General features: G+C 47.3%; 6 protein-coding genes, 1 long non-coding RNA gene and 2 pseudogenes across 10 annotated transcripts; 4 read left to right on the top strand and 5 right to left on the bottom strand.

Moving 5' to 3' along the window:
- Positions 1-27,060: 27,060 nt before the first annotated feature.
- On the bottom strand, positions 27,061-36,231 carry LOC119952171 (zinc finger protein 235-like). The gene is made up of 2 exons (XM_038775766.1): positions 34,345-36,231; positions 27,061-27,298 (listed from the first exon to the last, which is right to left on the bottom strand). The coding sequence occupies exon 1, from the start codon at positions 35,884-35,886 to the stop codon at positions 34,708-34,710; it is 1,179 nt and encodes a 392-aa protein (XP_038631694.1). The 5' UTR covers positions 35,887-36,231; the 3' UTR covers positions 27,061-27,298; positions 34,345-34,707.
- A 24,204-nt stretch (positions 36,232-60,435) lies between these two features.
- On the bottom strand, positions 60,436-76,471 carry LOC119952195 (zinc finger protein 436-like). 2 transcript variants are annotated; one of them, XM_038775815.1, is made up of 2 exons: positions 76,428-76,471; positions 60,436-62,985 (listed from the first exon to the last, which is right to left on the bottom strand). In XM_038775815.1, the coding sequence occupies exon 2, from the start codon at positions 62,698-62,700 to the stop codon at positions 61,831-61,833; it is 870 nt and encodes a 289-aa protein (XP_038631743.1). In that variant the 5' UTR covers positions 62,701-62,985; positions 76,428-76,471; the 3' UTR covers positions 60,436-61,830. The 2 variants fall into 2 exon arrangements, with proteins under 2 accessions (XP_038631743.1, XP_038631742.1); XM_038775814.1 differs by lacking the exon at positions 76,428-76,471 and adding an exon at positions 63,949-64,057.
- A 473-nt stretch (positions 76,472-76,944) lies between these two features.
- Positions 76,945-87,752, top strand: LOC119952255. Of its 2 annotated transcripts, none has more exons than XR_005457794.1 (3): positions 76,945-77,583; positions 79,199-79,333; positions 87,120-87,752. It is a non-coding gene; the product is annotated as an uncharacterized LOC119952255 (long non-coding RNA). The 2 variants fall into 2 exon arrangements; XR_005457795.1 differs by lacking the exon at positions 87,120-87,752 and adding an exon at positions 81,965-82,264.
- Positions 87,753-93,763: 6,011 nt separating this feature from the next.
- LOC119952241 lies at positions 93,764-183,037 on the bottom strand (annotated as a pseudogene).
- LOC119952204 (gastrula zinc finger protein XlCGF8.2DB-like) lies at positions 170,748-194,014 on the top strand. 2 transcript variants are annotated; one of them, XM_038775837.1, is made up of 3 exons: positions 170,748-170,879; positions 173,317-174,373; positions 191,230-194,014. In XM_038775837.1, exons 2-3 carry the CDS (start codon positions 173,639-173,641, stop codon positions 191,953-191,955), a joined length of 1,461 nt encoding a protein of 486 aa, XP_038631765.1. In that variant the 5' UTR covers positions 170,748-170,879; positions 173,317-173,638; the 3' UTR covers positions 191,956-194,014. The 2 variants fall into 2 exon arrangements, with proteins under 2 accessions (XP_038631765.1, XP_038631764.1); XM_038775836.1 differs by lacking the exons at positions 170,748-170,879; positions 173,317-174,373 and adding an exon at positions 183,046-183,183 and having other exon boundaries at positions 190,843-194,014.
- Positions 194,015-210,164: 16,150 nt separating this feature from the next.
- LOC119951540 (zinc finger protein 239-like) lies at positions 210,165-210,980 on the top strand (the record flags this gene model as incomplete). The annotated part of the gene is made up of 1 exon (XM_038774735.1): positions 210,165-210,980. A coding segment is annotated over one exon (816 nt), but the record flags the coding sequence as incomplete, so codon positions are not given.
- A 7,750-nt stretch (positions 210,981-218,730) lies between these two features.
- Positions 218,731-220,043, bottom strand: LOC119951539 (oocyte zinc finger protein XlCOF6-like). The gene is made up of 2 exons (XM_038774734.1): positions 220,031-220,043; positions 218,731-219,922 (listed from the first exon to the last, which is right to left on the bottom strand). Exons 1-2 carry the CDS (start codon positions 220,041-220,043, stop codon positions 219,039-219,041), a joined length of 897 nt encoding a protein of 298 aa, XP_038630662.1. The 3' UTR covers positions 218,731-219,038.
- Positions 220,044-259,485: 39,442 nt separating this feature from the next.
- On the top strand, positions 259,486-278,381 carry LOC119952157 (annotated as a pseudogene).
- On the bottom strand, positions 264,067-268,117 carry LOC119952367 (zinc finger protein 239-like; the record flags this gene model as incomplete). Its single annotated transcript, XM_038776073.1, has 2 exons — positions 264,067-264,092; positions 267,595-268,117. Coding segments are annotated over 2 exons (549 nt in total), but the record flags the coding sequence as incomplete, so codon positions are not given.
- Positions 278,382-288,358: the final 9,977 nt, after the last annotated feature.

Here is a 288,358-nt window from a genome sequence, read left to right as displayed (position 1 = left end):
TTCTCTCATTATCTCAGACAGGAATACAATAGAATTGTTTCATACTATCCCGTTATCTGATTCTATACAATCCCTTATTCATACAGTTTCAAATGTTGAGGCTAATCAGAGTTTGAAGGTCTCTCTTGCCAGTACATTTATCCTCATTGCACATTCTTTACAGACACAGCAATTAAGCTTTTACATTTTTGCAGCAAATAAAACTAAGTCTCTTACTATAACTACTGATTCATTATCGATTATTTAATTGTCACTCAATTAGGGCTCATTATTTATTCAGCCATCTGTTTCTGACTGGTAGCTAATTAATACTGTAATCTTTAATTAATACATTTGGTTAATACAATATCCACTGGTTGAAAAAGTTTGTTTTATGGAAGTCAATCACTTTCTTTCTTACTAACTTTGATTGGATTGAACAATGAGTCTTAGACTTGAGCCAGACTTTGGCAGGATATGATACCCTGCAGCTTTACAAACTTCTGGAACAATTTGTTAAACAATTTTGCCTTATTCATCAGTTTCTAGAAACAGTTTGGTTTATACAGAATGAATTTTTAAAATAAAGGTCCAGTCACATTTCAGAGTTTAACATGGCTTCCTTAACCTTGTTACTTATAACAGTGAAGTTGGACGAGTGATTGATTTTTAGAACGAAATATTATTAATGAGGCAGACCCAGAATTTCCAACATTACAACAGTGACTACACTTCAAAAGTACTTCAAAGGCTGTAAAAAGCTTGAGGAGATTGTGTGGTCATGAAAGGTGTTATAGAAATAGATATAGAATCCCTTGAGTGCAGAAGGAGGCCATTCAGCCCATCAAGTCGGCACCGATTCTTCCAAAGAGCACTCTACCCATATCCACTCACCCGTAACGGAAGAGAAAATGCTGGAAAATCTCAGCAGGTCTGGCAGCATCTGTAGTAAGAGAAAAGAGCCAACGTTTCGAGTTCAATGACTCTTTGTCAAAGTCAACAGTCAGAGAATGTGGGGAATATTTATACCATGGAAGTGAGAATGAAACATGAGTTATAGCCACAGAAACTCAGGGAAACGGGGTAATATTCCCCACATTCTACTATGCAATTGTGCCGCTCAAATAAATGTAATTTATTTTTAGAACTAGTCCCTAAACTTGGATGTATCACACTCGGTCCACTCACAAAGATCACTCATGAAGACTGAGACTTGATTTTATGTAACAACCATGTCTTTCACTTCATTTCAAATACCCTGTGAAATTCCAAACACAGAATCTCATGAAACTATTTGGTTTAAAACAGAATAACTTGTTGTGATTTGGGATTCACTGCCTGACAAAGGTGCAGGAAGTAAATTCTACTGTAACTTTCAAAAGGGAACTGGACAGGTTCTGCAGGAAAATAAACTTGCAGGGTGATGGGACCAATTAGATTGTTCATTCAAAGAGCTAGCATGGGAATGGTGGGCTTAATGGCCTCCTTCTTTGCCCATTGATTCTCATTTACATTTGAAGAAAATCTTAGACTTGAACCAGAGTTTGGCAGTATTTGGGAAATTCCTGAAACCCACTTCCTACCGGGGGGTAGAAGCGGAGATGATGGAATGTTTCCAAAAAGGAAATTGGATGGGCTTTTGAGGGAAATAAACCGATACGGATACGGGAATAGAACAGGGCAATTATTTGATCAATAGAAATCGACAAGTTGTGAATCTTTGGAATTCTCTATCCCAGAGGGCTGTGGGAGCTCAGTCATTGTGTGTGTTTAAAGCAGAGACTGACAGATTTCTAAATCCCAATAACACAAAGGGATATGGGGATAGTGTGGGGGAAAAGGCATTGAAGTGGATGATCAGCCATGATCGTATTGAATGGTGGAGCAGGCTCGATGGGCTGAATGGCCAATTCCTGCTCCTATGTTCCAATGATACAAAGATAGGTAGGAAAGAAAATTGTGAAGAGGACATAATGAAGTTACAAAGGGATATAGATAGGTTACGTGAGTGGGAAAAGATCTGTAAAATCTAGTATTATGTGGCAAAATGTGACATTGTCCATTTTGGCACAAAGAATAAAAAAGTTTATTATCGAAATGGTGAGAGATTGCAGAGCTCTGAAATTCAGAGGGATCTGGGTGTCCAAGAGCATGAATCACAAAAGGCGAGTATACAGGTACAGCAAGTAATTAGGAAAGCTAATAGAATGTTATTGTTTATTGTGAGGGGAATTGAATACAAAAGTAGGGAGGTTATGCTTCAGTTATACAGGACATTGGTGAGACCACATCTGGAGCACTGTGTACAGTATTGCTCTCATTTAAGGAATGATGTCAATGTGTTGGAAGCAGTTCAGAGAAGGTTTACTGGACTCATACCTGGAATTGGAGGCTGGTCTTATGAGGAATGATTGGACAGGCTGGGATTGTGTCCGATGGAGTTTAGGTGACTTGATTGAACCGTATAAGATCCTGAGGGGCCTTGACAGGGTGGATGTGGAAAGGATGTTTCCACTTGTGGGAGAATCTAGAAATTGGAGTCACTTTAAAAGTAATAACTTTCCCATTTCAGGCAGAGGAGAACTTTTTCACTCTGAGGGTCACGAGTCTTTGGAACTCTCTTCCTCAAAGGGCAATGGAAGCAGAGTCTGTGAGTATTTTTAAGGCAGAGCTGGATAAATTCTTGCCAAGAAGGTGAAAGGTTATCGGGGGTCAGTGGAAATGTGGTTTTGAGGTTATAATCAGATCAGCTGTGAACTTATTGAATGGTGGAGCAGGCTCGAGGGGCCGAGTGGCCTACTTCGTGACTCCTACTCCTGTTCCTAATTCATATGTTATCACATCCTTTATAATAGATTGTAGCATTTTCCCTCCTACTGATGTCAGGCTAATGGGTCTGTAGTTCCCCGTTTTCTCTCACCCTCCTTAAATAGTGGGGTTACATTTACCACCTTCCAATCTGCAGGAACCATTCCAGAATCTATAGAATTTTGAAAGATGATCATAATGTATCCACTATCTCTACAGCCGCCTCTTTCAACACTCTGGGATGTAGAGCATCAGCTTTTGGGGATTTATTAACTTTCAACCACATTAATTTCTCCAGTGCTACTTTTTCACTGATACTAATCTCTTTCAGATCCTCGTGCTCACTGGTCCCTTGGTTCTCTCGTGTTTTGGGGACAATTTCTGAATCTTCCTCCGTGAAGACAGGCACACATTGTTTAGTTTCTCTGCCATTTCCTTATTCCCCATTATAAACTCTCCTGTCTCTGCCTGGAATGGACCCACATTGGTCTTTGCTAATCTTTCTCTTTTCACATTCCTTTAGAAGCTTTTCCAGTCGGTTTTTATGTTTCTCGCTAGTTTGCTCTCATATTCTCTTTTCTCTTGATCAGTTTATTGGTCCTCCTTTGTTGAATTCTAAACAAGTTCCCAATCCTCCGGCTTGCTACTATTTGGGCCACTTTATGAGCCTCCTCCTTTGATCAAATGAATTTTTAATATTTCTTGTTCACCACGTTTGCATCACTTTTCCTGTCTCAGAATCCCTGAGAGAGAAAGAGAAGAGAGAACGAAATGCAGCCCTGGATGTAATTGAAGCAGAAACAATAACAGCAGAATCCATCACTGTAATCAATTGTGAACTTGTTGGTGTCTCAGCAGGGAAGAGGAAACACAGTATCTCTTCCCACACTGAGAGCAGGTAAACGGCCTCTCCCCAGTGTGAACTCGCTGGTGTGTCTGCAGGGTGGATAAGTAAGTGAATCCCTTACCACACTGAGAGCAGGTGAATGGCTTCTTCCCCAATGTGAACTCGCTGGTGTTTCTTCAGGCTGGATAACTCAGTGAATTCCTTCTCACACTGAGAGCAGGTGAACAGCCTCTCCCCTGTGTGAACTCGCTGGTGTTTCTTCAGGTTGGATAACTCCGTGAATCTCATCTCACACTGAGAGCAGGTAAACGGCCTCTCCCTGGTGTGAATTCGCTGGTGTTTCTTCAGATTGGATAACCGAGTGAATCCCTTCTCACACTGAGAGCAGGTAAACGGCCTCTCCCTGGTGTGAATTCGCTGGTGTTTCTTCAGATTGGATAACTGAGTGAATCCCTTCTCACACTGAGAGCAGGTATATGGCCTCTCCCCAGTGTGAACTCGCTGGTGTGTCTGCAGGTGGTATAAGGAAGGGAATCCCTTACCACACTGAGAGCAGGTGAATGGCCTCTCCCCAGTGTGAACTCGCTGGTGCATCTTCAGGTTGGATAACTCAGTGAATCCCTTCTCACACTGAGAGCAGGTGAATGGCCTCTCCCCAGTGTGAACTCGCTGGTGTCTCTTCAGGTTGCATAACTCAGTGAATCCCTTCTCACACTGAGAGCAGGTGAATGGCCTCTCCCCAGTGTGAATGCGTCGATGAGCTTCCAGCTCTGATGGAGATCTGCATCCCTTCCCACAGTCCCCACATTTCCATCGTTTCTCCATGTTTTGGGTTTCCTCGTGTCTCTCCAGGTTGGACAATCAGTTGAAGCCTCGTCCACACACAGAACACGTGTACGGTCTCTCCCCGCTGTGAACGGTATGATGTTTTTTCAGGCTGTGTAACTGGTTAAAGTTCTTTCCACAGTCAGTGCTCTGGAACACTCTCACTCGGGTGTGTGTGTCTCGGTGCTTTTCCAGTCACACTGATGGTTAAAATCTTTTGAAGCCAACAGGTTGGGCAAACATTACTCCTTCTAGATAATGGCCGATGAATCGAGTGACTGGCAGAACGAGACGTGACGGTTGAGATTTCTGTCTGTAAATCCCACCCTTTTAACATCCTGTAAAAGGAGTTTACAAAAGACATGACAGTCAGTACAGGATAGAAATTCAGAACAGATTATTTTAAATTCTCTGGAACATTCTTTCCTCTCTCGTTCCCCAAAAGCTGTAAATCTCCATCCCACACACTCTCCCTCCATTGTCACTCTGCTGTATCTAATATTCACCCTCCCAATTCTGCTGAAGGTGCTGATTCAGGCTGATTGACAGATCCCTGCTCACTGCTTCCTGTCCTGGACACAGAGATCATAACAAATAGGAGCTGTAGTCGGCCATTCAGCCCATCGAGCCTGCTCAACCATTTAATGGGATCATTGGCCGAGCTACCTCAGCACCATTTTCCCACACTATCCCCCATCTCCCTCACTATCTTCAATATCTAGAAACATGTCAATCTCTGTCTTGAAAATACTTGATGACTGAGGCTCCACAATCCTCAGGGGTAGAGAATTCCAAAGCTTCACCACATTGTCTTTAAATTCATTGAAGATCCCGGCCCCGTGTCACTGTCCGTGTGGAGTCTGCACATTCTCCCCATGTCTGCATGGGTCTCACCGCCACAACGTAAAACAATGTGCAGGGTCGATGAATTGACCATGCTAAATTGCCTCTTAATTGGAAAGAAGAATTGAGTCTTCTAAATTTTTTTTAAAAATAAATTAATTCAAGGATGCCCACTGTCCCCACTGCTGTTCGCACTAGCAATCGAACCGCTAGCAATCGCGCTCAGGGCAGAAAAAAATTGGAGGGGGATCCGAAGGGGAGGTTGAGAACACAGAGTCTCACTCTATGCGGATGATCTGCTCCTCTATATCTCGGACCCACAAAGCAGCATGGACGGAATCATCGCGCTCCTGAAAGAGTTTGGAGCCTTCTCGGGCTACAAACTCAACATGAGCAAAAGTGAGATCTTCCCAATACACCCGCGGGGGGGGGGGGAGGGGGGGGGGGGGGGCAGCACTAAAGGCGCTGCCGTTCAAACAAGCCCGACACAAAATCCGCTACCTGGGGATCCAAATAGCCCATGACTGGAAAGGGATCCACAAATGGAACCTCACCAGCCTGACGGAGGAAGTTAAAAAGGACCTGCAAAGATGGAACACACTCCCGCTCTCCCTCACGGGGAGAGTCCAGACAATCAAAATGAACGTACTGCCCAGGTTCCTCTTCCTGTTTAGATCCATTCCGATCTACATACCCAAGGCCTTTTTCAAACCACTGGACAAACTTATCATGGCGTTCGTATGGGGGGGGGGTAAAAATGCTAGGATCCCAAAGAAGGTCCTACAAAAAACAAAATCCAGTGGGGGGCTAGCCCTCCCGAATCTACAATTCTACCACTGGGCGGCAACAGCCGAGCGAGTAAGGGGATGGATCCAGGAGCCAGAAGCCGAGTGGGTGCATGCGGAGGAGGCCTCCTGCACGGGGACCTCCCTCCGGGTCCTCGCCACGGCAGCACTCCCATCCCCACCCAAAAAACACTCCAGCAGCCCAGTGGTGACAGCCACCCTCCAATCCTGGAACCAACTGCGGCAGCAATTTGGCCTGACCAAAATGTCGGACAAGGCTCCCATCTGCAACAACCATAGGTTCACACCAGCACTGACTGACGCCACCTTCAAAAGGTGGAGGCAGGACGGGGGGACACTGACAGTCAGGGACCTATACACGGACGACAGGATCGCAACACTGGACGAACTGACAGAGAAATTTCAGCTAGCTGGGGGGAACAAGCTACGGTACCTGCAGCTCAAAAACTTCCTACGAAAGGAGACAAGGACATACCCACAACCGCCACGACAGACACTACTGGAAGACCTACTGGACGCAAGTATCCTAGAGAAAGGGAACTGTAGCGACATGTATGACTGACTGGTAGAAAGGGACGACACCGTACTGGTCGCAACAAGAAGGAAATGGGAGGACGACCTGGGGATGGAGATAGGGTGGGGACTCTGGAGCGAAGCACTGCATAGGGTCAACTCCACCTCCACGTGCGCAAGGCTCAGCCTGACGCAACTAAAAGTGGTACATAGAGCCCACTTAACGAGAAACCGTATGAGTAGGTTCTTCCCGGGGGTGGAGGACAGATGTGAACGGTGCCAAAGAGGCCCGGCCAACCACGCCCACATGTTCTGGTCTTGCCCCAGACTTGTGGAGTTCTGGACAGCCTTCTTCGAGGCTATGTCCAAAGTGGTGGGGGTGAGGGTGGAGCCATGCCCGATAGTGGCGGTCTTCGGGGTTTCAGACCAGCCAGATCTATTCCTGGGGAGGAGGGCGGACGCCCTTGCCTTTGCCTCCCTGATCGCCCGCCGTAGAATCCTGTTTGGCTGGCGGTCAGCAGCATCGCCCCGAGCTGCAGACTGGCTGTCCGACCTCTCGGAATCTCTCCAAATGGAGAAAATCAAATTCGCCATCCGAGGGTCAGATGACGGCTTCCATAGAACGTGGGAGCGATTCATGCAATTGTTCCGGGACCTGTTTGTGGCCAACATACAAGAGGAAGAATAGTCGGGTGGCCAAGAATCGGGGAAAATGGTCGGGAATCGGGGGAAGGTAGCCGGGGGGGGGGGGGGTTACGGGTTCGTTATGGGGGTTTGATGGCAAGCCAAGGCCCAAAACCAAACTATAAATAAATGCCTATAAACATGTGCCTCGGCCATATTGGGGAATGTAAAATATGTATGCCGGCTAAAGGGGGCGGCCACAATTGTTGTTATGAAGATGCATACCTGTAAATATACATGTTAAATTTTTGTGTTTTCTTTTTTTCTCTCTAATAATTTGTAATTTGTCATGTATAAAATATGAAAGCTCAATAAAAAACATTTATAAAAAAATATAAAAAATTAATTTATGGGATTTGGGCGTTGCTCGTTAGGCCAGTATTTGTTGCCCATCCCGTGTTCACCTTCAGAAAGTGGTGATAAGTGCCCTCCTTGCACACCCACTGTGCTGTTAGCGAGGGAGTTCCAGGATGTTGCCCCGGCGACAGTGAAGGAACGGCAATATATTTCCAAGTCAGTCTGGTGAGTGACTTGGAAGGGAACCTCCAGGTGATGGGGTTCCCAGGTATCTGCTGCTCTTGTCCTTCCAGATGGCAGTGGTCGCTTTGCTGAGCACCTTCGGTCTGTGCGCATTCAGGACCCTGACCTTCCCGTTGCTTGCCATTTTGTTTATTTATTTGGAGTACAGAATTAATTTTTTCCAATTAAGGGACAATTTTACCGTGCCGATCTTCCTACACTGCACATCTTTGGGTTGTAGGGGCCAACGCCAAGCAGACATGGGAAAAATGTGCATACTCCACATGGACAGTGACCCAGAGCCGGGATCGAACCTGGGACCTCGGCGCCGTGAGGCAGCAGTGATTAACCACTGTGCCACCGTCCTGTCCCTGCTTGCCATTTTAACACAAGACCTTGCTCCCATGCCTGCCCTTGGCTTGTTGCAATGTCCCAGTGACGCTCAACGCAAATGGGAGGAACAGCATATCATCTTCCGGTTAGGCACGCTACAGCCTTCCAGTCTCAATATCGGATTCAACAACTTCAGATGATTAGCTCTACCCCACCTCAACCTCTTTGTTTTCTTTCCATTTCATTTTAACTGTCTATTACCTGTTATTTCTTTCTTGTCTTTCTTCATATATATGTATATTTGCCCCTCACTCTTTCCCATCTTATCCCCCCTTTCTTTACCCTTTGCTTCCCGCATTCCTCCTTTTTCTCATTGTACCTCTCTCCCATCCATGCCGCCCTCCCCCCACATCTTCATCTGTCACACCTTACCCTCTGATTTTAGTTTCACTGCTGTTTGGTCTTTCTCACCTTTTATTCTCTCTGGGGACTGCCATTATAATCTTTATTTTTTAAATAATCTTTATTGTCACAGGTAGAATTACATTAACACTGCAATTAAGTTACTTTGAAAAGCCCCTCGTCGCCACATTCCGGCACGTGTTCGGGTACACAGAGGGAGAATTCAGAATGTCCAAATTACCTAATAGCACATCTTTCAGGACTTTTGGGAAGGAACCGGAGAACCCGGAGAAAATCCACACAGACACGGGGAACACGTGCAGACTCCACACAGTGACCCAAGCCGGGAATTGAACCCGGGACCCTGCGCTGTGAAACCACAATGCTAACCATTGTGCTACCCTGTGTTGCCCTTCTTTCTCCTTTGTTTCTGTAGTTATGACTGATCTTTCTTTCCCTTGCCCTATGGTATAAATGTCTCCCACTTTCTATCATTTTTAGCTTTGACAAAGGGTCATCTGGACTCAAAAACAATAGCTCTTTTCTCTCCTCACAGGTACTGCCAGACCAGCTGAGATTTTCCAGCATTTTCTCTTCTGGAAATATATAATGTAGCTACAGTACGATATTACACAACTAGAAATAATAATCAATGTGCTTTATTACAGAGCCAATAATATATCTAATCTGTCCAATATAACAACACTACACTTATTTCAATCCTCCATTAATTTACTGTCCCCTTACATGTCAGCCATCTCCTGGGGAAACCAGCCCTTTAATTGTGAACGCTAGAAAAGAGTCATGATGTGGAGATGCCGGCGTTGCACTGTGGTGAGCACAGTAAGAAGTCTTACAACACCAGGTTAAAGTCCAACAGGTTTGTTTCAAACACGAGCTTTTGGAGCACTACTCCTTCCTCAGATTAATTCACCTGAGGAAGGAGCAGTGCTCCGAAAGCTCGTGTTTGAAACAAACCTGTTGGGCTAGAAAAGAGACGATCAGGGGCAGCAAGGTAGCACAGTTGTTAGCCCAGTTGCTTCACAGCTCCAGGGTCCCAGTTTCGATTCCCGGCTTGGTTCACTGCCTGTGCGGAGTCAGCATGTTCTCCCCATGTCTGCATGGGTTTCCTCCGGGTGCTCCGGTTTCCTCCTACAGTGCAAAGATGTGCACGTTAGGTGGATTGGCCATGATAAATTGCCCTTTGTGTGCAAAAAGTTTAGGTGAGATTACTGGGTTACGGCGATGAGGTGGGCTTAAGTAGAGTGCTCTTTCCAAGGGCCGGTGCAGATCAATGGGCCAATTGGCCTCCTTCTGCACTGTAAATTCTATGAATCCTTTTAGCCAAATAAATGTGTCACGGTGAGGGAGCAAAGGATGTCAATGTCCTTTAGAGAGAGAGAGAGACCTGGGCCAAGCTTTCCAGAGTCTGCACCCTCCCTGGATTCGCTTCCTTTCCCTTCAGTTGCTGCAAGTGACCAATTGAAGGTCAGAATGAGAAAAGAAATGGAAAGGAGGAGAAAAGAAAGTGTTTTACTCACAGATGTTGGAGACAGCAGAATTTTTCAGTCTGTGTGAAGCTGAAACGTCATTAACGCAAAGCCAGCGCGCTGATTGGCTGGAGGACCAGAGTATTCCGGTCGTCCCACTCTTCCTGTTGGTTGCTGGCCGAATGAAAAAAATGGGCAACGGATGTCACGTGGTCATGGATGCCCTTTTGACCCCAACAGAAATATCCACCACTGCGCATGGTGTCCTCTCATTTGGACATGCGCAGTCCTGGATAGCCCCGCGCCCAGTGGATAGAGCGATTTCCCAGGCGAGGGGGAGTATGGGAGATTCAGCCGCCATTAACCATCTCCAAACCAGTCACCAAACCCCTGGGACTGGGATGAAAGTGGGAGTGGGGGGCAGTGACCCCATTCCAGACACAAAGTACATGTGTCACTGGGTTTGATTCTGACATCCCCGTAGAAAACAGTTTGTTAACTTGAGACACCTGGGTGACATATTGGGGAGATCAACAGCTGAGTGTGAAGCTGAACCCGAGAGTCAGCACCTTCAGGGGAGGAGAATTGGGGGAAAAGCAGAAGGATAGTGAGATGAATTAGTGTTACACTCAATAGGGAAGGAGTGTGTGGAGGCAGAGACAGAAAGAAGCAGTATTTTCTGTCACATGATCATGAGCTTGGATAATTTTATCAAATCATTTGTGAAACCTGGATTTACAATGTCCCTGTGAAACACCTTGGGATGTTTAATTACATTAAATGTGCTGTATAAATGCAAATTAATCTGTTACTGAAGGCTGTCACTTGGGCTCCTCCACTACCCAGAACACTAAGTCCCTGATCATGGACAGTCTGATTAACCAGTTTATTCACACAGATCCGACCAGCCCACCCAATCTCAGTGAATCTGCTGCTCTCAGGCTCCCTTGTAACTCCATCACTGCCCTCACTGTGCTGACCTCAAGTGTGAATGAAGCATTTTTGTCTGCAGATTTTTAGTGTGAGAGGTTAAACCAATCAGGAGATGGTGAATAGGCCGGGTCACTGCTCTCATCAAAATACAAGGCCGAGGGGCTAATGGAGGGCTGTAAATTATGAAAGGTTTTGATACACATGAAGAATGTTTTCACTTGTAATGGCAAGACAAAAACTAGAAGCTATGAATGTGAGATAATCTAATCAGGAATTCAGGAGAAGCTTCTTCCCCAGAGAGTGGTGGGAATGTGGAACTCGCTACCAGTGATTGGTGGAGGTGAATAACATCGATATATTTATGGGGAGGCTGGATGAACACATGAGGGTAAAATGAACAGATGGATACACTGATCGAGTCAGATGGGAAAGCATGAGAGGAGGCTCAAGTGAAGTATAAACACTGGCATGGATTGGTTGGGCTGTTTCTGTGCTGTATATTCAATGTAATTTAGCCTGGTATTGCCTTTAACTCTCACACAGTCGATTCCGGGTTAAAGAGAAACAGTTTCACTCCCAGAAAAACATTTCAGCTCATTGTTTCCAGCTATTGTCCAATCAGTGCCTCTTGTCAGCCATGTGTCCGTGTGAGGAGTCAAGACATTCAATTCAACTACAAAGATCTCATGTGATTTGTACCAATATGTCTTTGAAGAGCAGCTCTTTCCTTTCAAATGGACTGGATTATTTAAATTTATCAGGTTTTAATCAATTCTTTAAAGTGCTTAATTATCAGACAATCTTATTCAAATCGGAGAGTTTGTTTTATACAGGACAAAGTAGGCACATGATCAGCACCCCATTCACCATCTCCACCATTGATACCCAGTGGCAGCAGTGTGTCGCATCTACAAGCGACACAGTAACACAGTGGTTAGCACCTTTGCTTCACATCGCCAGGGACCAAGGTTTGATTCCCGGCTTGGGTCACTGTCTGTGAGGAGTCTGCACATTCTCTCTGTGTCTGCGTGGGTTTCCTCCGGGTGCTCCAGTTTCCTCTCGCAAGTCCTGAAAGTTGTGCTGTTAGGTGAATTGGACACTCTGAATTCTCCCTTAGTGTACCTGAACAGGCACCGGTGTGTGGCAACAAGGGAATTTTCACAGCATCCTTTAACGGCAGCATCCATTTTCCAACGTTAGAGGTCGCTGTGGCTGTTGGATAGATTCACTGTGGAGCTCCAGTGAACGGGTCTGCCCAGGGTCCCCTTCCCTAGTCTCACCTCGCCAGCTTCCGTCCTTCATCAACCCAACCCTGTGCAAAGAGCAGCAAAGACGGGAGCATGGAGTCGAGGTGTAGATCAGCCAGGAGCTGAATGAGTGGCAGAGGAGATCCCTTTACTAAACTTCCCGTAAATGTGTTTTAATGGGGATTGGGACCAGTTCTAATGTTTGTCTGTCTGTCTATCTCAAATATTTTAACGTGTTAACATACAGCTTCAGCATCTCAGATACACATCAACCCTATTGGATGTCCCCATTTTATTGACCTGATCCAGGTTCGACTTGTTTATTAACTAAACACCTTATTATCTTCCAGGTCTTAATAATAAACAGCGGTTGTGCCAGATTAAACTGGATTTCCTTTAGTTCCTCCCACCTTTCCCAGATATCAAAAGGAAATTGGATGGGGACTTGAGGGCAATAAACTCACAGGGGTAAGGGGATTGAAGGCGCGAATGGGACTTGAATGGATGATTTACACAGGGGTTAGCTTGGACCCGATGAGTAGAATGGATTCCTCCACTGCCCTAATGCTTCTCTGTCTATTGTTACCATCTCTGTACAGATTGATAACTTATTAAATGAAAGGAATTTCCAATGGAAAGAAAACCAATGGACAAAATTTCACATTTTCAAACTTTCACTCAACAAACCAACTAAAATCGACACAAACCTGAATTAACAGGGACTGGATATTTCACAGGACAAGATAAATTTCACTTTAATAGTCAGTACAACAAAGATACATCCCACATTGTTCTGAGCCCTCACATTACTTCTGTGGAAATGTTGCACCATGGACAATCTCAGTCTTCCCAATCTCCCTCAGCAATGTCGGATCCCTCACTTCCCACCCAATGGACTTGGCCTTCGAGTGACTTCCACCAACAGCCGAATTCTAGCCAAGGTCCGTGAATATTGTGAACACCAACAAAGTGCACGTCTGTAAATGCTCTCTCTTTCGGGTTGTGACGCTCTTATGTCCCCAGAGACTCAATTTTTGGATCTCTTTAAACTGTATGGTTGAATTTCGCATAACTGAAATAGAAGCAAGTGGTGTTTTCCGATCCACAACCCCCTGCTCTCCTAGCCTTCAGCTAGCTGTCCTTTCTAACTGTGTAACACACGATGTAACACAGTCCCTGCTGTATTCTCAGTGCACTGCTTCAACACCCAGATCTGTTGGAAGCTCCACACTCTGTTTTGAACTGCAGGTTTCCTTATTAACTGTGTCTGTCCTTTACCCCCAGCAACCGAACCTGCTTCAGTGGGACGGAAAGTGTAACTGAATATACGATTATCTGTCTATTCAGCCTTGGCTTCTTCAGCTTTACGTTCCCAGAGCAACCTCAGGTCACATGGTCATTTCTTGGAACTGATGACCTCAGAACCAAAAAATCAATTCCTCTCCTTCAGAAGAATCTCCAGTTTCACTTTGGGTCTTAAAGGGTTCATTGCACAAAAAAAGTATTTTCCCAAAATAATAATAAAACAGTACTAATAATTATTATTAATCTTACTATTAAATTATTAAAGGTATTTTCCCAAAGTACCTGGGTCATCACATGCCCTCCCATCCCCAAGGAATAAAGCTTCTGAAGTAAGCATGTTTTCAGAATCCTTTCATGCTACAACACATGTGAACATTATAAACACTGTAACAATGTTTTTATTACACACTGTTCAGATAATGGTTTCTCTTTGTCCCATTTTACAATGAAACATATCACCTTGGCAATACTATAAGCTTAACCCTGAACAAAACTAACCCAATGTGACAATGAGGTTTGAAAGTTCAGCTTGCTCGAGAGTCCCAGTGCTCTTGTCAACAAGAGTCCATTTTACTATTGGTAGATTCACTTTCTTTGAACCTTCCCAAGATATCTCCTTGCCCACCTCACACAGTCTTCCCAGTTTTCCTTGGTGAAGAGGTTGTGCTTCCTCAGATTCACCTGAGGAAGGAGCAGTGATCCGAAAGCTCGTGTTTGAAACAAACCTGTTGGACTTTAACCTGGTGTTGTAAGACTTCTTACTGTGCTCACCTCAGTCCAACGTCGGCATCTCCACATCTTAGGCAGGAATACAATTGAACTGTTTCATACAGTTACTGTAATTCCTTATTCATACAGTTTCAAATGTTGAGGCTAATCAGAGCTTGAAGGTCTCTCTTGCCAGTACATTTATCCTCATTGCACATTCTTTATACATACAATTAAGCTTTTACATTTTTACAACAAATAAAACTCAGGCTTTTACTATAATTACTGATTCATTACTGTTTCGTTAATTGTAAGTTAATTAACGATCACCAGGTATTTCATCATCTGTTACAGACTTATAGCTAATTAATATCATATTTAATTAATACATTTGATTAATGCAAGATACACTGGTTCTCTACTGAGTAGTACTACACTCTGTATGCTTCAGCCGGTGACTGTGTCTATGTATTTACATTGTGTATTTATCGAATGTCCTGTTTTATCATGTATGGAGCAATCTGTCTGGACTGCACGCAGTACAATACTTTTCGCTGTACCTCAATACACGTGATAATAAATCAAATCCAATCAAAGAGACAGTTTCTTACTAGTCTTCAGATTGAACAATGAGCCTTCTTAAAAATGATTCATTCATGAGAGGTGGGCATCACTGGCTGGGCCAGCGTTTACTGCTCATTCCAATTGCCCTTGAACTGCGTGTCTTGTGAGGCTAATTCAGACGGCACTTACATGTCAACCACAACATTGCTGTGGATCTGGAGTCACGTGTAGGCCAGGCCACATAAGGAGAGCAGATTTCCTAAAGAACATGAGTGAACCAGACGGCTTTTTACAACAATCGCCAATGTCAACATTAGACTTAATTTGAGGCTTTTATTCAATTTCAATATCTGTCCTAGCCAGATTCGATTTCAGAGGGCATGAGAGAGGAACTGGCGAAAATCGACTGGAAGCAGACCCTAGTGGGGAAGACAGCAGAGCAAAAATGGCAGGAGTTTGTATGCATAATTGAGGACACTGTACAGAGGTTCATCCCCAAGATACCGTGGGGCCTCACGGTAGCATGGTGGTTAGCATCAATGCTTCACAGCTCCAGGGTCCCAGGTTCGATTCCCGGCTGGGTCACTGTCTGTGTGGAGTCTGCACGTCCTCCCTGTGTGTGCGTGGGTTTCCTCCGGGTGCTCCGGTTTCCTCCCACAGTCCAAAGATGTGCGGGTTAGGTGGATTGGCCATGCTAAATTGCCCGTAGTGTAAGGTTAATGGGGTATACGGGTTACGTGGGTTTGAGTAGGGTGATCATTGCTCGGCACAACATCGAGGGCCGAAGGGCCTGTTCTGTGCTGTACTGTTCTATGTTCTTTGGGGCAGCAGGGTAGCATGGTGGTTAGCATAAATGCTTCACAGCTCCAGGGTCCCAGGTTCGATTCCCGGCTGGGTCACTGTCTGTGTGGAGTCTGCACGTCCTCCCTGTGTGTGCGTGGGTTTCCTCCGGGTGCTCCGGTTTCCTCCCACAGTCCAAAGATGTGCGGGTTAGGTGGATTGGCCATGCTAAATTGCCCGTAGTGTCCTAATAAAAAAAAAGTTAGGTCAAGGAGGAGGGGGGAGGGGGGGGGGGGTGTTGTGTTACGGTATAGGGTGAATATGTGGGTTTGAGTAGGGTGATCATGGCTCGGCACAACATTGAGGGCCGAAGGGCCTGTTCTGTGCTGTACTGTTCTATGTTCTATGTTCTAAAAGAAAGATTATCCGGGGAGGGATTAGACAGCCATGGCTGACAAAGGAGGTCAGGAAATGTATCAAAGAAAAAGAGAGATCCTATAAAATGGCCAAACGCACTGGGAAATCAGAAGATTGGGAAGGCTACAAAAACAAACAGAGGTTAACAAAGAGACAAATAAGGAAGGAGAGGATCAAATATGAAGGCAGGCTAGCCAGTAATATAAGAAATGATAGTAAAAGTTTCTTTCAATACATAAGAAACAAACGACAGGCCAAAGTAGACATTGGGCCAATTCAAACTGATTCTGGAAGGCTAGTGATGGGAGACGAGGAAATGGCTGGAGAACTTAATAAGTACTTTGCGTCTGTCTTCACAGTGGAAGACATGAGTAATATCCCAAAAATTATAGAGGGTCAGGGGGCTGAGTTGAGTATGGTTGCCATTACAAAAGAGATGGTGCTAAAAAAGCTAAAAAGGTCTTAAAATTGACAAATCTCCTGGCCCCGATGGGCTACACCCTAGAGTTCTGAGGGAGGTGGCTGAAGAAATAGCGGAAGCGTTGGTTGAGATCTTTCAAAAATCACTGGAGTCAGGGAAAGTCCCGGACGATTGGAAGATCGCTGTTGTAACCCCCTTGTTCACGAAAGGATCAAGACAAAAAATGGAAAATTATAGGCCAATTAGCCTAACCTCGGTTGTTGGTAAAATTCTAGAATCGATCGTTAAGGATGAGATTTCTAAATTCTTGGAAGAGCAGGGTCGGATTAGAACAAGTCAACATGGATTTAGTAAGGGGAGGTCGTGCCTGACGAACCTGTTAGAATTCTTTGAGGTGGTGACAAGTAGGTTAGACCAGGGAAACCCAGTGGATGTGGTCTATCTGGATTTCCAAAAGGCCTTTGATAAGGTGCCACACAGGAGGCTGCTGAGTAAGGTGAGGGCCCATGGTGTTCGAGGTGAGCTATTGGCATGGGTTGAGGATTGGCTGTCTGACAGAAGGCAGAGAGTTGGGATAAAAGGTTCTTTTTCGGAATGCCAGCCGGTGACCAGCGGTGTCCCACAGGGTTCAGTATTGGGGTCGCAGCTGTTCACCATATATATTAATGATCTGGATGAAGGGACTGGGGGCATTCTAGCGAAGTTTGCCGATGATACGCAGTTAGGTGGTCAGGCAGGTAGTGCTGAGGAAGTGGGGAGGCTGCAGAAGGATCTAGACAGTTTGGGAGAGTGGTGCAGGAAATGGCTGATGCAATTCAACGTGAGAAAATGTGAGGTCTTGCACTTTGGAAAAAAGAATCCAAGCATAGACTACTTTCTAAACGGTGAGAAAATTCATAATGCCAAAGTACAAAGGGATCTGGGAGTGCTAGTCGAGGATTCCCTAAAGGTAAACATGCAGGTTGAATCTGTGATTAAGAAAGCGAATGCAATGTTGTCATTTATCTCAAGAGGGTTGGAATATAAAAGCAGCGATGTGCTACTGAGCCTTTATAAGGCTCTGGTTAAGACCATAAGACCATAAGACATAGGAGTGGAAGTAAGGCCATTCGGCCCATCGAGTCCACTCCGCCATTCAATCATGGCTGATGGGCATTTCAACTCCACCTCCCAGCATTCTCCCCATAGCCCTTAATTCCTCGCGACATCAAGAATTTATCTATCTCTGCCTTGAAGCCATTTAGCGTCCCGGCCTCCACTGCACTCTGCGGCAATGAATTCCACAGGCCCACCACTCTCTGGCTGAAGAAATGTCTCCGCATTTCTGTTTTGAATTTACCCCCTCTAATTCTAAGGCTGTGCCCACGGGTCCTCGACTCCTCGCCTAACGGAAACAGTTTCTTTGCGTCCATCCTTTCTAAGCCATTTGGAGTACTGTGTCCAGTTTTGGGCCCCACATCTCAGGAAGGACATACTGGCACTGGAGCGTGTCCAGCGAAGATTCACACGGATGATCCCTGGAATGGCGGTTCTAACATATGATGAACAGCTGAGGATCCTGGGATTGTATTCATTGGAGTTTAGAAGGTTAAGGGGAGATCTAATAGAAACTTACAAGATAATACATGGCTTAGAAAGGGTGGACGCAAAGAAACTGTTTCCGTTAGGCGAGGACCCGTGGGCACAGCCTTAGAATTAGAGGGGGTAAATTCAGAACAGAAATGCGGAGACATTTCTTCAGCCAGAGAGTGGTGGGCCTGTGGAATTCATTGCAGCGGAGTGCAGTGGAGGCCGGGACGCTAAATGGCTTCAAGGCAGAGATAGATAAATTCTTGATGTCGCGAGGAATTAAGGGCTACGGGGAGAATGCTGGTAGGTGGAGTTGAAATGCCCATCAGCCATGATTGAATGGCGGAGTGGACTCGATGGGCCGAATGGCCTTACTTCCACTCCTATGTCTTATGGTCTTATGGTTTACACAGCCGTTTTCTTACTGGACCTCGACATATCCCTTACCTGTATTTTCCCTGGCCTTCACCGCCTTCGCTGCCCCTAAGACCGGGCGTCAATCCCAGACAATGCCATTCCCAAACGGGAGCCCTCCAACGCGCGGCTGCCTCCCGCCCGCCGTCACCGGAAGTCAGCCATCACCGCTTCTTCAATGGCCTTGGTGAGATTTTTTCACAGTTGTTCCTTCTGCTGCTAGAATTCAGCTTTCTTAAAGGCCCTCAAGTTAGCTTGAGGCCTTTTAGCTCGCCCTTCCCCCGCCTGCATGCTGGAAGAGGCCTTTGTCTCTGCTGCAGCTTCAGCCAAATCTTTCACTGTTTCTGCGGGTCTGGTAACCAAGAAACATACCATTCCTGGGAGAAAGTACTCCCCCAACATTCACCTACGCCTTGTCATCAAAATTCCACCCCGTATTGCTTAAAAAAGAGCTATTTTCTGTAACCTTGGGCAGGAGCTGCCTTGTGTGTGACCACTTACTACACGGTGCACACCAGAAGCCCAATAATACATTTACTTTATTACAGAACGGTAAATAATATATCTCACCTGTACCATGTAACAACACTGGACATATCTCTATCGATTATTAATTTAATTGCCCTGAAATGTCAGCCATCCCCTGGGGAACTCACCCCTTTAATTGTGAACATTAGGAAAGAGGCAATCCTTTTTTGAAATAAATTTAGAGTAACCAATTTTTTTTTCAATTAGGGGGCAATTTAGCGTGACCAATCCACCTACGCTGCACATCTTTGGGGTGAGACCCACGCAGACACGGGGAGAATGTGCAAACTCCACACAGACAGTGACCCAGGGCTGGGATTCGAACCCGGGTCCTCAGCGCCATAGGCAGCAGTGCTAACAACTGTGCCACGCACCTCCCCAGAGAAACTAGAATTGTCTGTTCAGAATTTCTATCCTGGATTGACAGTGATGACTTTTTTCAATTACGAAAAAAATTAAATTTAGACTACCCAATTCCCCCCCCCCCCCCCCCCCCCCCCCCCCCCCCGATTAAGGAGTAATTTTAACATAGCCACCTACCCGCACATCTTATTGGATTGTGGGGGCCAGACCCACGCAGACACGGGGAGAACATGCAAACTCCATATGGCAGTGGCCCGGTATCAACCCAGGTCCTCGGTTAACCACTGTGCCACCGTACCTGCCCCTATAGTGTTGACTATTGTGAGAACTCCTTTTACTGGATATTACATGGGGAGGATTTACAGATAGAAACTCAAATCAAACTTCACATCAAGATTTAACAGAATCACTCCATTCATAAGGACCTGAATATCATTGGCCTGTGAATGTGGAAGAAGAAATGTTTATCTGGTCTGTCTGCAGGAAAATATTTTCAAGATCAGTGTGACTGAAAAAAACCCCGATACACACACACACGACTCGAGTGAGAGTGTTCCAGTGAACTGACTGTGGAAAGAGGTTTCACCAGTTACAGTCTGAAAAAACATCACACCATTCACAGCGGGGAGAGACCGTACATGTGCTCTCTATGGGGACAAGACTTCAACTGATCGTCAAACGTGGAAAGCAACAAGGGCACCAGCAGCATGCTGAAACTATAGAAATATGGGGACTGTGGGAAGGGATTCAGATCCCCATGTGAGCTGGAGACTGATCACCATAATCATACCGGCGACAGACCATTCACCTGTTCTGAGTGTGGAAAGGGATTCACTCAGTTATCCCAGTGAGGATTTATCCTCGAGGTGGGCAATATCATGTGTTCTTTTTCTTTTTGTTCTGAGAGGGGTTGCCCTGCCAGAAGTAAGCTGGTGAATGAGTGATATAGGAGCTGCAGTTGTTGAACCAGTTTTGGCTTGTTTTGTTGTTGGTGATGACTATGTATATCTGGGTGGGGCGTTGACAGGAAATAGGGGTGGGACAGAGGGGTTAGCTTGCTAGCGATGACTATGTGCATCTGGGTGGGCTTTGGCAGGAACTGGGGGTGGGACAGAGGGGTTAGCTTGCTGGTGATGATTATCTGTATCTGGGTGGGGCGTTGGCAGGAAATGGGGGTGGGACAGAGGGGTTAGCTTGCTGGTAATGACTATAGAACTGCTTTTGTTTTACTCTCAGGGTGTGTGTGGCAGCCATCTTGTGTGGACCCTTGTCCTGTACTTTTTGAATATTTACTCGATCGTCCCTCACAGTGGAAATGGCTGATTCCATGATGGGGAAGTGGGGGTGGGAGACCCTGGATTTGGCTGGTCATCTAGAATGTAAGGGGATTGGGTGGAACAGTGAAGGGGTCGAGTGTTTTCGCTCACTGAAAGAATCTAAATGCTGGTGTGGTGCTCTTGCAGGAGACTCACTTGCAAGTTAGAGATCAGACCAGGGTGGCATGGTGGCGCAGTGGCTAGCACTGCTGCCTCACGGCACCGAGGTCCCAGGTTCGACCCTGGCCCTGCGTCATTGGCTGCTTGGAATGTGCTCATTCTCCCCATGTCTGCATGGGCTTCGCCCCACAACCCAAAGCTGTGCAGGTTAGTGGATTGGCCACTGAAATTGCCTCTTAATTGGAAAAGAAATAATTGGGTACTCTAAACATATAGAAAAAAAGATGGAGATCAGACCAGACTGCGGAGGGGTGAGCCAAGTGTTTCACTCGGGCTTTGACGAAGGGCTCGAGCTGCTGCAATTCTAATCAATAAACAGATTCCTCTTTCGGTCACTGGGATCGTTGCGGACACTAATGGGAGATACACGGTGGTCAGTGAGGCATTGGCAGGTACATTGGTGGTGCTGGTGAATGTCTATGCCCCTAACTGGGATGATGGGCGGCACGGTAGCCCAGTGGTTAGCACTGTTGCTCCACAGCACCAAGGACCCAGGTTCAATTCCCAGCTTGGATCACAGTCTGTGCGGAGTTTACACGTTCTCTCCGTGTCAGCGTGGGTTTCTTCCGGGTGTTCCGGTTTCCTCCCGCAGTTCCAAAAGACGTGCTGTTAGATAATTTGAACATTCTGAATTCACCCTCAGTGTACCTGAACAGGCGCTGGAATAGGTGACCTGGGGATTTTCAGTTAACTTCATTGCAGTGTTAATAATAAAGAATGTGGCAATTATGTGGCATTTGTGAAAAAATTGTTGGGATCCATCCCAGACCATCCGACATCGACCCAGGCACCAGAAACGACAATGGCAAACCCAGCAAAAGATTTTTAATAACTGTTCTCATCAGCAGATTGTAAAAGGATTACGGGACACAGATTTAAGGTTGTGAACAAGATCTACAGGGGAGATAGGAGGTAGTCATTTTATATAGATCTGAAACTCAATGCTTACACACAAAGGTTGATAATCTCCAGGTCCTGATACCTCGAACGGTGGTTCGATTGTGAGTTTCCTGTCTGCGAATCCCTTTCTGATCCCCCGTGAAAGAAGTTTACAAAGGCATCACTGTCAGTCCAGAAATGTAATTCAGGAAAGATAAAATATTTCTCCTGGTTTGAATTTGCTGTGTGTGTAAATCCTCCCCTCGTAATCCCCTGTAAAAGGAGTTTCCAAAATTAATCACAGATTATAGAATTTATCATAGAATGTACAGTGCAGAAGGAGGCCATTCGACCCATTGAGTCTGCACCGGCTCTTGGAAAGAGCACCCTACCCAAGGTCCACAACGCCACCCTATCCCCATAACCCAGTAACCCCACCCAACACTAAGGGCAATTTTGGACACTAAGGGCAATTTATCATGGCCAATCCACCTAACCTGCACATCTTTGGACTGAGGGAGGAAACCAGAGCACCCAGAGGAAACCCACGCACACACGGGGAGGATGTGCAGACTCAGACAGTGACCCAAGCCGGAATCGAACCTGGGACCCTGGAGCTGTGAAGCAATTGTGCTATCCACTGTCCTACCGTGCTACTCGTAATCACTGTCAGTCCAGAAAAGAATTCCACTACATTCTCTCCTTCTGCTCCCGGGTCCACGATGACCACTCATGCTCCCCTCTGCACACTGACCCTCGTTGTCATCAGCAGTACCCTGATTTGAGGATGATGTTGACTCAGGGTTGCAAGTTTCTGCCCTGGGTCTTCATGTGACTGAACAGAGCCGCAGAGCTTTCGACACATAAGAACATAAGAACATAAGAACTAGGAGCAGGAGTAGGCCATCTGGCCCCTCGAGCCTGCTCCGCCATTCAATTAGATCATGGCTGATCTTTTGTGGACTCAGCTCCACTTTCCGGCCCGAACACCATAACCCTTAATCCCTTTATTCTTCAAAAAACTATCTATCTTTACCTTAAAAACATGTAATGAAGGAGCCTCAACTGCTTCACTGGGCAAGGAATTCCATAGATTCACAACCCTTTGGGTGAAGAAGTTCCTCCTAAACTCAGTCCTAAATCTACTTCCCCTTATTTTGAGACTATGCCCCCTAGTTCTGCTGTCACCCGCCAGTGGAAACAACCTGCCCGCATCTATCCTATCTATTCCCTTCATAATTTTAAATGTTTCTATAAGATCCCCCCTCATCCTTCTAAATTCCAACGAGTACAGTCCTAGTCTACTCAACCTCTCCTCATAATCCAACCCCTTCAGCTCTGGGATTAACCTAGTGAATCTCCTCTGCACACCCTCCAGCGCCAGTACGTCCTTTCTCAAGTAAGGAGACCAAAACTGAACACAATACTCCAGGTGTGGTCGCACTAACACCTTATACAATTGCAACATAACCTCCCTAGTCTTAAACTCCATCCCTCTAGCAATGAAGGACAAAATTCCATGGGGCAAGATGTCCAATGAGGCAGTGAAATCCGGAGAGTAGGATTTGTTTCCTTTTCTTTCCATCTCTGCCACCGCTTTGCATCATCAATAAGACATTGGGACTCAAAGACTAATCCAGTTTGATGGACAAGTTGTCTCCATTCTGAACAATGGGGAACAAGCTCCTCCCACTCATTGAAACATCGCCCCAGAGAGGCAAACGCGCATGCGCCCTGATGAACATCCAATAAAGATGGCGGCTGTTAACCCGGGCCGAACATGAGGAGTTGCAGTTCTGCTAGGTACAGACTGGGTCCCGGATTTTTTCTCGCGATTTGCGGCTCACAACAGCTTTACACAACGTTTCCGCCCATCCCCACGATCTCTCGCTCCCTCATTTTGTTAAACGCCTCTTACCAATTTCCGATCTGAAAAAACGGCCTTCTCCTTCGCTATTATCCACACTGCGCATGCTTCAATCACAGCAGGCCCCGCCCCTCATTCACTCCGATTAGTTGGAGGACCAGCCGCCCTCACTTGGTCCTCCAGCCCCGCCTCCTCTTCCTATTGGTCGGGACCTGCCGTCAATCACCCGGACATTGTGACGGTTCCAGATGGTGAGAGCGGCCATTGGCTCAGGCTAACTCGCTGATTGTTCCTGTCTCTGGCCCTCCCCAGTCCCAACACCTGCTGCCCTCTGACCTCCCACCCCTGTGCCTGAGGTGGGAGTGGGATCATATGGAACTGCAGACTCTGCCCTTCATTGGATTCAATGATGTTTTCACTTCTTCACTGCAGCCTGACTTATTATTGCAACAGACACTGTGTTTGCCACTCTCAAAGTGAGTGAATCTTTTGCTGTTTATCCTCTGGGCCCCAACTCCACTATTATTGTCCGAGACCCTGAGGTGGTGTTGGTGGCGGCTGTTAGGGTGGGGCAGTTCCGACGAATATGCCCCAGCCCTCTGTGGGCATGGCACCACATGCCATCCGCAGACCAAAACACTTTATAGTCCTCCCCTTGGCGGGAGACCACGAAACCTCCCTCCGTGACCTCCTCCCGGGTCAGGCAGACAAAAACCTGACGTTGGAAGGGGTATACATGGCGGAGGGAGAGGTCCCGCAGGCCACGTGTCAGCGGTGCCACCCGTGACCTGACCTCCCCCAGTAGGTTGAGATGGGGGAGGAGGAGCTCGGTGGGGAGGTAGGGCGGCACATTTGAAAGAACCACACGTTCGGCAGTGGCCTCCAGCGGGTCCACCACCATGTGTGTCCTGCCCACCGTCAGCCCCATTTCCAGGGCATGGTAGACATGGTACCGCCTGCTCGGCCCGCAGGAAAAACACAACCTTGGCGTACATCCTGGAGGCAGCTACGATGGGCGAGGGGCCGAAGATCCCGGCCATTGCACGTGTGCACACCTTGATGGTCATGGTGGGGATGGGCATAACATTTGACCCTAAGTTGCCATGGTAGTAGGCAGAAAGGCGATATTCAATAAATTCACTTTGGTTCAGACAAGACTTTAACCAATTAAGACAAAGGCAGAATTTTCGGGATAGTAAATTTTAAAATATGTTTATTAAATGAAAAAGGTTTATTGAACAACTTTGAGACATTGACTTTTACAACTTCATGCGGGTGATCAGTCTGCGGAAGTGTAACCCTCTCTGGCTCCTTCTTTGACAGTAATTTCCTTGGAACGCGGCCTCGGGAATCTTCAGTACTTGGCCAGCAAGGAAGACCTTCACAACCTCTACTTTTATCCCCAAAGTGACCATTACTTCACGTCAGAGTTGCGCCTTTTGTAACATGACCATTGGTCAATTTGTTCACTGGATTAATTGAATTTGATCCCCAATTACATACACCACCTTCTCTCATTATCTCAGACAGGAATACAATAGAACGGTTTCATACTATCCCTTTATCTGATTCTATACTATCCCTTATTCATACAGTTTCAAATGTTGAGGCTAATCAGAGGTTGAAGGTCTCTCTTGCCAGTACATTTATCCTCATTGCACATTCTTTACATACCCAATTAAGCTTTTACATTTTTACAGCAAATGAAAATCAGGCACGATCTAATGGCCACGATGCACAAGACGCAAATCCAAGTGCGGCAGTTACATCGCAGGAGATTCTGAAATCGGGCACTGCACCAAGCGCCAATCGGTTTCCAATCTAACCGGTCTATCCTCATTGGCGAGATCTGGATACAATTAAGGCCAATCTCCGTCCTATTAACGGGAAGGACCCCCTATCTAAAAGCCTCCCTTGATTGAAGCGACTCCCCAGTCGGTCACATGGACACCGATTAGTAATGGCCCACACACACATGGGCCAGGCGTCATGGTACCTGAGGGGTTCCCCCCCTCCCCGGCCCAGCCCCGAGAACGTGTGCACCTTGGCACTGCCAGACTGGCACCTTGGCACCGCAAATCTGGGTATTTCACACTCCGCCCATTCATTAAGACCACTCATAAAGGCTGAGTCTTGATTTTGTGCAACAACCATGTCTTTCTCTCCATTTCAGATCCCCTGTGAAAATCCAAACACAGTATATTGTGAAATTGTTAGATTTAAAACAGAACAAGCTGTTGGGATTCACTGCCTGACAAAGGTGCAGGAAGTCAATTCAACAGCAACTTTCAAAAGGGAACTGGACAGATTCTGTGGGAAAAGAAACTTGCCGGCCGATGGAACTAGTCAGATAGTTCACTCAAAGAGCTAGCATGGGAACGATGGGCAGGATGGCCTCTTTCTGAGACTCGTTTGCATTTGAAGAAAGTGTGAAAAACCTGGAAGCCACTTCCTACGAGGGGGCTAGAAGCAGAAATGATGGAATGTTTCCAAAAGGAAATTGGATGGGCTTTTGAGGAAAATAAACTGACAGGGATATGGGGATAGATCAGGGCAATGGTTTGATCTACAGAGATTCACAAGTTGTGCATCTTTGGAATTCTCTACAGCAGAGGCTGTGGAAGTTCAGTCATTGCGTGTGTTTAAAGCAGAGACTGACAGATTTCTAAATCCCAATAACACAAAGGGATATGGGGATAGTGTGGGGGAAAAGGCATTGAAGAGGATGATCATCCACAATTGTATTGAATGGTGGAGCAGACTCGATTGGATGAATAAACAACTCCTGCTCCTATGTTCCAATGATCAAAGATAGTCAGGGAGGCAAATTGTGAAGAGAACATAAGGAGGTTAAAACGTTTACATGTTAAATGAGTGGAATAAGATCTGCTAAATGGAGAATAATGTGGGAAAATGTGTAACTGTCCACGTTGGCCAGAAGAATACAAAAGCTTATTATCTAAATGGTGAGAGGGGCAACACGGTGGCGCAGTGGGTTAGCCCTGCTGCCTTACGGCACCGAGGTCCTAGGTTCGATCCCGGCTCTGGGTCACTGTCCATGTGGAGTTTGCACATTCTCCCAGTGTCTGCGTGAGTATTGCCCCCACAACCCAAAGATGTGCAGGCTAGGTGGATTGGCCACGCTATGTTGCCCCTTGATTGGTAAAAATTAATTGGGTACTCTAAATTTATAAAAATAAATAAATAAATCTAAATGGTGAAAGATTGCAAAGCTCTGAGACTCAGAGGGATCTGGGTGTCCAAGAGTATGAATCTCAAAAGGCGAGTATACAGGTACAGCAAGTAATTAGGAAAGCTAATAGAATGTTATTGTTTATTGTGAGGGGAATTGAATACAAAAGTAGGGTGGTTATGCTTCAGTTATACAGGACATTGGTGAGACCACATCTGGAGCACTGTGTACAGTATTGCTCTCATTTAAGGAATGATGTCAATGTGTTGGTAGCAGTTCAGAGAGGGTTTACTGGACTCATACCTGGAATTGGAGGCTGGTCTTCTGAGGAATGATTGGACAGGCTGGGCTTGTGTCCGATGGAGTTTAGGTGACTTGATTGAACCGTATAAGATCCTGAGGGGCCTTGACAGGTGGATGTGGAAAGGATGTTTCCTCTTGTGGGAGAATCGAGAAATTGGAGTCTCTTTAAAAGTAATAACTTGCCCATTTAAGGCAGAGGAGAACTTTTTCTCTCAGAGGGTCGTGAGTCTTTGGAACTCTCTTCCTCAAAGGGCAGTAGAAGCTGAGTGAAGATTTTGAAGGCAGTGTCAGCACAGGATAGAAATTCACAACAGACAATTCTCGTTTGTATTGAACATTCTTCCCCCTCTCATTCCCCAAAAGCTGTACATCTCCGTCCCACTCACTCTCCCTCCATTCTCACTCTGCTCTACCTAATATACACCCCCTAATTCACCCTGGTCAACAAATTCAAGTTCGCTGAGTCCCGTCCTGAGAACAGGGACCTGAAAATCTTAATGCAGCTGCGAGCCATGTATATGTCGATATTACTGGACTACAAATGTGTGTATGGTACAGAATTGTATTGCTTGATTAGAGATGGTTGTGGTGACGTAAAGAACTTTACGAAGGAGCGAGTGGTGCTTCATTGAGCAAGGACCAATTACATCCAAATTAGACAGGAACTGGGCAATGTGGATGATTGGGAGCAGCTATTTGAGGGTAATCCACATCTGGCATGTGGAAGGCTTTGACAGGCCAGTTGATTGAAGTGCAGGAAAGGCATATCACCACAAAACTAAAGGATAGAAATGGCAGGATTTGGGAACCATGGACGGCAAGGGAAATTGTGACTTAGTCAAAAGGGAAAAAGAAGCATATGATAGGTCTAGTCATCTAAAAACTGACGAAGCACTTGAGGAATACAGTGAAAGCAGGAAGGAACTTAAACGTAGAATTAGGAGAGCTAAAAGGGGCCATGGAATGTCTTTAGCAAACCTGGTTAAGGAGAATCCCATTACTTTTTATGCACATATTAGGAGCAAGATGTTAGCAAGAGAAAGAGTAGGCCCACTCAAGGACAATGGAGGAAAGTTATGCAAAAGTTACGCAGGAAGTGGGTGAAATCCTTAAGGAATATTTTGTATTGGTATTCACCAGGGAGAAGGACATGGTGGATGTTGAGGTCAGGGATCGGTGTGTGACAGCTCTTGAGAACGTCAATATGTCAAAGGAGAAATTGTTGAGTATCCTAAATTGCATTAAGGTAGACAAGTCCCCAGGGCCGGATGGGATCTATTCCAGGTTACTGCGGAAGGGGAGATTTGTTAGTACTCTTTGGGGGGGTTTAAACTAATTCAGCAGGGGCATGGGAACCTGGATTGTAGTTTTGGGGTGCGAGAGATTGAGAGTAGAGAGGTCAGGAGCACAGATTTGACTTCGCAGGAAGGCGGCAGTGTTCAGGTAGGTGGTTTGAAGTGTGTCTATTTCAATGCCAGGAGTATACGAAATAAGGTAGGGGAACTGGCAGCATGGGTTGGTACCTGGGACTTCGATGTTGTGGCCATTTCAGAGACATGGATAGAGCAGGGACAGGAATGGTTGTTGCAGGTTCCGGGGTTTAGGTGCTTTAGTAAAGTCAGAGAAGGGGGCAAAAGAGGGGGAGGTGTGGCGCTGCTAGTCAAGGACAGTATTACGGTGGCAGAAAGGGTGCAAGATGGGGACTCTTCTTCCGAGGTAGTATGGGCTGAGGTTAGAAACAGGAAAGGAGAGGTCACCCTGCTGGGAGTTTTCTATAGGCCACCTAATAGTTCTAGAGATGTAGAGGAAAGGATGGCGAAGATGATTCTGGAAAAGAGCGAAAGTAACAGGGTAGTTGTTATGGGAGACTTTAACTTTCCTAATATTGACTGGAAAAGATATAGTTCGAGTACATTGGATGGGTCGTTCTTTGTACAATGTGTGCAGGAGGGTTTTCTGACACAATATGTTGACAGGCCAACAAGAGGTGAGGCCACTTTGGATTTGGTTTTGGGTAATGAACCAGGCCAGGTGTTAGATCTGGAGGTAAGTGAACACTTTGGAGACAGTGACCACAATTCGGTGACCTTTACATTAGTGATGGAAAGGGATAAGTATACCCCGCAGGGCAAGAGTTATAGCTGGGGGAAGGGCAATTATGATGCCATTAGACATGACTTAGGATGTGTAGGTTGGAGAAGTAGGCTGCAAGGGTTGGGCACACTGGATATGTGGAGCTTGTTCAAGGAACAGCTATTGCGTGTTCTTGATCAGTACGTACCAGTCAGACAGGGAGGAAAGGGTAGAGCGAGGGAACCGTGGTTTACCAAAGAAGTGGAATCTCTTGTTAAGAGGAAAAAGGAGGCCTATGTGAAGATGAGGCGTGAAGTTTCAGTTGGGGCGCTTGATAGTTACAGGGAAGCGAGGAAGGATCTAAAGAGAGAGCTAAGACGAGCAAGGAGGGGACATGAGAAGTCTTTGGCAGGTAGGATCAAGGAAAACCCAAAAGCTTTCTATAGGTATGTCAGAAATAAAAGAATGACTAGGGTAAGAGTAGGGCCAGTCAAGGACAGTGGTGGGAAGTTGTATGTGGAGGCTGAGGAGATAAGCGAGATACTAAATGAATACTTTTTGTCAGTATTCACTCAGGAAAAAGATAATATTGTGGAGGAGAATGCTGAGACCCAGGCTATTAGAATAGATGGCATTGAGGTGAGTAGGGAAGAAGTGTTGGCAATTCTGGACAAGGTGAAAATAGATAAGTCCCCGGGGCCTGATGGGATTTATCCTAGGATTCTCTGGGAAGCCAGGGAAGAGATTGCTGAGCCTTTGGCTTTGATTTTTAGGTCATCATTGGCTACAGGAATAGTGCCAGAGGACTGGAGGATAGCAAATGTGGTCCCTTTGTTCAAGAAGGGGAGTAGAGATAACCCCGGTAACTATAGGCCGGTGAGCCTAACATCTGTGGTGGGTAAAGTCTTGGAGAGGATTATAAAAGATACGATTTATAATCATCTAGATAGGAATAATATGATTAGGGATAGTCAGCATGGTTTTGTGAAGGGTAGGTCATGCCTCACAAACCTTATCGAGTTCTTTGAGAAGGTGACTGAACAGGTGGACGAGGGTAAAGCAGTTGATGTGGTGTATATGGATTTCAGTAAAGCGTTTGATAAGGTTCCCCACGGTCGGCTATTGCAGAAAATACGGAGGCTGGGGATTGAGGGTGATTTAGAGATGTGGATCAGAAATTGGCTAGTTGAAAGAAGACAGAGAGTGGTGGTTGATGGGAAATGTTCAGAATGGAGTTCAGTTACGAGTGGCGTACCACAAGGATCTGTTCTGGGGCCGTTGCTGTTTGTCATTTTTATAAATGACCTAGAGGAGGGAGCAGAAGGATGGGTAAGTAAATTTGCAGACGACACTAAAGTCGGTGGAGTTGTAGACAGTGCGGAAGGATGTTGCAGGTTACAGAGGGACATAGATAAGCTGCAGAGCTTGTCTGAGAGGTGGCAAATGGAGTTTAATGTGGAGAAGTGTGAGGTGATTCACTTTGGAAAGAATAACAGGAATGCGGAATATTTGGCTAATGGTAAAATTCTTGGTAGTGTGGATGAGCAGAGGGATCTCGGTGTCCATGTACATAGATCCCTGAAAGTTGCCACCCAGGTTGATAGGGTTGTGAAGAAGGCCTATGGTGTGATGGCCTTTATTGGTAGAGGGATTGAGTTCCGGAGCCATGAGGTCATGTTGCAGTTGCACAAAACTCTAGTACGGCCGCATTTGGAGTATTGCGTACAGTTCTGGTCGCCCCATTATAGGAAGGACGTAGAAGCTTTGGAACGGGTGCAGAGGAGATTTACCAGGATGTTGCCTGGTATGGAGGGAAAATCTTATGAGGAAAGGCTGATGGACTTGAGGTTGTTTTCGTTAGAGAGAAGAAGGTTAAGAGGTGACCTAATAGAGGCATACAAAATGATCAGAGGGTTAGATAGGGTGGACAGCGAGAGCCTTCTCCCGCGGATGGAGGTGGCTATCACGAGGGGACATAGCCTTAAATTGAAGGGTAATAGATATAGGACAGAGGTCAGAGGTGGGTTTTTTACGCAAAGAGTGGTGAGGCCGTGGAATGCCCTACCTGCAACAGTAGTGAACTCGCCAACATTGAGGGCATTTAAAAGTTTATTGGATAAGCATATGGATGATAAGGGCATAGTGTAGGTTAGATGGCCTTTAGTTTTTTTTTCCATGTCGGTGCAACATTGAGGGCCGAAGGGCCTGTACTGCGCTGTATCGTTCTATGTTCTATGTAAGGCAAGGGGAGAAAAGCTTGGGGCCTTAACAGATATCTTAACTTCCTCTTTGACCACAGGGGAGGTTCCAGATGACTGGAGAATAGCCAATGCCTTCTTTAGAATAGCCTTCTTTAATAAAATTATAGACTGGTGAGCCTGCCATCAGTGGTGGGGAAGCTTTTGGAAAAGATACTGAGGGATAGAATATATGCACATTTGGAAGAAAATTGACTAGTTAGTGACAGGCAGCATGTTTTGTACGGGGGAAAGTCATGTCTTAAAAAACAACTTAATTGAGTTTTTTGAAGAGGTGACAAAGTAATTTGATGCGGGGATGGTTGTTAATCCAGTTTATATGGACTTTAGTAGGCATTTGACAAGGTCCCACATGGCAGACTGGTACAAAACTAAAATCACATGGGATTCGGGGCGGGCTGGCTAGATGGATACAGAACTGGCTTGGTTATAGTAACAGAGCATCGCGATGGAAGGGTGTTTTTCAGAATGGAGATCTGTAGCTAGTGGTATTCCGCATGGATCAGTGCTGGGATCTCTGTTGTTTGTAGCATATATAAATGGTCTGGAGAAAATGTGGGAAGTCTGATCAGTAAGTTTGAGGAATCGAAGATTGGCAGAGTTGCTGATAGTGCCGAGGGATGCAACAGGATGTAGATAGATTGGAGACTTGGGCACAGCAATGGTAGATGGAGTTTAATCCGGACAAATGCAAGGTGATGCTTTTTGGAGGATCAAATCTAGGTATGAATTATACTGTAAATGGCAGAACCCTTAGAGATCTGGGCGTGCAGGTTCACAGTTCCCTTGTGTAGCAACACCGGCGGCCGAGGTGATTAAGAAGGCATGTGGCATGCTTGCCTTCATCAGCCACGGCACTGAATACAGGAGCTGGGAAATCATGTTGCAGCTATATATAACCTTGATTAGGTCACATTTGGAGTATTGCGTGCAGTTCTGGTCACTACATTGTCAGAAGGATGTGGAAGCTTCGGAGAGAGTGCAAAGAAGGTTCACCAGGATGTTGCCTGGTCTCGAGGGTGTTTGTTATGAGGAGAGTTGAATAAATTAGGATTGCTTTCATTGGAAAGACAGAGGCTGAGGGGAGAGCTGATAGAGGTCGACAAAATTATGAGAGGCATTGACAGGTTGGATAGTCAGAGGCTTTTTCCAATGGTGAAGTGTCAATTCCAAGGGGGCTCAGATTCAAGGTAAGAGGGGGAAAGTTTAAGGGAGATGTGAGCAGTAAGTTTCTCACACAGAGACTGGTGGGTGCCTGGAACGCGCTGCCAGAGGATGTGGTGGAAGCAGCACATTAGCAACATTTAAGAGGCATCTGGATGGGTCCATGAATAGGGAGGAAGTAGAGGGATACGGACCGAGTAAGGGCAGAAGGTTTGTTTTAAAGTTAGGGCATCATGATCTGTGCTGAGGGTTGGAGGGCCGAAGGGCCTGTTCTTGTGCTGTACTTTTTTGTGTTCTTTGTTTTGACTACATCTCTGGTAGTGATATTTAATTCCTCCCCCATATTTATTAGCATTAATCGAATAATCAACACGGATGCAAAATATCTATTTAACTCCTTTGCCATCTCCTTATTCCCATAACTACCTCCCAGATTTATTTTCTAAGGGGCCTGTGTGAAGTTGAGGTTACAATTAGATCAGCCAGGGACTTATTGAATGGTGGAGCAGGCTCGAGGGGCCGAGTGGCCTACTCCATTCCAGAATCTAGAGAATTTTAAAAAAAAATTTGGAGTACCCAATTCATTTTCTCCAATTAAGGGGCAATTTAATGTGGCCAATTGACCTACCCTGCACATCTTTGGGTTGTGGGGGTGAAACCCACACAGACACGGGGAGAATGTGCAAACTCCACACGGACAGTGACCCAGAGCCGGGATCGAAACTGGGACCCCGGCGCCGTGAGGCAGCAGTGCTAACCCACTGTGCAACCGTGCTGCCCTGAATCTACAGAATTTTGACAGATATTCTTTTCTCAGTTGAGATTAATTTGCCTTCAAATTTCTGGGTAAAATATGCCTAAAAGTGCCTATTTGGTTCTGCTTTGGAGGAGAGCCACCTGATGTGTGTCCGCTCAGCACATCACCATCACTGGAAGTCCAGAATATTGAAAGGTGATCACCGATGTATCCACTATCTCTCCAGCCGCCTCTTTCAACACTCTGGGATGTAGAGCATCAGCTTTTGGGGATTTATTGACTTCCAATCCTGTTAATTTCTCCAGCACTGCTTTTTCACTCAGACTAATTCCTTTCAGTTCCTCGTGATCACGAACTCCTCGGTTCTCCAGTGTTTTTGTTACAATTTCTGTATCTTCCTCCGTGAAGACAGACACACATTGTTTAGTTTCTCTGCCATTTCCTCATTCCCCATTATAAACTCTCATGTCTCTGTCTGGAATGGACCCACATTGGCCTTTGCTATTCTATTCCTTTCTCTTTATCAGTTTCTTGCTCCTTCTTTGCTGAATTTGAAAACAGGTTCCCAATCCTCAGGCTCACTTCTATTTTAGCAGGGCAGCACGGTGGCGCAGTATTAAGCACTGCTGCCTCGCGGCGCCGAGGTCCCAGGTTCCATCCCGACTCTGGGTGACTGTCTGTGTGGAGTTTGCACATTCTCCCCGTCTCTGCGTGGGTTTCACCCCCACAATCCAAAGATGTGCAGGGTAAGAGGATTGACCACGCTAAATTGCCCCTCAATTGGAATAAGATGAATTGGGCACTCTAAATTTATAATTAAAAAAAGGTTACTACTATTGTGGCCACCTGATGAGCCTCTTTCTTTGATCTAATGGAATCTTTAACTTTTCTTGGAAGCTACCATTTCATCACTTTTCCCATAGGATTTTTGTTTCTTAATATAATCTATATTTTATGTAAATATGTGACAAAAATTAAATGCTAGTGCTTGCCTGTCTAACATCATAACTTTTATTGGCAGTAAGGAATCTGCCACATACAACTTGCCCCTCATACCTCAACAGTTTCCTTCTGTGAGAAACATCCATATCAATTAAGGAAAGAAACCATATCACCACCATAGCCCATCTTCATGGCAATGTGGCACGCATCAGGGTACTTCCAAACAGAAATGCAAACTAAATATCTTTTCACTTCCAAACACTCTCTCACTCTGTGAACCTCGTGAAATTTGAAACCAAATATTTTTAACAAGGCTCAAAGAGCATCAGCCCACTGAAGGCAAAGTCGTGGGAATGGCCAGTCCAGCAGGAAAAAACCGTCCGACCCTCCCTATCGACCACCTGACAAAGTGAATGAAATGCAATGCTGCATTGAATTGAAAGCAGAAACAATCACAGCAGAATCCAACCCCTGTAATCACTTGTGAACTTGTTGGTGTCTCAGCAGGGTGGATGAATCACAAAATCCTTTCCCACACTTGGAGCAGGTGAACGGCCTCTCCCCAGTGTGAATTCGCTGGTGTGTCTGCAGGCTGGACAATTGAGTGAATCCCTTCCCACACTGAGGGCAGGTGAAAGGCCTCTCCCCAGAGTGAACTCGCTGATGTGTCTGCAGGTTGGATGAATCACTGAATCCTTTCCCACACTGCGAGCAGGTAAATGGCTTCTCCCCAGTATGAACTCGCTGATGTGTCTGCAGGGTGGCAAAATGACTGAATCCCTTCCCACACTGAGAGCAGATGAACGGCCTTTCCCCAGTGTGAACTCGCTGGTGTGTCTGCAGGTGGTCTAACTGAGTGAATCTCTTTTCACACTGAGAGCAGGTGAACGGCCTCTCCCCAGTGTGAACTCGCTGGTGTGTCCGCAAGTGGGAGGAATTACTGAATCCCTTCTCACACTGAGAGCAGATGAACGGCCTTTCCCCAGTGTGAACTCGCTGGTGTGTCCGCAGGTTGGATAATTGAGTGAATCCTATCCCACACTGAGGGCAGGTGAAAGGCCTCTCCCCAGTGTGAATTCGCTGGTGTGTCTGCAGGCTGGACAATTGAGTGAATCCCTTCCCACACTGAGGGCAGGTGAACGGCCTCTCCCCAATGTGAACTCGCTGATGTCTCTGCAGGTTGGATGAATCACTGAATCCTTTCCCACACTGCGAGCAGGTAAATGGCTTCTCCCCAGTGTGAACTCGCTGATGTGTCTGCAGGGTGGCAAAACGACTGAATCCCTTCCCACACTGAGAGCAGATGAACGGCCTTTCCCCAGTGTGAACTCGCTGGTGTGTCCTCAGGTGGGATAACTGAATGAATCCCTTATCACACTGAGAGCAGGTGAATGGTCTCTCCCCAGTGTGAACTCGCTGGTGTGTCCACAAATCAGCTAACTGAGTGAATCCCTTCCCACACTGAGAGCAGGTGAATGGCGTCTGCCCAGTGTGAACTCGCTGGTGTCTCCGCAGGTGGGATAATTGAGTGAATGTAATTTCACACTGCGAGCAGCTGAACGGCCTCTCCCCAGTGTGACTGCGCCGATGAATCTCCAGCACAGACGGGCATCTGAATCCCTTTCCACAGTCCCCACATTTCCAGGGTTTCTCCATGGTGCCAGTGTCCTTGTGTCTTTACGACCAGTTAAAGCCTCGTCCACACACAGGACACATGTACGGTCTCTCCCGGCTGTGAATAGTCCGATGTTTTTTCAGGCTGTGCAACTGGTTAAAGCTCTTTCCACAGTCAGTGCACTAGAACACTCTCACACAGGTGTCCATATGTCTTTGTGCTTTTCCAGTCACACTGATGTTTAAATTTTTTTGAAGCTGACAGATCGGGCAAACATTGCTCGTTCTTAATTCAAAGTCTGACCATATTAAGTTGCCAAATATTTCACTGACTGTCGGATTGAGACGTGACATTTGAGATTTCTGTCTCTACTTCGTCATCATCTAATATCCTGAAAAAAGAATTTACAAAATACATCACTGTCAGTACAGGGTAGAAATTCAGATAATTCTAGTTTCTCTGGAACATTCTTTTCTCTCTTATTTGTGAAAAGCAGGAAATCTCCATCCCACACACTCTCTCTCCATTCTCACTCTGCTGTATCTAATATTCACCCTCCCAATTCTGCTGACGGTGCTGATTCAGGCTGATTGACAGATCATAGAATCATAGGCATTACAGTGCAGAAGGAGGCCATTTGGCCCATCGATTCTGCACCAGTCCTTGGAAAGAGCACCCTACTCAAGCTCTCACCTCCACCCGATCCCCATAACCCCACCTAACATTTTTGAACACCAAGGGCAATTTAGTATGGCCAATCCAGCTAACCTGCACATCTTCGGACTGTGGGGGGAAACCGAAGCACTCGGAGGAAACCCATGCACACTCGGGGAGAATGTGCAGACTCCGCACAGACAGTGACCCAAACCTTAAACGACCCTGGAGCTGTGAAACAACAGTGCTAACCACTGTGCTACCGTGTTCACTGCTTTCTGTCCCGGACTCAGAGATCATAACAAATAGATGGAGTCAGCCATTCGGCCCATCGAGCCTGCTTATCCATTCAATAAGATCATTGATCGATCTACCTCAGTACCATTTTCCCACAATTTACCCCATATCCCTTCACATTTTGAATATCTAGAAATCTATCAATCTCTGTCTTCAAAATACTTGATCACCCGGGTTTCTCAGTTTTCTGGGGTATAGATTTCCAAAGCTCCACCACATCCTAGAGTGAAGAAATCCCTCCTCCTTTCAGCTTTCTCTCCATTTTCCTATTGATTCCCCATAACCCTCAACTCCCTCTCAATCTGAAATCTGACTCAACGGTGAATATATTCAGTGACTCCCAGACTCCACTGGTCCCTGTGGAAGAGAAACCCAGAGACTAACAACCCTCTGAGAGAAGAACAAAGAACAAAGAAAAATTACAGCACAGGAACAGTCCCTTCGGCCCTCCAAGCATGCGCCAATCCAGATCCTCAATCTAAAACTGTCGCCTATTTTCTAAAGAACAAAGAAGAGATGACTGGAAATATATAACGTAGCCACAGTACAATATTACACAACTTCAAATAATAATAAATGTACATTATTACTGAACCATCAATAATATATCTAATCTGTACCATGTAACAACACTGAGCTTTTCTCTGATATTAATTTGCTGTCCCCTCAAATGTCAGCTTCTCCGGGGAAGATTTTTCCTTCACTTCCGCTGTGACATCACAATGGGGCACTGCCTGAATTAGCCAATAGGAATTATTATATTCGGCGCTGTCGTCACCCCGTGACCATCCTGCGAACACCCCATTGACATCCATAGTGTTCGCTCAGAATCAGAGGCGTCTCTGGCATGCCCTTCGTCCGCAATGCAGGTACCTGGTTTAGAGCCTGATTAGGCCCACTGGGAACAATTAAAGAGGTTGATGAAGCTGCAGTTTTAGCAGCTGAATCAGCACGGGCATTTCCTAATTGAACAGGAGTGTCACCCTTCGTGTGCGCAACGCATTTAATAACTGCCAATTGACGGGGAAGCTGAATAGCATCGAGGAGATTTTTAACCCAAAGTGCATTTTGAATGGGAGTTCCCACAGAGGTGAGAAAACCTCGCTGTTGCCAGAGGCGACCGAAATCATGTGTCACGCCAAAGGCATACCTAGAATCAGTGTAAACATTAGTACTTTTGTCTGTGGCCAAAATACATGCTTGAGTAAGGGCGAATAGCTCAGCTTTTTGTGCAGAGACAGGGGTCTGGAAGGCTGCTGCTTCCTGCACGTCAGTGTCGGTTACCACGGCATATCCCGACTGTGGGACGCCAAATGGGGAAATGGAGGAACTGCCATCAACATAAAAAATTAGATCTGGATTATCAATAGGCCTGTCTGTTAAATCCGGGCGAGGTGTGGAAAGGAAGTGATTCCGAAGCAAACAATCGTGTGGTGGGTCTTCAAGGTTATCGGGGGGCTGTTCGAGGAACACAGGAGGATTTAAGGTTGAACAATAATGAAAAGAGAGGTAGGAGTTTTGCAATAGTGAAACCTCATAGCGGCTCAATCGCGCTTGAGTCAGATGCTGGGTTTGCTGAGACGTTAGGAGAGCCACGATAGTGTGAAGTATGCACTTGTACTGGTTGGTGAAGGGTTAGATTAGAGGCTGCCTGGACTAACAAATGGACAGCAGTAAGAATTTGGGTGAAAAGGTCTGTCATACGTAGGTCGTCCTAGTGCTGGGGCGATAGTCAGGGCATTTTTCAGAGTAATAAAAGATAGCTTTGCTGAATCAGGTAGTTCAAACTTAAGAGGAGCATTTTGAGAGGAGTACGGAGTTAATTCTTTAGTATGCACAGTAACATTCGGAATCCATTGTCTGCAAAAGTTCACTAATCCTAAAAAGGCTCGCACCTGCTTGGGCGATGTAGGAAATGGGGTCTGCAGTATAGGAGTAATGCGTTCTTGAGTAAGGGAGCGATCAGTAGCACTGATTAGGACATCCAAAAATTTGACTTGTCGTTGGCCTTTATGAACTTTAGCGGGCGGGATCACATATCCCCATGAATGGAGACGGATGAGCAGCTAAAAGGTGTCACCTTGTTAGCGATGAAATCAGGGCGGGCAAGGAGTAAGTCATCAACATATTGAATGATGGTGGAGCCACCAGGAGGTGCTAATGTCGCTAACTGGGAGTGACCAAACGCCATTCGGATGGTCTTCCTATCTTAGGAACTGGAAGAATCGGGGTATTACAGGGCGATTGGCATGGTATCAAAATTCCCTGTTGAAGGAACGATTGAATCATGACCGAGACTCCTTCAGCCTCGGGCCGCAAAGGGTACTGTGAAATAGAGGGTAAGGGCATATCAGGTTTGATTCTAATAACAACAGGAGGGACATTAGTGAGACCAACTTCGTGTTTGGAGGCTGCCCATAAATCTGCGGGTAGTTCAGGAGTCGTAGATTGGGCTGAATGATGATGGTGCAGTGTGCAATGTGGACAAATGGGTGTTTAAAATATTCTAAAGTGCCTGCGGGTAGGGTTTGACTATCATTAAGGAAAGGATCAGCTTGTCCTCGTAGTGCAGCTGCCAGAAATCCCAAGGACTTGGCATTGTAGCCTTCATTGACAGAAAGGGTCACGTGGGGTGACACAAGTCTCAACTGACGCCATAGGCCGTGGGGTAAATCGACAAGAAAGGCAGACCCTTTTTTTGTCTTGGTAAATGCTCTCCAAATCGGGCGAGCATACTGTATGATCGTAGCAAAGAGTGACATGTGGATTTGGAATATCTAAGGGGGGTGAAAAGTGCGAGGGAGCAAAATCAATCGACCACCACTGTGGAATAGTGAATAGGGGAAAGTTTCGAAACTGGGCCTGCAGGATAGGTGATATGGTAATGCCGTTATCAAGGCTTGGATCACTATATTCTCTCATCTGGACTCTATTGGGTGTTTTAAACAGTGGTACTCAGGGTTAACGTTAGCTGCCAGCATAGAACAGAGAGCAATCAGGCGCAGGCTCAGAAGTTATTAAATCTTGCAGCTGGTGACCTCGTATTTGAGACAGTTCTATAAACATTCCATTATCAATGCACTGTATTACCGCTCCGAATTTGCAGTGTCTGTCTGCCTAATAAGGTCACGTGTCGTTAGTTGTTGTACATCTTTACTGGGAGAAGGTTATGAGTGGGACATATTTCAGTCAATTTTCAATATTTGCTATTTAACCAGTTTTTTGGAAAGAGACGTTACTGGATGTTTATTATTTCTTTTTATTTCAAATGAACTGAACCACCCGCTGAGTCTATCTGGACAGCCTGAAACGATCTGAAGTTATTTTAGACAAGAATCCATTGTTAAGTTCCTAACTGTAATCTTGTATTGACTTTGCTCCCCTTTTTTCATTTTGGGAGATTTTTCATCCTCAGATATTCCTGAACAAAAACTAATGGAGTGTTTTAGCCCCTTTCTGATCAAGGTGGATAGCCTAACTTGGTTCTTTTCCCATATGAAAAATGAAATGAAAAATGCGCATTCCGTTTTCAAGACCTGTCAATTCTCTACTCAATTTTAATTCTTTATCCTGCCAGCTGGCTAACAAGGAAGCATCCTTCAATTTTGGACAATATTCCCTCCATAGAGCAACTAACTTTTTAGCAGTTGACCCCCTATTATTTTCCCAAATCACTTGTTGAGTTTCTATCACTGTTGATAGGTCTTTAGTTCCCCCCAGTATTGTTCACACAGCGTTTGCAGTGCGCTGCCATTTTCAAAAGTTGTATCTAAAGTTTTACCCATTGCACCCTTTGTCTGATGCCAGATGGTCCTTCCGATTACAATTTTAACAATTGATTAAGGAAATTACGTGTGTGATGTTTTATGTCAGGGTCCGCACGATTTTTGCCCTGTTTATGTGTTGTTAAGCAGAGTTATCCGCATCTGCAGGAGATTATAATTTAAATCACGGTATAATCGCGCTCCGTACAAACCAATTAACAGCTCGAAGGTGACACCGTAAAGATTCTGTGTCACTCACCTTACAAAGTTAACGGGAACCTTTTATCGCGAAGGTTTCAGGTAATAACAAGGACCATGTTGGCATCGATATCTCTTTACCTCTTTCAAATAATCACAGCTTGAAACATTTTTAAAGTCAAAGTCTGAAAAATGAAATATGAATTCTCTCCCTTATCTATCTCTCTTATCTATCTATCTCCCTCTCTACATAACTCTGTCTGTCTTTGGAACTCTTGTTGCTCTTTCTCTTTATCTGCGTACCTCTCCATCTCTGCCTCTCCCTGACTCGCTCGCTTTCGCTCTCTCTAACAGTTCCTGTCTCTTGTCGCTGGCTCTCTCTCTCTCCTTCAATCTCTTCCTCTGTCTCTCTTTCTCTCTCTTGGATTCAGCCCTTGTCCTTGGGGACAAATTTTGAACAAAAATTTTCCATTCTCTTTCGAAAACTTTATCTGTGTTATTCCATTTAAGTCAATTTGCACTGATTAATCTTAGAGGCATTAGCTATTCTTTGAGAAGTATTTTTTCTTTGTCAATTCAAAAAAGACCAACTGTCTGCTGAAATGGTTAATGTTTCCTGCAGAATCTAAGGGGCGGAGAACTTGGCGTGATGCCATTACGTCTTTTCACGCAATCTAAAAACTTTTTCATATTTCAATTCCTCTTATTTGTAAAGTTACTTTCTTTTAAACTGATATAGTGTGAACTGAACAACTTTGGGAACATTTGCAAGAGGAATTATGAATGTTTTGCCATTAGTTTAAAAACAATTCAAATATGCATATTGTTGTCCTTCAGAAGAACCACTTGTTATCATAATAAGGCCAGTACAACATTCCAAGCAGTAGTTAGTTAACATCATCTGATCTACTAAATTTCATTCAAAAGCAATGTTAAAATCCAGTCATTATTCCCAGCATGTTTCTAAATTGGAAACTCATTAACTTCACTTCTATAATTCCCTTATTGTGGATCTTTTAATCAACATCTTTTAGTCAATTATCATGTTTTCCGTAGAGAAGGGTTGTTCGATATTTACGGCTTGCGTCTGTGACTGAGTGCGTGTCGCTAAGGGGGGGATACGTTAGCAGGAGTCTCATTGGTAATGGGATCAGAAGTGGGAGTCAGGACTTGGGAAAGTGGAATTGTAAGATCGGGGAGCGCAAAATGAGGGTGGGGTCCAGGGTTCAAATCCTCCTCGTCTTCCGTATCGCTTGAATAGGGGAAAATCGGCATGCCAGAGCAACTGGGAGGATCCTCCTTTCCTATAATCTTATGAGCTAGCCCTATTTGTCTGGTGAGAGGAGGTTTTTTATTGCCGAATTGCTTTTTCAGTGTTTTGACTGTTTTCTATCCCAAAGCTCACATTACAATTTTAAAGTCTCCCAATGTTTCAATTTACCGTTCACACACTCATTAATATCTCTTTTGTGGGCTTTATCTCTCCAACTCATTAATAGTGATTGTTCGTTGCGTTAAGTGGACTGTTTTTTTCCACTGTAAAATTAAACAATTTGAAACCGGCATTTTTTTTTCCAGATTGCTTTTTTTTTCTGCATCAATGCTATTGTCAAAGTTCCAAGATCCCTGTGTAACCTAGTGGCCAGATATCGTTACCTAATTTATTGTTTAAAGCAGCGCTGCAGCCAATCTTCGAATATTACGTTCTTGAGAGGGGGTTTCCAAACACATGAAAAATAGAGGGGAATTGCCGCTAGGTTTATCTAAAGTTTGTCCCATAATGTCAGTAAAATGTACCCCAGGCAAAAAAAACACTCAAACAAAATTTCTGGTACCAAATCAAATTGGAGGGTCCTTGACCCCAAAAATATTACTGACAGGGTCCCTGACCAGAAAAAATTATTGACAGGGTCCCTGACCCCAAAAAATTACTGAGAGGGTCCCTGACCCAAATTTATTGACAGCCTGTATAAATCTGATGCGGATGAAAAACGAGATCAACAAGGTCCCTGACCTGCGGCTAATTACACAAAAAAATGTACTCACAGTCAAATTTAGATTCGAGAACCGTCACCTGTTTAGTTACTTCCGTCAGGGATGAGGGGTCGCAGCACAGATCCGAGAGAGAGAGAGACCAAGGTCAATCTTACCTTGTGCCGGCGTCTGTCTCTTTACTCCGGTCGTGGCCTTGATCACTTTTTCTCAGTCCCTCATGGAAGCTCACTTCAGGATATTGGATTTTTTCTCGCAGCGCCAAATGTCTTATTCAATATTTTCCCCGCTTCTTGACTGTGATAGAGAAATTCAAACAGCATTCATTAGGTAAGCAAAACTGAACTTTATTTACGAATTAGAACTGACTGCTAGCAGTAAATGGCTAATGTGGAAGGCAGTCAATTACAAACTGCTGAGTCCGTCTCAAGTCTGCGATAGTACAGAAGAATAAGGCGATTTTTATACATTATAGGATCAAGATAACATGAATACAACTTGGTCAGGAATTTAATCGAAAGTAAAACATAAGTAATAATCGTTACAATGGCGTCACCTTGCTGACCTTTAGGGGAATGGAGTTTCATATCATTATCTTGTCTTTGTTTTAAGAACGGGACAAATTTGTTTACGAACAGGAAGAGACAGCTTTTCAGCTTGGTATTTATTGACACTGCTTCAAGGTTCATGACGAACAAGCCTTATCTTAGAATTTCAGAGTCACCCAGTTCTCAGGTCATGTTGACCTCAGCTGTATCTGTGTATTTTGTATCTGTGTCTTAGGTTAAATTCAATTGTACCAAGAAGACTTAACTAGTTTTCCCATCATGCCATTATTTGCTTCACACGATACCGCACCCAGCCAACCTAATTGGTCGATTCAACTTTGCAGCAGCTCAGTCTCAGCTTTGGAAACATCTTCATTTTTCTGTGAGGCCCCGGCCCCATTGACTGTGACAGGGTTCATACTGTCTCCATGAGATTGTTGATGTAAAGTCACGTCAGACCCACACTGCCCGATTTCCAATCCAATTTATTTAAAGGTCCCAGAAGCCTGGCTCCAACCTTAAATGTTGTTCTGATCCTGTCAGTAACATTGTTTTGGAACTCACTAGCACCACCACATAGACAGTCATCAACATTCATCATAAAGATGGCCGAGAGTTTCCTGCCATGGTACCAATAAAGCACGGCAGCTTCTGCCTTCAGGTGGAGACAACCTGACTTGAACAAAACTGATCTGAGAAGTACCATACACTCTGAAACATTGTTCAAAACATCGACAAACTTATTGAACTTCCAAAGTCTTCCATCTACATCTGGCATCTTAGGATGTTGCAGAAACACTGCCCTCTGGAGGTGATCCCCAGCGCAAATGCAGCTTTTATGTTTCTTGAGTGAACGTTCTGAGAAAATGTCCCAAAAAGCTCCAAAGAAATTTCAAAATTACCTTTCCTGCTGTGGGCAAGTCCATTCTGACCTCTTTCTCTCCAGCGACTTCAAATCTCTGCGCCACTTACCTCACCTTGATCTTATATGTTCCATCTGGTTGGACCTTTTCTGTGCAGATCCATCAATGTGATGATGCTGGCTGACCCCTATCTGGGACCTCTGAACACACTCTGTCCAACTGCCTAACTCTTTCTGTTTAGCCTCCCATACAGCTTTATCCCCTCATTTGTCAGCAGCTACAAAACCCTCTCAGTCACGGGGACCTCAGCATCGCCCTCAAACATATCCTTGGTGTAAAACCGACAATTCCCTGCCTGAAATGTTCCAGTTATTGAAATTACATTGAATGGACGTCAAAGAAACAGACCAGAAACAGATCCCTGAGGTTCTGAGGAGGCCCCAGTGGTCAGTCAGACTGAACTAAACATGGGTGGTATAAAACAAACAATACTCACCCCGGTATCTGCTGTCCACGGGGACTTTCCTTTAATCAGAGCCGTCAGTGGATCCTGTTCCTGACACCAGGTTGTTGTGGGACAAATGCCACCCGGAGTCCAGAGTTGGTTAGAGTTTGGGAGTCTTTATTACAAACATGCAGGAAATGCTTCAGCGAACCGAAGCATCTCAAGGAGTAGTTACAATAACACACATTTATACACAGTACAGATACAGCTGCTTTGTCTGCAAGTTAGTGGGAAAGTACAGGACGGAAAGGAAACAACTCGAAAACAGCTCAGAATTATTGGCTATAGTGACTTCATCTCTCACAAAACACATCTGAGAAACAATAGCCAGACCAGTAATCCAGAGACCCAGGGTAATGCAATACGGATCCAGGTTCAGCAAATGGTGAAATTTAAATTAATTGTGCTCATCGTAACCAAAATCGATAAACAGTTGTAGGTCAGGTGAACTCCATGATATAATTTGGAGTTTTCCAAACTCTGGCCCATAACACAAGCTTTGATGCAGCCAGATAAGATGTTTTCTATGGTGCATCTGTAAAAATTGGTAAAAGTCAGTGATAATAATCTTTATAATTGTCACAAGTAGGCTTACAGTAACACTGCAATGAAGTTACTGTGAAAATTCAGTGGTCGCCACACTCTGGCGCCTGTTCAGGGTTCACTGAGGGATAATTCAGAACGTCTAATTCACCTAACAAGCATGTCTTTTGGGATTTGTGGGAGGAAACCGGAGCACCCGGAGGAAACCCACGCAAACACGGAGAGAACAGGCGTACTCTGCACAGACAGTGACCCAAGCGGGAATCGAACCTGGTAGGAGTCCAAATTTTGGAGCTTTGATATGACTTGGCTGGGATTATGGTGTTGAAGATGGAGCTGTAGTCAATGAATAGGAGTCTGACGTAGGTGTCCTTGTTGTCGAGATGATCCACGGGCGAGTATAGGGCCAGGGAGATGGCATCTGCTGTGGACCGGTTGTGGTGGTCTGCGAATTGCAGTGGATCAAGGAATGCTGGGAGTATGGAGTTGATGTGTCCAGCATCTCGAAGCAATTCATAATGTCGATTCAAGGCCACTGGATAGTAGTCATTGAGGCACGTTGCCTGGTTCTTCTTTGGCACCGGTATGATGGTGGTCTTCTTGAAGCCGGTGGGAAGCTTGGAATGGAGTAGGGAGAGGTTGAGGATGTCCTCAAACACACCTGCCAGTTGGTCAGCGCAGGATCTGGGTGCACGAACTGGGATCTCGTCAGGACCCATCGCTTTCCGAGGGTTCACTTTCAAGAAGGCCAATCTGACTTTGGAGGCTGTGACGGTGGGTATGGCTGTGTCCAAGGCTGCTGGGGCAGTTGACAACAGTTTGTTGGTTTCCTGCTCGAAACAAGCATTGAATGCATTGAGTTTGTCGGGAAGGGGTGCGCTGTTGCTGAAGATTCTACTCGGCTTTACTTTGTAGCCCGTTATGTTGTTTAAGCCCTGCCACAACTGACAAGAGTCCCTGTCATTAGTCTGTGACTCTAGCTTAGTTTGGTATTGTCTCTTGGAGTATCTGATGGCTTTGCAGAGGTCATATATAGATTTCTTGTACAGGTCAGGGTTGCCTGCCTTGAACACCTCAGACATGGCCTTCGGTCATGAGTGAATCTCCCAATTAAGCGATGGTTTCTGGTTGGGTAACATACATACTACCTTCTTTTGCACGCAATCTTCTACACACTAACTGATGAAGTCTGTGATGGTGCTGGCAAACTCGTTAGGTTGGCTGCCGAGTTCTTGAATATGGACCAGTCCACTGACTCCAAGCAGTCGCGTAGGAGCTCTTCTGTTACCTCAGACCAGCATTGCACGACCTTCTTAACCGGATTCTCTGCTTAAGTTTCTGCTTGTGTGCCAGGAGAAGGAGCACCATCTTGTGGTCCGATTTTCCGAAGTGCGGTCAGGGGATGGGTTGAGAGGCACCCTTGATGTTTGTGTAGCAGTGGTCAAGGATGTTGGGGCCCCAGTTGGGACAGGAGATGTGTTGGTGGAATTTTGGCAGTACACTCGAGGTTGGCCTGGTTAAAGTCCCCGGCCACGATGAACAAGGCCTCCGGGTATTCTGCTTCATTGTTATTTATAGCGGTTACAATTCATCAAGCGCCTTCTTCACTTCCGCCTGGGGTGGATGTAGACTGCTGTGATGATGGCAGAAGTGAACTCCGTGGAAGGTAGTATGGACGGTACATCACAGTCGGGTATTCTGTGTCCGGGGAGCAGTAGCTCGCCAGGGTCGCCACGACCGAGCACCAGCAGAAGTTGATGAGACAAACCCCTCCACCCACTCCAGGTTCAGTCCTGGATGTGATTAACAACAGGAATAACAGCAGAATCCAACCCAACAGGAGTTGTGAACCCTTTGGTGTCTCAGCATGTTGGACGACTAAGTGAATCCCTTCCCGCAGTGAGAGCAGGTGAATGGCTTCTTTCCAGTGTGGACTCGCTAGTGTGTCAATAGGGCAGAGGAATCACTAAATCTCTTCCCACAGCGAGAGCAGGTGAATCAACTCTTCCCAGTCTGAACTCGCTGGTGTCTCCGCAACGTGGATGATGTTTGAAACCTCTTGGTACAATGAGAGCAGGTGAACGGTCTCTCCTCAGTGTGAATGCGCTGGTGGATCATCAGTACCCAAGAGCTTTTAAACCCACTCCCACAGTCGGAGCATTTAAAGGGTTTCTCGTTCGTGTGAGTGACATTGTGGCTCAGCAAGTGATGACCGAGTGAATCTTTTCCCAGTCGGAGAGGTGAACGGGCTCTCCCCGGTGTGACCTCGTTCGTGTTTCATCAGGTTGGATGAGGTTCTAAAGCTCTTTGTGCAGTAAGAGCAGCTGAACGGTCTCTCCTCAGAGTGAACGCGCTGGTGGGACAGCAGTAGCTGAGAGCTTTTGAAACCCCTCCTGCAGTCAGAGCATTTAAAGGGCCTGCTCTTGGTGTGGGTGACATTATGGCTCAGCAGGTTGGATAATTGAGCAAATCCCTTATCACACACAGAGCAGATGAATGGCCTCTCCCCAGTGTGAACACGCTGGTGTGTCTGCAGGTTGGATAACTGAGTGAATCCCTTATCACACACAGTGCAGGTGAATGGCCTCTCTCCAGTGTGAACTCGCTGGTGGCTCTGCAGGTTGAGTAAATGAGTGAATCCCTTATCACACACAGTGCAGGTGAATGGCCTCTCCCCAGTGTGAACTCTCTGGTGTCTCTGCAGGTGGGATAACCGAGTGAATTCCTTCCCACAGTCCGAGCAGATGAATGGCCTCTCCCCAGTGTGAACACGCTGGTGTGTCTGCAGGTTGGATAACTGAGTGAATCCCTTATCACACACAGTGCAGGTGAATGGCCTCTCTCCAGTGTGAACTCGCTGGTGGCTCTGCAGGTTGAGTAAATGAGTGAATCCCTTATCACACACAGTGCAGGTGAATGGCCTCTCCCCAGTGTGAACTCTCTGGTGTCTCTGCAGGTGGGATAACCGAGTGAATTCCTTCCCACAGTCCGAGCAGATGAATGGCCTCTCCCCAGTGTGAACTCGTTCGTGTCTCCGCAGGTTTCCAATGTCAGTGAATCCCTTTTCACACTGAAGGCAGGTGAAAGGCTTCTCTCCAGTGTGACTGCGTTGATGCCTTGCCAGCTCGTGCGGGGCTGTGAATCCCTTCCCACACACAGAGCAGATGAACAGTCTCTCTCCATTGTGACTGCGTATATGCCTTTCCAGCCCGTACGGGCCTTTGAATCCCTTCCCACAATCCTCACATTTCCATGGTTTCTCCATGGTCTGGGTGATCTTGCGTCTCACCGCGTTGGACGATCAGCTGAAGCCTCGTCCACACACAGAACACCTATACAGTCTCTCCCTGCTGTGAATGGTGCAGTATTTTTTCAAACTGTGTAACTGGTAAAAGCTCTTTCCACAGCCAGTGCTCTGTAACAATCTCACGTGGGTGTGTGTGTGTGTCTCAGTCCTTTTCCAGACACACTGATGTTTAAAATCTCTTGAAGCAGACAGAATAGACAAACATTTCTCCTTCTAGATTCAAAGGCCGATGATATTCGGTTCCCAAGAATTGAGTGACTCAGTCAGTTCTTGACGTGATATTTAGTTTGTGATATCGGCCTGAAACACTTCTTGTTCTAACTTCCTGCAAAAAGATTTTACAAAAGTGATCACTGTCAGTGCAGGATAAGAAATTCAGAACAGACAATTCTAGTTTCTAGCAAACACTCGTTGCTCTCTCTCTTTCCCTCAAATGCTCTAAATCTCCGTCCCACTCACTCTCCTTCCAGTCTCACTCTGCTGTATCTAACAGTCACCCTCCCAATTCTCCTAATAATAATCTTTATTATTGTTACAAGTAGGCTTACATTAACACTGCAATGAAGTTACTGTGAAAAGCCCTTGGTCGCCATACTCCGGCCCCTGGTCGGGTACACAGAAAGAGAGATCAGAATGTCTAAATCACCTAACAAACACGTCTTTTGGGACTTGTGGAGGAAGCCAGAGGACCCGGAGGAAAGCCATCAGTCCTGCCCTGGAGCTGAGATGATTGACCTCCAGCCACCACAACCATTGTCCTTTGTGCCAGGTATGACTCCAACCAACGGAAAGTTTCCCCCCAGATTCCCATTGACTCCAGTTCAGCTAGGGCTGATGAATGATGCCATACTCGGTCAAATGCTGCCTTGAAGTCAAGGACAGTCACTCTCACCTCATCTCTGATATTCTGCTCTTTTGTCCATGTTTGAACCAAGGCTGTAACGAGGTCAGGAGCTGAGTGACCCTGGTGGAACCCAAACTGAGTGTCCATGAGCAGGTTATTGCTACGTAAGTGCCACTTGATAGCGCTGTTAGTGACTCCTTTAATCACTTTGCTGATGATGAACAGTATTCTGACAGGGAAGTAATTGGCTGGTTTGGATTTGTCCTGTATACTGACCCCTTAAATGTCAGCTAACTCCTGGAGAAACCAGCCTTTTAATTGTGAACATTAGGAAAGAGACCATCCTTTTAGCCAGACAAATAAATGTCAAGCTGAGGGAGCAAAGGACGTCAATGTCTTTAAGAGAGAGAGAGACCTGGGCCAAGCTTTCTAGAGTCTGCACCCTCCCTGGATTCACTTCCTTTCCCTTCAGTTGCTGCAAGTCACCAATTGAAGGTCAGAATGAGAAAATAAATCAAAAGGGCGAGGAAAGAAAGTGTTTCACTCACAGATGTTGAAGACAGGAGGAAGGTTTCAGTCTGTGTGCAGCTCAAACTCACTCAGGGTTGGTGGAACAACAGCTTTGCTCGGCACAAACCTCCATGTCCAGCTTCCGCATTGAGACAAAAGGGGACCTCTGATTGGTGGAGGAGCAGAGTCCTTCCGGTCATCCTGTCTTCCTATTGGTCAACACCTGAACAGTTAGGTCAGCGGAAGTGAGCTCTCCTGCACATGCGCAGCTCCTGCTCCCTCATGCGCATTCTCGGGCCGGGGGGTGTTGGGGCGACCACCGAGCGGCTTCACGCTGTGTCCGGAAATGTCAGCCAGTTGCCTGGAAACCGTCTTAACGATGTGCTGGGGGAGGGCGAACAAAGGGTGGGGGCAGGTCTCCCGTGTCCGCACGGCGGGCGGGTGCGCTCAATTGCAGTGACGTCATAGCGAAGCCGATGTATTCTTATTGGCTGATTTTGGACGAGCTCCTTTGTGATGTCACAATGTGGAGGTTGGACAATGAATTTCAGACTAAAACTTCCTCCTCTGAGCAACATCTGGGAGCAAATCAATGTCTCCGCCTTTCTTATAGGAGCAGAGTTAGGCCATTTGGTCCATCGAGTCTGCTCCACCAGGATGATGTGGAGATGCCGGTGTTGGACTGGGGTGAGCCAGTTAACACCAGGTTAATCCTGGCTACCACCATAGAACATAGAACATTACAGCGCAGTCCGGGCCCTTCGACCCTCGATGTTGCGCCGACCTGTGAAACCATCTGAAGCCTATCTGACCTACACTATAGAACATAATGAGATCATGGCTCATCTCATCCTGGGCTTAACTCTACCTTCCTACCAATTCTTCATAACCCTTCAACACATTGCCAATTAAAAATCTGTCGCACCCGGAGGAATCATAGAATTTACAGTGGAGGCCATTCAGCCCATCGAGTCTGCACCAGCCCCTGGAAAGAACACTCCACCTCAGTAACCCAACCTAACCTTTTTGGACACTAAGGGCAATTTATCATGGCCAATCCACCTTTTATCATCGCCAGTCCATCTAACCTGCACAGCTTTGGACTGTGGGAGGAAACCGGAGCACCCATACGAAACCTACGCAGAAACGGGGAGAACGTGCAGTTTCCACACAGACAGTGACCCAAGCCAGAATTGAACTTGGGACCCTGGAGATGTGAAGCAACTGTGCTAATCACTGTGCTACCATGCTGCCCATCTTATCCTCAGACTATTACCTCTCGTTCTAGAATGCCTGAAAGACGTGCTGATGAATTGAACATTCTGAATTCTCCTTCTGTGTGCCCGACAGGTGCCGGAGAGTGGCGACAAAGGGAGTTTCACAGTAACTTCATTGCAGCGTTTTTAAAGTTAGATTACCCAATTCATTTTTCCGAATTAAGGGGAAATTTATCGTGTTCAATTCACCTACCCTGCACAGCTTTTGGGTTGTGAGGGCGACACCAACGCAAACACGGGGAGAATGTGCAAACTCCACACGGACAGTGACCCAGAGCCGGAATCGAACCTGGGACCTCGGTGCCGTGAGGTCGCAGTGCTAACTCACTGCGCCACCCTGCTGCCCCAATTATTATTATTAAGAGGGAGTAGCCGCTCCAAATCTACTTTATCTTTCCATTTCTTTTCTCATTCTGAGGGGACTTTGGTGAGCGAAAGGAAGTGAATGCAGTCTGTATGTTGCACACATTTTGAGCTCAGTATTATACACATATTTCTGTCTGGCAGTCTGCATGGAGATTTTCAAGCCTCTGTCCAGGACGGGAAGCAGTGAGCATGGATATGTCAGTCAGCCTGAATGAGCACCTTTAGAGATTAGGGAGGATGAATATTACATACAGTAGAGTGAGAATGGAGGGAGAGTGTGTTGGATGGAAATTTACAGCTTTTGGAGAATGGGAAAGGAAAGAATGTTTTATATAAACTAGAATTGTCTGTTCTCAACTTGCATTTTACAGGATATTGGACGAAGATTTGCAGGAAAAAAACAAACATCACTTCAGGATTTGGAAGAGTCACTTGGTTTATCGGGACCTGAATATCATCAGGAGAACCATCACTGCAAAAGACACCTTTGGGGTTAAGGGTTGCCAGTCAGTCAAAGGAATAGAATGGAAGTAAACACAAGAACAAAGCATCACATTGGACTGGTTCCAGGAGAATTGAGTGATAATTTCAGCGATGTAACCATGTAGTGCGATTATTGATTGTGTTAAAGTAAAAGTAAGAAGTCTTACAACACCAGGTTAAAGTCCAACAGGTTTGTTTTGAATCACTAGCTTTCGGAGCACAGCTCCTTCCTCAGGTGAATGAAGAGGTGGGTTCCAGAAACATATACATAGACAAAGTCAATGATGCAAGACAATACTTTTGAATGCGAGTCTTTGCAGGTAAGTCTTTTATAGGTAATTAAATCTTTTCAGTTCGAGGCTGAGCAACTGGAGAGAGGGATAATCACAGGTCTCTCTATTGCTCATGTCAATGATAGCACAGCAACAGAGCTGAGGGCTGGAGAAACCGTCACTCCCTGTAGGAGCTGGAATCAGAAGAAAGAAGAACCATAGTTTCTGGTTGAGCTTTGTGTGAGCTGTCCGACCATGATGACCATATATAAATAGCTCACCAGGTAATATGTTGTGATAAGGTTTTAGAAACAGACCCTGGGTAGACGAGTTCACTGAAACTGTGGGCTTGTCAGCTGCACAGTGAAACCAGGCATCCAACAGCCACAGAGACCTCTAATATTGGACACTGGGTTTAACCCTGTTCTGTATTAAACAGACCTATCTGATATAGGTTATTGTGATATAGTTAATCTGACCCTTAATTCATTCAATTCCAAAAGTGAATAACATTGATTCAGGTACAGTGACTGTCTTGTCAATCTGTCAACGAAGTGGTGTCAGTTCCGTGCAGATCCGTGTCTGAACTCAATTCCATTACTTATTTTTGTTACTTACTAGACTGTCTGTCTCTCTCTCTCTCTCCAGTCTCTCTCAGTCTCTGGTGTACCTCTTTCTGGTGCTCTTTTCTCTCTCAGCTGCCTCTCACTCTCTCTCTTCAGTGCTCAGGAAGGCAGGTTGGATAGTTTCCTTTGGTAGCCGAGGGCCGAGAATATAAGAGCAGGGAGATTGTACTGGAACTGGATCAAACACCAGTTAGACCACAGCCGGAGCACCATGGACAGTTCTGGTCACCACATTACAGGAAGGATGTGATCACACGAGAGAGGGTGCAGAGGGGATTTATGACGATGTTACCCAGGATGGAGAATTTTAACTATGAGGAAAGATTGGAGAGGCTGGGGTTGTTCTCATTGGAACAGAGAAGGCTGAGGGGAGATTGAATTGAGTTGTGTGTAATTCTGAGGGGCTCAGATAGAGTGAATATTTCCCTCAGCAGAGTCCAGCCCCTGCAGTCAAACATGAAGTGGCTGGTGTGTCAGGAAGTGGGATGAGTGAGTGACTCTCTATCCGCACAGAGATTCGATTCCCGGGCTGGGTCACTGTGCGTGGGTTTCCTCCAGGTGCTCCAGTTTCCTCCCACAGTCCAAAGAACATAGGAACTAGGAGCAGGAGTAGGCCATCTGGCCCCTCGAGCCTGCTCCGCCATTCAATGAGATCATGGCTGATCTTTTGTGGACTCAGCTCCACTTTCCGGCCCGAACACCATAATCCCTAATCCTTTTTTTCTTCAAAAAACTATCTATCTTTACCTTAAAAACATTTAATGAAGGAGCCTCAACTGCTTCGCTGGGCAAGGAATTCCATAGATTCACAACCCTTTGGGTGAAGAAGTTCCTCCTAAACTCAGTCCTAAATCTAACTTCCCCTTATTGTGAGGCTATGCCCTCTAGTTCTGCTTTCACCCGCCAGTGGAAACAACCTGCCTGCATCTGTCCTATCTATTCCTTTCATAATTTTTAATGTTTCGATAAGATCCCCCCTCATCCTTCTAAATTCCAACGAGTACAGTCCCAGTCTACTCAACCTCTCCTTGTAATCCAGCCCCTTCAGATCTGGGATTAACCTAGTGAATCTCCTCTGCACACCCTCCAGTGCCAGTACGTCCTTTCTCAAGTAAGTAGACCAAAACTGAACACAATACTCCAGGTGTGGCCTCACTAACACCTTATACAATTGCAGCATAACCTCCCTAGTCTTAAACTCCATCCTTCTAGCAATGAAGGACAAAATTCAATTTTCCTTCTTAATCACCTGTTGCACCTGGAAACCAACTTTCTGTGACTCATGCACGAGCACACCCAGGTCTCTCTGCACAGCAGCATGCTTTAATATTTTATTGTTTAAATAATAATCCTGTTTTCTGTTATTCCTACCAAAATGGATAACCTCAATTTGTCAACATTGTTTCCATTTGCCAGACCCTAGCCCATTCACTTAACCTATCCAAATCCCTCTGCAGACTTCCAGTATCCTCTGCACTTTTCGCTTTACCACTCATCTTAGTGTCATCTGCAAACTTGGACACATTGCCCTTGGTCCCCCAACTCCAAATCATCTATGTAGATTGTGAACAATTGTGGGCCCAACACGGATCCCTGAGGGACACCAGTACCTCCTTTCATCAGGGCCAGGAGACTTGTCTACCTTTAGCCCCATTAGCTTGCCCATCATTACTTCCTTAGTGATAACAATCCTCTCAAGGTCATCACCTGTCATAACCTAATTTCTATCAGTCACTGGCATGTTATTTGTGCCTTCCACTGTGAAGACCGACTGCAAAGATGTGCAGGTTTGGTGGATTGGCTATTCTAAATTTCCCTTAGTGTCCAAAAAGGTTAAGTGGGGTTGCGGGGATAGGGTGGAGGTGTGGACTTAAGTGGAGTGCTCTTTCCAAGGGCCGGTGCAGACTAGATGGGAAGAATGGCCTCCTTCAATAAATAATTTTTATTGAAAAATTTTGAATTTATACAACAACAACGAACCATAATAAAATACCAAAAATAACAATAATATTAGCAATCATAAACATTCGCCCCACCTCCATGAACAACACAGCATTTTAACAACAACGCAAATTAACACAATATTAAATTACATAACAGAGACTACAATAAGAAACACCCCCCTTACACCCCCCCCCCCCCCCCCCCCCCCCTCCCCGGGTTGCTGCTACTATTGACCAAGATACCTATCTTTGAGCCAGGAAGTCCAGAAATGGCTGCCATAGTTTATAGAACCTTTGTATTGATCCTTTAAGGGCAAATTTGACCCTTTCCAATTTTATAAATCCCGCCATGTCACTGATCCAGGTCTCCACACTTGGGGGCCTCGCATCCTTCCACTGTAGCAAGATCCTTCGTCGGGCTACTAGGGACGCAAAGGCCAGGACATCGGTCACTTTTGCCTCCTGCACTCCCGGCTCTACCGCAACTCCAAAAATCACGAGTCCCCACCCTGGTTTGACCCTGGATCCAACCACCCTCGACACCGTCCCCGCCACCCCCTTCCTGAATTCTTCCAGTGCTGGGCATGCCCAGAACATATGGGCGTGGTTCGCTGGACTCCCCGAACATCTGGTGCACCTGTCCTCACCCCCAAAGACCCTACTCATCCTAGTCCCGGACATGTGGGCCCGATGCAGCACCTTAAATTGGATGAGACTAAGCCTCGCACATGTGGAGAAAGAGTTGACTCTCTCCAAGGCATCCGCCCACGTTCCGTCCTCTATCTGCTCCCGAGTTCCTCCTCCCATTTAGCCTTCAGTTCCTCCACTGACAACTACTCCACCTCCTGCATAACCTTATAGATGTCAGACACCTTCCCCTCTCCGACCCACACCCCCGAAAGCACTCTGTCCATCGTCCCCCGCGAGGGCAGCAAAGAGAATCCCTCTACCTGTCGCCTGGCAAATGCCTTTACCTGCAAGTATCTGAACATGTTCCCTTGGGGGAGCCCAAATTTATCTTCCAGTTCCCCCAGGCCCGCAAACCTCCCGCCAATAAACAGGCCCCTCAATTTACTGATGCCCACCTTTTGCCACCCCCTAAATCCCTAAACTTGATTGGGACCCAATCCAACACCTTCAACACTCACTCCCTCCACCACAATCACACAGTGGCAGCAGTGTGTGTACCACCGACAAGATTCATTGCAGGAATTCACCATGGCTGTATCACCAGCAACTTCCAAACCCACAGCCTCTGCCACCTAGAGAAGTACAAGAGCTACAGACACACGGGAACACCATCATCCGCAAATTCCCGTCTGAGCCACACATCATCCTGACTTGGAAGCAAATCGCCGTTTTTCACTGTTGCGCGGTGAAAATCCTCGAGCATTATTAAGGAAGTAATATCAGGACATTTGGAAAGTCAAAACACAATCCATCAGAGTCAGCATGGTTTTATTTTATTTTTTTTTATAAATGTTTTTATTCTCTATTTTCACATTTTCCTTCAAAATCTACACCCCACCCACAGACAGTAAATGGCAACAAATACAAAATCAATCCCCTTAACAATAACAACGATCCCATCCTCCCACCACCTCAAACAATGGCTCACCTGTCAATATATGCATCCAATAAAACAGTGGAAACAAAAAAGAAAAAAGGAGTCCGGGACCGCCCATGGCCTTACTCGCGGGCATTGGGGAGTGGGCTCAGTTTTAATGACCCGGACATGGGGTACGGGTCAAATTTAAAGGCGACGCAAAACTCGAGAGCATTGTGAACTATGATGAGGATATTGTTCATTTTCAAAAGGACAGAGGCAGGTTAGTGGAATGAGCGGGCACTTGGAAGTGAAATATATTGCAGAGGAATGTAGTGGATCTGCAGTCACTTGCCCTGTGGTCTCAGCTCCGCTTCGAACAGTCTGTACGCCTCCGGGCGCAGTGTTGCGAGGCTTTTTCTCAGTACAGTACTCCTTCAAAATTTGTGATGTCCAAATCCGACCACAGAATTCCTGCCTTCACACTTCCACACTGCGGGGAGGGGGGGGGGGGTGGGGGAGGGGGGGGGGGGTGTGGGGGAGGGGGGGCGGGGGCGGGGAGGGGGGGGCGGGGTGGGGGGGGAGGGAGAGGGAGGGGGGAGGGAGAGGGAGGGGGGGGAGGGGGAGGGAGGGAGGGGCGGGGGGCAGCGCGGGGTGGGGGCGCGGGCGGGGGGGGGGGGGGGCAACTATTTACAATCTATATTAATGACTTGGATTCAGGGATAGATGGTTCTATAGCCAAATTTGCAAATTACACTAAAATAGGTGGGACAGTAAGTTACAATGAGGAAATAAGAACCTTACAAATGGATATAGATAGGTCAGGTAAGTGGGTGAAAATGTGGCAGATGGCGTTTAATGTGGATAAGTGTGAGGTCATCCATTCTGGTCGGAAAAATGGAAACACAACTTATTATCTAAATGGAGAGACTTTGGGGTGCTCCTGTGCAGAGGGATCTGGGTATCCTTGTGCATCAGTCACAGAAACCTAGTATGTAGGTACAACAGGTAGTATAGAAAGCCAATGGAATGTTGACATTTATAGCTAAAGGCACCGAGCATAAAGGTCAGGAAGTGTTGTAACTAAACAAGGCATTGGTGAGACCGCACCCTGAGGACAGTGGACAGTTTTAGTCCCCTTATTTGAATAAAGATGTGGTGGCATTGGAGACAGCTCAGAGAATGTTCCTAGGAACATAGAAATTAGGAGTAAGCAATTCAGCCCCTCGAGCCTGCTCCGCCATTCAATCATATCATGGCCGATCTCTTCCTGGTCTCAAATCATGTTCCCTACCTGTTCCCCATAACCCTTTAACCTGTTTTTAAAATCTGAAATATATCAATCTGCTTCTTGAAACCATTTATTGATTCAGTTCCCACTGCACTATGGGGCAGCGGGTTCCACAAATTCACCATCCTCTGCGAGAAGTAGTTCCTCCTCATCTCAGTTCCAAATCTACCGACTCTCAACCTATATCTGTAACCTCTCGTTCTAGATTGCCCCACAAGGGGGAACATTTGGTCTATGTTTACTTTATCAATCCCTTTTAGTATTTTATACACCTGGATCAGATCCCCTCTCATCCTTCTAACCTCCAGTGAGTATAAGCCCGAACTGTTTAATCTCTCCTCATACGTCACCCCTTTCATCCGCGGAATCAATCTGGTGAACCACCTCTGAACTGCCTCCAATGCCACCACATCCATTCACTAGATTGACGCCAGAGATGAAGAGTTTGTCTTATGAAGTGAGATTGAGCAGTTTAGGCCGATACTCTCTAGAGTTTAGAAGAATGAGGGGAGACCAAATTGTGGTATACAAGATACTAAAGGGTTTGGATAAAGTAGACGTGGAGCTGATGCTTCCTCTGGTGGGACATTCTAGAACGCGAGGTCACAGTCTCAGGATAAGGAGCAGCAAATTTCAAACAGAGATGAGGAGAAACTACTTCTCCCAAAGGGTCGTGAATCTGTTTAATTCGCTATTCCAGACTGTGGAGAATGCTGAGACAGTGAGTAAATTTAAGGAGGAGTTAGACAGATTTTTAATCAGTAATGTGTTGAAGGGTTGTGGAGAACGGGCAGGATGGTGGAGTTGAGGCCATGAAGAGATCAGTCATGATCGTGTTGAACGGTAGAACATGCTCGAGAGGCTACATTGCCTACTCCTGCTCCGAGTTCTTATGTTCTTAGAAAGAATTATTCTGTCTAATTCCACCATCCAGCTCTTGGTCTGTAGCCCTGTTGGTAACAGCACCTCATGCACAAATCTGGTGTTCGCGATTAATAAAGGGATCAGGGAAAAGGCAGGAGAATAGGGATGAGGAACAGATTAGCCAGGATCGAATGGCGGAGCAGACTCAATGAGCTGAATAGCCTAATTCTCCTCATATCTCTTATTGTCTAACTCCCTGTCTAACAGCACTGTGGGTGCACCTACAACACACGTGCTCAAGGCTGCGGCTCGCATCACCTCCCCAAGATCCATTTGGGATGGGCAATAAATACTGGTCTAGTCTGCAATGCCCACATCCCGTAATGAACAAATAAAAAAAAGAGAAGACTGAAGGGTGACCTGATGGAAATCGTTAAGATAATGAAGGGGTTCAATAATCCAATAGGGATTTGATGAGTAACCTCTTTACCCAGTGAGTGGTGAGAATGTGGAACTCATTCCCACAGCGAGTGGTTGAGGTGAACAGCATAAATACATTGAAGGGAAAGGTAGAGACATACATGAGGGAGAAAGGAATAGAAGGAGATGCTGATGGGGGGAGATGAAGAGGGGTGGGTGGAGCCTCATATGGAGCATAAATACTGACAGAGACCAATTGAGCCGACTGGCCTGGCCCTCTGCTGTAGACTCAATGGAACAGGGACAAATGTATTTATTTGAGATCTACCTGTCTTGGGGGAAAAATACTATTTACTAACCAGGATAAAATAAATGTCCTTCATCAGCTTCTGTGGGTCATTTCAGTGGAAATGTCCTCTCCCAGGCTCAAAGACCTTCAGCCAAGTGGAAGCACGTGCTCCGAGGTACAGTGAAAAGTCTTGTTCTGTATGCAGTCCGGACAGATAATTCTATACATGAAAAAACATAGGACATACAATATATACACAATTTAAATACGTAGACATCGGGGAAGCATACGGAGTGTTGTGCTACTCAGTGGAGAAGATGCGTGGAGAGATCAGTTCAGTCAATAAGAGGGTCATTCAGGGATCTGGTAACAGCGAGGAAGAAGCTGTTTTTGAATCTGTTAGTATGTGTTTTCAGACTTTTGTATTGCCTGTCCGATGGGAGAGAATAACCCGGGTGGGGCGGGTCTTTGATTATGCTGCCTGCTTTACCAAGGCAGTGGGAGGTGTAGACAGAGTCAATGGATGGGAGGCAGATTCATGTGATGGTTGTGTTCACGACTCTGTAATTTCTAATGGTCGTGGGCCGAGCAGTTGCCATACCAGGATGTGATGCAGTCAGATAGGATGCAATGGTCCTTCTAGAAAAATTGGTAAGAGTCAATGTGGACATGCTGAATTTCCTTAGTTTCCTGAGGAATTATAGGCGCTGTTGTGTTTTCTTGGCCGTTGTGTCGACATTGGTGGACCAGGACAGCTTGTTGGTGATATCATAGAACATAGAACATAGAACAGTACAGCACAGAACAGGCCCTTCGGCCTTCAATGTTGTGCCGAGCCATGATCACCCTACTCAACCCACGTATCCACCCTATACCCGTAACCCAACAACCCCCCCCCCTTAACCTTACTTTTATTAGGACACTACGGGCAATTTAGCATGGCCAATCCACCTAACCCCCACATCTTTGGACTGTGGGAGGAAACCGGAGCACCCGGAGGAAACCCACGCACACAGGGGGAGGACGTGCAGACTCCACACAGACAGTGACCCAGCCGGGAATCGAACCTGGGACCCTGGAGCTGTGAAGCATTTATGCTAACCACCATGCTACTCTGCTGCCCCCCCCCCATGCTACCCTGCTGCCCCCCCCCCATGCTACCCTGCTGCCCCCTGGAACCTAGGAATTTGAAGCTGTCAACCATCTCCACCTCAGCACCATTAATGCAGACAGGGGTGTGTACGATATTTTGTTTCCTGAAGTAAATGACAAGCTATTTAGTTTTGTTGCCATTGAGGGAGAGATTGGTGTCGTCACACCATGCTACTAGGTTCTTTATCGCCCTCCTGGACTCTGACTCGTCGTTGTTTGAGATCCGACCCACTACAGTCATGTCATCAGCAAACTCATAGATGGAGGTGGAGCCATATTTTGTTACACAGTCATGTGTGTATGGGGAATATAGTAGGGGGCTAAGTACGCAGCCTTGTGGGGCTCCGGAAATTGAGGACTATCATGGAGGAGACGTCGTTGTTTATCCTTACTGATTGCAGTCTATGTGTCAGGAAGTCAATGATCCAGTTTCAGAGGGAGGAGCCAAGTCCTAGGTTTTGGAGCTTTGATATGAGCTTGGCTGGGATTATGGTTTTGAAGGCAGAGCTGTAGTCAGTGAATAGGAGTCTGATGTAGGAGTCCATGTCATTAGACTGTGGTTATAGTTTAGTCTGGTATTGTCTCTTGGCATCCCTGTTGGGTTTGCAGATAAAGTTATACCGAGATTTCCTGTATAGGTCAGGGGTGCCTGTCTTGAACGCTTCAGACTCTTCAGTAGAGAGTGAATCTCCTGGTTAAACCATGGATTCTGGTTGGGTAACGGACATACTACCTTCTTTGTCACACAATCTTCTCCACACTTGCTGATGAAGTCTGTGATGGTGCTGGCAAACTCGTTTAGGTTGGCTGCTGAGTTGTTGAATATGGACCAGTTCACTGACTCCAAGCAGTCGCGTAGGAGCTCTTCTGTAGCCTCAGACCAGCATTGCACAACCTTCTGAACTGGATTCTCTATTTAAGTTTCTGCTTATATGCTGGGAGAAGGAGCGCCATCTTGTGGTCTGATTTTCCGAAGTGTGGTCTGGGGATGGATCATCAGGCACCCTTGATATTTGTGTAGCAGTGGTCAAGGATGTTGGGGCCCCTGTTGGGACAGGAGATCTGTTGGTGGAATTTTGGCTGTACACTCTTGAGGTTGGCCTGGTTGAAGTCCCCGGCCACAATGAACAAGGCCTCCGGGTATTCTGCTTTATTGTTATTTATAGCGGTTACAATTCATCAAGCGTCTTCTTCACTTCCGCCTGGGGTGGGATGTAGACCGCTGTGATGATGGCAGAAGCGAACTCCGTGGAAGGTAGTATGAACGGTACTTCACAGTCGGGTATTCCAGGTCCGGGGAGCAGTAGTTCGCCAGGGTCGCCATGTCCGAGCACCAGGAGGAGTTGACGAGGAAGCAATTCCCTCCACCTACTCCAGGTTCAGTCCTGGATGTGATTAACAGCAGGAATAACAGCAGAATCTAACCCGTCATCACTTGTGAACCCTTTGGTGTCTCAGCATGTTGGATGACTGAGTGAATCCCTTCCCGCAGTGAGAGCAGGTGAATGGCTTCTTTCCAGTGTGGACTCGATGATGTGTCAACAGGGCGGATGAATCACGGAATCTCTTCCCACAATCAGTGCAAGTGAATCGACTCTCCCCGGTGTGAACCCGCTGGTGTCTCCGTAATGTGGATGATGTTTGAAACCTCTTTGTGCAGTGAGAGCAGCTGAACGGTCTCTCCTCCGTGTGAATGCGCTGATGTTCCATCAATACCTGAGAGCTTTTAAACCCACTCCCACAGTCAGAGCATTTAAAGGGTCTCTCGTTGGTGTGAGTGACGTTGTGTTTCAGCAAGTGGGATGACCGGGCGAATCTTTTCCCACAATCGGAGCAAGCAAATGGCCTCTCCCCGGTGTGAACCCGCTGGTGTTTCATCAGGTCGGATGACGTTCTAAACCTCTTCATGCAGTGAGAGCAGCTGAATGGCTTCTCCTCAGTGTGAATGCGCTGGTGGATCATCAGTACCTGAGAGCTTTTGAAACTACTTCCACAGTCAGAGCATTTAAAGGGTCTCTCATTGGTGTGAGTGACATTGTGGCTAAGCAGGTTGGGTAACTGACTGAATCCCTTCCCACACACAGTGCAGGTAAATGGCCTTTCCCCAGTATGAATTTGCTGGTGTGTCTGCAGGTGGGCTAACCGAGTGAATCCTTTCCCACATTCAGAGCAGAGGAATGGCCTCGCTCCAGTGTGACTGCATTGATGCCTTTCCAGTTCGTACGGGGCTGTGAATCCCTTTCCACAGTCCCCACATTTCCATGGTTTGTCCATGGTCTGGGTGATCTTCTGTCTCTCCATGTTCGACAATCAGTTGAAGCCTTGTCCATACACAGAACATGTGTACACCTGCTGTGAATAGTATAGTATTTTTTCAGGCTGTGTAACAGGTTAAAGTTCTTTCCACGGTCAGTGGATTGGAAGTGATGTTTAAAATCTCTTGCACCATACAAAATAAGCAAACATTTTTTGTTCCAGATTCAATGGCCGATGATATTAATTTCCTAAGAATTAAGTGACTCAGTCAGTTCTTGACTTGATGTTTAGTTTGAGATATCGGCCTCAAGCTCCTTCCGATCGAACATCCTGCAAAAAAAGTTTACAAAAGTCATCACTGCCAGTGCAGGATAGAAATTCAGAACAGATAATTCTGTCAAACATTCTTTCCTCTCTCTTTCCCCCAAATACTCTAAATCTCCATCCCACACACTCTCCCTGTATTCTCACTCTGCTGTATCTAATATTCACCATCCTCAATCTCCTGACGGTGCTTATGCAGGCTGATTGACAGATCCATGCTCACTGCTTCCTGTCCTGGACACGGAAACCTGAAAATCTTCAGGCAGGCTGCCAGACATATGTTTATATCACTGGACGAAAATGTATGTAATATACAGACTGTATTCACTTCCTTTCCCTCCCAATTCTCATGAAGATACTGATTGATGCTGATCAACAAATCTAAACTCACTACAACCTGTACAAGGGTAGAGACTCTCCATCTAAGTACATTTACTGATTAGGCATGGGGAGATTCTGTGGAAGAATTTTATTCAGTCATGGAGTGGTCATCACCGGGTACTCGCTGCCCACATGGGTAGTGGAAGTCGAGATGACCAATAATTGAAAATGAAATTGAAGAAAATAGACTTTCAGGGGAACAGGGATATAGAGGGGGAATAGGACTGACTGTACAGACAGTCAGCATTGACTTGAGTTCCCAAATTGAATCTGTCAGTGTTGCAATGAGGGGAAATATGTAATGTAGGTACAGTACTATATTACAAAACTAGAAATTATAATACATGTATTTTGTTACAGAACCATCAATAATATCTATAATACATACCATATAACAACACTAGACATATCTCTGACCGAGCAAAGGATGTTAATATCTTTCAGGGAGAGAGAGACCTGGGCCAACCTTTCCAGAGTCTGCACCCTCCCTGGATTCACTTCTTTTCCCTTCAGTTGCTGCAAGTCACCAATTGAAGGTCAGAATGAGACAATGAATGGAAAAAGGAGAAAAGAAAGTGTTTTACTCACAGATGTTGGAGACAGGAGGAAGGTTCAGTCTGTGTGCAGCTCAAGCTCACTCAGGGTTGGGGGAACAAAAGCTTTGCTCAGCACAAACCTCCGTGTCCAGCTTCTGCATTGAGACAATGGGGAGCTCTGATTGGCGGAAGAGCAGAGTCCTTCCGGTCCTCCAATCTTCTCATTGGGCAACACCTCAGCAGTAAGGTCAACGGGGCGTGAGCTCCCCTGCACATGCGCAGCTTTCCTCTCCTTGGACATGCGCAATTCCGGGCCGAGGAGGGAGAGAGAGGCTTCTCGCTCTGGCCGGAACCGTCAGCCGGTTGCCTGGAAACCTTGTCTAGAGGAGGTGCGGGGGAATCGGGTGGGGGTGAGCGGATGGGTGCCGGGCACGAGAACTCGGAGACGTCACCGCGGAGTAGAGTGATTGCTATTGGCTGCATCAGGCAGGGCTCCATTGTGACGTTACCCAATTAGCTCCAGATTGAAACTTTCTCCTCTGTACAACATCGAATCCGAGAATTTACAGTGCAGAAGGAGGCCATTCAGCCCATCGAGTCTGCACCGGCCCTTGGAAGGAGCACTCCACTTCAGCCCACACCTCCACCCTATCCCCGTAACCCAGTAATCCCACCAAACATTTTTGGACATCAAGGGCAATTTAGAATGGCCAGTCCACTTAACCTGCATATCTTTAGACTGTGGGAGGAAACCAGAGCACCCGGAGAAAACCCATGCAACACTGGAACAATGTGCAAATTCCACAGAGACTCGCCAAGCCCGGAATCAAACCAGGGATCCTGCCGCTGGGAAGCAACAGGGCTAACCACTGTGCTACCGTGCCACCCCTTCTGGGAGGAAATCAATGTTTCCCCCTTTCTATTACTTTTCTCATTCTGGAGGGTCATTGGTGACTTGCAGCAATCCTGCCTGTATATTACACACATTTTTAGTCCAGTAATATAGACATACGTCTGTCTGGCAGCCTGCATGAAGGTTTTCAGGTCTCTGTGTTGTGGACCAGAAGCAGTGAGCATGGATCTGTCAATCAGCCTGAATCAGCACTTTCAGGAGAATTGGGAGGGTGAATATTAGATGCAGCAGAGTGAGAATGGAGGGAGAGTGTGTGGGATGGAGATTTAGAGCTTTTGGGAAAAGAGAGTAACAGTTGTTGAATACAAACTTGAATTGTCTGTTCTTAATTTCCGACCTATGCTGACAGTGATGTCTTTTTGTAATATCCTTTTACAGGATATCAGAAGGCGAGGATTTACAGACAGAAATCTCAAACCCAAATTCACATCCAAATCTGACTGCGTTACTCAGGCACTAGGGTGCAGAATATTCTTGTTTTTTTGAACCTAGAAGGACAAGTGTTCTGTCTGCTTCAGAAGGCTTCAACCATCCGTGTGACTGGAAAAGCACCGAGATACACACACACCCGAGTGAGAGTGTTCCATTGACTGTGAAAAGAGCTCTAATCAGTTACACAGCCTGAAAAAGCATTGCACCATTCACAGCGGGGAGAGACCGTACACGTGTAAGACGTCATCTGATTGATCTGGAGACAAAAGGGCACCCGCACCATGGAGAAACGGTGGACTTGTGGGGACTGTGGGAAGGGATTTAGGTACTCATCACAGTTGAAAACTCATCTACGCAGTCACGCTGGGAAGAGGCCATTCAGCTGCTTGAAGTGCAGAAAGGGATTCAGTGATTTGTCCAGCCTGCGGCGACACCAGCGAGTTCACACTGGGGAGAAACCATTCACTTGCACTGAGTGTGGGAAAGGATTTACTCAGTTACATAGTCTGCAGACACACCAGCGATTTCACACAGGCGAGAGGCCGTTCGTGTGTTCTGTCTGTGGGAGGGGATTCGCACACTTACCCGCCCTGCATAGACACTGTCGAATTCACACGGGGGAGAGGCCTTTCATCTGCTCTGTGTGTGGGAAGGGATTCATTCAATCATCCAGTCTGGTGAGACACAATGTCACTCACACCAATGAGAGACCCTTTAAATGCTCTGACTATGGGATGGATTTCAAAAGCTCTAAGGTACTAATGGTCCACCAGCACATTCACACTGAGGAGAGACCATTCAGCTGCTCTCACTGCACAAAGAGGTTTAGAAGGTCATCCACACTGCGGAGACACCAGCGAGTTCACACTGGGGAGAGACCATTCACCTGCACCGACTGTGGGAAGGGATTCGGTTATTCATCGACCCTGCTGAGACACAAAGTCACTCACACCAAGGAGAGACCCTTTAAATGCTCTGACTGTGGGAGTGGCTTCAAAGCTTCTGAGGATCTGTTGTCCCATCAGCGCATTCACACTGAGGAGAGACCGTTCAGCTGCTCTCACTGCGCAAAGAGGTTTAAAATGTCATCCACATTGCGGAGACACCAGCGGGTTCACACTGGGGAGAGACCATTCACCTGTACCGTCTGCGGGAAGGGATTTGGTGACTTATCGACCCTGCTGAGCCACAATGTCACTCACACCAATGAGAGACCCTTTAAATGCTCTGACTGTGGGATGGATTTCAAAAGCTCGAAGGTACTGATGATCCACCAGCGCATTCACACTGAGGAGAGACCGTTCAGCTGCTCTCACTGCACAAAGAGGTTTAAAACGTCATCCACACTGAGGAGACACCAGAGAGTTCATACTGGGGAGAGCCATTCACCTGTTTCGTGTGTGGGAAGGGATTCACTCGGTCATTCCATCTGCTGAGGCACCAGCGAGTTCACAAGTGATGACAGGGGTTGTGATGTCTGCTGTTATTGCTGTTGGTAATCACATCCAGAACTGAACCATGTTCATTCTCAGAGTGGGTGAAGTGGGTGGTCGGAGGGTTTCTTTCTGCTGGACTGGCCGGACCCTTTTTGTGCCCAGTGGGCTGATGCTCTTTGACACTGGGAGTGTTTGGAGACAAAAATACCTTTTTTGTTTGGATGAACATTAGTATAGTTTTAGGTAGGCTTCATTTAATGTTTCTATGCCTGGAAGGCAGCTGCAGTTAGATTTTAAAGGTTATCTTTGAGGGACGGGGGAGAGGGGGGTGGTTAGCTTCAATCCCAGCTGAGATACTATTGTGTTTAGAGAGCTTTTTCATCTGTCACGCAAGGTGGATATTAGGAAATTAGGTTCAGAAATGAGACCCCAATGTAGCAGGCAATTTAGGGGTGGAACAGACCGAGGGGAAAAAACCTGCCTGCACAGAGTCAGAGGGATGGACCCACACCTGGCAAAGCTACATTGTTGCAGTCAGACTTAAACTCGTTCGTGGGATGCCCCAGATCCATTGTTCTTTGGAACATTCCAGTCTGACCAGCAATTGGCCCATTACAGAGTCTGATGGCCTCTTTGTCCATCAATGGGAGGTTTGTTGCATACCAATAGCATAACTCTGTTCTTTTGTATAAATGGGAGTGGGCCATCAAATCAGCCAAAATAACAGTAATAAGTTCAAGTGTGGAAACACCAGAAAACCTGTGTTTGAGGGGTTGGGTGGAGTTAGAGAGAGAGAGAAGGAATGCTGTTTTAAACAGCTACAGGTAGAAGTTTGGGAAAAAGACGGAGAGAGGTTTTTCACAGTAACTTAATTGCAGTGCTGATGTAAGCCTACTTGTGACACTAATAAAGATTATTATTATTATGAAAGTTGCCACCTTTGGTAAAGGGTCATGAATGAATGATCATAACAGAATAAAAATTGTTTTTTTAAATGCAAGTATCGCCTTTGCCCGTTTGTGCAAGTTGAACAAGAGCAAGAACTTTTAATAAGAAGCATTAAGTTTATGAAACTACATGTAATCTTTTAAAGTTAAGATTGAAGTTTAAAAGTTTAAATATAATTTTCATTTTGTTTTTGTTTTAATAAGGTTAGTTTCTAAAATAACCAAGCCACATTTATTTTATTATCACTTGCTCACTGTTTTAAAACTTAAAAAGGTTCTGGTTCTGGTCCAACATTTTAGCCACTGGTGAGAACTGACCCGGCGTCCAAAACAAATTGGGGCTCGTGGCTGGGATAGTCTTATGTATAATTCCTTGCTTGGCTTGGGGTTATTGATTTTAAAGAGTGTGGGTGTGTTGCCTCCTTTCCCGGTTTGAAATATTGAATAGGGAGTGACTGGAGATGGTCCTTGCAGTTGCTAAAAGGTCTCCTGGGGGTGGAGGAAATCACTCAGGAAGATTTAAAAGGGAAATCGAAAGCAAAGGTTTTGAGTTTGGCAGAGGAACTGTAGTTAACCCTGCCAAAAGGGCCAAAGAAGGCAGAGATAATACAAACCATGCTTCAATATTTCAACTTACAGTATCACAGTCTAACCCATTAGAATGAGCTCAAATCCAATTAAAAATTAAAGATTTGGAAATGCTGTAAAAACTGAGAGAAATGGAGAGGTGGACAAGAGCACTAAAAATAAACCAAACGGATGAGGCACTTTGGGAAATAATTATTTTGGAGGAATTTAAAGATTCGCTTCCCGTAGTAGTGAGAACTCATGTGGAAGAGCAGAGCTAAAACGGCTGGACAGGCCGTAGATATGGATGACGATTTTGAATTGGTTCGTAAAGCAAAATTTAGTGTTGACATCAATTTCAATCTGCGAAGGATAGAAACTGGGTATATGAGAAGTTCACAGGGGTCCATGCAGAGGAGGTGTAGTTGGTGATTGAGGAGAAGGACCCTTGCACTCAACAGGAGGAGCAGCATCAAACAGAGGCTGGTACTGAAGCATTCTGGGAGAAATCAGTGCCGTCACAGCAACTTGGAAGGGGATTGAGGAGGACCCACTGTCAAAGAACAGAATAGGCCCAAACATTGCTGTAGTGTTTCCATCCCTCCCTCCTCCTCAAACCCAAAACAATAGGGAGACAGTCTTTTAGGAGAGCACCTGACCTGTGAGGGACACTCTTCTGAGTGGGGATTTAAGAAGGCAGCTGATTGGTGAGTATGTCCTCGTGAATATTTTCAATCTATTAAAGTAATTTAATATTTAGCAGAGGGTTGGTCATGACAGTTGGTGGAGCTTGGCATTCCACCTGTGAGATGTGATCTATCATGGATGCTGACAACATCCCTGACAATTACATCTGCGGGAAGTGTATCCAGCTGCACTTGCTGACTGAACGAATGGATCGGCTTCAGCAGCAGCTGCAGGTACTAAGGAGCAACCAAATGGCGGGAAGCGTCATAGATAGAAGTAGAAGTTATAGAGACGTGGTCACACACAAGGTACAGGAAGATAGATGGGCGGCCGCTAGACAGGGCAGACAGTCAGTGCAGACCAGACAGTCAGTACGGTCTATGTTCATAGATCTTTGAAAGTTGCCACTCAAGTGGATAGAGCTGTGAAGAAGGCATATGGTGTGCTAGCGTTCATTAGCAGAGGGATTGAATTTAAGAGCCATGAGGTGATGATTCAGCTGTACAAAACCTTGGTCAGGCCACATTTGGAGTACTGTGTGCAGTTCTGGTCACCTCATTTTAGGAAGGATGTGGAAGCTTTGGAAAAGGTGCAAAGGAGATTTACCAGGATGTTGTCTGGAATGGAAAGTAGGTCATACAAGGAAAGGTTGAGGGTGCTAGGCCTTTACTCATTAGAACGGAGAAGGATGAGGGGCGACCTGATAGAGGTTTATAAGATGATTAGGGGAATAGATAGAGTAGACCAGGGGTGGGCAAACTTTTCCGTGCAAGGGCCACATTCAGAAATTCAGAATTTTAAAGGGCCGCATAGTATATATTTTTTTTTTTTTTTTTTTTGTTTTTATAAATTTAGAATATCCAATTCATTTTTTCCAATTAAGGGGCAATTTAGCATGGCCAATCCACCTACCCTGCACATCTTTGGGTTGTGGGGGTGAAACCCACGCAGACACGGGGAGAATGTGCAAACTCCTCACAGACAGTGACCCAGGGCCGGGATTCGAACCCGGGTCCTCAGCGCCGTAGGCAGCAATGCTAACCACTGTGCCACCGTGCCGCCCGGCCGCATAGTATATTAATTAATAGTCCCGGTTGTAACCAATTAGCGTGCGGCATATACCTCAGCGCTTCCCCCGGCGGCATCCTGCCTTTAGCCCTCTTTTTCTCTACTTTTCAAAAATGGCGCTTCACCCGGTTATGATTCTGGGCGCCTCATATAGAACATAGAACAGTACAGCACAGAACAGGCCCTTCGGCCCTCGATGTTGTGCCGAGCAATGATCACCCTACTCAAGTCAACATATCCACCCTATACCAGTAACCCAACAGCCCCCCCCCCCCCCCCCCTTAACCTTATATAAAAAAAAAAAATTTTTTAATTAAAAAAAAAGACATTTTCTTTTCTTTTGTTTTATGACTTGATCTTGGTGGGCCGCATAAAGACCTTTGGCGGGCCGCATAAAGACCTTTGGCGGGCCGCATGCGGCCCGCGGGCCGTAGTTTGCCCACCCCTGGAGTAGACAGTCAGAGACTTTTTCCCCGGGTGGAACACACCATTACAAGGGGACATAAATTTAAGATAAATGGTGGAAGATATAGAGGGGATGTCAGAGGTAGGTTCTTTACCCAGAGAGTAGTGGGGGCATGGAATGCACTGCCTGTGGAAGTAGTTGAGTCGGAAACGTTAGGGACAGTCAAGCGGCTATTGGATAGGTACATGGATTAGGGTAGAATAATGGAGTGTAGGTTAACTTCTTAAGGGCAGTACAGTAGCATTGTGGATAGCACAATTGCTTCACAGCTCCAGGGTCCCAAGTTCGATTTCGACTTGGGTCACTGTCTGTGTGGAGTCTGCACATCCTCCCCGTGACTGCGTGGGTTTCCTCCGGGTACTCCGGTTTCCTCCCACAGTCCAAAGATGTGCAGGTTGGGTGGATTGGCCATGAAAATTGTCCAAAATTCTTTTATTAACCTAGGACAAAAGTTCGGCGCAACATCGTGGGCCGAAGGGCCTGTTCTGTGCTGTATTTCTCTATCTATCTAGGAGTCCCCTGGCTGTCCCCCCTCTCTAACAAGTATGCCCTTTTGGATACTGATGAGGGGACGGCCCATCAGGTGACAGCATCAGCAATAGCCAAAGCGGTGGCACTACTGCTGGCCCTGCTGTGCAGAGGAGGAGGGCAAAGCATGATACAGCAATACTAACTGGGGGTTCGATAGTCAGGGGCACAGATAGGCGCTTCTGTGGTCACAAAACAGACTCCAGGATGGTGTGGTACCAGCATCATGGATGTCTCTGAGTGGGTACAGGAGGGAAAACAGACAGATGCCATTGTGCACATTGGTACAAATGACAGACAGGAAGAGCAGCAAGGTCCTACAAAGTCATTATAGGGAGTTAGGTAGTAAGCTAAAAAGCAGGACCTCTGGGGTAGTAATTTCAGGATTACTCCCCATCCATGTGCTAGTGAGGCTAGAAACAAAAAGATACTACAGTTGAACACATGGCTAAAGAGCTCATGGAGGGGGAAGGGCTTCAGATAAGTGGATTGTTGGGATATCTTTCAGGGAAGGAAAGACCTGGACGAGAAGGACTGGTCTCACCTAAACTGGAGGGGCACCAATATCATGGCCGGGAGGTTTGCTAATGTGGTTCGGGGCTAGTATGGCAAGGGGGTGGGAACTGGAGCAGCAGGTCGGCAAGTATAGAGACTGGGGAAGAGCTTGAGACTAAGACAAATGTAGCAAAGAGGGAGAGCAGGCAGAGGGAGGTCGCTGAACTCGGTGGGTCTGGAGCGCGTTTGCTTCAACACAAGAAGTATAACAGGTAAGACAGATGAATTTAGAGCCTGGATTAATGTGGGGAATTATGATATTCTTGCAATTAAGAAGACATGATTAAAGGAAGGACAGGACTGGCAGCTTAACGTTGTGGGATATCGATTTGTTTGGACGAGACAGAGGGGGTAGCAGAAAGGGTGGGGGAGTTTCATTCAGGTCAGGTAACATATCACAGTGTGATGAAGGAGGATATCTTGGAGGGATTCTGCAGTGAGGCATTATGGGTTGAGCTCACAAACAGGAAGGATGCAATCACAATGTTGGGGTTGTACTATCGGCCTCCCAACAACCAGCGGGATACAGAGGAACAGATATGTAGTCAGATTCTGGAAAGATGTGAAAGTAACAGGATTGTTGTTGAGGGTGATTTTATTTCCCCCATATTGACTTGGACTCCCAGGGATTTGGATGCAGAGCGATTTGTAAGGTCTGTCCAGGAAGGGTTTTTTGAAACAGTATGTTGATAGTCCAATCAAGCAGGGAACCTTACTGGATCTGGTATTGAGGAATGAGCCCGGCCAGGTGATAAAAAATATCAGTCGGGGAACATATTGGGAACAGTAATCATAATTACATAAGTTTTTGAATACTCATGGATAAGAACAAGAGTGGTCCTCGAGTGAGGGCGCAAAATTGGGGGAAAGCTAACTATAACAGAACTCGGCCAGAGCTGGAGAATGTGGATTGGGAGCGGCTGTTTGAGGGTAAATCTGCATTTGATATATGGGAGTCTTTTAAAGACCAGTTGATCAGAGTGCAGGACAGGCATGACCCTGCGAAAATGAAGGACAGGAATGGCAGGATTAGGGAATCATGGATGACCGGGGAAACTGTGAGACTAGTCATGAAGAAAAAGGGAAGCATACATAAGGTCTAGGCCAGGGTTTTTCAAACTCAGGGGCACGTCCGATGGGTAGGAGTCGGGAGGGTCGCAAAGTGATTGGTTGCAGCGTTCCCAAAGGGGAAAGAAGTCCCCAATAACCGCGCCTGGCTTTTAAGAATGCCGTCACTGGCAGTCCTCATCTGGTTGCGGCGTTTGAAGGGCGGTGCGAGGCTGGGCTGTGTGCTGGTGACCGCGTGTGGGTGATGGGTGGGAACTGAGACTGACGGACGTCCATGTAGGCGCATGATGCTGACAGTGGTGGCCCCAGCTCGGAGCTCCACTCTGCATGCTGCTCAGCTTGTCCCCCGCCACCGATCAGCAGTATGTGACCTGCTGCTCTGTGGTCAAGCTGTTCAACAGCCGACACAATGTCTGCTTGCACTCCCACAATGTGAAGTCCTGATCCGGCAGTGGTCAGCAGTCTGTGACTGGGGTGGATGCAGTTACTGGACAGTGGGAGCGAAGCCAGGCTAGGTTTGTTGGGAAGGAATACCAATCAAACCAGATCAGTCAGTATGGCTGACACATTGGAAATCAAACCTGGGACCCTGGCGCTATGAAGCAACAGTGCTAATCAGGTATCTGGTATAACGACTTCCTCTAATGACCCCAATATTCCCCACTCTGTATAATTAGTGTTGACATTGTTACGACACCCTGGGTGAGAGCACGGTCAATTCCAGCCCCACAGACCCCGGAGTCCCAACATAAGTGAATTGACCAATAGTTTGTGCATTTTCCTGAGATCTTTGACCCTTGACTGCTCCAATCAATGACTTACAGGCACAAGATCTTAAGTAAAACATGAAAAACGGTTTATTTATAAGAAGAGATAAACATGTAATGGTAATAATAGAACAACAGTCTGCTAATCTAATTATTCCCCTAACACTGTCCCACCCTCCACCCACACATGGCAGACACACAGTGGGGGTAGGGAAGGCTTCAAAAAACGGGCATTAAACTGGGGATGAGAGATGAGTATCTTTGCTGAGGTGGTGGTCTTTGTAGGTAGCAATCTCGGAATGCAAGGTGTTGAAAACCACCGATTGGTTTGGATCTTTTATAATCTGCCTTCAATGAGACCTCACGGTTTGCAGGAATTCCTCTGGAGAGTCGCCTTCACCAGATTGACTCTCAGTATCACTGAAATAATATTAGAAATCTCTACCTGAGAGTTTAGATACATAGAAGATAGGAGCAGGAGGAGGCCTTTTGGCCCTTCAAACCTGCTCCGCTATTCATCACGATTATGGCTGATCATCCAACTCAATAGCCTAATCCTGCTTTCTCCCCATAGCCTTTGATTCCATTCTCCCCAAGTGCTATATCCAGCCGCCTCTTGAATATATTTAAAGTTTTAGCATCAACTATTTCCTGTGGTAATGAATATCACAGGCTCACCACTCTTTGTGTGAAGAAATGTCTCCTTATCTCTGTCCGAAATGGTTTACCCTGAATCCTCAGTCTGTGACCCCTGGTTCTGGACACACCCATCATTGGTAACATCTTCCCTGCATCTACCCTGTCTAGTCCTGTTAGAATTTTATAAGTCTCTATGAGATACCCAGTCATTCTTCTGAACTCCAGCGAGAACAATCCCAACCTAGTCAATCTCTCCTCGTATGTCAGTCCCGCCATCCCTGGAATCAGCCTGGTAAACCTTCACTGCACTCCCTCGAGAGCAAAAACATCCTTCCTCAGTGAAGGAGAGCAAAACTGCACACAATACTCCAAGTGTGGCCTCACCAAGGCCCTGTACAATTGCAGCAACACATCCCTGCTTCTATACTCGAAACCTCTTGCAATGAAGGCCAACATACCATTAGCCTTCTTTACCGCCTGCTGCACCTGCATGCTTGCCGTCAGTGAATGGTGCACAAGGGCACCCAGGTCTCGCTGCACACTCCCTCTCCCAATTTACAACCATTCAGGTAGTAATCTGCCTTCCTGTTTTTGGTTCCAAAATGAATAACCTCACACTTATCCAAATTATACTGCATCTGCCATTGGTTTGCCCACACACCCAACCTGTCCAGATCTTGCTGTAGGATCCCTGCATCCTCGTCACAATTCACCCTCCCTTACAGCAGGTTCTCCATCCACTCTGCCTTTCAACTGCTTGTCTGGTCTTTGTGCAGGGTTTCTAGCTGTGGTATGAAGAGAGAGAGAAGGGTCTGGTCTTCAGGACCTTTCAGGATTCTCAGGACAGAAATATCAGACTGGGCTTTTCCCAGCCTTTCAAACAGAGGATTAAGCTTTCACAGGCTTGGCTGGAGAGACTGCTTGCAGCATTTCAATAAGAAGTCACTTTCACAGGCTTGGCTGGAGAATGTTTTAATCACCAGCCTTAGCTGATAGGAGAGAGTCCAGACCTGATCACTCCAGGGTTTTAACAGAACTGAATTAAAATGGAGCCTGTGCTTCTTCATCGCAGAAACCTCAGAAGTGCTCTACCAATCAAAATTGTAAACTGAATGAGCCCCGGAATTTCAGAAGCATTGGTTAGCTGCTAACCAAGTCCATCAAAATGACATCACCGGACTATGCCACATAGCACACTGCACTAAGGGGAGTTCTCTTGGGCAAGTTCAAATAGCAATTAGACCGGGGAGATTTCAGTTTAAAATCAAAGTCTGCAGTTTCATAGCAGCCAACAAGACAGAAATTAAAAAGGAAAATGAGGGGCAAGTAAGGATTCAAAAGAGGTTCCTTACAACATGGTTATAATGGGTATCACTAAAACAGTACCCATTAACATATTGTTATTCATAATACATTCAACATCAATACTATATGCATGTGTTAATCCCCTGAGCTGGCATCCAGTCAACCTATGGTTGGCATTTCGTGATGGATTAAATAGATGTTCATTTGTAACCCACAGTGGGACTATTCCCTCGCTATTTTGCCTGAGATTTTCTCACACCTGTTCAAACACCCACGATCCATAGGTTCTACGGATATCATTCTTATTTGCATCATCCAAAATATCTTTTCCCTATCCCAATTAATTTATTAATGGAGATTGCATGATTTCCTAATAGAGGGGCCAAGTTTTAAATTACCCGGGTCATGTCTTGGTCTGTACCCAGTTGAGTTCAAGGAATCCGCTCTGACAGTCCGATGGAGTGTTTTAATACTATCTTTAAAACAGAACTCAAACATCTTCCAGACTTTTTCCTTGTTTTCCGTAAACATGTTTTATTTTCCAAAGGTAGTCCGCTAAATTAAGTGTTTGACTTCCTCTTCAATTTTAAAATGGTCTCAGCAATGGTTTTGACCTGTTGTCTTTAATTCTGTCAAATCCACTTCCTAAACAAACCACAGGGGTCCAGTGTGTTTGAGGTGGAATGGATTCATGTCTCAGCCTAAATGAAAGAGTTAACTCTCTCTCGTTCAAATTGCTTCTTGTTCCTCTAGTAAGTATCCCTTTTAATGAGTTAGTAGCCCTACCTCTGATTTCCCCGATTGACACCTATCAAGGCAACATTTAAACAATTCAAGGTTAGGTTTGCCAAAACCAATAATAAAACAAAGACATAAACATTCACATGAAGGAAACAAAATAAACATTTTCACAGCTGTAAATTTCAAAGAGTTGGTTCTCTTGTCGCTCGAGGATCTCAAAGACTATGCCACATAGTCTGCCACATACACTGCAAACTCACAATCCCTCACTACAAATTTAGATACACACCGTTATCACTTTTCATAATTCCCTAGAAATATGGGACACATATTAAACAGGCAAGGAGTAAAACTGAGATGACATACGAGACCAGACGATAGGGAGTTAACAGGTCACACAAACAGCACTTACAGACCAGGAATCATTCATACAGGAAAGGATTTGTGCTCATTTTCTCTCTATTCTTTGTTGTCCTTTCCTAATTATCTTAACCTCACCGGTGACTGGGTGGGATTTAGATTGTGGGAAACAGATTGTTACATTTTGTTCAAAAATGAAGAAATTACAAAAATGCTTGTCCTTATCTTGGGGGGGGGGGGGGGGGGGGGGAGAGTGACAAACATGATATATTTCTTACACTGATTACAAATTGCCCTGAATTACACTTAAAATTTCCACATTTAACTGGTCTTGTTGAATTCCCACAAATCCACAATTAAACCTTATTTAAATTAACATTGACATCTACAGAATCACAGACACACTGTTTTGTGAGAGATTTAAAACAAATCTGCTGTCCGCTGAAATGGTTAATTTTCCGACAGAACCTAAAGGGACAAGGAGACTTGGTACGCAATGTGTGTCCCCTTTCGCAATTTACAACATCTTTTGTTCAATTTGCTTCAATTTCATGTCTGTTGTCTATCCTTTTCCCCTTCAATTTCCAATATTTGCTACTTAACCAAAGTTACAAGCGATATTTTGTGAAATGAGTTGTTAACTGACTCTCAACATGTTTTATCACCCAAATGTACTGGGGAGTTAAAATTGGATTGCTGCCAAACTCGTCTTATCTTTGTTTTGGAACAGACTGACTTAAACGTGGGCTGCTTACTTTCAAGGTTTGAAAGTAAGCAGGATCTCTTGAATCCTAGCAGTTTGAATTTTTTTTAAATCAGAGTTTCACATTAGATGAAGTTTAGTTTCCTATCCAAATAATTTGTAAACATTTTTTTAGAACTAAACACAATTAAAAGAACTCTTATTAGCATCTCAAATGGAACAGTAAATTCATTTGTTACATTTTTAACTATAACTGTTGCTAACTCACCAGTACAAGGGAGGGGAGGATATGTGACTGAATGTTTAGGGCAGCCTCCCCCTTGGTAATCGCAGGAGGAGCTGTACTTGTCCTTATCAACTTGCTTTGAATGACCTTGGCTTAAAGTTTGCAAAAATGCTTTTTCACAGACGGAGTTTTCCTGTGAGACACAAGCCTGTATTTCATTTCCAGCTGTCCAGCTGAATTGTTTCATTTTATCGCTCAGTTTTCTGTGTCTTCAGGCAGGTAAAGTGACACCGTTGACATTCCTCAGCAAATTTGTGTTCCTCCAGGATTTGTCTTACTCTGTGGGTTTACTAAATGTCTCTCCTTTTCCTTCAATTCCCAATATCTATTGGTTCTGGACACAGGGAGATGAGGCTCAGTATCCTCAGCCCAAGGGCGGTTGGTGATTGTGTTTTATCCACTGGGGCGGCCCCACCCTATCTGCCCAACTGTGTTGCTGCAAACTGCAGCCACCAGCTGGGCTGGATTGTCTCATTCCTTTGTCTAATTATTCACTAAATATAGGCTGCTCATAATTATTACCCCTTTTGTTCTCTATCCTTCTTCTGACCCATCCACCAGCTTTCCTGTTCCCCAGCCGTAAGGTGTGGGTCCCAACCATCTTTCTGCATTAACTGAGATTGATGTTCCGCTATGAACCCTGTGATGGAGCTCACGGCTCCTCAATCAGAACCCGGAACATTCCCTTTTTGTTTTCGGCATTATTTATTTATTTATTTTCTGACACGATGGAGGGAGAAATATAACAAATAGACAAAGGGAAAGAAAATGCAGTGAACTATGTGGCTTCAACTAGACACTCGAGTGAGCGTTGGCCCACCTGCATGGCTTCACCAACGTCCATCAAACCTGTGCAGCCTCAACCAGACGCTCGAGTGAGCGTTGGCCCACCTCCGCGGCTTCAAATCCGTCAGTCACGTGAGTGTGGCTTCAACCAAAATGGTCGGCCTGCGTTCATTCCCTGGTGCACAGTTTCAGACAGAATGAGCGTCAGTCACGCCTGTGCAACTTCGTCGACGTCGGTCACAGCGAGACATAGTGTTAGAGCGAGGAGGGCCAGGCACATTGAGGATCACTGAGGGCACTGGGTGTGGGGCGGGGGAACCACACCACCAGGAGGGGGTAGTGTACAACACAATAAATACCTCTCTGCACAAACATTATGCTGCCTCTGTCACTTTCTTCTGCAATGCGGGCTGACCCCCCGGTCCCTTTGCCCATCTCTCCAGGGGAACCCCCCCCCCCACCACCTGACATGGCACCCACCCATCCTCTGGCTGTTATGTTGTACAAAATAAGTAATGGCATGATGGGAAAACTGGTCAATTACTTGGTACAATGTAAGAAAAGCTGACTTCGCATTACGAAAAGCCTGAATAAGATCAGAGAAGGTCAAGCTGTTCCAAAATGCCTGAGCTCCGCAAATTCTGATGAGGCTAACTCGTCATAACCCAAGGCAGTCTAAATATGACAAGATAAGGTCAGGAGGGAACAAGTCTCCTTCAACCTTTTAATATTCCATCAAAGGACAAAATAATGGTATGAGTGATCAGACAGAGTCCTGAAAGGGCAGCAAGGTGACACCTGTTTTATGATATTGCTTATGTTTGTACTTCTGATCGAATTCCTGACTAAGCTGCAGTCACATAATCCTGATTCTGACAATGTATAAATACTGAGCTAATTTTCTGTGAAAGCATGGACTTGAGTAGGAATCAGCAGTGGTAGTAACTGCTCCCCGACCTCAACTTTCAGCCATTATTGCATGCAGTCTTTCGTAAATAAAGTCTGGTTATTTTTCCATAACGAGCGTTGTTGAATCTTTCTACCACAGTCCAGAAGCGTGAAAAATATTGACTTCTACATTTGGCGCTGCGAAGCAAAAACCAATACTCTGAGTGAATTCCGTGGGGGACTGAAGAAGTGATCGAGCCACGACCCGGAGGGAAGAGACGGACGCCGGCACAAGGTAAGATTCACCTTGGTCTCTCTCTCTCTCTCGGATCTGTGGTGCGTCCCCTCAACCCTGACGGAGGAAACTAACAGGTGACGGTTCTCGAATCTAAATTTAACTGTGAATAGAGCGTTTAGGGTCAGGGACCCGATTGTGGTTAACCTTAGGTCAGGGGCCTCTTGATCTCGTTTTCAATCAGGATCAGGTTTATACAGGTTTAAGTTTGGGTCAGGGACCCTGTGATTAAGTTTGGGTCAGGGACCCTGTGATTAAGTTTGGGTCAGGGACCCTGTGATTAAGTTTGGCTCAGGGACCCTGTGATTAAGTTTGGGCCAGGGACCCTGTGATTAAGTTTGGGTCAGGGACCCTGTGATTAAGTTTGGCTCAGGGACCCTGTGATTAAGTTTGGGCCAGGGACCCTGTGATTAAGTTTGGGTCAGGGACCCTGTGATTAAGTTTGGCTCAGGGACCCTGTGATTAAGTTGGGGTCAGGGACCCTGTGATTAAGTTTGGGTCAGGGACCCTGTGATTAAGTTTGGGTCAGGGACCCTGTGATTAAGTTTGGGTCAGGGACCCTGTGATTAAGTTTGGGTCAGGGACCCTGTGATTAAGTTGGGGTCTGGGACCCTGTGATTAAGTTGGGGTCTGGGACCCTGTGATTAAGTTGGGGTCTGGGACCCTGTGATTAAGTTTGGGTCAGGGACCCTGTGATTAAGTTGGGGTCAGGGACCCTGTGATTTAATTCTGGTACTGGGAACTGTTTTCACATTTTTTGCCGGGGGCACAGTATACTGACGTTATGGGACAAACTTTAGACAAGACTGGGGGCAATTCTCCTCTGTTCTTTATGTGTTCAGAAACCCCTTCTCAAGAACATAATTTTCGTAGATTATCAGCTGCTTTACACAATAAATTAGATAACGGTATCTGGCCACTAGGTGACACATGGAACTTGGAACTTTGACAACTGCATTGCTGCAGAAAAAGCGATTTGGGAAATAAAACGCGGCCTTCAAATGGAAAGCTTTAATTTCAGAATGGAAAAAACAGTGCACTAAACGCCACGAGCAATCACTCTTGATGAGTGGGAGGGATAACGCCCGCAGAAAAGGGATTAATGAGTGTGTGAATGGTAAAGTAAAAAATTGGGAAACTTTAAAATGGGAATGTGAGATTTGGGATAGAAAACATCAAAACACTAAACAGCAATTCGGCAATAAGAGACCTCCTCTCACTAGGCAAGTAGGGCCAGCCCATCGGGTTAAACGAAAGGAGGATCCTCCCAGTTGCTCTGGCGTGCCGATGTTTCCCTCCTTTGACTTCTACACTGAGGCTCTGTCCCATCCCCTGGGTGTGCGGATACTGCGTGTAAGCTCTTGCTTCCCGCAGTGTTCAGGCACAGTGTCCGGGCATCAAGGTTTGATTGCAATACTCGGCAATGACTCCCACATGCTTCAAGGCCTGCCCACCCATGGGAATCCACTTGGAATCTGTGAAGGGCTCACTTTAAGGGCTCACAATTGCCAATTCTCTATCAGCAATAGCCTTCAGCCACACAGACCGAGGCGTCAGCAGTCGGTGGGGGTTACGGGTGGTCATTGGGGCAGACGGGCAGGGACAAGGGTTGACCCCGGAACTGGAACACATGTTCCAGGGGTTGGCATGGTGGTGCCCAAGTGGTTGCCACCCCCAGAGCCTCCCCCACCCCACCCCATGGCGACCCACCCCTGCTGAAGGTCTCCCACCCCCCAACGAGTACTGGGGCAGGGGTTTGCTGACTATATGTCAGAAGTATTAAAGGCGAAGGTGGTACCAAGTCCAGAGGTGGCAATAGAACATAGAACAGTACAGCACAGAACAGGCCCTTCGGCCCTCAATGTTGTGCCGAGCCATGATCACCCTACTCAAACCCACGTATCCACCCTATACCCGTAACCCAACAACCCCCCCCTTAACCTTACTTTTATTAGGACACTACGGGCAATTTAGCATGGCCAATCCACCTAACCCGCACATCTTTGGACTGTGGGAGGAAACCGGAGCACCCGGAGGAAACCCACGCACACAGGGGGAGGACGTGCAGACTCCACACAGACAGTGACCCAGCCGGGAATCGAACCTGGGACCCTGGAGCTGTGAAGCATTTATGCTAACCACCATGCTACCCTGCTGCCCATCTTTGATGTGTCAGAAGATCTGGGAGCCCAGGGCATGGGAGAGGCCGATGTTCTGGCCTTTGCCTCTCTGGTGACCCAGAGATGGATCCTACTGGGATGGAGGGACTCGGGACGCCCGAAGTTGGGGTTATGGGTTAGTGACATGACGGGGTTTCTCAGACTTGAGAAAATCAAGTTCACCTTGAGGGGATCGTTACAGGGGTTTGCCGCTCATTGACTTCTTCAAGAAAAATTAAGCTGTGGCAGGGGTGGGGGGCATGGGGTTTTGAGTAAGGTTACGAACACCAGTGGAAAGGGAGGGCTGGGGAAGGAGGTCCTGTTTGTGTAAGCCATGTTGGCTGGGGTTTGTTACTGGATGGGTGTGTTGTTTTGTTCCTTTTGATACCTGATGGTTAAAATTACAATTATAAATACCTGAATAAAATATTTTCTATAAAGAAACTATGGTTCTTCTTTCTACTGATTTCAGCTCCGACAAGGGGTCACAGCATCTCCAGCCCTCAGCTCAGTTACTGGGCTGTCACTGACATGAGAAACAGAAAGACAGCAAGTTGCCTGAGGCTTAAATGGGAAGTTGAAACGTGGGGCTCTAAACCAACTGTGCAAGATCTCTGTCAAGATCAATAATTTAAAAAAATAAATTGTAAACCCAGTGAACAAATTAAAGTCATAAGACAAAAACGTCAAGTTTTATGACTTTTCCTGCAACATACAAACAACATAGAACAGTACAGCACAGAACAGGCCCTTCGGCCCTCGATGTTGTGCCGAGCAATGATCACCCTACTCAAACCCATGTATCCACCCTATACCCGTAACCCAACAACCCCCCACTCCTTAACCTTACTTTTTAGGACACGACGGGCAATTTAGCATGGTCAATCCACCTAACCCACACATCCTTGGACTGTGGGAGGAAACCAGAGCACCCGGCGGAAACCCACGCACACACGGGGAGGACGTGCAGACTCCACACAGACAGTGACCCAGCCGGGAACCGAACCTGGGACCCTGGAGCTGTGAAGCATTTATGCTAACCACCATGCTACCGTGCTGCCCGTCTGCCTAAACACAATTTTTATAGGGAATGTATCCCTTAAACTATAAATAGAACGTTTCCCTTTTACTTTGAGCACAATCAAAAATCACACTCCATGGTAACATCGCTGAATTTGTCACTCAATTCTCCTGGAGAAATCTCAGGACGGTGGGTTGAGGCCAGGATGAGATCAGCCATGATCGAATGGCAGAGCAGACTCAATGGTCCAAATGGCCTAATCCTGCTCCTATATCTTATGACCTTCTGAAAGGCATTGATTTGCTCCCAGATGTTGCCCACAGGAGGAAGTTTTAGTCTGAAACTCATTCTCCAACCTCCACATTGTGACATCACAAAGGAGCTCGTCCTCTAAATCAACCAATAGGAATAAAGTAAGAAGTCTTACAACACCAGGTTAAAGTCCAACAGGTTTGTTTCAAACACGAGCTTTCGGAGCACGGCTCCTTCTTCAGGTGAAATCCCCAGGAGATGGCAGAAGGAGCCGTGCTCCGAAAGCTCGTGTTTGAAACAAACCTGTTGGACTTTAACCTGGTGTTGTAAGACTTCTTACTGTGCTCACCCCAGTCCAACGCCGGCATCTCCACAATAGGAATAAAGCCACTCCGCAGTGACGTCATTACGTTGAAGCCCAGCGCGTGGACACGTGAGCCCCGCCCCCACCCTTTGTTTCCCCTCCCCAAACGCATCCTCGAGACGGTTTCGAGGCAACCGGCTGGCTGCTCCATCGATCAATGATTCCCTCTCCTCTGGCCCGGGAGTGCGCATATCTGAGGGACAGGGGCGCATGTGCAGAGGGGAGCTCACTTCCGCTGACCTGACTGCTGAGGTGTGACCAATAGGAAGATTGGAGGACCTAAAGGACTCATGTTTCTCCGCCAATCAGAGCTCCCCATATTCTCAATGCGGAAGCAGGCCATGGGGGTTCTTGCCGAGCAAAGCTGTTGTTCCCCCAACCCTGAGTGAGCTTGAGCGGCACACAGACTGAAACCAACATCTGTGAGTAAAACACTTTCTTTTCTCCCCCTTTCCATTTCTTTTCTCATTCTCACCTTCAATTGGTCACTTGCAGCAACTGAAGAGAAAGGACGTGAATCCAGGGAGGGTGCAGACTTTGGAAAGCTTCGCCCAGGTCTCTCTTAAGGACATTGACACAGAATCATAACATTTACAGTACAGAAGTAGGCCATTCGGCCCATCGAGTTTGCACCGATTCTTGGAAAGAGCACCCTGCCCAGGCTTATATCTCCACCCTATCCCTATAACCCAGTAACCCCACCCAACACTAAGGGCAATTTTTGCATGTCCAATCCACCTAACCTGCACACCTTTGGACTGTGGGAGGAAATCAGAGCACCCGGCGGAAACCCAAACGCATATGAGGAGAACGTGCAGACTCTGCACAGACAGTGACCCAAGCTGGGAATTGAACCTGGGACCCTGGAGCTGTGAAGCGATTGTTCTCACCACTATGCTACCATGGTGCCCATTACATCCTTTGCTCCCTCAACTTGACACATTTATTTGTCTGGCTAAAAGGATGGTCTCTTTCCTAATGTTCACAAAGGGCTGCTTTCCCCAGGAGATGGCTGACATTTAAGGGGACAGTAAACAGGACATATTTAACCCAGCCAATTACTTCCCTATCAGTCTATTTCCATCAACAGCAGAAGTGGTGGAAGGAGTCATCAACAGTGCAATCAAACAGCACTTTACTGAGCAATAACCTGTTCGCAGACGCTGAGTTTGGGTTCCACCAGGGTCACTCAGCCCCGGACCTTATTACGGCCTTGGTTCAAACATGGACGAAAGAGCTGAATGCCAGAGGTGAGTTGAGAGTGACTGTCCTTGACATAAAGGCAGCATTCAAATGAGTCTGGCATCAAGGAGCCCGAGCTAAACTGGAGTCAATGGGAATCAGGGGATAACTCTCCACTGGTTGGAGTCAGACCTGGCACAAAGGAAGATGGTTGTGGCGATGGAAGTCAATCATCTCAGCTCCAGGACATCACTGCAGGAGTTCCTCAGGGCAGATTCCTCGACCCAACCATCTTCTGCTGCTTCATTAATAACCTCCCTTCTATCAAAAGGTGAGAAGTGGTGATGTTTATGGATGACTGCACAATGTTCAGCACCATTCTCAACTCCTCAGATAATGAAGCAGTCCATGTCCAAATGCAGCAAGACCTGGACAATATCCAGACTTGGCCTAATAAGTGGCAAGTTACATTTGCGTGACACAACTGCCAGCCAATGACCATCTCTTACAAGAGAGGCTGTAACCAGCGCACCTTGAAATTCATAGAACATAGAACAGTACAGCACAGAACAGGCCCTTCGGCCCTCAATGTTGTGCCGAGCCATGATCACCCTACTCAAACCCACGTATCCACCCTATACCCGTAACCCAACAACCTTACTTTTATTCGGACAATACGGGCAATTTAGCATGGCCAATCCACCTAACCCGCACATCTTTGGACTGTGGGAGGAAACCGGAGCACCCGGAGGAAACCCACGCACACAGGGGGAGGACGTGCAGACTCCACACAGACAGTGACCCAGCCCGGAATCGAACCTGGGACCCTGGAGCTGTGAAGCATTTATGCTAACCACCATGCTACCCTGCTGCCCCTAGTGGCATTTCCATAGCTGAATCCCCCACAACCAACATCCTGGGGGTTACCATTGACAGAAACTGAACTGGACAAGCCATATTAATACGGTGGCTGGGTCAAAGACTAGGAATCCTATGGCGAGTAACACACCTCCTGACCTCCCCAAGCCTATCCATCATCTACAAGGCACAAGTCAGGAGTGGAGTGGAATATTCTCTGCTTTCCTGGATGAGTGCAGCTCCAACAACACTCAAGAAGCTCAACACAATTCAGGACTAAGTAGTCTGCTTGATTGCTCCACCTTCCACAAACATTCAAACCTTCCACCACCGACGAACAGTGGCAGCCATGTGTACCATCTACAAGCTGCACTGCAGTAACTCACCAAGGTTCCATAGACAGTACCTTCCAAACCCACGACCACTGCCATCTAAAAGGACAAGAGCAGCAGATACCTGGGAACCCCATCACCTGGAGGATCCCCTCCAAGTCACTCGCCACCCTGAATTGGAAAATCTTGCCGTTCCTCCACTGTCGCTGGACCAACATCCATGAACACCCTCCCTAATAGCACAGGGATGTACCTACACCTCAAGGACTGCAGTGGTTCACAACTACCTTCTGAAGGGCAACTAGGGATGGGCAATGAATGCTGGCCGAAGCAGCGAATCCAACATCCCGTAAATGAATTTGTAAAAAAATTAATATCGGGCAGAGATATGTCTAATGTTGTTGTATGGAATGTATTAGATATATTATTGATGGTTCTGGAATAAAATATATTTATTATTAGTTCTAGTTTTGTAATATAGCACTGTACCTACATTATATATTTCCAGTCATACAGTTATTGCAGCACTGACAGAATCCATTTGGGAACTCAAGTCAATGCTGACTCTGTACAGCAATCCAGTCAGTCCCATTTCCCCCTCAATATCCCTGTTCCCCTGAAAACCTATTTTCCGCAAGTGCCCATCCTATATTATTTTGAATTATTGATCATCTCGACTTCCACAACCCTTGTGGGCAGTGGGTTCCTGCTCATGACCATTCTGTGGAAGTGGATTACATTTATTATCTTGTTTTAACCTTGCTGTCTGTATGTAATATTAAGGTTCTGAAATATATCTGTGATCATCAAGTAAAATGAGAACAGAACTCTGTATTTGTTAGTGCAGAGACAGCAAAGATGAGTGTGTAAAACCTTGTCAACTGAGACAATGGACATTGGAATGTGAAAGAGCTGACTCAGGAGCACGAGAGGGAAGGAGATAAGGAAGTTGGACCTGATGGACGGATAGGATAAGAAAACCGTTAGCCGCAGCAGTATTAGTGAACCGTGTAATGATTATGTCATAGTCACCAGCCTACCTCGAGGATAATAATTCCATATAAGTACATGTTCTGGATCCTTGCCAAATCATTGGTGTATCAAGGAATTTAAGGGGACCACCTCTAAGCTGTGTTTGTATAAAGGGACAGTCCGTACTCTGGGACTTTGGCACTTCTCGAAGGTGGTTCCCCGACTACTTAGAGATTTGTCCCAGCCGTGAATAAACGAATATTCGTTACCAACGTGTTCGAGTGTTTTACTTCTGGACTGACGGACGGCTATGTGAAAGCGCAATTCACAATTCCATGACTAAATAAAATTCTTCCTCCGAATAACCCCATCTCTAATCAGTAAATATACTTAGATGGAGAGTCTCTACTCTTGTACAGGTTGCAATGAGTTTAGATTTGTTGAGCAGCAGCAATCTACACTTTCAGGAGAATTGGGAGGGTGAATATTAGATACAGCAGAGTGAGAATGGAGGGAGAGTGTGTGGGATGAAGATTTAGAGTATTTGAGGGAGAGAGAAAAAGAATGTTCGCTAGAAACTAGAATTGTTTGTTATGAATTTCTATCCTCTACTGACAGTGATGATTTTTGTAAAATCTTCTTGCAGGAAGTTAAAATGAGAGGAGTTTGAAGCTGATATCTCAAACTGAACATCGCGTCAAGAACTGACTGAGTCACTCAATTCTTGGGAACTGAATATCATTGGCCTTTGAATATAGAAGGAGAGCTGTTTGTCTATTCTGTCTGCTTCAAGAGATTTTAAACATCAGTGTGTCTGGAAAAGCCACCGAGACACACACACCCGTGTGAGACTGTTACAGAGCACTGACTGTGGAAAGAGCTTCAACCAGTTACACGGTCTGAAAAAATGCTACACCATTCACAGCAGGGAGAGACTGTATAGGTGTTCTGTGTGTGGACGAGGCTTCAACTGATCATCCAACGTGGTGAGACGCAAGATCTCCTGGACCATGGAGAAACCATGGAAATGTGAGGATTGTGGGAAGGGATTCACATCCCCGTGCGAGCTGGAAAGGCATCACCGTAGTCACACTGGAGAGAAGCCTTTCACCTGCTCTCAGTGTGAAAAGGGATTCACTGACATTGGCAATTTGCGGATTCACGAACGAGTTCACACTGGAGAGAGGCCATTCACCTGCTCGGACTGTGGGAAGGGATTCACTCGGTTATCCCACCTGCAGAGACACCAGAGAATTCACACCGGGGAGAGGCCATTCACCTGCACTGTGTGTGGGAAGGGATTCACTCGGATACCCCACCTGCAGAACCACCAGCGCGTTCACACTGGGGAGAGGCCATTCATCTGCACTTTGTGTGATAAGGGATTCTCTCAGTTATCCAACCTGCAGGCACACCAGCGAGTTCACACCAGGGAGAAGCCGTTCATCTGCACAGTGTGTGATAAGGGATTCACTCAGTTATCCAGCCTGCTGAAACACTATGTCACTCACACCAAGAGCAGGCTCTTTAAATGCTCTGACTGCAGGAGGAGTTTCAAAAGCTCTCAGTTACTGATGTCCCACCAGCGCATTCACTCTGAGGAGAGATCGTTCAGCTGCTCTCACTGCACAAAGAGCTTTAGAACCTCATCCAACCTGATGAAACACGAGCGAGGTCACACCGGGGAGAGCCCGTTCACCTCTCCAACTGGGAAAAGATTCACTCGGTCATCACTTGCTCAGCCACAATGTCACTCACAGCAATGAGAGACCCTTTAAATGCTCTGACTGTGGGAGCGATGATCCACCAGCGCATCCACACTGAGGAGAGACCATTCAGCTGCTCTCACTGCACAAAGAGATTTAGAACGTCATCCACACTGCGGAGACACCACTGAGTTTACACTGGGGAGAGTTGATTCACCTGCTCTGATTGTGGGAAGAGATTTAGTGATTCATCTGCCCTGTTGACACACCAGTGAGTTCACACCGGGGAGAGGCCATTCACCTGCTCTCACTGTGGGGAAGGATTCACTCAGTCATCCAACATGCTGAGACACCAAAGGGTTCACAAGTGATGACGGGTTGGATTGTGTGGTTATTCCTGCTGTTAATCACATCCAGGACTGAACCTGGAGTGGGCGGAAGGATTTGCCTCCTCGTCAACTCCTCCTGGTGCTCGGTCATGCCGACCCTGGCAAACTACTGCTCCCCGGACCTGCAATACCCGACTGTGATGTACCGTCCAAACTACCTTCCACGGAGTTCACTTCTGCCATCATCACAGCGGTCTACATCCCACCCCAGGCGGAAGTGAAGAAGGCGCTTGATAAATTGTAACTGCTATAAATAACAATGAAGCAGAATACCCGGAGGCCATGTTCATCGTGGCCGGGGATTTTAACCAGGCCAACCTCGAGTGTACTGCCAAAATTCCACCACCACATCTCCTGTCCCAACAGGGGCCCCAACACCCTTGACCACTGCTACACAAACATCAAGGGCGCCTCTCGATCCATCCCCCAACCGCACTTCGGAAAATCGGACCACAAGACGGTGCTCCTTCTCCTGGCATACAAGCAGAAAGTTAAGCGGAGAATCTGGTGTAGACGGTTGTGCAAATGCTGGTCTTAGGCTACAGAAGAGCTCCTACGCGACTGCTTGGAGTCAGTGGACTGGTCCATATTCAAGAACTCAGCAGCCAACCTAAACGAGTTTGCCAGCACCATCACAGACTTCATCAGCAAGTGTGTAGAAGATTGTGTGTCAAAGAATGTAGTTTGTACGTTACCCAACCAGATACCATGGTTTAATCGGGAGATTCACTCCCGACTGAAGGTGTTCAAAGCAGGTAACCCTGACCTATACAAGAAATTTATATATTACCTCTGCAAAGCCATCAGATACTCCAAGAAACAATACCAAACTCAGCTAGAGTCGCAGGCTAACGACAGGGACTCTCGTCGGTTGCGGCAGGGCTTAAACAACAGAATGGGTACAAAGTAAAGCCGAGTAGAATCTTCACCAACAGCACAGCTCTTCCCAACAAAGCCAATGCATTTGATGCTTGTTTCGAGCAGGAAACCAACAAACTGTTGGAGCAGCACGGTAGCATGATGGTTAGCATAAATGCTTCACAGCTCCAGGGTCCCAGGTTCGATTCCCGGCTGGGTCACTGTCTGTGCGGAGTCTGCACGTCCTCTCCGTGTGTGCGTGGGTTTCCTCCGGGTGCTCCGGTTTCCTCCCACAGTCCAAAGATGTGCGGGTTAGGTGGATTGGCTATGCTAAATTGCCCTTAGTGTCCTAAAAAATAAGGTTAATGGGGGGCGGTTGTTGGGTTACTGGTATAGGGTGGATACGTTGGCTTGAATAGGATGATCATTGCTCGGCACAACATCGAGGGCCGAAGGGCCTGTTCTGTGCTGTACTGTTCTAACTGCCCCAGGAGCCTTGGACACACCCATACCATCGTCACAGCCTCCAAAGTCAGGTTGGCCTTCTTGAAAGTGAACCCTGGGAAAGTGATGGATCCTGACGAGATCCCTGGTCGTACACCCAGATCCTGCAAGGACCAACAGGCAGGTGTGTTCGTGGACATCCTCATCCTGTCCCTACTCCATTCCAAGGTTCCCACCTGCTTCCAGAAGACCACCATCATACCGGTGTCAAAGAAGAACCTGGCAACGTGCCTCAGTGACTACCGTCCGGTGGCCTTGACATCGATCATTATGAATTGCTTCGAGATGCTGGACACATCAACCCCATACTCCCAGCATTCCTTCATCCACTGCAATTCGCGTACCGCCACAACTGGTCCACAGCAGACACCATCTCCCTGGCCCTATACTCGCCCCTGGATCATCTCGACAAGGACTCCTATGTCCGACTCCTATTCATTGACTACAGTTCAACCTTCAACACCATAATCCCAGCCAAGCTCATATCAAAACTCCAAAATCCTGGGCTTGGCTCCTCCTTCTGCAACTGGATCCTCGACTTCCTGATCCACAGACCACAATCAGTAAGGATAAACAACAACACCTCCTTCATGATAGTCCTCCATATCGGGGCCCCACAAGGCTGTGTACTTAGCCCCCTATTACACTCATTATACACACACTTTGGCTCCCGCTCCATCTACAAATTTGCTGATGACACGATCGTAATAGGTTGGATATCAAACAACGATGAGTCAAGACTACAGGAGGGAAATTGAGAACCTAGTGGCATGGTGTAATGACAACAATTTCTCACTCAATGTCAGCAAAACTAAGGAGCTGGTCATTGACTTCAGGAATCGAAGTATCGTGCATACCCCTGTCTGCATGAATGGGGCCGAGGTGGAGATGGTTAGCAGCTTCAAATTCCGAGGTGTGCACATCACCAGCATTCTGTCCTGGTCTACCCACATCAACGCTACGACCAAGAAACATATACTTCCTCAGGAAACTAAGGAAATTCAGCATGTCCACATTGATTGCCACATGGGTGGTACGGTAGCACAGTGGTTAGCATTGTTGCTTCACAGCGCCAGGGTCGCAGGTTCGATTCCCGGCTTGGGTCACTATCTGTGCGGAGCATGCATGTTCTCCCCGTGTCTGTGTGGGTTTCCTCCGGGTGCTCCGGTTTCCTCCCACAAATCCCAAAAGACGTGCTTGTTAGGTGAATTGGACATTCTGAATTCTCCCTCAGTGAGCCCGAACAGGCACCAGAGTGTGGCGATGGGGGGATTTTCACAATAACTTCGTTGCAGTGTTAATGTAAGCCGACTTGTGACAATTATAAAGATTATTATCATTGACTTTTCCCAATTTTTACAGATGCACCATAGAAAACATCTTATCTGGCTGCATCACAGCTTGTGTTATGGGCCAGGGTTTGGAAAATTCCAAAGTATATCATGGAGATCACCTGACCTACAACTGTTTATTGATTTTGGTTACGATGAGCACAAGGGCCGGCCTTTCAGGTGTTATTCAACAGAGGCCTCAAGCACTTTTCATCAAAACAAGCTTTATTCTATGAATTTAGTTAACATTTTTATAAACACACACAGTAAACACTTTTATAAATTACAAATTACCCCACACAGCTACAGTAATCTATGTATAACCCTTAATAAATTCCCCCTTTAACTGTTCCAATTTAATAACAAGATCCCATAAACCAGTACCTCCTTTTCAAAGGTGTGGCCCAGCACACAGCACTCAAGACCTGGTTTGGATGCTCTTGTTTCCTTTCCAAAACAGCAGGTTTGAATTCCTTCCAGAAAGCAATTATTTCTTTTCAAGGTATCAAGCAGCCTGGAAACAGTTTTTAAAATGAAGATCGAGAGACGGGCCAAAATACTCCTCTTTCTGAGTACAGCAGCCAAAAATGTGAAAACGAAAGCAAAAAAGTCAGAGCCACAAAACAGCCCCAAACCAAAGCGAAAGTAAAACCAACTCCCAGAGCCACAGCCCAGCTCCACCCACACAATGACATCACTGGAACCATGTGATAAGACAAAAACATTTCTTAAAGGGACACTTCCATGACACTTGGTCTGGCAGCTGCTCAGCCCAAGACTGTAAGAAACTACAGATAGTTGTGAACACAGCCCAGTCCCTCACACAAACCGGCCTCCCATTCATTGACTCTGTCCACACCTCCCGCTGCTTTGGGAAAGCGGGCAGCAAAATAAAAGACCCTCCCACCGAGGTTATTCTCTTTTCTAATCTCTTCCATTGGGCAGGAGGTACAAAAGTCTGAGAACTCGCAATAACAGATTCAAAACAGCTTCTTTCCCGCTGTTACCAGACTCCTGAATGACCCTCTTATGGACTGAACTGATCTCTCCATACATCTTCTCTACTGAGTAGCACTACACTCCGTATGCTTCATCCGATGTCTATGTATTTATATTGTGTATTTATCATATGTCCTTTTTTTTTTCATGTATAAAATTATCTGTATGCATTGTACGCAGGACAATACATTTCACTGTACCTCGGTGCACGTGAATAAATTTAATCAAATCAAACTTTGTTCATTCTGACACTTGGGGAAGTGGGAGGGTCGGAGGGTTTCTTTCTGCTAGACTGGCTGGTCTCACCACTTTGCTTCCAGTGGGCTGATGCTCTTTGAGCCTGGGAGAGCACATTTCCACCGGAATGATCCACAAAGGCTGAAGTACATTTATTTTATCCTGGATAGTAAAGTGTTTTTTTTCCCTCTACAGGTGAATGTAAAAGAAACCAGATGGGTTTTTACCACTATCGACAATGCTTTCATGGTCATCAATTACTTTTAATTCCAGATTTTTAATTAATTTAAATTTCACCATCTGCTGAACCTGGATCCCTATTGCATTACCCTGGGTCTCTGGATTACTGGTCTGGCTATTGTTTCCCAGATGTGTTTTGTGAGAGATGAAGTCACTATAGCCGATAAGTGAGCTGTTTTTGAGGTGTTTCCTTTCCATCCTGTACTTTCCCACTAACTTGCAGACAAAACAGCTGCAACTGTACTGTGTATAAATGTGTGTTATTGTAACTACTCCTTGAGATGCTTCGGTTCGCTGAAGCATTCCCTGCATGTTTGTAATAAAGATTCCCAAACTTTAACTAACTCTGGACTCCGAGTGACATTTGTCCCACAACAACCTGGTGTCAGGAACAGGATCCACTGATGGCTCTGATTAAAGGAAAGTCCCTGTGGACAGCAGATACCGGGGTGACACAGGCAAGGCCGGATAGAAGTTTTGATGTCTTCGAGCTGAGTTCTGTAATGAAACGTCCAATGGTCAAGACATTTAACGGGCGAACAAACTATTAAAAGGTGGAGAAATGTGTGCTGAAATTTCCATCTTTGGGTGAGCTGAAGAATATAAAATGGATTGTTTTTAGTGATGCCTCACTTGCATGAACATGTCTCAGTGTCTGTACACTCAGTGATGTTTAAACATCTCAGCAGAAGAGCAGACAAACATTTCTCCTTCTAGATTTGAAGGTTGATGATATTCAGTTCCCATGAATTTAGTGATTGTCAGATCTTGACATGATGTATGGTGTGAAATTTCTCTCTGTAAATCCTCCCCTTCTAATATCCTGTAAAATGAGTTTACAAAAGCCATCACTGTTAGTGCAGGTTACACAAACGGCCTGTGAAATTCGATCCTATTGTAAGATCTGGGTTTGGCTCCAATCTCAATTGTAATCCTCAAATCAATTACGCGTCAGAATAAGTTGTGAAAGTTACCTAAAAAAAACTGAAGCTCCTGCCTAGTTACAGACCATTCCGGATACAAGAATTTTGTCACAGAATTTATTAAGTTAATTGTAATAAGTACAAAATCACAATAATTAACAAAGGCAGTGGATCAGACCGTTCACTGTGCTAAACCAGCCCCCCAAACCATTGGGAAAATCTGTGTATACTTTGAAGGAAAGTGACTATTTTGCTTTTAAGTTAAGTGAATACAATCTAAGACATTTCTCCAGCACTGACACACACAATTAAACTACAAGAAACATCACATGCATCCCCTAATCCTGTCAGAAAATGTAACAGAGATTCTCATTCAGTATTAGTCCTGTGGCCTAAGACAATATGGCACAAGTCACTTGCCAAGGAGGAGTGCACCTGAGCTCGAGACTCACATAGTGCAATACCGTATTGAGTGAATTGATTCATACACTTTGGTTTCATTATATTCAGTTATCACAGAATCAATGACAAACAAGGACTTCCCTATGATCACTGTTACCTAGATGTTCCATCAAATGTTTATTGTCAGGGTGGATATGGAAAGGACGTTTCCTCTGGTGGGAGAATCTAGAAATTAGAGTCACTTTAAAAGTAATAACTTGCCCATTTAAGCTAAAGGAGAACATTTTTTCTCAAAGGGTTGAGAGTCTCTTCCTCAGAGGGCAGTGGAAGCAGAGTGTTTGAATATTTTTAAGGTAGAATTGGATAGATTCTTGTTAAGCAAGGGGATGAAGGGTTATTGGGGGGGTCAGTGGGAATAAGACCATGAGGACTAGGAACAGGAGTCAGTCGTTCGGCCCTTCGGGTCTGCCCCGCCATTGAATCCCGGGTGATCCAACATTCCTCATGTCCACTTTCCGGCCCTTTCCCCATAGTGCTTTATTCTTTCACTGATCAAGAATCTATCTCCACCTTAAATATACTCACGGACGCTCTCCCCACAGTTTGAAAAACCCACAACACACAGAGAAGAAATTCCTCCTCATCTCAGTCTTAAATTGGTACCGGTTTATTCTGAGACGATGCCCTGTGGTCCGAGACCCTCCCATGAGGGGGAACATCCTCTCAGCATTTACCCTGTGAAGCTCCTTAAGAATCCTGTCTGTTTCAATGAGATCACCTCTCATTGTTCTAAACTCCAATGAGTAGAGTCCCAACCTGTTTAACCTTTGCTCCTAAGACAATCCCTCCATACCTGGGATCAACACAGTGAACCTTCTCTAAACCTCTTCCAATGAAATAATACCTTTCCTTAAATAAGGGGATCAAAACTGCTCTCAGTTCTCCAGATGTGGTGTCACCAGCACCTTGTACAGCTGCAGCAAGACTTCCCGACTCTTATACTCCAACCCCCTTGGAATCAGGGCCAACATTCCATTAGCTTCCTGATTACCTGCTGTACCTGTCTGCTAGCTTCCTGTGTTTCCTGCACAAGTTCCCCCAAGTCCCTTTGTGCTGCAGCTTTCGGCAGTTTTTCTCCAATTAAATAATACTCTTTTGTTCTCCCTTCCAAAATGAACAACTTCACATTTTCCTACATTATACTTCATTTGCAAACGTTTTGTCCAGTTACTTAACCTATCTGTTTGTATCCCCCTCACAATTTCCACCTATTTTTGTGTTGTCTTCAAACTTGGGCAGTAAGTTTGCTTCCTTCCTCCAAGTCATTAATATAAATTGTACACAGTTGCGATCCCAGCACTGATCCCTGTGGAACCCCACTGGTTACAGGTCACCAACCTGAAAGAGAACTCCTTCTCCCCACTCGCTGTTTCCTGCTCATTAGCCAAAATTCTCTATCCATGTCAATAGACTACTTCCAACTTCATGGGCTCTTATCTCATGCTCACCTTTTTGTGAGGACCTTGTCAAAGGCCTTCTGGAAGTTTAAATACAACACATCTACTGGTCCCCCTCTATCCACTCTGGTTGAGACTTCCTCTAAAAACTAGCCCTTTCATGAAACCATGCTGACTCTACTTGATCAGATTATAATTTGCTAAATATGCTTTTACTGCCCTAATTGCCTCCCTCCCTTTTTGAATAGGGGTGTTACATTGGCAGTTATCCAATCCTCTAGTATTTCTCCAGAAACCAAGGATTTTTGGAAAGTTACAATCAATGCACCCACTGTCTCTGCAGCCATTTCTTTTAGGATCCTAGGAAGCAAACCACCAGGGCCAGTGGATTTATCTGCCTTTAGCCCCATTAGTTTGTCTAATGCTACTTCTCCAGTGATGGTATTTAATTCCTCCTCCCCTGTTCTTTAGTATTATTGGGATGTTGAAAGGCTCTTCCAACCAGATTTATTTTTAAACGGGCCTGTGTGGAGTTGAGGTTACAATCAGTTCAGCCGTGAACTTATTGAATGGTAGAGCAGGCTCGAGGGGCCGAGTGGCCTACTCCTGCTCCTAATCCGTATGTTATCACATCCTTTATAATAGATTGTAGCATTTTCCCTCCTACTGATGTCAGGCTAATGGGTCTGTGGTTCCCCGTTTTCTCTCTCCCTCCTTAAATAGTGGGGTTACATTTACCACCTTCCAATCTGCAGGAACCATTCCAGAATCTATAGAATTTTGAAAGATGATCACCAATGTATCCACTATCTCTGCAGGCGCCTCTTTCAACATTCTGGGATGTAGAGCAGCAGCTTTTGGGGACTTATTAAAACATAATTTTCAACCACATTAATTTCTCCAGTGCTTCTTTTTCACTAATACGAATCTCTTTCAGTTCCTCGTGCTCACTAGTCCCTTGGTTCTCTCGTGTTTTTGTGACAATTTCTATATCTTCCCATGAAGACAGACACACATTGTTTCTGTCATTTCCTTATTCCCCATTATAAACTCTCCTGTCTCTGTCTGGAATGGACCCACATTGGTCTTTGCAAATCTTTTCCTTTTCACATTCCTATAGGAGCTTTTCCAGTCAGTTTTTCTGTTTCTCACGAGTTTGCGCTCATATTCTATTTTCTCTTGATCAGTTTCTTGGTCCTCCTTTGCTGAATCTAAAACAAGTTCCAAATCCTCAGGCTTACTACTATTTTGGCCACTTTATGAACCTCTTCCTTTTATCTAATGGAATCTTTAACTTTCTTTGTTAGCCACGGTTGCATCATTTTTCCTGTTGGATTTTTGTTTCTCAAAGGAATCTATATTTGATGTAAATATGTAATAATTCTTTAAATGCTAGTGATTCCCTGTCTATCGTCATACTGTTTATTGTAATATCCAAAACTCCCTCAGCCAACTTGCCCCTCATACGTGGACACGTTCCTGTGATTATATTGAACAAAAGAACAATGTAACCACCATAGCCCATCTTCACTCAGTTATATGGCATGCTTTGGGAGGTTCCAAACAGAAATGGGAACTAAATATCTTCCAACGTCCAAACACCCTTTCACTCTGTGGTCCTCATGAAACTTGGAACCACGTAATCGCAATAAAGCTCAAAGATCGCCAGGCCACTGGAGGCAAAGTCGTGAGACCAGCAGTCCAGCAGAAAGAAACACACCTCCAACCCCATTGACTAACTGTCAGAATGAACAAAATGCTGTTCAGGTTATCATTGGGAACAGAAGTAATAACAGCGGAATCCAACCCCTGTAATCACTTGTGAACTTGTTGATGTCTCAGCAGATATGATGAAACACAAAATCCCTTCCCACATTGAGAATGGGTGAATGGCCTCTCCCAGTGTGAACTAGCTGGTGTGTCTGCAGGCTGGATAACTGAGTGAATCCCTTCCCACACTCCCAGCAAGTGAATGGTCTCTCCCCAGTGTGAACTCGCTGGTGTATCCTCAGGCTGGATAACTGAGCAAATCCCTTTGCACATTGAGAGCAGGTGAAAGGCCACTACCCAGTGTGAACTCGCTGGTGATTCTGCAAGCTGAATGAATGTTTGAATCCCTTCCCACACTGAGAGCAGGTGAATGGTTTCTCCTCAGTGTGAACCCGCTGGTGTCTCTGCAGGTTCCCTAAGTGAGTGAATTCCTTCCCACACTGAGAGCAGGTGAACGGTTTCTCGCCAGTATGAACTCGCTGGTGATTCTGCAAGCTAGACAAATGACTGAATCCCTTCTCACATTGAGAGCAGGTGAATGGTCTCTCCCCAGTGTGAACTCGATGGTGTGTCTGCAGATTGGATAACCGATTGAATCCCTTCCCACACTGAGAGCAAATGAATGGCCTCTCCCCAGTGTGCACTCGCTGGTGTTTGTGCAGGTCAGATAATTGAGTGAATCCCTTCCCACACACAGAGCAAGTGAAAGGCCTCTCCCCAGTGTGAGTACGTCGATGAATTTCTAGCTCAGATGGCCATCTAAATCCCTTCTCACAGTCCCCACATTTCCACGGTTTCTCCATGGTGTGGGTGTCCTTGTGTATCTCCAGGATGAACAATAAGTTGAAGCCTTAGCCAAATACACAGAACACGGGTATGGTCTCTCCCTGCTGTGAATGGTGCAATGTTTTTTCAGACAGTGTAACTGGTTCAAGCTGTTTCCACAGTCAGTGTTCTCGAACACGCTCACTCGTGTTGTGTATCTCAGTGCTTTTTCAGTCACACCGATGATTCAAATCTTTTCAAGCCGACAGATCGGGCAAACATTTCTCATTCTAGTTTCCAAGGCCAATGATGTTCACGTTCCAAGGAATCAGGTCTCAGAACGAGTTGTGACATTTGAGATTTCTGTCTGTAATTCCTCCTGTTCTAATATCCTGTAAAAACAATTTACAAAAGTCATCACTGTCAGTACAGGATAGAAATTCAGAACAGACAATTCTAGTTTCTCTGAAACATTCTTTCCTCTCTCATTCCCCAAAAGCTGTAAATCTCCATCCCACACACTCTCCCTCCATTCTCACTCTGCTGTATCTAATATTCACCCTCCCAATTCTCCTGAAGGTGCTTATTCAGACTGATTGACAGATCCATGGTCACTGCTTCCTGTCCTGTACACAGATAATAACAAATTGAAGATTTTGGCGGTCATTTGCCCATCGAGCTTGCTCAACCCTTCAATGAGCTCAATGGCCGATCTACCTCAGCAGCATTTTCCAACTCTAACTCCATATCCCTTGATGACTTCAATAACTCGAAACCTATCAATCTCGGTCCTGAAATACTTGATCATTGAGGCTCCACAGTCCTCTGCAGTCGAGAATTCCAAAGCTCCGTCACATCCTCAAGTAAGGAATTAATTCCTCATCTCAGCTTTCACTCCATTTTACTGCCTGTTCCCCATAACCCTTGGCTCCCGTGTCAATCAGAAATTTGTCCAATGCATCCTTGACTGAATCCAAATATATAATTTTGCTACAGTACAATATTACAAGACTAGCAATAATAATAAATGTACTTTATGACAGAAACATCACTAATATATCTAATCTATACCAAATAACAACACTAGGCATATTTCTGTTTGATATTTACTGTCCCTTTGAATGTCAGCCATCTCCTGGGGAATGCAGCCCTTTAATTGTGAACATTAGGAAAGAGACCATCCTTTTCGCCAGACAAATAAATGTGTCAAGCTGAGGGAGCAAAGGATGTCAATGTCTTTAAGAGAGAGAGAGAGAGAGACCTGAACCAAGCTGTCCAGAGTCTGCACCTTACCTGGATTCACTTCCTTTCCCTTCAGTTGCTGCAAGTGACCAATTGAAGATCAGAATGAGAAAAGAAATGGAAAGGGGGAGAAAAGAAAGTGTTTTACTCACAGATGTTGGAGACAGGAGGAAGTTTCAGCCTGTGTGAAGCTCAATGTTCATCCACACAAAGCCCGCGCGCTGATTGACTAGAGGACCAGGGTCCTTCCGGTCCTCCAACTCGTTGCACTGGTCAACACCTCACAGGAAGGTCCGGAGTGAGCGCTTTCTTGCACATGCGCAGCTTATCCTCCCCCTTCGACATGCGCAGTCCCGGGAGGGGGCGATCTGGAGGCGGCTTCTCGCTCCGGCCGGAACCGTCAGCCGGTTGCCTGGAAACCATGTCTCGAGGAGATGAAAGGGGAACGATAGCTGTCCGCGCGCCGGGCCTGCGCACTGGAACCCGGAGACGTCACCGCGGAGCAGACTGATTCCGATTGGCTGATTCAGGCAAGGCATCATTGTGACGTCACAAGCGGAAGTTAGACTTCAGATTAAAACTTCCTCTGGGCAACATCTGGGAAGAAATCAATGTCTCCCTGTTTCCATTTCTTTTCTCATTCGGGGGGGGGGGGGGGGGGGGGGGGGGACATTGGTGGCTTGTAGCAACTGAAGGGAAAGGAAATGAATCAAGTCTGCATGTTGCACACATTTTTAGTCCAGTAATATAAACATATATCTGTCTGGCAGCCTGCATGAAGATTTGCATGTCTCTGTGTCCAGGACAGGAAGCAGTGAGCATGGATCTGTCACTCAGCCTGAATCAGCACCTTCAGCAGAATGAATATTAGATACAGCAGAGTGAGAATGGAGGGAGAGTGTTTGAGGTGGAGAATTACAGTTTTTGAGGAATGAATGAGGAAAATTGTTCTGTAGAAACTAGAACTGCCTGTTCTGAGTTTGTATCCTGTACTGACAGTAGTGTCTTTTTGTCACCTTTTACAGGATATTAGAAGGTGAGGATTTACAGAAAGAAATTTTAAACACAGATTTACACCAAATTCTGACTGCGCACTCAATTTATCGGATGTTGAATATTAACAGCTTTTAAATATAGATGGACAAATGGCTGTCTGTACTGTCTACTTCAGAAGGCTATAACCATCAGTGTGAGTGGAAAAGTACCGAGACACACAAACACACCCGAATGAGAGTGTTCCAGTGCACACAGCCTGAAAATACATTGCACCATTCATAGCGGGGGGAGACTGTACCCTTGTCAGGCTTCCGTTGATTGTCTAGCCTTGAGAGACACATGGATATCCACACCATGGCGAAACGGTGGAAATGTGGAGACTGTGGGAAGGGATTTCGGTACCCATCTGCACTGGAAACTCATCAACGCAGTCACGCTGGGACGAGGCCATTCAGCTGCTTGAAGTGTGGAAAGGAATTCAGTGATCCATCCAGCCTGTGGCGACACCAGCGAGTTCACACCAGGGAGAGACCGTTCACCTGCACTGAATGTGGGAAGCGATTCACTCAGTTACATAATCTGCGGACACACCAGCGATTTCACACAGGGGAGAGGCCGTTCACCTGCTCTCACTGTGCGAAGGGATTCAGTCAGTTAGCCCACCTGCTGTCACATCAGCAAATACACACAGGTGAGAAGCCGTTCAGATGTTCTGTATGTGGGAAAAGTTTCATTCAGTCATCCACCCTGCAGACACACGAGCGAGTTCACACTGGGGAGAGGCCGTTCACCTGCTCTTTGTGTGGTAAGGGATTCACTAATTTATCCACCCTGCAGACACACCAGCGAATTCACACTGGGGAGAAGCCGTTCAGCTGCTCTCACTGCACAAAGAGGTTTCAAGCATCATCCACACTGCGGAGACACCAGCGAATACACAAGTGAAATAAAGGGGTTGGATTCTGCTGTTATTGCTGCTGTTAATCACATCGAGGACTGAACCATGTTCATTCTGGCACTTGGTGAAGTGGGTGGGGGGGTCAATGGTTTCTGCTGGACTGGTCGATCTCACAACTTTGTTTCCTTGGTGCTGATGTTCTTTGAGCCTGGGAGAGCACATTTCCCTGAAATGATCCACAAAATCTGATGAAGGGCATTTATTTTATCCCAGATAGTAAATAGTGCTTTCCCCCCAGTACAAGCAGATGTAAAATACATTTAAAATAACTGGAAAAAAGTAGCAGATCTGGCAGCATCTGTGGAGAGAGAAACAGAGTTAATGTTTCATGAACAATGTAACTACTTCAGAACTAAAGAGAGGGAGAAATGTGATGGGTTTGATGTTGGTGAGAAAGTTGGGGGGAGAGGGACAAGTAGAGCAAAAGGTAAAGTCAGCGATTGGTTCGAGGGTCGGTGAGATTAAATGACAAAAATGTCCTGGAACAAAAGGCAAAGGGAGAGGAAATGGTTGTAGTAAAGAAACAAAGCACTGGTCCAGAGTAAGTGTTAATGGCAGAATAAAGGACAGCTCTGTCTGGAAGCAAAAAACATGAAAACAAGATGCAGACTGGCACTCGGCAAAAAAATACAAATCAAAGTGGAGGAGAGAGTTCAGGGTGTGAAGTTGTTGAACTCAATGTTGAGCCCAGAAGGCTGTAAAGTGCCTCATTGGAAGATGAGGGGCTGTTGGTCCAGCTTGTGTTGGGCTTCTCCGGAACATTGCAGCAGGCCGAGGACAGAAATGTGAGCCTGAGAGCAAGGTGGTGAATCCTAATGGCAGCAAGCGGAAGGTCAGGGTCATTCTTGTGGACTGAGTGGTGGAGTTCCACAAAGAGGGCAGGGGACAGGCTACAGATGAATTAAAGTGTAGCTGAACCCATTGCACGATGGGAAATTTGGTCCAATATCACAATAAAAAGTGCCCAATGATAGAAACCACAGGTGTCCAGACACAAGACCTACCACGGTGAGCAACAAGGAAGGTCTTATTCAAAAAATAGGAACTTTGTATCCAAAAGGAGAAAGGGACATTGAAACCAGGCAACCACAGCCATTCGCTGAGCAAGAGAGTCACCTGACCTTTGTCCTTGCAACGGGCTATTAAGGTAGGAAGCAGCACAGGAACATGAAACATGTGTTCTCATTACCAGACTCTGGGAAGAATGATCTCGGCTACATGAGTGTCTTAAACATGAGTCAGCAAACATTCGAGAAGGGGAAGAAATGATATAAAGGTACAGTAGCCAAAGACTCAGGATGAACAACCCTGGAGTGAAAACACTGGGAACTACCACTGCAGAAGAGATCAGCAAAGTACCCCCAGAGAAGAGCCTGCGAGCTGTTCTGGGGGTGATACTTGAGTTTGATTTGGGAGTTGAGTAACATTAATTCGGACATTGAGGTAAAGAGTCTGTGCAACATTCATTGAGTTAAAGTGTCTGTGACAAGGGTGATGGAGCTGTTAGCGGAATTTGGGTGCTTCTCGGGCTATAAGTTAAATTTAGGCAAGAGTGAGGTATTTGTAGTACACCCGGGTGATCAGGAGGCGGGAATTGGGAGACTCCTATTTAAGAGGGCAGTGAAGAGTTTCAGATACCTGGGGGTGCAGGTGGCCAGGAGTTGGGGGACTGTCCATAAGCTTAATTTTACCAGGCTGGTGGAGCAGATGGAAGAGGAATTTAAAAGGTGGGACATGGTGCCGCTATCGTTGGCGGGTAGAGTGCAGTCCATCAAAATGACGGTTCTCCCGAGGTTCTTGTTCCTTTTTCAGTGTTTGCCCATCTTTATCCCTAGGGCCTTTTTTAGAAGGGTTACGAGCAGCATCATGAGCTTTGTTTGGGCGCATGGGACCCCGAGGGTGAAGAGGGTCTTCTTGGAGCGGGGTAGAGATGGGGGGGGGCTGGCGTTACCCAATCTCTCGGGGTATTATTGGGCGGCCAATGTGTCGATGGTGCGCAAGTGGGTAATGGAGGGGGAGGGGGCAGCATGGAAACGGATGGAGAGGGCGTCCTGTGGAGATACAAGCCTGGGGGCCCTGGTAACGGCGCCGTGGCCGCTCCCTCCTACGAGGTATACCACGAGTCCGGTGGTGGCAGCCACCCTCAAGATTTGGGGGCAGTGGAGGCGACATAGGGGAGAAGTGGGGGGCTCGATGGAGGCTCCGTTAAGGGGGAACCATAGGTTCGTCCCCGGGAACATTGATGGGGGATTTCAGGGTTGGTACAGAGCGGGCATCAGACAGCTGAGGGACCTGTTTATTCATAGAATTTACAGTGCAGAAGGAGGCCATTCAGCCCATCGAGTCTGCACCGGCTCTTGGAAAGAGCACCCTACCCAAGGTCAACAACTCCACCCTATCCCCATAACCCAGTAACCCCACCCAACACTAAGGGCAATTTTGGACACTAACGACAATTTATCATGGCCAATCCACCTAACCTGCACATCTTTGGACTGTGGGAGGAAACCGGAGCACCCGGAGGAAACCCACGCACACACGGGGAGGATGTGCAGACTCCGCACAGACAGTGACCCAAGCCGGAATCGAACCTGGGACCCTGGAGCTGTGAAGCGATGTTTATTGATGGGAGGTTTGCGAGCCTGGGGGAGTTGGAGGAGAAATTTGGGCTCCCCCCAGGGAACATGTTCAGGTATCTGCAGGTAAAGGCATTTGCTAGGCGGCAGGTGGAGGGATTCCCTTCGCTTCCCGCGAGGGGGGTGAGCGACAGGGTGCTTTCGGGGGTCTGGGTCGGAGAGGGGAAGATATCTGATATCTACAAGGTTATGCAGGAGGCGGAGGAGGCGTCAGTAGAGGAGCTGAAAGCTAAGTGGGAGGGGGAACTGGGGGAACAGATCGAAGACGGGACATGGGCTGATGCCCTGGAGAGGGTTAATTCTTCCTCCTCGTGTACGCGGCTTAGCCTCATCCAATTCAAGGTGCTGCACCGGGCCCACATGACTGGGACGAGGATGAGTCGGTTCTTTGGGGGTGAAGACAGGTGTGTCAGGTGCTCGGGGAGTCCAGCGAACCATACCCATATGTTCTGGGCATGCCCGGCGCTGGAGGAGTTCTGGAAGGGGGTGGCGAGGACAGTGTCGAGGGTGGTGGGATCCAGAGTCAAGCCAGGATGGGGACTCGCGATTTTTGGGGTTGGGGTGGAGCCGGGAGTGCAGGAGGCGAAAGAGGCTGGTGTGCTGGCCAATGCGTCCCTAGTAGCCCGGCAAAGGATCTTGCTACAATGGAAGGATGCGAGGCCCCCAAGCGTGGAGACCTGGATCAATGACATGGTGGGTTTCATTAAGCTAGAGAAGGTCAAATTCGCCCTGAGAGGGTCGGTACAAGGGTTCTTTAGGCGGTGGCAACCTTTTCTCGACTTTCTGGCTCAACGATAGGGTACGGGGACAGTAGCAGCAGCAACCCCGGGGGGGGAGGGGGGAAGGGGGAGGGAAAAGGTGGGGGGGGGGGGGGGCGGACGATGACTATGTTTGTTTATTTAATTTAAATTTATTTTGAAGTTCTTTTGTTGTTCATTGGGGTTGGGGGGTGGGGGATGGGATACATGCGTCGATACGTTCTGGGCGTGGTACGTTTATTATGGGTTATTTTGTTGCATTTCATTGTTTGTCGTTATGTTTTATATTTTCTGTAAAAAATTCCAATAAAAATTATATTTTTTAAAAAAGTGTCTGTGACAAAATATTCTGTGTGACATTTATCGAGTTTAAAGTTTGTGTGACAGATCAGTACAAATAAAAAGTCTTTTAGTGAAATCAGTCTTGTGTAGTTTGTTTGACTTGTCAGTTGTGAACCCTCACGGAGAACAGGAGGCAACAAAAGAGAAGCCATTTGGGTCCAGAATATGGTGAACATCAGTTTACTCTGCTTGCCTTTGATCCTCGAGTCATTTTCTGTTTTTTAACCATCTTCAGTTTCATTAACAACCTTTATCAGTAATGTTAATAATTGGGGGAAAATAAGATTTCAAAAGATGAAATTGGGATAAAATAAAACAGGGAGTTGATTTAGTGTGGCCAATCCACCTCGCCTGCACATCTTTGGGTTATGGGGGTGAAACCTATGAAAACACGGGGAGAATTTGCAAACTCCACATGGACAGCGACCCAGAGCCGGGATCGCACCTGGGACCTCGGCGCTGTGAGGCAGCAGTGCTACCCACTGTGCCGCCGTACTGCCCGTTTTACAATATATTAAGTATAAAAGGATAACTAGGGAATGAGTAGGGCCCATTAGGGACCACAATGGTAATTTGTGTGTGGAGCCAGAGGAAATAGGTAGGGTTCTAAATGAATACTTTGTGTTGATGTTCACTCGTGAGTGGGACAATGTGGGTGCAGCAATCAGGGAGATGGACTGTGATCAAATTTAAAGAGGTTACGTAGACAGAGAGGCTTAAAAGTAGACAAACACCAGGGGAGGTGAAATGTATCCCAGGGTGTTGATGGAGGAAAGGGAGGAAATAGCAGGGGCACTGGCAATGATATTCCATTTCTCTCTGGCCACAAGAGAGGTGCTAGAAGACTGGAGGATAGCCAATGTGGTACCATTATTCATGAAGGGAGGATGGGTTAAACCAGGAAACTACAGGCCAGTCAGTCTAACCTCAGTGGTGGGGAAACTATTGGAAGCATTTCTGAGGGACAAAATTAATCTGCATTTGGAAAGGCAGGGATTAATCAAGAATATGATGTGGAGATGCCGGCGTTGGACTGGGGTGAGCACAGTAAGAAGTCTTACAACACCAGGTTAAAGTCCAACAGGTTTGTTTCAAACACTAGCTTTTGAAGCACTGCTCCTTCCTCAGGTGAATGAAAAGGTCTGTTCCTTGAATTGGACCCCTCCGGAAGGCCGCTGCCAGAGACTCGACATGTATGCTCAAGCCGTCAGGAGTCGTGTCAATGCCAGATTCATCAGTCGCATTCACAAGGCAGCCCCGAACGTCACCCAAGCACACGCAACGCCATTCCCGCTCTCAAGACCAACCGCAACATCGTCATCAAACCAGCAGACAAAGGAGGGGCCACCATCATACTGAACAGAATGGACTACTGCAAAGAAGTGTACCGACAACTCAACAACCAGGAATACTACAGACTGTTACCCGCAGATCCGACCAAGGAACACACCCACCAACTCAACAGACTGATCAAGACCTTGGATCCAGACCTTTAGAGCACCCTGCGTGCTCTCATCCCACGTACTCCCCGCATTGGAGATCTCTACTGCCTCCTGAAAATACACAAGGCCAACACATCAGGCCGTCCTATCGTTTCAGGCAATGGGACCCTGTGTGAGAACCTCTCTGGCTACATCGAGGGCATCTTGAAACCCAACGTACAAGGTACCCCCAGCTTCTGTCACAACATGACAGACTTCCTACAGAAACTCAGCACCCCTGGACCAGTTGAACCAAAAACATTCCTCGTCACAATGGACGTCTTGGCACTGTACACCAGCATCCCCCATGACGACGGCATTGCTGCAACAGCCTCAGTACTCAACACCGACAACTGGCAATCTCCAGACACAATTCTGCAACTCATCCGCTTCATTCTGGATCACAACGTCTTCACCTTCGACAACAAGTTCTTCATCCAGACGCACGGAACAGCCATGGGGACCAAATTCGCACCTCAATATGCCAACATCTTAATGCACAAGTTTGAACAAGACCTCCTGACCACACAGGACCTTCAACCGACGTTATACACCATGATACATCGATGACATTTTTTTCCTTTGGACCCACAGAGAAGAATCACTGAAACAATCACTGAAACAACTACACGATGAGATCAATATGAAACTAAATTAAATGAAAACCGCTTATTGTCACAAGTAGGCTTCAAATGAAGTTACTGTGAAAAGCCCCTAGTCGCCACATTCCGGCGCCTGTTCGGGGAGCCTGTTACGGGAATCGAACCGTGCTGCTGGCTTGCACTTGGTCTGCTTTCAAAGCCAGTGATTTATCCCAGTGAGCTAAACAGCCCCAGTTCTTTCCCACCATCAGACTCACCATGGACTACTCTCCAAAATCTGTTGCATTCTTGGACACACTCATCTCCATCAAGGACGGTCACCTCAGCACTTTGCTTTACCGCAAGCCCACGGATAACCTCACGATGCTCCACTTCTCCAACTTCACCCTAAACACATTAAAGAAGCCATCCCCTATGGACAAGCCCTCCATGTACACAGGATCTGCTCAGATGAGGAGGAGCGTAACAGACATCTTTAGACGCTGAAAGATGCCCTTGTACGAACTGAAAATGGCGCTCGACTCATTGATCAACAGTTCCAACGCACCACAGCAAAAAACCGCACCGACCTTCTCAGAAGACAAACACGGGACACAACCGACAGAGTACCCTTCGTCGTCCAGTACTTTCCCAGAGCGGAGAAACTACGACATCTTCTTCGCAGCTTCAACACATCATCGATGAATATGAACATCTTGCCAAGGTCATCCCCACACCCCCACTACTTGCCTTCAAACAACCGCGCAACCTCAAACAAACCATTGTTTGCAGTAAACGACCCAGCCTTCAGAACAGAGACCACGACACCGCACAACCCTGCCATTGCAATCTGTGCAAGACGTGCCAGATCATTGACATGGATACCACCATTACACGTGAGAACACCACCCACCAGGTACGCGGTACATACTCGTGCGACTCGGCCAATGTTGTCTACCTCATACGTTGCAGGAAAGGATGTCCCGAAGCGTGGTACATTGGCGAGACCATGCAGATGCGACAATGATTGAACGAACATCGCGTGACAACCACCAGGCAGGAATGTTCCCTTCCAGTCGGGGAACACTTCAGCAATCAAGGGATTCAGCTTCCAATCTCCGGGTAAACGTTCTCCAAGGCGGCCTTCAGGATGCGCAACAACGCAGAATCGCTGAGCAGAAACCTATAGCCAAGTTCCGCACACAAGTGCGGCCTCAACCGGGACCTGGGATTCATGTCGCATTACATTCATCTGCCACCATCTGGCTTGGGCTTGTGAAATCCTACCAACTGTCCTGGCTTGAGACAATTCACACCTCTTTAACCTGGGGTTACCCCACTCTCTGGATCTGTAAAGATTTAATTACCTGCAAATGCTCACATTCTAAGCATTGTCTGGCATCTTTGACTTTGTCTATATATATGTTTCTGGAACATACCTCTTCATTTGGCCTCACGGTAGCATGGTGGTTAGCATCAATGCTTCACAGCTCCAGGGTCCCAGGTTCGATTCCCGGCTGGGTCACTGTCTGTGTGGAGTCTGCACGTCCTCCCTGTGTGTGCGTGGGTTTCCTCCGGGTGCTCCGGTTTCCTCCCACAGTCCAAAGATGTGTGGGTTAGGTGGATTGGCCATGCTAAATTGCCCGTAGTGTAAGGTTAATGGGGGGATTGTTGGGTTACGGGTATACAGGTTACATGGTTTTAAAGTAGGGTGATCATTGTTCGGCACAACATTGAGGGCCGAAGGGCCTGTTCTGTGCTGTACTGTTCTATGTTCTATGTTCATTCACCTGAGGAAGGAGCAGTGCTCTGAAAGCTCGTGTTTGAAACAAACCTGTTGGACTTTAACCTGGTGTTGTAAGACTTCTTACTGTAATCAAGAATAGTCAGCATGGTTTTGTTGAGCTTTTGTTAAGGGCAGGTCATGTCTGACCAACTTGATTGAATTTTTCAAAGAGGTGACCAGGTCTGGAGATGAGGGAAATGCACCTGCCATTGTTGATTTGGACTTCAGCTCGGCTCTTGATAAGGTCCCACATGGGAGACTGAGATGCTGAGAACCAATGGGATCCAAGGAAATTGGGCAGATTGGATCCAATATTGGCTGAGTGGCAGGAAGCAGAGGGGGATAGTTGGAGGGGTGTTTTTCTGACTGGAAGCCAGTGTCCAGTAGGGTCTCACAGAGATCAGTGTTGGGGCCCTTGCTGTTTCTGGTTTATATAAATGATTTAGACATGAATGTAGGAGAGTTGATCAGTAAGTTTGCGGGTGACATGAAAATTGGTGGGGTGGTAAATAGTGAGGAGGATAGCTTTAGATTACAGGAGAATATAGACGGGCAAGACAATTAAGGGAATACATGATAAATGGCAGCACCCTGGGAAGCACCAAGGATCAGAGGGACTTGGTGTACATGTACACCAGGCCCTTAAGGTAGCAGGGCAGGTGGATACAGTGGGTGAGGCACATGGTATACTTGCCTTTATTAGCCAAGGCTGAGAGTTTAATAGCAGTGAGGTGAAGCTGGAAATGTATGAAATGTTGGTTAGGCCACAGCTAGAGTATTGTGTGCAGTTCTGGAATCCACATTATAGGAGGGTGTGATAACACGGGAAAGGCTGCAGAGGAGATTTACCAGGATGTTGCCTGGGCTGGAGAGTTTTAGTTATGAAGATTGGATAGACTGGGGTTGCTTTCCTTTGAGCAGTGGAGACTGAGGGGGGACTTGATTGTGATGTATAAAATTATGAGGGGCAGAGATAGAGTTGACAGGAAAAGATATTTCCCCTTGTTGGAGGGATCAATCACCAGGGGACATAGGTTTAAGGTATGGGGCAGGAGGTTTAGAGGGGAAAAAGTGTTTTCACCCAGAGAGTGGTATGAGTTTGGAACTCGCTGCCAGGGTCCCAGGTTCGATTTCCCCCTTGGGTCACTGTCTGCAGACTCTGCACGTTCTCCCTGTTCTGCGCGGGTTTCCTCCGGGTGCTCTGGCTTCCTCCCACAAGTCCCAAAAGACCTGCTGTTTGGTCATTTGGACATTCTGAATTCTCCCTCTGTGTGCCCGAACAGACGCCGGAATGTGGCGACTAGGGGATTTTCACAGTAACTTCATTGCAGTGTTAATGTAAGCCTATTTGTGTCAATACAAATTATTATTATTATAACATGGGGAGAACGTGCAGACTCCGCTTAGACAGTGACCCAAGCCGGGGATCGAACCTGGGACCCTGGAGCCATGAACCAACTGTGCTACCGTGCCACCCATGTCTGCCCCTCTCAGGTGGGTGTAAAAGTTCCCACAGCCACTATTTTGAAGAAGAGCAGGGGAGTTATCCCCGGTGTCCTGGTCAATATTTATCCCTCAGTCAGCATCACTAAAAACAGATCATCTGCTCATTATCACATTGCTATGTGTGGGATCTTGCTGTGTGTAAATTGGCTGCTGCGTTTCCTACATTACAACAGTGACTGTGCTTCAAAAGTACTTCATTGGCTGTAAAGCACTTTGGAACGTCCTGTGGTTGTGAAAGGCGCTACAGAAATGCAAGTTTTAAAATTGAAGATTTGTGTTTGCTGATCTTGTTATTTGGAATTTAATTGATTCCAGCCACCCCCAACTTACCATTTAATAAATTCACTTTTGTTCGGACAAGACTTTAAACAATTAAGACAAAGGCAGAATTCTCTGCATAGCATATTTAAAAATGTTTACAGAACAACTTTAAGACATTGACTTTTCCAACTTCATGTGAGTGATCAGTCTGTAGAAGCGTAACCCTCTCTGGCTCCTTCTTTGACAGTAATTTCCTTGGAACTCGGCCTCAGGAATCTTCAGTACTTGGCCAGCATGGAAGACCTTCAGAACCTCTACTTTTATCCCCAAGTGACCATTACCTCACGTCAGAGTTGGGCCTGTTGTAACATGACAATTGGTCAATTTGGTCACTGGATTAATTTAATTGGATCCCCAATTACTGACACCACCGTCTCTCACTATCTCAGACAGGAATACATTTCAAATACCGTGTGAAAATCCAAACACAGCGTATCATGAAATTATTAGATTTAAAACAGAACGAGCTGTTGGGATTCACTGCCTGACAATGGTGCAGGAAGTAAATTCACCTGTAACTTTCAAAAGGGAACTGGACAGATTCTGCGGGAAAAGATATGTGGATAGTGTGGGGAAAAGGCATTGAAGTGGGTGATCAGCCATGATCATATTGAATGGTGGAGCGGAGCAGGCTCGATGGGCTGAATGGCCAACTCCTGCTCCTATGTTCCAGTAACACAAAGATAGGCAGGAAAGTAAATTGCGAAGAGGACATAAGGAGCTTAAAACGTGATCACGACCCCATCCGTGGAGAGACAACCTGAGGTGATCGTCTCCCTGGACAGAGAAAAGACCTTTGACAGAGTTGAGTGGAAGTACCTCAAAGAGGTACTGGAGCGGTTTGGGCTTGGAACAGGGTTCACTGCCTGGATGAAACCCCCTGTATAACGCCCCCACCAGCTCTAAATACTTCCAGCCGCACAGAGGCACAAGGCAGGGATGACCGTTATCCCCGCTGCTGTTCCCCCTGGCGATCAAACCACTCGAGATCACGCTGAGGGTGGCAAAGAAGTGGAAAGGGATCCGGAGAGGAGACACAGAGCTTTGCTCCATGCAGATGATCTGCTCATCGACATCTTAGACCCGCAAAGCAGCATGGGAGGAATTATGGGGCTTTTGAAAGAGTTTGGAACCTTTTTGGGCTACAAAATTAACCGGAGCAAAAGCGGGATCTTCCCGTTGAATCCGCTACCCGGGGATCCAAATCGCTCATCACTGGACAGGGATCCACAAGTGGAACCTGACCAGCCTGACGGAGGAAGTATAGCAGGACTTGCAGAGATGGAACACACTCCCACTCACCCTGGCGGGGAGGGTGCTGACAATCAAAATGAACGTACTGCCCAGGTTCCTCTTCCTTTTAAAAAACATTTTATTGAAGCATTTGTAATTTTCACAGTTCAACAATTTAACATTTTAAACAAGCGAGCGGACCGACACCCGCAACAACATCACCATAAAATACCCAACTACCCCCCCCCCCCCCCCCCCCCCCCCCCCCCGCCGGAGCTGCTAACTACCCGAGTATTAGATTCCCCGTCCTTATTTTACACTGCCGAGCCTCCCATTCCCCCCTCGCTGAGCCTCCCATTCCGCCCCCTGCCGAGCCTCCCATCCCCCCCCCCCCACCCCCCCCTTACTGCTGACAGTCAGTTTTCCTTAAAGAAGTCGATGAACGGCTGCCGCCTCCGAGCAAATCCCTGAATTGAACCTCTCAAGGTGAACTTAATCCCCGAGAAACCCTGCCATGTCACTGACCCACACTCCTGACTTTGGAGGCTCCGAGTCCCTCCATCCCAACAAAATCCGTCTCCGGGCCACCAGGGAGCCAAAGGCCAAGACGTTGGCTTCTCCCCCCGCCTCCATATCTTCCAATACCCCAAATATTGCCATTTCTGGACTCGGAGACACCCTCCCTTCCAGGACCTCTGACATGATGTCCACAAATCCCTGCCAGAATCCCCTCAACTTCGGACATGCCCAGAACATGTGTACGTGGTTCGCCGGGTTTCCCCCCTCCCGCCCGCACCTATCCTCCACTTCCTCAAAAAACCTACTCATCCGGGCCACAGTCAGATGAGCCCTGTGAACCACCTTGAACTGGATCAGGCTGAGCCTGGCACACAATGAGGATGAATTGACTCTCTTCAAGGCCTTTTCCCATAGTCCGACTTCCAACTCCCCTCCCAACTCTTCCTCCCACTTCCTCTTTACCTCCCTGATTGGGACCCCTTCCTACTCCATCAATTCCTTGTCTATTTCCGAGACCCTTCCCTCTCTAACCCCTGTTTTTGACATCACCATATCCTGTATTCCCCTTAGGGGAAGGTGGGGAAAACTTGTGACCTGTCTCTGGGCAAAGTCCCGTACCTGCAGGGAGCGTAACCCGTTCCCACCCGGCAACTCAAACTCCTCCTCTAGTGTCTCCAGGCTCGGGAAACCCTCCTCAAATCACCAAATCTCTCGATCCCTGCCCGATGCCATTTCCTAAAGCCTCCGACCAATCCTCCCAGAATAAAATGGTGATCGTCACAGATCGGTGACCACACCGACGCCCCCTTCAGTCTCATGTGCTGCCTCCATTGCCCCCACACTCTCAGGGCTGCCACCACCACTGGGCTTCTGGAGTACCGAGCCGGCGAGAACTGGGGAGGCGCCGTTAGTAAAGCCTCCAAACTCGTACCCTTACAAGATGCTGCCTCCACTCGTTCCCACACTGACCCCTCCCCCACTATCCACTTCCTAACTGTTAGCGGGAGAGAATCTCAAATAAATCACTCAACGCCCAGGGTTACTGGTTCTTGCACCAAACGGTTCATTTCGCCGGCGGGGAGATAGCGTCTGTTACAGTCCCAGACCATCTCTCCACTGAACAAAGGAAAACATCCATTCTTAGATTTTTCAAAACAGCTGCATAGCCCATTCCGGTCGGACCTTGTCCAATAATACTGATTATAGATTACATATATTAGATATATATCCAATTAAATTTGACATTACGTAAAGTGGGTTGGTGTCTTACCAACCCCTAACTTCATGAAGAAGTCACTCAAAACTAACTAAAAGTTATGTCTCCTGCCTGCACCTGGAGACCTCGAGCTGGTGAGGATACATTCTGCTCTTTGTCCTGTGGAGCTGTTATCAGTGCTGATAAAATCCTCTTCAAAAACCTCCCCATGTATGTTTCACATTCAATTCCTTGATATCAATCATTCCTGCCTCCCTGACTAATTCTGCTGTCTGTAATTAAATGATGTTATTTGTAGCAGTTTGCAAGTAACCCAGCTAATGATTGTTCAGCAATGTGGCTAGCTCAGCTAACACCCATTTTGTGTCCTTTCTGATATTAGTAATTCTCAGGTTATAAAATCACAAGCATCGTTTATACTATCTATTCCTACAAATTGCCTCTTATACAGGCATCTAAGCCAGGGTACCTTTATCTAAAATCTTCTTTCTAAATCTGACTTCAACACTAACAATCGATTTGTTGGCCGCCCAGTAATAGTTTTATTTTTTATTTTTTAAATTTAGCGTACCCAATTATTTTTTCCAATTAAGGGGCAATTTAGTGTGGCCAATCCACCTATCCTGCACATCTTTTGGGATGTGGGGGCGAAACCCACGCAGACACGGGGAGAATGTGCAAACTCCACACGGACAGTGACCCAGGGCCGGGATTCGAACCCGGGTCCTCAGCGCCGTAGGTAACAATGCTAACCACCTTGCCACCGTGCTGCCCCCGCCCAGTAATAGTTAATAAAATTTGGAAGGGCCAAGCAAAAGTTTGCCATCTGAGGTCGGAAGAGGATTCCACAAAACGTTCACTCAGTTGTTCCGAGACCTGTTTGTAGCCAATAGCTGAGAAGACAAAGAACAGGAGAAGGCAGTCATGACACAGTAAGGAAGGGGGTTGTGGGATAGGGGAATGAGAGGGGGGGAAGGGAGACATGGAACCCAACCATGCCCAACAAAAGAAGCATGAGAAACAGGGGCAGGAAAAGAGAAAAGGGGAGGGTGGGCCGGAGCAACAGCCGGAACAAAAATAAACAGTGGGGAACGAAAAACAGGAAACCACAACCACCACTGTGAATAATGCGAGAGAAAGAACAACCGTGGATATATATACACACTGATTCTTCTTCTGTATACCACAAAAAACTCAATAGAGAGAGAGAGAGAGCCCCTGGTAAATATGTAATAATTCCTTAAATATTTGCTATTCTATGTCTCCCATCAGTTTCCCATTCCACCTTAGACAACTTGCCCCTCATATCCTGATGGCGTTCTCCTGTCAGCAACACCCAGATAAATTAAACAAAGAAACTTATGTAACCATCACGGCCCATCTTCATGGCAATGTGGCAGGATTTTGGCGGATCCGGTCGGGGGGGGGGGGGGGGGGGGGGGGGGGGGAGAGAGTTGTTGGGTTACGGGTATAGGGTGGATACGTGGGTTTGAGTGGGGTGATCATTGCTCGGCACGGCATCGAGGGCCGAAGGGCCTGTTCTGTGCTGTACTGTTCTATGGTGATCCACTTTATAAACGTATACGCTCCGGTAGAAGGACCGCAGCTGACGACTTTCTTTGAAAAAGTGTCCACTCTTCTAGACACCATCCTGGTGGGCGAGTGCATCGTCCTTGGAGGAGATTTTAATTGCACCCTCCAGGACAAGGACCGTCACGCAGTCCCGCGCAAGTCGCCAGCGGCGGTGATGTTGAGGGACCTGGTCAGGTCCTTTGACTTGGTGGACGTCTGGCGGACTCACCATCCTGAATTGCGGGTGTACACCTATGTGCATCCTCCGTTCAGAGCGTCCAGAATCGACCGTCTTTACATTTCCAAGACGTACATGCCCAGCGTTCCGACGGCTTCCATGGAGCAGGTGCCATGCTCGGACCACAACCTAGTGTGGGCGAGGTTTGCCCCGTCCCGCGCTCAGACACGGTCCGCACACTGGCACTTTAACTACCTGCTGCTGGAGGACGAGCGGTTCCTGGATTCGTTCCATCGTTTCTGGGCCGGCTGGAGAAGGAAGCGGGGTGACTTCCCCTCCTTGAGGCTGTGGTGGTTCGTGGGCAAGACTCACATCCGCGCCTTCTGTCAGGGCGTTCTGGGACGTCCTGGGGAGCGACTACGTGGGGGTCCTGGGGGAATGTATCACCACTGCCCCGTCACGGACCTTCAGGTGCAGCAGACGGCCTGGCACTGGCTCCTTGACCCCCAAGATCTCCGGCTGAAAATGTGGAGCCAACAAGATAGCCACCCCGCCCGAACGTGGGGCCAGGTGACTCATGAAGACTCCTCCTTGCCACTCCAGGGTCCACTGGGGTTCGTCACCCGGAATGACGTGGGTTTCCTGCAGGAAGCACACCCCGTACTTTCTGTCCCGAAGGATAGAAAAGAACTGGAAACGGCGGTGCGCGTTCCTGCTGCCGTTGATGTTGAGGCTGCTATGGTTACCTCCATGTCAGTAGTATAGTCTATCTGTCACCATCACCTTTTAGTGCTCAGAGGGAGTGGGGCTTGAACGCCCCCTCCACTCCCTCAGGAGTCCCACGAGGAACTGAACAGCTTGGCGCTGCTCCTCCTGGGCCTGATCAAAGTCCAGGCCCTCTCTGGTATAGGCGCGGGTGGACTCGAGGAGCAGCACCAGATTTTCCCAGCTGTCCAGGGCCAGTCGCACACAGTCCGGGTGACCATGGTGTTCACCCAGAAATGCTCGGAGTTCCCCAGCGGGGATGAGGGGAGACTCGGTGCCGGGTGTGAGGGCGCCCTCTGCCTCGCTGCAGAGAGCATCTAAATCCTCCTCCTCACCCGTCACCGAGCAGCCTTCCTCCTCCGAGCGGTCACCACCTCGGCCGAGTCAAACCCACCCCCAGGGTCGTCCCCAGGCGGGTCCCTCGCAGGCTCCCCCCGCGATTCTGGGTCTGTGGACGGTGGCGACCCCGCTCCCACACCCAGGGCCGGGGCCCCGGAGTGGTCCGAGGAGCCCCCCGGAGACGTCTCCGGGATGAAGACTGGGCTATCCAGCGACGCCGACCAGTGTCTAGAGAGCGGGGAGCCATCCCCGTCCTTCCCCGTCCATGACCCGAACAGGTAAGAATAATGGTGGCTGCTGCCGGCCCCCAGCGATGGTGAAGAGGAGGAGACCGGGGAGTAAAACTGCTCCGGGCGGGACAGGCCCACGAGGGCGTCGTCTCCACTCGGCCCCGGCTCCCCCTGCTCGGGGGACGACAGCAGCTCGACCAGCTCAGGGGTCTCGAAGGCCCCCCCGGCCTTGCTTTTCTTGTTAGGTTTTGGGCAGGGTGTCAGAGGGATGGGTACCAGTACGGGGGACCGCACTCCTCCTCCTGCCCGGACAGGTGGCGCTTGCGAGCGGGGGACGGGGGGGGGGGGGGGGGGGGGCGCTCGGGATCGCCCTGCTGCACGGCCTCCATAACTGGAGCGGCCTCAGCAGCATCCCCCTCCTCCACGTCGCCCAGCCCCTGGGATGGCAAGGGGGGCTGACCCTCCCGCGCCTCGGGACCCTCAATGGTCTCACCACCCCCCTCTGGAGCCCAGTCGGTGGTCTCTCCGGGCCCCTCAGGTTGTCCCGGGGGGTGGGGGGCAGCATCCCAGGAGGAGGCTACGGCCTCGGAGCTGGGCGTCGGGACGGCGGGCGGGCCGGGCCAAGGTCTTGGAGGGCCCGGTCCCCTCCCGTGCCGCCGCACGTTTTGTCTTTTTCTTGCGCTGGGCCGGGCCCAGCAGAGGTTCCCCCTCCCCACCCCCAGCAGGCGCAGTGTTGTCAGGGGCCGGCCGCTGGGTAGACAAAGAGGTGGTGGGGGAAAGGGGGTCGTCGCACGAGCCGCCGCCGCCGCAGAGGTGGTGTTGGTGGCGGCCGTCAGGGTGGGGCAGTTGCGCCGAATGTGCCCCAGCCCTCTACAGGTGTGGCACTGCATGCCATTCACAGACTAAAGTATTATATAGTCTTCCCCTTCATGGGAGACCAGGAAACCTCCCTCCGTGACCTCCTCCTAGGTCAGGCGGACGAAGACCTGACGCCAGAAGGAGTATACATGACGGAGAGAGGGGTCCCGCATGCAGAGCGTCAGCGGGGCCACCCCAGACCTGACCTCCAGCAGTTGGTTGAGATGGGGGAGGAGCTCACTGGGGAGGTAGGGCGGGGCGTTGGATAACACGATACGTTCGGCGGTGGCCTTCAGCGGGTCCACCGCCATGTGTGTCCCACCCACCATGAGCCCCCTTTCTATAGCCCGGTGGACCGCCTGCTCGGCCCACAGGAAAAACACGGCCTTGCCGTACATCCTTGAAGCGGCAACGATGGCAGAGGGGCCGACAACCCCGGCCATCGCTCGGGTGCATGCTTCAATAGTCATGGAAGGGTGGGCGTAGCATTTTACCCCCAGGTGCCTCGTGAGCAGACGGAAGGGCGAGGGCGCCACGGAGGCAGCGGAGGGATGGGAGGCTGCCGCCCCCGCATAGCTTAATGGCCGCCCTGCCCCTGTCAGAGAGGAGGATGCCTCCGAGGTGCTGGCCATGCCCACCCCTGGTACGACATGGCCGCATGAAAAGAAACAATATGGGGAAGGTTGAGGATGTGGCACCTGAAACGGAGGTGCCACAAAGAGGAAGGTGCAGGGATAGGGCAGGGTGGGGCAGCGTTCTTCACCCCTGGAGGGGCCAAAAGTACTGTCTCACTGCTGCCCCACACCCATCACCAATGGCAATAAGACAGGTAGGTGAATGTCTTCAGCCCCGCAGGATCCCACAGTACAAGGTCTTTAGCTGTGCAGATGGTCCCACTCCCACCTCAGGCAGAGGGGTGGGAGGACAGAGGGCTGCAGCCCTGGATGCTTCCACTCCCACCAGGCACAACACAAGCTGAGGCAGGTAGGATGGGGGAACTCCACTTCCTCACACCCCCAACAATTCTCACTCCAAACAGACAGTTCCGGCCGTCAGTGATCTCCTCCTCCCCTGACCCGGGACTGCGCATGTCTCAGGGAAGAGGAAGCTGCGCATGTGCAGGGAGCTCACTTCCGCTGACCTTAGCGCTGACATGAGCCCAATGGAAAGATTGGAGGACCGGAAGGACCCTGTCCCTCCGCCAATCAGAGCTCCCCCATTGTCTCAATGCGGAAGCTGGACATGGAAGTTTGTGCCGAGCAAAGCTGTTGTTCCTCCAACCCTGAATGAGGTTGAGCTGAACACAGACTGAACCGTCCTCCTGTCTCCAACAACTGTGAGTAAAACACTTTCTTTTCTCCCCCTTTCCATTTCTTCTTTCATTCTCGCCTTCAATTGGTCACTTGCAACAACTGAAGGGAAAGGAAGTGAATCCAGGGAGGGTGCAGATTCTGGAAAGCTTAGCCCAGGTTTCTCTCTCTCTCTCTTAAAGACATTGAAAGCCTTTGCTCCCTCAGCTTGACACATTTATTTGTCTGGCTAAGATGATGGTCTCGTTCCAAATGTTCACAATTAAAGGGCTGGTTTCCCCAGGAGATGGCTGATATTAAAGAGAACAGTAAACAGGACAAATCAAACCCAACCAATTACTTCCCTGTCGGAATACTCTCCACCATCAGCAAAGTGATGGAAGGAGTCATTAACAGCGCTATCAAGTGGTACTTACTTAGCAAAACCTGCTCATGGACGCTCAGTTTGGGTCCCACCAGGGCCACTCAGCTCCTGACCTCATTACAGCCTTGGTTCAAACATGGACAAAAGAGCTGAATGCCAGAGGTGAGGTGAGAGTGACTGCCCTCTGCATCAAGGCAGCATTTGACCGAGTATAGCATCAAGGAGCCCCAGCTAAACTGGAGTCAATGGGAATCGGGGAAAACTCTCCGCTGGTTGGAGTCATACGTGGCACAAAGGAAGAGAGTTGTGGTGGTTGGAGGTCAATCATCTCAGCTCCAGGAGTTCCTCAGGGCACATTCCTATACCCAACCATCTTCAGCTGTTTCATCAATGACCTCCCTTTCATCATAAGGTGAGAAGTGGGGATGTTTGCGAATGACTGCACAATGTTCAGCACCATTCATGACTCATCAGATAATGAAGTCGCCCATGTCCAAATGCAGCATGTCCTGCACAGTATCCAGATGTGGGCTGATAAGTGGCAAGTTATATTTGTGCTACACAAGTGTCAGGCAATGACCATCTCCTACAAAGGAGGATCTAACCACCGCCCCTTGACATTCAGTGGCAGGAGCATCGCTGAATCCTCCACAACCAACATCCTGAGGGTTACCATTGATCAGAAACTGAACTGGACTAGCCATATTAATACGGTGACCACCAGGGCAGGTCAAAGACTGGAGCGAGTAACAGACCTCCTGACCCCCAAAGCCTGTCCACCATATACAAGGCACAAGTCAGGCGTGTAATAGAGTAATCACTGCTTGCATGATTGAGTGCAGCTCCAACAACACTCAAGATGCTGTCCTACACCATCCAGAACAAAGCAGCCTGCTTGACTGGTCCCCATTCCACAAATATTCACACCCTCCGCCAACGGCGAAGTATGGCAGCCGTGTATACAATCTACAATGTGCGCTGCAGTAAATCACCAAGGCTCCTCCGACAGCACCTTCCAAATCCACAACCACTACTATCTAGAAAGACAAGAGCAGCAGGTACCTCGGAATCCCACTACCTGGAGGTTCACCACCAAGTCACTCACCAGGCGGACTTGGAAATATATCGCCCTTCCTTCATTGTTGCTGGGGCGACATCCTGGAACTCCTTCCCTGACAGCGCAGGGGATGTACCTACAACTTAAGGACAGCAGCGGTTCAAGAAGGCAACTCATCACGACCTTCTGAAGGGCAACTAGGGATGGGCAATAAATGCTGGCTGAACCAGCGACTCTCATCCTGGAAATGAATTTAAATTTTTTTTACATTGGACAGAGATATATGGAATGTTTTATATATTATTGATGGTTCTGTAATAAAATACATTCATTATTATTCCTAGTTTTGTAATATAGTACTGTACCTACATTATATAGAATCACACCATCTCTAATCAGTAAATATACTTAGATGGAGAGTCTCTGCTCTTGTACAGGTTGTGATGAGTTTAGATTTGTTGATCAGCATCAATCAGCACCTTCATAAGAATTGGGAGGGGAGGAAGTGAACCCATTCTATATATTACACACAGACATTACAGACATACATCTGTCTGGCAGTCTCTGTGTCCAGGACAAGAAGCAGTGAGCATGGATCTGTCAATCAGCCTGATTCAGTGCCTTCAGGAGAATTGGGAGGGTGAATATTAGATACAGCAGAGTGAGAATCGAGGGAGAGTGTGTGGGATGGAGTTTTTGAGCATTTGAGGAAAAAGAGAGAGAGCTAACAATGTTCGATAGAAACTAAAAATGTCGGTTCTGAATTTCTATCCTGTACTGACCGTGATGATTTTTGTAAAATCTTTTTGCAGGAATTTACAACAGAGGGGTTTGAGGTGGATATCTCAAACTAAATATCACGTCAAGAACTGACTGAGTCACTCAATTCTTGGGAACTGAATATCATCGGCCTTTGAATCTAGAAGGAGAGCTGTTTGTCTATTCTGTCTGCTTCAAGAGATTTTAAACATCGGTGTGTCTGGAAAAGCACTGAGACACACACACCCGTGTGAGACTGTTACAGAGCATTGACTGTGGAAAGAGCTTTAACCAGTTACACAGCCTGAAAAAATACTACACCATTCACAGCAGGGAGAGACTGTATAGGTGTTCTGTGTGTGGACGAGGCTTCAACTGATTGTCCAACGCGGTGAGACGCAAGATCACCCGGACCATGGAGAAACCATGGAAATGTGAGGACTGTGGGAAGGGATTCACAGCCCCGTGCCAGCTGGAAATGCATCAACGCAGTCACACTGGAGAGAGGCCTTTCACCTGCTCTCGGTGTGAAAAGGGATTCGCTGTCTTTGGCAGCCTGCGGAGACATGAACAAGTTCACACTGGGGAGAGACCATTCACCTGCTCAGACTGTGGGAAGAGATTCACTCTGTTATCCAGCCTGCAGGGACACCAGCGAGTTCACACCGGGGAGAGGCCGTTCATCTGCTCCGTCTGTGATAAGGGATTTGCTCGGTTATTCACCCTGAAGAGCCACCAGAGAGTTCACACCGGGGAGAGGCCATTCATCTGCTCTGTGTGTGATAAAGGATTCACTCAGTTATCCGACCTGCAGACACACCAGCGACTTCACACCGGGGAGGGGGAGAGGCCGTTCATCTGCTCAGTGTGTGGTAAGGGATTCACTCGGTTATCCAGCCTGAAGACACACCAGCGAGTTCACACTGGGGAGAGGCCATTCACCTGCTCCGTGTGTGATAAAGGATTCACTCAGTTGTCCATCCTGCAGACACACCAGCGACTTCACACCGGGGAGAGGCCATTCATCTGCTCCGTGTGTGATAAGGGATTCACTCAGTTATCCAGCCTGCAGACACACCAGCGAGTTCACACTGGGGAGAGGCCATTCATCTGCTCTGTGTGTGATAAGGGATTCGCTCGGTTATCCACCCTGCAGACACACCAGCGAGTTCACACTGGGGAGAGGCCATTCACCTGCTCCGTGTGTGATAAGGGATTCGCTCGGTTATCCACCCTCCAGACACACCAGCGACTTCACACCGGGGCAAGGCCATTCACCTGCTCCGTGTGTGATAAGGGATTCACTCAGTTATCCAACCTGCAGACACACCAGCGAGTTCACACCGGGGAGAGGCCATTCACCTGCTCCGTGTGTGATAAGGGATTCGCTCGGTTATCCCACCTGAAGAGCCACCAGAGCACACACACTAGGGACAGGCCATTCATCTGCTCCGTGTGTGATAAGGGATTCGCTCGGTTATCCCAGCTGAAGAGACACCAGAAAAATGAAAATGAAAATCGCTTTATTGTCACGAGTAGGCTTCATTAAAGTTACTGTGAAAAGCCCCTAGTTGCCACATTCCGGCGCCTGTCCGGGGAGGCTGGTACATGAATCGAACCGTGCTGCTGTAGCCATGCTGGCCACGCAAAATGGACACTGAGCCAAAGTAAAATGGAAGACAGAAGGAAAAGCCTGTTTAGTGAGAACAGACAGCCTGCTCTCAACTAATTAGCATTTTGCAAGCAGCAAACCAGTTTCTGGCCAGGTGCAAGATCTCCAAGCCAAAGGTGTTAATGGCAAAGCGCTTAGCATTCTGATGAGGCAGCCCAGATCCAGGCACGAACAATGGCAACATTTCCATCTCAATGTAACACTTAATTGGTTGTGCAGACAGGATGGCACCAGAGTAGCGAATATCGAAACCACCCCCCAACATCGAGGAAAGCCCCCGCATTGGAGGATTTCGAAGGTAACCGTTTGGAAACGCTCCAATCGGTACCGAAAGGTAGAGCCCGCCTAGAAGGGGGCAAGGACATTAGAGAGGGGTATAAAGGCAAATTCTCCACAGAGCCCGGTCTGTTAAACCCGTGCTCCGGCTCTGACTGACATCTTGCATCCTGACTCCAGCCGTTGAGCACCAGCCGCCGAAACCGTAAGTTCAACGCTCGCTACGCGATCCAAGCCCACTAGACCCCCAGTACCAGAACGCTTGCTGAAGGCTGCAGTACAAGACCAGGACGAAGGCCTCGTTCTCTGACCTTGCCTGTTCCTGTTAGATAAGTATTCTGTTCACTTAAGTTTAGTTATAGCTTAGTCTCTTAGTGTGTGCATGAGTATTTATTATAACTGTATAATAAATATTGATCGTTTGAACCTTACTAATCGGTGTATCGTCTTCATTACTTTGAACTTGACCTTGGAATACTTGTGACGTTGTCTATACGGCAACTGGCGACTCCTAAAGCTGAATAAATACATACAACAGAGCCTAGTAGTGTTAAGCACACGTCGAATACGGAGGCGTGTTAATACACTCCAATAAACGCGTTTTACAACCACAGTAAAACGTGCAACATTTAGTGGCGACTCTGGTGGGATTCGAACCCACAACCTTTGAATTAGAAGTCCAAATTGCAGAGAAAGAAAGAGATCACAAGTATTCAAGGTGTTCAAAATAATAAGCGTAATTCGGAAGTGTGTTTAGTGCATGCGTACTAACAGGGCTGTAAGGTAAAACTGAAAGCTTTTTGTTGCGACAAACTTTCGGTAGTTTTGTTAACGGAACATAGCGTAAGCCGTACCCGTTTCTTGAAACACAACCCCAACAACCCCCTGTTCCAAATTATACAAAGAGAGTCAGAGGAAATGGCCATGCAGGCAATGGAACGTCTGATGGACCCAGAAAGGTTTGTGGTCGCAGCGACCAGCAACAGTAGCAGGGTAGGCCAGTGTCCCACGTGGGAGCTGGAACTCCGCAAATATTTACAAGGAAAGGGATGGCCCCTTTGGAAAGAGTTTTGTGCAAATGAGGAGCCAGGTCCCGGGAGTATAGGTCATACTTGGTGGGAGAACCTCTCTCAAATACACAAAAAGAACCTAGGTAAAGCACGCAAGCCGATGGCGATTGTGTCCTGTTTGGCACAGTTGCGAGGCGCAGAGGAGGTCATCAGGACGCTCCGGACAGATTTAGAAGAGAGGAATAGGATGAGTAAGGTCGATGTCAGGGACATCGAGAAGGAGAATCTGGATCTAAAAGGGAAGTTGGCAGAGAAGGATAGAGAGGTGGATGATGCCAAAAGGGCTCATCAGTCTTGTCTAGCTCATCTGAGCAGTTCCCAGACCCAGTATGAGAAAGCCTATCAGGACGTGCAACGTGCCGTTCTGATAAGACAGGAATCAGAAAAGCAGGTGGAGGCATTGCAGAGGCAATGTTCTGATCTCAAAGCAGCTTTGAGAGCACTCCATGCTGCAACGACCGAACAAAGACAAAGCACAGTTGACCACGCGAAATGCAGGAAACAGATTGCGGAATTGCAATCTCTGCTTTTGGTGCAGAATGGCTTCCAAAGCACCTTTGGAGCACAGTTAGATGGGGAAAATGCCCCAGATTGGCAGGAATTAAGTGAGACAGCGCAGCGTTATGTTCAGGGAACATGTGCGCCAGCAGCTCAGCAGAAACGACAGGCACCCCAACCCCCCACAGCTCAGACCCTAACCGCACCCATGAATCCCGTAACCACGCAGAGGAAAGCCGAGACAGAAGGCGCCCCAGACATAACCTACACCACCCCTTTAACAGTAACCCAGCTAAGGGACGCGTGTGAAAAGATCACTCCGTTCCTCCCCACCGCAGACCCCCACCAGTTTTTCGCAAACGTGAAACAGCAGGCTACCATGTACGGCCTGGATGAGAGAGAGCAGGTTAAGCTCACAGTTCTGAGTTTAGACCAAAGTGTAGTAGCAGCCCTCCCCGACCCACAGAACGTGGCAGGAGGCAGCCTAGAGGAGATGCACACCGCCATTTTAGATGCCATAGGGTACAATAGAGGTGACCCAGTAGAAGGATTAAACAAATGCAGGCAGAAAAGATCCGAACACCCCACAGCATTCGCAGGAAGGCTGTGGATTCATTTCAGCGCAGTTTTTGGACAATTAGATAGAGCGCATTTAACCCGCGAAAACATGGTTAAGTGGACGCGCACAATCATCTCCCACGCAACAGAAGCAGGACAGAGCGCTTGCAACAGCTATGACCCCTCAGAAGAGGCCCATAACGAGAAATGGGTCCTGAAAAGATTGTCCCGCGCTTGGGAGCAATCGCTTCAGGGAAAAGGCAAAGTTAGATCCCCAGAAGAGGCTCAGGCTGCTGCAGATATCCAAGCAGTCAGAGAGCACCAGAAGCCCGCATGGGTAAATGAAGGCAAGAGCAGCCCTCAGCAGAAAGGACAGGAATGCTATAACTGTGGACAGTTAGGGCATTGGGCTAAAGAGTGCAATGCACCCCAGCGATCTCAGAGAGGCCAGCAGACAGGCACTCTGAACCGCAACAAGTCAAAACCGATCCATAATGTTACAGTACAGTCAGGACCCGCCAATGTGGACGAGACGGACTGACGGTGTCCGGGCTCCCCCACTTGGGTCTGTGACACACTATGGGATCCATCAGGGAGGCCCGTAGTCACAGCGAAAGTCAAAGGGAAGCCCATAGAGTTACTGTGGGACACAGGAGGATCCCGCACCACCATTAACTCTACGATCACGGCACACGCAGACACGTGGCCGACCACATCCACCATTACACTTAGCGGGTTCACCGGACACTCGCAGCAGGGACACATTACAGCACCCATAGCAATTCAGCTAGGGAACATTAGCACAAGGCACCCCGTAGTTCTAGTAAACCTTCCCAGGACAGCAGAACACATCCTAGGGATTGATTTTATGAACACACACAGCTTATCGTTCGACCCAGTGAACCAGTGTGTCTGGCGAATGGCAAGAGCAGACAGAGCACCAGCCACCCTCACAGTAGGAGACTACGCTAATCGGATTAGCGCAGTGGGAGAGTACTCATTCGACCTGACTACACTCCACACCGACAGACAAATTAAGGCCCTACTGAACAAACACAGGACAGCATTTGCAAGTCACCGTCATGACTGTGGCAGAATGACTGGACAAGTTCATGTTACCGGACAGGATCCCCGACCGCAAAAGCAATATAGATTTCCCCTCGAGGCAGAGGTGGAAATAGAAAAGGTTATAGGTAGCTTGTTGGACCAAGGTGTACTGAGAACGGTAGCCTCCACCAACAATGCCCCTATTTGGCCAGTGAGGAAGCCCGATGGATCATGGCGTCTGACCATCGACTATCGGGAACTCAATAAAGTAACCCCCGCAGTAGCCCCAACGGTAGCTACTAGTCCCGAGACCATGCTCAAGCAGGGTCTCAACGCCAAGTACTTCACGGTATTGGATATCAGTAACGGATTCTGGTCCATACCATTGGCAAAAGCGTGCCAATACAAATTTGCATTCACTTTTAAAACTCAGCAGTATACGTGGACATGCCTCCCACAAGGATTCCACAATTCCCCCTCCATTTTCCACCGACAGCTGGCAAGTGGACTAGAAAAATTTTCCCGCCCCGAATGTCTGGTACAGTATGTAGACGACCTACTACTGCAGACAGACACAAAGGCAGAGCACATTTCGCTTCTGGCCGAACTCCTGGAATTGTTGACTTCAATTGGATGTAAAGTTAACCCCAGAAAGGCCCAGATATTGGAAAGTAAAGTGATGTATTTGGGAACAGTCATCACGCACGGCAAACGCGAGATCGAATTCAAAAGAATTGATTCGATTGTCAAATTGCCCCTTCCCCAGAATGTTTCAGCCCTCCGGTCGTTTTTAGGACTGGTTGGTTATTGTCGGAACCACATAGACGGATTCGCGACAAAAGCAGCCCCACTTTCAGACCTCCTTAAGAAAGGAGCCCCCTGGGAATGGCTTCCGCAGCATACAGAGGCTGTGGAGGAGTTAAAACGAGCCCTTAGTGCAGCACCCGCGCTGCTAGTCCCAGACCAACTTTCCCCGTACGCAATCGAGGTAGCTAGCACAGATCTGACCCTCTCGGCCGTGTTGCTTCAGGAACGGCACGAGCAGCTAAGACCAGTGGCTTATGCCTCCCGACTGTTAGACCCGGTAGAACAAGGATTCTCTGCCTGTGAGAGGCACCTCCTTGCTGTCTTCTGGGCAGTACAGTACTTTTCATACATAACCGGACTAAACCCCATCACCATTCTAACCGAACACACACCCACACAGCTACTACTAGACGGTCGACTGAAGGACGGTTCAGTTAGCCAGATTAGGGCAGCTAGGTGGACCCTACTTTTACAAGGACGGGACATTACTGTAAAACGGACACGCACACACACATATTTAGCAGACAACCTCCAATACCCCGGACAGCCCCATGACTGTGAAATTGTAGCTCCCCTGCATAACACAGGCCCCTTCATAGCAAAAACACCCCCCAGGAAGCTAGGAAACCCCGCACAAGGCACCCCACACACAGACACGTGTGGACCCCTCAAGATATACGTGGACGGTTCATCCACAGTTTTAAATGGTGAACGTATCACTGGATGCGGCATCTACGTCGAGGACGCGCAGGGGCGCGCTCTCGAGGAAATAGCACTGAAGTTACCTGGTCACTTAGGCGCGCAGGCAGCAGAGCTAGCAGCCATAGCCTACATAGTGGACCACCCCGCTTCTTTCCCCAGCCCAGCAGACATATATTCAGACAGCTTATATGTATGCAACAGTCTAACAGATTTTCTGCCCCTGTGGAGGACACGAGGTTTTGTATCCGCAGACGGAAAACCCCTTCCATCAGCCCCCTTACTCCAGCACATTCTAGAGAGAGCGAAGGACAGGACCTTCGGCATAATAAAAGTTCGCAGCCACCATAGGTCATCACCCCCTGGGAATGTAAAAGCCGACGCGTTGGCTAAGGCAGGTTCCAGGAGAGGACACTTATGGACCCCCCCCAGCTAGCGCACCAGCTAGCGCCCCTGTGAGCGCAGTACAAGTCTCACAAACAGAGGTTAAAGATCTCGTAGCAGCACAGAAACAGGATGGAGACCTCAGGGAGGTTTTCAAGGGAAACTTTGTGCCTGCGTACGAGCACTTTAAACACGCACTGACCACACATGAGGGTGTGATCATTAAGGATCAACTTTATGTGGTCCCACAGCAGGATAGAAATGCAATGATTGCTTTATTTCACGATAACCACGGACACCAAGGAATTGATTCAACCACGAGGCACCTCATGCAACTCTGTTGGTGGCCTAATCTCAGGAATGATGTAACGCACTACATAGAGAATTGCCTGATTTGTGCACAGAATAACCCGGAGCGGTATTCTAAGAAAGCACAACTTCGGCATACTCGCCCAGTTAACGGCCCTTGGACAAACCTCCAGATCGATTTTATAGGTCCATTGCCCCCTTGTCGGAATGGCTATAAGTATGTTCTGGTGGTGATAGATACCTTTACAAAATGGGTAGAGGCATTTCCATCACGTACAAACACAGCTAAGACAGCTGCAAAGATCCTGACCCACCACATCTTCACGAGATGGGGTTTACCCCGAAGTATCGATTCGGACCAGGGATCTCACTTTACAGGACGGGTCATGAGGAACGTCCTGACAATATTCGGTATCAAACAAAACTTCCATATTGCGTATCATCCACAGTCCAGCGGGATTGTGGAGCGCATGAATCGGACCCTAAAAACGACCCTCAGGAAAATGGTTCAAGAGAATAATTCCACATGGGATTCAGTGCTCCCCTTTGCACTTATGTTCATAAGGAACACTGTCTCCACATCTACAGGATACACACCACATACACTCATGACTGGATGCCCTATGAAAGGTACAGAATTCCTTTTAGGACTGGACATGACAAGCCCCGAAGTGACGGCCCTCACACATGAAAAGGCAGTTAAAGATCTAGTTGAGACTGTGAGGTCTGCACAGATCGCAGCCGCAGTCCAGCTAGGGAAACGCCGACAGCAACGCACTGCCTGTTTCAATAAGACCGTACACACCACAGAATTCCAGGTTGGGCAACAGGTAATGTTATCTGTTTATAACCCCAGCAGTTTTTTGGCTCCAAAATATTCCGGTCCCTACTCAATTTCGGACAAAATTAGCCCCTCCGTTTACAGGATAAAGTATCCTAATGGGAAGACCGCGTGGTTCCATATAAACCAGTTAAAGGCATATGGAACACAGGCCAACCATGCTCACCATGTACTGCTAGATGCAGCAGAACACTTCACCCCGCCCACCAGAGACACTTTTCCACCATCCCCCTCACAGACCAGTTCATCCACGGACTCGCCCACGACTCCGCCCACAGACCACTACAGACCACGCCCCGACACGCCCACAAGCTGCCACAGCAGAGACAGTAGGACAGACACTGACTCTGAAGACAGCGACAGCACACAGCCATACAGCCCACACTGCACCAACTACGACCCCGACTCCAGTGACCCCATGGAAGTCACCTACCTCAAATATCCAGAACCACCACCCGACCCCGACTACCCCGACAACACACTCGACACTACACAATGGCACAGGGACAATTCGTACAGACTTGTCCGTAACGATGAAAGTGACCCCCGGTCACACAATTCCAAAGTTGCATGCCTGATCCACACAAGGGTGTGGGATCCGGGAGAGCAGGACGACGCAATGTCTGAATCCCGACACGGCAACCCCTTTGTGACCCTGTTCACAGAGGCAGAATCAAAGTGAGGTGTCCAGATGATGTACAATAGGAATCGTTTGAGGGAAACGATGTCCTTTCTGATGGAACCTGCACGTATGTTTGTCTTCGTTTTATGTTTGTTTGTTTCCAGGATTGTAAATTGTTCAGCTGGAGGATGGACATCTTCTTTTCAGCTGAAAAGATTGTGACCACCTCACATACACAATAAGTTTCTCTGCCGAAACCTTTGAGAACTTCGGTTTGATTGGAGATTTTTTCCAAAGTTGTAAGGCCACACGCCAAATAGTTTATCTGCAAATATTTCTGAGAACTTCAGTGATGTCCTCAGTTGGAGCACCTTGGCTCCCTTGGTTTTTTAGGTGCCCCTCTATTCGGCGAAATAGAGGCTGCAAGTCATGGTCAACACATTCGTACCCGTTTCTTTCCAGGTTACTCAGGCAGTGGACAAACGGCACTGAGGACCCGCCCTGTCTGAGAACCAACCCTTGGTCAGCCAAGCTCGGGTATGGCACAGCACGCCCTACCCGGGGATTCCATCCAACTCGTACCCGTCGCGGCCCATACGCAACTCATTCGGATGTTTGTTTCAAAGTTTGTTTTCATTTTACGTTAGGTAGCCCTTCGGCCACCATCCCACATGCTATTTACATCCGGGAACATTCGGATGGTAAATCAGCAAAGCCTGCGAGACGGCTCGCAGAAGGAAGGATTGTTAGGTGTATGCTGGTCTTTAAATTCGCTTTTTGAAAAAAAAATGAGGGGAGTCACAGGGTGTGACTTAGCCAGTCATTTTAAAGGGTCAATTGGGTTTTGAAAGACAGATGCACTAACAAGTAAAGGTCTTAAACTGTGTATTGACAGATACTGTGCTTGATCCCAAAGGTTTCAAAGGACGAGACAGAGGTCGAAGCCAGGATTGTCAATACCGGAGGAAGAAGGAAGAGAAAGAAGAAAGAACAGCAAAATGATGGAAACCCACCTATTGTTTCTAAATGTCATGTGTATATGTGTGGAAACAAGACACGTTTCCCCCACAACCCCCACCGTAAATGTTTCAATTACAGCAAACCCCCAGTGCTCAGCTCTGATCAGCAAGGTTCAGACCTGGTGCACTAAATTCATGACGTGGTACTCCATGTCCTATATAATCGAATCACTGTTGGTGATCGCGATCCTCATCATACTAGTACAGACCCTCAGGTTGAGGAAATGGAAGAGGAGAGCCTCTCGTTCCAGCACCTCACCCATCTATAGAGTTCAATCCCCCATCTTCGGATTCCACCAAACCCCTCAACCCCTCACTGATTACAACACTCTGTAAATAAAAAGTTCAGCCATGTATTATATTGTTCCATACTCGACTGCCGAGTTGGGAAGTGTGATGTTGTGGTGTGAATGATTAAGGTTTTAGAGTGATGAAATGTTAAGTTAAGGTTAATAGTGATAGGTAGAGGTTCCCAGTTGTAGTAATGCATGTCCCTTTGACATAGGGCCAAGTAGAGATGTTAGTTAAAATTTTTTCTTCTTCCCATAGTTTAAGATAGAGTAGAACAGGAACTGGCAAGAGGTCAGAACACAAGGAAGGCAACGTACATAGGTGATCCTTCACAATAGTATGATTGTGAGGATCACAAGGAGGGAATGTAGCCATGCTGGCCACGCAAATGGACACTGAGCCAAAGTAAAATGGAAGACAGAAGGAAAAGCCTGTTTAGTGAGAACAGACAGCCTGCTCTCAACTAATTAGCATTTTGCAAGCAGCAAACCAGTTTTCTGGCCAGGTGCAAGATCTCCAAGCCAAAGGTGTTAATGGCAAAGCGCTTAACATTCTGATGAGGCAGCCCAGATCCAGGCACAAACAATGGCAACATTTCCATCTCAATGTAACACTTAATTGGTTGTGCAGGCAGGATGGCACCAGAGTAACGAATATCGAAACCACCCCCCAACATCGAGGGAAGCCCCCGCATTGGAGGATTTCGAAGGTAACCGTTTGGAAACGCTCCAATCGGTACCGAAAGGTAGAGCCCGCCTAGAAGGGGGCAAGGACATTAGAGAGGGGTATAGAGGCAAATTCCCCACAGAGCCCGGTCTGTTAAACCCGTGCTCCGGCCCTGATAGACATCTTGCATCCTGACTCCAGCCGTTGAGCACCAGCCGCCGAAACCGTAAGTTCAACGCTCGCTACGCGATCCAAGCCCACTAGACCCCAAAGTACCAGAACGCTTGCTGAAGGCTGCAGTACAAGACCAGGACGAAGGCCTCGTTCTCTGACCTTGCCTGTTCCTGTTAGATAAGTATTCTGTTCACTTAAGTTTAGTTATAGCTTAGTCTCTTAGTGTGTGTATGAATATTTATTATAACTGTATAATAAATATTGATCGTTTGAACCTTACTAATCGGTGTATCGTCTTTATTACTTTGAACTTGACCTTGGAATACTTGTGACGTTGTCTATACGGCAACTGGCGACTCCAGAGCTAAATAATTACATACAACAGAGCCTAGTAGTGTTAAGCACACGTCGAACTCGGAGGCGTGTTAATACACTCCAATAAACGCGTTTTACGCCCATAGTAAAACGTGCAACAAGGCGTTGGCCATTCAGCCCGTCAGGCCTGCTCCACCATTCAATGCAATCATGGCTGATCATCCACTTCAATGCCTTTTTCCCCACACTATCCCTATATCCCTTTGTGTTATTGGTATTTAGAAATTTGTCAGTTTCTGCTTTAAACACACTCCATGACTGAGCTCCCACAGCCCTCTGGTGTAGAGAATTCCAAAGATTCACAACTTGCAGATTTCTATTGATCAAAGGATTGCCCTGTTCCATTCCCGTATTCCCTGTTGGTTTATTTCCCTCAAAAGCCCATCCAATATCCTTTGGAAAACATTCCATCATCTCCGCTTCTACCCCCCGGTAGGAAGTGGATTTCGGGTATTTCCCAAATACTGCCAAACTCTGGTTCAAGTCTAAGATTTTCTTCAAATGTAAATGAGAATCAAAGGGCAAAGAAGGAGGCCATTAATCCCACCATGCTAGCTCTTTGAATGAACAATCTAATTGGTCCCATCACCCTGCAAGTTTATTTTCCTGCAGAATCTGTCCAGTTCCCTTTTGAAAGTTACAGTAGAATTTACTTCCTGTACCATTGTCAGGCAGTGAATCCCAAATCACAACAAGTCATTCTGTTTTAAACCAAATACTTCAATGAGATCCTGTGTTTGGATTTTCACAGGGTATTTGAAATGCAGTGAAAGACATGGTTGTTACATAAAATCAAGTCTCAGTCTTTATGAGTGATCTTGGTGAGTGGACCAAGTGTGATATAACCAAGTTTGGAAACTAGTTCTAAAAATAAATTACATTTGTTACAGTGGCACAATGGCATAGTAGTTAAAATGAAATGAAATGAAAATAGCTTATTGTCACGAGTAGGCTTCAATGAAGTTACTGTGAAAAGCCCCTAGTCGCCACATTCCAGCGCCTGTTCGGTTAGCACTGTTGCCTCACAGCACCAGGGACCCATGTTCAATTCTGGCCTTGGTCACTGTCTGTGTGTGGTTTGTACGTTCTCACTGTGTCTTTGTGGGTTTCCACTGAGTGCCCTGGTTTCCTCCCACTGTCCTAAGATGTATGGGTTAGGTGGATTAGCCCTGATAAATTGCCCCCCCAGTGTCCAGGGATGTGCAGGTTAGGTTATGGGGTTGTGGGTGAGTGGATATGGGTAGAGTGCTCTTTTGAAGGGTTCGTGCCGACTCGATGGGCTGAATGGCCTCCTTCTGCACTCAAGGGATGCTTTATTTATTTCTATAACACCTTTCATGACCACACAATCTCCTAAAGCTTTTTACACCATTTGAAGTACTTTTGAAGTGTAGTCACTGTTGTAATGTCGGAAATTCTGGGTCTGCCTCATTAATAATATTAATTTTTTTAAATCAATCACTCGTCATCTTCACTGTTATAAGTAACAAGGCCAAGGAAGCCAAGTTAAACTCTGAAACCTGACTGGACCTTTATTTTAAAAATGTATTCTGTATAAACCAAACTGTTTCTCAAAACTGCTGAATGAGTCGAAATTGTTTAAATAACAAATTGTTCCAGAATTTTGTGAAGCTACAGGGTCTCACATCCAGCCAAAGTCTGGCTCAAGTCTAAGACTCATTGTTCAATCCAATCAAAGTTAGTAAGAAAGAAAGTGATTGTCTTCAATAAAACAGTCTGTTTCAACCAGTGGATATTGTATTAACCAAATGTATTAATTAAAGATTACTGTATTAATTAGCTGCCAGTCAGTAACAGATGACTGATTAAGTAATGAGCCTTAATTGAGTGACAATTAAATAATCAATAATGAATCAGTAGTTATAGTAAGAGACTAAGTTTTATTTGCTATAAAAATGTAAAAGCTTAATTGCTGTGTCTGTAAAGAATGTGCAATGAGGATAAATGTACTGGCAAGAGAGACCTTCAAGCTCTGATTAGCCTCAACATTTTAAACTGAATAAGGGATTGTATAGAATCAGATAAAGGGATAGTATGAAACAGTTCGATTGTATTCCTGTCTGAGACAATGAGAGAAGGTGGTGTCAGTAACTAAATTAATCCAGTGACCAAATTGACCAATGGCCATGTTACAACAGGCCCAACTCTGACGTGAGGTAATGGTTACTTTGGGGATAAAAGTAGAGGTTCTGAAGGTCTTCCTTGCTGGTCAAGTACTGAAGATTCCCGAGGCCGAGTTCCAAGGAAATTACTGTCAAAGAAGGAGCCAGACTCCCGAGGCTGAATTCCACAAGAATTACTGTCAAAGAAGGAGCCATAAGACCATAAGACCATAAGACATAGGAGTGGAAGTAAGGCCATTCGGCCCATCGAGTCCACTCCACCATTCAATCATGGTTGATTTCAACTCCATTTACCCGCTCTCTCCCCATAGCCCTTAATTCCTCGAGAAATCAAGGATTTATCAATTTCTGTCTTAAAGACACTCAATGTCCCGGCCTCCACCGCCCTCTGTGGCAATGAATTCCACAGACCTACCACTCTCTGGCTGAAGAAATTTCTCCTCATCTCTGTTCTAAAGTGACTCCCTTTTATTCTAAGGCTGTGCCCCCGCGTCCTAGTCTCCCCTGCTAATGGAAACAACTTCCCTACGTCCATCCTATCCAAGCCATTCATTATCTTGTACGTTTCTATTAGATCTCCCCTCAACCTCCTAAACTCCAACGAATATAATCCCACGATCCTCAGACGTTCATCGTATGTTAGGCCTACCATTCCTGGGATCATCCGTGTGAATCTTCGCTGGACCCGCTCCAGTGCCAGTATGTCCTTCCTGAGGTATGGGGCCCAAAATTGCTCACAGTATTCTAAATGGGGCCTAACTAGTGCTTTATAAAGCCTCAGAAGTACATCCCTGCTTTTATATTCCAAGCCTCTTGAGATAAATGACAACATTACATTTGCTTTTTTAATTACGGACTCAACCTGCAAGTTTACCTTTAGAGAATCCTGGACTAGGACTCCCAAGTCCCTTTGCACTTTAGCATTATGAATTTTGTCACCGTTTAGAAAATAGTCCATGCCTCTATTCTTTTTTCCAAAGTGCAAGACCTCGCACTTGCCCACGTTGAATTTCATCAGCCACTTCTTGGACCATTCTCCTAAACTGTCTAAATCTTTCTGCAGCCTCCCCACCTCCTCAATACTACCTGCCCCTCCACCTATCTTTGTATCATCGGCAAACTTGGCCAGAATGCCCCCAGTCCCGTCATCTAGATCGTTAATATATAAAGAGAACAGCTGTGGCCCCAACACTGAACCCTGCGGGACACCACTTGCCACCGGTTGCCATTCCGAAAAAGAACCTTTTATCCCAACTCTCTGCCTTCTGTCTGACAGCCAATCGTCAATCCATGTTAGTACCTTGCCTCGAATACCATGGGCCCTTATTTTACTCAGCAGTCTCCCGTGAGGCACCTTGTCAAAGGCCTTTTGGAAGTCAAGATAGATAACATCCATTGGCTCTCCTTGGTCTAACCTATTTGTTATCTCTTCAAAGAACTCTAACAGGTTTGTCAGGCACGACCTCCCCTTACTAAATCCATGCTGACTTGTCCTAATCCGACCCTGCACTTCCAAGAATTTAGAAATCTCATCCTTAACGATGGATTCTAGAATTTTGCCAACAACCGAGGTTAGGCTAATTGGCCTATAATTTTCCATCTTTTTTCTTGTTCCCTTCTTGAACAGGGGGGTTACAACAGCGATTTTCCAATCCTCTGGGACTTTCCCTGATTCCAGTGACTTTTGAAAGATCATAACTAACGCCTCCACTATTTCTTCAGCTATCTCCTTTAGAACTCTAGGATGTAGCCCATCTGGGCCCGGAGATTTATCAATTTTCAGACCTTTTAGTTTCTCTAGCACCTTCTCCTTTGTGATGGCAACCATATTCAACTCTGCCCCCTGACTTTCCTGAATTGTTGGGATATTACAGAGAGGGTTACGCTTCAACAGACTAATCACCCAAGTCAATGTCTTAAAGTTTCTTTGAATTAACTTTTGAGAGAATTCTATCTTTGTCTCAATTGCCTTGTCTGAACCAAAGTGAATTTATGAAATGATAAGTTGGACGCGGCTGAAATCAATTAAGTTCGAGAGAACAAGATCAGATAACAGAAATCTTCAATTTAAAAACTTGCATTTCTATAGCGCCTTTCACAACCACAGGGCGTCGCAAAGTGCTTTACAGCCAATGAAGTACCTTTTGAAGTGTAGTCACTGTTGAATGTCGGAAATGCAGTAACCAATTTACACACAGCAAGATCCCAAACACAGCAATGTGATAATGAGCAGATGATCTGTTTTTAGTGATGTTGATTGAGGGGTAAATATTGACCAAGACCTCTGCTCTTCTTCAAAATAGTGGCTGTGGGAACTTTTACACCCACCTGGTGTAAATGGTCGCCACATTACCAGAAGGATGTGGATACCTTGGAGAGGGTGCAGAGGAGGTTCACCAGGATGTTGCCTGGTATGGAAGGTGCTAGCTATGAAGAAAGGTTGAGTAGATTAGGATTGTTTTCGTTGGAAAGACGGAGGTTGAGGGGGGACCTGATTGAGGTCCACAAAATTATGAAAGGTATGGACAGGGTGGATAGCAACAAGCTTTTCCCAAGAGTGGGGGTGTCAGTTACAAGGGGTCACGATTTCAAAGTGAGAGGGGGAAAGTTTAAGGGAGATGTGCGTGGAAAGTTTTTTACGCAGAGGGTGGTGGGTGCCTGGAACGCTTTACCAGCGGAGGTGGTAGAGGCGGGCACGATAGCATCATTTAAGAAGCATCTAGACAGGTATATGAATGGGCGGGAACAGAGGGAAGTAGACCTTGGAAAATAGGAGACAGATTTAGATAAACGATCTGGATCGGCGCAGGCTGGGAGGGCCGAAGGGCCTGTTCCTGTGCTGTAATTTTCTTTGTTCTTTGTGAGGAGAAGACAGGGCCTCAGTTTAACATCTTATTTGAAAGAAAGCTGTTCTGACAGTGCAGACTCCCTCAGTGCTGGGACCAGGAATGTTGGATGTGATTCTTGTCCTCGTGTCCCTGGACTGGGATTTGAATCCACAATCTTCTGACTCAGAGGTGAGAGAGCTGCCCACTGAGTCACGGCTGACACGATCGACAATGCAAAATTCGAAAGGGAAAGTTACCCGTTAAAACTCCCACCCTTTGTCTCCCCTCTCACCCACTTTCCCTAAAGTACATCAATGTAACATAAAAAGGGGTGGAACGGCAATAATAGAAACCTCAGCATAAATAACATGGATTTGGTTGACAAATGTTGAAGTGTATGTTTAGAGCCACAAGTTTTGGCTTCCCGTCTCTATTGCTCGTGTCAATGACAGCCAGGAGACAGAGCTGGGGGCTGAATTTAGCTGAGAATAACGGGGCCTGTGCCCCAGTTGGGAAACTGCCATGGGCATTCCACTAATAGAGAGACAGGAAGGTGCTGGAGGACTGACTGGGAAATGGGTTCCAACCAATTGTTATATCGGTCACTCAGAGCGAAAGAGAAACCCGTCTCTTTAAATACATAAACAGGGAAGAGGTTGCAATGAAATCTGTCCCTTTTAACCTGCACAAAAGCAGGAGGCTCAGATTCACAGGGTGCGGGATGAGACTATTTGGCCCATCATGCCCCTGCTATCTCTTTGGAAGGACTCACTGATTCATCCAACTGCTCTGCTCTTTTCCCCACAGCCCTGCAAATTCTTACCTTTCACGTGTTTACCCTTTGGAAAGATACTACTGAATCAGCTTTCAGGCAGATCAGAACAGCTCGCTGTGTCAAAAAATTAAACCTCATCTACCCGACTGGCTCCTTTGCCAATTACCTTGGAGCAGTCATTTTCAAATCCAGCGGCACGACCTGTGGGTGGGTCCTGGGTGGGTATCGGGAGGGTCATGCCGTGGCATTCCGGATCACGGGAATTGGTGCTCAACGGTGCAACCGGCTTTTAGAATGCCGGCTGTTCCCCGCGTAGGTGCCCCCTCAGCAGCGTGCAGGCCCGGAGCCCAGCGGGGTAGAACGCGGCCTCCTGATGTCAGTGCGCTGACCCAGGAGCAGAATTTTTTTTAAATTGCTGGAGTCTTCTGTCTCGCATGGTGGCAGACAGCAGGCCACACTGACATCACGTACTCTGGGCGCACGAGAGTGATTCCTACATTTTGAGCTCCAGGGCCTCTGGTGAACAATCCATGAAGAAGAAGTTGCGAACAGGAACAAAGCAGCATAAAGATGATTACTTGATGTATGTGTTATTTATTGTCCCACTGCAAATCAGGATTCAAAGTGTGTTATATGCAGGGAAGCACTGGGAAATGAAAGTTTAAAACCCTCTAAACTTCAAAGACATTTGATGACGAAACATGGCGAGTTTGAGGATAAATGTCTTCAATTTTTTCAACGGATGCAGTGATATCTTAAATAATCAGCTGATGTCATTATCAGGAATGCAACATTGAATAACAAAGCAAGTGAGATCATGAGGACCAAGCAGGCTCACCTGTCACATTAAAGGTCAGTGAAAATGGTGGGTCGCGAAGGTCGGCCACTGAGAGTCACATAGGTCAGCCGACGTGGCTCGCAAAGATCGGCCGACATCGGTCGTAAAGTTCAGCCGATGTGGGTCACGAAGATCAACCGGTTGGCAAAAATGGGTACTGGGTAAAAACGTTTGAAAAACACTGCCTTAGAGGGACTCACTTTCTGTTAAAGAGCCTGTCAACCTCTCTTACCCGCTATCCTTAATGTGCATCAGTCTAATCAAGAAAAGTCAACAAAAATCAAAGATTTTTCCTGATAAAAGTTTATTAATGAAACTGAACATGGTTATAAAGAACAGAAAATGAGTTGAGGCTCAAAGACAGCCAGAGTAAAAGGATATTTACAATGTCCTGGACCCAAATGGTTTCTCTTTGGCTCCTCAAATGATTTCTCTTTGGCTCCCCAAATGGTTTCTCTTTGGCTCCTCTGTACCCTGTTCCTGTGACTCCCCACTGTGGGTGTAGGGCACATTCAGTCTGTTTGGGAATCGATGAGTATGGAAGCTCTACGTGTTTAGGTTTGGTGATGTCAGTACATTGTAGTCACTAAAAAGAGTGGTGATTCCATGGAGAATAGTTGGAGTCAGCCACTTTATCATAATTGGCTGTTGGACTTCACCTCATTGACACATTTGTGTAATTAATATTTTGTACTGTACATAAGCTCGGTGATGAAATATCTTCAATAGCATCTCCCTTTAAGTGTCAGATACTCTAACGTAGCTTTAGATTTGGATAACAGCTTTCAGGGCCACTGGATTTCTCGATGCACTTTCCAGCCAATTATGTACTTTCTGAAGTGTAGTCACTGTTGTGTAGGAAACGTGGCAGCACATTTAGACAAAACAAGATAGGAACATAGGAACAGGGGTATGCCATTCAGCTCTTTAAACCTGCTGCCCAATTCTATAAGATCATCACTAATCTGGCTGAGATCTCAACTCCACTTTCCTGTCTCACCCCCATAACCCTTGTCTCCTTTGTCAATAATCTGTCTAACTCTGCCTTGAATATATTTAATGATCCAGCCCCACTGCACTCCGATGAAGAACATTTCACAGACTTAACACCCTCTGTGAGAAACATATTCTCCTCAATCTCCATCTGAATGGTGGACCTCATATTGATAAACTGTGTTCCCTGGTTCTAGTCTCTCTCATATTTGGAAACATCCGCCTAATTTCCACCCTATTAAATCACCTCAGGATTGTAAATGTTTCTATAATATTACCTCTCCTTCCTCTGAACTCCAGTGGCTAAGGTCCTAACATGTTCCACCTTTCTGCATAAGAGAAGGACTTCATCCTGAGAATGAATCGAGTGAACCTTCTCTGAACTGCTGCTGACACAATTCAATTTTTGTGTTTCAAACAAAGTGAAGAAATAGTGCACAATATTCCAGATGTGGTCTCAACAAGGCCCTGCACAGCTGTAACTTTCATTCCCCTTGTGGGAAACACTAATGTTTCTGTTTTCCTAATCACTTAATGTCCCTTCATATTAACATTTTGTGATTCCTGCACCAGGACACCCAGATCCCTCTGTAATACTGAGTATTGAAATCTCTCTCCATTTAAATAGAATTGTGTTTCTCTATTCTTCTTGCCAAAGTGAACATAGTCAAATTTCCCCACATTATATTCCATCTGCAAATTGTTGCCAACTCACTTAACCTGTCTGTATCTGTGTGTAATCTTCCTACAACCTATTGACAGTTAACAAAATCCCACAAACAGCAAGAGGATAATAATGATCTGTTTTAGTGATGTTGATTGAGGGATATATATTGACCAGGACACCGAGGTTAACTTCCCTGCTCTTCTTCAAAAAGAATGATGTGGGATATTTTATATTCACCAAAGGAGGAAAATGGGACCACAGTTTTACACATCATTTGGAAGATGGCACCTGCAAAAGAGCAGCATTCCATCAGCACTGTACTAGAGGGCAGCCGTGGGTTTTGTTCTCCAGTCCTGATTGAGAAATGAACCCAGAACCTTTGGAACTCAGAGGCAGGAGGGTTATCCACTGAGCCCTGACTGACAGTGAAGGTGAAGAAGACTGGGAGGAAACATATGTGGAGCATCAAAACCATCACAGACATGATGGACCTGATGGCATGTTCATTGGATGCCAATTCTGTGTCATTTCTAACAGTGGAACATTTCAGACTTGGAATTGTTGATTTCACACCAATGGATTTGTTTGGGTGTGATGCTGAACGTGAAGTGTTTTATTGTAAAATAATTTCAGCTGAGAGTCCCTGAATGAATCTGGAGAGATCACAAACAGCAGTTCTTAAAAAGACACTGATCACACAGCAATTAGCAGACCCAACTGAACTGCAGGAAGGACATGACACGTTGTGCAATTCAAATTTGGGTTCATTTGACCTAAATCCAGAATTTTCAACCCCATCTCAGTTACAGGGGTTTCTAACATCAGCAAATATAAGCCACAACCTTCAGCGTGAATAATGTTTGGTACAGCAACAATAGCAGAATCATTCTTTGTCTCAAACAATAAATCTGTGTCCCCAATCTCTACCTCCTCCCTACTGGTTGTAACACTACTTCATCCCACAATCCTCCTCCTGCTTTTCCCCTAATTCTCCTCTCCTGATGGTGCTGACTCTCGGGTTCAGTTTCACTCTCACCTATTGCCCTCCCCAATATGTCACCCAGGTGTCTAAATCTTTAGATCTGAAGTTAACAAACTGTTCTACAAAGGGAGACGTCACAGTCAAATCCAGTGACTTTGTGTCAGGGTTCGTTCAATGCTCCCTCCCGTATCCCCACTTTTCATCCCAGTCCCAGGAGTTTGGAGACTGGGCTCCAGATGAGTAATGGCGGCCGCAGCTCCCACAATTCCCCGGACTGGAGAAACTGCTCTAGCCACCGCGTGGGTAGGCGGCCCGAGACTGCGCATGTCCAAGCGAGAAGGGAAGCTGCGCATGTACAGGAAAGAGTCAACAACCTGACCTTCCTGCTGAGGTGTTAGCCAATGGGAATAATTGGCAGACCGGAAGGACTCTGGTCCTCCAGCCAATCAGTGCGCCGGATTTGTATGAATGAAAATTGAGCTTCACAGACGGAAACTGTCTCCTGTCTCCAACATCTGTGAGTAAAACACTTTCTTTTCTCCCCCTTTCCATTTCTTTTCTCATTCTCACCTTCACTTGGTCACTTGCAGCAACTGAAGGGAAAGGAAGTGAATCCAGGGAGGGTGCAGACTCTGCAAAGGTTGGCCCAGGTCTCTCTCTCTCTCTTAAAGACATTGACATCCTTTTCTCACTCAACTTGACACATTTATTTGTCTGGCTAAAAGGATGATCTTTTTCCTCATAATCACAATTGAAGGGCTGGTTTCCCCAGGAGATGGCTGACATTTAAAGGTCAGTAAATTAATACGAACAGATATATGTCTAGTGTTATATAATACAGATTAGATATATTGATGGTTCTGTAATAAAGTACATCTAATATTATTTCTAGTTGTGTAATATTGTACTGTAGAGGGCAGCATGGCGGTGCAGTGGTTAGCACTGCTGCCTTACAGCATTGGGGACCCGGGTTCGGTCCCAGCCCTGGGTCGCGGTCCGTGTGGAGTTTGCACATTCTCCCGTGTCTGCGTGGGTCTCACCCCCATAAATCCAGAAAGATTTGCAGGATAGGTGAATTGGCCATGCTAAATTGCCCCTTGATTGGAAAAAAAAAAATCGGGTACTCTGAATTTAACTTTTTAAAAATACATATATATTACTGTAGCTACATTATATATTTCCAATCATCTCTTTCCTCGGAAGGTTGTTAGTCTCTGGATTTCTCTTCCACTGGGATCAGCGGATGATCTACCAATTTCTGATTGACAAGGAAGTCGAGGGTTTTGGGGAACAGGCAGGGAAATGAAGAATTCTCTACCCCAGAAGAGTGTGGAGCCTCAGTCAATAAGGATTTGCAAGATAGAGATTGATAGATTTCTAGATATTAAATATATCAAGGGATATGGGGCAGAGTGTGGGAAAATTATGCTTATGTAGATCGGCCAATGATCTTATTGAATGACTGAGCTGGTCCGAAGGGATGAATGGCCGATTGCAGCTCCTATTTCTTATGAACCTCCCAGTCCGAGAGATGAAGTGGATCTGTTGATCAGCCTGAATCAGCACCTTCAGGAGAATTGGGAAGGTGAATATTAGATACAGCAGAGTAAGAATGGAGAGAGAGTCTGTGGGATGGAGATTTACAGCTTTTGGGGAATGAGAGAGGAAAAAACGTTCCATAGAAACTAAAATTGTCTGTTCTGAATTTCTGCCCTGCACTAAATGTGATGTCTGTTGTGAATTCTACTTACAGGATATTAGAAGAGGAGGAATTACAGACAGACATCTCAAACCAAAAGTCCAGATCTCACAGTCACTCGATTATTAGGTTTGTGACTATCAACAGCCTTATAATCTGGAAGGAGAAATGTTTGTCTGCTTCAAACTATTTGAAACATCAGTGTGACTGGAAAGCACTGAGACACACAGGCACCTGAGTGAGAGTGTTCCAGTGCACTGACTGTGGAAAGAGCTTTAACTGGTTTCACAGCCTGAATAGTCATCGTACCATTCACTGCCGGGTGAAATCATCCACATGTGAGTGGTAAAGGCTTCAACTGCTTGTCCAACCTGGAGAGACACGAGGGCAAGCGCACCATGGAGAAACCGTGGAAATGTGGGGATTGTGAGAAGCGATACAAAGCACCATCAGAGCTGGAAGCTCATCGACGCAGTCACACCGGGGAGAGGCCATTCATCTGCTTCCAATGTGGGATGGGATTCATTCTGCAATCCCACCTGCACAGACATCAGCGATTTCACACTGGGGAAAAGCCGTTCACCTGCTCTCAGTGTGGGAAGGGATTCAGTGATTCTACCACTCTGCAGAGACACCAGCGAGTTCACACTGGGGAGAAGCCGTTCACCTGCTCTCAGTGTGGGAAGGGATTTACTCAGTTATCCAGCCTGCGGACACACCAGCGAGTTCACACTGGGGAGAAGCCATTCACCTGCTCTCAGTGTGTGAAGGGATTTACTCAATTATCCAGCCTGCAGATACACCAGCGAATTCACACTGGGGAGAGGCCATTCATCTGCTCTCAGTGTGGGAAGGGATTTTGTGATTCATCACACCTGCGGAGACACCAACAAATTCACAAGTGATTATCGGGATTGGATTCTGCTGATTTTGTTTCTGCTCTCATTTACATCCAGGACTGCATTTCGTTCATCTGACAGTTGGGAATGTTCGGAACTTTGCTTTCTGCTGGACTGACCGGTCTGACTAATTTTCCTCCAGTGGGCTGATACTTTTTGGGCCTTGTTGCGATTTTTGCTTCGAATTGCACATGGATCACAGAATGAAAGGGGGTGTGGAAGTTCGAAGATAATTATTTCTGTTTGGAAACCCCCAAAGCATGCCATGTTGCCATGAAGATGTCTATGGTGCTTACCTGGTTCTTTTGTCTAATTTCTCTGGGTGTTTCTCACAGAAGGATACTATCGGTATGAGAGGCACGTTGTCTGAAGTGGACTGAGAAACTGCATTAAATGGTATGTTCGGAGATAGGCAGTAGCTAATATTTAAGGAATTATTACATATTTACCAAGGGGTCAGTTAACACAGCTAGCTGGCCGGCCGCTTCGTGATACCGCACAACGCCAACAGCGTGGCTTCAACCGCCCTAGTGGCTTCGGTTATCCATGAAGGCTCAGTCTTGTCAACATTGCCCCTCAACTGAGGTGTGGTGACCCTCAGTTTAAATCACCGCCAGTCAGCTCTCTCTCTCTCTCTCTCTCTCTCTCTCTCTCAAAGGGGAGAGCAGCCTATGACCTTTTGGGAATTTTAGCGACTTTAAATTCAAATACTTACATCAAATATAGCTTCCTTTCAAAAACAAAAACCAAACAGGAAAAGTGATGCAGGCATGGCTACAAGAAAGTTAAAGATTCCTTTTGATCAAAGGAAGGGACCCATAAAGTGGACAAAATAGCTGCAAGCCTGAGGTTTCAGGGGCAGCACGGTGGCGCAGTGGTTAGCACTGCTGCCTCACGGCACCGTGGTCCCAGGTACGATCCCGGCTCTGGGCCACTGTACGTGTGGAGTTTGCACATTCTCCCCGTGTTTTTGTGGGTTTCACCCCCACAACCCAAAGATGTGCAGGGCAGGTGGATTGGCCAAGCTACATTGCCCCTTAATTGGAAAGATGAATTGGGTACTCTAACTTTTAAAAAAGCCTGAGGTTTCGGAACTAGTTTAGAATTCAGCAAAGTAGGACCAAGATAAAGGCAAATTCAGCAAAGGAGGACTGATATAGAGAAAATAGAATATGAAAGAAAACTGGTGAGAAACATAAAGACCGACTGGAAAAGCTCCTACAGGAACGTGAAAAGGAAAAGATCAGCAAAGACCAATGTGGGTCCATTCCAGGCAGAGACAGGAGAGTTTATAATGAGGAATAATGAAATAGCAGATAAACTAAACAATGTGTCTGTCTTCATGGAGGAAGACACATTAATTGCCCACAAACACTAGAGAACGAAGGGATTAGTGAGCACGAGGGACTGAAAGAGGTTAGAATTGGTGAAAAAATAGTATTGGAGAAATTAATGTGATTGAAAGTTAATAAATCCCCAAAAGCTGATGCTCTACATCCCAGAGTGTTGAAAGAGCTGGCTGCAGAGATAGTGGATACATTGGTGATCACCTTTCACAATTCTCTAGATTCTGGAATGGTTCCTGCAGATTGGAAGGTGGTAAATGTAACCCCACTCTTTGAGGAGAGAGAGAGAAAATGAGGAACCACAGACCCATTAGCCTGACATCAGTAGGAGGGAAAATGCTACAATCTATTATAAAGGATGTGATAAGGTACGAATTAGAGCAGCAGTCAGCCACCCGGCCCCTCGAATAGCCGACTGCTGCCCCATTTCATCTGATTGTAGTATTTTTGTGAATCTTTGTTGCACCTTCTCCAAGGCTTCTATTTCCTTTTTCTAAATGGCGATCACAAATGTTTACAGTACTGCCTGTGTCATCTAACCCTGGTTCTAAACAGGTTTAACGTATTGAACAATTCTATCCCTCAGAAATGGCACCTTATTTTGGGACTCCACACTTTAGGAAAGATGTGAAGTTCTCTCAGAGAGGGTGCAGAGGATATTTACGAAAATGGCACCTGGGATGAGGGGCATCAGTTAATTGGAGAGACTGGAGTAGATGAAATTTCTCTATAGACCTATCCCTTTTCATTTATGTCCCTCAGGTGCCCCTTCAACTTCCTTTGGGAAACATTCCAATGTCTCTGCTTCGAATCCACTCGTAGGAAGTGGATTCCTGGTATTTACCACTCTTCTTTTAGTGCAAATGAGGCTCAGAAAACACAGAAGGAGACCAATCCACCCCTTGTGCCCATGCTGACTCTGAACATTATAAATAACAAGGTCAAGGAAGCCATTTTAAACTCTAATATGTGACAGGAACTTTATTTAAAAAGTAACACTGTATCAACCTAAATGCTTGAATAAGCTGCAGAGCAACATAAATTGTTTAAACTAAGAATTTATTTTATTATTTTGATCAACTACACATGTTTTGACCAATCTGGAATCAAGTATAAAGCTGATAATTCAATCCGATCATGATGAGTAAGAAAGAAAGCTATTGTCTTCCAGACTTGTCTTTTTGAATCAGTGGATCTTGTAGTAACCAAATGTATTAATTAAAGATTACTGTACTAATTAGCTACCTGTCAGTAACAGATGATTGAATAAGTACTGAGCCTTAATTGAACTACAATTAATGAATCAGTAATTATAGTAAAAGACAACATTTTATTTGCTGTAAACATATAAAACCTTAATTGCTGTGTATGTAAAGAATGTGCAATGAAGTGAGTGGCATTGTGGTGCAGTGGTAAGCACTACAGCCTCATGATGCAGAGGACCCGGGTTCGATCCCCGCTCCGGGTCACTGTCTGCATGGGTCTCACTGCACAACCCAAAATATGTGCAGGGTAGGTGGATTAGCCACGCTAAATTGTCCCTTAATTGGAAAAAAGAATTGGATACTCTAAATTTATTTTAAAAAAGAATGTGCAATGAAGATAAATGTACCGGCAAGAGAGACCTTCAAGTTCTGATTAGCCTCAACATTTAAAACTGTCTGAATAAGGGATTGTATAGAATCAGATAAAGGGATAGTATGAAACAGTTCTATTGTATTCCTGTCTGAGATAATGAGAGAAGGTGGTGTCAGTAATTGGGGATCCAATTAAATTAATCCAGTGACCAAATTGACCAATTGTCATGTTACAACAGACCCAACTTTGACGTGAGGTAATGGTCACTTTGGGGATAAAAGTAGACGTTCTGAAGGTCTTCCTTGTTGGCCAAGTACTGAAGATTCCCGAGGCCGAGTTCCAAGGAAATTACTGCCAAGAAGGAGCCAGACTCCCGAGGCTGAATTCCACGAGAATTACTGACAAAGAAGGAGCCAGAGAGGGTTACGCTGCTACAGACTGATCACCCACGTGAAGTTGTAAAAGTCAATGCCTTAAAGTTGATCAGTAAACCTTTTTCATTTAATAAACTTCTTTTTAAATTTACCATCCAGAGAATTCTGCCTTTGTCTTAATTGGTTAAAGTCTTGTCTGACCCAAAGTGAATTTATTAAATGGTAAGTTGGGGGTGGCTGAAATCAATTAAGTTCCAGATAACAAGATCAGATAACAGAAATCTTCAATTTATAAACTTTCATTTCTATAGCGCCTTCCACAACCACAGGACGTCCCAAAGTGCTTTGCAGCCAATGGAGTGCTTTTTGAAAAACTCTTTATTTTTATTTTCTCACGGCAGACAGAAACAAAAGATTAAAATGGTTCGAATTGTCCACATCAATCATTGTTGACAGAAATATAAAAGACACAATATAACAAAGACACTTTTAGTTTGGAGAATCAAGTTACATGTACAGACAGGTGTCAATACAGCAGATAAACAAGAATTTAATGATGATAACTGGTCCGTATAAAAGTTGCTTCCTTACATAGAGCACCAGTGAAAAATGACCACGGAAATATATGGGAAAACACGGTTTTAAAAAAGGCCAATAAAATGTATATAATGAGTGTGGTTGGGTTGGGGGTGGGAGTGCTCTCTGTGGTTTAGTTCATGTGAATAATATTCCTGTTACTGGCAGCCACCTTTGAAATAATGTTTGGCTCTGGGAGCGGAATGCATGCGGGATTCTGTCCATCTCAAATCGCTCTCTGACTTCGGATCACCAAGTTTCACAGGTTGGGGGAATGGGTTTCAGCTATTTGAGGACAACACCCTTCATGACAGCAATATTTGTAAAAGATTGTATTGTTTTCTTCTTTCCATCCCTTCTGGAATTGTACCTCACAGAGCAGCTGGAGGGGGATCTGTGGGATATCCATGTGCAACACCTCAGCCAATGGGCGGAATATCTTATCCCAATCTCTCTCAAATTTGGCCACGATCAGAATGTGTGGAAGTAATGATTTCCTGCAGTCTTTCCAGTAACTACTTGTAGAGGAGGAACCAATTCTTACAGTAATATGTGGTGTTCTGAAGTAGCTCGGAATGAGCTTCCATTTCTATTCCCTCCGGATATTTGGGTCGGTGACGAGATTGGTCTCAGGACAAGTTTGATCCCAGTCTTCCACTGGTATCTCCTGTTGCAGTTTAACCGCTGCAAGCACTGGAAACCATCCTGTTAAACATGCCCAAAATGGGACTCTGTTTATTTCCATGAAATTGCCCCCTTCATGTTTGCAAAGAAAATGTTGTATCTGTACGTATGCGAAAAATGTTAGTATTTGGAAGGCCAAATTCCCCTCTGATCTGCTCAGAAGATTTTGGAATATCTGCTGAAATATCTGGTGAAGGTGAGGCAATATTCAGACCATTTCTTATGATCAGAGTCCTTATTATGCATAGCGAGTATTAAATATTTTATAGTACCAATGGTGGTCAGAGTCGAAATTGAACCAGGTAAATTGAATGATTTCTGAATTTCTTTCCAAATATTGTTCATCAATCTGACATTCACTCATTCTGCAATCCTTTATGCTGTTACCCAGAAATGGCAGCGCTGTTAATGGAAGTTGTGACGCAGGTTTCTCCAGGTTCAGCCACCGTGTGTCTACTCTGTCTGTTAACCAAGCTGTCACAGATTATAGTTCAGCTGCCCAGAAATGGGAGATCAGACAATGTAGCAAATTGAATGTAGATACTGGAATCTGAACAGGGAACATCTGGAACAGGGACAACAATCTGGGCAGGACATTCATCCGAATAACTTACATAGAATTTACAGTGCAGAAGGAGGCCATTCGGCCCATCGAGTCTGCACCGGCTCTTGGAAAGAGCACCCTACCCCCTACCCAAGGTCAACACCTCCACCCTATCGCCATAACTCAGTAACCCCACCCAACACTAAGGGCACTTTTGGACACTAAGGGCAATTAATCATGGCCAATCCACCTAACCCGCACATCTTTGGACTGTGGGAGGAAACCGGAGCACCCGGAGGAAACCCACGCACACACGGGAAGGATGTGCAGACTCCACACAGACAGTGACCCAAGCCGGAATCGAACCTGGGACCCTGGAGCTGTGAAGCGATTGTGCTATCCACAATGCTACCGTGCTGTCATCGGTATCGTGCTACCGTGCTTCAATCCGCCCTAACAGAGAGAGGGATTGCCTCAGCCATCCATCTAGATCACTCTTCATACGGTTAATGATGTGAGTGTAATTTGCTCCATATATTCTATCGATTGTTGGTGGGACAAGAATACTGAGATATTTAGTGCCCGACTGAGCCATTTAAAGGCACTTTGTGTCTCAAGATGGTTGGGATTTGTCCACCTATTTCCATTGCTTCAATTTTTTTAACATTAACTTTATAACCCGAGTCACAGCCTACCTTTTAAATACTCTCAGAGAAAATATGGATGTTGCAGGATCTGATAAGTATCGCAGGACGTCATCAGCATAGAATGACAACTTGTGCTTTTCTTCTCCAGCTAGAACATCTGTATGTCCGTCTTGTCTCTCACCATTTGGGCTCGGGGTTCTATACATAAGTGAGCAGAAGAGGGGGACAGAGGCCAACCCGGTCTTGTCCCCCTCTCCAGCCCAAAGACTTCAGGAATATGACTGTTCACACGAACAGAGGCCCGTGGGTTTGAATAGAGGATCTGGACCCATCTCACAAAGTTGAGTCCAAACTCCAGGCTGGTGGAAAGTCTGAAATAGGTCCACCCATAATATTCGATCAAATGTCTTTTCAGGGTCTAAAGATAAGATCATGGCCTCAACTCTATTCCTTGGGCATGAGTCATGATGTTAAGGAGCCTGTGGAGATGGTCTCCAGAGTAACACCCGTTATCAATCCAGTTTGGTCTGGGTGTCTAACCTCAGTTATTATCCTGTTTACTCTGGGCCAGTGGGTGTATAACCTCAGTTATTATCCTGTTTACTCTATGGGCCAGTGGGTGTATAACCTCAGTTATTATCCTGTTTACTTGGGCCAGTGGGTGTATAACCTCAGTTATTATCCTGTTTACTCTTGGGCCAGTGGGTGTATAGCCTCAGTTATTATCCTGTTTACTCTGTGGGCCAGTGGGTGTATAACCTCAGTTATTATCCTGTTACTCTATGGGCCAGTGGGTGGATAACCTCAGTTATTATCCTGTTTACTCTATGGGCCAGTGGGTGTATAACCTCAGTTATTATCCTGTTTACTCTATGGGCCAGTGGGTGGATAACCTCAGTTATTATCCTGTTTACTCTGTGGGCCAGTGGGTGTATAGCCTCAGTTATTATCCTGTTTACTCTGTGGGCCAGTGGGTGTATAACCTCAGTTATTATCCTGTTTACTCTATGGGCCAGTGGGTGTATAACCTCGGTTATTATCCTGTTTACTCTGGGCCAGTGGGTGTATAACCTCAGTTATTATCCTGTTTATGGGCCAGTGGGTGTATAGCCTCAGTTATTATCCTGTTTATGGGCCAGTGGGTGTATAACCTCAGTTATTATCCTGTTTACTCTATGGGCCAGTGGGTGTATAACCTCAGTTATTATCCTGTTTACTCTATGGGCCAGTATTGATGTTAGAACCTTCAGGATACAATTAAGTTATGATATGGGGCGATGTGACGCACACTCTGTTGGGTCTCTCCCCTCCTTATGAATGACCGTTATAATTGCATCTCTCCATGAAGGAGCCAATGATCCAGTTTCTAATGAGTGACGATAGGCCTGCTGAAGTAAAGGTGTAAGTTTGTCTTTAATGGTCTTATAAAATTTGTTTATGTAGCCATCCAGGCCCAGGGCTTGCTTTTTAAAATATAAATTTAGAGGACCTAATTATTTTTTTCCAATTAAGGGGCAATTTAGCCTGATGCACGAGAGGAAATGAATACCTGGTTTGCCCAGGATCTGCCCAGCTTACTGTGTCTATGTCTGACAAATGAGTTTCTTGTAAAAATGCAGTTTTGCAGCTTAGATGTTTTAACTGACAGCATCTTTTTTCTCTTAATGGGGTTATGTCACCCTTTCGCATTTTAAAAAAAATTTAGAGTACACAATTAATTTAACTGTTTCATCTGGAGCTGAGAAATTTCACCACAAATAATCTCAGGGGTGAATTAGCATCTGACGGCTTTTGTTACAGTGATCTGTGAGCCCACTCCAGTTGCAGTGGGAAATCGATCGGGAGTTTAAGCAGGTTCTTGAGAAAGTTTTCGACCCAGCGGATAATGTCCCACCTGCTGAGTTTTCTGGCACCCCATAAATTCACAGGTTGTTCCGTCTCATGAAATATTTGAGGTTCTGACATCTGTCCTCTAACCGCCTGTCTCTCCGGTGTAAATAGGAAAGGAGCCTGTATCTGTGAATGTTACTATCGTTAACCGTACTAATTCTGTTCTCAGGCTCCACTACCCTCTTTCCCAAACCACTGACAGCTTGTTCCAGTTCGGATACTGAATTTTTCATTGCCCCAAGGGTGTCACTAACGTCTTTTCTGAATTTTCTCACCTCAGTCAGGATAGTCTCAGCTCAGACTTCTCCAGACCTGAATGCGGTGTTGGGATGGGCCCGTTGCTGCCATGTGGAGAGGGGCTGCGGATCCTCACTTTGTTATTTCTCTCATCCTGAAGCATTTTCCATTCATCTCTCTTCCATCTCGTACTTTGTCTCATTCTGTGTCTATATCTACACTCGATCAGTATTTTTAGGTGATTTAATTAGTGGATGGAGGTGGATTCTTGTTGGGGTGAATGGAACAGCATTCAGCAGGCAGCCATTGGGTTCTCCAGCTCCCTCTGGTCTGTAATCACTTGTGAATTCGCTGGTGTGTCAGCAGATGGGATGACTGAGTGAATCCCTTGTCACATTCAGAGCAGATAAAAGGCTTCTCACCGGTGTGAACCCGCTGGTGTCTCTGCAGGTTGCACAACTGACTGAATCCCTTCCCACATTGAGAGCAGATGAATGGCCTCTCCGCAGTGTGAACTCGCTGGTGCTTCCGCAGGTGGGATGAATTAATGAATGCCTTCCCACACTCCGTGCAGGTGAACGGCCTCTCCCCAGTGTGAACCCGTCGGTGTGTCAGTAAATTGGATGAATGACTGAATCCCTTCCCACACTCAGGACAGGTGAATGGCCGCTCCCTCGTGTGAACCCGTTGGTGTGTCAGCAAGCCGGATGAATTAATGAATCCTTTACCACACTCAGGACAGGTGAATGGCCTCTCCCCAGTGTGAACGTGTTGGTGTGTCAGTAAGTTGGATGAATGACTGAATCCCTTCCCACACTCAGAGCAGGTGAACGGCCGTCTCCTAGTGTGAAGTTGCAAGTGCTTCAGGAAGCTGGATGAATTAGTGAAACCCTTCCCACACTTGGAGCAGGTGAACGGTCTCTCCCCAGTGTGACTGCGTTGATGAATTTCCAGCACAGAGGGGGATCTGAATCTTTTCCCACAGTCACATTTCCACGGTTTCTCCATGGTGTGGGTCTGATTGTGTCTCTCCAGGTTGGCCAATCAAATAATGCCTCCTGCACACACAGAACACGTGTACGGTCTCTCCCTGCTGTGATTGGGATGCTGTTTTTTCTGGTGGTAGAATTGGTAAAATCTCATTCTACAGTCAGTGCACTGGGACACTCTCATGTCGGGGGTGTGCTTCTTGGTGTTTTTCCAGTTATACTGATGTTTAGAATATTTTGAAATGCTTAGAATGCACAAACATTTCTCTTTATTGATTCAAAGGCCGATGATATTCAGGTCCTGATGCAGTGATGCTTCTGGCAGATCTTGACTCATCATCCAATCTAATGTCCTGTAAAAGGAGATTACAAAAATCAGGACTGTCAGTAGTGGATAGAAATTCAAACACACAATTCTAGCTTGCAATAATAATAATCTTTATTGTCTCAGTAGGCTTACATTAACACTGCAATGAGGTTACTGTGAAAAGCCCCTAGTTGCCACACTCCAGCACCTGTTCCGATACACAGAGGGAGAATTCAGAATGTCCAATTCACCTAACAGGCACGTCTTGTGGGTGGAAACCAGAGCACCCGGAGGAAATCCATGCAGACACGAGGAGAACGTGCAGACTCCGCACAGACAGTGACACAAGCCCGGAATCGAACCTGGGACCCTGATGCTGTGAAGCAACAGTGCTAACCACTGAATGGGATATTCTTATCTCTCTTATCCCCAAAGTCTGTAAATCTCCATTCCACACACTCTCCCTCCATTCTCACTCTGCTGTATCTAATATCCACCCTCCCATTTCTCCTGAAGGTACTGATTCAGGCTGATTGACAGATCCAAGATCACTGCTTCCTGTCCTGTGTCCTGGACACAGTGACCTGAAAACCTTCATGCAGGATGCCAGACAGCTTTATCTCAATATTACTACACAAAAAATGTGTTGTGTACAGATTGGGTTCATTTCCTTCCCTTCAGTTGCTTCAAGTCGCCAATGACCCCCAGAATGAAAAAAAGGAAAGGAAGAAACATTTATTTCTTGGCACACAGGAGGAAGTTCAGTGTCCAACTTCCGGGATGTGGCGTCACAATATAGCCCTGCTTGTATCAACCAACAGGAATCATTCAGCTCCACGGTGACGTCAGAGGGTTCCCATGCGCAGGCGCAGCGCGCGGATGCGGTAGTCGCGACTCAACCCTCTGTTCTCCCTCTGCTTGCCCCTCCTCGAGACAAGGTTACCGGGCAACCGTCTGACGGCTCCGGCCAGAGCGAGAAGCCGCTCGATGATCTCCTCCTCCCCGCTGGGGACTGCGCATGTGCAAGGAAGAGGGGAAGATGAGCATGTGCTGGGGAGGGACACCCTGACTGTCATGCTGAAGGGAAAGGAAGTGAATAATAAATGCACTTTATTACAGAACCAATAATAATATCTAATCTGCACCATATAACAATATATTTCTGTCTGATATTAATTTACTGTCCCTTAAATGTCAGCCATCTCCTGGAGAAACCAGCCCTTTAATTGTGAACATTATGAAAGAGACCATCCTTTTAGCCAGACAAATAAATGTGTCAAGCTGAGGGAGCAAAGGATGTCAATGTCTTTAAGAGAGAGAGAGACCTGGGCCAAGCTTTCCAGAGTCTGCACCCTCCTTGAATTCACTTCCTTTGCCTTCAGTTGCTGCAAGTCACCAATTGAAGGTCAGAATGAGAAAATAAATGGAAAAGGGGAGAAAAGAAAGTGTTTTACTCACAGATGTTGGAGACAGGAAGAAGTTTCAATCTGTGTTAAGCTCAATTTCCATTCACACAAAGTCCGCCCTCTGATTGGCTGGAGGACGAGTCCTTCCGCTCCTCAAATTATTCCCATTGGTCAACACCTGAGCAGGAAGGTCAGGTTCATGACTCTTTCTTGCACATGCGCAGCTTGCCCTCTCCTTTGGACATGCGCAGTCCCGCATGTCCGGGCCCGGTGAATAGATCGGGTTTCTCAGCGCGGCGGATTGTGGGAGCAGCGACCGCCATTACTCATCCGGAGCCCAGTCTCCAAACCCCTGCAACTGGGATGGAGATTCAGGAGATGGGGGGGGAAGTGAGGTCAGCCTGATGGAAAGTACATGTTGGTAGTCACTGGATTTGATTGTGATGTCCCCCTTAACAAAACAGTTTGTTAACTTCAGGTGTAAAGATTTAGACACCTGGGTGACATATTGGGGAGAGCAATAGGTGAGAGACAAACTGAAACCGAGTCAGCACCTTCAGGGGAGGAGAATTGGGGGATATTGGGGATGAATTAGTGTTACAGTGAGAGTGTGTTGGGGGATAGAGATTTATTGTTTGAGAGGGAGATGAATGTTTTATGACAGGCTGGTTTAGCTCACTCGGCTAAATCGCTGGCTTTTAAAGCAGACCAAGCAGGCCAGCAGCATGGTTCGATTCCCGTACCAGCCTCCCCGGACAGGTGCCGGAATGTGGCGACTGGGGCTTTTCACAGTAACTTCGTTGAAGTCTACTCGTGACAATAAGTGATTTTCATTTCATTTCAACTTGAACTGACAGTTCTAGATGTCTACCCATTACTTGGAAGTGATTTAATAGGGTGCAAATGCAGACAGGAACCACAAACCAAACATCAAGTCATGATTCGATGGAGTCACTCAATTCAAGAGGACCTGAATATTATTGGCTTTTGTGGACGGTGAAATGTTTTGTCTGTTGTGTCTGTGGTAAAGGCTTCAGTTGTCAGTCTGAGCCTTCAACTAATCATCCAGCCTCGTTGATAGACAGCTGTAATCCGACTGGGAATTAACAATGGGCGGGATTCTTCATCGCCAAAATAGCGATCGGCCGGATAATCCGTTTCTGATTAAATTGGGGGCGGCACCGCTTTCGCAATGTGCCGCCCCCTCCAAAGTGGCATACTCTACGGCCGTATCAGCAGCTAGAGGCGGGTGCTCTACGCTGACGTCCTTCTACCCCCCCCCCCCACCCCACCCCACCCCCCCCCCCCCCCCCCCCCACCAAACAAAGGATCAGTGGCCATTTTGTGCCGAAGTTTCGGTCCTAAAAGGCCACCGTTTCCATGCTGGAGTCAGGACATAGCCTGAGAATCGGAGAATCTAGCCCCTTTTTTTAGAAAAGTATTTTCTTCCTCAAATTTTCAAATTTTGCAACAAACCCCTCCCAGCCCACCAATGCCACCCCCCCCCCCCTCAGAAATCAACGGTAACCAACTCCGCAAAATGCAATATAACTGAACCCTAACAATTGTAGAACGTCCCCCCGAGATGAAATTTCACTTTTTCCAGGGTCAAATCCTCCAAAGATTCCCTCGGCCACAACGAGGCACAGGGTGGAGAAGCTGACCTACACTCCAACAAGACCTGCTTGTGAGCAACGAGTGAGACAAAGGCTAAAACATCTGCCCCCACACCCGCTTGCAGCTCTGGCCAGTCCGAAACCTCGAATAAGGCTTCAAGGGGACCAGGTTCCACGTCCACATGTGGCCCCCAAAATAGTGCTGAACACCATCCTCCAAAACTATCTGGCCAGGACCAAAACATATGCACATGGTTCGCAGGCCGCCACCCCCCCCCCCCTCTCCCCCCCCCTCCCCCCCCTCCCCCCCCCCCCTCCCCCCCCCCCCCCCCCCCCCCCCCTCCCCCCCCCCCCCCCCTCTCCCCCCCCCCCTCCCCCCCCCCCCCCCCCTCCCCCCTCTCCCCCCCCTCCTCCCCCCCCTCCTCCCCCCCCCCCCTCCCCCCCCCCCCCCCTCTCCCCCCCCCCCCCCCCCTCTCCCCCCCCCCCCCCCCCCTCTCCCCCCTCCCCCCCCCCCCCCCCCCCCTCCCCCCCCCCCCCCCCCCTCTCCCCCCCCCCCTCCCCCCCCCCCCTCCCCCCTCCCCCCCCCCCCCCCCCCCCCCCCCCTCCCCCCCCCCCCCCTCCCCCCCCCCCCCCCCCCCCCCCTCCCCCCCCCCCCCCCTCCCCCCCCCCCCCCTCCCCCCCCCCCTCCCCCCCCCCCCCTCTCCCCCCCCCCTCTCCCCCCCCCCCCTCTCCCCCCCCCCTCTCCCCCCCCCCCCCCTCTCCCCCCCCCCCTCTCCCCCCCCCCCTCTCCCCCCCCCCCCCCCCCCCCTCTCCCCCCCCCCCCTCCCCCCCCCCCTCTCCCCCCCCCCCCTCTCCCCCCCCCCTCCTCCCCCCCCCCTCTCCCCCCCCCCTCTCTTCCCCCCCCCCCTCTCCCTCCCCCCCCCTCTCTCTCCTCCCCCCCCCTCCCCCCCCCCCCTCCTCCCCCCCCCCCTCTCCCCCCCCCCTCTCCCCCCCCCCCATCTCCCCCCCCCCCCCCCCCCCCCCCCGCTCCACCGTCCCCCCCCCCTCCCCTCCTCCCCCCCCCCCTCTCTCCTCCTCCCACCCCCCCTCTCTCCTCTCCCCCCCCCCCCCTCTCCCTCCCCCCCCACCTCTCTCCACCCCCCCCCGCTCTATCCCCCCCCCCCCCCCTCTCTCCCCCCCCCCCCCCCCCCTCTCTCCCCCCCCCCCCCCTCTCCGCCCCCCCCCCCCCCCCTCTCGTCCCCCCCCCCCCCCCTCTCCCCCCCCCCCCCCCCCCCCCCCCACACACACACACACATCGGGAAGTTCAGGAAGACCTTCCTCGCAAAGTCCCACATTTGCATATACATGAAACTTTTGCCCAATACTTTGCCCCACACCAGCCCAAACCTCTCGCCCAGCTCCTCCAGACTTGCAAATCGCCCTCTCAAAAACAGATCCTTCATTTCCTTGATTCCCCTCTCTTCCCATCCCTGCAACCTTGCTTCAGTGCAGTCCCCTCTCTTCCCATCCCTGCAATCCTCCTCAACTCAAACCCATGATTCCCCCTAATCGGCAGCCCCGCCCTAACCCAACTCCCAAGCTAAAATGCTGCCTAAACTGCCACCTGATCTTCAACATGGCCACCACCACTGGACTCACCGAATATTTACTTGGGGCCATTGGGAGCAGCACCATTGCCAGCACCTGCACCCCCACTCCCTGCAAGAGGCCGCCTCCTCAGCCACAAAGCCCTCGCCTCCCTACTCAATCCCTGAACCTTCTCTGCATTTGCTGCCCAATAGTAACACATCAAATTTGGAGGCCTCGCAGCCCTGCCTGCCGTCCCCTTTGCAGCATCACTTTCCTGATCTTAACTACCTTCCCCACCCAAACAAACGAGATCAGCCTGTCCACTCCCCGAAAAAAAAACCTTGAGCAAATAGACCTGCGGCCCTGAAACAAGAACAAGAATCATAGCAAAACATCCACCTTTACTGCCTGTACCCGGCCCACCAACAACAGAAAGAAATTGTTCTACCTCAGCAAGTCAGCCTTCACCCTTCCACCAAGCTAGTGAAATTGAACTTCTGAAGCCATTCCCAATCCTGGGCCACCTTCACCCCCAAATACCTAAGGTGAGAGACTGCCAGAGGAAATGACAGCCCCCCTACTCCCGCTCTCACTACCGGAGTACTCATTTTTCCCTAAGTTCAATTTGTACCCTGAAAATGTCCCAAGTCTCTAAAGCAACCCCATTATGCTCCCCACTGAGCATCCGGCTCCGAATTATACTAGTCATCTACATACAAGGATACCCGGTGCTCCCCCCCCCCATTACCCCTTCCACAACCCCAAGCTCCTCACCTTCTCCGTTTCTAATGTCACCACCACCTCTGTCTCCCTTCCCTCTACTGAAGAAAACACCACATTTAACAGCCTCCTCACATTCGAGGATAACTGTCTGCCCTTTACGAACTCCGTGTGATCCTCCTCAATCACCTTCGGAAGGGGCTGGTTTAGCTCACCAGGCTAAATCGCTGGCTTATAAAGCAGGCCAGCAGCATGGTTCGATTCCCGTACCAGCCTCCCCGGACAGGCGCCGGAATGTGGCGACTAGGGGCTTTTCACAGTAACTTCATTGAAGCCTACTCGTGACAATAAGCGATTTTCATTTCATTTCATTTCAAGGTACTCCTCCAACCTTAACGCCAACCCCTTTGCCAAAATCTTGGCATTTGCATTCAACAGTGATACGGACCTGTATGACCCATATCCACTGAATCTTTGCCCTTCTGAAGCAACAAGTAGATGGACCCCTGCCCCATCGTTTCTGGCAAAGCCCCACTGTCCATTGCGTCCTTGAACATTCCCACCATCAAAGGCATCAGCCTATCATTAAATCTTTTATAAAATTCAACTGGGAACCCAACTGGTCCCGTTGCCTTCTCTGCCTGCACCCTCCCAATCACCACCTTCACCTCCTCCACCCCCATCAGCTCCTCCAACCCTGCCCTCTCCACCTCCCCCAACCTCGGGCACTGTAACCCATCCAGAAACTCCCTCATCTCCCACTCCTCCTTTGGTTGCTCCGACTTACACAAGTCCCTATGGAACTCCACAAACACTATATTCATCTGTTCACCACCAAATCCCCCATCCTGTCCCGCACCCAAACCATCTCCATTGCAGTGGCCTCCCTACGTAGCTGACCTACACTCTGCCTTCTCCTCGTACTCAGACAGCCCCATTCACCCTCCTCAGCTGACGCACCGCTTTCCCTGTGGACAATAGAACATACAGTGCAGAAGGAGGCCATTCGGCTCATCGAGTCTGCACCAGCCCACTTAAGCCCTCACCCTATCCCCGTAACCCAATAACCCAACCCCACCTTTTTGGATTCTAAGTGCAATTTAGCATGGCCAATCCACCTAACCTGCACATAAGAACATAAGAACTAGGAGCAGGAGTAGGCCATCTAGCCCCTCGAGCCTGCTCCACCATTCAATGAGATCATGGCTGATCTTTTGTGGACTCAGCTCCACTTTCCGGCCCGAACACCATAACCCTTAATCCCTTTATTCTTCAAAAAACTATCTATCTTTACCTTAAAAACATGTAATGAAGGAGCCTCAACTGCTTCACTGGGCAAGGAATTCCATAGATTCACAACCCTTTGGGTGAAGAAGTTCCTCCTAAACTCAGTCCTAAATCTACTTCCCCTTATTTTGAGGCTATGTCCCCTAGTTCTGCTTTCACCCGCCAGTGGAAACAACCTGCCCGCATCTATCCTATCTATTCCCTTCATAATTTTAAATGTTTCTATAAGATCCCCCCTCATCCTTCTAAATTTCAACGAGTACAGTCCCAGTCTACTCAACCTCTCCTCATAATCCAACCCCTTCAGCTCTGGGATTAACCTAGTGAATCTCCTCTGCACACCCTCCAGTGCCAGTACGTCCTTTCTCAAGTAAGGAGACCAAAACTGAACACAATACTCCAGGTGTGGCCTCACTAACACCTTATACAATTGCAACATAACCTCCCTAGTCTTAAACTCCATCCCTCTAGCAATGAAGGACAAAATTCCATTTGCCTTCTTAATCACCTGTTGCACCTGTAAACCAAACTTCTGTGACTCAAGCACTAGCACACCCAAGTCTCTCTGCACAGCGGCATGCTTTAATATTTTATCGTTTAAATAATAATCCCGTTTGCTGTTATTCCTACAAAAATGGATAACCTCACATTTGTCAACATTGTATTCCATCTGCCAGACCCTAGCCCATTCACTTAACCTATCCAAATCCCTCTGCAGACTTCCAGTATCCTCTGCACTTTTCGCTTTACCACTCATCTTAGTGTCATCTGCAAACTTGGACACATTGCCCTTGGTCCCCAACTCCAAATCATCTATGTAAATTGTGAACAATTGTGGGCCCAACACGGATCCCTGAGGGACACCACTAGCTACTGATTGCCAACCAGAGAAACACCCATTAATCCCCACTCTTTGCTTTCTATTAATTAACCAATCCTCTATCCATGCTACTCCTTTACCCTTAATGCCATGCATCTTTATCTTATGCAGCAACCTTTTGTGTGGCACCTTGTCAAAGGCTTTCTGGAAATCCAGATATACCACATCCATCGGCTCCCCGTTATCTACTGCACTGGTAATGTCCTCAAAAAATTCCACTAAATTAGTTAGGCATGACCTTCCCTTTATGAACCCATGCTGCGTCTGCCCAATGGGACAATTTCTATCCAGATGCCTCGCTATTTCTTCCTTGATGATAGATTCCAGCATCTTCCCTACTACCGAAGTTAAGCTCACTGGCCTATAATTTCCTGCTTTCTGCCTACCTCCTTTTTTAAACAGTGGTGTCACGTTTGCTAATTTTCAATCCACCGGGACCACCCCAGAGTCTAGTGAATTTCGGTAAATTATCACTAGTGCATCTGCAATTTCCCTAGCCATCTCTTTTAGCACTCTGGGATGCATTCCATCAGGGCCAGGAGACTTGTCTACCTTTAGCCCCATTAGCTTGCACATCACTACCTCCTTAGTGATAACAATCCTCTCAAGGTCCTCACCTGTCATAGCCTCATTTCTATCAGTCGCTGGCATGTTATTTGTGTCTTCCACTGTGAAGACCGACCCAAAAAACCTGTTCAGTTCCTCAGCCATTTCCTCATTTCCCATTATTAAAACTCCCTTCTCATCCTCTAAAGGACCAATATTTACCTTAGCCACTCTTTTTTGTTTTATATATTTGTAAAAACTTTTACTGTCTGTTTTTATATTCTGAGCAAGTTTACTCTCATACTCTATCTTACTCTTCTTTATAGCTTTTTTAGTAGCTTTCTGTTGCCCCCTAAAGATCTTGGACTGTGGGACAAAACCGGAGCACCCGGAGGAAACCCACGCAGACATGGGGAGAATGTGAAGACTCCGCACAGACAGTGAACCAGGAGGGGATCAAACTTCGGACCCAGGCGCTGTGAAGCAACAGTGGGCAGCACGGTAGCATAAGTGGATAGCACTGTGGCTTAACAGTGCCAGGGTCCCAGGTTCCATTCCCCGCTGGGTCACTGTCTGTGCGGAGTCTGCACGTTTTCCCCGTGTCTGCGTGGGTTTCCTCCGGGTGCTCCGGTTTCCTCCCACAGTCCAAAGACGTGCAGGTTAGGTGGATTGGCCATGCTAAATTGCCCTTGGTGACCAAAAAAAGGTTAGGAGGGGTCATTGAGTTTCGGAGATAGGGTGCAGACTTGATGGGCCGAATGGATTCCATCTGCACTGAATGTTCTATGATCTATGTTCTAACCACTGTGCTACCATGCTGCCCTCGGTCAAATAGGTCAAACCTCACCTGCAACTCCGTCCTCTTTGCCAGGAGCCCCTGGTCCGGGTCCCCCGCCTTTCTCCCACCCACCTCCAAAATCTCTTCTATCAGTTGTTGCCATTCCTCCCTCTCTTCCTGATCCACCTTGGCCTTAAACGGGATCACCTCCCTCCTCATCGCCGCCTTCAGAGCCTCTCAAACCACCGATGTGAAACCTCCCCCATGCAATTGAACCCCACATACTCCTCAATCACTTTCCTGATCTTGTCACAGAAGCTCCGATCCGCCAACAACCTCACATCCATCCTCCACCCCGGATTCGGGGCTGCCCCCTTCTCCAATACCACGTCCATCCAATGTGGAGGGTGATCCGAGATCACAATTGCCGAGTACTCTGCCCTCTTAACTCTGGCCAACAGCACCTTTCCCAGCACAAAATAGTCAGTCCTCACAAACACCGTGTGCACTGGGGTACTCTCTACGGGTCCACCCTCCTCCCAGCCCCCCATCACCCTCAGGAGCCCGGCCAGCTCCCAACCCCCCCCCCCCCCTCCCGACTGTGTCAGTGAGCGTGGCTGGGACATGTCCACCCTGGGCTCCAGCACTCTGTCCAATGCCCCCCCCCCCTTCCCCATTAACCAATCAGTTTCCAGAACCGGGATTCCACCCAGAACCCTGCAACATCCTAATTGGGACGATATACAATGACCAGCCTCCCCTCCAAGGCACCCGTCACTATTACGTACCTGTCCCCCTGGTCCACCACCACCCTCTCCACCTGAAACCTCACCCACCAAGATCCCCCCCCCCCCCCCCCCACCCCCGAGCCCCACCATCAAAACCCAAAAGAAACACCCACCCCTCCCTAAGCCTCATCTGATCCTTCACCTTTAAATGTGTCTCCTCAACAGCACCAAATCCGCTTTTAAACTCTTCTGGGCAGCAGGGTAGCACAGTGGTTAGCACAGTTCCTTCACAGTTCCAGGGTGTCAGGTTCGATTCCCGGCTTGGGTCACTATCTGTGTGGAGTCTGCAAGTTCTCCCCGTGTCTGCGTGGGTGCTCCGGTTTCCTCCCACAGTCCAAAGACGTGCAGGGTAGGTGGATTGGCCATGATAAATTGCCCTTAGTATCCTAAAAGGTTTAGGTGCGGTTACTGAGTTACGGGGATAGGGTGGAGGCATGGGCTCAAGTAGGGTGCTCTTTCCAAGGGCCAGTGAAGATTCGATGGGCCAAATAACCCCCTTCCGCACTGTAAATTCTGTAATTCAAATGTGGAAAATCTCTCGCTCTCTTCACCGGGCCCCCTAACCCCCTCACATTTCACATCACAATTCTGACCAGGGGGGTCTCACCCCCACCCATCCTATCCACCATCACCATTTTACCATAGGTAAAAATTAAAGCCCTAAATTCCCTAGAATCTGCTTACAGGCTCAAGTCAATGAAGCAGAATCCCACTTGCCCAAGTCCCACATCAGAGGTGTAGTTGCTTAACTGAAGTGAGAGCATTGTGCCTGCTTCAATGATGCCTGCCCCAGTACACCTGTCAGGAGCTGAAGTGACCGATAGCCATTTGCCTGATCTGTTCCAAGCTCATCTGGGCGAAGGAAATACTGAAAATAAAATCTCTTGCCCTCAACAAATTCACATTGCCTTAATCGAAAGCCTGGCCTAGAAATTAGAAATCACCCAGGTACACTGAACATCGCTGTCTGTTATTGATATACAAGCATTCCTTACGTGCAGCTGTGCCAGTGAACGAACATTAGAAATTAAATTATGTGGCGTAACTTCCTCGCTTACACGTCACACACTTCCCTTTTTGTGGGCAGGTTGAAATTCTGAAGGATGAAAAATGGTACCAGGTTTCAGCACAGAATCTTAGAATGGTTGCAGCACAAAATGAAGCTATTTGGTCTTCTGAAGGAGCGATTTACCAAGTGCCACTCCCCTGCCTTCTTTCCTTGGCCCACACATTTTTCTTTACAGACGTGCCTGCGTGGGTTTCCTCCGGGTGCTCCGGTTTCCTCCCACAGTCCAAATATGTGCCTGTTAGATGGATAGTCTACAATAAATTGTCTTTGGTGCCCAAAACATAAGGTTAGGTGGGGTTACTGGGATAGGGTGAAGGTGTGGGCTTAGGTAGGGTGCTCTTTACAAAGGCCGGTGCAGACTCGATGGGTCAAATGGCCTCCTTCTGCACTGTAAATTCTATGATTACCCCAGGCCCTGCCTATCTGGCCAGACTCTCCCCCTCGCCCTCCTTTTGTTACCATCAATCGCCTCCCCCGTCCCAGAATCCCCCCCCCCCCCCCCATCCACTTCCTGTTGCAAACACCTCACCCAGTATCGATCCCCTCCCCCCACCATTCACACCTCCCAGGTCTATTGAAACATGTCTGACCTGGCTCCAATGGCCGCAGCACCTCCCCACCACACTCCCGTTCACCAGCCAACCTAGGTTTCCTTGAGTGGCGTCCCCTGCCAGAGCCTCGTCTCCTCTCCACCCCCTCCTCAGTAACCCTGCCCCATGTGCCCAAAACCCAGCTCCCTGATACCAAGATACCATACAGAACCGCACGCATAAGGAAAAAAACACAACACAGGCACATAAACCACCCCCCCTCCCCCCGATTTAAGAGACAGAAACAAATCACCGATCAAATAGAAAACCCTCAATCAGAGAACACAATCCCCGTCCCCACCAACCAAGCCCAAATCCCAACTCTCATCTCAGTCTCAGTCCTTCAGCCTTAACGAATGCCTCCGCCGCCTCAAAATTAAAGTCTTTGAGTTATGAGTCACTCTCAGCTTTGCTGGGTCGACCACTCCAAATCTCACTCTGCTGCCGGACAATGCCCCCTTCACCCATCCAAAGGCCACCCGCCTTCTCACCAGCTACTCCGTCAGATCTTGGTATCTGCATCTCCCAACACCTTCCCACTTCACATCCGCTATCTATTGGCATTCTGCTTTTTTAACTGCTCCGGTGGGGAATGCCACCCGAGGCTGCACTCAGCATTATTCCTGCATTGAGGATCTCCAAAAGGAAAGCCCCTCAGTACAGGAATAATGCTAAGTGAAGCCGCCTTGACCCTCTGTCTCAACCCCCGGACCCCCCAATGTCCCAACTCACCTATAAGGGGGTCCTCGGGCCTCTCCACCCCACCTCACATGGGCAGTGCATCCCCGGGCTTGATCCCCGGTGCGAGCAAAATGCCAGCCTGACACCTTGGCACTGCCCGCGTGGCACCCTGGCAGTACGCCTGCCAGCCTGACAGTGCTACCTGGCACCCCAGAATTGCCATGCTGGCACCTGGGTGGCACTGCCAGGGTGCCTACATGGCATTGCTAGGGTGCCAAGCTCAAAACCTTCACCTTCACGTGGTAGCTGTGGAAGCCGACTATAACCGCCCGTGGTGGCTCATTCACCTGAGTGACCGATGTGACCTGTCTAACCCGTAGCCGGTGGCTCTTCTTCCTCCCCCACCAACTCAGCAAAAATCTTTGCAAAGTACTCGGTCGGCCTCAGTCCCTCCACCCCTCAGGCAGGCCCACGATTTTCATATTTTCCCTCCTTGACCAGTTCTCCAGGTCTGTTACCTTCGCTCTGAGCCTTTGTTGACCCCCCCCCCCCCCCCCCCGTTACTCTCCACAGCTCCTCACCCATCGAGGTGAACTGGTTGCTGTGTTGTGACGGTGTCTCCTCCACCCCCTTCTACTTCTCTCCTTGCTCCCACACTTCGACCACGTCTTCATCTCTGCCGCCTTTACCAGGGCAATCGCCTCCTCCACCCACTCTAAAGTGAAGCCAGCATCTCCCTCTGAAGCACCTCCAAACGCTTGGCAAATAAGACCACTCCACTGTGGCAATAAGACCCTGTTTATGCTAAATTGACTGATTGCAGTTTTGGTCAACTTGAAATGAGACCTGTTACCTTTTGACCGGTGACCTATTTAGAGTCTGTGATGCACTGATGGAAAAGATTGTGAAATGCCGAGCAGAGCCTGAGTTGACACCTTTAACCACAATGTCTGACGAATGGCTCTGTGGTTAGAAGAAAGATGTCGTTCAACAGTTTGAAGTAGAGTAAATTTGACCTGTCTGGGACACGGGTCAGAAGGAGCATCAGAACCAAGCATCGAAGATTCCGTTTCAGCAACGACCGAGGATCAGCCGGGACAAATGGGTGATGGCTCAGAGAATAGAACAGACCTCCGAGAGGAATGTGGCCAATTCAGTTCAAAGGGGTAAAATCTACTTATGTCTGAATCTCTGACATCACCTCGGTCAGAGTTTCCCCGGTGAGGGGAGCGGCCCCACCCGGCGACCCAGCCCCCGCCATCTTCCTTCCTGCAGGACTCACAGCAGCACTCGCCGGCGGACCTTCGCTCGCCCCCTTCTTTCCAGCACCTTTCCTCTGGGACTTCGTCAGCCTCCTTATGACTTCCCTCAACAACTCATCTAAAAGCTACCCCGAAACCGGGCATAAAAGTCCAAAATCTGGGCCTCTCACAGGAGCCACCTAACGTGTGACATCCACCGACATGTTGTCACCGGAAGTCCCCGGAATGAACAATATCAATATGACACCAGCATCAACATATTAACGACAGGCCATTCATCTGCTCTGTCTGTGGACAGAGCTTCTCTCAGTCAGGCTGCCTGCTGGCACTGGGGAGAGGACATTGAAAAATGTTCCAGGAGTGGGATGGAATTCAGCCAATCCTCCAGCCTGTTGACACACCAGCGAGTTCATGTTTGATTGCAGGGGCTGGACTCTGCGGAGGGAAATATTCACTCTATCTGAGCCCCTCAGAATTATACACAACTCAATTCAATCTCCCCGCAGCTTCCTCTGATCCAATGAGAACAATCCCAGCCTGTCCAATCTTTCCTCAAAGTTAAGATTCTCCATCCCAGGTAACATCATCAATCACCTCTACAGCCTCTCTCGTGTGATCACAGCCTTCCTGTAATGTGGCGACCAGAACTGTCTGCAGTGCTCCAGCTGTGGTCTAACTGGTGTTTAATACAGTTCCAGCACAATCTCCCTGTTCTTATATTCTTGGCCCTCGGCTACCAAAGGAAACTATCCCACCTGCCTTCCTAAGCGCTGAGAGGCAGCAGAGGGAGAGAGAGGCAGCAGAGGGAGAGAGAGGCACCAGAGAGAGAGGGGGGCACCAGAGAGAGAGGGGGGTACCAGAGAGAGAGGGGGTTACCAGAGAGAGAGAGGGGAGCACCAGAGTCTGAGAGAGGCATGAGAGAGAGGAGAGAAAAGAGAGAGAGAGAGGCACCCAAGTCAGTAACAAAAATAAGTAATGTAATTGAGTTCAGACAGAGATAAACATGAACTTTCTTCACAGATTAACAGAGTAATCACTGTACTTGAATGAATGTTATTCACTTTTGGAATTGAATGAATTAAGGGTCAGATTAACTATGTCATCCCCAGTATCAGATAGGTCTGTTTAATACAGAACAGGGTTAAACCCAGTGTCCAATATTAGAGGTCTCTGTGGCTGTTGGATGCCTAGTTTCACTGTGCAGCTGACAAGCCCACAGCTTCAATGAACTCGTCCACCCAGGGTCTGTTTCTAAACCCTCATCACAGCATATTACCTGGTTAGCTATTTATATACGGTCATCATGGTCAGACAGCTAACACAAAGCTCAACCAGAAACTATGGTTCTTCTTTCTATTGATTCCAGCTCCTACAGGGAGTGACGGCATCTCCAGCCCTCAGCTCTGTTGCTGGGCTGTCATTGACATGAGCAATAGAGAGACAGAAGTTGCCTGAGGCTTAACGGGAAATTGAAACTTGTAGCTCGAAATCAACTGTGTAAGATTTCTGAAAAGATCAGTAACTTTAAATGATAAATTCTAAACCCAGTGAACAAGTTAGAGTCATAAGGCAAAAACTTCAGGTTTTATGACTTTTACGGCAAGAAACGAGAAACAACAATGCCTAAACACTATTTTTATTCGGAATGTATCTCTTAAACTATAAATAAACTTTGTCCTTTTACTTTTTTTTGAATTTTAGAGTACCCAATTTATTTTAAGGGGCAATTTAGCATTGCCAACTCACCTATCATGCACATCTTTGGGTTGTGGGGGTGAAACCCACGCAAACACGGGGCAAATGTGCAAACTCCACACGGACAGTGACCCAGAGCCGGGATCGAACCTGGGACCTCGGTGCTGTGAGGCAGCAGCACTAACCACCATGCTGCCACTTTGCCCTTTTACTTTAATGTGGTAATGCTGGCGTTGGACTGGGGTGAGCACAGTGAGAAGTCTTACACTACCAGGTTAAAGTCCCACTGGTTTGTTTCGAATCACTAGCTTTCGGAGCACAGCTCCTTCCTTGGGTGAATGAAGAGATGGGTTCCAGAAACATACACATAGACAAAGTCAATGAAGCAAGACGATACTTTTGAATGCGAGTCTTTGCAGGTAATTAAGTCTTTACAGGACCAGACAGAGTGACTGGAGGGAGGGATAATCACGGGTTAAAGAGGTGTGAATTGTCTCAAGCCAGGACAGTTGGTAGGATTTTGCAAACCCAGGCCAGATGCTGGGGAGGTAAATGTAATGCGACATGAATCCAAGGTCCCGGTTGAGGCTCTACTCATGTGTGCAGAACATTGCTATAAGTTTCTGCTCAACGATTCTGCGTTGTCTCGTGTCCTGAAGGCTGCCTTGCAGAGGCTCCTCCCTCTTAATAATATTAATAATAATCGTTATTTTTGTCACAAGTAGGCTTACATTAACACTGCAATGGGGCAGCACGGTGGCACAATGATTAGCACTGCCGTCTCACGGCGCCGAGGTCCCAGGTTCGATCCCGGATCTGGGTCACTGTCCATGTGGGGTTTGCACATTCTCCCTGTGTTTGAGTGGGTTTCACCCCCACAACCCAAAGATGTGCAGCCCAGGTGGTTTGGCCACTCTGAATTGCCCCTTAATTGGAAAAAATGAATTGGGTACTTAAAATTTTTTTTAAAACACAGCAATGAAGTTACTGTGAATCTCCCCTCGTCGCCACATTCCGGCGCCTGTTAGGGTACACAGGAGAATTCAGAATGTTCAATTCACCTAACAGCACGTCTTTCAGGCATTCTAGAACGAGAGGTAATAGTCTGAGGATAAGACTGAGGAAGGAGCAGTGCTCCATAAGCTATTGTTTGAAACAAACCTGTTGGACTTGAATCTGGTGTTGTAAGACTTCTTGCTGTGCTCACCCCAGTCCAACGCCGGCATCTCCACATCATAGGATTAGATGGGCAGCATGGTAGCACAGTGTTTAGCACAGTTGCTTCATATCTTCACAGTTCCAGGTTCGATTCTAGCTTGGGTCACTGGCTGTGTGGAGTTTGCATGTTCCACCCATGTCTTCATAGGTTTTGTACGGGAGCTCCGGTTTCCTCCATCAGTCCAAATATGTGCAGGTCAGGTGGATTGGCCATTATAAAAGTGGATTGGCCATGATAAATTGCCCTTAGTGTCCAAAAAGGTGAGGTGGGTTTACTGGGTTACGGGGATGGGGTGGAGGCCTGGGCGGGGGTGAGGTGCTCTTTCCAGGTGCTGGTGCAGACTCGATGGGCTGACTGCCCACCTTCTGCACTGTAAATTCTATGATTCCACCGGGTGCTTCGGTTTCCTCCCACAAGCCCACAAAGACGTGCTGTTAGATCATTTGAACATTCTGAATTCTCCCTCTGTGTGCCCGAACAGGCGCCAAAATGTGGAGCGAAGGGGCTTTTCAGAGTAACTTCATTGCAGTGTTAATGTAAGCCTACTTGTGACAATAAAAATTATTTTTGAAAAGAGGTAACAAATTCTAAAGAGTTGAGATGAAACTGCTTCTCAACGGGCTGTGAATCTGTGGAATTCACTATTCCAGAGTGCGGTGGAGCTGGGACACTGAGTAAATTTAGGGAGGAGGAATTAGACAGATTTTTAATCGGGTTGAAGGGTTATGGAGAACTCTCAGGACGGTGGAATTAAAGCCAGGATGAGATCAGCCATGATAGAATGGCAGAGCAGACTCGATGGGCCAAATGGCCTAACTCTGCTCCTATATCTTTATGACCTTCTGAAAGGGGGGGACATTGATTTGCTCCCAGATGTTGCCCAGAGGAGGAAGTTTTAGTCAGAAACTCATTGTCCAACGTCCACATTGTGACATCACAAAGGAGATCGTCCTCTAAATCAGCCAATAGGAATAAATTCGCTCCGCAGTGACGTCACTGTTTTAGAGCGCCCACGCCGACGCGCGGACACACGTACCCCGCCCCCGCCCTCTCTTCCCCCTCCCCCAGCACATACTCGAGACCGTTTCCAGGCAACCGGCTGACAGTTCCGGCCATCGGTGATCTCTCCCTCCCCAACATCTGATACGGGACTGCGCATGTCTAACGGAAGGGGAAGCTGCGCATTTACCGAGGAGCTGACGTCCGCTGGCCTTACTGCTGAGGTGTTGACCAATAGGAAGATTGGAGGACCGGAAGAACTCTGCCGCACCGCCAATCAGAGTTCCCCCATTGTCTCAATGCGGAAGCTGGACATGGAAGTTTGTGCCGAGCAAAGCTGTTGTTCCCGCAACCCTGAATGAGCTTGAGCTGCACACTGACTGAAACATCCTCCTGTCTCCAACATCTGTGAGTAAAACACGTTCTTTTCTCCTTCAAGACAGTGTCACCTTCAATTGGTGACTTGCAGCAACTGAAGGGAAAGGAAGTGAATTCAGGGAGGGTGCAGACCCTGGAAAGCTTGGCCCAGCTCTCTCTCTCTCCTTCTCTCTCTTAAAGACATTGACATCCTTTGCTCCCTCAGCTTGACACATTTATTTGTCTGGCTAAAATTATGGTCTCTTTCCTAATGTTCACATTTAAAGGGCTGGTTTCCACAGGAGACGGCTGACATTAAAGGGAACGTAAACAGGACAAATCAAACCCAATCAATTACTTCCCTGTCGGAATACTCGCCACCATCAGCAAAGTGATGGACGGAGTCATTAACAGCGCATCAAGTGGTACTTACTCAGCAAAACCTGCTCACGGACGCTCAGTTTGGGTCCAACCAGGGTTACTCAGCTCCTGATCTCATTACAGCCTTGGTTCAAACATGGACAAAAGAGCTGAATGCCAGAGGTGAGGTGAGAGTGACTGCCCTTGACATCAAGGCAGCATTTGACCGACTATGGCATCAAGGAGCCCCAGCTAAACTGGAGTGAATGGGAATCGGGGGAAACTCTCTGCTGGTTGGAGCCATACCTGGCACAAAGGAAGATGGTTGTGGTGGTTGGATGTCAATCATCTCAGCCCCAGGAGTTCCTCAGGGCACACTCCTGGGCCCAATCATCTTTAGCTGCTTCATCAATTACCTCTCTTTCATCACAAGGCTATAAGTGGGGATGTTTGTGGATGACTGCACAATGTTCAGCACCATTCATGACTCCTCAGATAATGAAGTAGTCCATGTCCAAATGTAGCATGTCCTGCACAGTATCCAGATTTTGGCTGTTAACTGGCAAGTTACATTTGTGCTACACAAGTGCCAGGCAATGACCATCTCCGACAAAGGAGGATCTAACCACCGCCCCTTGACATTCAGTGGCATTAGCATTGCTGAATCCTCCACAACCAAGATCCTGAGAGTTACCATTGATCAGAAACTGAACTGGACGAGCCATATTAATACGGTGACCACCAGGGCAGACCAAAGACTACAGTGAGTAACGGACCTCCTGACCCCCAAAGCCTGTCCACCATATACAAAGCATTAGTCAGGCATGTAATAGCATAATCACCACTTGCCTGGTTGAGTGCAGCTCCAACAACACTCACGATGCTGCTCTACACCATCCAGAACAATGCAGCCTACTTGACAGCTCCCCATTCCACGAATATTCAAACACTCCACCACCGATGAACAGTGGCAGCCGTGTCTACCATCTACAAGATGCACTGGAGTAAGTCACCAAGGTTCCTCCGACAGCACCTTCCAAACCCACAACCACTACTATCTAGAAGGACAAGAGCAGCAGATAACTGGAAACCCCACCACCTTGAGGTTCACCTCCAAGTCACTCACCAGATGGACTTGGAAATATATCACCCTTCCTTCATTGTTGCTGGGGCGATATCCTGGAACTCCTTCCCTGACAGCACAGGGGATGTACCTACAACTCAAGGACTGCAGCGGTTCAAGAAGGCAACTCATCACCTCCTTCTGAAGGGGATGGGCAATAAATGCTGGCTGAACTAGCGACTCTCTCATCCCCTAAATTAATTTTTTTAATGTTATATCGGACAGAGATATATCTAGTGTTATATGGTATGTATTAGATGTATTTCATGACAGAACCACTAGTTTTGTAATATACTTCTCTACCTACATTATATATTTCCAGTCATACAGTCATTGCAACGCTGACAGAATCCATTTGGGAACTCCAGTCAATGCTGACTCTCTGTACAGTAATCCAGTCAGTCCCATTCCCACTCAATATCCCTGTTCCCCTGAAAGCTTATTTTCTTCATATTTTATTTTGAATTATTGATCATCTCGACTTCCACAACCCTTGTGGGCAGTGAGTTCCCTGTCATGTCCACTCCATGACTAAATAAAATTCTTCCTCAGATTTCCCCATCTCTAATCAGTAAATGTCCTTATATGGAGATTCTCTCCTCTTGTACAGGTTTTAGTGAGTTTAGATTTGTTGATCAGCACCTTCAGGAAAATTGGGAGGGAAAGTAAGTGAATACAGTCTGTATATTACACACATTTTTCATCCAGTAATATAGACATATATCTGTCTGGCAGCCTGCATGAAGATTTTCAGGTCTCTGTGTCCAGGGCAGGACGCCGTAAGTTTGGATCTATCAGTTCAGCCTGAATCAGCACCTTCAGGCGAATTGGGAGGGTGAATATTAGATACAGCAGAGTGAGAATGGAGGGCGAGTGTGTGGGATAGAGATTTAAGCATTTCAGGGAAAGAGAGAGAGGAAAGAATGTTCAATAGAAACTAGAATTGTCTGTTCTGAATTTCTATCCTGTATTAACAATGATTACTATTGTAAAATCTGTTTGCAGGAAGTTCAAACGAGAGGAGTTCGAGGCCTCTATCTCAAACTAAATATAACGTCAAGAACTGAGTCACTCAATTCTTGGGAACCAAAGATCATCGGCCTTTGAATCTAGAAGGAGAAAAGTTTGTCTATTCTGTCTGCTTCAAGAGATTTTAAACATCAGTGTGTCTGGAAAAGCACTGAGACACACACACATCTGTGTGAGACTGTTCAAGAGCACTGACTGTGGAAAGAGCTTAAACCAGTGACACAGCCTGAAAAAATACTGCACCATTCACAGCAGAGAGAGACTGTACACGTGTTCTGTATGTGGACAATCGTCCAACATGGTGAGATGCAAGATCACCCGGACCATGGAGAAACCATGGAAATGTGAGGATTGTGGGAAGGGTTTCACATACCCGCACGAGCTGGAAAGGCATCAACGCAGTCACACTGGAGAGAGGCCGTTCACCTGCTCTCGGTGTGAAAAGGGATTCACTGACATTGGCGGCCTGCGGAGACACGACCGAGTTCACACTGGGGAGAGGCCGTTTGCCTGCTCTGACTGTGGAAAGGAATTCACTCGGTTATCCATCCTGCAGAGACACCAGCGAGTTCACACTGGGGAGAGGCCATTTATCTGCACTGTGTGTGATAAAGGATTCACTCAGTTATCCACCCTGAAGAGACACCAGCGATCTCATACTGGGGAGAGGCCGTTCATCTGCACAGTGTGTGGGAAGGGATTCACTCAGTTACCCAACCTGCAGAGACACCAGACAGTTCACACCAGGGAGAGGCCATTCATCTGCACTGTGTGTGATAAAGGATTTACTCAGTTATTTTCCCTGAAGAGACACCAGAGCGCTCACACCGGGGAGAGGCCATTCATCTGCTCTGTGTGTGATAAGGGATTCACTCAGTTATCCAACCTGCAGACACACCAGCGTCTTCACACCGGGGAGAAGCCATTCATCTGCTCTGTGTGTGATAAGGGATTTGCTCAATTATCCGGCCTGCGTAGCCACAGTGTCACTCACACCAATGAGAGACCCTTTAAATGCTCTGACTGCAGGAGGGTTTCAAAAGTTCTCAGCTACTGATGTCCCACCAGCGCATTCACTCTGAGGAGAGACCGTTCAGCTGCTCTCACTGCACAAGGAGCTTTAGAACCTCATCCAACCTGATCAAACACGAGCGAGGTCACACCTAACAATGAAGCAGAATACCCGGAGGCCTAGTTCATCATGGCCGGGGGCTTTAACCAGGCCAACCTCGAGTGTACTGCCTCCACCACCACATCTCCTGACCCAACAGGGGCCCCAAAATCCTTGACCACTGCTACACAAACATCAAGGGGGCCTCTCAATCCATCCCCCAAGCGCACTTTGGAAAATTGGACCACAAGATGGAGCTCCTTCTCCTGGCATACAAGCAGAAACTTAACGGGAGAATCCGGTTAAGAAGGTCGTGCAATGCTGGTCCGCTGTAAAGGAAGAGCTCCTACGCGACTGCTTGGAGTCAGTGGACTGGTCCATATTCAAGAACTCAGCAGCCAACCGAAACGAGTTTGCCAGCACCATCACAGACTTCATCAGCAAGTGTGTAGAAGATTGTGTGTCAAAGAAAGTAATATCTATGTTACCCAACCAGAAACCATGGTTTAATCGGGAGATTCCCTCCGTACTGAAGGCCACGTCTGAGGCATTCAAGACCAGCGACCCTGACCTATACAGGAAATCTAGGTACGACCACCACAAAGCCAACAGGGATGTCAAGAAACAATACCAGACTAAGCTAGAGTCACAGACTAATGACATGGACTCTCGTCGGTTGTGGCAAGGCTTCAACAACATAATGAGCTGCAAAGCCGAGAAGAATCTTTGGCAACAGGGCACCCCTCCCTGACAAATTCAATGCATTCTATGTTCACTTCAACAGGAAACCAACAAACCTTTGTCAACTGCCCCAGCAACCTTGGACACACAAACCTGTGACATACCAACCGCACAGCCTCCAAAGTCAGATCGGCCTTCTTGAAAGTGAACCCTTGGTAAGCGGCAGGTCCTGACGGGATCCCTGGTCGTGCACCCAGATACTGTGCGGACCAACTGGCGGATATGTTTCCGGACATCCTCAACCTCTCCCTACTCCGTTCCGAGATTCCCACCTGCTTCAAGAAGACCACCATCCATACCGGTGCCAAAGGAGAACCAGGCAACGTGCCTCAACGACTACCATCCGGTGGCCTTGGCATCGATCATTATGATGAGCTTCGAGAGGTTGGCCATGAGACACATCAACTCCGGACTCCCAGAATGCCTTGATCCACTGCAATTCGCATACCGCCATGGTCCTACCTGTCCACTGCAGACGCCACCGCCATCTCCCTGGCCCTACACTCATTCCTGGAGCATCTCGACAACAAGGACTCCTATGTCAGACTCCAATTCATTAACAAAAGGGAAAATGCTGGAAATTCTCAGCAAGTCAGGCAGCATCTGGAGGGAGAGAAAAGAGCTAACGTTTTGAGTCCGATGACTCTTTGTCAGAGCATCTGAGAGTTACGAATATGTGACATGATTTTGGGAAACTGGTGTGAGTGTGCAGTTGTGATTTGATACATGTGAAAAATGACAAGCCTAAATTCATGGTGACATGGACTGAAGCTAATCTTGCTAATTAGTGAACATTAAATTAAATTCTATGTCTGGCTGTGGATTTATTTTGAATTTGATTGTTACACTTCTCCTGTTTTTATTCCTGTTGTGATTACGCTCTGGGTAAGGATGGTTGACAGGTGACAGGATGGGAAATTGTGGTTTGGGTCTTCACTGACCAAATGTTTTATTGATCCGAAAGGTGTAAAAGGGACCAAACTCCAGCAGAAATCGAGCAGAGCTGAGAACAGACGACTTGTTGTGTGGGAACAGGGAGATAAACAGCTCCCAGAGGACAGAGAAAACAAGAATGCCTGGAATCCTAGACAACACCTGGGTGTCAAGGCCACCATGTTTTCACTGCTTGTCATGGGAATGCTGACTCCCTGACGAAGCGTGGGGAAGACAATTGTTTGAGAGTTTGACGTGGCTTGGGCGGGTACAATGGTTCAATGACAGGCTTTGTAATTGGTCTGTTCAAATGTTAGTTCGGCAATGATTGGGTTAAATCAGTCTCCATAGCCTTTGTGATGTAATAAAGTATAAGAAGGGATTCCCTGAGCACAGAGATTTGTTGAGGTTTTACACATTCCACTGACTGGGACCATGGCATCTGGGGCAGAGCAGGGAGCATTTACCTGGAGATGGTGCTTCTACCCAGAGTGTAATGGGAATGCTGCTGCACTTTGATATTACTGCTCAGACATTAGCCTGTGTCAGCTCTTATTTATACTGAATAACATCTAACCACTGTCACCAATAAGGGTTATCACTGTGAATCATTTCAGAGTTTGGGAAAAGGGGAAAATGGGCTAATTGCCTCCCTAAAATTTAGAGTTTCCAGTTAAGCGTAAAATTAGCATGGCCAATCCACCTATCTTCACATCTTTGGGTTGTGGGGGTGAGACCCACGCAGACACGGGGAGAATGTGCAGCTCCACACGGACAGTGACCGGGGGCCGGGATAGACCCCAGGTTCTCAGTGCCACAGGCAGCAGTGCTAACCACTGCACCACCGTGCCGCCCCTGAACCCCATTTCTAACATCGCTGTGTCAAAAATAAAATCTCATCTCCCCCTCTAGCTCCTTTGCCAATTACCTTGGAGGGACGCACTTTCTGTTGAAGAGCCTGTCAACCCCTCTCACCCACTTTCCCTAAAGTACATCTATCTATTCATAAAAAGTCCAGAAAAATCAAATATTTTATAATAAACGTTTATTAATCAAACATACAAGGTGAGAAAGACAAAATGACTTGAGGATCAAAGACAACCAGAGTAAAGGATGTTCACAATGCTCAGGATCCAAATGGTTTCTCTTTGGTTCCTGTGTACCCTGTTCCTGTGACTCCCTGCTTTGGACACGGGCACTGAACCCTGTGGGCACGGCACCATCAGCCCCAATAACACCACGCCCACCCCCCTCAGGCCCTGATTGGTGGAGGCCCCTTTCCCAGTCCGTCCTCCAGCACCTTCCTGTCTCTGTTAGTGAGGTGCCCATGGCAGGGTGATGGGAGGATACATTAGGGTTACAATCAATAGGGAGTGTGCGGGGGAACAGTGATTTATAGTTTGAGAAGGAAAAGGATGTTCTCTGATGACTGGAATTATCAGTTCTGGATTTCTGCCCTTTACTTTCAGCGATGTCCTTTGTAATCTCCTTTCCCAGGCGATGAGTAGAGGTTTTTGCAGACAGGAAACACAAACCAAACATCCCTATTCTGAGATGTGTCCTTTTAGATTGGACACTAGACATGGGACTTGATTCTTAGGCTATAGACTTACTCCGGTGTCTGTTTAACACTTGTTTATTAGTTCTACATCTAAATAAGTTACAGAGTGGGCATGTTACTCCTCGGCGCCATTTCAACCCTCCCTTGAGAGTCTAACACATGTTAATAAATCAGCATCCACGTCATACAGTAGCATGTGCCATCTGTTAACCCGTTATACTACATCTCTCCCCACCCCCTCCCAAATTAGTGTCCAGGTGTTCTGTAGCCGTCTAAAATACGTGTCAACAGTTTTACGAATGTACACAAAGTCTGCAGTGACGCCTGCACACCGGCCTTTGAGAACATTGATGCAGTCGGTCCAGTAACAGACAAGAAAGGAGCTGACTTGAAGCTTTTGCTTCATTTCGTGAAGACCTGATGCAGCTCGGTACCAGAGAAAATGGTGTTTCCACAACCCGCACTGCTGGCCTCTGCGGGTGGGGCAAGGACAGGAACTGCTCAGCAGGGAGGGTCATCATTACCTCTCCCTCCAGTGAACCCCCTCCTCCAGAACAAGGACAGGGACTGCTCAGCAGGGAGGGTCATCATTACCTCTCCCTCCAGTGAACCTCCTCCTCCAGGACAAGGACAGGGACCGCTCAGCAGTGAGGGTCATCATTACCTCTCCCTCCAGTGAACCTCCTCCTCCAGGACAAGGACAAGGACTGCTCAACAGGGAGGGTCATCATCACCTCTCCCTCCAGTGAACCTCCTCCTTCGATATGACCAAAATGTTTTTTACATCAACATCTTCAACGCTACCACCATGTTCTTTGATGTGTCCTTCTATATTGGACTATCGGCTCCGACACAAACTAGAGACATCTTTTCATATCTGCTTAAAAATAGTTTATTAGTACAACATCTGAACAGGTTACAGAGCAGGCATGCTGCTCAGAGACAGGATTCCAATCTCTCTGAGTCTAACACACGAACTGGCTGATGCCACGGGGACATCATCATCCGTTTCATACATTAGCACATCCCAGCTGTTAATCCTTTATGTTTGGGGCAGCACGATGGCACAGGGACGGCACAATGGCACAGGGGTGGCACGATGGCACAGGGGCGGCTCGGTGGCACGATGGCACAGGGACAGCACAATGGCACAGGGACGGCTCGATGGCACAGGGATGGCTCGGTGTCACAGGGACGGCACGATGGCACAGGGACGGCACAATGGCACAGGGGTAGCACGATGGCACAGGGGCGGCTCGGTGGCACAGGCGGCACGATGGCACAGGGACAGCACAATGGCAAAGGGACGGCTCAGTGGCACAGGGACGGCACAATGGCACAGGGACAGCTCGGTGGCTCAGGGACAGCTCGGTGGCACAGGGACGGCTCGGTGGCACAGGGACGGCTCGGTGGCTCAGGGACAGCTCGGTGGCACAGGGACGGCTCGGTGGCACAGGGACGGCTCGGTGGCACAGGGACAGCTCAGTGGCACAGGGACAGCTCGGTGGCAGAGGGACAGCTCGGTGGCACAGGGACGGCTCAGTGGCACAGGGACGGCTCGGTAGCACAGGGACAGCTCAGTGGCACAGGGACAGCTCGGTGGCAGAGGGACAGCTCGGTGGCTCAGGGACAGCTCGGTGGCTCAGGGATGGCTCGGTGGCACAGGGATGGGACGATGGCACAGGGACGGCTCAGTGGCTCAGGGACAGCACGGTGGTACAGGGACGGCTTGGTGGCACAGGGATGGCACAATGGCACAGGGATGGGACGATGGCACAGGGACGACTCAGGGGCACAGGGATGGCTCGGTGGCACAGGGACGGCAGGATGGCACAGGGACGGCTCAGTGGCACAGGGATGGCACAGGGACTGCTCGGTGGCACAGGGATGGCTCTGGCCCAGGGATGGCTCGGTGGCACAGTGGTTCACACTCCTGCCTCACAGCGCCAGGGACCCGGGTTAAATTCCGGTCACAGGTGACTGTGTGGAGTTTGCACTTTCTACCCATATCTGCGTGGGTTTCCTCCGGGTGCTCCGGGTTCCTCACACAGACTAAAGATGTGCAGGTTAGGTGCTAAATTGTCCCTTAGTGTCCAAGAGAGAATCAAGTGAGGTTAGGTGAGGTTACTGGGTTACAGGGATAAGGGTCGGGGCGTGGGCCTAGGTGGGGTACTCTTTCCAAGGATCGGTGCAGACTCAATGGGTCAAATGGCCTCCATCTGCACTGTACAGGTTCTATGATTCTATGTTACAATTCAATCGTGGATGTGATTAACAGCAGCAATAACAACAGACTCCAACTCCTTTAATCACTTGTGAACACACTGGTGCCTCAGCAGGTTGGACACCTGAGTGAATCCCTTCGCACACTCAGAGCAGGAGAACGGTCTCTCCCCTGTGTGAACCCGCTGGTGAGTCAGCAGTTGGGAAGACTGAGCGAATCCTTTCCCACAGTCAGAGCAGGTGAACGGCCTCTCCCCAGTGTGAACTCGCCGGTGCTTCTGCAGGGCGGATGAATCAGTGAATCCCTTTCCACATTCGGAGCAGATGAATGGCCTCTCCCCGGTGTGAACCCGCTGGTGTATCAGCAGTTGGGATGACTGACTAAAACCCTTCCCACACTGAGAACAGGTGAATGGCCTCCCCCCAGAGTGAACCCGTTGGTGTATCAACAGGTAGGATGGATCAGTGAATCCCTTCTCACAGACAGAGCAAGTGAATGGTCTCTCCCCAGAGTGAACTCGCTGGTGTGTCTGCAATTGGGATAACCGACTGAATCCCTTGCCACACTCCGAGCAGGTGAATGGCCTTTCACCAGTGTGAACTCGCTGATGTGTTACAAGGTGGGATAACTGACTGAATTCCTGCCGACACTCAGAGCAGATGAATGGCCTCTCCCCAGTGTGGACCCGCTGGTGTATTTGCAGGCTGGATAACTGAGTAAAACCTTTCCTACACAGAGAGCAGGTGAACGGCCTCTCCCCAGTGTGAATTCGCTGGTGTCGCAGCAGAGAGGATGAACGAGTGAATGTCTTCCCACATTCAGAGCAGTTGAATAGCCTTTCCCTAGTGTGAACTCGCTGGTGTGACAGCAGGTTGGATGAATCGCTGAATCCCTTCCAACACTCAGAGCAGGTGAACGGCCTCTCCCCAGTGTGACTGCGTCGATGGGTTTCAAGTGCAGATGGGGACTGGAATCCTTTCCCACAGTCACCACATTTCCACGGTTTCTTCATGGTGCAAGTGTCCTTGTTTCCATCGAAGATCGATGATGAGTTGAAGACTCTTCGACTCACAGAACACGTCTACAGTCTCTCCCCGCTGTGAATGGTGTGATTTTTTTTAGGCAGTGTAACTGGTTAAAGCTCTTTCCACAGTCAGTGCTCTGGAACACTCTCACTAGGGTGTGTGTGTCTCGGTGCTTTCCCAGTCACACTGATGTTTCAAATCTTTTGAAGCACACAGATCTGGCAAATATTTCTCCTTCGAGATTCAAATGCCGATGATGTTCAGGTCCAAAGAAATCAAGTGACTCAGTCAGTTTGAGATTTCAGTCTGCAATTCCTCCTCTTCTAATATCCTGTAAAAGGAGTTTAGAAAAGTCATCACTGTCAGTACAGGATTGAAATTCTGAACAGTCAGTTTTAGATTCAATGGAAAATTCTTTGCTCTCTCGTTCCCCAAGGCTGTAAATCTCCACCCCACACACTCTTCCTCCATTCTCACTCTGCTGTATCTAATATTCACCGTCCCAATTCTCCTGAAGGTGCTGATTCCGACTGATTGACAGATTACTGCTTATCCCTTTCTTTCAAAACCTAAAAATCTACTGTTAGCGGGAATGAATCCAAAAGAATCACTCAGCATTCGGGTCTGCTCCAAACATTTAATGATTACGCCGGCGGGGAGTAAGCCACTGGGGACACAGTATCAGAACATTCACTCTGCCCACCTCGCCTGGACATGAGCCAATCATATAGATTCTAGATTATGTATCAATCCAATGAAATTAGTTACTCAACATGATGGGGCTGCATGATCAGCTCATGGAAAGGCAGAGGCCTCTAAATGATGTTTTCTACAACCCTCATCAGCTGTCCTTGGGCCTTCACAATACGTCACAAGCTTGAGACTTCCTTATCCTGACTTCGTTAGCTGGTTCCATTGTTCAGAGACAGCTGCCTGGGGGCGGCCGGTAAGCGGAGTTCTGCTGAATAAACTATCCACTGTGTGTCTACATGACCTGATCCTCTGCAGGAATGTGGCAGCTAGGATTTATATCTTTTTAGTGTAATAGCAAATAATATAAATTTAATATAAATATGACATAAGGTGCCTCTGCTTTGAGAACTCACTTCATCATCTACAGATAAGTATATTTACTAATTAGAGTTAACAGGAGAATCAAAGGAAGACTTTATTTAGATATTGAGTGGTTGTGACCTGGAATTTGTTTTATACAAGGGTGGCGGCAGTGGAGTGGATTTATGACTTTAATATGAAATTGGTATTTTAAGGAAATAAACTTGCAATGGATTGGGGCTATCAGGGGGAATGGAACTGACTGGGTTGTCCGACAGAGAGTCGGCATGGACTGTAGTTGCTGAACACACTCGTTCTGTGCCATCGTGACTGGAACTATATAACACAGCCACAGTACATATTACACTGGAAATAATAATAAATGTACTTTATTACCGAGCCATAAATAATCTATCTAATCTGTACCATATAACAACACTAGACATCCTATATTAATTTACTGTCCCCTTAAATGTCAGCTATCTCCTGGGGAAACCAGCCGATTTATTGTGAACATTTGGAAAGAGACGATCCTTTTAGCCAGACAAACAAATGTGTCGAGCTGAGGGAACAAAGGATGTCAATGTCTTTAAGAGAGAGAGAGACCTGGACCAAGCTTTGCAGAGTCTGCACCCTCCTTGGATTCACTTCCTTTCCCTTCAGTTGCTGCAAGTGACCAATTGAAGGTGAGAATGAGAAAATAAATGGATAGGGGAAGAAAAGAAAGTGTTTTACTCACAGCTGTTGGAGACAGGAGGAGGTTTCCGTCTGTGTGAAGTTCAATCAAGCAGTCACACAAAGCCCGAGGTCTAATTGGCTGGAGGACCACAGTCCTTCTGGTCCTCCAAGTCGTCCCATTGGTCAACACTCAGCAGGAAGGTAAGGGGATGGGATCTCGTGCATATGCGCAATCTCCCCTTCCTTGCGCATGCGCAATTGCGGGCCGGGGGAGAGGAAGATCACCGAGCGGTTTCTCACTCTGGCTCTATCCGTCAGCCGATTGCCGAGAAACCGTCGAGGAGGTGCAGGGGGCGGGTCTTCCGTGTCCGCGAGTCGTGCCTGCGCGATGGAACCCGGGACGTCACCACGTACAGAGTGATTTGTATTGGTTGATTCAGGGAGGGCTGCATTGTGACCTCATAAAACGGACAGTGAGTTTCACCCAGACTGAAACTTCCTCCTGTCTCCAACATCTGTGAGTAAAACACTTTCTTTTCTCCCCCTTTCCATTTCTTTTCTCATTCTGACCTTCAATTGGTCACTTGCAGCAACTGAAGGGAAAGGAAGTGAATCCAGGGAGGGTGCAGACTCTGCAAAGCTTGGCCCAGGTCTCTCTCTCTTTAAAGACATTGACATCCTTTGCTCCCACACGGACACATTTGTTGGTCTTGACCCTCTCTGAAGCTGAAATACAACAACCATAAACCATCCATGAGCCCTGCCCCTGGCCAGCCTGTAATATATCAGGGGCCGGTTCAGCTCAGTTGGCTGGACAGCTGTTTGGTGATGCAGAGCAAGGCCAGCAGCGTGGGTTTAATTCCCAGCTGAGGTTATTCATGAAGATCCCACCTTCTCAACCTTGTCCCTCACCTGAGGTGTGGTGATCCTCATGTTAAATCACCACCAGTCAGCTCTACCCCTCAAAAGGGGAAAATAGCCAATGGTCTTCTGGAACTTTACCTTTAATAACAGTTGAATCCACTCGATATAATCCTCGCCCAATCTGAAGCATCGCACTGTATGCACCAGATGATTTGACTCGAGCAAAAGCTTTCTCTGCATCGAAGGAGATCACCAGCCCATCCAATGCATATTTCTGAAAAGCCAAGTCACATTCAGCAACCTTCCAACATTGTTACTGTAAAACCTTCCCCTTATAAACCCAGTCTGGTCCTCCCACATGATTGTCAGAAGGATGTCCTCCAGCCTTCTCGCCAGAACTTTAGACAGCAGTTTCAAATCAACATTCAAAAGAGAGATTAGCCAATAACAATCAAATCGATATTAGCCTCATGAAGAGTCAGTGGCAGCATCCCCGAGTCTAAAGAGTGACAATATAGGCCCTCAACGGGTCTAACAAACCCTCAAACCCCAGATTAAACTCACACCTACAGCCATCCGGTCCTGGTGCTTTACCCGGCTACAGCTCCTTCATGGGCTTTGACACCTCTTCCACAGAAAGGGGAGCATTAAAGGCCACAATCGATGTTCACTACGGTGCAAGAGGACACCAGGTGTAGGATCATCCTTGATATTAAAAAAGTTGTCGATTCTTGTATGACATTAATGTGGGGCTGAAAAGAAGATTAAATCTCCGCCCCTCGGGTGCAAAGTTCTCCAAACATCCACAAGCCGAATTAGGGATACCTTAAAAGGGATATTTTTATTAATAAGGATTGCCACACCCTTGCTACTTGATGAAAAGGAGGCAAAAAAAACCTGCCTCACCCAATCCCGCCTCAATTTAAAGTATTCTTCATCATCCAGAAGAGTTTCCTGCAATAAAGCTATGTCAACTCTCTCCTAAAGAACGGAGAGGATCTTTTTCCTTCTGATAGGATGATGGATGCCCGTACATTCCCTGTGAAAATTTAAAGATTAATGGCCGCCATTAGTTAGGTACTTGCAGGTACCTAAACCTACTTCCTCTTGGGAGCTCTACCCTCTCCTTCGTTCCTCTATACTGGCAAACCCTTCTTCCAGGTACAGATCCCTCACCTTAACCAACCCCACTTCTCTCCACTTCCTGTACATGCCATCTATCCTCCCCAGCTGAAAACCGTGGTTTTTGCACAATGGCATTAACACCGACATCCCCATTATCCTAAAGTGCCTCCTCAGCTGGTTCCAGATCTTCACCATGGACTACACGACAGGGCTCTCCGAGTGTTTCCTTGGCACCATTGGCTGTGCCGCCGTCACCATAGTCCTCAAGCTGGACCCCCGACAGGATTCTTCCTCCATCCTCATCCATCCTACCCCTTCTCCTTCCCACCACAGCCTCACCTTCTCCACATTCACGCCCAGTAATAATGTAGCAGGTTTGGCAATGCCAACCCTCCCTTCTTGCCTCTGTCTCTGCAACAGGGTCCTCTTAACCCTTGTCACCTTCCCTGCCCATATAAAGTCTGAAATAATCATATCCAGTTTTCGAAAGAAGGCCTTCGGTACAAAGTTCAGGAGTGTCTGGAATATGAACCTCGGCAGAATGTTCATGTTCATCACTTGGACCTTCCCTGCCAAAGTCAAGTGCAGCGTGTGCCACCTCTTCAGATCTTCCCTAACCTCCTCCACCAGTTTTGTTCAATTTGATTTATGTAGCACCGCCCTTTCCCTCACTACCTGAATCCCCAGGTATCTGAATCTGTCTCTGGCCAGCTTAAATGGCATGCCCCCTAGATTGCCTCACTGACCCAACTCGTTCACCAGGAACACTTTGCTTTTCCCTAAATTTAACTTGTATCCCGAGAATGCCCCAAACTTCCCCAACAGGCCCATGATCCTCTCCGTGCTCTCCAGTGGGTCCGAAACATACAATAATAGGTCATCAAAACCAAAACCTCCCGGCTCACCATAAAAAAGTCAATTCATGAATACACCCTATAGCGACACCCGATGCTCCCTACGTCCACTCGGAATCCCTTGCCACTCAGCTGATCCCATAAGATCCATTGCCAGAGGCTCTATGGCCAGCGCAAATAGAAGTGGTGACAGCGGGCACCCCTGCCTTGTTCCCCTGTGTAGTTCAAAATTATGTGAACCCATATAATTGGTCCGCACACTCGCCCTCGGTGCCACATATAACAGGCACCCATAACACAAACCTTGGCCCAAACCCGAACCTTCCCAGAACCTCCAACAGGAATTGCCACTCCATCCGGTCGAATGCCTTCTCATCCATGGACACCTGGAGCAATGCCTCATTAAACTCCGGTAAGAGCTGTGGTGCCAGGACTGTCGCAAACCCCTTATAAAATTCCACTGGGTAGCCATCGGGCCCTGGGGCCTTCCCCGACTTCATAACCCTTCGGCTATCCAATATCTCCCCCAACTCCACGGGCTCCTCTAGCGCCTCCAACATCTCTTCTCTTCCTCCAACTGTGGAAACTCCAGTTAATCTAAAAACCATCCCATGTGCCCCTCTTCACCCCTGGGTCCGCCCTGTACAGCTCCTTACAATAATCCCTGAACGCCTCCTTTATCTTCTCCGGCTCCGACACCACATCCCCTGCCCCAGTCCATATCTTCAATATTTCCCTGGACGCAGCCTGCCTCCGTAACTGATACTCGAACATTTGACTCGCCTTCTCCCTGTATTCATACTGCATCCCCCTGACCACATGCAGCTTCCTACCGCCCTCCTTGTTGACACCCTATGAAATTGCCTCTGTAATTTATTCCTCCTCCCCAATCCCTCCGTGTTGGGCGCCCTGGGGTATTTCTTTTCTACCTCGACTACCTTGTTTGTTAGCCGTTCATATTCCTCCTTCCTTTCCCTATCTGCATGTGCCTTGAATGAGATAATCTCCTCGCGGGCCACCGCTTTTAGCACTTCCCAAAAAGTGGCCACCAACACCTCACTGTTTTTGGTTCAATTCTACATCATCTTTAATTACAGCCTGAACTTTGTCACAAAACCCTCCATCTGCCAACAACCCCGAATCGAGCCTCCACCCCGGCCTCTGCTCCCGTCCCAATCTAAGCTGAATCTCCAGCCAGTGAGGCGCAGATTACTGTCCCCGTTAACTCTGCCCCCTCCACCCCAACCAAAACCTCCCGGCTCACCATAAAAAAGTCAATTCATGAATACACCCTATAGACATGTGAGAAAAGGAATACTCCCTTCCCCCTGGTTTCTTGAAGCTCCATGGGTCCACCCTTCCCCTCTTTTCCATAAACCTGCCCTGCTCCTTTGCCAGTCGTATCCTACCCATTGATCTATCTACCCTCGGCTCTCGGACACAATTAAAATCTCCTTCCATAATCAACTGGTGCATCGCCAAGTCTGGGATTGCTGGTAGCAACCCCCTCATAAAATCTACATCATCCCAATTCAGTGCATACACATTCACCAATACCCTGGTGCCCCTTCTAATACCCCACTCACATCATCCCAATTCAGTGCATACACATTCACCAATACCCTGGTGTCCCTTCTAATACCCCACTCACATCATCCCAGTTTGGTGCATACACATTCACCAATACCCTGGTGCTCCTTCTAATACCCCACTCACATCATCCCAGTTTGGTGCATACACATTCACCAATACCCTGGTGCCCCTTCTAATAACCCACTCACATCATCCCAGTGTGGTGCATACACATTCACCAATACCACTAGCATCCTTTCTAATACCCCACTCAACATCACATATCTCCAACCCGGGTCCCTCGCTTCCTTCACACTCACAAACCCGTTTTCTTACTCATCAAAATTGCCTTCCCCACGACTTTGAATCAGACCCCGAGTGGAAAACCCGACCCACCCATCCCTTCCTCAGAATAACCTGGTCCTTCACGTGGAGGTGCATATCCAGCAAAATGATCACCTCCACTTTTAAACCCCTTCGAGTTTAAAGACCCGAGATCTCTTCACTGGTCCATTATGTCAGCTTGTAGCTGCTGTTGAGTAAAGAGTCAAGAGTTCTGCTTCTTTCCCAAACACCTTTATTTTCTTTGAATACACTCCATACAAAGCTCCATCACCTGAGCAAGTGCCACCTACAACCCCTTGACATGTCAGTGTCGTCATTGGATACTGAACATCAACTTATTATGTAATTGGACGGTGGCCTATTGGTTAGCACAACCGCCTCACGGCGCTGAGGTCCCAGGTTCGATCCCGGCTCTGGGTCACTATCCGTGTGGAGTTTGCACGTTCTCCCCGTGTCTGCGTGGGTTTCGCCCCCACAACCCAAAAATGTGCAGAGTAGGTGGATTGACCACGCTAAATTGCCCCTTAATTGGAAAAAATAATTGGCTAATCTAAATTTATAAAAATAAAATTTATTATGTAATTGGAAGGTCTCTTAACCCATTCCCAGCCCATTGAGCCATCGCACATTCCATGTTATCAGCCGTACCGGGGGCTTACGCCTCCATTTCCCGCACCTGTCTGCCACCCTCACCTTTTAGCTCTACCCCTGTTTCACTCTGTACCTGGCTCATCCACGAAGGCCCTTTTCTCTGGAGGGGGGATGGGACGAGGTCAGGGGCAGAGAAAAGGGCCTTCGTGGATGAGCCAGGTACAGAGTGAAATTAACAGGGATAGAGCTAAAAGGTGAGGATGGCAGACGGGAGCGGGGAATGGAGGCGTAAGCCCCCGGTACGGCTGATAACATGGAATGTGCGATGGCTCAATGGGCTGGGAATGGGTTAAGAGACCTTCCAAATACATGGTAAGTTGATGTTCGGTATCCAATGACGACACTGATATGCCCCTTTGAATGAAGAACTTCTTTCCAACATCTCCCCTGAACGCTCCAGCCCTAATGTTGAGACTTTGCCCCCTCAATTTGAAATCTCCAATAAGTGGAAATGGTTTATCTTTGTCTACCCTGTCTTTCCCTGTTAATACTTTGATCAGATCACCCCTTAACCTTCTAAATTCCAGTGAAAACAAATCTGATTTGATGAATCTGTCCTCGTAATTCAACCCCTGTAACCCAGGTATCCTGTTTGTAAACCTACGTTGCCCTCCCTCCAAGGCCAAAATATCCTTCCTAAGGTGTGGTGCCCAGAACTGCTCACAGTCTCCAAGTGGGGTCTAACCAGGGTTTTGTATCGCTGCAGCATAACCTCTGTGTCTTTACATTCCAATCCTCTCGATATAAATGCTAGCATTCCATTAGCTTTTTGATTATTTTCTGAAATTGTTCCTCGCATTTGAAGGATCGATGCACCTGAACCCCCCCCCAAGTCCCTTTGGACATCCACTGTACCGAACCTCTTTCCATTCAGAAAGTACTTTAGAAAGTCCAAAATGGATAACCTCACATTTGCTTACATTCAATTCCATCTGCCACAATTTTGGCCATTCACCTTGTCTGTCAATATCGCCTTGCCTGTCAATATCGCCTTGCACCAATGTGAGAGAACCCAGTAGAGCACTACTGGAGCTGTGTAGATAGTTAATGATAAATAAAATAAGTTTTGTTTCCTCTACAACTCAGTGTTGGAGTCTTCATTGCCCCTCACTAAATACCCATCACCCCCACTCTCTCCTGCCACTCAACCAATTTCCAAACCAGGTCAGTAATTTGCCCTGAATTCCATGAGCTTCCACCTTAGCTAACATTCTCTTGTGTGGAACTTTATCAAATGCCTTCTGGAAGTCCATATAAATGACATCCATAGACATTCCCCTGTCCAGTAGCTTGGTCACCTCTTTAAAATTTCAATAAGATTAGTAAGGCATAACCTTCCCTTCATGAATCCCTGCTGACTCTCGCTGATCGACTGAAAATTTTCAAGGTGTCAGTTACCCCATCTCCGATTATAGACTCCAGCAATTTCCCCACCACAGATGTTCGGCAAACTGGTCTGTAATTCCCGGGTTTCCCCCTTTCACCTTTCTTAAAAAACAACAAGTGCAATTTTCCAATCCAGAGAGATTGTCCCGAATCTAGGGAACTCTGGATGATTCTAGTTAGAGCATCTACAATCTGCCCCCCGACTGTATCCTTTAACACCCTCGGATGGAAGCCGTCAGGTCCTGGGAATTTGTCACTCTTTAGTTCCATTAGTTTCCTAGTTAGTGATTGTATTGTTATGTTAATTGTATTAAGTCCCTGTCCTCTATCGACTATTCATTTTTTCGGGACTTCTGGCAAGTTATGCCCCTCACCCTGGCACCGGGCAGGCAACATACCCTGTGGGACTCTCGGTCCCGCTTCCAAGGATGTTATCAGTTTCCCTAATTATAGAATCCCCGACAACTACCACTTCCTCCCCCTGCTTGAATGGCGTCCTGTACCAGGGTGCAGTGGTCAGCCAGCTCATCCTTCCTACAGTCACTGCTCTGATACCCTGCCCCTCCAAGTCCGCTCCCTGGGGACTCGGCTGCGAAGCCCTGAGATAAAGTTTTTGTACTCACAGCTGCGAAACTCCGTCCCTCCGTGTCTGCTCCCTGGAGACTAGGTTTGGGGAATAGGTGTATAAGGCTCTGGTCAGACTCCATTTGGAGTATTGTGAGCAGTTTTGGGACCCATATCTAAGGAAGGATGTGCTGACCTTGGAAAGGGTCTAGAGGAGGTTCACAAGAAGGATCCCTGGAATGAAGAGCTCGTCGTATGAGGAACGGTTGAGGACTCTAGATCTGTATTCGTTGGAGTTTAGAAGGATGAGGGGGGGATCTTATTGAAACTGACAGGATACTGCGAGGCCTGGATAGAGTGGATGTGGAGAGGATGTTTCCACTTGTGGGAAAAACTGGAACCAGAGGACACAACCTCAGACTAAAGGAACAATCCTTTAAAACAGAGATGAGGAGGAATTTCTTCAGCCAGAGGGTGGTGAATCTGTGGAACTCTTTGCTGCAGAAGGCTGTGGAGGCCAATTCACTGAGTGTCTTTAAGACAGAGATAGATAGGTTCTTGATCGATATGGGGATCAGGGGTTATGGGGAGAAAGCAGGAGAATGGGGATGAGAAAATATCAGCCATGATTGAATGGCGGAGCAGACTCGATGGGCCAAGTGGCCTAATTCTGCTCCTTTGTCTTATGGTCTTGTGGTATTAGAGCCGAGATATTGGAGAATGAGAGAGGAAAGAATGTTCCAAAGAAACTAGATTTCTCTGTTCTGAATTTCTATCCTGTACTGAGTGTTGACTTTTGTAAACTCCTTTTACAGATATTACAAGAGGAGGAATTACAGACTGAAATCTCAATTGTCACGTCTCGGTCTTACAGAGTCACTCGATACCTTGGGATCTGAATATCATCGGCCTTTGAATCTAGGAGGAGAATTGTTTGCCCATTTTCAACATCAGTGTGACTGGAAAAACACCGAGCCACACACACACACACGCACACACGAGTGAGAGTGTTCCAGAACACTGACTGTGGGAAGAGCTTTAACCAGTTACACAGCCTGAAAACACATCACACTATTCACACCGTGGAGAGATCGTACACGTGTTCTGTGTGTGGACGAAGCTTCAACTGATTGCCCAACATGGAGAGACACGAGGAGATGCAAAACATGAGGAAACCATGGAAATGTGGAGACTGCGGGAAGGCATACAGATTCCCATCTTTGCTGGAGATTCATCGACGCGTTCACACTGGGGAGAGGCCATTCACCTGTCCGCAGTGTGAGAAGGGATTCACTCTGTTGTCCAGTCTGAAGAAACATCTGCGAGTTCACACTGGGGAGAAGCCGTTCACCTGCTCTCAGTGTAGAAAGGGATTCACTCAGGTATCCAGTCTGAAGTCACACCAGCGAGTTCACACTGGGGAGAGGCCGTTTGTCTGCTCTCAGTGTGGGAAAGAATTCCCTCGCTTATCCAGTCTGAAGTCACACCAGCAAGTTCACAGTGGGGAGAAGCTGTTCACCTGCTCTCATTGTGGGAAGGGATTCGCTCAGTTATCCAACCTGCAGACACACCAGCGAGTTCACACTGGGGAGAGACCATTTACCTGCCCTCAGTGTGGGAAGGATTTCAGACATTCATCCGCCCTGCGGACACATAAGCGAGTTCACACTGGAGAGAGGCCGTTCACCTGCCCTCAGTGTGGGAAGGGCTTCCCTCGGTTACCGGATCTGAAGAAACACCAGCGAATTCACACTGGGGAGAGGCCATTTACCTGCTCTCAGTGTGGGAAGAGATTCACTCAGTTATCCCACCTACAGAGTCACCAGCGAGTTCACACTGGGGAGAAGCCATTCACCTGCTCTCAGTGTGGGAAGGATTCAGTGATTCATCCAACCTGCGGACACACCACCGAGTTCACAATGGGGTGAAGGCAATCACGTGCTCTGAGTAGGAGAAGGCAATTAGTGATCCATCCAACCTGCAGACACACCAGCGAGTTCACACTGGGGAGAGAACGTTCTCCTCTCAGTGTGGGAAGGGAATCCATGATTCATTGCACCTGCTGAGACACAAACAAGTTCTCAAGTGATTACAGGGGTTGGATTTTGCTGTTATTGATTCCGCTCTCAATTACATCCAGGACTGCATTTTGTTCATTCTGACAGCTGGTGAATGGGGAGGGTTTCTTTCTGCTGGACTGGTTGTTCTCACGGCTGTCTCCAGAGGGCTGACACTCTGTGAGCATTGTTGTGACTACCTTGTTTAAAATTTCACAGGATCACAGAGTGAAGGGGTGTTTGGAAGTGAGAAGATATTCAGTTTGCCTTTCCATTTGGATGCCCCCCAAATCCTGCCACATTGCCATGAAGATGGGCCCTGGTGGTTACAAGGTTTTTTTGTTTAATTCATCTCGGTGTTTCTCACAGAAGAAAACTATCAGGGTGTGAGGGGACGTTGTCTGAGGTGACTGGGAAACCACATTAAATGGTATGATGGGAGACAGGCAATAGCTAATATTTAAGGAATTATTATATATCTACCGGGGGTCAGTTACCTCAGTTGGCTGGATGGCTGATTCATGATGCAGAGTGACTCCAATAGCCGGGGTTCAACTGTCACACTGGCTGAGGTTATCCATGAAGGATCCACCTTCTCAACATTGCCCCTCGCCTGAGGTACGGTGACCCTCAGGTTAAACCACCAGTTATCTCTCTCTCTCAAAGAGGTGATCAGCCTCTGGTCCTTTGGCAACTTTCATTGCAGATAAATACACCAAATATAGATTCCTTTAGGGAACAAAAATCCACCAGGAAAAGTGATGCAACCGTAGTGAACAAGAAAAGTTAAAGATTCCATTAGATCAAAGGAAGAGGCTCATAAAGTGGCCAAAATAGTAGTAAACCTGAGGATTGGGAACTTGTTTTAGAATTCAGCAAAGGAGGATCAAGAAACTGATAAAGAGAAAATAGAATATGGGAGCAAACTGGCGACAAACATAAAAACCGACTGGAAAAGCTCCTGTAGGAATGTGAAACGGGAAAGATTAGCAAAGACCAATGTGGGTCCATTCCAGGCAGAGACAGGAGAGTTTATAATGGGGAATAAGGAAATGACAGAGAAACTAAACAATGTGTGTCTGTCTTCACGGAGGAAGATACAGAAATTGTCCCAAAAACACTGGAGAAGCAAGGAATTAGTGAGCATGAGGGAATTTAAAAGATTAATATTTGTGAAAAAGTAGAACTGGAGAAATTAATGTGGTTGAAAGTTAGTAAATCCCCAAAAGCTGATGCTCTACATCCCAGAGTGTTGAAAGAGGCGGCTGTAGAGATAGTGGATACATTGGTGATCATCTTTCAAAATTCTATAGATTCTGGAATGGTTCCTGCAGACTGGAAGGTGGTAAATGTAACCCCACTATTTAAGGAGAGAGGGAGAAAATGGGGAACCACAGACCCATTAGTCAGACATCAGTAGGTGGAGTAGGCCACTCGGCCCCTCGAGCCTGTTCCATCTTTCAATATGTTCCCAGCAGATCTGATTGTAATCTCAACTCCACATTCCCGCTGACCCCGCCGATAACCCTTGCTTGGCAAGAATCTATCCAGCTCCGCCTTTAAAATATTCAAAGACTCTGCTTCCACTGCCCTTTGAGGAAGAGTTCCAAAGACTCACGACCCTCTGAGAGAAGAAAAGTTCTCCTTTACCTTAAATAGGAAACAGTAAGAAGTCTGACAACACCAGGTTAAAGCCCAACAGGTTTGTTTTGAATCACGAGCTTTCGGAGCACAGCTCCTTCCTCAGGTGGGGAAAGCTCTTTCTTTTAAAGTGACTCCAATTCCCAGATTCTCCCAAATGATAAACCATCCTTTCCACATCCACCCTGTCAAGGCCCCTCAGGATCTTATACGGTTCAATCAAGTCACTTAAACTCCATCGGACACAAGCCCAGCCTGTCCAATCATTCCTCATAAGACCAGCCTCCAATTCCAGGTATGAGTCCAGTAAACCTTCTCTGAACTGCTTCCAACACATTGACATCATCCCTTAAATGAGAGCAATACTGTACACAGTGCTCCAGATGTGGTCTCACCAATGTCCTGTATAACTGAAGCATAACCTCCCTACTTTTGTATTCAATTCCCCTCACAATAAACAATAACATTCTATTAGCTTTCCTAATTACTTGCTGTACCTGTATACTCGCCTTTTGTGATTCATGCTCTTGGACACCGAGATCCCTCTGAATCACAGAGCTCTGCAACCTTTCACCAGTGAGTTAATTTTTATTATTCTTCCTGCCAAAATGGACAATTTCACATTTTCCCACATTATACTCTGTTCGCACTCACTAACCTATCTATCTTTTCCCATTCACTAACCTATCTATATCACTTTGTAGTCTCCTTCTGTCCCCTTCACAATTTACTTTCCTACCTATCTTTGATCATTGGAATATAGGAGCAGGAGTTGGCCATCTGCCCATCAAGCCTGCTCCACCATTCAATACGATCATGGCTGATCATCCACTTCAATGCTTTTCCCCCACACTATCCCCATATCCCTTTGTGTTATTGGGATTTAGAAATCTATTAGTCTCTGCTTTAAACACACTCAATGACTGAGCTCCCACAGCCCTCTGGGATAGAGAATTCCAAAGATTCACAACCCTCTGAGTAAAGAAATGTCTCCTCCGAGACCCGTCCTAAGTGGCTTCCCCCTTATTTTGAAATTGTGTTCCCTGGTTCCAGACTCTCAAACCAGGGGAATCGTCTCACCTGCACCCACCCTGTCTATTCCATTCAGTATTTTGTAGGTTTCAATGAAATCCCCTCTCATTCTTTAAAACTCGAGAGAATACAGGCCCAGTTTCCCCAATCTCTCTTCATAGGACAGTCCTCCCATCCCCGGAACAAGTCTGGTGAACCTTCATTGCCCTCCCTCTGTGGCAATAAAACCTTTCCTAAGATAAGGGCAGTAAAACGGCACACAGTACTCCAGCTGGGGTCTAACCAAGGTTCTATACTATTGAAGCAAGTCTTCACTACTCCTGTGCTGAAATCCACTTGTGGTAAAGGCCAACATCCCATCAGCCTTCCTAATAACTTTTTTTTTAAAATAATTTTTATTGAAAGAGTTTTTCCATACAAACATTTACCCCTACTATTTTTTAAATTATATACTACACAATCCCTCTAGGCAAATATCCCTCCCTCGCCCGCCCTCTCGCGCGCACCAGTCCTCCCCCCCCCCCCCCCCCAGCAACAACTTAACAAACAAGGCAGCCTACAGTTTCAGACATGAGCAGCGAGCAGACTTGCCCGCGTTACAGTCGTGCATGTCCCCCCACGACCATTGCTGCCCCCCCCTCCCCCCCCTCTCCCCTCCCCCCCTCCCCTCTCCCCTCCCCCCCTCCCCCCCCTCCTCCCCTCTCCCCTCCCCCTCCCCTCTCCCCCCTCCCTCTCCCTCTCCCTCTCTCTCCCCCCTCTCCCCCCTCTCCCCCCTCTCCCCCCTCTCCCCTCCCCCCCTCCCCCCTCCCCCCTCCCCTCTCCCCTCTCCCCTCCCCTCTCCCCTCTCCCCTCCCCCCTCCCCCCTCCCCTCTCCCCCCTCTCCCCTCTCTCCCCCCTCTCCCCTCTCTCCCCTCTCCCCTCCCCCCTCCCCTCTCCTCTCCCCCCTCTCCCCTCTCTCCCCCCTCTCCCCTCTCTCCCCTCTCTCCCCTCTCTCCCCCCTCTCCCCTCTCTCCCCTCTCCCCTCTCCCCTCTCTCTCCCCTCTCCCCTCCCCCCCCCCCCCCCGGGTTGCTGCTGCCACGACCCCGAACGTCTATCTCTGATCTAAAAAGTCAAGGAAAGGTTGCCACCGCCTGGAGAATCCCTGTACCGACCCTCTCAGGGCAAATTTGATCCTTTCTAGCTGAATATAGCTAGCCATATCGTTAATCCAAGTTTCAACGCTTGGAGGCCTCGCGTCCTTCCATTGAATTAATATCCTTCGTCGAGCCACTAGGGACGCAAAGGCCAGTATTCCGGCCTCCCTAGCCTCCTGTACCCCCGGTTCTACCCCGACCCCAAAGATTGCAAGCCCCCATCCTGGTTTGACCCTGGACCCCACCACCTTCGACACCGTCCTTGCCACCCCCTTCCAGAACCCTTCCAGCACCGGACATGCCCAGAACATATGCACATGGTTCGCTGGGCTTCCCAGACATCTGACACACCTGTCCTCACCCCCAAAGAACCGGCTCATCCTTGTCCCCGTCATGTGAGCTCTATGCAGCACCTTAAATTGAATGAGGCTCAGTCTCGCACACGAGGAGGAAGAATTGACCTTCTCCAGTGCATCCGCCCACGTCCCGTCTTCTATCTGCTCTCCCAGCTCCCCTTCCCACTTGGCTTTCAGCTCCTCCCCTGATGCTTCTTCCGCCTCCTGCATTATCTTGTAGATGTCTGATATCTTCCCCCCTCCGACCCAGACCCCCGAGAGCACCCTATCACTCGCCCCCTTACTGGGGAGCAGGGGGAACCCCTCCACCTGCCGTCTAGCAAATGCCTTCACTTGTAAATATCTGAACACGTTTCCCGGGGGGAGCTCAAACTTCTCCTCCAGCCCTCCCAGGCTCGCAAACCTCCCCTCTATAAACAGGTCCTTCAGCTGCCGTATGCCCACCCTGTACCAGCTCTGAAATCCCCCGTCGATGTTCCCCGGGATGAATCTATGGTTCCCTCTTATTGGCGCCGCCAACAGACCTCCCATTTCCCCCCCTGTGTCGCCTCCACTGCCCCCATATCTTGAGGGTGGCCGCCACCACCGGGCTCGTGGTGTACCTCGTGGGGGGGAGCGGCCATGGTGCCGTTACTAGGGCCCCCAGGCTTGTGTTGCCACAGGACGCCCTCTCCATTCGTTTCCAAGCCGCCCCCTCCCCTTCCATCATCCACTTGCGCACCATTGACACATTTGCCGCCCAGTAATACCCCGAGAGATTGGGTAGTGCCAGCCCTCCACTGTCCCTACTCCGCTCCAAAAAGACCCTCCTCACCCTTGGGGTGCCGTGCGCCCACACGTAGCTCATGATGCTACTCGTCACCTTTTTGAAGAAGGCCCTAGGGAGGAAGATGGGCAAGCACTGAAATAAAAACAGGAACCTTGGGAGGACCGTCATTTTGATTGACTGCACCCTCCCCGCCAGCGACAGCGGTACCATGTCCCACCTCTTAAATTCCTCCTCCATCTGTTCCACCAGCCTGGAAAAGTTCAACTTGTGGAGGGTCCCCCAGTTCCTTGCCACCTGCACCCCTAAGCACCTAAAGCTCTTTCCTGCTCGCTTGAAGGGGAGTCTCCCAATACCCTCTCCCTGGTCCCCCGGGTGTATCACAAAAACCTCGCTTTTGCCCAAATTTAGTTTGTACCCCGAAAAGTCCCCAAACTCTGCTAATAGTTCCATTATCTCCGGCATTCCCCCTTCTGGGTCTGCCACGTACAGCAGTAGATCATCCGCATACAGCGATACTCGATGTTCCTCCCCTCCCCTAGTCAGTCCTCTCCACCCCCCTGAACCCCTCAGTGCCATCGCCAACGGTTCGATCGCCAGTGCGAAAAGTAGGGGGGATAGGGGACATCCCTGCCTGGTCCCTCGGTGGAGCCCGAAATACTCCGACCTCCTCCCGTTTGTCACTACACTCGCCGTCGGGGCCGAGTAGAGCAACTTCACCCACTTAATAAACCCTTCCCCAAACCCAAACCGTTCCAACGTCTCCCACAGGTACTCCCACTCCACCCTATCGAATGCCTTCTCCGCGTCCAGCGCTACCACTATCTCAGCCTCCCCCTCCACTGCCGGCATCATAATTACATTCAGCAATCTCCGCACGTTCGTGTTGAGCTGCCGCCCCTTCACGAACCCCGTCTGGTCCTCATGGATTACCCCTGGCACACAATCCTCTATTCTAGCTGCCAGGATCTTTGCCAGCAACTTGGCATCCACGTTCAGAAGCGAGATAGGCCTGTAGGACCCGCACTGCACGGGGTCTTTATCCCGCTTCAGTATCAGGGAGATCAGAGCCTGCGACATTGTCGGGGGCAGAACCCCCCCCTCTCGTGCCTCATTAAAGGCTCGTACCAGTACCGGTCCCACCAAGTCCACATTTTTCTTGCAGAATTCCACCGGGAACCCATCTGGCCCCGGCGCCTTCCCCGCTTGCATCTGACCTATTCCCTTGACTAGCTCCTCTAGCCCTATTGGCGCCCCCAGCCCTTCTACCAGCCCCTCCTGGACCCTTGGGAACCTCAATTTGTTTAGGAAGTCCTCCATTCCCCCTCTCCTCGTCGGCGGCTCAGACCGATACAACTCCTTGTAAAAATCCCTGAAGGCCCCGTTCACTTCTTGCCCCTTCTGTACTACCTTCCCGCCCCTCTCCTTCACTCCCCCAATCTCCCTAGCCGCATCTCGTTTGCGAAGCTGGTGTGCCAGCATCCTGCTCGCCTTTTCCCCATACTCATAGACCGCGCCCTGTGCCCTTCTCCACTGCGTCTCTGCCTTCCTGGTGGTCAGCAGGTCGAACTTGACCTGCAGGCTGCGCCGTTCTCCCAGCAGCCCCTCCTCTGGTGCCTCCGCATATCTCCTATCCACTTCCAATATCTCCCCCACCAGCCTCTCCCTCTCCTGCCTCTCCTTTCTTTCTCTGTGTGCCCTTATGGAGATTAGCTCTCCCCTGATCACTGCCTTCAGGGCCTCCCAGACCATCCCCACCTGCACCTCCCCCGTGTCATTCAAGTCCAGATAGCTCTCAATGCTCTTCCGGACCCTTTTACACACCTCGTCGTCCGCTAACAGCCCCACATCCAGCCGCCACAGCGGGCGCTGGTCCCGCGCCTCCCCCATTTCCACATCCACCCAATGTGGTGCATGATCAGAGATCGCAATGGCCGAGTACTCAGCTTCCCGTACCCTCGGGATCAGCCCCCTGCTCAACACGAAGAAATCGATTCTGGAGTACACTCTATGGACGTGGGAGAAAAAGGAATACTCCCTCGCCCTCGACCTACCAAACCTCCATGGGTCTACTCCTCCCATCTGCTCCATGTACCCCCTCAGCACTTCTGCCGCTGCCGGCCTCCTATTGGTCCTTGAGCTCGATCTGTCTAGCCCGGGGTCCAGCACTGTGTTGAAGTCCCCCCCCATGATCAAGCCCCCTGCCTCCAGTCCCGGAATGAGGCCCAATAGGCGCCTCATAAAACCCGCGTCATCCCAGTTCGGGGCATATACGTTGACCATCACCACTTTCTCCCCCTGCAGCTTACCCTTCACCATCACATACCTACCCTCCTTATCCGCCACCACCTCCTCCGCCACGAACGACACCCTCTTTCCCACCAGAATCGCCACCCCCCGGTTCTTTGCGTCCAATCCAGAGTGGAACACCTGTCCCACCCACCCCCTTCTCAGGCGAACCTGGTCCACTACCTTCAAATGGGTCTCCTGTAACATTGCTACATCAGCCTTCAGTCCCTTCAGGTGTGAGAATACCCTTGATCTCTTGACCGGCCCATTCAGCCCCCTCACGTTCCAAGTGATCAGCCGGGTCGCGGAACGACCCACCCCCTTCCCCTGCCGATTAGCCATGTCCCGTTCCCTGCTCGCCCCGGGTCGACCCTCCCCTTCTGACCCGCTCCCCATGGCGATGGCCCCCTCCCCCCACCTCTCCAGTCCTCCACTTCCCGTTTCTGGTCTTTCCAGCAGCAACCCGGTGTCCCTCCCTAACCCCCCCCCCCCCCCCCCCCCAGGCTAGGACCCCTCCTAGCCGCGATGTACCCTCCATCGTACTCCCGTAAGTCAGCTGGTTTGCGCTGACCCGGCTGCTCCTGCCACACTCCGACTCCCCCCGGCTCGGGGGGGGGGGCCTCCCCCCCCTTGCCACTCCTCCCTGGCCCCGCTCCAACGCGGGAAAGGTTGCCATTGCTAGCCACGCCCCGCGCTCCTCCCCTCCCCCCTCCTCTGCCCCGCGCGCGGGAAAACAGAGGAAAGCCCGCGCTTTCGCCCTGCCACACCCCGCCCTGCCATCTTCAGTTCCACCCCCGTCCCCGTCCATGCCCATATCCCCGATCTGCTCTTCCCCCCGTCCCGCCTCCCCAACTTAACATTATAAATAACAGATAGATAACAAATAACAATGTACTTAACAGTCGCCCTCTACCAAACAGTATAAATAACCATAAATAACCATGAATAACCACAATAACAATAACTAAGGGAAGTTGGCAAAGGGGGGAAAAAACATCAGAAGAGAAAAAAAAAACCCAAAGCAAGAGTTCAAGATCCAAACAAGGAAAGAAGAAGAACAAAAAAGGAAACCGTTCCAATAAGAGTTGCCCAGTTCCGACCCAGCCGAAAAAGAAACGAACCGCTTGTTCAGCTGAAAGTACCCGAGCGGACACGGCCGCCAAGTACCCCCTGGGTCTAATTCGAGTCCAGTTTCTCTTCCTGTACAAAGGCCCACGCCTCCTCTGGGGACTCAAAATAGTGGTGTTGGTTCCTGTAGGTGACCCACAAGCGCGCTGGCTGCAGCATTCCGAACCTGATCCTTTTTGCATGTAGCACCACCTTCGTCCTGTTGTACCGGGCCCGCCGCTTAGCCACCTCCGCACTCCAGTCCTGGTAGACCCTCACCGTCGAATTCTCCCACTTACTGCTCCTTTCCCTCTTGGCCCACTCCAGCACTCTCTCACGATCGCTGAGTCGCTGGAACCGCACCAGCACCGCCCTCGGGGGCTCATTTGCTCTTGGCTTCCTAGCCATGACCCTGTAGGCCTCTTCCAGCTCCAGGGGCGAAGGGACGGCCCCTGCCCCCATCAGGGAGCTCAGCATTTCTGCTACGTATCCCGGGAGGTCTGACCCCTCCAGGCCTTCTGCCAGGCCCAAGATCCTCAGGTTCTTCCGCCTCATTCGGGTATCCAGCTCCTCAAAACGGCTCTGCCATTTCAGGTGGAGTGCCTCGTGCACCTCTACCTTTCCCACGAGGACCGTGGCCTCCTCCTCCCTCACAGTCATCTCCTGCTGCAGCTCCCGAATCGACGCCTCTTGGGTCGCCTGGGCTCCCATCAGCCTGGTGGTCGTCGCATTCATTGACTCCAAGAGCTCCATTTTCAGCTCCGTAAAGAAGCGCAGGAGAGCGGCCTGCTGCTCCTCCGCCCATTTCCTCCATTCCTCGGGTGCGCCACCGGCCGCCATTTTGGTCTTCTTCCCCCGCTTTTTTTGGGGAGCTGCTGTTGCTTTTTTTACCACCCCACTCCGGGTACCGACCATAAAGTTGGACTGGTTCCTTACAGCGCCGTTGGGGCCCTCCAATCGGCCCGAAAACACCTTTGTAGCAGGAGCCGCCAAACGTGCGACTTAGCTGGTCATAGCCGCAACCGGAAGTCCTTCCTAATAACTTGCTGCACCTGTATGTTAGCCTTCAGTGACTTATTGATGAGGCCACCCAGGTCCCTTTGTACATCTACACTTTCTAATCTCTGACCATTTCAGAAATATTCTGCTCATCTGTTCCTCCGACCAAAGTGATAATCTTACATTTTTCCACATTATATTCCATCTGCCATGTCCTTGCCCACTCACTGAGTCTGTCCAAATCCTCCTGTAGCCGTTTTACATCTTCCTCACAACACACATTCCCACCGAGCTTTGTGTCATCCGCAAACTTGGAAATATTACATTTGGCCCCCACATCCAAATCATTGTATAAACTGTGAACAGCTGGGGCCCAAGTACTGATCCTTGTGGTACCCACTAGTCACGACCTGCCAAGGTGAGAATGACCCATTTATTCCTCCTCTCTCTTTTCTGCCTGTTAGCCAATCCTCAATCCATGCCAGTATATTACCTCCTCTCCCGTGTGTTTTCATTTTGTCGACTAATCTCTGTGGTTAGCACAGTGCCTCACTGCGCCAGACACCCGGGTTCAATTCCAACCTCAGGCAACAGTCTGTGTGGAGTTTGCATATTCTTCCCGTGTCTGCGTTGGTTTCCTCCGGGTGCTCCGGTTTCCTGCCACAGTCCCAAGATGTGCAGGTTAGGTGGATTGACCATTCTAAATTGTCCCTAAGGGGGGTTATGGGGATAGGCTGAGGAATTGTGTCTCGGTACGGTGCTCTTTCACAGGGTCAGTGCAGACTCGATGGGCCAAATGGCCTCCTGCACTGTCGGGATTGTTGATTCTATGAGCTCCTGTGGGGTGTTTATCAAAAGCTTTCTGAAAATCCAAGTGTACTCCATCCACAGTTGCCCCTTTCTCAATTCTGATAGTAACATCCTCAAAAACCCCAAATGGTTCATCAAACATTATTTCCTCTTCCTAAATCCATGTTTTGTTTTGTTTTAATCCACCTAACCTGCACATCTTTGGGTTGTGGGGGCGAAACCCACGCAAACACGGGGCGAATGTGCAAACTCCACAGGACAGTGACCCAGAGCCGGGTTCGAACCTGGGACCTCGGCGCTGTGAGGCAGCAGTGCTATCCACTGCACCACCATGCTACCCTCTAAATCCAGGTTCACTGTTCTTATGCAGGTGTCCATTTATCACATCCTCTATAATAGATTCTGGTATTTTCCCAATACTGATGTCAGGCTAACAGGTCTGTCGTTCACCATTTTCTCTCTCCCTCCCTTCCTGAACAGTGGGGTGACATTTGCTCCCTTCAATCTGCAGGGACCATTCCAGAATCTATAGAATTGTGGAAGATGATCACAATCCATCCATTATCTTTATATCATCACTTTTGACTGGTTCTGAGACACTTCAGTTTGGATTTCTGGTGCAGAGTAAAGTATAACCGTGGAGTGGAATTTTAGATTGTGTAAAAGGACAAAGTTTTATTTTATAAATAAAGGTGGAGGTTTCTGGCAAAAATAGTGTTTAGTTAATGTTGCTTCTAAGGCACACGGGGACGCAGTGGTTAGCACTGCTGCCTCATGGTGCCAAGGGCCCGAGGTCAATCCCGGCCCCGGGTCACTGGCGGTGTGGAGTTTGCACATTCTCCCAGTGTCTGCGTGGGTCATGCCCCCACAACCCAAAGATGTGTAAAATAGGTGGATTGGCTGCGCATAATTGCCCCTGAATTGGAAAAATTAAAAACAAAATGTTGCTTTTAGTTTGTTTGCTGCAGTAAAAGCCATAAAACCTTAAGTCCTGTTGTGTGATCCTTTGAATTGTTGAGTTGGAGTAATTTGTTTTTAAAGTTACTGATCTGTACAGAGATCCTAATCCATAAGTTTTGACTTTGCATTTGAGCCTCAGGCAGCTTTCTGGCTCACTGTTCTCATGTCAATGACAGCCAGGAGATGGAGCTGAGGCTGAATTTAGCTGAGAATAACAGGGCCTGGGCCCCAGTTGGGAAACTGCCATGGGCGACGCACAATCGAGAGACAGGAAGATGCTGGAGGACTGACTGGGAAACGGGCCTCCAACTAATTAGGACACAGGAGGGGGTGACCTGGGCTGGTAGTGACGTGACCCCCGGTATTCAGTGCCCCTGTGTCCAAAGTGGGGCATCACGGGAACAGAGAAACCAAAGAGAAACCATTTGGGGACTGAACATTGTGAACATCCTTTTACTCTGCTTGCTATTTATCCTCAAGTAATTTTCTATTAGTTTTTTTAACAATGTTGTTTCATTAATAAACAATTAACAGTAAAAACATTTGATTTTGCTGGATTTTTCATGATTAGATTGATGCAGTTCAGGGAAAGTGGGTGAGAGGGGTTGGCAGGATCTTTAACAGAAAATGAGTTCCTCTAAAGTGATTGGCAAAGGAACCAGAGGGGTAGAGGATATCTGATTTTTCTTTTTTTTAAAATAAATTTAGAGTACCCAATTATTTTTTTTTCTAATTAAGGGGCAATTTAGCATGACCAATCCATGTAACTTGGGTTGTGGGGGTGAAACCCACGCAGACACGGGGAGACTGTGCAAACTTCACACGGACAGTGACCCAGGGCCGAGATTTGAACCCAGGTCCTCAGCGCCACAGTCCCAGTGCTAACCACTGCGCCACATGCCACCCCTATGATTTTTCTTTTGACACACAAAATGGGGATCAGGAACTCAATTTTGATTGACTCATTTATTAAGGCTCCTTGAGGGAGTAACATGGGATGTCAATAAAGAGGAACCTGCAGATGTGGTTTATTTAGATTTCCAGAAAGTATTTCCCAAGGTGCCCGATAGAAATCAGATTTTTTGGTAAGCTATAGGTGAGAAAGATAAAAGGTTTTATGAAGAAATCCTGGTTGGAAAAATCCTTAAATCCTTAAAAGTAATTAACTAAATCCTGCCTGTGAGGGGGTTCGAAATGAAGACAATAGAGGATTTAAAACGGAAATTGTATTGATATTTAAGAGAAATTAACTTGCAGGGCTACAGGGATAGATCGGGGCAATGAGACTGACTGGCTTGCTCCAGAGTCAACAGGGAATCGATGGACTGAATGGCCTCTTTCTCTGTCCTCATGACTCAAATCTAAAATATATTAACCATGAGAGTGAGAAAAAGCTGAATACTTGGGAATTAATCAGATAAGACTCAATGTTCATATTTTGCAAGTTGTTTGAAGACTGCGAGCGAGTGCAAGGCCAAATAGCAGAAAAGACCCTTTGTGTTATGGAAAACTGGGCTGACATCCCAGTTCCGTTTCTATGGTAACGGCTAGTCAGCCCATAGTGATAATTTCTGGTGAGACTGTGTTTTGCTCAGACCATCATGGAAAATTATAGCAAATCGTTTATCTCTTAAATTTGACAGAGACACTTTGGTCAAATTAAGTGAATTGTAAATTAGTCGGGCAGCACGGTGGCACAGTGGTTAGCATTGCTGCCTACGGCGCTGAGGACCCGGGTTCGAATCCCGGCCCTGGGTCACTGTTCGTGTGGAGTTTGCACATTCTCCCCGTGTCTGCGTGGGTTTCGCCCCCACAACCCAAAAGATGTGCAGGTTAGGTGAATTGGCCACACTAAAAAAATTGCCCCTTAATTGGAAAAAATAATTGGGTACTCTAAATTTATAAAAAAAAAAAGAAAAAAAAAAAAAATTGTAAATTAGTTAAAACCAATCACAGCTGTAAAAAGGGCTAAACTTTAAAGATAGTGATCTCCTTAAAAAGATCAGTTGTCTGGATAAGAACTAATTCCGAAATTATTCTTACCTAATCTCTGAAACGCATTCTCTTGCTTGCTTCTGCTAAATCACCATTTTTCTTTTCTTTAAATCACGCACTCATTTAATAGTGTGTATTATGATTTGAAGAATTACTGAGTTATATTTTGAATTCAACCACTATATTTGTTAAAGACAATCGATCTGACTAGCTTGTTGCAGGGCTAGTTGGAACTTTTCAAATTTTGTATTGAAAATTGACTTTACCAGTAGACACTAAAGCTGGCGAATAAAGTTTCAAATAACTTTACGAATATTGCAGTCTGGAATCTCTCTTATTTGGGAACTAAGAAGGGATAACGCATATCCAGGGTTCCGAATAGACACAGAGATTCATCGATTGGCGTAGTCCCATCAGTGCCACAACCAAGGTCACTGCACAACATAAGAGCTCATGGTGTAGAGGGCAACGTATCAGCTGGGATAGAGGGTTGGTTAGCTCACAGGAAGCAGAGAAGGGGTATAAATGGGTCATGTTTGGGTTGGTAAGATGTGACAAGTGGAATGTCACAAGCATCAGTGCTGGGCCCTCAACTATTTACAATCTATATTAATGAGTTGGACGTGATTAAATTTGTTGATGACAAAGGGGTTGGAAATGAATTTGTCAAGTGGACTTGAGTAGAATGCAAAAGGCATCAAATAGGTTACGTGAGTGGAAACAAATGAACAGATGGAGTACAACTTGGGCAAATTTAAACGTGTCCACTTTGGTCGGAAGGATTAAATAGAACATTATTTAAATGGAGAGAGATTACTGAGGTACAGAGGGATCTGGTGTCCTGGTATAGGAATCATAAGTTAGTTTGCCGTGTTACAACACCCTGGGCTAGTGCGCAGTCAATTCTAGTCCCACATGCCGCCAAGCCACAGCACAAGTGAATTAACCAATAATTCTTATAAAAATTCCATTGTGCCAGCAGCGCACCCACGCCTGGGGACTTCCAGATGACATGGGGCTGACAACAATGGGAAACCCAATTGGCTGCTGTTGGTGGGGGGAGCTGCAGGATGGAGAATCCCGCCCCATACGTCGAGCACTTTCTACCACTGTGGGTCTCCTTATTTCAGAAATTAGATAATTGCATCAGAAGCAGTTCAGAGAAGGTTGATTTCCCGGATTCTGGAATGAGGGGTTATCCTCTGAGGAAAGGTTTGACAGGTTGGGCCTGTATCCATTGCAGTTGAGAAGAATGAGAGATGAGGATAAAATATCCAGACCCAGAATAGCCTGGTCCATTGGGCCGATCCAGACTGAAAATATCAATTCATTTGAACCGAATTCTATTGACATGGGTTGAGTTAGAACATAGAACAGTACAGCACAGAACAGGCCCTTCAGCCCTCGATGTTGTGCCGAGCAATGATCACCCTACTCAAACCCACATATCCACCCTATACCCATAACCCAACAACCCCCCCTTAACCTTACTTTTATTAGGACACTACGGCAATTTAGCATAGCCAATCCACCTAACCCGCACATTTTTGGACTGTGGGAGGAAACCGGAGCACCCGGAGGAAACCCACGCACACACGGAGAGGACGTGCAGACTCCGCACAGACAGTGACCCAGCCGGGAATCGAACCTGGGACCCTGGAGCTGTGAAGCATTTATACTAACCACCATGCTACCGTGCTATTCTTTTAATAGTATAATAATAATCTTTATTATCGTCTTTATTATTGTCACAAGTAGGCTGACATTAACACTGTCAAAATCCCCTAGTTGCCACACTAAGGGACTTGTGTGAGGAACCCGAAGGACACCCACGCAGGCACGGGGACAACATGCAGACTCCGCAGTGACCCAAGCTGGAAACCTGGGACCCTGGAGCTGTGAAGCAACAGTGGTATCCACTGTGCTATCATGTGCTTCAAGACAGAACAAATAGGAGATGCATTTGGCCCATCAAGCCGGCTCAACCATTCGATGAGATAATTGGCTCCTCTACCTCAGCACCATTTTCTCAAGTTATAACCCTACAGGAAGCCAAGGAATCACCAACCTCTTTCAGACGTTGTCTTTCAGAGACAGAGAGAGAGAGACCTGGGCCAAGCTTTGCAGAGTCTGCACCCTCCCTGGATTCACTTCCTTTCCCTTCAGTTGCTGCAAGTGACCAATTGAAGGTGAGAATGAGAAAAGAAATGGAAAGGGGAGAAAATAAAATGTTTTACTCACAGATGATGGAGACGGGAGGACGTTTCCGTCTGGGTGAAGCTCAATCTTCAACCACACAAAGCCAGGGCTCTGATTGGCTGCACGACCAGAGTCCTTCCGGTCCTCCCAAGCTTCCCATTGGTTAATCCGTCAGCAGGAAGGTCAGGGGCTGGGTGCTCCGCCGCACATGCGCAGCTCCAGGCCGGGGGGGGTCAGGGGAAGGTCACTGACTGGGTTGTTCCCCCGTCAGACTCGCAGCACCGACCGGCGGCACCGAGCAGTGAGTCCCGAGGCTCTCGGCAGCTTGACCAGGCCGCACGGAAAGAGCTGAAGCGGCTCCCTGACTCCCTGTCGGAAGGGAAGCCGCGGCCCTCCCGCCAGACACCCGCAAATGTCAATATTTTTATTACTTTTGTTTTCACTATTTTTCAAACAATGAAAGCAGCAGAAAAACTGGCGGGAAATGGGTCCAGAGAACAAGAGATATTGCCGCAGAAATACAACAAGACATTGAGAATTCATTCAGAACAGGATCTCTGAGGGAGCAGAGCCTCCAGATCAAATGGCAGCAATTCAACAACCAGTCAACATGTTCACATAGTGAGTGGGGAAAGAGGGTTCGATTCTAGACAAACAGGAGGGTAACAATGCAGCTCACACACCCCAAAGTATTGGGAATCTGACTAACAACATAGTCAACTTGAAATGGATAAACTAAATTTGCTCATGGGAAGCCCAGGAGGAGCAAGCCAATAAAATTGAAACTTCTGAATTTGAGGTTGGGGTCTCAGACGTTACAGAATGGGGAGGGCAAATTTTTAAAAATAAGACAGGATCTGTACAAAGTTAACTGGGAGCAGCCACTTGTAGAAAAATCTACATCAGAGCAGTGGGATTCATCCAAAAAGAACATTGCGGCACGGTAGCACAGTGGTTAGCACTGTTTTTCACAGCTCCAGGGTCCCAGGTTCTGTTCCCGGCTTGGGTCACTGTCTGTGTGGAGTTTGAACCTTCTCCCCGTGTCTGCGTGGGTTACCTCCGGGTGCTCATGTTTCCTCCCACAGTCCAAGGATGTGCAGGTTAGGTGGATTGGCCATGCTAAATTGCCCTTAGTGACGAAAAAGGATAGGTGGGGTTACGAGGATAGGGTGGAGGTGTGGGTCTCAGTGAAGTGCTCTTTCCAAGGGCTGTTGCAGACTCGATGGGCCAATTGCACTCCTCATGCACTGTAAATTGTAGGATTTTATGTTCCCATGATAGTGAAGGGTGGGAGCAGTAAGTCCAGGGAACCCTGGATGTCAAGGGATATCCAGGGTTGGGTAAGGAATTAAAGGTGACTCTTACCACAGATACCGAGGGCTCAAAGCGGAAGTTCTAGAGGAACATATGAAGTGCAAACGATTACTTAATAAAGGAATTAGGAGAGCAAAGAAGGAGCGTGAAAAAACACTGTCGGGTAAAATAAAGGAAAATCCAACAATGTTCCATAAGTATATTTAGGGCAGGAGGTTGACCAGGATAAGAGTACGGACCAATGTGGCAATGTGTGTATGGAACTGGACGATATAGGTGAGGTTTTAAATGAGCACTATGCATATGTGTTCAATATGGAGAAGGAGGATGTCGGTATAGAAATCAGGAAGGCACGTTGTGATTTGCTTGAACAACCTAACATTGAGAGGGAGAAAGTATGAACAGTTTCACCAGGTCTGAAAGTGGATAAATCCCTAGGGCCCGATGAGATGTATCCCAGGCTGCTGTGGGAGGCAAGGAAGAAGATTGCAGAGGCTCTGACAATTTTCAAATCTTCTCTGGTCACAGGAGAGATGGCCTGAGGACTGGAGACAGCTAATGTGGTGCCATTATTAAGAAGGCAAGTAGGGATAAACCAGGAAATTACAGGCCAGTGAGTCTAAGTTCACCGCCAGGGAAACTACTGGAAAACATTCTGAGGGTCAGAATTAATCTCCACTTGTAGAGGCAAGGATTAAACGAGGGAGAGCATGTCTTACAAATTTGATTGAATTTTTTGAAGCGGTGACTAGGTGTGTAGATGAGGGTAGTGCAGTTGATGTAGTCGAAATGGACTTTAGATTCCCGAAATTAAGGTTTTTATACTACTAGCTCAGATACTCTGCCCCTCCGAGTACTCTCCCTGGAGACTAGGCCACGAATCTCCGTGGTAATGTTTTTATACTCTTAGCTCAGATACTCCGCACCTCCGTGTCCGTTCCCTGGAGACTTGGCCATGAATCCCCGAGGTCAGGTTGTTATACTTACTGCTCCAATACTCCATCCTTCCCTGGAGGCTAGGTATGGGGAATAGGTATTGGAGCCGAGGTATTGGGGAATGAGAGAGGAAAGAATGTTATATAGAAACTAGAATTGTTTGTTCTGAATTTCATTCCAATACTGAGTTGACTTTGTAAACTCCTTTTACAGGATATTACAAGAGGAGGAATTACAGACAGAAATCTCAAACGTCACGTCTCGATCTGAAAGAGCCACTTGATTCATTGGGATCTGAATATCATCGGCCTTTGAATCCAGAACAATTAATGTTTACCTGATCTGTCGGCATCAAAACATTTAAACTATCAGTGTGGCTTGAAAAGCATCGAGGCACACACACCGGAGTGAGAGTGTTCCAGAGCACTGACTGTGGAAAGAGCTTTCACCAGTTACACAGCTTGAAAAAACATTGCACCGTTCACAGCAGGGAGAGACCGTACACGTGTTCTGTGTGTGGACAAGGCTTCAACTGATTGTCCAACCTGGAGAGACACGAGGAAACCCACAACCTGGAGAAACCATGGAAATGTGGGGACTGTGGAAAGGGATTCGGAGCCCCATCACAGCTGGAGGCTCATCGGCGCATTCACACTGGGGATAGGCCATACACCTGCTCTCAGTGTGAGAAGGGATTCACACAGTTATCCAACCTGCAGTCACACCAGCGAGTTCACACCAGGGAGAGGCAATTCACGTGCTCCCAGTGTGGGAAGGAATTCACTCAGTTATCCAACCTGCAGACACACCAACAAGTTCACACTGGGGCAAAGCCATTCACGTGCTCTCAGTGTGGGAAGGGATTCACTCAGCTATTCAACCTGCAAGCACACCAGCGAGTTCACACTGGGGAGAGGCCGTTCACCTGTCCTCAGTGTGGGAAGGGATTCACTCAGTTATCCAACCTGCGGGCACACCATCGCGTTCACACTGGGGAGAGGCCGTTCACCTGCTCTCAGTGTGGGAAGGGATTCACTCAGTTATCCAACCTGGGGGCACACCAGCGAGTTCACACTGGGGAGAGGCTGTTCAGCTGCTCTCAGTGTGGGAAGGGATTCACGCAGTTATCCGGCCTGCGGAGACACCAGCGAGTTCACACCAGGGAGAGGCCGTTCATCTGTTCTCAGTGTGGGAAGGAATTCACTCAGTTAACCCACCTGCAATCACATCAGCGAGTTCACACTGGGGAGAGGCCTTTCACCTGCTCCCAGTGTGGGAACGGATTCAGTCAATTATCCAACCTGCGGAAACATCAGCGAGTTCACACTGGGGAGAAGCCATTCACCTGCTCTCGATGTGGAAAGGGATTCACTCGGTTATCCAACCTGCAGAAACACCAGCGAATTCACACCGAGTAGAGGACGTTCACCTGCTCTCAGTGTGGGAAGGGAATCCATGATTCACGGCGCCTGCTGAGACACCAACAAGCTCACAAGTGATTACAGGGGTTGGATTCTGCTGCTATTGTTGCTGTTGTCAATTACATCCAGGACTGCATTTTGTTAATTCTGACAGTTCATCAATGGGGATGGTGGGAGGGTTTTGTTCTGCTGGACTGGAAGGTGGCTAATGGAACACCACTGTTTAAGAAGGGAGGGAGGCAGAAGACGGGAAATTATAGGCCGTTTAGCCTGACTTCGGTCATTGGTAAGATTTTAGAGTCTGTTATTAAAGATGAGATGCGAAGCACTTGGAAGTGCTTGGTAAAATAGGACTGAGTCAGCACGGCTTTGTCAAAGGGAGGTCATGTCTGACATATCTGTTAAGAGGTAACAAGTAAATTAGACAAAGGCGAGTCAGTGGACGGTCCTCCAACTCTTCCCATCACGTGGTCATGGATGCCCTTTTGACCTCAATGGGAATAACCGTCAATGCGAATGCGCATCTTTTCCTCTCCTTTGGACATGCGCAGTCCCTGTCCGTCCGTCCCCCCTCCCGCTGGATAGAGTGGTTTCCCCGGCGCGACAGACTATGGGAGATTCAGTCGCCAGTACCCATCCGGAGCCCAGTCTCCAAACACCTGGGACTGGGATAAAAGTCGGAGTAGGGGGCAGTGACCCCATTCCGGACACAAAGTACATGTGGGTAGTCACTGGGTTTGATTCTGACATCCCCCGTAGAAAACAGTTTGTTAACTTCACACACCTGGGTGACCTATTGGGGAGGGCAACAGCTGAGAGTGAAGCTGAACCCGAAAGTCAGCACTTTCAGGGGAGGAGAATTGGGGGAAAAGCAGAAGGATAGAGGGATGAATTAGTGTTACAATCAATAGGGAAGGAGTGTGTGGAGGCAGAGACAGAAAGAAGCAGTGCTTTCTGTCACACGATCATGAGCTTGGACAATTTTATCAAATCATTTGTGAAACCTGGATTTACAATGTCCCTGTGAAACACCTTGGGATGTTTAATTACATTAAATGTGGTGTATAAATGCGTATTAATCTGTTATTGAAGGCTGTCACTTGGGCTCCTCCACGACCCAGAATACCAAGTCCCTGATCATGGACAGTGATTAACCAGTTTATTCACACAGATCAGACCAGCCCACCCATTCTCAGTGAATCTGCTTTTCTCAGGCTCCCTTGTAACTCCATCCCTGCTCTCACTGCGCTGAGCTCAAGTGTGAACAAAGCATTTTTGTCTTCAGATTTTTAGTGTGAGAGGTTAAACCTATCAGGAGATGATGAATAGGTCGGGTCACTGCTCTCATCAAAGTATAATAAGAAGTCTTACAACACCAGGTTAAAGTCCAACAGGTTTGTTTCAAACACGAGCTTTCGGAGCACTGCTCCTTCCTCAGGTGAATCAGTGGGATCGAAGGAGCAGTGCTCCGAAAGCTTGTGTTTGAAACAAACCTGTTGGACTTTAACCTGGTGTTGTAAGACTTCTTACTATGCTCACCCCAGTCCAACGCTGGCATCCCCACATCATCAAATACAAGGCTGAGGGACTAATGGAGGGCTGTAAATTATGAAAGATTTTGATACACATGGAGAATGTTTTCACTTGGAAGGTTAAGAGCAAAACGAGAGGCTATCAATGTGAGACAATCTAATCAGGAATTCAGGAGAAATTTCTTCCCCAGAGAGTGGTGGTAATGTGGAACTCGCTACCACAGGGATTGGTGGAGGTAACATTGATATATTTATGGGGAAGCTAGATGAACACATGAGGGAGAAATGAACAGAGGGAGACACTGATCGAGTCAGATGGGAAAGCATGAAAGGAGGCTCAAATGAAGTATAAATACTGGCATGGATTGGTTGGGCTGTTTCTGTGCTGTATATTCAATGTAATTTAGCCTGGTATTGCCTTTTAACTCTCACATAGTCGATTCCGGGTTAAAGAGAAACAGTTTCACTCCCAGAAAAACATTTCAGCTCATTGTTTCCAGCTATTGTCCAATCAGTGCCTCTTGTCAGCCAGGTGTCCGTGTGAGGAGTCAAGGTATTCAATTCAACGCAAAAGATCTCATGTGATTTGTACCAATATATCTTTGACGAGCAGCTTTTTATGAAATAGACTGGATTATTTAAATTTATTAGGTTTTACTCAATTCTTTAAAGTGCTTAATTATCAGACAGTCTGATTCAAAACAGAGAGTTTGTTTTATACAAGATAAAGTAGGCACATGATCAGCACCCCATTCACCATCTCCACCATTGATACCCAGTGGCAGCAGTGTGTAGCATCTATAAGCGGCACAGTAGCATAATGGTTAGCACCATTACTTCACATCGCCAGGGACCGAGGTTTGCTTCACGGCTTGGATCACTGTGTGAGGAGTCTGCACATTCTCCCTGTGTCTGCATGGGTTTCCTCAGGGTGCTCCGGTTTCCTCCCACAAGTCCTGAAAGATGTGCTGTTCGGTGAATTGGACATTCTGAATTCTCCCTCTGTGTACCCAAACAGGCTGCCGGAGTGTGGCAACAAGGGGATTTTCACAGTAACTTCATTGAAGTGCTATTGTAAGCCTACTTGTGACAATAATAAAGATTATTATTATAATAAAGAATATTATTACTTTTATTTTCTAAGGGGCCTCTGTGGAGTTGAGGTTTCAATCAGATCAGCTGGGAACTTATTGAGTGCTGGAGCAGGCTCGAGGGGCCGAGTGGCCTACTCCTGCTCCTAATTCGTATGTTATCACATCCTTTATAATAGATTGTAGCATTTTACCTCCTACTGATGTCAGGTAAATGGGTCTGTGGTTCCCTGTTTTCTCTCACTCTCCTTAAAGAGTGGGGTTACATTTACCACCTTCCAATCTGCAGGAACCATTCCAGAATCTATAGAATTTTGAAAGATGATCACCAATGGATCCACTATCTCTACAGCCGCCTCTTTCAACATTGTGGGGTGTAGAGCATCAGCTTTTGGGGATTTATAACTTTCAACCACTTTCATTTCTTCAGAACTACTTTCTCACTAATACTAATCTCTTTCAGTTCCTCGTGCTCACCAGTCACTTGGTTCTCTCGTGTTTTTAGGACAATTTCTGTATCTTCCTCCGTGAAGACAGACACACATTGTTTAGTTTCTCTGTCATTTCCTTTTCCCCCATTATAAACTCTCCTATATCTGTCTGAAATGGACCCACATTGGTCTTTGCTAATCTTTTCCTTTTCACATTCCTATAGGAGCTTTTTCAGTTCTCCCCAGTTTGCTCTCATATTCTATTTTCTCTTTATCAGTTTCTTCGACCTCCTTTGCTGAATTCTAAAACTACTTTGCACTCCTCAGGTTTAAGACTATTTTGGCCACTTTATGAGCCTCTTCCTTTGATCTTTTTAAAAAATATTTTTATTCTCCTTTTTCAGTTTTTCTCCTGAATTTACACTCAACAACAATCAATAACAAATATTTCAAACCCCATAACTGTAACAACAATCCCATCCTCCCACCATGCCCAGACATCAGCCCGCATGTTAACATAAACAAATGACAAAGAAAAAAAAAGGAATCAGGGATTACCCACAGCCATCTTCAACATACACAGCCCCCCTCCCCCTGCATCCCACCCACCCTTCCCCCTCCAAACTAATGTTCGATGTTATCCAGTTCTTGAAAGTGCATAATAAATAGTGCCCATGACTTGTAGAACCCCTCCGAGCTTCCCCTCAGTTCGAACTTAACCTTCTCAAGGGTCAAGTGTTCCAACATGTCCCCTTGCCACGCCAGGACACAGGGTGGAGAGGCCGTTCTCCATCCCAGCAGGATCCGCCTTCGGGCGATCAACGAGGCGAAGGCTATGATATCTGCCTCCACACCCGTTTCCAACCCTGGCTGATCCGACACCCCGAATATGGCCTCCCGGGGACCCGGGTCCAGCTTCACATGCACCACCTTGGAAATGACCCTAAACACCTCCTTCCAGTACTCCCTAAGCTTTGGACAGGACCAACACATATGAATGTGATTAGCGCCCCCCGCCCCCCCGGGCAATGTTCACACACATCTTCTACCCCTTCAAAGAATCGGCTCATCGTCGCCCTCATGAGGTGTGCCCTGTACACCACCTACAGCTGTAACAGCCCCAACCTCGCACACGAGGTGGAGGCATTCACTCTCAGGAGCACCTCACATCAGACCCCCTCCTCTAAAACCTCTCCCAATCCTTCCTTCCACTTCGCTTTGATCCCCTCCAGTGGTGCCTTATCCTTTTCCAACATAGCTCCGTATACCGCTGACACTGTCCCCTTCTCCAGTCCACTTGCCAGCAGCACCTCCTCCAACAACGTGGAGGCCGGTTCCTCCAGGAAGCTCTGAATCTCCTTCCTGGCAAAGTCTTGAACCTGCATATACCTAAACACGTCTCCCTGCTCCAGCCCATACTTCGCTTCCAGCTCCCTCAATCCTGCAAATCAACCCCGAGGAAACAAATCTTTGAGAGTCTTAATCCCCTTCTCTTCCCATTTCCGAAAGCTTCCGTCCCACCTCCCTGGCTCAAATCTGTGGTTCTCCCGGATCGGCATTTCCCTCGACCCTGCCCCCAACCTGAAGTGTTGGCGAAACTGCCTCCAGATTTTCAATGAGGCTATCACTACTGGACTCCCTGAGTATTTCCCCGGAGCTATCGGGAGCGGGGCCGTTGCCAATGCCTTCTGCCCCAACCCCCTGCATGAACTCTCCTCCATTCTGACCCACTGGGAATCAACCCCCCCTGACCCAGCTCCGCACCTTCGCCGCCCAGTCGTAGTACATCAGGTTTGGGAGACCCAAACCCCCTGTCTACCTTCCCCTCTGTAGCAGCACCTTCCTTACTCTAGCCACCTTCCCTCCCCATATAAACAAGGTAATCCTCCCCTCAATCTCCCTGAAAAAAGACTTTGGCAGGAAAATCGGTAGGCATTGAAAAATAAACAGAATTTGCGGCAACACATTCATTTTAACCGCCTGCACCCGACCCGCCAGTGACAGAGGGAGACCATCCCACCTCGCCAGGTCAGCTTTCACTCTCCCCACTAGTGATGTTGTATCTGCGAAGCCTTCCCCACTCCCGGGCAACCTGCACCCCCAAATACCTAAAGTGAGTCCCTGCCCTATGGAATGGCAGCCCAGAGAAAGACCCAAATACCTGCAGCAACTCCAATATTCCTATCGACGCACTCGGCTCCGACACATACAGCAGCAAGTTGTCGGCATACAGGGACACCCTATGCTCTATTCCCCCCCCTCACTATTCCTTTCCATGCTCCCGAACTTCTTAATGCGATGACCAACGGCTCAATCGCAAGCGCAAACAGCAGGGGGGACATAGGACATACCTGTCTCGTCCCACGGTGGAGAGAGAAGTACCTCGGACTGATATTGTTCGTGTGGACAATCGCCTTCGGCTCCTTATATAATAACTTTACCCAGTTCGCAAATTTTGGTCCAATCCCAAACCGTTCCAGCACTGCCATCAGGTACCCCCATTCTACCCGATCAAACGCCTGCTCGGCGTCCAGTGCCACCACCACCTCTGTTTCCTTCCCTTCCGCCGGTGCCATAACAACGTTCAAGACCCTCCGAATGTTCAAAAACAGCTGCCTCCCTTTCACGAACCCTGTCTGATCCTCACCTATCATCTTCGGGAGGCACCCCTCCAGCCTACCCGCCAGTACCTTTGCCAGCACCTTTGCGTCCACATTAAGAAGTGAAATGGGTCTATACGACCCACACTCAGTCGGATCCTTATCCTTTTTGAGCAACAGGGAAATCGATGCCTGCACCAAGGTTTGCGGCAGCACTCCCTTCCCTATCGCCTCGTCAAACATCCCTACCATCAGGGGTGCCAACTTATCCTTACATTGTTTATAATATTCCACCGGAAACCCATCCGGCCCTGCCACCTTCCCCGACTGCATCCTCCCAATCATATCTTTTATCTCCTGCTCCAGTATTGCTCCTTCTAATGTAGCCTTGTCTCCCTCCCCTAGCCTCGGGTACTCCAACCCATCTAGAAATTCCAGCATCACACGGTCTCCCCCGGGTGGCTCCGACCTGTACAACCTCTCGTAGAATTCCTCAAAAACACTGAAAATCCGCTCCGGAGCCACCACCAACTTCCCTGCCCTATCCCTTACCTGAAGAATTTCCTTGGCTGCTGCCTCCCTCCGGAGCTGACCTGCTTACATACGCCCCGCCCTGTCTCCATGTTCATAAACTGCACCCCTTGCTCGCCTCAGTTGGCGCACCGCCTTCCTGGTGGATAGTCGGTCGAAGCTCGCCTGTTGTTCCTTCCTCTGTCCCAGCATCGCTGGGTTCCCATCCTCCTCATAACTCCTATCTACCTCCAACATCTCATCTATTAGCCTCTGCCGCTCCAACCTCTCCTCCTTGTCCACCCTGGCCTTAAACAAAATTAGCTCACCCCTCACTACCGCCTTTAGAGCCTCCCAGACGACTGCCATTGACACCTCACCCACACAGTTGAATCTTACATATTCCTTCATTACCTTTTCAATTTTTTCACAGAATACTTGGTTGCCTGAAAGCCCTACATCCAGTTTCCACCCCGGCCTCTACACTACCCCCTTCTCCAGCACCATATCTACCCAATGTGACATGTGATCTGACACAGCAATTGCAGAGTATTCCGACCCCCTGACTCCAGCCAACAAAGCCTTTCCCACCACAAAAAAGTCAATCCGCGGGTATACCCTATGGACTGCTGAGAAAAACGAGTACTCCCGTTCCCCTGGGTGTAGGAACCTCCAAGGGTCCACCCCTCCCATTTCCACCATTAGCCCAGCTAGCGTCTTTGACCCCCTGATGGGACCAGCGAGCGCGGCCGTGATCTGTCCAACCGTGGCTCCTGCACCAAGTTCCAGTTCCCCTCCCCACAATCAGCTTGTGTGTGTCCAAGTCAGGAATGGCTCCAAGCCGCCCAGTAATAGTTAATAAAAGTCGGAAGGGCCAAGCAAAAGTTTGCCATCTGAGGTCGGAAGAGGGTTTCCACAAAAAGTGGGAGCCGTTCACTTGGTTGTTCCAAGACCTGTTTGTAGCCAACAGCTGAGAAGACAAAGAACAGGAGAAGGCAGTCATGACACAGTAAGGAAGGTGGGGGGTTGTGGGATAGGGGAATGAGAGGGGGACAGGGAGACATGAAACCCAACCATGTCCAACAAAAGAAGCTGAGAAACAGGGGCAGGGGGCAGGAAAAGAGAAAAAGGGAGGGTGGGCTGGGGCAACAGCCGGAACAAAAATAAACAGCGGGGAACGAAAAACAGGAAACCACAACCACCACTGTGAATAATGCGAGAGAAAGAACAACCGTGTACGTATGTACACACTGATCCTTCTTCTGTAAACCACAAAAAACTCAATAGAGAGAGAGCCCCTGGTAAATATGTAATCATTCCTTAAATATTAGCTATTCTATGTCTCCCATCAGTTTCCCAGTCCACCTTAAGACAACTTGCCCCCCATACCCTGATGGTGTTCTTCTGTGAGCAACACCCAGATAAATTAAACAAAAAGACCCATGTAACCATCACGGCCCACCTTCATGGCAATGTGGCAGGATTTTGGGAAATCCAAAAAGAAATGCAAACTGAATATCTTCTCACTTGCAAAACATCCTTTTATTCTGTGATCCTTATGAAATTTGAAACCAGGTATTCCAACAAGACAAAGAGAATCAGCCCACTGGAGGCAAAGTTGTGAGACCGGCCAGTCCAGCAGAAAGAAACCCTCGGACCCTCCCCATTGACCAACTGACAGAATGAACAAACTGCAGTGCTGGATGTAACTGAGAGCAGAAACAATAACAGCAGAATCCAACCCCTGTAATCACTGGTCAATTTATTGGTGTCTCAGCAGATGCAATGAATCATGCTTTCCCTTCCCACATTGAGAGGAGGTGACTGGCCTCTACCCAGTGTGAACTCGCTGATGTATCCGCAGGTCAGATGATTGACTGAATCCCTTCCCACAGTGAGAGCAGGTGAACGGCCTCTCCCCAGTGTGAATGCGCTGGTGTCTCTTCAGGTTAGATAACCGAGTGAATCCTTTCTCACACACAGAGCAGGTGAATGGCCTCTCCCCAGTGTGATCTTGCTGGTGTGTCTTCAGACTAGATAAGCGAGTGAATCCCTTCCCACACTGAGAGCAGGTGAATGGCCTCTCCCCAGTATGAACTCGCTCGTGTTTCTTCAGGCTGGATAAATGTCCAAATTTTTTCCCACACTGAGAGCAGGTGAATGGCTTCTCCCCAGTGTGAATTCGCTGATGTATCCGCAGGGTGTACAACTGACTGAATCCCTTCCCACACTGAGAGCAGGTGAATGGCCTCTCCCCAGTGTGACCTCGCTGATGTGACTTCAGACTGGTTAACTGTCTAAATCTCTTCCCACACTGTAAGCAGATGAACAGCTTCTCCCCAGTGTGAATTCGCTGGTGTGACATCAGGCTGGAGATTTGACTGAATCCCTTCCCACACTGAGTGCAGGTGAATGGCTTCTCACCAGTGTGAACCCGCTGGTGTATCCGCAGGGCATATAACCGACTGAATCCCTTCTCACACTGGGAGCAGGTGAACGGCCTCTCCCCAGTGTGAATTCGCTGATGTATCCGCAGGTCGGATAACCGACTGAATCCCTTCCCACACTGAGTGCAGTTGAACGGCCTCTCCGCAGTGTGAACTCGCTGATGTGACTGCTGGGTGGATAACTGAGAGAATCCCTTCCCACACACACAGCAGGTGAACGGCCTGTCCCCAGTGTGACTGCGTCGATGAATCTCCAGCTGAGATGGGATTCTGAATCCCTTCCCACAGTCCCCGCATTTCCACGGTTTCTCCATGTTTTGGGTCTCCTCGTGTCTCTCCAGGTTGGACAATCAGTTGAAGCCTTGACCACACACACAACACGTGTACATTCCCTCTCCCGCTGTGAACGGTCTGATGTTTTTTCAGGCTGTGTAACTGATTAAAGCTCTTTCCACAGTCAGTGCTCTGGAACACTCTCACTCGGGTGTGTGTGTCTCGGTGCTTTTCCAGTCACACGGATGGTTTAAATGTTTTGATGCTGACAGATCGGATATACATTAATTCTTCTGGATTCAAAGGCCGATGATATTCAGATCCCAACGAATCAAGTGGCTCTGTCAGATCGAGACGTGACGATTGAGATTTCTGTCTGTAATTCCTCCTCTTGTAATATCCTGTAAAAGGAGTTTACAAAGTCAACTCAGTATCGGATAGAAATTCACAACAAACAATTCTAGTTTCTGTATAACATTCTTTCCTCTCTCATTTCCCAATACCTCGTCTCCAATACCTATTCCCCATACCTAGTCTCCAGGGAGGGATGGAGTATTGGAGCAGAAGTATAACAAACTTACTTCGGGATTCACGGCCGAGTCTCCAGGCACGGAACTCGGAGGCGTGGAGTATCTGAGCTAACAGTAAAAAAAAACCTTATCTCGGGGATTCACGTCCGAGTCTCCAGGGAACGGACTCGGAGGGGCAGGGTATCGGAGCAGTGACTGTAGGAAGGATGAGCTGGCTGACCACTGCACCCTGGTACCGGAGGCTATTCAAGCGGGAGGAGGAAGTGGTAGTTGTCGGGGATTCTATAATTAGGGGAACTGATAACATCCTTTGGAAGCAGGACCGAGAGTCCCACAGGGTATGTTGCCTGCCCAGTGCCAGGGTGAGGGGCATCTCTAACCGGCTTGAAAGGATATTGGAGAGGGAGGGGGAGGATCCAGTTGTTGGGGTCCACATTGGGACAAACAACATCAGCAAGTCCAGGAAAGAGGACCTGTTTGGGGAATATTAAGAACTAGGAACAAAATTAAAGAACAGGTCCCAAGGGTTATAATCCCTGGATTATTCCCTGAGCCATGTGCAATTTGGCATAGAGATGAGAAAATTAGGGAAGTAAAGACGTGGCTAAAGGAGTGGTGTGGGAAAGAGGGGTTCCATTTCATGGGGCACTGGCATCAGTATTGGGACAGGAGGGATCTGTACCGTTGGGACGGTCTCCACCTGAACCGATCTGGGACCAGTGTCCACACGGAAAGGATAAATAGGGAGGTAGTCGGGAACCTAACGTCAGGAACTGCAGCTCATGGCAAAACTACAAGTAGTATACTGGTTAAAGCAAAAGTGAAAAGTAACAAACAAACAAATAACAAACAAGCAAATAACAAACAAGCAGTGCTGAGGGAGCGGTCAGGGGGAACAGACCGATTAAGAGTTCTATTGACAAATGCACGGAGTGTAAGGAATAAACTAGACGAGCTGCAGGCGTAAATGCAAGTTGAAGATTATGATGTTGTCACTATTACAGAGACTTGGCTGCAGGATGGTCAGGACTGGGAACTGAAAATCCCGGTTATAAAGTTTACAGGGGGGACAGAGAATATGGCAGAGGGGGTGGATCAGCCTTACTGATCAGAAATACTATCACCTCAATGATGAGGGAGGAAACAATGAGGGGAAAGCATCCAGTGGAGACCATAGGAGTGGAACGGAGGAAGAAAACAATCTAAGACTGTATTGGGTGTTGAGTATCGAGCCCCCTGGTGGCAGTTCTGAGGTGCTAGATTGTATAAAGGCAGAAATTAAGCAAGTGTGTAGCAAAGGCAGAGTAGTATTAATGGGGGATTATAACTGACACACAGATTGGGAGAGGCAGACAAGCACCTGTCAGAAAGGGAGTGAATATCTGGAATGTGTCTGGGATAGTTTCCTGCAGCAATATGTTCCAGATGTAACAAGGAGACAGGCAATATTAGATTTAGTTATAAGGGCCAGCACAGTGGTGGTGGTTAGCACTGCTGCTTCACGACAACGAGGATCCGAGTTCGATCCCACCCCGGGTCACTGTCCGTGTGAGGTTTTCACATTCTCCCCATGTCTGCGTGGGTCTCACCCCCACAACCCAAATAGATGTGCAGGGTAGGTCAATTGGCCATGCTAAATTTCCCCTTAATTGGGGAAAGAACTGGGTTACTCTAAATTTATTTGAAAAAAGATTTAATTATGAGTAATAACTCTAATTCAGTTGGTAGCCTAACTGCACAAACATTGATCAAATAGTCATCACAACATGATTGAATTCAGTGTAGTGTTTGAAAGTGAAAAGCATGTTACAGACAGTAGAATTTTAGACTTGGGTAAGGCTGACGGGATGAGACGGAGACTGTCCACGGTAAACTGGGGAGATCTGTTAATGGGTCAAACAACTGAAGATCAGTGGAGAATATTTAAAGAAACATTTTTTTTTAATATAAATTTAGATTACCTAATTATTTTTTCCAATTAAGGGGCAATTTAGCATGGCCAATCCACCTACTCTGCACATTTTTGGGTTGTGGGAGCGAAACCCACGCAGACACGGGGAGAATGTGCAAACTCCACACGGACAGTGACCCAGAGCCGGGATCGAACCTGGGACCTCAGCGCCATGAGGCGGTTGTGCTAACCACTAGGCCACCGTGCTGCCCCTTAAAGAAACATTTAACAAGATTAGGAGAAAGTGGGGGAGTGGACTCCATGGTGACCGGACTCCTTTTTCTCCTTTGTTTTTTGTTTCCACCGTGGGAGGGTTTGTTTTATTGGATGCATATAGTGACAGGTGGGCCGTTGTTTGGGGTGGTGGGAGGATGGGATCGTTGTTACTGTTAAGGGGATTGATTTTGTATTTGTTACCATTCACTGTTTGTGGGTGGGGTGTAAATTTTGAAGGAAAATGTGAAAATGGAGGATAAAAACATTTTTTAAAAAACTTGCCAGAACTCCTGAAAAAAATTAATAGTCGATAAGAGGACAAGGACTTAATACAATTTATGTAATATAGATTAGGTTTATATTTATTGTCACGTGTACCGAGGGACAGTGAAAAGTATTGTTCTGCAGACAGTCCAGAGAGATCATTTATGAAAAAACATAGGACGTATAATAAATACACAATGTAAATACATAGACGTAGTGTGAAGCAAACATAGTATAGTGCTAACAACAGTAGGGAAGATGCAGAGATCAGTTCAGTCCATAAGAGGGTCATTCAGGAGTTACCAACACAGGTGGAGAAGGAAGTTAAGAAGGCATACGGAATGCTTGCCTTCATTGGCCGGGGCATTGAGTATAAAAATTGGCAAGTCATTTTGCAGCTGTATAGAACCTTAGTGAGGCCACACTTGGAGTATAGTTTTCAATTCTGGTCACCACACTACCAGAAGGATGTGGAGGCTTTAGAGAGGGTGCAGAAGAGATTTACCAGCACGTTGCCTGGTATAGAGGGCATTAGCTATGAGGAGAGGTTGAATAAACTCGGTTTGTTCTCACTGGAATAGCAGAGGTTGAGGGGCGAACTGAAAGAGGTCTACAAAATTATGAGGGGCATAGACAGAGTGGATAATCAGAGACTTTTTCCCAAGGTTTAGAGGAGATGTACGAGGCAAGTTTTTTTACACAGAGGGTAGTGGGTGCCTGGAACTCGCTGCCGGAGGAGGTGGGGGAAGCAGGGACGGTAGTGATATTTAAGGGGCATCTTGACAAATACAGAATATGATGGGAATAGAGGGATACGGACCCTGGAAGTGTGGAAGATTTTAGTTTAGACAGGCAGCATGGTCGGCACAGGCTTGGAGGGCCGAAGGGCCTGTTCCTGTGCTGTACTTTTCTTTGTTCTTTGGTTCTAATACTTTGGGGTGTGTGAGCTGCATTGTGATCCTCCTGTTTGTCTAGAATCGAACCATCTTTCCCCACTCACTATGTGAAAATGTTGACTGGTTGTTGAATTGCTACCATTTGATCTGGAGGCTCTGCTCCCTCAGAGATCCTGTTCTGAATGAATTCTCAATGTCTTGTTGTATTTCTGCGGCAATATCTCTTGTTCTCTGGGCCCATTTCCCGCCAGTTTTTCTGCTGCTTTCAATGTTTGAAAAATGGTGAAAACAAAAGTAATAAAAATATTGACATTTGCGGGTGTCTGGCGGGAGGGGCGCGGCTTCTCTTCCGACAGGGAGTCAGGGAGCCGCTCAGCTCTTTCCGTGCGGCCTGGTCAAGCTGCCGAGAGCCTCGGGACTCACTGCTCGGTGCCGCCGGTCGGTGCTGCTGGTCTGCCGGGGAAACAACCCAGTCAGTGACCTTCCCCTGACCCCGGCCCAGGGCTGCGCATGTGCGGTGGAGCGCCCACCACGTGAGCTTCCTGCTGACGGATTGACCAATGGGAAGATTAGGAGGACCGGAAGGACTCTGGTCCTCCAGTCAATAAGCACGATGGCTTTGTGAGAATGAAGATTGAGCTTCACACCGACTGAAATGTCCTCCTGTCTCCAACATCTGTGAGTAAAACACTTTCTTTTCTGCCCCTTTCCATTTCTTTTCTCATTCTCACCCTCAATTGATCACTTGCAGCAACTGAAGGGAAAGGAAGTGAATCCAGGGAGGGTGCAGACTCTGGAAAGCTTGGCTCAGGTCTCTCTCTCTCTGAAAGACATTGACATCCTTTGCTCCCTCAGCTTGACACGGGGAGAATGTGCAGACCTCGCACAGACAGTGGGACCAGGCTTTTGGGCAGAACCCCTGGGTGGTTCCAATGTGCTTGGCCCGGCGGTCGCCTAAAGGATCTCTTGTCTCCGACCCACACTTGAGCCGAGATGATTATGTCACAAAGGCCCCTGGGTTAAGGGGGTAGGTCTGCCCGCCTCATCCAGGTAGATTATACTCGGGTGAGGCCTGAGGGAATCTGAGGTTGCAGATCCCTTGGCCTCCTGTCGGGTTATAACCTGGGAAAATGGTGCTGAGGTAGTGGGGCCAATTATCTCAACGAAAGGTTGAGCCGTTGTGATGGGCCAAATGCAGCTCCTATTTATTCTGTCATGAAGCACATGGTAGCACAGTGGTTAGCGATGTTGTTTCACAGCTCCAGGGTCCCTGGTTCGATTCTCGGCTTTGGGTCACTGTCTGTACGGAGTCTGCACATTCACCCGTGCCTTTCCTCGGGATGCTCTGGTTTCCCCCCACAAGTCCCGAAAGACTTGCTGTTAGGTGAAATGAAAAATGAATTGAAAATAGCTTATTGTCACAAGTAGGCTTCAAATTAGGTTACTGTGAAAAGCCCCTAGTCGCCACATTCCAGAGCCTGTTCAGAAAGGCTGGTACGGGAATCGAACCCACTTTACTGGCCTTGATCTGTTTTACAAGCCAGCTTTTTAGCCCTGTGCTAAACTAGCCCCTCAGTGATTTGGACATTCTGAATTCTCCCTCTGTGTACCTGAACAGGCGCCAGAATGTGGCGAATCGGGGCTTTTTACAGAAACCTCATTACAACATTAATGTAAGCCTACTTGTGACAATAAAGATTATTATTATTATAAAGCAGTGTGCAGGGATCTGTCACACAGCCTGAATCAGCACCTTCAGGAACATTGGGAGGGTGAATATTAGATACAGCAGAGTGAGAATGGAGGAAGAGTGTGTGGGATGGAGATTTACAACTTTTAGGAACACAGCAGGCCATTCAGCTCCCGGAGCCTGTCCCGCTATTCACTGAGATCATGGCTTATCTGTGACCGAACTCCATATTCCTGCCTTTGGCCCATATACCTTAATATCTTTGATTTACAAAAATCGGTCTATCTCATTTAAGAAAAATAAACATTTTATTGAGGTATTTTTTCGTTTTACAACAACAACAAAATACACAATATACATAAGTCTATAAACATAGTGCAAAAAAAAGCCAGTTACCTGGCTTTTACCGGGCAGCACGGCAGCATGGTGGTTAGCATAAATGCTTCACAGCTCCAGGGTCCCAGGTTCGATTCCCGGCTGGGTCACTGTCTGTGCGGAGTCTGCACGTCCTCCCCATGTGTGCGTGGGTTTCCTCCGGGTTCTCCGGTTTCCTCCCACAGTCCAAAGATGTGCGGGTTAGGTGGATTGGCCATGCTAAATTGCCTGTAGTGTCCTAAAATGTAAGGTTAAGGGGGGGTTGTTGGGTTACAGGTATAGGGTGGATACGTGGGTTTGAGTAGGGTGATCATTGCTCGGCACAACATCGAGGGCTGAAGGGCCTGTTCTGTGCTGTACTGTTCTATGTTTCTACCTCCCTTGCAGGTCCCGCCTTTATTAACCCAATACTCTAAGCTAAACTACCCCCCCCCCCCCCCCCCCCCCCCCCCCCCTTTGCTGACGATTAATTTTCTGCAAACAAGTCAACGAACAGTTGCCACCTCCGGGGGAACCCCAACAGTGACCCTCTCAAGGCGAACTTGATTTTCTCCAGACAGAGAAAGCTGGCCGATAGCCAGGTCTTCGACTTTGGGGGCTTTGAGTCCGTCCAAGCTAATAGTATCTGTCTCCGGGCTACCAGGGAAGCAAAGGCCAGAATGTCTGCCTCTTTCTCCTCCTGGATTCCCGCATCTTCCGACACCCCGAAAATTGCCATCTCCGGACTCAGTGCCACCCTTGTTTTTAACACCGTGGACATGACGTCTGCAAACCCCTGCCAGAATCCCCTGAGCTTTGGGCATGTCCAGAACATATGCACACCCCTCCCCCCTGCACACCTTGCACACCTGTCTTCTACTCTAAAGAACCTGCTCATCCGGGCCACTTTCATGTGAACCCGGTGAATGACCTTGAATTGTATCAGGCAGAGCCTGGCACATGTTGTGGATGCGTTGATTCTACTCAACGCATCTGCCCAGAGACCATCCTCTATCTCTCCTCCTAACTCCTCCCATTTGCGCTTCAGCTCCTCAGTCTGCGTGTCCTCTGACACCATGACCTCCTTATAGATGTCAGAGACCTTCCCTTCTCCCACCCTCACTCTGGAAACTACCCTACCCTGAATCTCCCTTGGTGTTAGGAGCAGGAAGATTGAGACCTGTCTACGGAGGAAGTCCCGCACCTGCAGGTACCTAAATTTGTTTCCCCTCGCCAATCCAAATTTCTCCTCCAGCTGCCTCAAGCTCGGAAAGCTCCCTTCTATAAACATATTCCCCCATCCTCTCAATTCCTGCCCTCTGCCATCATTTTACTCGCCCTTAGTAAAGGAGGCTGGCGGGCTTCGCTCACTCACTGTGGATGTCTTCTCTGGGTTCGAAACCCAGGGTGCTCTTTGGTCTCAAATTCCAGCATACGTAGTAATTTGCTTTTTTCCTTTCTTCTTGTGATGGTTGTGCCTGGGGAACTCCCAGGTTATCGCTGAAGGGAGCATGGTAGCACAGTGGTTAGCACCGTTTCTCACAGCTCCAGGGTCCCAGGTTCGATTCCACGCTGGGTCACTGTCTGTGTGGAGTCTGCACATTCACCCCGTGTCTGCGTGGGTTTCCTCCGGGTGCTCCGGTTTCACCCACAGTCCAAAGATGTGTAGGTTAGGTGGATTGGCCATGCTAAATTGCCCTTAGTGCTAAAAAGGTTAGGTGTGGTTACTGGATTACGGAGATAGTGCGGGTTTGGGTAGGATGCTCTTTCCAAGGGCCAGGCCAGCGGAGACTCGATGGGCTGAATGGCCTCCTTCTGCACTGTAAATTCTATGAAAACAGATTCACAGTTTAGACCAATTTTATTCACAACTCAACAAAATCTGACTCAGACTCACTGCTGAGCTTTGGGTTTTGCCCACACTTAGTAACGGAGACTGGCAGGCTACGGCCACTCCATCTGGATGCCTTCTCTGGGTTCCAAACCCAGGGTCCTTTCCTCTTGTGATGATTGTGCCTGGGGGTCTCCCAGGTTATCGCTGAAGATCTGTTTGATGTTCCTTTCTTTATACTGGTGAGCTAGGATTGAGTCATTAGTATACGCCCACCACTGGCCATTGTCCTAGCCAGACCCCAACCTGTTAATGGGAAAGACAGGATATTCCTGTTTATCCATGGTGATTCAATCAAGACGCATCGTCCTCTGAAACCCCCCTTGTCTGACCAGCCATCAGCTCATTATGGAGTCTGATGGCTTCTTTTGTCTGTTTTTGTCCTGCGGCAAAGCTAATCACCTGTGTCTGGAAGTTTGTTACATATTCATAGACTTGGAGTGGGTAATCATAAAGTCCATGTAACAGTAACAGGTCTGTGCCTTGACTTGGGTGCTTTTGCAGATGGTCAGTATCGATTCCAGCCAGGGTTTCATGAGATAGTTTCTGTTCCTGGCCTATGTGTATCTTCTCAGCCTGTTTTCAGTCCCACAATAAAATAACCCCAGAATCTAGGGTACGCAGGCGAGGTGAAAGGAGCACTTTAGGGGACATCGGAGGATTATTTGGTTGTGCAAACTCGGTCCTGAACTCGGTGCAGCTGGCGGAGACAAACAGTTATGCCTCCTGGGTAGCCGCGGATGTCGGAAAAGGGCTACAATATGGGGTATATGGGACGCACTGGCTTCCATACATTTACAGGGAGAAGAGCTTCTGTGAGTCCTGGACGAGGTATCTATGGTATAATTAACACCATTCAAGCACAAGCAAAGGGAAGGGCCTGTGACACTCTTGCAGGAGATTCAATTGAGAGTATCTGGGCCGACATAGAGGACTTTAGGTCTGGGACAATCCTCCCCCACTTATTCGCCTCCCTATACAAAATAAACCTCCTTCACAACCACAGGGACAGGAACAAACTGGTGGTTACCAGGCCAGGCAGTGGACCCACTGAGGGAGGGATAAAGTTTAATCTAGCAGTCCCCCAGGAAAACCCATCCAAGGGAACCTTTAAGGACAGCTCTAGGTTTGAGTCATTGGGAACCGTGCAGGAGGGTTGGGTTTATTGGACCGGATCTAGACGATACTGAGCACATCATAATGACCTGGCACATATGAGCACCGCAGAATGCTGTTCCAATTCAGCACATTACATAGTGTGTACCTGTCGGACTCTCGAACCCTTGTCAATCCACAGCAACGTTACGGTCAATGTTACGCCACTGAAAGAAGCTTTTAAGCCGATACAGGTCGGTCCCACACAGCCGGAGGTGGGGATAATCGCGGGAGGCCTCCTATGTGGTATGTAGCCATCTAAGATGGACACCAGTCTACAAAATGGAGAACCGCAAAGAATACAGGGAAAAACAGCCATAGTAAGGACACACAGCTTGCAGAAACATTTAGCATGTACAAAAACCGGTTTCAAGGCAGTTGCAGAAACCCAGCCAAAGGTGCAAATAGGAAAGCGATCTGCATACTACTGAGGTGATACCGGCCCAGTCCCAGATACAATAGAAACATTTTAAGTATCGATTGATACTTTTCTATAGCTACCCAGCCAGGATAGCGCCAGAGAAACCAGAACAATGAGCCCTAGGAACCGCCCCAGCCATCGAGAAACGACCCCAGGATAGGGGAGTTCAAAACGTATCGATTAGGAAAGACCCAATCGATGAGGGAACCGCCCCAAGGGGGCCTGGACCTCCTGGGACCTATAAAAAGGTCCCGCACATGATTCGGTCTGTTGCATCCTGACTCCGGCCTAGGTCTGTTGCATCCTGACTCCAGCCTACAAATCCAGCATCCAGACTCCAGTCTTTACCCCGGCCGTCGAGCATCAGCCATCGACTAGTAAGTGCCGAAACAACGATCGCTACGTGACCCAGGCATTGCTTATACTCTTGCCGACTTTTAATACCCAGAAGTTGCAGACCAAGAATGGGACAAAGGCCTTGTTCCCTGACCTTGCATGTTCCTTTCTAGATAAGTATTTAGTCGTTTTAATAGTAGAAGTAAGTTAGCCTTTTAGCGTGTGCATGAGTATTTATTATATTTGTTATAATAAACACTAATTGTTTGGACTTACTAATCGGTGTATAGATTTATTGCTTTGAACTTGACCTTGATAACTTGTGACGGTGTCTCTTATGGCACCTGGCGACTCCAGAGCATAGATACAGATACAGAGCCAAGCCAGTGTTAAGCACACGTCCCTTATTGGAGGCGTGTTAATCACGCTAACAGTAAAACGAGCAACAGGTAGCGGCCACAGCTTCTGCCTGCAGGTAACGGACTCTTTAACACTGAGGGAATTTCACCTCCCCCGACGTACATCAGGCTACCTATTTGGGGCCTGGTGGGATGACTAACTTTACATGGACAAGACACCAGGCAGCACAATCCGATAGGCTATGCACGGAGCAACAGAGCTCACTCAGGAGAATGTCAGGGCAGTCGACAAATCAGATAAGGAAAGGAAAGATCCAGGTGGGCTCAGCTACCCAGACCATCATTCAGGTGGGACTCTCCGGAACACAACATTGGTGGGACATATGTGTTCCCGGGGCTGCAGGCAACTGACTTACAGATGGGTGGGAGGTAATCCGAATAGGAATGACTGTTGGTACAGGCATAATGCTGGTATGGGCAACGGTTATGTGCTGTCTACAGCGTAAGTGGAGAAAACCTTAGACTGTCCTCCAGCAAATCCCACTAGTCGCCCTCGGGGAGCGGTGTTATGGGCCAGTGTTTAGAGAACCCCAAAGTGTATCATGGAGTTCACTTGACCCACAACTTTTAACAGAGTGTGGTTATGGGGAACACAAGGGCCCACTTTACAGGTGTGGTGCAACAGAGAACTAAGAGTATTTTTAAACAAAAACTATGTTTATTCTATGAATCCAATTAACATTTTTAAACACAGACAATAAACATCTTAGCAACCATCAACTAAAATACTCCCCACAAAGAATACAGTACTCTATAAGTAACCCTTAATCTTTCCTTACAACATCTATAAGACAAAAGACCCTTTTTAACGCAGAGATCAGATTTAAATTCACTACTGAGAGCAGTTATCACTTTGAAATCCTCAAATGATCTGGAGACAGTCTTTAGATTGCAGAGAGAGAGATCCTTATACAGCTGTTTGCTTTTTCTGCGGCTATCCAGCTTTCAAAACAAAACTAAAATATACGGTGTACGGTAGCTGCCTGCTCAAAAACGAAAGTGTAAGACAGACAGCCCAGCTCCACCCACACTCTGACATCACTGCAGCTATCTGACAAACACCCATTTCATAAAGGTACACCTAATACAGCTATTCGAGAAACACCCATTTCTTACTTGCACATGACACCTCCCCCAAGAAAAAAAAACCCATCAACTTCAACATGGTTTCAATTTTCACCTTTTCACTTTCCTTTAAGAAATATGGACAATGAATATACTTTTTTTTTTTAACAAAATACACAAACATTTAATAATAAGGTAGTCCATTTCAGTTCTTCTTCCTCCAACTGGAATCCTTCTTGATTGACAGTCTCTCTGGACAAGAAGGTCTCTGCACGATCCATCGATTTCTCTACGCCTTTGCATTTCTCTTTAAAGTCAGATAAATTAGTTCAATCTGATCACAGAGCCCCTTGTAATTCTCCAACACAGGAGCATTGGTTATCACAGCTTTCAGGCAGTCAAATGCCTGTTGAAACTCCGCTGTTCATTTAAATTTGCTACGCTTCTTTAGCAAGTCTGTCAGTGGAGCAACCGCACTACTAAAATTTCGCACAAATTTCTGGTAGAATCCACTCATGCCAAGAAACCGCATTATTTCCCTTCTTGTCGAGGGTATTGGAAACTCCCCAATAACTTTTGTTTTCACATCCAGTGGGATCATTGGACCCTGTCCGATTGTATGGCCCAGGAAAGTGACTTCGGCTTTTCCAAATTCATTTTTGGCTAGGTTTACCACCAAACCCGTCTCCTGAAGGCGATGGAGTAACTCCATCAGATGCTACAAATGTTCTTTGCATGTCAGGCTGAAAATTACCAGATCGTCGCTGTATACCACATAATTGAGTAGTCATAAATGACATTGTTAGTTAACCGTTGAAATATGGCTGGGGCGTTTTTCATGCCAAATGGCATAACTTTGATTTGGTATATACAATCTGGAGTCTCCTTCATCCTTTCGGATAAAGGTACCTGCCAGTAACCTTTAAGTAAATCCAGTTTGGAAATAGAAGCCGATTGTCCCACTTTCTTAATGCAATCCTCCAAACGTGGGATAGGATAAAAGAGTCCGTTCTTGTAATTGCACTAACACTTCTATAGTCCACATACAACCGTTGGGTACCGTCTGGTTCAGGTACCATCACTATGGGTGAGCTCCATTGGCTGCAACCCACTTGAATTATGCCATTTTTAAGCATACTTTCAATCTCTTTGTTAACCTGTGCCAATTTTAAAGCGTTAAGGCTATATGGATGTTGTTTAATTGGAACAGCATTTCCCACATCTACATCACCTATAGCCATTTTAGTACTTCACAATTTATATCCACAAACTTGCCCATGTGATATCAATAACTCTTTCAGGTCAGTAAATTTTTCCTCTGGAAGGTAACTGAACAATTTATCCCATTTTTAAAAAAATTCCTAATTTTCTAATTTAATTTGAGGTATGTCAAATTCACAGTCATCTGGATTTGGTTTGTCACTTTAAGCCTCCTCCTTTTGCTCTCCTGCCCTTTCAAAGTACCTTGAAAGAATATTCACATGACACACGCGGTGAGTTTTCCTTCTATCCAGCGTTCTTACCACACAATTCACCTTACTTAATTTCCTTTCAATCAGATAAGGTCCACAAAACATTGCTTTTAAAGGTTCACCTGCCACTGGTAACAATACTAAACTTTATCTCCACTGGCAAAATTACAAACTTTGGATTTCTTGTCCACTGCCCGTTTCATCAAATGTTGTGCAACCTTTAACCGTTGTCTAGCCAATTCCCCAGATCTATTTAATCATTCCCTAAAATCTGACACGTAATCCAATAATGTAAGTTCCGATTTCTCACTCACCAATTTTTCCTTAATCAATTTAAGTGGTCCTCTTACCTCATAACCAAAATTAGTTCAAAAGGACTGAATTTGGTTGACTCATTAGGTGCGTCCCTAATTGCAAATAGTACGAATGGAATTCCTTTATCCCAATCCTCTGGATAATAGTGACAATAAGCCCTCAATATTGTCTGTAATGTCTGATGCCACTTTTCCAATGCTCCCTGCGATTCTGGATGGTACGCAGTTGATTTAAATTGTTTTATTCCTAAGATATCCAAAACTTCTTTGAATAACCTTGAGGTAAAATTTGATCCTTGATGCGATTGTATTTCAGTGGGTAGTCCATATTGAGCAAAACATTTAAGTAACTCCTCCACAATCTTTTTAACTATAACAATACGTACTGGAATGGCCTCTGGAAACCTAGTAGACACATCCATTATAGTCAAAAGATATTGATTCCCACTTTCTTTTTAGGAAGCTGTCCCATGCAATCAATTAAGGCCCTTGAAAAAAGTTCTTCAAATGCTGGAATGGATATTAAGGGCGCTGGTTTTATCACTGCTTGACGTTTCCCTATCACTTGACATGTGTGACATGATCGATAAAATTTAACTATATCTTTATGGAGTCCAGGCCAATAAAAATGTTTTGGATTTTAGACTGAGTTTTCCTTACTCCCAAATGACCTCTCACTGGTACCTCATGTGCTACTCGTAACACCCCCTTTCTATATCCTACCGGCAATATCACTTGATGAACTTGTGCCCACTTTTCTCCACCTGCATATGTAACGGTCTCCATTTTCTCATCAAGACATCATTTTTACAGTAATAACACTCCAGTATGCACTCAGATTCCTCTTCTGTGTAAGCTTTCTGATACTTCCATTTTATTTCTATATCTTTCTGTTGTAACTCCGCCAATTTTCCTGAACTAAAAATAGCCGCCTCATCCTCCACCTTTCTTGTTCTTTTCCAACAATCTGATCAAAAATGTGTCTGATAATTGAACTTCAACTTTATCTTCACTCTGATTTCTCCTCTTGTCTTAACCTGTGACTTTATGACCTTGTTACTACAGAATCTGGAAAAATCCCAGGATATTCTTCCTTCAACACTTCAGTTGTCTGATTTTCCACTGGCTTATCGACCACAGTAGACATCACTCCCACCTGTGATCCAGCTATAACATTACCCAAGATAAACTGTATTCCTGGACAAAATAGTTTCTCTATTACTCCTACTACCACTTCACTACTCTTCACTGGACTTTGCAACCTTACCTTATATAATGGAACACTACTCTTCTCACCCTGAATTCCACATATTACCATCTTTACTGGCAATATTTTTCCTAAACTACATAACTCCTCATCCCTTACCATTAGAGATTGACTAGCCCTCGTAACTCTTAAAATTGCGACTTCTTTATCTGCTCCTTCTGATACATACGAGTAAACTTTACCCACACAAGTAAATTCATTAAAGAGATCTGGCACCTTCTTATCAATCACCTCTTGATCAGGCTGTACAATCTTTTGTACCTCCTTCACTTCACTTGGGCTTTCTTTCACCACTTTAACAAACCCCACTGTCTTCTCCTGTTTTACCACATCAGCCTTCCCAGTGCTTTTCTTCAACCACCAGCACTGTGACTTTACATGGCCTAGTTTATTACAGTGAAAACATTTGAAACTTTACATTTCTCTTCCACCCTCCTGGATTTCTTTTTTAATCTGAGGTGCACTCTCCTTATTTTCTCCTATCAGATCTCCTTTACCTCTAACATTGAGTATTTCTCTTTTCCCCAGTTTCTATCCCTCACCGGCTGAAACTGATGTCGGAAACCAAGCTTTGATTTATGAACTGATCCATAATCATCTGCCATTTCTGCTGCTAACCTCGCAGTTTTAACCCTCTGCTCTTCCACGAGTTCTCACTACATCAGGAATTGAATTTTTAAACTTCTCCAAAAGTCTAATTTCTCTGAGAGCTTCATACGTTTGGTCTATTTTCAAAGCCCTCAGCCACCAATCAAAGTTACTCTGTTTGATCCTTTCAAACTCCATGTGTGTTTGACCAGGTTCTTTCCTTAAATTTCTAAACCTTTGTCTGTACGCTTCAGACACTAGTTCATACGCACCTAAGATAGATTTTTTCACCTCCTCATACGTCCCAGATACCTCCTCTGGTAGTGATGCAAACACTTTACTAGCCCTACCTACCAGCTTTGTTCGAATCAGTAATGCCCATTATCGGTAGCCATTTAATTTGTTCAGCCACCTTCTCACACAAAATGAAAAAGGCTTCTACCTCCTTCTCATCAAACCGTGGCAATGCTTGGACGTATTTAAATAGATCCCCACCAAGCCTTCGACTATGACGCTCTTTCTCTTCATCCTCATCACTATCCTTCAACTGTACGTTTCCCTTTACATCCGCCAATTTTAACTGACTGTCATGTTTCATGGCCTTTTTCTGAAGTTCAAACTCTCTCTCTTTTTCCCTTTCCTCTCTCTCTTTGTTTTTCCATGATCTGTATCTCCCTTTCCCTTTCTTTTTCTCTCATTGCGTATTCAAGCTGCTTTAATTCTTTTTCATGTTGAAGTTGCTTGATTTGGAACTGAAGTTTTGCCATTTCTAATGAGTCAGACTGTATCTCAGGCAATTTTAAATGCTCAGTTAGCACCGTACGTACCTCTTCTTTTTGTATTCTGTCAGGTAATGTTAACTGCAATGTTTTGGGCAAATCTAAAAGCCTGTTTTTAGTCTCTTTTCGTAAGATACTGCGTGTGACCGTCTCCACCTCCAAAAACTTCAGAGCCTCTGAAAGAGCCATTGTGCACAACACACTACTACTTAAACTGGTATACCACACCTGAAAAGCAACCACAATATGCTCACCCCTCACTGTCTTTAAGTTCACAAAACCAACCCAATAGATAGACTTTTATCCCCGTCGAGCTCCCAATTTGTTATGGGCCAGGGTTTAGAGAACCCCAAAGTGTATCATGGAGTTCACCTGACCCACAACTTTTAACAGAGTGTGGTTATGGGGAACACAAGGGCCCACTTTACAGGTGTGGTGCAACAGAGAACGAAGAGTATTTTTAAACAAAAGCAATGTTTATTCTATGAATCCCACTAACCTTTTTAAACACAGACAATAAACATCTTAGCAACCATCAACTAAAATACTCCCCCCAAAGAATACAGTACTCTATAAGTAACCCTTAATCTTTCCTTACAACATCTATAAGACAAAAGACCCTTTTTAACGCAGAGATCAGATTTAAATTCACTACTGAGAGCAGTTATCACTTTGAAATCCTCAAATGATCTGGAGACAGTCTTTAGATTGCAGAGAGAGAGATCCTTATACAGCTGTTTGCTTTTTCTGCGGCTATCCAGCTTTCAAAACAAAACTAAAATATACGGTGTACGGTAGCTGCCTGCTCAAAAACGAAAGTGTAAGACAGACAGCCCAGCTCCACCCACACTCTGACATCACTGCAGCTATCTGACAAACACCCATTTCTTAAAGGTACACCTACTACAGCTATTCGATAAACACCCATTTCTTAAAGGTACACCCGCCACAGCTGTTCGATAAACACCCATTTCTTAAAGGTACACCCACCACAGCTGTTCGATAAACACCCATTTCTTAAAGGTACTCGCACATGACAGTGGGAAGGGAAAAGGTTAATGGCTGTTACTCACAGCGAGTGGTTTAGGACACTTTCCGTGATCTGGAGGCCAGGCCTCCCGAAGGATCCAGCACCGTGTCCTCAACTATGATCGAGGAAGGAGAGCTTCCATGAGGATAGGCAACGATATCCACAAGGTATAGTTTATTTCACAAGCGGGGTGCACCACAACAGATATTGGTTCATGGCGATCTTGGGTCTATTTTTTACCCAAGAGCCATCAGGGGGGCTGTTGTGGGAAAATATCGGGGCCCATGTTTGTCTATATATATATTTATTCACATGTCCATTCACATCTCCGTTTAATCGCGGGATAAATGTACAAACGCACAAAGGCAAGTCATACCTCACTAGAAAATAGGGACGGGTTAATTCAGACATCTAGGCAGGCAGCAATCAACACAGGCCATCTACACCCACAATGGCAAAAGTCTGAAAAACCCATTTGAATTAGCAAAAGAATCAGGGAAACTGCACTGAGACAGACAGACTGCTCAGAAATCTAGAAAGATGGTTATCTCCGGATGAACATAGATGGGAGGCTGTTAACACCACATCACAGTTAGAACAACCCTTTGAAATGCTAAATGGGGGCCAGGAATCAGCCGGAGATGCAATTATCAGGTCTGTTTCAAACAATTTCTGTACTTAATGTGATTATACGGACCATCCAGTATTCAGTAAAACAAATCAATGTTAATATTAAGTTTTACATTTATCCAACTATCTGTACTCTGTAAAAACAATTAACGTATCAATACGACATCGGACAATACAACTGGTCATTGCAATGTACAATGGGGGAAGCGACAAAGACTCGTTGGGACCTGCAGCATTCAGGCCCGAGCCTTTGTATGTCTCACATGCATGTGAAACAAAGACTTTTCCTTAAAGTTCACCACAATATCCAGGACTCAACTTTAATTCCCTCCAACACAACTGCTGGTAAGAAAGGGCTGGGTGGGACAAACCTACCATTCCTGCTATGGGACAAGGGCCGGGGGGTGGCGATCCTGATCGGCAAGAGGACAATGTTTAGGGTGACAAAGACGGTTATAGACCCAGGGGGGTGGAATGTCATGGTCAGCGGGGCCCTGGATGGAGCGCCGGTAGTCCTAGTCAACGTATACGCGCCCAACTGGGACGACACGAGTTTCATCAAAAAGACCATGGCAGAAATCCCGGACATAGCGACGCATCGACTAATCATGGGGGGGGATTTCAACTGTGTACAGGATCCAAAGACGGACAGATCAAACCCCAAAACGGGGAAAACCTCAAGCATGGCAAGGGAACTCAGTCACTTTATGGAGCAGATGGGAGCTTTCTGGAGGTTCGCCCACCCGGGGGAGAAAGAATTTTCCTTCTTCTCCCCAGTACACAACGTGTACACCAGAATTGACTTCTTTGTGGTGGGGAAAACAGTGCTTCCAGGGATAGACAAAGTGGAATACTCCGCAATTGTGATATCAGACCAAGCTCCACACTACATGGACGTGCGGCTAGAGACGGGAAGGGCCCAGCGCCCCACATGGAGGTTGGACGGTGCCTTACTAGCTGACAAGGCCTTCAGCAAAAGGATAGCGCGGGCCATATACACGGAGAACAACCAAAACGGGGAGGTCTCATCCTCCACGTTCTGGGAAGCGCTTAAGGCCGTACTAAGAGGGGAAATCATTGCCTTCAAAGCGCAAAGAGATAGGGAGGAAAGGGTGGCTAGGCAGAAGCTGGTCGACTCCATACTGGAGGTAGACCGTAAATACTCCGAGGCCCCGACCGTGGAGCTCCTGGTGGAGAGAAAAGAACTACAAAGGAACTTTGACCTGCTCTCCACCAGGAAAGCAGTGCACCAACTCCGCCAGGCGCGCAGGACCCTGTACGAACACGGAGACAAAGCCAGCCGCCTGTTGGCACACCAGCTGCGAAAGCAGGCAGCCACCAGAGAAATTGCGCAAATCAGCGGTACCAGAGGCACGTTGGAAACAGAACCAGAGAGGATTAACAAAACCTTCAAGGCCTTCTACCAAGAGCCCCCAACGGGGAAGGCTGGGATGAACCGGTTCCTTGATGGACTGGACATACCAGTCGTGGGAGAGGGCAGGAAACGGGACCTGAAAGCACCACTAGCACTGGGAGAGATCATGGACAGCATTAGCTCCATGCAGACGGGGAAGGCGCCGGGACCGGACGGATTCCCGGCGGACTTCTACAAAAAATTTGCGACAGCGCTGGCCCCGCACCTGCGGGAGATGTTCTCAGACTCGCTAGCTAGGGGCACACTGCCACCCACGTTAGCACAGGCCTCAATCTCGCTGATACCTAAGAAAGACAAAGACCCAACGGAATGTGGGTCATACAGACCCATATCTCTGCTGAACGCAGACGCCAAAATACTGGCCAAACTCCTAGCCAAAAGGCTAGAAGACTGTGTACCTGAGGTGGTCACAGAGGACCAGATGGGTTTCTTCAAAGGTAGACAGCTTACCTCAAACATCAGGCGCCTGCTGAACGTGATAATGACCCCCTCCGGGGAGAGAACACAAGGTGATCGGCTCCCTGGACGCAGAAAAGGCCTTCGACAGAGTCGAATGGAAATACCTCATGGAGGTACTGGAGCGGTTTGGGCTTGGGTAAAGCTCCTATGCAACGCTCCCATGGCGAGTGTACGGACCAACAATACCAACTCCCAATACTTCCAGCTGCACAGGGGCACCAGACAAGGATGCCCACTGTCCCCGCTGCTGTTCGCACTAGCAATCGAACCGCTAGCAATCGTGCTCAGGGCAGCAAAAAATTGGAGGGGGATCCGAAGGGGAGGCAGAGAGCACAGAGTCTCATTCTATGCAGATGATCTGCTCCTCTACATCTCGGACCCACAAAGCAGCATGGACGGAATCATCGTGCTCCTGAAAGAGTTTGGAGCCTTCTCGGGCTACAAACTCAACATGAGCAAAAGCGAGATCTTCCCAGTACACCCGCAAGGGGGGGGGGCAGCACTAAAGGGGCTGCCGTTCAAACAAGCCCGACACAAATTCCGCTACCTGGGGATCCAAATAGCCCATGACTGGAAAGGGATCCACAAATGGAACCTTACCAGCCTGACGGAGGAAGTAAAAAAGGACCTGCAAAGATGGAACACACTCCCACTCTCTCTCGCGGGGAGAGTCCAGACGATCAAAATGAACGTATTGCCCAGGTTCCTCTTCCTGTTTAGATCCATTCCGATCTACATCCCCAAGGCCTTTTTCAAAGTGCTGGACAAACTTATCATGGCGTTCGTATGCGGGGGGGGGGGGGGGAAATGCTAGGATCCCAAAGAAGGACCTACAAAAAACAAAATCCAGGGGGGGGCTAGCCCTCCCGAATCTACAATTCTACCACTGGGCGGCAACAGCCGAGCGAGTAAGGGGATGGATCCAGGAGCCAGAAGCCGAGTGGGTGCGCGCGGAGGAGGCCTCCTGCATGGGAACCTCCCTCCGGGCCCTCGCCACGGCAGCACTCCCATCCCCACCCAAAAAACACTCCAGCAGCCCAGTGGGGACAGCCACCCTCCAGTCCTGGAACCAACTGCGGCAGCAATTTGGCCTGACCAAAATGTCGGACAAGGCTCCCATCTGCAACAACCATAGGTTCACACCAGCACTGACTGATGCCACCTTCAAAAGGTGGAGGCAGGACGGGGGGGACACTGATAGTCAGGGACCTATACACGGATGACAGGATCGCAACACTGGACGAACTAACAGAGAAATTTCAGCTAGCTGGGGGGAACGAGCGACGGTACCTGCAGCTCAAAAACTTCCTACGAAAGGAGACAAGGACGTACCCACAACCACCACGACACACACTACTGGAAGACCTACTGGACGCAAGTATCCTAGAGAAAGGGAACTGTAGCGACATGTATGGCCGACTGGTAGAAAGGGACAACACCGTACTGGACGCAACAAGAATGAAATGGGAGGACGACCTGGGGATTGAGATAGGGTGGGGACTCTGGAGCGAAGCACTGCATAGGGTCAACTCCACCTCCACGTGCGCAAGGCTCAGCCTGACGCAACTAAAAGTGGTACATAGAGCCCATTTAACAAGAAACCGTATGAGTAGGTTCTTCCTGGAGGTGGAGGACAGATGTGAACGGTGCCAAAGTGGCCCGGCCAACCACGCCCACATGTTCTGGTCTTGCCCCAGACTTGTGGAGTACTGGACAGCCTTCTTCGAGGCTATGTCCAAAGTGGTGGGGGTGAGGGTGGAGCCATGCCCGATAGTGGTGGTCTTCGGGGTTTCAGACCAGCCAGATCTATTCCTGAGGAGGAGGGCGGACGCCCTTGCCTTTGCCTCCCTGATCGCCCGCCGTAGAATCCTGTTTGGCTGGCGGTCAGCAGCACCGCCCAGAGCTGCAGACTGGCTGTCCGACCTCTCAGAATCTCTCCAAATGGAGAAAATCAAATTCGCCATCCGAGGGTCGGACGACGGCTTCCACAGAACGTGAGAGCCATTCATGCAATTGTTCCGGGGCCTGTTTGTGGCCAACGTACAAGAGGAAGAATAGTCGGGTGGCCAAGAATCAGGGGAAAATGGACGGGAATCGGGGGAAGGTAGCCGGGGGGGGGGGGGGGGGGGGGGGGGGGGCGCTACGGGTTCGTTATGGGGGTTTGATGGCTAGCTAAGGTCCAAAACCAAACTGTAAATAAATGCCTATAAACATGTGCCTCGGCCATGTTGGGGAATGTAAAATATGTATGCCGGCTAAAGGGGGCGGCCACAGTTGTTATTACGAAGATGCTTACCTGTAAATATACATGTTAATTTTTGCATGTTTTTTTCTTTTCTCTCTCTAATAATTTGTAATTTGTTCAATATAAAATACGAAAACTCAATAAAAAACATTAAAAAAAAAAATTCCCTCCAACACCAACTGTCAGAATGAACAAAATGTCGTCCTGGATGTAACTGAAGCAGAAACAGTAACAACAACAGAATCCAACCCCTGGAATCACTTGTGAAGTTGTTCGTGTCTGAGTAAGTGCGAGGAAAGACAGAATTCCTTCCCACACACAGAGCAGGTGAACGGCCTCTTCCAAAAGTGAACTTGCTGGTGGATTTATCCCTTCCCACACTGAGAGCAGCTGAACGGACTCAGATTCCCAGTGTGAACTCGCCGGTGTCTCCGCAGGTTGGATAAGTCCGTGAATCCCTTCTCACACTGAGAGCAGGTGAACGGCCTCTCCCCAGTGTGAACCCGCTGGTGTATCCGCAGGTTGGATGATTGAGCGAATCCCTTCTCACACTGAGAGCAGGTGAACGGCCTCTCCCCAGTGTGACCTCGCTGGTGTTTCCGCAGGTTGGAGGAATCACCGAATACCTTCCCACACTGAGAGCAGGTGAACGGCCTTTCCCCAGTGTGAATTCGCTGATGTCTCTGCAGGCTGCATAACTGAACGAATCCCTTCTCACACACAGAGCAGCTGAACGGCCTCTCCCCAGTGTGAATTCGCTCGTGTGTCGTCAGGTTGGATAACGTAGTGAATCCCTTCCCACACTGAGAGCAGGTGAACGGCCTCTCCCCAGTGTGAACTCGCTGGTGTGTCTTCAGGCTGGATAACAGAACAAATCCCTTCTCACATACAGAGCAGGTGAACGGCCTTTCCCCAGTGTGAATTCGCTGATGTCTCTTCAGGACGGATAACTGAATGAATCCCTTCCCACACACAGGGCAGCTGAATGGCCTCTCCGCTGTGTGAATGCGTTGATGAAGCTCCAGCTTAGATCGGGCACTGAATCTCTTCCTACAATCCCCACATTTCCACGGTTTCTCCATGTTTTGGTTCTCCTTGTGTCACTCCAGGTTGGACAATTGAAACCTTACCCACACACAGAACACGTGTCCAGTCCCTCCCCGCTGTGAATGGTGCAATGTTTTTTCAGGCTGTGTAACTGGTTGAAGCTCTTTCCACAGTCAGTGCTCTGGAACACTCTCACCTGCTTGTGTGTCCCAAGGAATCAAGTGATTCTGTCAGATCAAGACTTAACATTTGAGATTCCTGTCTGTAATTCCTCCTCTTCTAATATCCTGGAAAAACAATTTACAAAAGACATCACTGTCAGTACAGGACAGAAATTCAAAACAGACAATTCTGCTTCCTATGGAACATTCTTCCCTCTCTCTTCCCAAAAGGTGTAAATCTCCATCCCACACACTCTCCCTCCATTCTCACTCTGCTGTATCTAATATTCATCCTACCAATTCTCCTGAAGGTGCTGATTCAGGCTGATAGACAGATCCCTGCTCACTGCTTCCTGTCCTGGACACAGAGACCATAACAAATAGGAGATGCAGTCAGCCATTTGGCCCATTAAACTTGCTGAACCCTTTATTGAGCTCAATTGCCGATCTCCTCAACACCATTTTCCCACACTATCTCCCATATCCCTCGATATCTTCACTATCTCGAAACCTGTCAATCTCGAAATGGAAAATACTTGCTGACAGACGTCTGGAGTAGAGAATTCCAAAGCTTCACCGCATCCTCGAATGAAGAATTCACTCCTCATCTTCACTTTCACTTAATTTTCCGACCTGTTCCCCATGACACTCAACTCCCTCGTCAATCGGATGTCTGTCTAACTTCACGGCGCCGAGGACCCAGGTTTGATTCCGGCTCCAGCTCACGAATTTGCACATTCACCTCGTGTCTCCGTGGGTCTCATATTCACAACCCAAAGATGTGCCGTGTAGGTGGATCGGCCAAACTAAATTGCCCCTTAATTGGATAAAAAATGAATTGGGTACTTTTAAGTTAAAAAATGTTTTGGTCGGGGTGGGCAGTGGTGGACTGGCCAGGGTGTCAGTTTGCCCGATAGCAAGTGGGCCCCCTATATCAAATAAAAATGCAATAAAGAAGCAAACAGAGACAACTGTTTTAGTAATAAAAAGGAATAAGAAAAAAATGAGAACAGGACACAAATAAGCAGTGCATGAAAAGGAACGAAGCAGGGGAGGTAGTGGAAGGATGTGGAATAGGGGGGCCCGGGTCGGGCATAATTAAGGAAATTCCATGTTTTCAGCAAGAGTGTGTGAATTTAAAGATAAAGTTACAATTCGTGATTTGAGATGGTCGGCAACTTCAAAGGATATCAAGCAGTAGTCTTGGTTCAGCCGGTACATCGGTCCGGGGCCCGGAGAGCCAAGAAGGGGCCTGTGAATCTCTGAACGCCCCTTAAAAATTATAATTAATTAGATAAATAAATCTCCAACTTCTTTCCTGAGATTTGTATTCTAACTTAATAAAATAAAATTGTTTTTAAAAAGAGCAATACCAAATAAAAATGCAATAAAGAAACAAACAAATAATCACTCAGTGTATGAAGGAACGAAGCAGTGTTAAACGGATGTGAAAAGGTGTGGAGGGGGGGGGGGCTGGTTCACCTGGGTCAGACATAGTTGGAAATCCACGTTTTCAGCAAGAGCGTGTGAATTTAAAGATAAAGTTCCAGTTCGTGATTTGAGATGGTCGGCAACTTGAAAGGATTTTTGGCAGTACATAGGGTCGCGAGGTCACTGAAAAGGAGAAGCGGTACCTTTGACCGTGAATCATGAGGCCAAAGATATTGAAGTGATAAGCCATGATCGGTAAACTCAAACGGTTGCGACTTGTAACACCACACTAGTATCAAACTGGACATGTTAACTTTGGTCATGGGACCATTCTTAATGTCTTACTATAGTCGGACCAAACTTCTAAGTTTCAACAGTTGTCTCAGTTGCTTGCTGGTGTGAACACTGGACTGTGGATTGTCTCCTCTTCTGAAGCTGCATAGGCCACAGTAGTATTGACTAATGAACATATCCTATTGAAGTGTAAGTAAGTTATTTTATATTTTTTATCAAGTAGGGGTTTATCTGGCGTTCCTTCAAGTTATTCTTGCAATCATCAATATTCATTTTTCCCAATGTGGGCTATTTTTTATTAAGTTTTTATTTCAGGAATATTACCCCTACCAGCATGGAAAAGAAAAAGCATAAATCTGGGTCACTAAAACGCAAAGAACAAAAAGAAGCAGAAAGGAAGGAATCAGCCAAGCGATGCAGGCCTATTACAGAGTTTATAATACCACAAGCACAATCCACATCAATCTGTGAACCAACCCCAGACTGACCAGAGAAGGAAGGAGGGAGGAAGCTGCCAGCGAGACTAACTTAATGATGATGGACCAGAGAGGCTTGAGGATTGGATCTACAGTTCAATCCAATCACCTTTGGGGGTAGTAGAGCTGAATCCTGGCTATTTCTTGTACACAAACTTGGGTTAATTTACGGATTAACTTTGTTCAATAAAGATTGTATTTTGTTCTCCTCACTATTAAAAGACACCTGGGTAGAACTTTGATTAAAATACTGGTTGACATATCTGAGGTTTTCCAGATACAAAAGGATGCCCTATTGTTATTGCTCTTCCTCTCTTTCCCCTCTCCTGTACAGACAGGCTGCTTGTGGTGCCAGAAACTTGCCTCTGTTCATACTCCCCGGAGGAACCAGCCTCATCAGCCTCCAAAATGGAATACCGATTAGCGAGCGGGACCCCAGGAGACTCCTGAAATACCCGCCTCTTTCTCTTGGACTGCCTGGCGGTCACCCATTCCCTTCCTTCCTCAAGTTCCTTCAGCTGCGGTGTGACCACCTCTCTGAACATGCCTCACGATGCTCTCAGACTCGGGGATGCTCCACAGCCGCCGTTCGAGCTCTGAAACCTGAGCTTCCAGGAGCTGCAGCTGGACACACTTCCTGCACACAATGCTGGTCCCGGGAACTGGAAATGCACCTGGATTCCCACATGGAGCAAGAGGACCAAACCATGGCTTTGTGCTCTCCTGCCATGAGTAAACCCTTTAAATTAAAAAATTTAAAAGAATACTATATATTTAAACAATAAGTCAACAAAGTCCCTCCCCTTATTATGTGGAGACAGTGATGTAGTGGTATTGTTGCTGTATTAGTAATCCAGAGACCCAGGGTGATGCTGTAGCTATCTAAGATGGACACTGGGCTACAAAATGGAGAACTGCTAAGGCTGCAGGGAAAAACAGTCTTCGCAAGGACAAGCAGTTTGCAGAAGACTAATTTGCATTCTGCACATACAGAAACCAGTTTTTGGCCAGGTGCAGAGTTTCAGCCAAAGGTGCAAATGGGAACAGATCTGCATAGTAATGAGGTGATCCAGATCCAGACCCCGCACAATAGAAACATTTAAGTATCAATGGATACTTTTGCGTAGACGCCCAGATAGAATGGCACCACAGTAACCAACACAAAGAACCGTAGGGACCGCCCCACCCATCGAGGAACGACCCTCAGATTGGGGGGTTTGGAAGATATCGATTGGGAAAGGCCCAATCGATACATGGCAGGTAAAAGAACTGCCCCAAGGGGGCACGGACTTCTAGGACCTATAAGAATAGACCCCGCATATGGTTCGGTCTGTTTTGTTGCTCCGGCTCTGCTTTGCTGCTACATCGCATCCTGACTCCAGTTCCATCACCGGCCGTTGAGCCACCAGCCATCGAACTGTAAGTGCCAATACAACGATCACTGCGTGATCCAGACCTTGCTAGATCCTGACAACTTTAAGAATCTGAGAGTTGCAGACCAAGAACGGGACGAAGGCCTTGTCCCCTGACCTTGCCTGTTCCTGTCTAGATAAGTATTTTAGTTGTTTAGTACTAGAAGTAAGTTAGTCTCTTTAGCGTATGCATGTGTATTTATTATATTTGTTATAATAAACACCAATCGTTTGGACTTACTAATCGGTGTACAGATTTATTACTTTGAACCTGACCTTGATATACTTGTGACGGTGTCTAAATACGGCACCTGGCGACTCCGAGCATAATTACATACACAGAGCCATAGTAGTGTTAAGCACACGGCCTTTAAACGGAGGCGTGTTAATCACACTCCAGTAAAACGAGCAACAATGCTCTGGCGACCTGGATTCGAATCCCACCAGGGCAGATGGTGGAATTTGAATTAAATAAAAATCTGGAGTTAAAAGTCCAATGATGGACTTCCGGTGTGCATCATGGAGTGAGTGATCACACAGAGGCAGCTCCTGCCTAAGGTTGCAGAAAAGAGCTCTTTTTTGGGCAGCACGGGTTGGAATTTCGATGAAAAGGCGTGGGTGAATGTTCAAGGAGTATTTTCCCCCAGGAATAGGATGTTTCTTGGTTATCAGACCCTCAGAAACAGTGCAAGATTTGTCTGAAGCAGCAGCAAACAAAAGCCTCTGCAAGCATGCAAGCGGGGGAAGGGCCAGCTTATAGGTCTCAAGCTGACCTGAGGGCCTTTATGAAAGCTGAATTCTAGCAGCAGAGGGAAGAACGGTGAAAAGATCTCACCAAGGCCATTGAAGAAGCGGAGACGGACTTCCGGTAGCGGTGATGCAGAGCTAAGCCGCACATTCAGTGGCTCCCACTATTTTCGGACTTTGGGGCTCTTTTAAGGGCTTGTAGTGGTGCTGTTTGGACTTTTCCCCGTGTGGGAACACTCCTTCTCAGATTCTCCACCGGTGGATGGCCTGGACTAGGAGTGGAGCGGTCAGAAAATCGGCTTTGCAGTGCACCGCAACTCCCACTACTTAAGGACTTTTGGGCCGATTTGAGGGCCCCAAACGGCGCTGTCTCGACGAATCCCGGTGGGGGAAGGTGTCTAGAGGAGCATTCCCCATAATTTATGGTGCTCACCCGGAGTGGGGCAAAGGAAAAAGCTGCAGCAGCTCCCCAAGAAAAGCGGGGGAAGAAGGACAAAATGGCGGCCGGCAGAACACCCGAGGACTGGTGGAAGTGGGCGCAGGAGCAGCAAGCCTCTCTTCTGCGCTGTTTTGCGGAGCTGAAGGCTGAGTTGCTGGACTCCCTGAATGTGACTACCAACAAGCTGTTTGGGGCTCAGGCAGCCCAGGAGGTGTCCATTAGGGAGTTGCAGCAGCAGGCCGCTGAGCGGGAGGAGGAGTCCGTGGTCCTCGTGGGGAAAGTGGAGTTGCACGAGGCACTTCACAAAAAGTGGCAAGACCGCTTGGAGGAGCTGGACGTTCGCACGAGGCAAAAGAATTTGAGGATCCTGGGCCTGGCGGAGGGGCTGGAGGGGTCGGATCTCCCGACGTACGTGACCACGATGTTGAGCTCGTTGATGGGAGCGGGGTCCTTCCATTTGCCCCTGGAGCTTGAGGGAGCTCACAGAGTGCTGGCCAGGAGGCCTAAGGCAAATGTACCCCCGCGGGCGGTGCTGGTGCGGTTCCATCGATTTAGTGACCGGGAGTGTGTGCTGCGCTGCGCCAAGAAAGAGAGGAGCAGCAAGTGGGAGAAGTCGGTGGTGCGAATCTACCAGGACTGCGGAGGTGGCAAAGCGGCGGGCCGGGTTCAACCGGACGAAGGCGGTGCTGCATGCCAAGCAGGTCAGATTTGGAATGCTGCAGCCTGCGCGTCTGTGGGTGACATATAAGGACCGGCACCACTACTTCGAGTCCCCGGAGGAGGCGTGGGCCTTTGCACAGGCGGAGAAGCTGGACTCGAACTAGGGTCTGGGGACACACTATGGCCGTTGCTGTTTTCGCTGTTGCTGTTCTTCAATTTTAACACGTGTTTTTTTTATGCTGGTTTTCTTTTTGCTCTGTTTCCGGGTGGGTTTGTCTGTTGGGTATGGGTGTGGGGTATGTGGGGAACGTTGGGGGTATGTGCTTTATATGTTCTCGTCTGTACGGGGCTGGGGGTTGGGGTGAACCTGGATTTTGAGGAGCTGCGTCAGAAGGGTGGGGTGTGGCAGTGTGAAAGCGCGGGCTTTCCTCTGGTTGTCCGCGCTGCGGGGCAGGGGGGGCGGAGCTGGAGGTGGGGGCGTGGCCTCTACTGGTTTTCTTTCCCGCGCTGAAGCGGTGCCAAGGAGGCGTGGCAAGAGGGGGATGACCCCATACCGGGAGGAGATGGGTTTTGGCAGGAGCTGCCGGGTCAGCAGAAGTCAGCTGACTCACGGAAGTACCATGAAGGGTGCGTCGCGGCTAGGAGGGGTCCTAGCCTGGGGGGGTGGGGGATACCGGGTTGCTGCTGGAATGGCCAGGAAGGAGCTGGCGTGGGCCAGGGGGTAGAGGAGAGGCGTTATCGCCATGGGGAACGGGTCAGGCGGGGCGAGCTGGCCTGGGGCGAGCAGTTGATAAGCTATGGCTAGCCGGCGGGGGAGAGGGGCAGGTTGCCCTCTGATCCGGCTGATTACCTGGAACGTGAGGGGGCTGAATGGGCCGGTTAAGAGAACTAGGGTATTTTCTCATCTGAAGGGGCTGAAGGCGGATGTGGCTATGCTCCAGGAGACCCACTTGAAGGTGGCGGACCAGGTTCGTCTGAGGAAGGGGTGGGTGGGGCAGGTTTTTCACTCAGGATTGGACGCGAAGAACCGGGGGGTGGCGATTCTGGTGGGGAAGAGGGTGGCGTTCGAGGCGGCTGAGGTGGTGTCGGACAAGGAGGGCAGATATATTATGGTGAAGGGTAGGCTGCAGGGAGAGAAGGTGGTGCTGGTTAATGTATATGCCCCGAATTGGGATGATGCCGGCTTCATGAGGCGCTTGTTGGGCCGCATTCCGGACCTGGAGGCAGGGGGCCTGATCATGGGGGGAGACTTTAACACAGTGCTGGATCCCCCACTGGACCGGTCCAGTTCAAGGACGGGTAGGAGACCGGCGGCGGCCAAAGTGCTGAGGGGGTTTATGGACCAGATGGGAGGGGTGGATCCCTGGAGGTTTGGGAGGCCGAGAGCGCGGGAGTATTCCTTTTTCTCCCATGTCCATAGGGTCTATTCCCGAATAGATTTTTTCATCCTGAGCAGGGGATTGATCCCGAAGGTGCAGGATGCAGAGTATTCGGCCATAGCGATTTCAGACCATGCTCCGCACTGGGTTGATCTGGAGATGGGGGAGGCGCGGGACCAGCGCCCACTCTGGTGCCTGGATGTGGGGCTGCTGGCTGATGAGGAGGTGTGTAGGAGGGTCCGGGGAAGTATTGAGGGGTATCTTGATACCAACGACACGGGGGAGGTCCGGGTGGGGATGGTCTGGGAGGCTCTGAAAGCAGTGATCCGGGGGGAGCTGATCTCCATCCGGGCCCATAGGGAAAGGAGGGAGAGGAAGGAGAGGGAGAGACTGGTGGAGGAGCTCCTGGATGTGGACAGGAGATACGCGGAGGCACCGGAGGAGGGGTTGCTGGGGGAACGGCGTAGTTTGCAGGCCAAATTTGACTTGTTGACCACCAGAAAGGCGGGGACACAGTGGAGGAGGTCGCAAGGCACGGTATATGAGTATGGGGAGAAGGCGAGCAGGATGTTGGCGCATCAGCTCCACAGGCGAGATGCGGCTAGGGAAATTGGTGGAGTGACGGACAGGGGTGGGAATGTAGTGCAGAAGGGGACAGAAGTAAATGGGGTCTTTAGGGACTTCTACGAGGAACTGTACCGGTCAGAACCTCCGATGGGGAGAGGGGGAATGGAGAGCTTCATGAACAGGCTATGGTTCCCAAGGGTTCAAGAGGAGCTGGTAGAGGGGCTGGGGGCGCCGATAGAGTTGGAGGAGTTAGTCAGGGTGATTGGACAAATGCAGTCAGGTAAGGCGCCGGGGCCGGATGGGTTCCCGGTGGAATTTTATAAAAAGTATGCGGATCTGGTGGGCCCCCTGTTGGTGCGAGCCATCAATGAGGCATGGGAGGGGGGGGGCTTTGCCCCCGACAATGTCGCGGGCACTGTTCTCTCTGATCCTGAAGCGGGATAAGGACCCCTTGCAGTGTGGATCATACAGGCCTATCTCACTCCTCAATGTTGACGCTAAGTTGCTGGCGAAGATCCTGGCCACCAGGATAGAGGACTGTGCGCCTGGGGTGATACACGAGGATCAGACAGGATTTGTCAAGGGACGGCAGCTCAACACGAATGTGCGGAGACTGCTAAATGTTATTATGATGCCGGCAGTGGAGGGGGAGGCGGAGATAGTGGTGGCGCTGGATGCGGAGAAAGCGTTTGATAGAGTTAAGTGGGGGTACCTGTGGGAGGTGCTGGAGCGGTTCGGATTCGGGGAGGGATTCATCAAATGGGTGAGGCTGCTCTACGCGGCTCCGATGGCAAGTGTAGTTACCAATGGAAGGAGATCGGAGTACTTTAGGCTCTACCGTGGGACCAGGCAGGGGTGCCCCCTGTACCCCTTGCTCTTTGCACTGGCGATTGAACCTTTGGCTATGGCGTTGAGGGAGTCAGGGAGATGGAGGGGTCTGGTGCGGGGTGGGGAGGAACATCGTGTATCGCTGTATGCGGACGACCTGCTGTTGTATGTGGCGGATCCAGAGGGGGAATGCCGGGGGTGATGGAGCTGTTAGCGGAATTTGGGGGCTTCGCGGGCTATAAGTTAAATTTAGGCAAGAGTGAGGTATTTGTAGTACACCCGGGTGATCAGGAGGAGGGAATTGGGAGACACCCATTTAAGAGGGCAGTGAAGAGTTTCAGATACCTGGGGGTGCAAGTGGCCAGGAGTTGGGGGACTCTCCATAAGCTTAATTTTACCAGGCTGGTGGAACAGATGAAGGAGGAATTTAAAAGGTGGGACATGGTGCCGCTATCGTTGGCGGGTAGAGTGCAGTCCGTCAAAATGACAGTTCTCCCGAGGTTCTTGTTCCTTTTTCAGTGTTTGCCCATTTTTATCCCTAGGGCCTTTTTTAGAAGGGTGACTAGCAGCATCATGAGCTTTGTTTGGGTGCATGGGACCCCGAGGGTGAAGAGGGTCTTCTTGGAGCGGGGTAGAGATGGGGGGGGGCTGGCGTTACCCAATCTCTCGGGGTATTATTGGGCGGCCAATGTGTCGATGGTGCGCAAGTGGGTAATGGAGGGGGAGGGGGCAGCATGGAAACAGATGGAGAGGGTGTCCTGTGGAGATACAAGCCTGGGGGCCCTGGTAACGGCGCCGTGGCCGCTCCCTTCTACGAGGTATACCACGAGTCCGGTGGTGGCGGCTACCCTCAAGATTTGGGGGCAGTGGAGGCGACATAGGGGAGAAGTGGGGGGCTCGATGCAAGGCTCCGTTAAGGGGGAACCATAGGTTCGTCCCGGGGAAATTGATGGGGGATTTCAGGGTTGGCACAGAGCGGGCATCAGACAGCTGAGGGACCTGTTTATTGATGGGAGGTTTGCGAGCCTGGGGGAGTTGGAGGAGAAACTTGGGCTCCCCCCGGGGAACATGTTCAGGTATCTGCAGGTAAAGGCATTTGCTAGGCGGCAGGTGGAGGGATTCCCTTCGCTTCCCACGAGCAGGGGTGAGTGACAGGGTGCTTTCGGGGGTCTGGGTCGGAGAGGGGAAGATATCTGATATCTACAAGGTTATGCAGGAGGCGGAGAAGGCGTCAGTAGAGGAGCTGAAAGCTAAGTGGGAGGGGGAACTGGGGGAACAGATCGAAGACGGAACATGGGCTGATGCCCTGGAGAGGGTTAATTCTTCCTCCTCGTGTGCACGGCTTAGCCTCATCCAATTCAAGGTGCTGCACCGGGCCCACATGACTGGGACGAGGATGAGTAGGTTCTTTGGGGGTGAAGACAGGTGTGTCAGGTGCTCGGGGAGTCCAGCGAACCATGCCCATATGTTCTGGGCATGCCCGGCACTGGAGGAGTTCTGGAAGGGGGTGGCGAGGACGGTGTCGAGGGTGGTGGGATCCAGGGTCAAGCCAGGATGGGGACTCGCGATTTTTGGGGTTGGGGTGGAGCCGGGAGTGCAGGAGGCGAAAGAGGCCGATGTGCTGGCCTTTGCGTCCCTAGTAGCCCGGCGAAGGATCTTGCTACAATGGAAGGAAGCGAGGCCCCCAAGCGTGGAGACCTGGATCAATGACATGGCGGGTTTCATTAAGCTAGAGAAGGTCAAATTCGCCCTGAGAGGGTCGGTACAAGGGTTCTTTAGGCGGTGGCAATCTTTTCTCGACTTTCTGGCTCAACGATAGGGTACAGGGACAGTAGCAGCAGCAACCCGGGGGGGAAGGGGGAGGGAAAAGGTGTGGAGGGAAAAGGTGGGGGGGGGGGAGGGAAAAGGTGGGGGGGGAGGGAAAAGGTGGGGGGGGGGGGCGGACGATGACTATGTTTGTTTATTTAATTTAAATTTATTTTTAAGTTCTTTTGTTGTTCATTGGGGTTGGGGGATGGGATACATGCGTCGATACGGTCTGGGGGTGTTACAGTTATTATGGGTTATTTTGTTGCATTTCATTGTTTGTCATTATGTTTTATATTTTCTGTAAAAAATTCCAATAAAAATTATATTTTAAAAAAAGTCCAATGATGACCATGTAGCCATTGTCAATTGTTGTAAAAACCCATCTGGTTCACTCATGTCCTTTAGGGAAGGAAATCTGTCATTCCTACCTGGTCTGGCGATCATGTGACTCCAGCCCCACAGTAATGTGGTTGTCTCTTACATGTCCTCAGGGATGGGCAATAAATGCTGGCCAAGCCAGCGACGCCCACATCCATGAAAAAATAAAGTAAATACAAAACAATGACTTACAATTTAATATAGGATGAAAAATACCCACCAGGAATGGTGAATTTCCAGCTTCAGTGGGGGATATGAATCCTTTTCCACATTTCCCATATTTCCATTGTTTCTCCTTGCAGGTGTCTTTCTGCCTCTCAACATTCAATTCATTTGTTGAAGCCTCGTGTTGGGTCTTTCCCTGCACCAATTCTTTATATTTTCTTCAAGCTATATAACTGATTAAAGCTCTTTCTCCATTCTGTGCACTGGAACACTATTACTCAGATGTGTGTGTATCTCTGTACTTTTCCAGTCAAATTGATTCATAACATTTTCTGCAGCAGACAGAATAGACAAACGTTTATCCAATGATGAAAGGCTAATGAATAGAGCAGATCTGCAGCTGATGTTTGGTGTGAGGTTTCTGTCTGCAAATCCTCTCCTTCTGATATCCTGGAAAAGGAGTTTCAAAAATGTATCACTGTCAGTACAGGATAGAAATTCAGAACAGACAATTGTAGTTTCTCAGGAACATTCTTTCCTCTCTCATTCCCCAAAAGGTGTAAATCTCCATCCCACACACTCTCCCTCCATTCTCACTCTACTGTATCTAATATTCACCCTCCCAATTCTCCTGAAGGTGCTGATTCAGGCTGATTGACAGATCCCTGCTCACTGCTTCCTGGCCGATATTAATTTACTGTCTCCTTAAACGTCAGCCACCTGCTGGGGAAACCAGAACCTTTCATTGTGTGAGAGCCTGAATCAGCCAATAGGAATCATACTGCTCGGCGGTGACGTCGCTGCATTGCAGTGCGCAGGCTCGACGCGGGAGCCCCGCTGGGTCCCCACTCATTGTTCTGTCTCCTCGAGACAACGTTTCCAGGCAACCGGCTGACGTCTCCGGCCAGAGCAAGAAGCCGCTCGCCGGCCTCCCCCCCCCCCCCCACCACCTGGCCAGCGACTACGCATGTCCATGGAAGAGGGGGGGACTGAGCATGTGCGAGGTTGTGCCCACCACCTGACCGTCCAGCATTGGTGTTGACCAATGGGAAGAGTTGGACGACCAGAAGGACTCTGGTTCTGTAACCAATGAGAGTGATTGAAGATTGAGCTTCACACAGACGGAAACCTCCTCCTGTTTCCAACATCTGTGAGTAAAACACTTTCCTTTCTCCCCCTTCCCATTTCTTTTCTCATTCTCACCTTCAATTAGTCACTTGCAGCAACTGAAGGTAAAGGAAGTGAATCCAGGGAGGGTGCAGACTCTGGAAAGGCAGACTCTGGAAAGATTGGCCCAGGTCTCTCTCTCTCGAAGACATTGACATCGACATCCTTTGCTCCCTCAGCTTGACACATTTATTTGTTTAGCTAAAAGATGGGCTCTTTCCTAATGTTCACAATTAAAGTTCTGATTTCCCCAACATGGCTGACATTTAAGGTGACAGTAAATTAATATCGGACAGAGATAATCATAATAATAATCTTTATTATTGTCACAAGTAGGCTTACACTATCACTGCAATGAAGTTACTGTGAAAAGCCCCTAGTCGCCACAGTCCGGTGCCTGTTCGGGTACACTGAGGGTGAATTCAGAATGTCCAATTCACCTAACAAGCACGTCTTTCGGGACTGGTGAGAGGAAACTGGAGCACCCGGTGGAAACCCACACAGACATGGGGACAAGAAAATTAGGGAAGTAAACACGCGGCTAAGGGATTGGTGTGGGAAAGAGGGATTCCACTTCATGGGAAATTGGCATCAGTTTTTGAACCGGGGGGATCTGTACCGTTGGGACGGTCTCCACCTGAACCGATCTGGAACCAGTGTTCTAGCGAAGAGGATAAATAGGGTGGTCAGTAGGACTTTAAACTTCTGAGTTGGGGGGAAGGGAAAGTGAAAGCGACAGGGAGCATGGAGTTAAATGGCAAGATACGCAGGAGGATAACATGTAGGCAGGTGGATTTAAGCTTGAGGCAGACTAGAAATTCAACAAAAAGGAAGGATAACTTTGGACATCTTAGGACTTCCAATATCTGTAATGATAAGAAAGTTAGCATTAAGGCACTTTACCTGAATGCTCGTAGCATTTGTAACAAAGTAGACGAACTAATGGCACAGATCATCGTGAATGATTATGATGTGGTAGGCATCACAGAGACATTGCTGCAGGGGGTTCAGGACTGGCAGTTAACCATCCAAGGATATACAACCTATCGAAAAGACAGGGAGGTGGGCCGAGGGGGTGGGGTTGCCTTGTTAGTTAAGAATAAAATTAAATCTATGGCACTAAACGGCATAGGGTTGGATGATGTGGAGTCTGTGTGGGTAGAATTGAGGAACCACAAAGGCAAAAAAACCATAATGGGAGTTATGTACAGACCTCGTAACAGTGGTCAGCACCAGGGGCGCAACATGTACCGGGAAATAGAAAAGGCATGTCAGAAAGGCAAGGTCACGGTGATCATGGGGGACTTCAATATGCAGGTGGATTGGGTAAATAACGTAGCTAGTGGATCCAAAGAAAAGGAATTCATGGAATGCTTACAAGATGGCTTTTTGGAACAGCTTGTCATGGAGCCCACAAGGGAGCAGGCTATTCTGGACCTAGTGCTATGTAATGAACCAGACTTTATAAAAGATCTTAAAGTAAGGGAACACTTAGAAAGCAGCGATCATAATATGGTTGAGTTCAGTCTGCAGTTTGAAAGAGAGAAGACAAAATCGGATGTAATGGTGTTACAGTTAAATAAAGGTAATTACGAGGGCATGAGAGATGAACTGGCGAAAATCGACTGGAAGCAGACCCTAGTGGGGAAGACAGTAGAGCAAAAATGGCAGGAGTTTGTATGCATAATTGAGGACACTGTACAGAGGTTCATCCCCAAGAAAAGAAAGATTATCCGGGGAGGGATTAGACAGCCATGGCTGACAAAGGAGGTCAGGAAATGTATCAAAGAAAAAGAGAGATCCTATAAAGTGGCCAAAAGCACTGGGAAATCAGAAGATTGGGAAGGCTATAAAAACAAACAGAGGTTAACAAAGAGACAAATAAGGAAGGAGAGGATCAAATATGAAGGCAGGCTAGCCAGTAATATAAGAAATGATAGTAAAAGTTTCTTTCAATACATAAGAAACAAACGACAGGCCAAAGTAGACATTGGGCCAATTCAAACTGATTCCGGAAGGCTAGTGATGGGAGATGAGGAAATGGCTGGAGAACTTAATAAGTACTTTGCGTCTGTCTTCACAGTGGAAGACATGAGTAATATCCCAAAAATTATAGAGGGTCAGGGGGCTGAGTTGAGTATGGTTGCCATTACAAAAGAGATGGTGCTAAAAAAGCTAAAAGGTCTTAAAATTGACAAATCTCCTGGCCCCGATGGGCTACACCCTAGAGTTCTGAGGGAGGTGGCTGAAGAAATAGCGGAAGCGTTGGTTGAGATCTTTCAAAAATCACTGGAGTCAGGGAAAGTCCCGGACGATTGGAAGATCGCTGTTGTAACCCCCTTGTTCAAGAAAGGATCAAGACAAAAGATGGAAAATTATAGGCCAATTAGCCTAACCTCGGTTGTTGGTAAAATTCTAGAATCGATCGTTAAGGATGAGATTTCTAAATTCTTGGAAGAGCAGGGTCGGATTAGAACAAGTCAACATGGATTTAGTAAGGGGAGGTCGTGCCTGACGAACCTGTTAGAATTCTTTGAGGAGGTGACAAGTAGGTTAGACCAGGGAAACCCAGTGGATGTCATCTATCTGGATTTCCAAAAGGCCTTTGATAAGGTGCCACACAGGAGGCTGCTGAGTAAGGTGAGGGCCCATGGTGTTCGAGGTGAGCTACTGGCATGGGTTGAGGATTGGCTGTCTGACAGAAGGCAGAGAGTTGGGATAAAAGGTTATTTTTCGGAATGGCAGCCGGTGACCAGTGGTGTCCCACAGGGTTCAGTGTTGGGGCCGCAGCTGTTCACCATATATATTAATGATCTGGATGAAGGGACTGGGGGCATTCTAGCGAAGTTTGCCGATGATACGAAGTTAGGTGGTCAGGCAGGTAGTGCTGAGGAAGTGGGGAGGCTGCAGAAGGATCTAGACAGTTTGGGAGAGTGGTGCAGGAAATGGCTGATGCAATTCAACGTGAAAAAATGTGAGGTCTTGCACTTTGGAAAAAAGAATCCAAGCATAGACTACTTTCTAAACGGTGAGAAAATTCATAATGCCAAAGTGCAAAGGGATCTGGGAGTGCTAGTCGAGGATTCCCTAAAGGTAAACATGCAGGTTGAATCTGTGATTAAGAAAGCAAATGCAATGTTGTCATTTATCTCAAGAGGGTTGGAATATAAAAGCAGCGATGTGCTACTGAGCCTTTATAAGGCTCTGGTTAGGCCCCATTTGGAGTACTGTGTCCAGTTTTGGGCCCCACATCTCAGGAAGGACATACTGGCACTGGAGCGTGTCCAACGGAGATTCACACGGATGATCCCTGGAATGGCGGGTCTAACATATGATGAACGGCTGAGGATCCTGGGATTGTATTCATTGGAGTTTAGAAGGTTAAGGGGAGATCTAATAGAAACTTACAAGATAATACATGGCTTAGAAAGGGTGGACGCAAAGAAACTGTTTCCGTTAGGCGAGGAGACGAGGACCCGTGGGCACAGCCTTAGAATTAGAGGGGGTAAATTCAGAACAGAAATGCGGAGACATTTCTTCAGCCAGAGAGTGGTGGGCCTGTGGAATTCATTGCCGCGGAGTGCAGTGGAGGCCGGGACGCTAAATGGCTTCAAGGCAGAGATAGATAAATTCTTGATGTCGCGAGGAATTAAGGGCTACGGGGAGAATGCTGGTAGGTGGAGTTGAAATGCCCATCAGCCATGATTGAATGGCGGAGTGGACTCGATGGGCCGAATGGCCTTACTTCCACTCCTATTACTTATGGTCTTATGGGGAGCACGCGCAGACTCCACACAGTGACCCAAGCTGGGAATCGAACCTGGGACCCTGGAGCTGTGAAGCAACAGTGCCAAACACTGTGCCGCCCCGTAGGATATGTCTAGTGTTATTATATGGTATGCATTCGATATAGAACATAGAACAGTACAGCACAGAACAGGCCCTTCGGCCCTCGATGTTGTGCCGAGCAATGATCACCCTACTCAAACCCACGTATCCACCCTATACCCGTAACCCAACAACCCCCCCCCCCCCCAACCTTACTTTTTAGGGCACTACGGGCAATTTAGCATGGCCAATCCACCTAACCCGCACATCTTTAGACTGTGGGAGGAAACCGGAGCACCCGGAGGAAACCCACACACACACGGGGAGGACGTGCAGTCTCCGCACAGATATATTATTCAGAGTTCTGTAATAAAGCACATTTGTTATTATTTCTAGCTGTTTAATATAGTATAATAACTCTGTTATATATTTCCAATGATGTCTTCCATCAGATGGTTGTTAGTCTCTGGATTTCTCTTCCACAGGGACCACTATAGGGCGAGGGTCATTGAATATTTTTATGGATTAGTTGGATAGATTTCTGATTGAAGGTTATGGGGAACAGGTGGGAAAATGGAAAGAAAGCTGAGATGAGGAGGGATTTCTTCACTCGAGGATGTTGTGAAGCTTTGGAATTCTATACCCCAGAGGACTGTGGAGCCTCAGTCATCAAGTCTTTCCAAGACAAAGATACATAGGTTTCTAGATATTGAAGATATCGATGGATATGGGGGATAGTGTGGGAAAATGGTGCTGAGGTAGATCGGCCAATGATCTTATTGAATGGTTAGCAGGCTCGATGGGCCGAATGGCCGACTGCAACTCTGATTTGTTATGGTTTCTGTGTCCTGGACAGGAAAAAGTGAGCATGGATCTGTTAATCAGCCTGAATCAGCACCTTCAGGAAAATTGGGAGGGTGAATATTAGATACAGCAGAGTGAGAATGGAGGGAGAGTGTGTGGGATGGAGATTTACAGCTTTGGGGGGAATGGGCGAGGAAAGAATGTTCCATTGTAAGTAGAATTGTCTGTTCTGAATTTCGATCTTATGCTGACTGTAATGTCTTTTCCAAACAGTTTTACAGGATATTAGAAGAGGAGGAATTACAGACAGAAATCTGAAACATCATGTCTCGGTCTCACAGACTCACTCAATTCATCGGGACCTAAATGTCATTGGTCTTTGAATCTAGAGGGAGAATGGTTTCCCGATCTGTTGATTTCAAAAGATTTTAAACATCAGTGTGACTGGAAAAGCACCGAGACACACACACACCCGAGTGAGAGTGTTCCAGAGCACTGACTGTGGAAAGAGCTTTAACCAGTTACACAGCCTGAAAAAATATCACACCATTCACAGCAGGGAGAGACTGTACACATGTTCTGTGTATGGACGAGGCTTCAACTGACCAGCAAACCTGGAGAGACACAAGGAGTAACAAAACATGGAGAAACCTTGGAAATGTGGGGACTGTGGGAATGGGTACAGAGTCCCATCTGCCCGAGAAACTCATTGATGCAGTCACACTGGGGAGAGGCCGTTCACCTGCTCTGTGTGTGGGAAGGGATTCAGTCATTTAGTCTGTCTGCAGTCACACCAGCGAGTTCACACAGGGGAAACACTATTCACCTGCTCTCAGTGTGGGAAAGGATTCAGTGATTCAGCCAACCTCCAGAGACATCAGCGACTTCACACTGGGGTGAAGCCGTTCATCTGCCCTCAGTGTGGGAAGGGATTCACGCGGTTATCCAGCCTGCAGTCACACCTGCGAATTCACACTGGGGAGAAACCGTTCACCTGTGTTCAGTGTGGGAAGGGATTCAGTGATTCATCCACCCTGCAGACACACCAGCGAGTTCACACTGGGGAGAGGCCGTTCACCTGCTCTCAGTGTGGGAAGCGATTTATTCAGTCGTCTAATCTGCAGAGACATCAACGAGTTCACACTGGGGAGAGGCCATTCACCTCCTCTCAGTGTGGGAAGAGATTCAGTGATTCCTCCACCCTGCAGACACACCAGCGGGTTCACACCAGCGAGAGGCCATTTACCTGATCTCAGTGTGGGAAGAGATTCCGTGATTCATCCACCCTGCAGATACACCAGCGAGTTCACATGGGGAGAGGCCGGTCACCTGCTCTCATTTTGGGAAAGGATTCACTCAGTTTTCCAATCTGCAGATACACCAGCGAGTTCACACAGGGGAGAGGCCGCTCAGCCCTGCCTTCATTTTACACAACGATCCTCTGCAAACCACCAATACCCGAATAAACGGTTCTTAAAACACTGGTCTGGGTATTAAAGGCACGGGTTTAATCCTGTGCTGTGGTTTACTGACAGGTACGACCAATTCGAGAGAATCGCACTACATTCTTTGCCGTCCTGGCCAGGAAGAATGCCTGTTGACTGATGCCTGGGTTTTCCGAATTTCCACAAGTCCTGCCATTCGTATCTCGTGCTACCCGCAGTATTTCCCTACGATATTTGGGATATCTGGTGAACAAACATCCACTCCTCATCCACAGGTATATGAGGCTGTCTCCACTTCCTCCTCAGAACTTGGTTCTCAATGTAGTAACACTTTGGAACGATTTCAGCCTCAACCTTCATGAGACCTAACTATGCTAATCTACATAACTCTGGGTCTGCCTCCTGGGCCTCAGTTAATGAAGTCCCAGCAAACACTTCCTCACAATTATCCTCATTCTCAAGGACAGTTTTGGCTGCTCTACCATCTGATTGTGGCGTGACTTTTATCTCTGGCGATGAACTTTGTTTAGCCATTGCCCTGGTCACCACACATGACGGAAAAATATCTGGAAACTGTTCCTGGAACTGTTTTGTCTCCTTTTCTTCCCTCAGACTCTCTGTAATCATGGGTGAAGCTACAACCTTCACAACTGCCAAATCATTCCCCAAAAGTAAGTCTACTCTGTCTACAGGAAACTTCTTAACCACTCTAACAACCAGAAGTCCTGACAATAAATCACACTCCAATTGTACTTTATATAATGGAACTGGGATATAATCTCCACTTATCCCATTCACCAATACCTTGGGCGGGATTCTCCGTCCCGCCTCACCAGAAATCTGTTGCAGGGGGCCCCCGGGATTCTTCATCTCACCAGCTGGCCAATGGGGTTTCCCATTGTGGGCAGCCCCATGCCATCGGGAATTCCCCGGGCTGCCGGTGAAACTGAGAATCCCGACAGCGGAGAATCCAGTCCCGTAGCTTTCATTGAACTCTCCAGAGGAAAAAACAAATCCCTCTCCAGCGAGAGAGTTTGTGTAGGACCTGTGACCCTTGAAATAATTTTGGGTTTGGCTCCACCATTTGATGAAAATGGGGTGGTCTTCCTCTCAGATCAAAGCCCTGCATATCTCTCATCGACCTCATTCACCACACCTGCTTCCACAGCAGAGTTTACCTCAGGTCTCCTAATTCCACTTAGAGCTACTGTCCGCTCTGTGCTATTCTCCACTTTTGATCCCTTTTCAGAATCCTCCTTATGAATCTCAACAAGTCCCATGGGCTTTCCTCACAACGTCCAACAGGCTGTACGAATGCTCCCCACTTTATTGGAACGGTAACACTGAGACCTTTGAGTCTCACCTCCACGCTCAGCACCTTCCTTCCTGGTCTGAGGAGACGACCTCCGAGCATTCCCAGCTATCTATTCCTTACCTTGGCTACCTCTCTTCCTTTCACTCTCCCGCTTCCTATCCTTAACCAAATTATGGGGGCGACGGAACAAAGATTTAAATGTATGGATCAGCTCATAATGGTCAGCCATTATTGCTGCTTGTCTAGCGGTCATCCCCCTTTGGTCTTCAATGTAGATTCTTATCACAGAAGGTATTGAATTCTTAAATTCTTCTGGGAGAATGATTTTACTGAGAGCACCATAGCTGGTTTCAACACCCAATGCTCATACCCACTAATTAAAATTGTCCTGTTTAACCTTTTCAAATTCAGTTTCAGTCTGTCCTTGTTGTTTCCTTAAATTCCAAAGCTTTTGCCTCAATGCCTCCAAAACTAATTGAAATACACCCAGAATAGTCTTTATCTTGTTGTAACTGTGAGACAGCCCCTCTGACAGGGAAGTATAAACTTCCTGCACTTCCCCATCAGTTTACTTTGCATGAGGAATGCTCTCTCTTCCTTCATCAACTCTATTTGAGTTGCTATTTTCTCAAATGCCATGAAGAATATTTCTACATCTTTCCCCTCAAATTTTGGTAGGGCCTGTATAAATTTAAAAATATCCCCATTAGGATTTGGACTGGGAAGGGTTACTCCTCCTTTTTAACTTTCCTCACTTCTGCCTTTAACTCCAACCGTAATTCTCTCTCTCTCTCTCTTCTCCCTCCCTCACTTCTCCTCTCCCTCTCTATCTTTTCTTCCCTTTCCCACATCTTCATGTTTTTAAGTCCCTCTCATGCTCAAACTGCAACCAAATCCTCTCCAGACCGGTGTCCCCACCAGAATGTGCTACACGTCCTGGACTACTTGCTCATGAGCTCTCCTGTATTTTAAAAATTTTTTTAGAACACCCAATTCATTTTTTCCAATTAAGGGGCAATTTATCCTGGCCAACCCACCTAGCCTGCACATCTTTGGGTTGTGGGGGCGAAACCCACACAAACACAGGGAGAATGTGCAAACACCACACAGACAGTGACCCAGGGCTGGGATCAAACCTGGAACCACAGCGCCATGAGGCAGCAGGGCTAACCCACTGCACAACCGTGCTGCCCGCTGTCCTATGTTTATAACAGACCCAGGCACTCAACTAATATATAATATATATGTCCCTTCCTAAATTTAACCGACACCTCTACTTTTAATTGACTTGCCAATTCAATCACAATACTCAACCAAGGCAGTGGATCAGTCCTTTCACTCTGGATCACCAGCTCGTGACTTCTGGGTGACTGTGGCGATATCTCTTGTTCTGTTGACTGAAGTCCATCCTCTTACTTCATGTTGTGTTCCGTGTCGAGCTCCAGAGAATTGTAGCTCATTAACCCTTTCCAGCAATTACCTCTACACATGGTCTGATGGTAGTGAACCTGTGGTTCTGATTGGCCCAAGCAGCCCATGATCAGTTCCTGATTGGTTAAATGGGGCACAATCAATGTCTGATTGGACTCTGAAGGATATCGGTCACCTTGCTGATGTGTGATGTCACTTTCTCATTGTGGTGTCACTTCCTCATGATTAATATTCGTCAGGCTCATCATCCTAACTGATACCATAGAACTACTGAATCCCTACAGTGCATAAATAGGCCGTTCAGCCCATCAAGTCTGCACCGACCCTCTGAAAGAACACCTTATCTAGGCCCAGTCCGCACCCTAACCCCACCTAACCGGCACATCTTTGGACTGTTGGAGGAAACTGGAGCACCCAGAAGAAACCCACGCAGACACAGGGACAACGTGCAAACTCCACACAGACAGTGACACAAGGCCAGAATTGAACCCGGGTCCCTGACGCTTTGAAGAGGCTGTGCTAACCATTGTGCCACCGTGCTGAGATGATACATCTTCAGGTGTCATGTGTAACTTCTTAGTGACTGCTGATGACTGAAGCAAGTTACTTAAATATAAATAACTGAAATTACACAAGATACACAAACCTAAACTAATACAGCAATTCCTACTGAACACAGAAAATAAATCCATAAAGGTGATTGGTATGTTAAAGTTCAAGTAACAAGACACACATTACAAAATACCATTTTCATTCATAAATGACATATTTCTAAGAAATAAGTCACAGAAATGACATAACCACAACACCATTACAGAAACTGAGAATAAAACTCACACTAGTGGAGAAAATCTGTTGCAGAATTTGAAGGAAAGTGACAACTTTGCTGCAAGTTGAAAAGTGAACACAATTTAAGACACAGAATTTCTCCAGCATTGGCAGAATTAAACTACAAGAAACGTGTATCCCCAAATCCTGCAATAAAATGTAACAGAGATTTTCATTCAGCATTAGTCCTGTGGTAAAACCATAAAATTTAACCTACTTTGGCCTCAGACAATATAGCACAAGTCACTTGTCAAGGACGACTGCACCTGAAGACAGAGACTCACATTGTGCAATTTCGGATTGAGTGAATTGTTTCATATACCATGATTCTGTGATAACTGAACATAACTAACAAAAGATATTAAAATGAATAAACATTGACTTCCCTATAATATTATGATCACTGTTACCTATATGGTCATCTAAAATGCCGCAAAGAGTGATGGGAAATGTGGCCAGGCTTGGGACACAGACAAGCTGCAGTTTGTATATTTGCAAACGGCAGCCCAGACTTATGCAGAAACTCACAGCTGCAAATGGGCCATTGAAAGGCAATTAAAGGAACAATGGACAATCTTGTCCATCACATCATCTTCCAGACGGAAAGGCACCAAGGCCCTGCTCGGAGCCCTCCCAGGATTAGCCACTGAGTGCCACCCCAGAAGTGATGTGGCAGCCCCTGATTGGATGTGAACGATCAGAGGGTGGAGCCCTGAGGAATTGATGGACAGTGACCCAGAAACCACCCACGAAAGGGTTGGCGAAAACTTAAGCTGTTTAAAAGGCAGTGCGGCCATCATTTCTCTCTCTTTTGGACCGGCTCTGCACCTGACCTCTGACTGCAACACAGCTACTTACATCAGCCAAGTTCATGGACCCGTGACATCTACCGAAGGATGACCATCAAGCACAGACAACCTACTCGAACTCCAGCTGCCATAAGTGAGGAAACAGATAAGGCCATATCTACCCTACACCAGCCGGTCATTTGGAAGTTAAGTCAAGGTCGTTTAAATTGATAGTTATAGTCTTAGTGTGCACGAACGCGTGATTACTTAAGTATATAAACTTGTATCTAATAAATAAACTGTGATTGAACTGAAATACTTGTGTGATCATTTGTCCACCATACAGGGTAAGCACACACTGCGGTTATAAAAGAGCAACACCGAGATGCTCCAGCACCACGTGTTTATTGGAGCTGATATAAATACTGACAGAGACCAATTGAGCCGACTGGCCTGGCCCTGTGCTGTAGACTCAATGGAACAGAGACAAATGTATTTATTTTAGATCTACCTGTCGTGGTTGGATAAAATATTATTTCTTGGGATGTGGGTATCGCTGGCTGGGCCAGCATTTGTTGCCCATTCATAATTGCCCTTAAACTTGCTGGGTCATTTCAGTGAGGGACAGTTAGTCAACCGCATCTGTGTGGGTCTGGAGTCACATGTGGGCCAGACTGGGTAAGGATGGGCAGATTTCCTTTTTTGAGGGATATCAGTGAACCAGATGGGTTCAAAATGGTTTCATGGTCATCATTAGGCTTTTAATTCCAAATTTTTATTGAATTCAAATTTCACCATCTGCCCTGACGGGATTTGAACCTGGGACCCCAGAGCATTACCCTGGGTCTCTGGGTTACTAATCCAGTAACAATACCACAAGGTCACCACCTCCCCCATACTATCCAGGACAAAATAAATGTCCTTCATTATCTCTTGTGGATCATTTCAGCAGCAACATTCACACCAAAGCTCAAAGAGCACCAGCCCACTGGAAGCAAAGTCGTGAGACCGACCAGAATGTACCTGTTGTGCAGAACCTTGGTCAGACCGCAGCTGGAGGACTGTGTACAGTTTTACTGCCCTTATCGCCAGAGTGGGAGCGCAACAAACATTCACCAGACTTGTTCCGGGGATGGCAGGGCTGCCCTTTGAGGAGAGATTGGGGAAACCTGACCTGTGTTCTCTAGAGTTTCAAATAATGAGAAGTGATCTCATTGAAACTTACAAAATCCATAAAGGAATAGACAGGGTGGGTGCAGGCGAGATGTTTCCCCTGGTTGGGGAGTCGGGAACCAGGGGACACAATTTCAAAATAAGGGGGAAGCCACTTAGGACGGGTCTCGGAGGAGACATTTCTTTACTCAGAGGGTTGTGAATCTTTGGAATTATCTACCCCAGAGGGCTGTGGGAGCTCAGTCACTGAGTGTGTTTAAAGCAGAGACTGACAGATTTCTAAATCCCAATAACACAAAGGGATATGGGGATAGTGTGGGGAAAAAGGCATTGAAGTGGATGATCAGCCATGATCATATTGAATGATGGAGTGGGCTTAATGGGCTGAATGGCCAACTCCTGCTCCTCTGATACAAAGATAGAACATACAGTGCAGGAGGCCATTCGGCCCATTAAGTCTGCACCGACCCAGTTCAGCCCTCACTTCCACCCTATCCCTGTAACCCCATCTAACCTTTTTTTGGTCACTAAGGGCAATTTTTCATGGCTAATCCACCTAACCACCATGTCTTTGGACTGTGGGAGGAAACCAGAGCACCTGGAGGAAACTCACGCAGACACGGGGAGAATGTGCAGACTCCGCACAGTGACGCAGCGGGGAATCGAATCTGGGACCCTGGCGCTGTAAAGCCACAGTGCTATCCACTTGTGCTACCGTGCTGCCCCATAGGTAGGAAAGTAAATTGTGAAGAGGAAATAAGGAGATTACAAAGGGATATAGATAGGTTAAGTGAGTGGGAAAAGATCCGTCAAATGGAGAATAATGTGGGAAAATGTGGAATTGTCCACTTTGGCAGGAAGAATAAAAAAGCTTATTATCTAAATGGTGAGAGATTGCAGAGCTCTGAGATTCAGAGGGATCTGGGTGTCCAAGAGCATGAATCACAAAAGGCGAGTATACAGGTACAGCAAGTAATTAGGAAAGCTAATAGAGTGTTATTGTTTATTGTGGGGGAATTGAATACAAATGTAGGTTTTGCTTTTGTGAGCAGGAACGAATCCAAGCTGACTGGTGGTGATTTAATCTGAGGGTCACCACATCTCAGACGAGTGGCAATGTTGAGGAGGCTGGGCCTTCATGGATGATCTCAGCCGGTACAGCAGTTGAACCCACGCTGTTGGTGTCGCTCAGTATCACAAACCAGCCATCCAGCCAACTGAGCTAACCAATCCCCTGAAATATTAGTTATTGCCCGTCTCCCATCACACCATTTAATGTTGTTTCTCTGTCCATGTCAGACAACCTGCACTTTTCCTTGATAATTTTCTTCTGCAAGAAACACAGAGATAAATTAAACAAAAGAACCATGTACCCTCCATGGCCCATCTCCATGGCAAGGTGGCATGCTTTAGGGGGAACCAAACAGAAATGAGAAGGAAACATCTTCCAACTTACAAACCAACTTTCAATCTGTGATCCTTGTGAAATTCGAAAACCAGGCATTCGCAACAAGGCTCAAAGAGCATCAGCCCACTGGAGTCAAAGTCGTGAGACCGGCCAGTCCAGCAGAGGAAACTCTCCAACCATCCCCATTGACCAACTGTCAGAATTAACAAAATGCAGTCCTGGATGTAATTGAGAACAGAAACAATAACAGCAAATTCCAACCCCTGTAATCACTTGTGAATTTGTTGGTGTCTCAGCAGGTACGATGAATCACGGAATCCCTTTCCACATTCAGAGCAGGTGAACAAACTCTCCCTCGTGTGAACTCGCTGATGTGCCTGCAAATGGCATAACTGAGTGAATCCCTTCCCACACTGAGAGCAGGTGAATGGCCTCTCCCCAGTGTGAACTCGCTTGTGTGTCTGCAGGTGGGATAACTGAGTGAATCCCTTCCCACACTGAGAGCAGGTGAACGGCCTCTCCCCAGTGTGAACGCGTTGGTGTGACTGCAGGTTATCTAACTGAGCGAATCCCTTCCCACACTGAGAGCAGGTGAACGGCCTCTCCCCGGTGTGAGTTCGCTGGTGTATCTGCAGGCTGATCAACTGAGTGAATCCCTTCTCACACTGTGAGCAGGTGAACGGCTTTTCCCCAGTGTGAACTCGCTGGTGTATCTGCAGGCTGGATAACTGAGTGAATTCCTTCCCACACTGGGAGCAGGTAAACGGCCTCTCCCCAGTGTGGACTCGCTGGTGTATCTGCAGGTTGGATGTGGAAATGAATCCCTTCCCACACTGAGAGCAGGTGAATGGTCTCTCCCCAGTGGGAATGCGTCGATGAATCTCCAGCGCAGATGGGACTGTGAATCCCTTCCCACAGTCCCCACATTTCCATCGTTTCTCCATATTTTGGGCTTCCTCGTGTCTCTCCAGGTTGGACAATCAGTTCACACAGAACACGTGTACGGTCCCTCCCTGCTGTGAATGGTGTGATGTTTTTTCAGGCTGTGTAACTGGTTAAAGCTCTTTCCACAGTCAGTGCTCTGGAACACTTTCACTCGGGTGTGTGTGTCTGGGTGCTTTTCCAGTCACACTGATGTTTAAAATCTTCTCAAGCTGACAGACGAGACAAACATTTCTCCTTCTAGATTCAAAGTCTGATGATGTTCAGGCCCTGATGAATTGACTCAGTCTGATCGAGACGTTTAGTTTGAGATATCTGTCTGTAATACCTCCTTTTCTAATATCCTGTAAAAACAATTTACAAAAGACATCAGTGTCAGTACAGGACAGAAATTCAGAACACACGGGGACTCCGGTTGCGACATGTCGGGAGCGGCCGCAGATGAGGCAGCTCTCATCCGGGGACTTTGTTTTCCATCTTTTTCACCAGGTATTTGGGGTTATTTCAAATTTGTCAATGGGATAAAGCTCCCATACTGTGGAAATGTCCAAGAAACCAAGTTTGAAGAAGTCAGCGAGCAAAGAATCGTCATCCGATTCAGATTCCTTTCCAGGCTCATTGGAAACAAAATAGCGGCGGCTGCTGCCGAAGCGAAAGTTATAGTGTTGTCAGTTGAGATGCTCATGGGCATCTTAGCAACAGCCGACTATCTCCGAGGATCTCCCTACATCAATCGAGGAGCCCCCAGCTCCTATTCAATTGGTATTGGCAAAAACGGACGAAACGGTAAAGGTTGCAGGGCACGGGGCGGCTCTTTCGATGAAGAGCGAGCGGATTGTCTCTTTAGAGGCTGAGATGGTCTGTTGGCTGATAATAACAAATCTCTGCCAAAGTAGGCGACTTAGAGAATCGCTCCAGGAGACAAACACTTTGCGTTATGGGGCTGCGGGAGGGATTGGAGGGCCCGGACCCGACTGAATACACGCAGTGCCGGCCCTAGGGTTGCTGGCGCCCCGGGCAAGCTGAACTTCGGCGCCCTTACAAGTATAATTTTTTTTAATTTTCACAAGGAGAAAAACTGAAAATGTAGAATAAAGAGTTTATTACAATATTACAAAATCGAGGCATTCAAATCTGCACAGAATCTGAACAAACTGAGAAGCATACTATATTCCGTAAGTTCACGATGATAAAAACTGTAGCTGTAACGAATTTGCTCCTAATAAAAAGTATGAACAAATGAACAGATAGAACATAGAACAGTACAGCACAGAACAGGCCCTTCGGCCCTCGATGTTGTGCCGAGCAATGATCACCCCACTCAAACCCACGCATCCACCCCATACCCGTAACCCAACAACCCCCCCCCCCCCCCCCCCCCCCCCAACCTTACTTTTTAGGACACTACGGGCAATTTAGCATGGCCAATCCACCTAACCCGCACATCTTTGGACTGTGGGAGGAAACCGGAGAACCGGGAGGAAACCCACGCACACACGGGGAGGACGTGCAGACTCCGCACAGACAGTGACGCTGGAAAACATTTATTATCCTACCTAAAACATTTCTTTTCTAGCCTTTAGATCTGCAAATCTTTTCATGGCACTTTCTATATCTATCTTCTTTACAAGATCATTTTCTATTGACAAAATTGCCAAAGAATTTAATCTGTCTTGAGTCATGGACGACCGTAAGTATGTCTTTGTAAGCTTCAGTTTACTAAAGCTTCTCTCTCCGGTGGCCACAGTAATAGGTATTGTAAGCATTATTCTTAATGCAACCCACAGATTTGGCATGACAGCCTGTAACTTATTAATGTTTATGAACCTAACAGCTTCTATTGGAAGCTTTACATCTTCAGGAAATAATTCTTTTGCAATATCCAGTTCAGTCAAGAGATCACATCCATTAATATCACTATTTTCTTGGTACTTTAACTTATCCTCCAAACCTTGACATGCTACTTTGAGTTTACTTTTATCTGGCAGATCTTTTAGGTTATTTAAAAATCCCCATGTGTTATTGAAACTTTGTAACTGTTCAAATCTCTCTGATAAAGAATTAATAGCTCTGTCGAATATTACATTGAACACATGATTATGAAATCTTTTTTCTGGGTCATCTGCATTTGGAACCTCGTCAATGCACTCATATTCAAACAGCTTCCTTTTTCTGCTTATTCTTTTACTTCTGAAAATGGGCTCTACATCTAATTCTGTAGCTAATTATTTTGCTGACTCTAGTGCTTTTTCATATCCATTTGCACGATAATCAATTAAGTAATCAGTGACATTACTCATTAATGAAACTGCGGTAGACATTTCCACAGAGGTGTTCTGCATAGTTTTACTGACAACACTTACTCTGCCTAAGACATCATACCAGACATTCAGCATCACTAGAAAACAGTAATCTTCTATTTGTGTTACAAGAGTCTCTGCTTCATGTCGCATTGCAGGATCAGAAGCAGGCATTTCTGAAAGTTCATAAAGAGCTTCTCGGATTCCTATAATTTCATATTTAATGGCTTTGACACATTCTAATCTGCACTCCCATCTAGTCTCGCATAAAGGTTTTGCAGTGAGGCATTTAACATGTTTTTTCAGTGCATGCCATCGGCAAGGAGAGGCAGAAAACAAAATATATATGCGCTGGACAGTACCAAAAAATGAAGTGGATTCCCGGCAACTTGTTGCCCTGTCACCAACCACTAAGTTTAGGCTATGACATCCACATGGCATATAAAACGCCTGTAGATTTTCTTTCATGATCCGTGCCTGAACCCCTTTATTCTTTCCTTTCATATTTGAACCATTATCATAGCCCTGACCTCTGCAGTTATGTAAGTCTAGCTCGCTCGCTCTCAGAAAATCAAGTATACTTTCATATAATCCTTTGCCTGTAGTATCTATAACTGGTTTATAGTTAACAAAATGTTCCTTTATTGAAATGTCTTCTACATCTAAAAATCGTATTGTAAATGAAAGCTGCTCCACATGACATATCTGGCGTACAGTCTAAGATAAGACTAAAATATTTGGCTTCTTTAGCTCGGTTTAATATATTTTCCTGAACAGCATTTCCCAACAAATTGATTATTTCATTCTGAACATTTTTTCCGCAATAGTGAATGTGAGTTTCTTTAGACACAACCCGACGTAAATGTTCACTCATTGTCAGATCATATTTTCCAAGTAGCTCGACAAGACCTAAAAAATTCCCATTGTGCGGTGTAAATAATGTGTCTGAAGTTCCTCTGAAAGCCAAATTATGTTCAGCTAAATACAGAGTGATGCTCATTAAACGTTCCAAAACTTTACACCAATGCTCTCGTTCTTTTCCCACTCGTGACTGCATCCCCTTATCAATAGATTTATTAGTCTGCAATCGCAGTGATGTTTCAAACCACATTTTTGGAGGCATTTGCTATCTAGGAAAATAATAAAACAAATCTAAAATGGAATATAATATATATGTATAGTATATACATATATATATATATATATATTGTTGGTGAGTGTAAGATACTGGTCTTTTTGTTCCAGTCTGATGAGGAACTGTTCAGAATAAATCTGTTTACCACCAGTGTGGGTTTTCTTCATATAATGCTCTTCACGTTATTGTGATTTGTCCGTGTGTCAATGTCATTGCGTCACCATCAGGGGCAGCACGGTAGCCTTGTGGATAGCACAATCGCTTCATAGCTCCAGGGTCCCAGGTTCGATTCCGGCTTGGGTCACTGTCTGTGCGGAGTCTGCACATCCTCCCCGTGTGTGCGTGGGTTTCCTCCGGGTGCTCCGGTTTCCTCCCACAGTCCAAAGATGTGCGGGTTAGGTGGATTGGCCATGATAAATTGCCCTTAGTATCCAAAATTGCCCTTAGTGTTGGGTGGGGTTACTGGGTAATGGGGATAGGGTGGAGGTGTTGACCTTGGATAGGGGGTAGGGTGCTCTTTCCAAGAGCCGGTGCAGACTCGATGGGCCGAATGGCCTCCTTCTGCACTGTAAATTCGATGTAAGTCTATGTAAATCAGATTCAGATAATATAAAATATAGTCAGGGTCAGTCAGTTGCTTAAATGTATTGTAACTGATGAATTTTGAAAACCTAGTGTGTCTGGGCGAACTCTGAATCACGCAATAAGCATCGACGCTTAGGTTTCAAAATTCAGCCTTGCAAATAAACTTAACAGATAAGGTTAACTCGGCAAGGAGTACCCAGAAACTCCCTCCAAATGCTATTTACGGCGGCAAAGTCTGCCTCGTGAGTGTGTTTTTTTAAACAACACTTCGAGAGAGCACCAGAAGTATAATGAAATTTCGGGAAGCTAATTAGACCCAGTTAGTTAATCTACAATACCTGACTCTATTATAAGAGTTATAAAACTCTATATTTTATAATAGAGTCAGGTATTGTAGATTAACTAACTGGGTCTAATTAGCTTCCCGAAATTTCACTATACTTCTGGTGCTCTCTCGAAGTGTTGTTTAAAAAAACACACACACGAGGCAGATTTTGCCGCCGTAAATAGCATTTGGAGGGAGTTTCTGGGTACTCCTTGCCAAGTTAACCTTATCTGTTAAGTTTATTTGCAAGGCTGAATTTTGAAACCTAAGCGTCGATGCTTATTGCGTGATTCAGAGTTCGCCCAGACACACTAGGTTTTCAAAATTCATCAGTTACAATACACTACAGTCAGTTGCTTAAGTGTATTGTAACTGATGAATTTTGAAAACCTAGTGTGTCTGGGCGAACTCTGAATCACGCAATAAGCACGACGCTTAGGTTTCAAAATTCAGCCTTGCAAATAAACTTAACAGATAAGGTTAACTCGGCAAGGAGTACCCAGAAACAAGAAACTCCCTCCAAATGCTATTTACGGCGGAGAAATCTGCCTTGTGTGTGTGTTTTTTTAAACAACACTTCGAGAGAGCACCAGAAGTATAATGAAATTTCGGGAAGCTAATTAGACCCAGTTAATCTACAATACCTGACTCTCGCTGACCTAAGGTGCGCATTCCAATTTCCACCAAGAGGGCTAAATAGGCATAGCAGCTCAGAAACTGCAGCGCTCCGAGGAGGAAAAATTCCGAGCCAGTCTCAGAGTCTGAGGCATTATTCTCCTAAAGTTTGCTTTCAGCCCACTTGTGGCTGTTCAGCTTATTGTATCCCAAACTAAGATTGTGAGGGTTTAACTCACAGTTTGTTTAGTCTCTCTCTCTCTGACTCTCTCTCTCTCTCATTCCTTCGTCTGGTTCCTTTTCTCTCCTTCAAACAAGTTAGTTTTTTTTTTGTCTCGTGATGGGATTTTGTCTCCTGATGGGATTGGTGCCCCCGAGCACATGGCGCCCCGGGCGACTGCCCGAGTTGCCGGTGCCTTAAGCCGGCCCTGAATACACGTCCAGGATGTTTGGGAAGATGGTGGGGAGGGTGGGCAGTTGTTCCCTCCCGAGGTGGATCAGGCCCATCACTCACTCTGTCAGACACCTCGCCCAGGAGAGCCACCTCGGGCAATAACCGTCAGGTTCCACAGTTACCGGGATAAAGAACGAGTCCCGAGGTGGGCGAATGATCACCGTAACTACAAATGGGAGAGCCGTGCCATCAGGCCCCATCAGGGGGCGCGGCTGCCAAAAAAGAGGGCGGCATTTATCAAGGCCAAGGCTGCACTTTACATACGTGGAGTTCGGTTTGGGGCGGTTTACCCCGCACACCTCCGAGTGAGTTTTAATTCAAAAGACCACTACTTTTGAGGCGCTGGATGATGCCGACGCTTTTGTGAGGAAGCTCAGGCTGGGTATATTTTGTATTATATATGAGTCTTGTTGTTATTGGAGAGGGATTGTGGTTTTGGGGTCTTGTTGGGGTTTCTTGTACCAGTTTGTATTTTACTGTTTTTGTGTGGGGGTGGGGGGTCCTTTATTTAAAGTTGGGTGCAGGGAGGGGGGAGTTGTTGGTTGGTTACTCAGTTTATTATGCCCCGGGAGGGAGTTGTCCAGCGAGCTGAAGAAGGTAGTTAATGGGAGCGAAGTGGTGGGGGTAACTGCAGCTCATTAACATAGTCTAGGTTTTAGATAATGGGCTGAGTGCGTTGGTTCTGTTTGGGGTTAAAGATTGTTGAGCTCAGGGTCTGGGGTTGTTCTTCGGGCTTTTGGTTGTGGTTTTAATGAGAGGCGGGGAGATGGGGGATAGGGAAGGTTGATCGACGGTGACTACAGCTTGCTCTTTGCTCTGTTTTGTTGGGGTGCGTGGTGGCCACGGACCCAGTCTCCATGATGGATGAGATATCGTTCTTGGCCCCTCTCTGTGGGACTCACCGCTTTGTGCCTACAGATTTGGATTTAGGTCCTGGAGGGAAGGGCTGGAGAGGTTTGGTGACTTGTTTGTGAACGGCAGGTTTATTGGTTTTGATAGAAAACATTTTTTGGTAGAAAAATTACAACTCTCGAGTTCTTATTTTCTCAGATGCGTGATTTCCTACATAAGGCGATCTCGGTGTTTCCTTTAGCACCCCCGCCCTCTCTGATGATTAGGATTCTATCTCTTGCTGAAGTGAGTGAGGGTAGGATTTCAGATCTACAGTCGAATCTTGGCTGCACAGCAAGCTCCACTGGATGAGGTGAGGAGGAAGTGGGAGGGGGAATTGGATCTGGTTTCTGTGGAGGGGGCGTGGAGTGAGACTGTACAGGGTCAACTCGACCTCCTCCTGTGTTCGGTGCAGCTTGACTCAGTTCAAGGTGGTGCACAGGGCACATCTGTCTGGGACGAGGTTGTGTGGTTTTGTTCTTGGGTGTGGCAGACAGGTGAGCTTGGTGATCTCAGGTCCGGTGAATCATAAAAGGTACCATCCTTTTAACCAGACAAATAAACGTGTCAAGCTGAGAGAGCAAAGGATGTCAATGTCTTTAAGAGAGAGCGCGAACTGGGCCAAGCTTTGCAGAGTCTGCACCCTCCCTGGATTCATTTCCTTTCCCTTCAGTTGCTGCAAGTGACCAATTGAAGGTGAGAATGAGAAAAGAAAGGGAAAGGAGGAGAAAAGAAAGTGTTTTACTCACAGATGCTGGAGACAGGAGGAGATTTCAGTCTGTGTGAAGCTAAATCACCAGTCACACAAAGCAAGCGCTCTGATCGGCTTAAGGTCCAGTGTCCTTCCGCTGGGTCCACTCTTTTCATTGGTCAATACCTCAGCAGGAAATCGTTGGGTGTGCTCTTCAGTGCACATGCGCATTACCAGTCGACGCTGGGACGCATGCGGCGTTGTCGGTGTTTGGAGCATGCGCTTTCCGATTAATTGGACTTCGTTTTGGAAAGCCTGAGCGAAGTGGGTGGGAGGATTTGGAAATACTTTGTGGAGCCGCAAACCCTGATGAATAGTTGTCAACTCCTGATTCTGGTTCGGGAAATTCTTTCCCAGGACCTGAAGTTAATGCCCAAAATATTTGTTGAGTGAGTGGAAGATGGGGACGGGAACACAATAAGGTTAGACCCCGCCCCTCATTCACTCTGATTGCCTGGAGGACCAGGCGGCTCTCAGTCCTCCAGTCCCGCCCCTCATTCACTCTGATTGGCTGGAGGACCAAGCGGCTGTCTCTGTCCTCCAGACCCGCCCCTCATTCATTCTGATTGGCTGGAGGACCAGGAGGCTGTCTGAGTCCTACAGCCCCGCCCCTCATTGACTCTGATTGGCTGGAGGACTAGGCAGCTCTCAGTCCTCCAGCTCCGATTCCGTTGCCTGGAGACTCGGCCGCAGATCCCCGGGGGAAGGTATTAAAATTCCGGCTCCTAATCCACACCCTGGCGAGTAGGCCGTGAATCCCCAAGGAAAGGTTTCTTTCTTCAGCTACGAAAATCCGGACCCCTCAGTCCACTCCCTGGAAACTAGGTGGTGAATCCCCGAGGAAAGGTCTTTATACTGACTGCTCCCAGACTCTGCCCCTCCAAGGCCGCTCCCTGAAGACAGGGAGAAATAGGCATTAGAGACTCGGTATTGGGGAATGAGAGAGGAAAGAATGTTCTCCAGAAACTAGAATTGTCTATTCTGAATTTCTATCCTGTACTGACTGTGATGTCTTTTGTAAACTCCTTTTACAGGATATGAGGAGGGATTACAGACAGAAATCTCAAACATAATGTCTCGATCTGACAGAGTCACCAGATTCTTTGGGATCTGACTATCATCGGCCTTTGAATCCAGAAGGGAATGTTTGCCGGATCAGACAGCCACAAAAGATTTTAAACATCAGTGTGACTGGAAAAGCACTGAGACACACACACCCGATGAGAGTGTTCCAGAGCACTGACTGTGGAAAGATCTTTAACCAGTTACACAGCCTGAAAAATCATCACACAAGTCACAGCTGGGAGAGACCGTGCACGTGTTCAGTGTGTGGATGAAACTTCCGACTGATTTTCTGACCAGGAGAGACACAAGGTGACACAAAACATGGAGAAACCATGGATATGTGGGGACTGTGGTAAAGGATTCAATGCACCATCTCATCTTGAGATTCATCGACGCAGTCACACCGGGGAGAGGCCATTCATGTGCTCTCACTGTGAGAAGGGATTCACTGACTTATCCGGCCTGCGGTCACACCAGCGAGTTCACACTGGGGAGAGGCCGTTCACCTGCTCCCAGTGTGGGAAGGGATTCACTCAATTATCCCACCTACAGACACATCAGCGGGTTCACACTGGGGCGAAGCCGTTCACCTGCGCTCAGTGTGGAAAGGGATTCAGTGATCCATCTGGCCTGCGTTCACACCAGCGGCTTCACACTGGGGAGAGGCCGTTCACCTGCTCCCAGTGTGGGAAGGGATTCACTCAGTTATCCCACCTACAAACACACCAGCGAGTTCACACTGGGCAGAAGCCATTTACTTGCTCTCAATGTGGGAAGGGATTTGGTCATTTATCCAGCCTGCGGTCACACCAGCGAGTTCACACTGGTGAGAGGCCATTCACCTGCTCTCAGTGTGAGAAGGGATTCACTGAGTTATCCTGCCTGCGGAGACACCAGCGTGTTCACACTGGGGAGATGCCATTCACCTGCTCTGAGTGTGGGAAGGGATTTACTGATCCATCTGGCTTGTGTTCACACCAGCGAGTTCACACTGGGGAGAAGCCGTTCACCTGCTCTCAGTGTGGGAAGGGATTTACAAATCCATCTGGCTTGCGTTCACACAAGCGAATTCACACTGGGGAGAAGCCGTTCACCTGCTCTCAGTGTGGGAAGGGATTCACTCAGTTATCCCACCAACAGATACACCAGCGAGTTCACACTGGGGAAAAGCCGTTCACCTGCTCTCAGTGTGGGAAGGGATTCAGTCAATTATCCAGCCTGCGGAAGCACCAGCGAATTCACACTGGGGGGAGGCCATTCACTTGCTCTCGGTGTGGGAAGGGATTCACTAATTTCTCCAGCCTGCAAACACACCAGCGAGTTCACACTGGGGAGAGGCCCCTCACCTGCTCTCAGTGTGAGAAGGGATTCACTACGTTATCCAACCTGCGGAGACACCAGCAACTTCACACCGGGGAGAGTTAACTCAGTTGGCTCGATGGTTGGTTTGTCCTGCGCAGTGACTCCAATATCAGGGGTTCAACTCCCGTACCGGCTGAGGTTATCCATGAAGGCCCCACCTTTTCAACATTGCCCCTCGACTGTGGTGTGGTGACTGTCAGATTCAATCACCACCAGTCAGTTCACTCTGTCAAAGAGGAAAGCAGCCTCTGGGACTTTGGGGACTCTTATTTCACATATCTACAACTAATATAGATTCCTTTAAGGAGCAAAAATCAGCGAAAGTGAGACAACCGTGGCTTACAAGAAACGTTAAATATTCCATTGGATCAAAGGAAGAGGCTCATAAAGTGGCCCAAATAGTAGTGAGCCTGAGGATTTGGAACTTGTTTTAGAATTCAGCAAAGGAGGGCGAAGAAACTGATGAACAGAAAATAGAATATGAGATCCAGCTGATGAGAAACATAAAAAAGCGACTGGAAAAGCTCCTATAGGAATGTGAAAATGAAAAGATTAGCAAAGACCAATGTGGGTCCATTCCAGGCAGAGACAGGAGAGTTTATAAAGGGGAATAAGGAAATGGCAGAGAAACTAAACAATGTGTGTCTGTCTTCACAGAGGAAGATACAGAAATCGGCCTGAGAACCAAGGAACTAGTGATCACGAGGAACTGAAAGAGATTAGTATCAGTGAACAGGTAGTACTGGAGAAATTAATGTGGTTGAAAGTTAATAAATTCCCCAAAGTTTCTCCAAATGGAGATAATCAAATTCACCATCCGTGGGTCGGAATAGGAATTCAATAAAACACGGAAGCCATTCACCCGACTGTTCTGGGACCTGTTTGTGTCCAATACATAAATAGATACGTAGCCAGGGAGAAGGAGCCTGGCCAAGACAGAAAGAGGAAAGCGAGGGAGGATCTGGGTCAGGGAGGTAGTGGGGGTAGAATGGGAGGCAGCAGTGAAGAAGGAGGCGTGGGGAGGGGTGAAGGGAGGAGATGAAAAAAGGGGGAGCCAGAAGGGGAAAGAGAGAAGAGACCAAAAATGGGGGGGGGGGGGAGCACAGGGAAAGACAACAGTGGCAGCAACCACAGAACGGCGAGAGAACACGAAGAAAAATGAGAAGGGGAAACGAGCAATGGCCGATGTCGAGGCAACTGCACAAAAAATGTAAAAAGCATTAGCCCCTCCACCCTAGTTAGATGATCTGTAAAAAGGAGAGAATAGAAGAGAGGAGAGGAAAGACTCCCTCCCGTCCGGTTATATTTCCAAGAGTCTGTGTCTGTGTTTTGCAAGGTATATACCTGTATTTTTTACTTGTTCAAAACCCAACAAAAAATATTTATTAAACAAAATCCCCAAAAGCTGATGCTCTACATCCCAGAGTGTTGAAAGAGGCGGCTGGAGAGATAGTGGATACATTGGTGATCATCTTTCAAAATTCAATAGATTCTGGAATGGTTCCTGCAGATTGGAAGGTGGTAAATGTAACTCTACTATTTAAGGAGGGAGAGAGAAAACAGGGAACCACAGACCCTTAGCCTGATATCAGTAGGAGGGAAAATGCTACAATCTATTATAAAGGATGATAACATACGAATTAGGAGCAGGAGTAGGCCACTCGGCCCCTCGAGCCTGCTCCACCTTTCAATACGTTCACGGCTGATCTGATTGTAACCTCAATTCCACATTCTCACCGACCCCCGACCCCCCGATAACCTTTCACCCCCTTGCTTGGCAAGAATCTATCCAGCTCTGTCTTCAAAATATTCAAAGACTTTGCTTCCACTGCCCCTTGCAGAAGAGAGTTCCAAAGACTCACAACACTCTGAGAGAAAAATATCTTCTTAAATGAGCAAGTTGTTACTTTTAAAGTGACTCCAATTTCTAGATTCTCCCACACGAGGAAACATCCTTTCCACATCCACCCTGTCAAAGCCCCTCAGGATCTTATACGGTTCAATCAAGTCACCTAAACTCCATCGGACACAAGCCCAGCCTGTCCAATCATTCCTCATAAGACCAGCCTCCAATTCCAGGTATGAGTCCAGTAAACCCTCTCTGAACTGCTTCCAACACATTGACATCATTACTTAAATGAGAGCAATACTGTACACAGTGCTCCAGATGTGGTCACACCAATGTCCTGTATAACTGAAGCATAACCTCCCTACTTTTGTATTCAATTCCCCTCACAATAAACAATAACATTCTATTAGCTTTCCTAATTACTTGCTGTACCTGTATACTCGCCTTTTGTGATTCATGCTCTTGGACACTCAGATCCCTCCGTCTCAGAGCTCTGCAATCTCTCACCATTTAGATAATAATCTTTTTTATTCTTCTGGCCAACATGGACAATTTCACATTTTCCCACGTTATTCTCCATTTCCCAGATCTTTTCCTACTCACGTAACCTATTTACATCCCTTCATAATCTCCTTATGTCCTCTTCACAATTTACTTTCCCACCTACCTTTGAATCATTGGAACACAGGAGCAGGAGTTGGCCATTCAGCCCTTCGAGCCGGCTCCACCATTCAATACGATTATGGTTGATCATCCACTTCAATGCCTTTTTCCCCATACTGTCCCCATATCCCTTTGTGTTATTGCGATTTAGAAATCTGTCAGTCTCTGCTTTAAACACACTCAGTGACTGAGCTCCCACAGCCCTCTGGGGTAGAGAATTCCAAAGATTCACAACCCTCTGAGTAAAGAAATGTCTCCTCCGAGACTGGTCGTAAGTGGCTTCCCCCTTATTTTGAAATTATGTCCCCTGGTTCCAGACTCCCCAACCCGGGGAAACATCTCACCTGCACCTCTCCTGTCTATTCCTTTATGGATTTTGTAAGTTTCAATGAAATCCCCTCTCATTCTTCAAAATTCTGGAGACCCAGGTTCCCCAATCTCTCTTCATAGGCCATCCCCGGAACAAGTCTGGTGAACCTTCATTGCCCTCCCTCTGTGGCAATAATACCTTTCCTAAGGTATGGGGAGTAAAACTGCACCCAGTACTCCAGCTGCGGTCTAACCAAGGTTCTATACTATTGAAGCAAGTCTTCACTACTCCTCTACTCAAATCCTCTTGTGATAAAGGCCAACATCCCATCAGCCTTCCTAATAACTTGCTGCACATGCATGTTATCCTTCGGTGACTTATTGACAGGCCGCCTGGGTCCATTTATACCCAGGTCCCTTTACCACTATTACCACTCACGTTAACTGCACACGAGGCTCAGGTCGCACAGAGGGAGTCCATTCGGCCCATCGTGCTAATGCCAGATCTGTGAAAGACCAATCAATTAATTCCATTGTCCAGAAACTTTCTTTTCAAGGACCTCTCCAATTACCCTTTGAAAGAAACAGTTGAATCTGTTTCTTGCGCCCTTTTCAGGTAATGCTCTCCTGATCACAACAACTTGCCTGTGTTTTAAAAACAAATTATTAAGGATATAGTGTTTTTAGATTTTCATTGAGAATTTCAGAGAATCAAAATATTATTCTAAATTACACTTCAATCTTTGTCAATCTTTTTGATGAGGGGACCAACTGTAATATATCCCAAGTTTGAGAAAAATCTAAAAAGACAAATCCTTTTCTATGGTATCACAGCACCTCCAAAAGATTTAGATTTTACTTTTAGATATATTGTTATGTGTACTGAGGTACAATGAAAAGTATTGTTCTGCGTACAGTCCAGGCACATTGTTCCATGCCTGAAAAAAAAAGGACATACAATAAATACACAATGTAAATACAGAGGCATCGGGTGAAGCATAATGAGTGTAGTGCTAAGTATAGTCATTGTTGTAATGTACAAAACTGTAGGCAGGACTGGGAAATCCATTAATTTTATAATTCACTTTTGCACCATATTCATGGATATAAGTAATAAAGTCAAGGAAGCCATTTTAAACTCTAACATCTAGTGTCTTGCACAGATTATGTAACATTTCTTTGTTCATCACATATTGATTTCATGTTGGAAGCAAAACAGTTAATTATTCAACAAGGAACTTTGATTAAATTATAATTCATGAAACAATATTACAGATAATATTGTAATGGCTGAGTTGTTCTTTTATAAATTAAGATTGTCCAAGCTCAAATGTTTCTAAACTGCAGCGCTAGCAGAAATTGTTTATACAAAGAAAGTATTTTTAAAAAATATATATAACTTTAAAGTACCCAATAATTTTTTTTCCAATTTAGGGGCACTTTAGCATGTCCAATTCACCTAACCTGCACATCTTTGGGTTGTGGGGGTGAAACCCATGCAGACACAGGGAGAATGTGCAAACTCCACACGGACAGTGACCCAGGGCCGGGATTCGAACCCGGGTCCTCAGCGCCATAGGCAGCAATGCTAATCACTGCACCACCGTGCTGCCTACAAAGAAAGTATTTAATAAGTAGCGGGCTATCATATTCTACCCAAGTCTGGCTCAAGAATAAGCTAATTATTCAGCCTGATCAAGATTAGTAAAAAAGAAAGTTATTGTCTTCAACAACCTGTCTTTTTAAACTATTGTATCCTATATTAACCAAATGTATGAATTAGATTACTGTATTAATTAGCTACCAGCAGTAGCAGTAATACCTAGTGAGGCTTAATCGAACTGCAGCTAATGAATCCATCATGAATCAGTAGTTATAGTGAAAGACTAAAAGTCTTTTTATATTTGCTGTAAAAACGTAAAAGCTTAATTGCTGTGTATGTAAAAATGTGAAATGAGGATAAATGTACTGGCAAGAGAGATCTTAAAGCTCTGATTAGCCTCAACATTTGAAACTGTCTGAATAAGGGATTGTATAGAATCAGATAAAGGGATAGTATGAAACAGTTCTATTGTATTTCTGTCTGAGATAATGAGAGAAGGTGGTGTCAGTAATTGGGGATCCAATTAAATTAATCCAGTGACCAAATTGACCAATGGTCATGTTACAACAGACCCAACTCTGACGTGAGGTAATGGTCACTTTGGGGATAAAAGTACAGATTCCGAAGGTCTTCCTTGTTGGCCAAGTACTGAAGATTCCCGAGGCTGAGTTCCAAGGAAATTACTGTCAAAGAAGGAGCCAGAGAGGGTTACGCTGCTACAGACTGATCACCCACATGAAGTTGGAAAAGTCAATGACTTAAAATTGTTCAGTAAACCTTTTTCATTTAATAAACTTTTAAAATTTACTATCCAGAGGATTCTGAATTTGCCTTAATTAGTTAAAGTCTTGTCTGAACCAAAGTGAATTTATTTTTTCTGTAAAATATTTTTATTCTCCATTTTCACATTTTGTTCAAAATTTACACCCTACCAACAAACAGTAAACGGTAACAAATACAAAGTGAATTCCCTTATCAACAACAACGATCCCATCCTCCCACCACCCCAAACAACGACCCTCCTGGCAATATAAGCATCAAATAGAACAAACCCTCCCACAGCGGGATAATCCAAGGAAAAAAAAACAAACAAAAAGAATCAGGAATCGCCTATGGACACTGTTGACCAATAGAGTCCACCCCCCCCTCCCCCTAACATTCATTGCCATCCAATCCCCGAAAGAGTCCCGTACATGACACCCACGCATTGCGAGCCCTCCACCCCCCCCCCCCCCCCCCCCACACGACTCCTCCCCTCCACTTCCTTTCAGAAAACTCCCCCCAACCTCTGTTCCTTCCCCCCTCCCCAAACTTTCCACCCTGGCTAGACTCATCGGGACCTGTTCTGCCAGGCTCCGATAGCTGCAGCCCCCCCCCCCCCCCCTCACTCACTCCGTTCACTGGCTGGCTTAAACCGGCCAGCGTGGAGGCCCCCGCCGGGTCCCTTTCCCCCTTGCCCAGCCCTCGGAAAGCCCAGAAACCCCCTTTAGCACACAGACCCCACATACACACCCAAGCCCCATAGAACCATCATTGCAAGTGAAAGTCCCATCTCTTCCCTTATCCAAGTATATACAATGTTAGCTCATTTAGCATATACACCAACCGCAGTGAAAAAATACAGCCTGAGCCTACATCGATACATGTCCACTTCTCAATTCAGCCACAGTCCTTCTGCCTTCGCAAACACCTCCGCTGCTTCCGTCGTCCCAAAATAAAAGTCCTTGCATCTATTATCACCCTCAACTTAGCTGGGTATACTATGCCGCACTGCACCCTACTGATGTACAGTGCCTTCTTCACCTGGCTGAAGGCAGCCCGCCTCCTCGCCAGCTCCACCATGTAGTCCTGATATATGCGTATACTAGCTCCAGCCCACTGCATCACCCGCTTCTGCTTTGCCCAGCAGAGGACCTTCTCCTTCACGCTGTACCTTCAAAAACACAAAGTTACTACTCTTGGCGGCTCACTCCCGTTTGGTACAGGCCTTCATCTCCCTCCCCCAATAGCTTCGCCAACATCGTGGCAAAATACTCAGTCGGCCTTGGCCCTTCAACTCCTTCAGGAAGACCCACAATCCTCAGATTCTGTCGCCTGGATCTGTTTTCCAAGTCGTCCATTTTGGCTCGCAGATCCTTGTTGATCTCTATCACCTTCCGCATCTCCTTCTCCATCGCGGTAATTTGATCACTGTGCTGCAATAATGTCTCTTCCACTTCCTTCAGCGCCTCGCCTTGCTCCTGCACCTCCACCACTGCGCTCAATAGCGCCGCCCTCACCGGGGCAATTGCCTCCTCCACCAGCACTTTCAATACCGTCTCCTTCCTCATTGCCTCCATGTGCTTTGTAAACTGCCTTTCGAGTTTCGCGGCCATCACTTTCGTTATTTCTTCAGCCGTGAGCAATGCGGCCTCCCCTGGTGACCCAGCCTCCACTTTCCTTGCCGTCCCCGTGGTGATCTTTCCATTCCCCGACGGACTTTCAGCCGCTTTTTTCACGGCCATTATTTCACTTGATTTTGACATTTCTCTTCGCTGTGCCGTCTCCCTGCTTTTGCCGCCTCTGTAGCCCCTGGGACCGGGCGTTAATCCCTGAAAATGCTGTTCCCGAACGGGAGCCCTCCAATGTGCGGCTGCCTCCCGCTCGCCATCACTGGAAGTTCGTCAAAAGTTAATTTATTAAATGGTGATTTGTGGGTGGCTGAAATCAATTAAATTCCAGATAAGATCAGATAACATAAATCTTCAATTTAAAAACTTGCATTTCTGTAGCGCCTTCACAACCACAGGATAGCCCAAAGTGCTTTCCAGCCAATTAAGTACTTTTGAAGTGTGATCACTGTTATAATGTATGAAAGCAGCAGCCAATTTACACACAGCAAGATCCCACACACAACAATGTGATAATGAGCAGATGATGTGTTTTTGGTGATGTTGATTGAGGGTTACAGTAAGAAGTGTTACAACACCAGGTTAAAGTCCAACAGGTTTGTTTCAAACACCAGCTCGTTCCTCCGGTAACCTGAGGCACACCCCAGTTCAACGGCGGCATCTCCACATTATCATCGAAGGTTAAATATTGACCAGGACACCGGGGATAACTCCTCTGCTCTTCTTAAAAATAGTTGCTGTGGGAACTATTACGCCCACCTGAGAGGGGCAGACAGGGCCTCAGTTTAACATCTTATTTGAAAGAAGGCTGTTCTGACAGTGCAGCACTCCCTCAGTGCTGGGACCAGGAATGTTGGAACTATTTTTTGTCCTCAGGTCCCTGACTGGGTCTTAACCTTCTGATCGAGAGGTGATAGTATTGCCCGCTGAGCCATGGCGGACACCAGTTAGAAAGGAAATATTATACTTTAAAACCCCCCCACCATTTGCCTCTGATGCTTCAATCTAATAATTAAAAACCCCAGTATAAATAACACGGATTTAACTGACAAATGATGAAGTATTGATTTCAAGCCACAAGTTTGAACTTCCCACTTGCTCCTTGGGCACCTTTCTGTCTCTATTTCTCATATCAATGACAGGCAGGAGACAGAGCTGAGGCTGAATTTAGTTGAGAATAACGAGGTCTGTGCCCCAGTTGGGAAACTGCCATGGGTGTCGCACTAATAGAGAGACAGGAAGGTGCTGGAGGACTGACTGGGAAATGGGCCTCCAACCAATTGTTACATCGGTCACTATTCCGATCGCAGACCAGACCCCAACAGAGGCTGGGATACTGGACCAAACCCCCAATGTTTCAGTTTATTTGTCAGACTGTGTGGAAAGAACGATTCGTTCCAGGAGTGATCGCATGAAGAAATAGAGCTTGGTTATTTTTAAAATAAAAGTTTATTGTGACTACAATATTAAACATTTTAACTTCATACCCAAAAACAACAGCTTACAATTACCCATTTAAACATCACTACTCCATCTCCCATTAAACAACAGGAAAAGAAAGATACCGCTCTCAATCTATCTTATTGTAGGAGAATTGTGGACCCAGAATTCAACTCCTCTCTACAAATCTTTCTCCAAAAACTGCTCTTTGAAGATTTTTTAAATGTCTTTCTGGCTTCCTTGGTTGCACCCAGCAATGACCTCATCTCCCCAAGCTGCGAAACAAATGATCTCTGCCGGCTGCAAAGTACATTAATTCCACAAGTACTTTCCCAGTCAAACCACAGTCCATCAGCCCAGACTGAAAAACATATTCCTTTGTTAATTTCTCCTTCTGGCTACTAAAAACACCCACGATCTGCAAAACAGGATCATTCTTTAAAATAAAAACAGGACGACTGCAGTGAATCACACTCTAACCCCACGCTTTTAACCTTTACATTGCCCAATACATTTATAAATCAAATTTTCCTAAAATCTTCCAATCGTCACATCTCCCCTTTAAAAAAATGAACCAGCTATGTCCGCCGATTACTTTATTTTTCTAAAAACTTTTTAACTTTAAACATTTCTTATGATTACATGCAACTTATACTCTATAATAACATTTTACATTTTTCAAAAGGCAAACATTCACATGAGTATCGTCCATTTTAGTCTCCTCATATGTTACAGTCACTAGCATAAATTTATCCATTACTTCGAGCGAGAGTGATTACAAAGATCAGGGTGGCCTCCAAGATTACATAAGAAAAGCTTCATCAACAATTCAGTGATAAATGGGCAGCATGATGGCACAGTGGTTACCACTGTTGCCTCACAGCGCTGAGGTACCAGGTTAGATCCCGGCCCTAGGTTACTGTCCGTGTGGAGTTTGTACATTCTCCCCATGTCTGCGTGGGTCTCGCCCCCACAACCCAAAGATGTGCAAGATCGGTGGATTGGCCACGCTAAATTGCCCCTTAATTGGAAAAAAATAATTGGATACTCTAAATTTAAGAAAAATAATTCAGTGATATGCAGTTGTCTGTCTCTGACAGCAGAATTCTTCACTTGATGGTAAGACAGGTTACTATCGATGCTGCAGCATTCATCATCTCTTCTGCACATTTATCAGCTGCTTTGTATTCCGTGTCTGTTGAGGATAGCTAAAAATAATTGGTAATAGCTGGTGTATTTGGACAGTGCAAAACAACATTCATTGCATGCAAATGTGTGCTGAATATTCTGGCCCCATTTGTACAAGCTCTTCAGCCTCCACCACTCTCTATAAAACTGTGAGACAGCTCCAGCCCTTCATGTATCCATCCTGACCCGATACTAGTATATCACCACTTGTGTCACTACCGTTGCGGCATGGTAGCACAGTGGTTAGCACTGTTGCATTACAGCATCAGGGACCCAGGTTCGATTCCCTGCTTGGGTGACTGCCGATGCGGATCTGCACATTCTCCCCATTGAACCAACTTCCATGAACTTAAAATATCCGCTTCATCCACCACCTGCTCTTGTTTTTACCAACCATCTGATCAAACATGTTTTCTGACAACTGAACTTCAGCCTCCCTATTGGCACTTCTCAAGTTCTCTTCCTCCTGTCTTAATCAGTTTTGTGTTCTGATTACCACACAATCAGGAAACACTCCTGGATCTATTTCTTGCAACATCTCAGTTGTTCCACTTTCCACTGGCTTTTCACGCTTACTAGGCTGCACTCATACCTGTGATCCAGCTGTATTATTATCTAGGATAAATCTTACCCCAAAAAGGTAATTTTTCTTTTACTCCTGCTACCACTTCACCACTTTTCACCGGAGTCTCTAACCATACCTTACATAGTGGCACACTACTGCTCTCACCATTAATTAATAATAATAATTGCTTATTGTCACAAGTAGGCTCCAATGAACTTACTGTGAAAAGCCCCTAGTTGGCACATTCTGGCGTCAGTTTTGGGGGCCGGTACAAGAATTGAACCCTCGCTGCTGGCATTGTTCTGCATTACAAGCCAGCTGTTTAGCCCAGTGTGCTAAACCAACCCCCAATTCCACATATTACCACATTTTCTGGCAAAACACCTCTCCAAAAAGGTCCAGCTAACTCTCCCCAGGCTGGCTCTCTCTCCAGAAAGCCTGGTGGGTGCTGTATCCCTGAGACTACAGGGGCCGAAAGACAAACTACAAACTGAAAGCAAAGGTGATATGAACTAAGATGCCTCTCCAGAAAAGTTTTGACTACTGCAATTTAAAGTAGAGAGCACCTGAATGAATGAATCTCCAAAGAAGATCATTACAGACTGCAAACCA

This window comes from Scyliorhinus canicula, chromosome 17 (genome assembly GCF_902713615.1).
Source record: "Scyliorhinus canicula chromosome 17, sScyCan1.1, whole genome shotgun sequence".
Taxonomy (NCBI): Eukaryota; Metazoa; Chordata; class Chondrichthyes; order Carcharhiniformes; family Scyliorhinidae; genus Scyliorhinus; species Scyliorhinus canicula.
The sequence above is the reverse complement of the archived record's forward strand: the minus strand, read 5'-3'. Positions and strand labels throughout refer to the sequence as shown.

What these genes read in the sequence shown, in the direction of transcription:
- LOC119952204 (XM_038775837.1), top strand. Translation starts at nt 173,639, where the DNA reads ATGGTGAGATGCAAGATCACCCGGACCATGGAGAAACCATGGAAATGT. An exon ending in AATGCTCTGACTGCAGGAGG is followed by an intron (nt 174,374 to 191,229) that starts GTTTCAAAAGTT and finishes GACTGCGGGAAG; the next exon opens with GCATACAGATTCCCATCTTT.
- LOC119952171 (XM_038775766.1), bottom strand. Translation starts at nt 35,886, where the DNA reads ATGGAGAAACCCTGGAAATGTGGGGACTGTGGAAAGGGATTCAGATGC.
- LOC119952195 (XM_038775815.1), bottom strand. Translation starts at nt 62,700, where the DNA reads ATGGAGAGACAGAAGATCACCCAGACCATGGACAAACCATGGAAATGT.